The 288358-nt window shown below is 36.8% G+C and overlaps 3 protein-coding genes across 4 annotated transcripts; 1 reads left to right on the top strand and 2 right to left on the bottom strand.

Moving 5' to 3' along the window:
• The first annotated feature begins 2250 nt into the window (after positions 1-2250).
• Positions 2251-21376, top strand: LOC150084822 (proteasome assembly chaperone 4-like). 2 transcript variants are annotated; one of them, XM_090375565.1, is made up of 2 exons: positions 2251-2347; positions 20747-21376. In XM_090375565.1, the coding sequence occupies exons 1-2, from the start codon at positions 2319-2321 to the stop codon at positions 21174-21176; spliced, it is 459 nt and encodes a 152-aa protein (XP_090231691.1). In that variant the 5' UTR covers positions 2251-2318; the 3' UTR covers positions 21177-21376. The 2 variants fall into 2 exon arrangements, with proteins under 2 accessions (XP_090231691.1, XP_090231692.1); XM_090375566.1 differs by lacking the exon at positions 2251-2347 and adding an exon at positions 3609-3802.
• A 52446-nt stretch (positions 21377-73822) lies between these two features.
• Positions 73823-209001, bottom strand: LOC150084821 (fumarate hydratase, mitochondrial-like). Its single transcript, XM_090376627.1, has 10 exons — positions 208716-209001; positions 194160-194285; positions 181998-182108; positions 175295-175471; positions 167023-167178; positions 140852-140963; positions 105037-105117; positions 99724-99927; positions 88922-89138; positions 73823-74048 (listed from the first exon to the last, which is right to left on the bottom strand). The coding sequence occupies exons 1-10, from the start codon at positions 208842-208844 to the stop codon at positions 73841-73843; spliced, it is 1521 nt and encodes a 506-aa protein (XP_090232753.1). The 5' UTR covers positions 208845-209001; the 3' UTR covers positions 73823-73840.
• Positions 209002-256608: 47607 nt separating this feature from the next.
• Positions 256609-257725, bottom strand: LOC150084820 (zinc finger BED domain-containing protein 5-like). Its single transcript, XM_090376363.1, has 2 exons — positions 257140-257725; positions 256609-256823 (listed from the first exon to the last, which is right to left on the bottom strand). Exons 1-2 carry the CDS (start codon positions 257723-257725, stop codon positions 256609-256611), a joined length of 801 nt encoding a protein of 266 aa, XP_090232489.1.
• Positions 257726-288358: the final 30633 nt, after the last annotated feature.

Here is a 288358-nt window from a genome sequence, read left to right as displayed (position 1 = left end):
TAATTGACCGACTGAGAAAACGTGGGCTTGAAAACAATGATATCAACTATATTACAACTCTCTACTGGAATCAAACAGCCCGGCTTCGCTATGACAACGACCTGACAGACCCAATTCCAATAAAAAAAGGCGTCCGGCAAGGCTGTCCATTATCTCCCATTCTTTTTAACATCTATTCGGAAATGATCTTCGACCAAACACTGGCTGACAAGAACATCGGCATAAAAGTTAACGGACACTACATCAGTAACTTAAGATATGCCGATGACACAGCACTAATAGCGGATTCAGAACAAGATTTACAGACCATCTTGAACGAAGTGGACATAGAAAGCCAAGCATGAGGGCTACGAATCAACAAAAAGAAAACAAAGGTGATGAAGGTCAGCAGGACTGCAAGCAAAATCACGATCAAACTAAACAACGAAAAATTAGAGCAAATACACCGCTTCAAGTATCTCGGAGTACTCATTGATGACCAGCTGAACCATGAGGCCGAAATCAAAAGCAGAATTGAACAAGCCAGGCAGGCATTCACCAAATGGAGAACCCTCCTCACCGACAGAAGCTTGAACATCATGCTCAAATTACGCACATTGAAATGCTACATCTGGCCAATACTGCTCTACGGTGTAGAAACCTGGACTCTAACATCAGCCACTACAAAAAAGCTCCAGGCCTTCGAAATGTGGCTCTACCGAAGAATGCTGAAAATTCCGTGGACAGCCAAGATAACCAACGCACAGGTCCTGCAGGACATGCACACGGAACGGGACCTGCTCAAAACCATCATCAGCAGGAAATGCAAATACCTAGGTCACATCGCTAGGAACCAACAAAAATATCACTTACTACCACTCATCCTGGAGGGAAAGATCGAAGGCAAGAAACGCCCAGGCAGACCGAAAATGGCATGGCTAGATAACATCAACACCTGGCTTCACATGACAACAGCACAAATTCTACACGCAGCGCTAGACAGAGAACAATATCAAAACGAAGTCGCAAACGCCATTCGGCAGCATTAAAGAAGAAGAAGATTATTATTAATATTATTATATAAGAGCAACGTAAGTCAGAGCAACATAACAACAACAGTCCAATATAAGAGCAATAATAATAATAATAATATTCCCAGCAGCTCACATCTGGTGATTATGGGCAGTGTTGCCAACTCTTAATAATACTTCCCGCTAGCCGCATGCTCAAAATCCGCTATTTTTAACACTTAACCCGCCAACTTTTTTAATTTTCATTTGGGTAAATCCTATTAATGGGCGCCATAAAAAAATTTAAGACTCTACATTATGTCCAGACAAAAACCTCCAAATTGCATATCAAATGCAGTTTATTCTGAGGAAGAAGTCAAAAATAACAACTACCGTTTAACGGAGTTGATGAATTTATTAATCACTTGATTTCTTGGTTGTCGAAAAATCACATTTTGCAAAATACAGCTTTTGGTGAAGTTTGCAAACTTGAAATACGGCTAAGAAAAGTAAATGTAAAACTGATATGTTTAGATGGGGTTGTAAGAAACCTTGCCGTAAAACAAAGAGTATTAGACATAAATCATTTTTTGGTGATAGTACATTAGCGTTATCTCAAAATTTATTATTTCTATACTTCTGGTCCTAAGACTGGTCTCAAGATCGCATTGCTCTTCATTTAAATATCAATAAAAAAAAAAACACTGTTATTGGAAAATGCAAAGATCTGAGGGAGATTTGCATGATATCAATAATTGATCAAGTTAGTTAACTAGGAGGGTTTCAGAAAATGGAATACCTACAGAAGTTGAAATTGATGAATCAGCATTTTTCAAAAGAAAATATATAATAACCCCAGGGACTCACATCTGGTGAGTATGGGCGTGGGATACCTAGGGTCCTGAGCTGGATATCATCATCGTTCTTCTCTTTCTTGGTGATTGCCTTCTACTTCTCTCTCTCTCAATAATTCAGAATTTTTTTTTTTTTTTTTTTCGTTTGGTGCAGCATAAGCCTCAGGCTTCCTTACACCGTATAACTAATAATAAAATAATAGAGGACGACTAACAGGTACACAGTGGGTTTTGGTGCATTCGAAAGAATTACCAAACGATGTTTTTTTTTAGTTCCGGTAGAAAATAGAGATAAAACAACTCTATTATCAGTTGTAAGAAAGAGAATATTGTCAGGTACAAGAATCATCAGTGATGGTGGCCTGCATATAAAGAAGATCTCTACCGAGACATTAATTATGCCCATGATGAGGTTATTCATCGCTATAATTTTGTTTCTCCAGATGATTCAATTACGACGAAGAAAAATAATCCAATGGCATTCCTTCGCGGTTTCAAAAAAAGGTGGGGCTAATTCATGAGAATTTTTTCCACATTTTTAGATTTGATTTAATAATTTAAAGCTATGAACCAACGGTCATATCGTTTGACCGCGAGTGTAACTACGTATTGAAATTGTTGTGGTTCCCCTCAGGAGATCCCTGGATAATATAAAACCGATTCTTTGCTTTATAAAAAAAAAAAATTATTAAATAAGATATCCCTACTATTATTGAAATGTTTTATGGATGTATATCAATAAAACATTTCAATTATGAAATATTTATATTGTTAAATAAATATTTCTTAATATAAATGTTACATTGCCAAAATATATAAAATGCTAAACATATTTTAAATTTTTACATTTAAACTCATTCCGCTGAAAAAAAAAAAAAAACGTTATCCGCTATTACATATTTTAATCCGCCAAACCTGAAGCTATTCCGTTAAATCTGGCGGGAAACCGCTAAATTGGCAACACTGATTATGGGCTTGGTACACCCAGGGTACTGAGTTGGATGTCATCATTCTTCTCTTTCTTGGTGATTCCCCTCTTTGTCTGTCCCTCTCTCAGGATAACTCAGAAATTTATTTTAGATCATATGGGCAACTTTTTTCGTCAGCGGGCCGAATGAAATTTTCGCATCACGATGCGGGCCGGAATAGATTGAACGATTTAATAAAAAAAATCAGAACCTAAAAAATGGTATATTACTTGAATTACCAAATTATTAATGTATTTTTAAAAAAAAAATATCTGAATGTCCAATTATCATTGAAAATGCGGCATTTGGCATCAATTTTTCTTTTTTTTTTTAATTGGCTCATTTTATGGGCTATAAATTATATTAAATTAAAAATTGTAATAATTAGAAAAGGCATAAAACATAAAATATCTCGCACCAATATTATTTTTTTCGATAAGAAGTCAAACCCAAAGGAACTTCGTTCGATCGATGCTACAATAATAATTAGGAAATAACTCTTTGACGCTGCGTAGAATCACTTGGTTACTGTTGTACTGGCCGCGATTCCCGATTGAACCGAATTAAGCCGAACGTTTACGGCGAGTGTAGTTAGGTATGGAGATTTTCTATATTTATGCATTTACCGAGGGGGCCGGATTCAACATCGTCGCGGGCCGGCTGTTGCCCACTCCTGTTTTAGATGGTGCAGCGTAAGCCTCAGGTTTCCTTGCACTAATTGGCTAGTAATAATAATAAATAATAATAATATATGTTAGTCTGTGCTTTAACTCACGTATGACATCACCCAACGTCAGATGGGAAGTAATGTTCGGAAAAATGAGTTTTTTCAGTTTTCCCAGAGTTCCGTTGACTCCATTTCTAGATTTGAAAAGATTCTAGTCGTACTGATTTAGTGGTACTTTGCTCATCACAAGTGTTATTTATTTATTATTTTTTTAAGGCATTTGATTTTAGTTGTTTGCCGGGATAGAAGGCAGTTGCCATCAAAGTAAGGATGTTTTACTTATTTGCTGTTAACTGGTTGATTTAGTAATAAGTTGTTTTTTGTGAAATTCTACACTTCATCATGGCTGTGACAATGAATTCACGAAATTTTGACCTCAACCGGCTGAAATAGGGAGGTTGTCATTTTAGAAATACGCGTATTTTCAGGGCCTCCCTTTATAAGCTGGTACACTTCCGGTTTATCGTTGGGAGTAGCAGGAATTGATATACCTAGCCCGCTCTATGGTTAGTGTTGGTCAGGGTGTTTATCTCCATACCACTGTTTTAATAGCGGAAAACGAGTTCCCTATTTTAAACTAGCGGTAAGGGTGGGGGGGGGAGGAAACAGACTATGACGGTGACCACTGTGGTACACGCGAAGACTACAGAAAAATAATAATAGAAAAATAATAACGTTCAAATTTTTGTATTACTAAATATCCTGTTAATTAAAAAGAATGGAGTGGGGTGGGAAGAACTTTATTTATTCGGCAGACTCTGCCAAAGTTTGGTAACATACAGATAATTTACGTAACCCCCTAATATACTGCCGCCCTTGTTTTTGACCATTTATAGGGTGGGAAGAGCTTCTAAGACGACACAAATATGTATACATACAGAAAAGAGTCCGAAGTACAGGTTAAAGATGATTGTTAGCCCATTTCAAAGCCCATGGCATCATCAACTAAGATTGCAAACAGTGCCAAACCACAAACTAAAGGTAAACCGCAGTAAAAAAACAGAATATATATATATATATATATATATATTTTTTTTTTTTTTTGACAGTGGTTTGGGATAAAAAAAAAAAAAAAAAAAACTGACTTGCTAGCAGGCACAAAATGGACCACAACTATAAAAAAAATAAAAAAAAGAGCTTTGTGTCTCTTTAGGGTCTCGGTGTAGTGACAGACCAGGTGGCATGGTATTTTCGCCTCAGTTTGCAACTTAATTATTTCTTCAAGTAAAATTTTACTTTGCAGTGCAGTTTAAAAATTCTTAGCTATATGCTCTGATGTGCTGTATTTAGTGACATGTATTCTAACAAAATTCTCCCACTATATCACCACAGCTTTTTGCTTATGATTGTATGTAGTGATGGAAGTGGTATTTAGAATTGGAGGTATTGCTTAAGCAACTAAATGTTTCCTATTTCTTATTGCCCTGTATTTTTCAAGTTAAGGTAAAGGTAACTGTGCAGTCAGATATGAAGTTCTCTGAGCATTGCAGTCAGGTTGCCAGGACAGCTCTTGGATTTGTGTCAATGATACAAGAATTTTGACAGCAGTAATAAGGAGGTGATTATGTCTTTGTATAACGCAATGGTTAAGCCACATCATGAGTATGGGGGGAGTCCCTGGTATAAGGTATGTTCATATCAGACGGCACCTGGGATTTCTCCCATCTCCGGTATCTGAGAATTCATTATCTGTATCCCCGCAGTTACGAAGATTTGAAATTTAAAGAATTAAAGAAAGCCCTTGAGAAAATTGACCAAGCACTTGAATATTTTTGTGAGAACGACCCTCTTCGTAATCGTGCAGCAAAAGTTAAGCGGAAAGTTAAAGACACAACTAAATGCTACGACACAATTTTATCTGAAAAAATACAACAAAAAAAAAAAAACCTAGCAAACTCTGGATTCATTCTTTATTTGTAAAACTGAAAAATAGTGCAAATTCAATAAACTTTACTTAACATTACATTGTTCAACATATTATAATAAAATATATCTGATAAAATTGTCTAATTTTTCAATTCCTTCAATCCATTTTTTACTATATATGAGTACAAACTAAGGTTTGTACTCATATTTTTGTACTCAATTTTGCATAAAGCATGAGACTATACATAAGATTCACTAGTGTGTTACTACATGTTAGATTCACTATGTACAAGTACATAATCTACATTACAGAAATTTGGTCCCCATTTTAAGTGGAATTTTCTAGAACAAGTTGAATATTTTTGTGAGAATGACCCTCTTCATAATCGTGCAGAAAAAGTTAAGCGGAAAGTTAAAGACACAACTAACACAACAGTTATCCTCGGATACCGAGAACCCCCTTTATTTCATACAGGGGCCTTCATACTGGAAAGCCTCATTTTAAGAAACTTGGATCTGTTGGAACTAGTGTGGAGAAAAGCAGCAAAATTAGTGAGGCAAAAAAAAGGGGTGCTCTTACCAAGAAAGGCTTCAGTTTTGCAAATTGCAGCATATGGAAACTAGACACCCGTGAGGAGATCTTATTGAGGTGTTTTAAGCCCTTGAATGGATTGCATAAGCTCAATACTGAAACTTGCCCAGCTACACATGTGTGGGGATGTGTAAATTCAAATTGTGAAGGAATATTTGCAGATATAGTGTGTGGATTATTTGCTTTCAGCCAGAAGATGGTTCATTGTAGGAACAAGCTCCCATCTAATATTAGTAGTGACAAATGATGCAATAAAGCATTTGGACCTGAACACAGCACGTGGATAAATTTGTACTTACAGTGACCATTTAGTTACAGTCATGCCATTCGTACACAAAGAAGTATTTACAGGAAGTTAAATTGCTAAATTAGTTACGGCTGAGTTTTTATTTCTGACTACTTTAGTTTTTCATATTTGGGTACCTTAAGGTTTAATAATGACCATAGCAGATATTAAATATTTAATCTACCATTACTGGTATGGCATCTGATATATAGATACCACTTTAAAAAAAATTTTTTTTTAAATTTATAAATGAAAGAAATACTTCCATGCCCCGTTGCCAACCGATGTTTTCTAAATGGTTATACAGTATTCTGTTTTCACATTGATATACTGTACTATGAATTACTAGACGTTAATTTTTTTACTTTGGAGTTTAACAGATTCCAGCCTACCAAAAGCATGTCTTTCATCTAAGCAATTCCCATATGGTGTTTGTGAGACACCAGGGACAGCTGTTATTCTTGACGTTGGGCATTTGGTTTTGCCAACTAAATGCAAACAGATGAGGCACCTCCGTAGCCAGGTGGGAAGGAGCAGCACTGCGTAGCACACGCTTCTTGATTAGACTGGGATTCGAGCCCGTCACCACCAAATACGGAAGATGCGGAAAGGTCAGGGAATGACCACCGCATATCCCGGAGCAACATGGCCTTAGTTGCTAATGCTCCTAAAAACCAAATTACAAACAAATAAACAGCAAACAGATGAGTAATATGATTTTTGCCACATAATGATGTGGCAAACATAATGGTGTGACATCTAGCATTAGCATTAATAGAGGCATTTGATGCAAGAAAGCAAGCTTATGCAGCATCAGCCAAAAAAAAAAAAAAAAACCCACTTCCTCTGTTCGTTCAAAATACCTGTCCAGCTGAGCCTTAAACTTATTTAGGCTATCAACCTCCACTACAAGGGATGGAAGTCTGTTCCACCAACCAACCACCCGCTGGCTAAAGTCAAATTTCCGCACGTCTATCCTACATCTGTGTTTCCTCAATTTGAATTTATGCCCTCAGGTGATTTTTCTGAGCTAGAGGAAGAATCCCATCAGCATTGAGCATGCTTAAACCATTCAAGGCTTTATACACCTCTATCAGATCACCTCGCTGGTGCCTAGTCTCCAGACACTGTAATTTGCAAAACTTAAGCCTTTCTTCGTAAGAGCACCCCTTTGTTCCATTCACTAATCTTGTTGCCCTTCTCTGTACTCGTTCCAGCAGCTCTACATCCTTCTTGAAATGAGGCCTCCAGACCTGTATACAGTACTCTAGGTGTGGCCTGACCATTGCCTTATACAATGGAATAATCACCTCCTTATCCCTGCTGGAAAAATTCCTGTATATCATTGGCAATACTCCATGAGCTACTCTTGCAGCCCTTCTGCACTGCTCAGAGAACTTCATATCTGCCTGCACACCCACTCCCAAGTCCCTTTCATTCTCTACCACTGTCAGTGTAGTACCACAGAGTTGACACGTTGCTCTGGGGTTGCTGTTTCCCATGTGTAGTACTTTACATTTGTCAATGTTAAACTTCATTTGCCACCTCTCAGCCCATCTGCTCAACCTTTCCAGATCCTGTTGCAGCAGAATAGTGTCAGTAGTGTCCTTGACAACCCTGCCAACCTTTGTATCGTCTGCAAACTTGGACATTAAGCTTGATATACCATCATCAATATCATTTATAAATACAGAAAACAATAATGGACCCAACACTGAGCCCTGAGGGACTCCACTAATAACATTAGTCCACGATGAGCATGTCCATTGATTACCACTCTCTGTCTTCTCCCCCTCAACCACCCCTTTATCCATAGCAGCAATTTGCCTCCAATGTCACACTGCTCCAATTTGTGTAGCAGTCTTCCATGTGCAACAGTATCAAAAGCCTTTCTAAGATCCAAGTATATAATATCAAAGTTATTCCCTGCATCCAGTTCTTTTGTGACTGCATCATAGTATCCAATCAAATTGGTCAGGCAAGACTTCCCTTAGCTGTGTCTGAGCTATAACTGAAGTCTTGTCTAAATGATCCTGCAGTGCTTCTTTAACCAGTGCCTCCATTAATTTTTCCTGGAACAGAAGTTAAGCTCACAGGTCTATAATTACTTGTGTCAGCCTTTGATCCTCCTTTGTGAATTGGGGTCACATTTGCACATTTCCAGTCTATGGGTACCTCCCCTGAGTCCAAGGAAGCTCTCATAATTATGGCTAAGGGTTTGCTTACTTCCTTTGCTGCCTCCTTTAATATAACTGGATAGATCCCATCCACCCCGGGTGCCTTTGTTGTGTTTATCTTCAACAGTTTCTCCTCCACTTTACTCCCAGTTATTTCAAGATTCTGTAGCTTACTGCTAGAGTTGAATACACCTCTGGCATTCCCCTTGCTGAATAACTCCTCATGTGTAAATGTCGATGCAAAATATTCATTTAGTTTGTTAGCTACCTGAGCAGGATCATCAACAGTTGACCCATCAATATCAAGTGGACCAATCTGATTCATCCCCTTCCTTCTAGAGTTTACATAAGTAAAGAACTCTTTGCTGTTTTTCTTTGCATCCCTTGCCAAGGATTTCTCGTAATCTGCCTTCGCCTGCCTAACCTCCTTTGTAACTTGGTTGCATATCAACTTGTATCTATCATAGGCTTCTGTGTCATGTGTTAATTTGTAAGTATCCCATGCATTTTTCTTCTCTGCCATATGCCTCATTAGTTCATCTGACATCCATTTTGGCCTAAACCTTGAACAATATTTCTTAGTTGGTATGTAAAGCCTAGTAGCTTCCAAGATAAGTTCTTTGAATGCTTCCCATTTTGAATTTGCTGTTGGTAACATCATCAGTTGGTCCCACTGTATAGAATTTAAATACTGTCTCAGTCCATCGTAGTCGCCTTTACGGAAGCAATAACCCTTCCCTTTACCCTTAATGGTAGTTACCTCTTTGAGTAAATCCCACTTCAGCACACTGTGATCACTGCCACCTAGTGGTTCATTTATCTGCAGATTCTTAATGCATGAAGAATCACTGCTGATAATCAAATCAAGAGTATTACTCCCTCTAGTTGCCTCCCGAACATGCTGATGTAGAAAACAATCATCCAATAAATCCACAAAAGCCCTGCTAGTGTGTGAGTAACCAGCCCCCAAATTCCAGTCAATATCCGGGAAATTAAAATCTCCCATTATAAGACTCTCTGATTTACTGTACAGTTTCTTATTATACTCCTCAGAGTCATTAGGCCTATAGCACACTCCTACTCTCAATTTTGATCTCCCAATGCTTATGTCACACCAAACTGACTCAACACTGCACTGTCCAGCGATGTTGACTGGCTTCACTTCCTTGGTTTTTATGTGTTTCTTAACTAATAGCATAACCCCTCCCCCCTTCCTATCCTGTCTATCCTTTCTGTAGACGTTGTACTCCCCAAATTGCAGTTCTGCATCCCTTATATCTGTGTGACACCACGTCTCTGATATCCCAACAATATCTGCCTTTGATGTTTTGAGCAATACCTCAAATTCATCAAATTTATTTACTAAACTCCTAGCATTGGTGTACATGCAAGTATACCTGCACCTGTTTCTATTCTTAGCTACCCTAACACAACCCATGTGTTTACTTGTACCGCAGTGGCTCCCAGCAGTCTCTGAAATACCATGCATCTTGTTTTTCAGGCTTCTGCTCATTCTAATAGAAGCAGTGCAAGAATCTCTTTCACCTCTGCCAGTGGCTACTGTCAATCTATTGGTCTTTGTCTCCCCCTAAGCTAGCAGTTTTCCGACCCACCTAACACTGCCTCGATAGCATCAGCTAATATTCTTGCACCCTTTCTATTTAAGTGTATCCCATCCCTGTAGAAGCAATCTCTCCTGTTAACAAGTACAGTCCAGGCTGAAAAAAATTCTACCCCTTGAGCCTTGCACCATCTTTCCAGGGCCGAATTGATCGACAAGGCTCTCATCATATACTCCCTCCTATCGTGTCTGGGCAGAATTGCAGACACTTTCAAATTCAACCCTAATTCTCGGCTTTTGTTCAACAGTGACCTTACTTGTTAAGTAATTCTGCCGGTCTCCTGTGTATCTTGTGTATTTTGTTCAATATTTTTAATTAAGCTTCACAAATCACAATTAAAAATTACTGTTATACTTCATTTTTAACCTTTTTACTGAACTGAATATTTCAGTTCAGTAAAAAAAAAAAAAAGTTAAAAATTATTTTTTTATAATTAAAATGAAATGTGGTAACTCACAGAGATCATGTTTTCGTTAAATTGGGGGCAAGAGTAATGGAAGGTTAAAGAAATAATGTTTGTTGATCTTATAACAAGAAACTAATACATGTCAAGGTAGATTTAATACATATATAATGCTGCTAAATTATAATCTAATAATGTGAAGTGATCCATGTTATGGTCCAGAATTTGATCCAGGCATATTGCAGCAATGAATAGAATATTTAATTGCAGCAGTGATAGACATACAATTAGTCACATCACGGCATGTGGTGGTGGTGCCAGGGGTTACAGATACAGTGGTGCAGATACAGTGAAGTATTCCTTTAATATACTGTTTTATTATATAATTCAGAGCATCCAGTCACCTTAGGCATGCACATTCATTTATTCTTTTTGTATGATTAAAAATAATTTTCTGCATTCTTTGGTAGGAAGAGTTTATTGGAAAATTTTTTATTATATTTTGATTTACGACGGGGTATCAAAAAAGTTCATACCCTTACCTAGAAATAATAGCCCTAGAAAGGTGAAACTTCACAGACTTTAATCCTTTTCTCTGTATTCTCCATATATAGTAACACATTTCTTCCATCTATGGATCAGTTGTTTAATGCCTGGATCATAGAAGTCTGCACTTTTTTTTGCGTGAAACCACGATTCCACTTCATTGATGGCTTCCTGAGATGAATCAAAGCAGCGTACATGCAATGGTTTCTTCATTTCTTGAAATAAGAAGTCTGACGGTGCTGGGTCAGGTGAATAGGGTGGGTGTGCAGTAGCACAAATCCAACAGTTAGCAAGAACATTGCAATTCACATTGCTTCTGCAAAGGTGTCAGTAATCCTGGAAATCATCATGTGGAGACCTTAGATATGTGTAGATGGTCATTTAAAATGCTGTGGACAGACCCATAACTAATTGCCACTGCATTTGCAATGAAATGAATTGTCACATGTATGTCATTCAGCATCAGCTGCTCAACCATTGCAACCATCTTACTGCCTGTGATATTGAATGCCTTCCTTCTCTTGGCCTGTCAAAGACACTTGTACGACTGCACAGGAACTCCTGTTTCCACTTTTTTACAGTGTCACAGGATGGACAATTCTGCCCATACACAGCTTTCATTTCTTCATCAATTTCCTGAGCTTTCTTGCTCTGCAAATGCAGGAACTTGATCACTGCCCGATACTCCACTTTATCAACCACAGTATCCTTCCTCAGATTCTGGGCTCTACCTCTGGTGTACGATCACCTACAGGAATTAAATTTCATGTATTAGTTATTGAATATGTAGACAACTTATGTGAAAAATGTCATCTTCCTACTGATGTTTTATCTAGGTCAGGCTACAAACGTTTTGATACCCCTTCGTTGTTGTTGTGTTTAGATTTTTCTGGTGCAAAGGTTACTTAGGCCATATTGCACCTATCATAGTATTTAATACTAGTTTTATTGGCTTCTATGGAAGCAGTTAGAAACGGTTATATAAACCTATTCATTTCAGAAAGAAGAACAGTGCTGCAAGGTTTGAATTTTCGCCTATGATATGGCTAAGTGATAATCTGTGTAAGTTTGAGAGAGAAGTGAATGAAATTAGACTGAAATTGTTATACAAGGTGCATTCCAGGAGTGTGTTTTACTGTGAGTGGCCTGTGGCAATGTGAACACTGGAGGGTCATTACCTGATAACAGGAATAGATGGGTCAAATAAGTGTGGCCTATTCGAGCTCTGGCCAGGACTACCTCTTGTCTGTTTCTGCAGAAATTGGAGGCCCATAATTGTGGTACAGATTTAATTTCAAGGAGTTTGTTATGTATATGCGTTTGTCAATGAAGTGTCCATCGTTCCTTACATATATTTCATATATGTATTTTGTAATCACTGAACGACGGGACCAGAAAATTCATTGGGGCTGCACTGGATGGATGCTTGGCAGCAGCATCTGCAATTTCGTTCCCTGGTATTCCAGTATGGGCTGGGATCCAGCAGAAGACAACCTTTTGTCGATGATCTCTGAGACGAATCAACTCTGATGAGCTGTAGTAATGGATGAGTAGGTGGGGAAATCTTTTGCATTGCTAACATGGCACTTTGCGAGTCTGTGTAGATTATGCTCTTTTGGATTGAGAGATGGAAAATGTTTTCCAAAGCAAGCTTTATGGCATATAATTCAGTGGTGTAACTACTGCATTCTGTCGGAAATGATACAGAAATGGTAGCGTCGTGGAATACCGTTGCTGCACCTGTTCCACTCTTGGACTTCGATCCATCAGTATATATTTTAGACAAGTAAGGATAACATTGCACATATACAATGTACAACTGTTGGATGTTGTTATCCGTTAAGGAGTGTTTTCCCCATTGGTGGAAATAATTGTCACAAGATGGCATGATGACAGACTATGGAGGAACGTGATCTGTAGGTTCTTGGTGGACTTTATTGTGTTGTATATTCCAGTTTTCTGCTAGTTCCATTAACCTAATACCTGCAGGCCTAGTTGCTTGTGATTTGTTTCTATAAAAGGTCAAGATTTCGGATCATTAAATACCCCTTCGTATCTGTCGTCATAATTTTGGCTGAAACTAATAAGAATAGCATAACTCAGTTGGGTCTTACTGCTTTTAATGACTGTTGCATGATCTAATGATCAAAATGGAAAATTTTATAAAACTGAACACCCATTAATAAAATTCTTTATTTTTTATGATCAATAGCTACATGAAATTACCAGTGCACATGATGAACTAGAACAGCATGTCAGTGCATTCCATTCCAGTCCGGCACCTCCGTAGCCAGGTGGGAAGGATCAGCAGTGCGTAGCACACGCTTCTTGATTAGACCGGGGTTCGAGCCCGTCACCACCAAATACAGAGGATGCGGAAAGGTCAGGGAATGACCACTGCATATTCCCGGAGCAATATGGCCTTAGTTGTTAATGCTCCTAAAAACCAAATAACAAACTAACAAACAATCCATTCCAGTCCATTCAGAGTGCATATATTCAAATTGACTCTAGCAATGTATTGTAGTGCTACAGGTAATTCTTATTTGCCTGTTAGATGCAAAGAGAGCAAGGAAATGAAATGAGACAAATATTTGACACTGATGAACATTGAGTGCCTGAGGAAAATATTTGATGCCCTGAAAGTAATTATTTCAAGTATTCTGGAGTCTAGGTGAATATAGATCAGGAGTACATCAGAGGCAAAAGTTAATGAAATTGTAGAATAAACATCATGGTTTTCTTGGATTCATTGGATTGGAGAATTGCCAGTGTACCACTAATCCATGAAGGCTGTTCTGAGAGCAAAATGAGTAACCTCAATACTGATGTCTGTCTATATCATTGAAATATTGGAAAATCATTGAGGCTATAATTAGGAATGCAATACAGGAGCATCTAGATAGAAATAGTATTCTGAAGGAAATACAGCACGGTTTTGTAAGGGGAAAATCTTGAACTTTAGCAAAGATTTGACTCTGTTCCAAATGAAAGGTTATGGTATAGGCTGGCAATGGCTGTAAAGCAGGGTTGTGATTAATTGTAACTCTTCGGAATGGGCTGGTTTTAGAAGTAGGGGATTACCCAGGGATTCATGCTGGAACAGCTGGTGTTACTTTTCTTAAGTGACATTGACGTGGAATACAGGATGTGATGTCAACATTTGCAGTTGATATCAAGCTTGGGAGAGTCATTAATGGCCAGTGCTATGCAGACAGGTATCAGGGATGGTCAGAAAAGTGGCAACTATGCTTTAATGATGCAAAATGCAAGATTTTAACTCTTGATATATGGCAATCCCAGAATAATTATACACTAAGGTGAGTTGATTAAAGGAAATAGAGAATTTGAGAAAGATTTGAGGGTTATGATATAGGCAGACATGAAGTTCTCTGCACAATTTAGACAGGCAGCAAGAAGAGCACATTGTGTTCTATCTATGATTTATTGAACATTTTCTTGAAGAAATGTTCCACTCTATAAGATTTACTTATTTCCTACAGGCTTTATTGTGAACTTGTACTTGGAATACTGTATGCAGATATGGAGACTGTAAAAATAAAAAGACGAACTCCTGAAGAAGGTCCAAAGATGTATATCCTGCTTGGTGAGATTTGCAAAAGGAGGCTGTATAAGGAAAGGATGAATATGTGGACTAGGGACCTCAAAACTTAGAGGGAATCTGGTTGAAGTCTGATAGATAGTCTCTGAGAGAAGATAGTAAAATGAATGAGGGTGAAGTTTTTGTGGTTATAAATGATACTAGAACTAGCAGCCACAAATTCAAATTACAGGGGAAGAGTTTTAGGCTGGATTGTTGGAAGTTCTCTCTTAGCTAGCATGGAATTAATTGCCGAAATAAGTTACCTCCTTGGGTAGTTAAGGCTAACAAATTGGGAAATCCAAAGTTCAGCTGGCTTAGCATCTCTGTGAAGAGATGATGCACACACACGCACACACATCTCAGAATTTTTATAAACTTGTGATTCTAACCAGTTATGGAACTATGGTTATTTTAATTTTAACAAATTAGGTAATTTATGCAGTTTTTTACATTTTAGGCATTATTTATTTATTTATTTATTTTTAAATTGATTGCATTTTTACTTTTGGTAAAAATTTAATCAATTATTAACTAACCTATAGTATATAAATGTAATTCTTTTCACTTCACTGCATATACTGCAACATAATATTCACACAACTTTTTGTAATAATACTTTACTTATTTCCTCCTGGATTTTAATAAAAACTGAAGTGCCACATGTCTTTTGTAGACCTTTGATTTCATAAAATAAATAGCAACATGTACCTCAGATAGTGATATGCAGTCAATATTTTGTAATGTGCCTAGATTATAATAAAAATTGAAATACAACATGTATTTCAATTTTCTTCTGTGATTAGTAAAATAAACAAATACAACATATGGTATAGTTCATTATTTATACATTTAGTAAATTGATAATGATAAAAGAGCTCTACAAAAAGAAACAACTTGCATGTGCGCATCCACCATATGGCCCAGTATAGCAGATACATAGAATTGATTTCTCCAGTAAACACATGGCAGCAAACATATTGATTGCTTCATCTACAATATACGGTATGTGGATAAGCTATGTGGTAATATATGAATAAAGAAATAATAACTGCTGGAATTTCTGTTTGTCTGATTTTAATGAAATCAAGGATGTCTCATTAGATCCTTCTAAAAGAGCAAATATAAAATTTCATGAAAATCCATCCGCTGGGTGTTGCATTGTTACATGTCAAGGGACATTAACATGGTAAAGACAGTAGGCACGGTACACATGTGAGTGCACCTAAAAATGGTTATGGAGTTTTGAATGGTAAAAAAATAATAAAATAAATTAGAACAAGCAGATGCATGCATAGGAAAATGTTTATTCACACTAGTGTGTGTTTGTGTGGTTATAATTTATTGAATCTTTTTATGATTATGGTGACTGTTTAGTATTTATGATTATACGAAATTTTTAGAAATCTTCAAGTACCGTGTTAATAGACTAGAAAAGAATAGCGAAAGCTTGAAAAGCGGTACTCACCTTGAAATTAATCTGCGATGGTTTACTTAGGTAGCGTGGTTAGTGTTTACGTTGAATTGTTAAATTGAAAAATTAAAAGGGAGGGAAGTAAGTAAAAGTTGACTGAGTTAAATGGGCGCAAGGAAACAGAAGTGTACACATCCAATCCTTGGTTGTCATCGAAATAAAAAAAGAAGAATAATTAAAAACTATGTAAGTGAATCCGGTGAAGCCAATAGTCTTTACGAGGACTTTTGTTAGTTAAAGAACGTCTTCAGTTGGCAATGTGTGGGGAGAGAACGCATATGGTATTTTAAGAATAAAAAATTATACTCTCGTGATGCCTTTTTTGACATGTGGGAACTTTAATCTCGAGAGGTTCCAAATTGGGGAAAGATTGAAGGGGAGTTTTGAATTTAGAATTTCGAGGTTAGAGTGGTGCTTGTACCATTCAATAACTAGAGCTTCATATTGAAGTATTCTGTAGCTGGATTTTAGTTTAATGATGGAAATGGCAGAATCGATGAGCGGGTTGTGGTTGTGAGTCTGGGCATGAGTTGTAAGTTCTGTGACAGATTGGTTAGATGTGAGACTATGGAAATGGTAGTATGCACGGGTGTTGGATGTTTTTGATGAGCCAAATTTGGTAGTGGTACTTCCGATATAACATGTGTTGCAGTTTGGTTGACAATTAATGAGGTATATAATATTATTAAGGTCGTTTGTAGAATATTTAATAGAATAAGTAAACCATCGCAGATTAATTTCAAGGTGAGTACCGCTTTTCAAGCTTTCGCTATTCTTTTCTAGTCTATTAACATGGTACTTGAAGATTTCTAAAAATTTCGTATTGTCAAATTTAATAAGATATTTTTAACGGTAATAATCGACACCTTATCTGCACTGCTCCTCCAATTTTAATTTTAATTTTTTCACATTCCTTATTCTCCCTGATGCCTTTAGACATGTCTAATAATCATAAAAAACTCAACTAACCAGCACACTCATCAAATATTTTTCCAATAAGCTACACATTGCCTTTTTACAAAAATGTCTCCACCACAATATTATCCCCAAATTTGCCCGCCTTTTTCCTAAAAATAATTGCAAAAAATATCCACATATCGTACACCGCACATCTATTATGATCATCCGTGAAGAAATCAGGAAGAGATATAATAAAAAATATAGCCTTTTAAATAGCATACACCAACTCAGACTTTACCTTAAAAAAGAAATGACCCCTCATGACTGGATTGAGTTCACCAACAAAAACAATATACGTATTAATGCTACCAACCAAGAAATAATACAAAGACATAATAAAAAATGGAATTCCCCCACGACTCGTTCCCCCGCAAAAATCACCACCGTTAACCTCTCTTCCAGATCTTTTACACCCGTTGAACTTTCTGGCCTGGAATATGGCTTTAATTTTTCCATCAAAAATCAACATTACCCTATAAAAGACTGCATTGTTGAACTCCAGTCCAAACTCGAACATCATCCCGATAAATGGCGTCTAATGCACCAAACAAATAGTATTATTAATACCAAACTATCTTCCTGCTCTAATATAAAAAAATAACAGCTTATGGATTTACACAAACTCAGTAAAACTTCCAACGTTATTATTCAAAAAGCCGATAAAGGTGACACGATTGTTATAATAGATAAAGACACCTACACAGAAAAATTAGAATCCATCTTAGCAGACCCAAACACATATATAAATGTAAATAACCATAACAATCGTAAGACTCAAAAATAAACTCGACATAATTCTCAGGAAACTCAGACAAAATAAGGAAATCAACCTTTCCATACTACAGCAAACTGGAATCCGCAATAACATCCTCCCCCACGTTTGGCATTATCAAGTTACACAAAGCAGACCACCCTTTAAGACCAATTGTATCATATAGCAATTCAGCTTTCGCTAATTTATCCTCCTTCCTGGTCAAAATTATAACCCCCCCTTACTAAATTTTCCACATTCAAGATCAATAACACCAATCAAGCTTTTCAAAAAATTAATAACATCACAATATCCGATACAAACATCCTAGCTTCCTATGACGTTACTTCTCTTTACACAAATGTCCATATTCCATTTACTTTACAAGCCTTACGCAAGTTCTTAGAAACAGACGATACCTTAACAAAACGTACCCCCCTTTCTATAGACCATATCCTTGAACTCACCACCCTTCTATTAGAAGCAAGATTTTTTAGATTCAACGAAAAATCTTCCAACAAATATATGGCTTACCAGTGGGACTGGGGATTTCGGCCCCATTGTCCGAAATCTACCTAGCCGCCATTGAAAGCCAAATCCTACACCCCTTTCCCCCTGAACTAAAATTATACATGCGCTATGCCGATGACATTCTTGTAGTAGGCAACAGATCCATTATTAATAACCTCTTCGTAAAACTTAACTCTGTACATGATAGACTTAAATTCACCCTTGAAATTGGACAGAACAATCAGATAAATTTCCTTAATCTCACCATCTATATAACAGGCACAAAATTAAATACGAAAATTTTCAGGAAAAATACAAACACCGGTAAATACTTACATTTTGCTTCTCATCACCCTCTAAACACTAAAAAGGCAGTTTTATATAACCAAATTCACAATGCACTAAAGTACAGTTCCTCACCCACCGACCTTCACAATGAAATACAGTATATTACCGACAAATTTATATCCAGAGGTTACCCCCACCAACTCATTTTAAATACAATCCATAACGCTAAAAATAAAATTAAATCTAACATCCGAACCAAAGACAAAAATAAAACTAACATCCGCATAGTCCTCCCTTACCACAATGAACTAGCAGGACAGTTCCGACACCTATTTAACAACACTGATATCTCCCTTGTTTTTTCCACCTACAACAAATTAGGATCCTTCTTCAGCACCTATAAGGACACATACAAATATTCTACAAACGACCTTAATAATATTATATACCTCATTAATTGTCAACCAACCTCTCGAGATTAAAGTTCCCACATGTCAAAAAAGGCATCACGAGAGTATAATTTTTTATTCTTAAAATACCATACGCGTTCTCTCCCCACACATTGCCAACTGAAGACGTTCTTTAACTAACGAAAGTCCTCGTAAAGACTATTGGCTTCACCGGATTCACTTACATAGTTTTTAATTATTCTTCTTTTTTTATTTCGATGACAACCAAGGATTGGATGTGTACACTTCTGTTTCCTTGCGCCCATTTAACTCAGTCAACTTTTACTTACTTCCCTCCCTTTTAATTTTTCAATTTAACAATTCAACGTAAACACTAACCACGCTACCTAAGTAAACCATCGCAGATTAATTTCAAGGTGAGTACCGCTTTTCAAGCTTTCGCTATTCTTTTCTATTTATGATTAATAAATAAAGTCAGTCTAGTGAACATCAGTGCCAGAATGAATCAAAACCAAGTGAATTTATTTTATTTTATTTATTTTTCACTAGTTTCTACCAGACCAGCTCATCACAGATTAATATAATCAACATCAATACATACGTTAAAGATGACTAAAATTACAGTATAATTTAGGGCTAAAGCCTCAGGTTATGTAAAGAGTTTAACTAATGTACAGGTTAGTGCAATTGCATCATTTCAGAACTTAGCCAACTACTTAAGTAGTTATAAATTGGCATTATTAAGTATATCTCATATTGTGGATATAAGATATCATTGCAACACCAGGGTACCTGCCCACCCACTGATTCGGAGCCAATAAGCTCCGAAACAATGTCGCATGGGTGATGGTATCCGCTGAGAATAAGTAATAATAGTCTTCTATGGTGAAGCGTTACTTATTCGAGGTAGTGCAATATCGTGGATACTCATGAAGGTATTCGCAATATGAGATATACTTAATGATGCCGATTTATAACTACTTAAGTAGTTGGCTATGTACTGAAATGATACAGTCGCACTAACTTGTACATTAGATGGCTCAAATATAAATTTAAAAAAATTCCTTTTATATACTATACTATACAGCCAAAAGAGTTTACTGTGCCTCTGTATTTTTTTTTTTTTTATTGCAGTAGATAAACCAGCACAAACAGTTAACAATGGGCAATACATTTTTTGTGGGATATTTCTCCAGGACTAAAATGAGTTCCAATACTTAAAACATGGGACTAACATTTAAAATGCTGATGAATCATTCCTACAGATGAAAATCCTGGACATGCCCAGGAAAATCCAAACAGTAATTCTAAACAGACCACAACTTCCATAAAATGCAGATACGGCAAAGGACAGTAGGATTCTTCCACAGCCCTGCTAAGATAAAAAAAAAAAAACTGGTACTTTCCTGTTTTTCCTAGATCTTTGTTTCAGTTTGGTGTCATACAGTTAGACAACACTTTTGATATGGTTAGTTAATGAAACCCTGATAATGGTTCAGTTCCTTCATCAGTAAATCACTGATATCTTATTTGTCTTTTGTATTAAACAAATCAAAAGCCTCTTAAAATTTGTGATTTACAATAAAAGAGAATAAAAGGTTTTGAGATTGCTGTTTAATAGAAGGGACTTATAAAGTTGAGTGTATTCATAAAAGACATTTTTACTGTATTTCATTTTATTTAACATGAGGTTTTGCAGTTTAATATTTTTTTTTTTTCCAGAACTATGGACCACCACTGGCAAAATTTTAATGTGAATTCTTTACCTCATAAAAAACTGCATAATGATATACAAATGGAACCATCAAGCTTTCTCCATTATTCTTTCAGTGACAAGATTTTTGAAAGAAACATATATTTCTTAGTTATAAAAATGAAAGATAGTTTCTTTTTGTGGACTGGTGAAAGTAGCACCTTGTCAAACTTTGCTGTTGCTATCACAAATCTTTCTTTACAGAAGTCACCTGTCTCATCTCTTATTATGGGTGAGAAAACAGATATTACTGGTATTGCTATGGCAGGGAAACTCAGCCAAAGAACAGGAAAACAGGTGTTTATTAGCTATAACTTGCATGTAGCAGACTCTGACTTTCTAAATTTAGTATATGAAAGAATAATAAAAGAAATTAAGGCATATCCTGAAAAATTTTAGCATATCTTGAAATTTGAGCAGAATTAACTGAAGTGGTTAATTTATGTACCAAGCAATCAAGGTTTTTCTGTTAACATTAATTCTGTATAAGATGTATGTGTTTAATTTGCTTTACAGACTTGTACTCTAATACCACAAAGGTGAGCATAGTTGGATTTAGTAATATGTAAGGTTATTACTTAGTAAATTTTTATATTTCAGTCAATGATTTTGAGATTTGAATACTATTTTCTTCATAAGGCTAACTAGAGTAGTTCATCATTTCATTTGGATTTAACTTAGTAGTATTAACATCTATAATGGTTTACTTACTAAGATGGAACATTGCCATATTTAATTTACTTTTAATTTTTAGCATTTTTTAAAAATATTGTTATAGAGAAGAAAACTTGTTGTTGATCATAATGGTATAGGTTTTGAAAGTTAAACCTAAGGGTGAAAACAGTGGCAGTTATTGGTAGTGTACTTGCATAACCCTCTTCCTCATAAATTCACAATTCATGATGGTAGACAGCCATTTCTTTTATGAAACAGATCTGAGACAGATTTGTTCAGCAGGCCTGGACAAATATGTTTCATTTAGGTGGTACCCCTCAAAACAAAGAGTGGCACTTAGATATGAAACAGATCCAAAACAAATCGAATTATATTACAACATAAACCACTTAGTTTTATGTGATCAGATTCATTAAACCCAATAAGAAATTTTCACTTAATCTGTCATGGCTGACTTTTTTTGATAAGTTTGACTAAAATATTACTGTCAGCATCTGTAAGGTTCATGCTGAACTTAATTGCTTGGATATTATAATAATCGACAGGAATGACTTTCTACATAAACAGAAAGCTCCTTCAACATGACTCATAAGTACTTATTAGTAATAGTTAGCATTAGTAGAGGCATATGATGTAAGAAAGTAAGCTTATACAGCATCAATCAAAAAAAAAAAAAAAAAATTCCAATTTCACCCTTCCATTTGCTCTAAAAGTTTTTACAGTTCTTCCTCGAATTTATTTAAGCTTTCAACTTCCACAACAACAGATGGAAGTTTGTTACAGCAATAAACTACCTGCTAGCTAAAGGCAAATTCTGCACATTTATTTTACAACTGTCTTTCCTCAATTTGAATTTATGCCCCCTCAGGTTCATAATCTGAGCAAGAGGAAGAATCGCTTCAGCATTGAGCCTCCTCAAACCATTCAAGGTCTTAAACACGTCACCTCGCAGTTGTCTAACCTCCAGACGCTGTGATTTGACCCCTTTGTTCCCTTCATCAATCTTGTAGTCCTTCTCTGTACTCATTCTAGCAATTCTAAAATGAGGCATCCAGACCTGTATGCAGTACTCAAGGCTTGGCCTGACCATTGCCTTATACAAAGGGATAATCACCTCCTTTTCTCTACTATCCAGATTCCTGTATATCATTGGCAAGGCTGCCATGACTTTCTCTGGCAGCCTGTCTGCAATGCTCAGAAAACTGTATCTGACTACACAATTACCTCCAGGTCTTTTTCATTTTCTACCACCCTGAGTAATACCACACAGTTGGTACATTTCTCTGGAGTTACTGCTACCCATATGCAGTACCTTGCATTTACCAATGTTAAACTTGAGTTGTCACTTCTCAGCCCATCTGCCCAACTTTTCTAGATCCTGTTGCAGTAGCATGCTATCATTACTGTCATTAACAACCCTGCCAACCTTTGTATCATATGCAAATTTGGACATTGAGCCTGATATACCTTCATCCATATCATTGATAAAGATACAAAATAACAATGGGCCTAACACTAAACCCTGGAGGACTCCACGAAAGCAGTGTCCATTGATTACCACTCTCTGTCTTCTCCCCCTCAACCATCCTTTTATCCATTGTAGCAACTTGCCCTTAATGCCATACTGCTCCAATTTGTACAGTTGTCTTCCATGTGCAACAGTATCAAAAGCATTCCTGAAATCCAAGTATATGATATCAAAATTATTTTTTGCATGCAGTTCCTTTGTGACCACATCACAGTATCCAATCAAATTTGTCAGACAAGACTTCCCCTTAACGAATGCACTGCAATCTTGTCTAGATGATTCAGCAATACTTCTTTAACCAGTGACTCCATTATTTTCCCAAGAACAGAAGTTAAACTAACAGGTCTGTAATTACTCGTTTCACCCTTTAATCCCCCTTTGTGAATTGTGGATACATTTACCGATCTCCAGATCATGGAGACCTCCCCTGAGTCCAAGAATGCTATCATAATTATGGCTAAGAGTTTGCTTACTTCCTTTGCTGCCTCCTTTAATATAAATGGATAGATCCCATCCACCCCAGGTACCTTATGTTCAGTTTCAACAATTTCTCCTTCACTTTGTTCTCAGTTATTACAAAATCATTTAGCTACCTGTTTGAGTTTAATAAGCTTCTATCCTCCATTTCCCCACAGAATTCCTCGTGTGAACGTAGTTGCAGAATACTCGTTCAGTTTGTCAGCTACTGAGCAGGATCATTAACACTCGAACAGTCAATATCAAGTGGAACAATCCGATCGATTCATCCCCCTTCCTTCTAGAGTTTATATAAGTAAAGAAGTCTGTGTTTTTCTTTGCAAAAATATGTCACAGGATGGTGTGTGTATGAATATAAAGTCCTTTCCCACTTTTAAGAATTAAGAACTCAAACTATATAGGTCATATGGAATTTTTTTTTTTTATATTGTAATCAGTATATTGGATTTTTTTTAAACAATAATAAAACAAATAGTTAGAAATTTGACAATCAGGGTTGGCAAAGTAATTTATTCATGCCAATAAACAAATCAGCTTTTGCATTTATTATAAGAAGGCATGACCAGGACCCAGGTCCGCTGTGACCCTATGTGCCGCCAGTATGCGAAATCAAATTTTCCGCTCAAAAATATTTGGATTAAAAAATAAAATAATGCGTAAATAATTATTAATTTATTGATAAAGAAAAGAATTACAACATATAATATAAAGAAATAACAAACAAAAATAATAAAATCATTCTGAAAATAAACTTTAAATTCTAAATCATAGTAATTGTACAATAATAAAATAAAAGGAAAATTATACAAATTTGTTTCCTTGATTTAAGAGATGCAAATTTATTATTTAATATATGTTTATTTGTTCAAAAGATCTTTTTCTATTGAAATTATAGCCAAATTAGAGCCGTTGTTGAGACATTGTCGACATAAATGATTTTTGATTAATTTTAATTTTGAAAAATTCTGTTCACCCGAGGCAAGTGAAACCCGTAAAGTTAGAAAAATTCATAATGCAACTGCTACATTTGAAAAAATATCTATAAAATTGTTTTTAAAAAATGTTGTAACACTTCAAATGGAGTATATAAATTTATATTCAATAAATTTGAAGTACTCTAAGTTCTTCAGATAATGCTAAACCATCAATATCAGACTCATTATGATCAATGTCATTTAACTTAATATGTAAATCTTTGCAATGATTTAATAAATCGTCATCTGACCATTTTTTTTATTTGAAAATATTTTAAATATTTCTACATGTTCTTTCATATTTGTAAACCTTTCAGTTAACAAGAAAATTGTTGTCCATAATTTGAAAGAAAAAATTAATTTTGAAATTTTGTTGCGTATCCTGAATGGCTTCATCTCTACTTTTCATAATTGAAATGGTGTTTTTCAATCTTTCCTTACAGTGCTTAATTCTGGAAATGAAGCTTTAGTGCCAATGATAGCAGCCATATTATTAGCCAAATTGAGGGGAAGAGTTGCTTCTTGATTGTATCCTCTCAACAATGAAGTTTGGTGGAGGCTCCTTTCATGGTTTGACTTGTGCCCATTAGTCATTATCGACAAAACCAAGAATGCTGTGCAATACCAGAACACCCTGAACAATTATGCACTTTTGACATTATGGCAATGCTTCGGAGAAGGCCCATACCTGTATCAGCAAGACAACACGCCATACCATACTGCTGGGGTCGTAACAGAGTGGTTTGAGGACATGGGTATGGAAAAGTTGAATTGGCCAGCCCAGAGTCCTGATCCGAACCGTATCGAGCATCTTTGGGATGTATTGGATCGTCAGGTACTTGCAGGTGGAGATAGCCCAAAGAACAAGGCCGAACTGGTGGCTGCGTTAAAGGCCGAGTGTAGGAACATATCACCTGACATTTATAAAAAGCTCTTTGTTGCCAAGATCAAAGGCCGTCATAAAAGCAAAAGGTTTCAGCACAAAATATTAAATGACACCATAAAAGCTTTTGTTTTTTTTTGTCTAAAGGCAGGTGTCCGGATATTAATGGTAGGGCAGTGTATATCAGAATCCTTTTTTTTTTTTGAGCATTTTACTTATTTTATTTAAAATATCATGCCAAATTATAATTGAACAAATAAACTTATAAAATGTTATTTTTAAGGTTATTGATTTAGCATGATTCCTTGAATCCATATTTTTATTTTCAGCTTCAGTGATCTTAGCAAAATACTAGAAATGACTAGCTTTGCTAGGCATTTCTAGTTGAATATGTTCTGCCATAATTGAATCAAATTTAGCAATTGTTTCAGAAAGTTTTAAAAAGTCGCCATTCTCATTTTCATATAAATCTTTTGAAGATCCCCTGAATGCTGTACATTGCCTTGCTAAAAATAGTATCATATATATTATTCTGGCTGAATTCCACAACACGGGTATCTCCATTGTGGGCGTGCCCAAAGAACGGAGTGATTGTCCGGTAGAGTTCTGCAATTGGCTGATAAATTTAACCCATTTTGTGTGTCTGATTTTTTGACTGGATGCAAATATGCTTCTGATTTTAGTGGGAAATGCGAAATTATCGTGTTGCTCTGCTGCTCTTGGTTATTGTGTGTTATTCCGTTTGAAAAAGGATGGATGTAAGACTGTTAAATGGTGTACAAGTATGAATTTGACAGCTTTTGAATACATGTGTTCAGTGTGAATGTTTGATGAAGTACACTTCATCAAACATGCGAGGACTGATCAGGTGAGGTTTTTTTTTTTGTTGTTGTTTTCAAGTTGTTTTTTGACAATTTGATGTTTTTCGCAGTAATTATATATGTATCAGTTGTTAGTATCAGGTTCTCTGTATATTAGTGAGGGTGTGGGAGCAGCAACCCCCAAGGAAAAAAAAACATTTCTGTTGACGTACTTGAGCAATTCTCATTGTTAATGCAAGTGAAATCGCCTAGTAATGTACAGAGGAGAAGAATGAGTGGTAGTGATTGTATGTGATGGTAATTTTTGTCCTTCCTTTTTTTCATTTTAGCTATGACATATTGTGATGTCACGTGACATCCCCCAGTAACATGCAGGCGAGGAGAGGGGAATAGCAGTGAGTGGGAGTTGGTTGCCTTCACATCCTATCTCTGCTTTCTTCCACTCTTTCTTGCCTAAGTACAGGGTTGTAGCCATGTTATAACCCTGTGAAATATAAATATGAAACACACAGTGCCGGACCAAGGCATTTCGGCACCCTGGGCAGAAAAGATTTTTTAGTGCCCTTTTCTAAGAATGTATATATTTTTTGCCTCATCGTTCTTCTGTTTATGGTGCTCCGGGCCTTCTGTTTATGGTGCTCCGGGCAAGAGCCCTGCTAGTCCATACACTGAACCAATCCAGCACTGAACACAGATCCAGATAATAAGAAAACTAATGCTAGTCTGCAATTTCATGTACTGAATTATTTGCCTGCCGTGTTGAATACTGATAAACGTTAACTAATCAGATGACCAGTGCGACTTCTGGGTATGTGTAACAGGCAGTTGGATAGGTTTTACGAGTACCACTAAGTGTGAGACTGAGAAATTCTCAGCTCTCGAGCAAATCTAATTAACTATTCTATCAATAAAACCATATCTTGGAATATTTAGGTTAAAATGTCAAAAACCGTATTCGATCGGAACCCACGATAATTAAGCAAGAGAAAAGAGAAACCCGTGGTTGTAGGGAACAAATACAAATGCTCCGGCTTCAGCAGAAATTCCTATCTCTCGATTGTGGACATGCGCTGCTGTGCGTCCGACGGGAAAAGATGAAATCAGAATTACTTAGGAGAAAACATGAAAGAGCCAATGACAGGGCAAGGATTGCAATAACAACAAGAAACTTGCATTCGCTTTTAATAGGAATTAATAATGTGGGTGGAAGGAGAGTAAGGTCCTTGGTTCCCATGTCAACAACAGCAAATGAAAGATGTTTATGATCATAGCGAAGCCCACATGACCGTGGGATGGTAACATCGGAGGGAATATGTGCATTCTTGGGTCACATCGTCTCTATGGTGTCAGTTCAGATAACGAAAAGAACAAAGTTTCCTTCCATTTTTTACAACTTCCTTTATTATTATCGGCAGGAGGTGAATAATCCTTTTATTTTTGCATAGATAATGAGAGGAGAATCTTTTGGGGAAAAGTAGAGCAAAGGCACGAGGTATATAAGAATATTGGAGGCCCAAAAAGGGGACAGTTAGCAGTTAGTCAGTTCGGCAGTGAAGTAGGCAATTTGGGACAGGCAAGATCAGGGAGGAACATAGGGAGAGACCTCGAGAGAGATGAGAGTTAAAAGAGCTATCCAGCAGAAAAGCTTCTTTCCAATTGTGTTTGCAGACATTGCTGACCGCAGGTCGAAAGATAAGAAGAATGGCTACCGGAGAAAAAGATCCGAAACGACAGGGCCACACCCAGGTTTCGCTGGAGAGAAGGAAGCCTCTTAACTGAATTCAGGAGCAAGTGATTTAACCGGTATGCCATTATTTCATTTGTGTGAATGTAAACCTCGAAAACAACATCAACAGATAACGTTTTAATGCTTCTTTCCTGATTTTCTTGAACTATTTGTTAATTTAATTACTATGTGGAATGACTATAATGCTATAACAAGCACCCAAAAGTTTTCCTAGAAAGTCGAATGCCCCCAATAGAGTGGTATAATCAAATATGGTCAAGCGCTGGTTTTCTAACAAAGATGAGAAAAGTATTGAGATAACAGGGCATAAATCTAGCCACTTCCATGTTTCCCTTTGCCTAAAATATGTAAAATACAAAAGGTGTTTATGAGCATTATGGACATTCGGCCTAGAGCAATCTACTGAACAACCAAAGGTAAGGAATGAAGAGTTTGTTTATATGATGGAATACAGAATTCTACGAAGGGCTAAATGTACTATTCATACCACTTTACTCACACCCTTGAGATTATTGTAACCTGATATATGGAATTGACACATGTACCGTATTTCCCCATCTATAAGATGCACCTTTTTTCGAAAAATTTGGGGTCTAAAAACTGGGTGCGTCTTATACAGTAACGTAGATTTTTATTATTTTTATTTTTTTACTTGCATTTCCCGCTTTTTCGCGTTTGTTGTCTTTGCGCTCGTTGTTTCGCACTTGTTACCGGTATATTAGGTTACGTTTTTCCCCGTTCTGCCCAGAAATGGCTCAGAAAAGATTTTCGTACAGTGCTGAATTCAAGTTACAAGTGATCCAATTTGCAAAAGTGAATGGAAATCGTGCTGCTGAACGTAAGTTTGGTCCACCTCCAACTGAGAAAACAATCCGAGACTGGTTTCGGAAAGAAGAAACCCTACTGAAAACACCACGGCAGAAAAAGGCCATGAGAGGCAAGTCAGCAAAATTGCCTGATTTAGAGAGGGGAATTGAAGATATGGATTGAGGAGAAGAGGGCAATTGGAATTCTTGTATCCACAAAGATGGTTCAGCATGAGGCAAGAAGAATTGCTGAAAAAAAAGTTACTGATTTCACAGGAGCACACAATTGGTGCTTCAGGTTCATGAAACAGAATGGACTAGGTATGCGTACACGTACCAGACTTGCCCAAAAGATGCCTGAAAGCTATGAGCAGAAGGTCCTTGAATTTCATCATTTTGTCATTCAATGTTGGAAGACACATCAGTTTGAGTTGGGACAGATTGCAAATATGGACAAAGTCCCCCTTCAATTTGATGTCCCAAGTAACAGAACTGTTGATAAGAAGGGGGTGAAAACTGTAACTGTGAAGACAAGTGGACATGAAAAGAGCCATTATACAGTTGTTCTAGCTTGTTGCGCCGACTGAACCAAGCTGCCTCCTATGCTGATTTTCAAATGCAAAACAATGCCAAAAGAAGACATTCCTTGAGGAGTGATTGTCCACGTTCATGACAAGGGTTGGATGGGATGAAGATCTAGTTAGAGAAAGTTTGGAGCAGGAGACCAGATGGGCTCTTATGCAAACCTGCCCTATTGGTGCTTGATCAGTTCAGGGCACACATAACAAAAAATATAAAGAAGATTGCTGCAGAGCAAAAAACAAAACTTGCCATCATACATGGAGGCTTGACATCCCAGCTCAAACCACTTGATGTCAGCATTAAACCCTTCAAAGCTACCATGAGAGACGAATGGAACCAATGGAAGAAGTCTTCTGGGGACAATTTGACACCAGCAGGAAGAGTGAAGAAACCAACTATAGGAGAAGTTTGTACCTGGGTGAAAAGATCCTGGGATGATATTGAGATTGTTGTCAAGTCATTTAAGAAGTGTGGCTTTTCAAATGCCATAGATGGAACTGAGGACGAGGCAATATATGAAGACAGTGATGAGTTGTATGAATTTTATGATGAATAAAACTTGAGTTCAATAACTTTATGTAATACATTTTTTTATAAAATTTTGGGCTCCAAAATTAAGGTGCATCTTATACATGGGAAAATATGGTATGTCACATTTATACAAATTACCCACACAGAATGCAAGTTTTGTGTACCTGTTTCCTTTGTTATAATAAATGTGTTACATTATGTCTCTCTTTTTCTGTCAATATTCTAATACACCAGTAGAAACAAGTACGAATCATTAAAGGGTTAAAAAGCGGGGATTGGGGCGGCGCTCAGCGATCACCCGAATCTTAAATCACAACGCGAATCCAATGCTGCAGCTCCAAGTGTTATAGAGCCCCTGAGAGCCGAGGGCACGGATTTGTCCTAAGAGATTGAAGGTTAGAGCGACATAGACCAAAAAGGGGCGTCGCCTCAAAGGAAGGCGAGAAACAAGATGATGCTGTGAAGACAAACAAGCAAGCCCCCCCCCACAAATTGGTGCTGTGACCAGGATGAAAAATCAGTAATTTTCGGGGAATTAAACAAAGATTAAAGTACTAATTCCCTGATCACAAGATTGTTTACATGATCCAAGATAAAATGAAGGTTTAAAGTGCAGAAAGTAGAAATATATAAAAAATGGTTGTGGGGTCTTGGGAATGTTGGTAGAGTGAAAGATTATATTATTTCCTATATTCAATAACAATGCATTGTAGGTATTATTGTTTTATTATTGTTGGTATTATTGTTTGAGTATGCACAGCAAGTAGTAGCAATTTTCTCATAAACCTAGTAGCTTAGTCTAGGCACAATTAACCAAAAGAAAAATGGTAGGAAAATTTAGGTTGCTGCTTATTGCTAGCATCAGTATTTTTTATTATGCCTTTAATTGTTGTTAGTGTAGATATATATGTTTTGAGAACTTCAAAAGATAAATTTATTGTGTGAAAATGTTACTATTATAGTTTAAAATACTTGTCTTTATGTATTGAAATATAAAAGTGGTCTATTTAAATGTGACGGACTATACTTTAGATTCAGGGTTACCATTTGAACAAATAACACTAAAATAAAAACATTACACAGAACATGGAGGACCAGAATATAGATGGTGCGAGTTTGGCCACATCAGAGACATTGTTTCCAACACAACCGGAGCCACCTCAAGAACAAGGGTTCACCCGGCTTTGATTGTGGGTTACCTAAACCTAATCTATCTAGGCAAAGATGATGAACCCCGTGTGTTCTTGTTTTTAGAATCTGTAGAAGAAATATCTGAAATTGCAAATTGGACAGATCGTAAAAAATTGGCAGTAATTAGGTCTAGACTCCGAGGGGTAGCAGCAGAATCTTTCTCACATTCGCTCAAGTTAAGGGTAGAGAAAAATTATGAATGCTTTAAAGAAGCCTTTGTCAAGTGCTTCGAGCGACCAATTCCTTTAATATCGCAATTACAATAGTACAGCTAAACAAGAGTCAGGGAAAGTTGTAATACAGTTTGGGACACACCTTAGGAATTTGTGCAGGGCTGCATTCAAAACTCATAATGAAACATGAGAAGTATCAGTATTAAGAGATCAGACTTTATTGGCCCAGTTTATAAACGGGCTAAATGCCAAATTAAAGAGATTAGTATTGAGCCAGAATCCAACTACCTTTCAACAGGTTCTGGAAGTGGCGATAAGAGAGGAGGAAAATGGTAAGTAAACACACGTAATCCAACATGTTACTATTAATTTGGCAGATAGTATCCATAACCAATGTAAACAGACGGTGACTCCCATGCAGGAGCAAATCTTTTCTTTACAGCAGTCCCTCGATCATTTGTCAACTGAAAATGTCAATTTGAATGCTTTGGAAAAGCACTTTCCTTCTCTTGATAGTAAATTTCAAAATTATGTGATGGGAATAGATCAGCAATTACAAGAAATAAGACATGATCAACACAAAGCTCATTCTTGTCACACGTGACTGCCTGAAGTTAGTCAACACACAGCTGGTAGACCAATATTGGGGAGCGCTCCATAGAGAGGTATAGCAGGCAGGGAGACACTCATGGTCCAAGAATATCACATGACCTTGGTCACAGCAGGGGGCAAGTGTTGTTTCAAAGACTGGAAAGCAGGGAAGGGAGCGATTATTTGGCAGGAAGAGGTGCACTTTTACGCTAAGGTGAGGTCACTTTTATTGGCATAGAAGTGGGTAGAAATGTACCTCCCTCCCCAACAGTTGGGAGGCACTTTAATAGAGTCAATAATCGTGTTCCAGCCAGACTAAATGCAAGTACTTTCAACAAAAGACCTAGGAAAATGTTACCTGGTAGAAATGCAGAATTTAGACAACCTAGAGGGGCAAACCTGAGACAAGTAAATCACATGGGGATCTCTCCCCGTTGGCAGTTTAGGGATAGGTCAAGCTGACGTTATCTGCTGCGAACATGGTATGTTCGCAGCAGATAACGATACAGACTTACCATCGGTAGAAGGGTTAATACAAGGAATAAAAACAAGGTTTCTGATTGATAGTGAAACATCAATTACCCTCATTGGCACAGAAATTTTTAATAAAATCAAACATGATAGATCTTTAAAGCAGAAGCCTCCAGATTTTAATGTTTGTGGGATCGCTGGAAATGTGCCTCTCAACAGAAAAATTACTGTAGAGTTAACTTTGGATGGGAAAGCATTCACAGTTGATGCTTTTGTGGCCCTAGATAGGCTAAGTCCGCGATACGAACTAATTTTAGGTTCTGACGTGTTACAGAGATTTTCGTTTATACTAGACACAAGGAAAAGAATTTTAAAATCACTACCACTTGGGATTTGCATAAGAGAAATGGGGATGAGAATGGATTACGGGTGACCAAAAGGCCTGTGTTGGAAAAACACATTATTCCACCTAACACCGAAACGGTCTTGACTGTTCAGTGTGCAAACATTCCATCCAGAACAGTTGGTTCTTGTTCAACCCAATTTCAATCTGGGTAGCAATAAACTGGCAATTGGGAACTCTTTAGACAAGTTGTCCAGAGACAGAAAGGTTACAATTTTGGTAGCTAACACGTCATCTGAGCCTTTGCACCTCACAGCGGGAATGGCAGCAAAAATTGAACATATTAATATGCAAGAGATTAATTTTGCAGGTGAACGAAGGAGGGTTGAAAAGTCATCTCCTGTGACAATCGAAGTTCTGGATAATTTGACTGTTAATGAATGCCAAGAACTGGTTAAGCTATTAGATAGGTACAGAGATGTGTTTGCCAAATCACCTGGCCAATTGGGTCGATCCATCATAGTGCAACACAGAATAAAATTACAAGACAGTGTCCCAATCAAGCAAATGGCTTATCGCATGCCTTGAGGACCAGATCAGGTTGGTGAATTGCTGGGCGCCGGTATAATTACACCAAGTGTCTCACCATATTCAGCTCCCATAGTAAGGCTGAAGAAACGAGATGGTTCACTTCGTATGTGCATTGACTTCCGTCATCTTAATGCCAAAACTGTTGCAGATAACTTTCATATACCACAGATAACTGAAATTTTGGATATTCTGGGAAAAGTTTGTTACTATAGCACTCTGAACCTTCAATCAGTGTTCTGGCAGATTCCTGTCCACCCTGCAGACAGAAAACAGCTTTTACAACTAGCCATGCCTTATATTAGTTCAGAAGGTTGCCGTTCAGGTTAAAAAATAGTCCATCAACGTTCGTGAGGGCCATATCTATTGTCCTAAGAAAAGAATCCATCTTTTGCTATCTAGATGATATTATCATCGCAAGTGCGATGATAATATCATCTAGATAGCATCATAACCTCAAAATGCACCTGCAGAGGCTACAGACTGTCTTCCAATGCTTGAGACAATATGATCTTAAGCTCAAGCCATCCAAATGTGAATTCTTGAAGCAGGAGATAACTTATCTTGGGCATTGAGTCAGTTCAGACGGAGTCCTTACGGATCCTGAGAATGTGGCGGCCATCATAAACTGCTTGCCAACTAAGACTGTCAAACAAGTGAGAAAGTTCTTAGGGATGACTGGATTTTATAGAAAGTTCATTAAAGACTATGCAGAAGTATCTCGTCCATTAACCAACCTCACGAAGAAAGATGCACCTTTTGTTTGGAATGAAATGACAGTCAATGTTTGAAAAACTAAAAACAGCACTGATATCAGAACCATTATTAATTTATCCAGAGTTCTCACAGCCTTTCTATTTGTCCACGGACACATCTCAGTATGCGATTGTGGGGATTTTGGAACAGCAGTCACAAAATGGCTCCAGGCAGCTAACTGCATACACAAGCAGATTGCTAAAGCAGGCTGAGAAATCGTATAGTACTGCTGAAAAGGAGAGCTTGGCTGTTGTGTATTCGATCTCACAATTCAGAGCTTACTTATATGCAAGAAAGTTTGTCATAATCTCAGACAACGCAGCATTGAAGTATCTACTGCAATTGAAGAACCCAACAACCTCGATGGAATTTGATGCTGCAAGATTATTTCTCAGTGGAATATCGTCTGGGTCATCTGCACTAGAGGAGGAGGAGCCAAGGCCTAAGTCACGCAGGAGAAATGTTACGAAGACAGTTGCACCATTATCAACTGAAATCACACTAGAAGCATTAGTGATGCCGAAAAATACCACTAAAGATCTGATGAGATCTTTAGTGGTATTTTTTTTAAAGAAGCCTTTGTCAAGTGCTTCGAGCGACCAATTCCTTTAATATCGCAATTACAATAGTACAGCTAAACAAGAGTTTAGCTTCGTTAGAGGGAAGATGACAAATTGAATCCTTTAATCACAAAATGGAGGATAATACTCAATCTTCAGTGAAGATTCCAGATTCATACTATCTGAACGATGGAATACTATATCATTACACTCTTCCTGATACAAAATCTACTAGAGAGGGGCCTCCAGAACAATTAGTTGTGCCACATGCACTAAAATCCGAAATCACGAGTGCATGTCACTATCTCCCTCAGAGTGGTCATCTAGTATTCAACAAAATGTTACAAAGAGTTCGGAAAGATTTCTTTTGGGTGAATGTGTATATTGACATCGAAAATTATGTGCACATCTGTGCTTCATGTTTGCAGAGAAGGGGATATAATCCTAAAGCAAAGGCAAACCTGATGCAAGTTCCTGCTGAGTCAACACCTTGGTACAGAGTATGGACATCCTTTTGCCATTATCCACCAGTTTAGATGGGGATAAATACCTTCTAGTAGTGGTTGATTGCTTCACGAGATACGCATTAGTGATTACCCTTGAAAATACAAAAAGCTGAAGAGGTAGCAACTGCATTTATCAATTTTGTTGTGGCAAGACATGGAATTCCACAAGTCCTATTAACAGACTGTGGTAGTAATTTTTGCAGCCAGTTAATGAAAAATATTTACGAACGTCTTGGAATTAAGAAGCTTTAAACAACTGCATTCTATCCCCAATGTAATGCTAAAGTAGAATGCGTAAATAAAACACTGGCAGCAATACTCTCACATGTGGTCAACACCACACAGTCAGACTGGCATATCTGTTGTACCACTAGCAGTTGCAGCTTATTACTCTGCTCTTCACTCATCTACACAGGAAACGCCGAACTATTTGTTATACGGCCGAGATGTAACCCTAGCTCAACGCATTTGGACGTCACCAGTCCAAGCAACGGATGCTTCCTTAGAACATTATTCCGAACAAATGGTAGCAAGAATGCAACGTACGTATGATTTAGTTCAACAACATCTTCAAGAAGCAGCAGAAAGTCAAGAGCATTACTGCTCCACAAAAGCTGTGGATAAGCAAATTAGGGTAGGCAGTGTTGTATACTTGTATACGCTGAAAGTTAGACCAGGTCAAACACGTAAGCTGGCACGTCAAAGTACTGGACCTTATAGAGTGATAGCTCAGACATCTCCCATAAATTTTTGAATACAAAATATCTATCGGCCCAGAGATAAACAATTGGTTCATGTAGATAGACTTACTAAAGTGATGGATCATAGACCATTTCCAGAACTACACATGGAAGTCGATACACCTCCAGATTCAACCTTTGAACACACTAAGCTGAAAGAGATATACGAGGAAGCTTGTTTGTTTGTTATTTGGTTTTTATGAGCAATAGCAACTAAGGCCATATTGCTCCCGGATATGTGGTGGTCATTCCCTGATCTTTCCACATCCTCCGTATTTGGTGGCAACGGGCTCGAACCCAGGTCTAATCAAGAAGCGTGTGCTACGCACTGCTGCTCCTTCCTACCTGGCTACGGAGGCACCACTTATGAGGAAGCAGAAGCCGAAGAGGAGCAATGGGATGAATCAATTGATACTTCATTTATGATCCCAAGTCTTCCTGTCTCCATACCATTAAAATATTTACCAAACAGGGGACATAAATTGCAGTCAGAAGTAAAACAGGATGAACAGATAGCGTTACAGGAGGATAGAAAAGAGAAAGGTCGATCGCAGGCAACGCATCATTATAATCTGCGTAGCCGAAGCTGTATACGCCCCAATCGGCAATTGATAGTGAAGCACAGTCTTCACCTTCACAAACTGATGCAGAGGAAGGGGCAGAAACACCAACCCCACACGCAGATAACCTCAGATTATTGGAAAGATTTGTGGATTGGGTCACAGCTCCTGATAACGAACAAATGCAGGAGACCTCAGAATGGAATTTGGCTAATGTCGGATATGATCTTGTTTTAAGGCTAACTGATGTGTTAAAATAAGCTATTGATTGATATCCAAGAGTAACTGTTTTCCTGTTGTGTTTTGTCCACATAGGCACTGGGCACAGCAAAGGGACTCGAAATGAAGAATCAAGTTCGCTCCTAATCATGATGTATTTGATGTGAGACAGCTCCACTCATGCTAATGTAGGGATCTGCAGAGTGAAGCATGGAACATCAGTGTGAAACGCTGAGCCCTACACCGGCAATACTGGAAGTGATTCCAGTTAATAGCTGTGTTAAGAATAATTGTCATGATTGTGTGAAAGTGGGAATCCATGCTCCTTCTACCTAACTATACTTTGGTACAGCCTAAGCACTTCATTTTAAAACAGGCACTGAGAGAGAATGGTACCTCAATTATGTACCAGTGTAAGAGAGGAAATGAGCCTTGCGAGTGCACAAGGAGTAGGAAATTTAGAATATTGCTTTGAAGCAAGATGTGATCAGTTATCCGCTTGCACATGCCAAAGGCTTGCAGCAGAAACATATTGATTAGCAGAGATAGTGTCGCAGGTTATAAGAAATCCTCTGATCATCTCTTATAAGATTTGCAGAGATAGTGTCGCAGGTTATAAGAAATCCTCTGATCATCTCTTATAAGATTTGCATAGCACCATTGGAGAAAAAATAAATCATATTAGACATGAAAGACATTTATTATCTGATGAGTTAGCTCACTTTGAAGAGTTTACAGATTAAAAGTTTACAGATTCTATTTTTACCTTGTCACATAAGGGCAATGATTCCATAAGCAAAATCTATGGACAATGCGACAAGTTGTTAGGTCTTCCGTGGGAACAAGGAACGTTCCCGGTGCAAAAGTTTGATTCGAGGATTAGAGTTAACACCCGTCCATATGATTACATTTTTGCCAAAAGAAATAAGGCGGCGGCTTGGCTGAAAAATTTTCTTGGTGTGAAGGCAATCGTAGCACTGAACACAGATCCAGATAATAAGAAAACTAATTTAAGTCTGCAATTTCATGTACTGAATTTATTTCAAATGAATTATTTTCCTGCCGTGTTGAATACTGATAAACGTTAACTAATCAGAGGACCAGCGCGACTTCTGGGTATGTGTAACAGGCAGTTGGATAGGTTTTACGAGTATCACTAAGTGTGAGACAGAGAAATTCTCAGCGACGACCGCCGCAAATAAAATTAAATGGGAGACAGTTGACTATGGTTTCTGAAACAAAATACTTAGTAGTGCCGTGATTTGTCTTTAAATTTTCTCCTTCAAAGCAAATCACGCGAGGTTGCCTTCAGGGCTCTGTATTAGGTCCTTCCATTTGGAATTTGGTGCTACAGAACTGGCTGGTTCGACCACAAGTAAATTGTCACGTGATAGCTTTTGCTGATGATGTCACATTAATTGTGACAGGTCGATCACAACACGATTTGGAGAAAAATGCAAACTGTAATAAATGATATTAATAGCTGGGCACAAGGATTTAAGCTTACTATTAGCCCACAAAAGACCAAAATGATGCTTTTTAAAACAAAACTTGATTTGGGACGACCGCTGCAAATAAAATTAAATTAATTTTAATTAAAATTAAAATTAAAAAATAAAATCTAATTAACTATTCTATCAAAGACAGTTGACTATGGTTTCTGAAACTAAATACTTGGGGCTCATTATTGATCACAAGTTGTCTTATTATGCGCATATTAACACATCTACATAGCAAGATCAGGAAATTTGCCGATTATATTATAAGAGTATCAAGAGGAGATTGGGGTGTGTCCAATAAAACTTTATTTTTATATTATAAAATGGTGTTTCTGCCTATGGTTACGTATGCAGCGGGAGTTTGGGCTCACAGAGTGGCTCTTGTTAGATTTCAGGCTAAATTAAACTCACTACAAAGAACAATGCTTCTCAGTATATTAAGGGTATGTAGAACTGTAGCTACGACTGCACTTCAAGTGATGGCTGGGGCAGTCCTCTTGGATTTGTTTGTGGCTTATCGAGGGCTGTGCTATGGCATTAAGAAGAAAATATCTATTAGACTTGTTGGCATAGAAGTTGACATAAATTCTGACATTAAAAGGGAGAAGAAAAGATGTTTAAATGAGATTGTTAACTTGTGGCAAACAATTTGGGACACTGTATCTTCTGGTCGAGTGACAAAGAAATTTATTCTGGATGTTACCTTTTTAAGTGACAGAACAGTTCGAAGCTGGTTTACACCAAGTTTACAAACATCATTTTTAGTAACAGGTCACGGCTCGATGAAAGCAAAATTATTTCAGTTCGGACTTTCGGATATAGATCTCTGTTTTTGTGGTGAGGTTGAAAGTTGGCACCATATATTATGTGTGTACAATTTATGATAATGTCAGGGAAATAATCAGGGAAATCATTGCTGAAAATGAGTTAGGTCGGGAAGAGGTGTTCTTATCTAATAGGAGTGTATTTCAATTATTCCAGGATTTTGCAAAGGGAGCCTTTGAACTGAGGAAACGCCTGTTAAACAGTTGAACCAAAATAGTGTGTTCAAAACATTACTGAAGTGTGTCCAGAATGCCCAAGAGACTAATGGTGATGATGAGGAGGATTTTTTTTTTTTTATTATTTTATTTATATATATATATATATATATATATATATATATATTTTTTTTTTTTTTTTAAGCTCTGGATTGGGCCCCCAGAGGTTTGTTTTTTTTTTTTTTTTTTTTAAGTGTTGTCTCATAACCTGAGACCTTATGCGTCCCATCTACTGGAACTGGCCCACCTTCCCGTGGTGTGGACGAGTATCTAGAAGCAGCCTTCCTGGTGATAGCTGCTTCTGGGTAGCCAAGAGGTCAACATAACACAACAACATAACATGCATTAAACTACACGAACATTGCACTATTACACGCTGGCCTGTTTTGCAGAGTCTGTTCAATGTACAAAGAAACGAGGTGGATTTGAACGGACATTCTAGGAGCCACCCTACCTATACACACACATGTACTGAATTTATTTCAAATGAATTATTTGCCTGCCGTGTTGAATACTGATAAACGTTAACTAATCAGATGACCAGTGCGACTTCTGGGTATGTGTAACAGGCAGTTGGATAGGTTTTACGAGTACCACTAAGTGTGAGACTGAGAAATTCTCAGCTCTCGAGCAAATCTAATTAACTATTCTATCAATAAAACCATATCTTGGGATAGGTTAAAATGTCAAAAACCGTATTCGATCGGAACCCACGATAATTAAGCAAGAGAAAAGAGAAACCCGTGGTTGTAGGGAACAAATACAAATGCTCCGGCTTCAGCGGAAATTCCTACCTCTCAATTGTGGACATGCACTACGATGCGTCTGACAAGGGAGAAGGCGAAATCGGAATTACTTAGGAGAAAACATGAAAGAGCTACTGAGAGGACAAAGATTGCAATAACCACCAGAAACTTGCATTTGCTTTTAATAGGGATTAATAACGTGGGTGGAAGGAGAGTAAGGTCCTGGGTTCCCATGTCAACAACAGCAAATAAAAAGAGGTTTATGATCATAGTGATGCACACATGACCGTGGGACGGTTACCAAAGATGGTAACATCAGAGGGAATATGTGCATTCTTGGGTCACTTCGTCTCTATGACATAAGTTCAGATAACGAAAAGAACAAAGTTTCCTTCCATTTTTACAAATTTATTACCATCGGTAGGAAGTGAATAATCCTTTTATTTTAGCATAGCCAATGAAACGAGAATCTTTTGGGGAAAGGTACAGCAAAGGTGCGAGGTATATAAGAGTATTGGGGGTCCAAAGGGGGGGCAGATGGGCAGTGAAGTAGGCGGTTGGAGACAGAGGCAAGATCAGGGAGGAGCAGAGGGAGAGACCTCGAGAGAGCTGAGAGTTATCCAGCAGAAAAGGTTTTTTCCAATTGTGTTTCCAGAGAGTTCGCATACAACATTGTTGACCGCAGGTCGAAAGAGGAGGACTACCAGAGAAAAAGATCTGAAACGACAGAGGACCACACCCAGATTTTGCTGGAGAGAAGGAAGCCTCTTAACTGAATTCAAGAGCAAGTGATTTAACTGGTAAGCCATTGTTTCATTTGTGTGAATGTAAACCTCAAAAACAACATCAACAGATAACATTTCAATGCTTCTTTCCTGAACTATTTGTTAATTAAATTACAGTAGATTCTGGTTATTTGGGCCACCGGTTAATCGGGGCAGCCGTTTATTTGGGGCAAATCTTAAAAAACAGAACTCGATCGAGAAAATAGCCAGAGTTTACTTCACTTAATTGGGACAACATGCCATTTAATCAGGGCAGGAGACCACAGCACTGGAGATTACCCTAAGATTGTCTCTGACGTGGTTCGGTTGGATTTCTGGAGGTCACAACCATAAATCAGTAAAAACAATTAACAGTCACCTGTTTACTGGGCTTTTCTGTTAGTGAAATGTATCATAAACTGATAGTAAACTCGATCTTATTGAATTTGCGATAATACTGACAGCTGGAATTCTGTGGGTTATTATGGTAAAATGTGTTTACACTTCCGTGGAATCTTTAATCATATAAAAAAAATTAATTTTCAGAATCTTCTCTTCATTCCTATTTTTAAAGCTTTGTAACTTTTACTCCGTTCTCACTTGTGCATGTCGTGTTACTTGCAATTTGTGTGTGCTGTTTTCTTTGTTATTGATTGCTTATCTTTTTACTGTTTTAAGTTTTAACCCCCACCCACATGTCAGTGAACAGAAATAGTTAGTATGTACATATTAATTATTCTGATTATCACGTATCATTTAATTTTTTAATTGGTAAGGTAATAAAGGGTAAATTTGTGCTTAATATATCTTTACTTTTATAGCCTGTGGATAATATTCCTCCTATTTTCGCTTATTAGAATCGCTGTTTAATAAATAAAATTCAATTCACAAACGTGATCACAATGACCGGCGCTTACTACACATCGTATAGCGAACAGTACTTTACTATGGTGAGTCCATCATAACATGGTTTGATTGTACAGTGAACCAATTGTAAAGCGAGGGTCCATTGTAATTTACGTGAAACTTCGGGTAATTGGGGCAGCCGCTTAATCGGGCCAAAATGCACTAGGCCCGATGTGTCCCAAATAATCAGAATCAACTGTACTACGTGGAATAACTATAATGCTACAACAAGTACCCAAAAGTTTTCCTAGAAAGTCGAATGCCCCCAATAGAGTGATATAATCAAGTATGGTCAAGTGCTGGTTTTCTCACAATGAAGTCAATTGCTGGTTTTCTAATGATGTTATCTCTTAAAAGTATTAAGAGATAACAGGGCATAAAACTAGCCACCCCCCATGTTTCCCTTTGCCTAAAATATGTAAAATACAAAAGTTGTTTATGAGCACTATAGACATTCAGCCTAGAGCAATCTAGTGAATGACCAAAGGTAAGGAATGAAGAGTTTGTTTATAAGATGGAATACAAAATTCTATGAAGGGCTAAATGTACTATTCTTACCACTTGAGATTATTGTAACCTGATATATGGAATTGATACATGTCTCATTTATGCAAATTACCCACACAGAATGCAAGTGTTATGTACCTGTTTCCATTGTTATAACAAATGTTGTGTTACATTGTGTCTCTCTCTTTCCCTCCGTCAATATTCTAATACACCAGTAGAATCAAGTACGAACCAGTAAAGGGTTAAAAAGCGGGGATTGGCGGCGACGCCTGGCGATCACCCCAATCTTAAATCACAACGCGAATCCAATGCTGCAGCTCCAGGTGTTTTACAGCCCCTGAGAGCCGAGGGCACAGATTTGTCCTAAGAGATTGATGGTTAGAGCGACATAGACGAAAAAGAGGCGTTGCCTGGAAGGAAGGGGAGAAACGAAATAGTGCTGTGAAGACAAACAAGCAAGCCCCCCCCACATAAGTTACAGAATGGTAATCCCTTTAACTCTTAATTTGTGCTTAGTAGCAGCACTAATTGTCTTAATTGCTAGAAGGCCAGAGGCGTGAATTGCTAATGCGTTCCCAATTAAGTCTCTCGTAATCTGTTTGTTATATGGAAATTTTCCTTTCTACGGAAACTATATTAAATGTAATTACCAAGGGGAATTTTAAAAAAAATCACTAAATAGAAAATTTCATTTTAAAGAAGTTCGTTAAACAGAGGTCCGACTTGTATATGTCAAAAAGATTTTTGGCGCCCTCCTGAACTGCCACCCATAGGCGATGCTTACCTCGCCTACGCACTTGCGGCGGCCCTGCGAGGACGAGAAAATTTGAGAGTTCACCTCATTGTCAAGATAAATGACTTCAGAAAGTAGCCCTAACTTAAATAAGCAAGTCCATACATTTAAAATTCCATTAATGCTAAATGCCACTCCCTAGGCCGCAGCCTATCCGTGGCTATCAGCTGCAGTGTTGTGCAGCTGATACATTTTTGTTTTTGAACTTTCAATTTGACCACTAGGCCCCAAGTGAAGAAAACCACGATAAGCTGTTCTTAACAGTGACAATTTATATGTCAACCCATGTCCAGTAATGAGGCTTGTGGCATGAAAACCAAATTGAAGCCATGATTTTAACTTTGGATTGATAATTTTATTATTGGGGAAAAACATAAAGGTCTGATGGCCTTTTTCTGCATTTTCCCAATCGTCTTGCCACATGTCCATTATTTTCAAGACAATTCTTTTTTCTCGGATTTCAAATCAGCTTTAGAATAGTTCTTATTTTCCTCTGGGCAAGATGTTATGCCGAGAATAGTCCTTCTAATATTATGTTTTGTATAATATAATAATCCAGCCAGCAAAACCCGATGCTGAACAGGAAGCCTTCCAGAAATAATCTGCAGAGGAGACAGTCTGGCCTGCATGTGTCAACCCGAGAAGAGTGAACCTCTGAGCTGGAATCAAATATTTCTGTATTATAACGTTATTAATTCTGTGAATCCAAGCTCCACATGCATAGGTCACGATTAGGAGAAACAGTCATAATAAATTTAAAGATCATCCTTTGATTCCCCAATCGGTCCTAACAATCATCCGAAGCTTGGCATATATGTTCTAATTTTAGTTTTCAAAAACTTGACATGCGCATTAAAAAAGAGATGCTCCTCAAGATATAAACCTAAATATCTCGTGACTCTAACATACCGAACGACATCCCCATAAAGCCTAACAGTAGGGGCTTGATTTATATTAAGGCGCCCACTCAGAACCATCTGAACAGTATTTCCCTTGGAAATTTGCAACTTGTAATTTTGACACGAATTTTTTAACATACCTGAAACATCTGCTGCTCTGTTTTCAATCAAAGAACAACAGTTTCCTTGTTCTAATACTGCTAAATCATCAGCATACGCTATAAATGTTATGCCGGAAATCTGTTTCTTTAAAAATTCATCTAATACGATGTTCCACATAAAGGGGCCAATCACCAAGCCTTGTGGGCATCCACATGAAACCTTCTTAATAATTTGAGTATAGCTTGTCTTAGCATTAGCATTAGCAGGGGCATATGATGCAAGAAAGCAAGCTTATTCAGCATCAGCCAAAAAAAAAAAAAAAAAAAAACCCACTCCCATTTCACCCCTCCGTTCGTTCGAAATACCTGTCCAGTTGAGCTTTAAATTTGTTTAGGCTATCAACTTCAACAACAAGTGATGGAAGTCGGTTCCACCAACCAACCACCCGCTGGCCAAAGGCAAATTTCCGCACATCTATCCGACATCCGTCCTTCCTCAATTTGAATTTATGCCCTGTGAGGTGATTATTCTGAGAAAGATGAAGAATCCCATTGGCATTGAGCATGCTCAAACCATTCAAAGCCTTATACACCTCTATCAGATCACCTCGCCGGTGCCTAGTCTCCAGACTCTGTAATTTGCAAAACTTAAGCCTTTCTTCGTAAGAGCAACCCTTTGTTCCATTTACTAATCTTGTTGCCCTTCTCTGTACCCGTTCCAGCAGCTCTACATCCTTCTTGAAATGAGGCCTCCAGACCTGTATACAGTACTCAAGATGTGGCCTTACCATTGCCTTATACAAGGGAATAATCACCTCCTTATCCCTGCTAGAAAAATTCCTGTATATCATTGACAAGACACCATGAGCTACTCTTGCAGCTCGTCTGCACTGCTCAGAGAACTTCATATCTGCCTGCACAATTACCCCCAGGTCCTTTTCATTCTCCACCACTGTCAGTGTAGTACCGCAGAGTTGATACGTTGCTCTGGGGTTACTGTTTCCCATATGCAGCACTTTACATTTGTCGATGTTAAACCTCATTTGCCACCTCTCAGCCCATCTGTTCAACCTTTCCAGATCCTGTTGCAGCAGCATAGCGTCAGTATTGTCCTTAACGACCCTGCCAACCTTTGTATCATCTGCAAACTTGGACATTAAACTTGATATCCCATCATCAATATCATTCATAAACACCTAAAACAACAACGGACCCAACACTGAACCTTGAGGAACTCCACTAATAACATTAGTCCACATTGAGCAGTGTCCATTGATTACCACTCTCTGTCTTCTGCCACTCAACCATCCCCTTATCCATAGCAGCAATTTGCCTCCAATGCCACACTGCTCCAATTTGTGCAGCAGTCTTCCATGTGCAACAGTATCAAAAGCCTTTCTAAGATCCAAATATATAATATCAAAGTTATTCCCTGCATCCAGTTCTTTTGTGACTACATCATAGTATCCAATCAAATTGGTCAGGCAAGACCTGCCCTTAACAAAACCATGCTGCGTCTGAGCTATAACTGAATTCTTGTCTAGATGATCCTGCAGTACTTCTTTAACCAGTGCCTCCGTTAATTTACCTGGAACAGAAGTTAAACTAACAGGTCTATAATTACTTGTGTCAGCCTTTGAACCTCCTTTGTGAATTGGGGTCACATTTGCACATCTCCAGTCCATAGGTACCTCCCCTGAGTCCAAGGAAGCTCTCATAATTATGGCTAAGGGTTTGCTTACTTCCTTTGCTGCCTCCTTTAATATAACTGGATAGATCCCATCCACCCCAGGTCTTAATAACTGTTTCTCTAGAACAAAAATAACTCTCAAAAATAATTTCGAAGAATTAGAAATCCTTATTTTACACAAGATACCCTCCCACCATAGCCGGTCGAATGCTCCCCTGAAATCCACAAATATTGCAAGGACATACCTACTATCACTCTGCTCGACTATGTGTATCGATACATAGCGTCCTCTGTGGATAATCCTTTTCTGAAACCAAATTGATTTCTAGAGGACAAATTTTCTGCATCATACATAATCATTAAGCTGTTGATCAGCAGCCATTCATACACTTTGCCTATAACAGGGAGCAGAGCCATAGGTCAGTACAACGTTGTCTCATTAAGCATTCTATCCATGACTTTAACAATTAATTTCACCCAAGCATTCTTCCAGCATTGGGGGAAGACTCCTCCTTCTAAACACTTATTAAATAACTCAATATACAATTCAGATTTCAATTCATGACTTTTTTCATAACAGCAACTTCAATTTTATCTAGGCCCGGCGACTTGCCATCCTTTGCGCAACCCATGGCTTCACTAACTTCTTCAATCGAGAACTTTTGCCCCACATTCATTGATTGATTGATACTGAGCATTTTCAATAATCATTTGTTGTTGTTCCAGGCTTTCATTCCCAATTCCAATATCAGGAAACAGGTCTTCCAGAATTCTGCCCACAGAATCGTGCCAAGTTAAAGTTTGATTTTCACCAACTATATTTTTTTTATCTATCTGAAGTATTAACAATTTCAGATAGATTTTTCTTGTTTGTTAGTAGTTTAAAAAACAGTACTCCATGGATCTCGGGATCCTTGCTCTTCACCATATTTTCTCCATGACAATCTTAGCCCTGTTGACAGCTTTAACATATTGTTGCCTTTGCTCTCTATATAACTAAATAAATACAACATACTGTATATCTAAATTCCTATACCTTCATTGCCTCTGATATTGCCTTCTCAGTTTCATAGTTTGAGACCTGAGTTGAGTAAGTTCTCGACTCCACCAAAAAACTGGCTTTATAACCATCTTCTTTTCCATACACGAATTACAAATTTTCACTAAAATTTCAGTCAATTTTCCGGCATACTGTTCAGATGTTAACACTTGTCAATCTACTTCATTAACATAATTTATATATAAACTTTGGAACTTTGGCTAAACTGCATTTTTAATCAAATATTTCTCAGTATCACAACTCTTATTTCATCTCTATTAACAATACTGAAGGATATGCTGTTATGGTCACTGGTTGTGTGATCTTCCATCACCTGCCAATTTTTAACTTTATTCTTAATAGCATGAGTTACCATGGCAAAGTCAATATACGACTGCCCATGGATGGTTGAATATGTCGGAACATGTTCTTATGTATTTAATACCTCCATTCCGGAGGCAGCTACGAACCCTTCAAGAACTAGTCCTCTTTCATTAGTGTATTTGCTGCCCCAGAGTGGAGAATTTGCATTGGAGTCAAAAACAGCTATCACTCCACAGGAGCCAACCATCTCGTAAACAATTTCCAGATATTCCACATAAGGCTCATTATCATCAGAATACTGACACAAAGTAGACCCTGCTGATGCCGTGGATCACCTCACAACGTACAGTATTTTCGCTATATAAGGCTGAAACCTTAGTAACAGCAAACTCATTGGCTCTAATAATGATCGTGGCACCTGTCTCACCATCAGATATAATGGATAAAAGAGTGGTTGAGTGGGAGAAGACAGAGGGTGCTGCTCTTCGTGGACTAATGTTATTAGTGGAGTCCCAAAGGGTTCAGTGTTGGGTCCACTGTTGTTTGGTAAATTTATCAATGATATTGATGAAGGTATATCAGGCTTAGTATCGAAGTTTGCAGATGATACAAAGGTTGGCAGGGTTGTTAATGACAGTGTGTTACTGCAACAGGATCTAGAAAATTTGGGCAGATGGGCTGAGAAGTGGTAACTGAAGTTTAACATTGAAAAACTGCATATGGGTAGAAGTAACCCCAGAGAAACATACCAACTGTGTAGTACTACGCTTAAGGTGGTAGAAAATGAAAAAGACCTGGGAGTAATTTTACAGTCAGATACAAAGTTTTCTGAGCAATGCAGACAGGCAGCCAAGGCAGGTCATGGGGTGTTGTCAATGATATACAGGAATTTTGCTAGCAGGGAAAAGGAGGTGATTGTTCCTCTGTATAAGGCAGTGGTCAGACCACACCTTGAGTACTGCGTGCAGGTCTGGAGGCCTCATTTTAGGAAGGATGTAGATTTGCTTGAGCGTGTACAGAGAAGGGCAACAAAATTTGTGAGGGGAAAGAAGGGATCTTCTTACCAGGAGAGGCTTAAGTTCTGCAAATTGCAGCAGCTGGAGACTAGGCACCTGCGAGGTGATCTGATTGAGATGTATAAGGCTTTGAATGGTTTGAACATGCTGAATTGTGATGGGATTCTTCGACTTGTTCAGATTACGAACCTAAGGGGGCATAAATTGAGAAAGGATAGACGTAGAGTAGATGTGCGGAAATTTGCCTTTAGCCAGCGGGTGGTTAATTGCTGGAACAAACTTCCATCCGTCATTGTGGAAGTTGATAGGTTAAATAAATTTAAGGAGGAACTGGACAAATATTTAGAGGGGATTGTTTTGTAATTTTTTTTTTTTTTTGGCTGATGCTTATACAGCATCAGACATTTGCTTTCTTGCATCACATGCCACTACTACTACATGCTACATATGGCTCCTGGAGGAGGACAACTGCTATATCATTCTTTTCCATCAAATAACTAATTTGAGTGGCAACACTTTTAGATCTCTGAGAATTAATCTTCTTTTTAAATATCTCTAAAGCCGTAATATACTCCGGACATTTTTTATCAGCAGCCACATGTGCCGCATTAACTTTTTTCCTCTTACAATTACAACACTCAAGTTGTTTTTCTTTATTAGGGCAGTTCCGGTAAGTGTCCTTCAACAGAACAGTGACCACACAGCACCTCCTTTCTACAGTATTTAGCCATGTGTCCATACATTAAGCAATTAAAGCATTGAACAAAATTTGCAAGCCGTCTGGCAGACATACAATCTTGTTCTTTCCTTAATAATTTGCCATAATACAGGAGAAACTTGAACTACCCAATTATTTATGTTAAAATTTTTATTTTTATTTACAGTCTGAACCTCAAATTCCTTCTAAAAACTTCTCACTTATATTATTACCTGTAAAATTTTTCAACCACAATTCTTTAGGCAATTCTTCCTGCTCAACATCAAATATCACTATCTTAGGATACATAGGTTTAGGAATCACATATTTCAAACCAATATCTTGTATTCTCGATCACTCTTGGCTTCTACAATGACAGCTCTGTCACGTATCTAATATTTCTGCCCTTAATAGTGGATAACATTGGCCTCACTTCATCACTGGTTTTCAGTCTATCAGTCACTGCTTTAATGAACATAACTTTCGGAGCTTTGTTCTCGGTATCAGATTTCATCTTTGCTTTTGAAGAATAACTTACTGTCTTTATCCACCTTCTTCTTAAGTCTGTCTTTTAGAACTATGTTCTCCATGAAAACCTTTGTTTTCATGGAGAACATAGTTCTAAGCCTTTGTTTCCAAGTCATACCATAATATTTTTTTGATGTAATCAAATCCTTCATTTTCAGGTTTCTCAGTTCTACTGTCTTTCTTCCACTTTCTTTTTCCGAACGTTAGTCTGAAAACGCTTCTTGACGCGCATCAACACCTTTCCACCAATCAACTACCCGCTGGCTAAAGGCAGATTTCTGAACATCTATTCTACAACTGTCTTTCCTCAATTTGAAACTGTGTCCTCTCAGGTTCTTAATCTGAGCAAGAGGAAGAATCCCATAAGCATTCTGCTTACTCAACCCATTCAAGGCCTTATACACCTCAATCAGATCACCTCGCAGGTGCCTACTCTCCAGGTGCTGCAATTTGCAGAACTTAAGCCTTTCTTGGTAAGAGCACCCTTTTGTTCCCCTCATCAATCTTGTTGCCCTTCTTTGTACTTGTCCTAGCAACTCTACATCTTTCCTAAAATGAGGCTTCCAGACCTGTGCACAGCACCCTAGGTGTGGCCTGACCATTGCCTTGTATAACGGGATAATCACCTCCCTGTCCCTGCTAGCAAAATTTCTATATATCATTGACAAGACTCTACGATCTGCACTGCTCAGCGAACTTCATACTTGACTGCACAATTACCCAGAGGTCTTTTTAAATTTCCACTTCCCTGAGTGTAGTACCACACAGTTGGTATGTTTCTCTTTGGTTACTGCTACCCATATGCAGTACTTTGCATTTGTCAATGTTAAACTTCAGTTGCCACTTCTCAGCCCATTTGCTGAACTTATCTAGATCCAGTTGGAGTAGCATACTGTCTTTATTGTCGTTAACAACCCTGCCAACCTTTGTATCATCTGCAAACTTGGACACTATACCTGATATTCCTTCATCAATATCATTGATAAATATACAAAACAATGCACCCAACACTAATAACGTTTGTCCACGAAGAGCAGTGTCCATTGATTACCACTCTCTGTTGTCTCCCAGTCAACCATCCCTTTATCCATTGTAGCAACGTACCCTTAATGCCATACCTCTCCAATTTGTACACCAGTCTTCCATGTGCAACAGTATCAGAAGCTTTCCTGAAATCCAAGTACTGTATATGATATCAAAATTATTTTTGCCATTCGGTTCCTTTGTGACCACATCATAGTATCCAATCAAATTGGTCAGACAAGACCTCTCTTTAACAAACCCATGCTGTGTCTTAATTATTACTGCAGTCTTGTCTATACGACAAGATTTTAATAAGATTTCAAAATTATAACAAGGATGCAATGAGAAGAAAGGTAATGAGAATGATAAAAATCAATTACAATTATTACAAGTAGTACAAAAAATAACTAAAATATGTTTATTATTTTTTAAAGTAGCTATCCAGAGAAGATTGCTTCAAATATTTTGGGTAGAGCTTCATACAGATTAAATCAATTTCCCTAAGACATTTCAACACTGACTCAGGAACATGGGGCACACTATGAATGAATTTCTGCAGTGAAGAGCACCAGTCATTGCATCTCGGAATGTTCGTACAGCAGGCTCATTTTCTTGTTCAGACTCACTATCAGTCATGTTTTGATCTTCATTGCAAATATCTTCAATATTTTGCAATTCACATGCGATAACATCTTTGTCTACATCAACATAATCATAAAAATTTACTGTAAATCCCAAACTATTCTGTAGGAAATCCTATTCATCAAAAGGAATCCCTTCTTGTTCATCACTTTCCACACTATCAACAGTTTCTTCTATATCATTATAGAACCCAGCCTTTTTAAAGAACAGTAGGGCTCAGTGTATGCCATGATGCATTCTAAATAATGCATTGCATCTAACAAAGAAATTTTGAAGTTTTCAGTTTTGCACAGGTAAGTAATTTATGTACAAAGGGTACTAGGAAAGTTTTGCAATATGACGCAACAATGAATCACAGGAAGCTGCTTGTTGCTGCATGTTGAGACATGTTCATACGTGCATAGTAGCCGCCGCGCCAAGTCGATGGGCTCAGTTATTCATTAGTAGTGAGAGTGTAAAGTGCTTGCGATGGCATCGTGGTCACGAAATGAGATAAGGACAGTTTTGCGGTATAATTTCGTGCGTGGTTTAACCATAGACCAGTGCTTAGAAGAAATGACTCTTGCACTAGATGATGATTGTCCACATCGTACAACGATATTCAGGTGGTATAGAGAATTCCAAAGGGGAAATTTCACTCTGGAGGATTCTGAGAGGCCGGGAAGGCCACGAACGTCAGTTACGGAGGAAAACGTTACTGCTGTGAGGAAAATGCTTGACAAAAACAGGCGAGTGACCTACCAACAGATAGAGGATTCTTTGGGCCTAAATGCACCAGCAATTCGTTCGATTCTGCAAGATCATTTGCACGTGAAGAAACTTTGTTCTCTCTGGGTGCCGCATCAACTGACTGAAGAGCAGATGACACGACGTGTGACTTGGTGCCGGGAGATGTTAAAAAAGTTTGATAAGGGACAATCTCGGTATGTGAACAACATCGTGACAGGTGACGAGACTTGGCTGTACTATTACGATCTGCCGACCAAGGCTCAAAACAAAGTTTGGGTCTTTGATGATGACGACACACCCGTAATTGTCAGAAAATCCCGATCTGTAAAGAAGAAAATGATAGCTGTATTTTTCAAATCGAGTGGAATTGTGGAACGTGTCGTTTTGGACACGCAGAAGACAGTCACAGCTAAGTGGTATACTGAACAATGCCTGCCTAAAGTCATTGGATCTATGAAGAATCTGCGGCCAAAGTCAAGAATGGACACCTGGTACCTCCATCACGATAATGCTCCAGCTCACCGCGCCAAAGCCTGCACCGAATATTTGACCACGACAGGACTGAAACTTCTCGAGCACCCTCCCTACAGTACAGACCTTGCTCCCTGCGACTTTGCACTGTTCCCGCATGTGAAAATGAAGCTAAAAGGAGGGCGGTTTTCCAGTGATGAGGACCTTCTACGGGCTTGGGACAACGAGTGTGCTTTACTCCCTAGTGAAACTTGGCAGAACTGGTTTAAAGATTGGTTTCGGAGGATGGAGAGGTGTATTGAATGTAGAGGAAATTACTTTGAAAAAATTAAATAAACAAAGCTGTATTGCAAAACTTTCCTAGTACCCTTTGTACAAGGTGCTTATGAAAATCTTTTTGAAACTTTGATAACTGATGTGGAATCCCCAAGGAAGAATCCACATTGACATTGTTTAAGTGCTCATTGTTTTTGGGATGAGCAGGGCAGTTATCGACAAATAAAAGAATTTTTTGATTCTCTCCTGCAATGTTTGAATCTAGAGCTCTTAAATACTCATCAAAAAGAGCACATGTCATCCATGCTGTTTTATTGTTCCCGTATTTACATGAAAGTGTTTTCACATTCTTGAAACAGCGTGGTTTCTTGGGTTTTTCTATCACAAGCAATGGTAGTTTCTCCGAGCTATCCATATTAGTCTCCACTAGCACCGTAATTCTCTCTTACTCAGTTTACCACCATGGCAATTCTGTCCTTTGAATGCATAAGTCTTATTATAAAGTAGGTTACAAAAGAGTCCTAATTCATCAACATTATAAATATCACACTTTCTATATTATTTGATCAAAACATGTAGTTTCCCTTTTCTTCACTCATCAACTCGTAACATATTCACATTAGAAGATTCTCCACAAATTACTTTGTAAACTAAACCATATTTCTTCTTAAATCTATCAGTCCACCCATTGGAAGGAATGAAATCCACTCCAAGTTCAACACTTCTTTTCATGACATAATTCCGTTTACTGTAGAAACTGCCGTGTTAAGTTTTTTTGCCACCTCGACTCGTGTGCAAGAGGGATTTGATTCCACTATTTTTTTTATGACATCAAGTTTTACTTTTAATGTCAAAGCCCTTCTTTTTATTCCTTTGGAGTTCATCCTTCCAAATTAGAAAATTATAATATAGTATAATTAATATTTGTATCATTAAAATAAAACTGCCAAGGAGGGACGAATAATTAGAGTCCAATACAGCAGATAGACAAAAATAAGGTTATTCTTTAAAGAATTGCAAAAAAATACTAATGGTAATCTACAGAAATAAATCAAGTACAATATTATAAGATCAGCTTTCAACATACCTTTAAAAGGTCACAATTACAATAAGACAGCAACAATCCACTAAGTAATTCAGAGCTGTGCGAACTTAATGGCAAACGCTTCACTGTGCTTCACATGGTCAATTTGTAAGAAATAAATATAGAAATAAAGAATTTCTATATTTAAAAAACATTAAGTGGGAAAAGTCATTATAATTATACACTGTATCCTTTATAACGAACTTTTTATGCGGGGAAAATAATACATTACAATATACAGAGTTGAAAATGGGACTTAACAAACCAAACCTAGTAGAGGGGAAAACTTATGTTTCCTATCGGGGTTCTACTCTATGTATCTCCATTCTATCTGTATAGTCCCATAATTGTGTCGCAAATTTAGGCTGACGAAATCTGTTCATCTGGTGTCTTATTTGATGTTATCACAGATGGGATTAAAGTCAAATTGTGGAGAGGCATTGGAAGACAAATTTCAGCATACCATTTCTGCACATCTTGCTTGGCGGCATGGTGCATCATTCTCCTCAAAGACACTATATCTCTCCAGAATAGCAAAAACATTGACGTGTGAACATATTTGGTTATGGTGTAAGGGATCAAATGTCCTAACTTATCAGGACAGCAGATATTCCAGCAACCATTCCCTACACCAAAAGACCATTAGCCTACCATCAATACCGTGGATGTAGCATCCATCACTATATACATACATTTCTGAGATTGACCACTGTACCTTCCAGCCATTCACTCTCCAACTGCAGTGTTCATAGCACCAGGAGTACATGTATACTCCTGCCTAGAAGTCTGTAATTGCAGCTTATGAAAAGTTTTTTTTTTTTTTTGTAATTAGTTATGAAAATATATACGGAACTGAGTGTTTTTCAATACCCAGTCCATTTTATTGCTATGTTTAACACTTTCTGAATGATGGGAATGAATTTTATTTTATTTTATAAGTTACAGTTCTTACTCCTCACTTTTCTATTATTGCAAAACATTCTAAAATCATCCAAAATCTTCTTTAATATTCAAACAACTCCCCCTTTCTAGCACAGTGGTGTCCAACCTTTACCCATACAGGGGCCATATTCAAATTAGATTTGTTTCGCGGGCCACACTGGGTAATTCGAGAAAAATTAGTGCGCTTCATTTTCAATGAAGTGAATTATACATATACTCTTGTGCAGCCACCAAGGTTGAGCAGAAGGCATGCCATATTGGAATTGGAATCCCAGAACATTTTGATAGCACCTTATATATACACACATGCTTCTGGTCAGGAATGAGCATATTTGATACAAAACATAGATAAAAGAAACAGAATTCACGACACCAGCACATGGCGTCGTAACTTCAACACTCACATATTTGCCGCAACGAGTGCCACAGTCTTTTAAATTCATTTATTTCCACTTATTTTAGCATCGAATGCACACAGTTCTTGAAATAATTTAAAATGCTGTTTTAGTTCACCTTCTGTGCAGGTTATATAAAAATTATTTTCTGGCCATAGGTTTCTAGAATCATCTATAATGTACCATATTCAGGCATCAACGTTCTACCACATCCAGGAGTCTTCTACACCTTTTTAGGATATTTTCTGTGCTGGAACCTATTGTTAAATTTTCAAGAACTTTGTGAGCTGGTTGTTAAACTGACAATGGCTATAAACTGTAGAGCAGCACACACTTCACAATGGCTAGCAGCATTTAGGCAATATGGTGACACTGAAAATCCATCCGAGGAACGCTTATTTCGGCATCCTTTGTGCTTTCTTTCTCCCCTTCCCTACTCAGCAGCCTGTGTAGGGATTATCTCCACTAGCAATTTTACAGGAATATTATTTCCAACAAACATCTGCATAATTTTTCCTGGATCACTTCTTTTTAAGGTAATAACATTCCCATGCTCAATATCTGTCAATGATTTCATGTTTCTAGAATTGTCGTGAAACTGATAGGATCATTACCTAACAACAGTTGATATAATCACCGTTTTTCATACACTGGATGGAAAAGCTTGAATCCCATCGATAATGCAAGAAACTTTTTTTTATGGGCCTTTATTCATAATCCGGTGCTTTATTCATAATGCTGGAACAGGATGAGAAACTATCAATCGAGGGGATATTAATGGTAAGCAGTAGTATTTAGTGAATATTTTAACAATGGGCTCGCATTTTTTTTCCCAAGTTATTTATTGTTATTTTCTACAAAAGCTTTTGTTTGATAATGAATATTACGTACAATCAAAATTAAACAGGTGACACGAGTAATTACAGACTTGTTAGTTTAACTTCTGTTCTTGGGAAAATAATGGAGTCACTGGTTAAAGAAGCATTGCAGGATCATCTAGACAAGACTGCAGTTATAGCTCACACTGAGCATGGGTTTATTAAGGGGAAGTCTTGTCTGACCATTGGATACTATGATGTGGTCACAGAGGAACTGGATAAGTATATGATACCAAAATAATTTTGGTATCATATACTTGAATTTCAGGAAAGCTTTTGATACTGTTACACATAAGAGACCTGACATAGCCCAGTGGTCAGGAGCGAGAGTGCATAGCACGTGTTCCTTGAGTGGACCGGGATCCAATACGATAAATATTTGTATTGGCAATTTATTGTAAACTCTACTGACTTGGTTGTCGCGCCTGAGTATAAACAGAAAATTTATTTTAGTTTTAGACCTCTCTACTGATTGGAGTGGTATGGCATTAAGGGCAAGTTGCTGCTATGGATAAAGGGGTGGTTGAGTTGGAGAAGACAGAGTGGTAATCAATGGACACTGCTCTTCGTGGACTAATGTTATTAGTGGAGTCCCCAAGGGTTTGGTATTTGGCCCATCATTGTTTTGTACATTTATCAGTAATATTGATGAATGTATATCAGGCCTAATGTCCAAGTTTGTAAATGATACAAATGCAAAGTACTGCATATGGGTAATAGTAACCCCAGAGTAACGTGAAAACTGTGTGGCACTATACTCAGGGTGGTGGAGAATGAAAAAGACCTGGGTATAATTGCGCAGTCAGATATGAACTTTTCTGAGCAATGCAGACAGGCTGCCACAGCAGTTCATGAGGTCTTGTCGATATACAGAAAATTTTGCTACCAGGGATAAGGAGGTGATTATCTCCTCGTATAAGGCAATGGTCAGGCCACCCTCTGATTACTGCATACAGGTATGGAGGCCTCTTTTAGGAAGGATGTAGAACTGCTGGATCGAGTATAAAGAAGGGCAAGGAGAACAAAGGGATGCTCCTACAAAAAATTTAATTCCAGGGGCTCACATCTGGTGAGTATGGGCTTGGCACACCCAGGGTCCTGAGCAGGATATCATCATTCTTCTCTTTCTTGGTGATTCCCTTCTATTTCTTTCTCTCTCTCTCTCAGGGTAATTCAGAAATTTTTTTTTTTTTTTTGGCTGGTGCAGTATAAGCCTCAGACTTTCTTGCACCACATGCCTAATAATAATAAAGGCTTATGTTATACAAATTGCAGCTTCTGTTGACTAGGCACTTGCAAGGTGGTCTGATTGAGGTGTATAAGGCCTTGATGGTTTGAGCAAGCTCAAACCATTCAAGGGATTATTCCTCTTGCTCAGATTATGCACCTGAGGGGGGTCATAAATTGAAATTGAGGAAAGTCAGTGGTAGAATAAATGTGTGAAAGTACCTTTAGCCAGAAGGCATTTGATTGCTGGAACAAACTTCCATCTGTCGTGGGAAAATTGTTTTTTTGCTAATGCTGTATAAACCTGCTTTCTTGCATCTTATGCCTCTACTTAATGCTAATGCTAACAAAGAACATAAGAAAAATTATCACAAAATTATTCAGTTGCCATAAAGCTCTCTATTTGAGATACTACACTAATGACCATTCGTGACTACAGACCCTTCATCCTGAGTGCCCGGCTTTCAGTAGTTGATTTATTTATGTTTGATTTCAACAATTTCTCTTCCACTTTCCTCTTAGTTATCACAGAATCATTTAGCTTCCTGTTAGTTTGATAAACCTTTGGCACCTCCCACTCCATAAAGAAGTCCTCGTGTGTGAATGTAGATGTAATGCACAAACTTGTTCAGCCTGTCAGCAACCTGTGCAAGATCATCAACAGTTAAACCATTGACATCAAGTGTACCAATGTGATTCATTCCCTTCCTCCTACTGTTAATATATATAAAAAGTCCTTGCCACTTTTCATTTTTTTTCAGACTTCTCATAATTTGCCTTGGCTTGCCCAACCTCCTTTGTGACTTGATTGCAGATTAGTTTATCAAACTGAGGAAGGATGGTTGCAGAAGAGATGTGCAGAAACTTGCTTTCAGCCAGAGGGTAGTTGATGGAATAAATTTCCATATCATATAGTAATTTAAATAAATTTAAAGAATTAGACAAATTAATAGAGGGGGATGAAGGAAGGGTTTTTTTTTTTTTTTTTGCTTGCTTTTTGGCTGATGCTCTACAGCTTGCTTGAGTCATTTTCCACTTCTAATAAGGACAAGATATTTGCAGAGATGTATTTAACACCTGCAAATCCAGGGTTAAGTATTATTCGCAGTTGTACATCCTAAAGGAAACTTTTCTCCCTCTTGTTCCTGTGTTCATCTGTTTCATCTTCTCTTCAAAGAAATTTACACCAAACCTCCTAGGAAATTTTTTTAACTACTAGAATACCCAGAAATTTACCATGAAATTATGGAGAAAATGCTTATCTGGACTGGTCTTAAGGAGGGGAGAAGCAGGTATTGAGCATGCAGACCCTGGCATGAAAAGGATCCCATCCCAATGAAGAGAGGGGCATGGCTTTTTTCCTCCTTGTTTTCCTTTTCCATAATATTAATTCTTACACCCAGTGTAATTGAATTCCAGACTCATCCTGTATTTAATTTCTGAATTTTTAAATTTTATTGATTGTATTCCTGAATTCTTTTTTAAAAATTCAAGAATTTTTAAGACATTTTATTCTGGCATGGATTTCACGTTTTATTATATAGAGTTGCCATAGAACAACTTACAATTACAAATTACAAATGCATTCTCTCTCATTTGTTGAGTAGTTGTTCTGAATGCATATTGCCATATGATTTATTCTCATAAAAGTAGCTCATAAAAAGCCTTAATCCTTAATGTTGCTAACATGCTTTACATTTACACAAACTGTATACATTTATATCCAATGTTTAATGAAATACTAGAAATCAAAGCTGTTGCAATTAACAAAACAAAGCCAAAAAAATGAATGAAAAATATATGCAACATTGTATAGTTTTTTTGATTTCCTTGAATGTGGTGGGCAGGCAGAAATTTCATCCTTGAGACATTAAAGTTCTTACTGTTCAAACCTTTTATTTTGCCCCAGGGCTCATCTGTTTTTTTTTCTTTGTTTGACATAATAAAAAGTTGACCAATCAGCAACGTTTGTCCTCAAGTGAAGAACCTGATGACAGTGATGATGCATAAAAATGTACAAATGAAGTCTACGTATCAACTTGACCAATTGGTTTTTTTTTTTTTATCCAAAAAAGTACCAATTTAACAAAATTGCATAGCTAGCTCAGTTGAGCAGTCAAGTTAAGAGCCAGCATGGGTCTTAACTTGACTGCCTGGAGCAAAGAGCTTTATGAGCTGGGCTCTCCCCACACAAGTCCAGGGAAGCTGATCTGCCTTTGGTTTTCCTGAGCACAGATGAGAGAATTAAAGCAAACCATTTACAGATGACAGCACAATCTAAGAGCGAGCGAAAAACTGACAGCATTTCAACTCAATTTATAGATGTCTGACACATTTATTTTTTTTCTACTAACATGTCAAAAACAGTGTATGTTAATTTTATGGCAGGCCCACCTATATACCATGGTAATTATAACCACTGTGCTATCTGTGGCAGTCATTTTATATGATAACAGAAATCGCCAATGCACATTAAGCCAGATGGTACATATCTACTATCTGGCAAATAGCCAAGATAGTAGTTTGATTCTTAATGAAGTTTCTGATCTAAAGAGCAGTGTTTTCCTTTATAAATTATATTTTGATTAATCAGGATTAAATAAAATGAAGATTGACAACCCTTTCAATAAACATTAATAGGTTTTAACATTGAAATATGCTTTAAACTAGGATACTTACCTTTATTTTCTAAGAGAGAAATATTGTTTTTAATTTTCTTATACATTTTTTGATTATTACCACAGCCACTTCACATAACACACCTTCCTAAATACAGTGGATTTCGGTTATTTAGGACACATCAGGACTAGTGCATTCTGGCCTGATTAAGCAGCTGTCTTAATTATGCAAAGTTTCCCATAAATAGTTATAAAAAAGACAAACTACCATTTCACTGAGCAACAAATTATTTATTAAAATAAATTTCAGAATAAATTAGATCCAAATATTTAATATTCTTCATGCTGAACTTTCCATTTTTGGTCATTGTCACTATCAATATCATTAATGAAATGTCTGTTGTCCTTAAAGTCCTATCTAATCCTATTAAAGCAAAATACATAATAAATTAGAGAAAAATATTTGATATTTAAAATTTTAATTTATATAACAAACATGTGCATACTTTCCCTTCAACTTTTAGTTCCTAATTGTCATTGACAGAGGAATTTATCCAGTACCTTGCCATGTTCTTTTGACTGACTGCAAGTGAACAAAATCAGCAGAGACATGTATTGCAGATAACGGACTGCCTTTGTTGTCCTCCTGCGTGAAATATCACTGTAACCCTTCAATGAATTTCTTGCATCCTGCGTAGTCACACGTTCAAGTTCAGATATGTCACCTTCATCACTTTCCTCACCTTCTGATTCCTCACAATATTCATTTTTGTTGTAATATTCAATATTATTGTCGATACCTTCAAATCCTTTGTGCCTAACCTTTTGCAGTTCTGAAACGGCTTCATATTCACTTTTCGCTGTTTTTGGCATCTAAGCCTGAAAACTTGATGCAATGAGAAAAACAGTTCTGAATTGTCTTATTGCTTATTTCTCACAAGCTATCAGAAACAAACTGTACCACCTGGAGAAGGTTAACCTTTACACTTACTTCATTGGCTATGGAAGATGATATCAATAGCTTTTCTTCAATCGCTTCTAGGATGTGGTTCACTAACTTTAGATATTCAATTTATGATTTCCACATCCATTGCCTGCACCAAAGATGTTGTGTTGGAAGGCAGAAATTCCAGCTGGATGTTTTTCAAACACTTTGAACACTTAGGGTGTACCGCATAATTGTCAAGAATCAGAACTTTTCTTGATTTCCCTGTAATTCCACTTCCTACTTCGTTAACCATTTCTTAAAAATTTCAGAAGTCATCCATTCATTCTTATTAGCATGTACTCAACAGAATGGTAAACGGTCCATTCTTAGCCCCTTAAAGCACTGAGGCTTAGTACTTTTCCCAGTAAGCAACAGCTTCTTTTTATCAGTTCCTGACATGGTCGAACAAAACTCAGTTATGCAATCCATTGCTTTCTTTGAACCCGACAGTGTTACACAACTATAGCATAGAGAACCATCTGGTGTGGCACGATAAAACAGGCCTGTTTCATCAGCACTGTAGATATCTATCATCTGCATAAAATTTCTCAAGTAAGATGGGTAGTTTCTTGGATTTCCATTCTTCTGTATGTAGAGCATCAGCACTATTGTTTTTGCCATTTACTTGAATTTAATCTCATGCCTACATTTTCCATCAAGACAACCAACCATCTGTTGCTTTAAAATCATGACCCAGCTTCTTAGCTCCTCTGACTTCTTTTTCAACATTGGACCACCAATGTGCACTCCTCGTTCAGTTATAATGAAGAACTATTGATTTACAGCATCCTCAATGTCAGGATCCTTACCTCGATGTTTATGTTTTTGGGATGCTCCATTTTCCATTGCGTGTCCTTTATCTTGCTGGTGTATTAAGCGTGCAATTGTAGAATTTGGTACTCCAGTTATCTCCACCAAATGATGATGACTGATATTGGACGGATGGCCTTTTACTTGGTCCAATAAGGCAATTTTTTGGCTAGTGACAAATCATGGCATCTTGTTAAGGGTCTGAAACTTTATAAAATTAAAATAAAAAATTATCAAAAATCACAGCACTGAAAAATCTCTACACTTCCTGATTCAGTGTTGGTTCTGTATGAATATAACATAAGTGCACGCAACTGATGCTAATTAGAGATTGTACATATACATGCAACAACTAGAAGGGCTGGAGCAGTGGTGCACTGGTAAATTTTTAACAACCGGCTCACCCTTTTTTAAGGACCCCCCCCCTTTGGAAAATATGTGGCGGTTTCTCCCTTTATGAGAATTACAATCCTCTGAAAGTATAAATGAATTCCATTACAGTATCAGCAAACATCTGCTTAAACTTGCCTGGACCACTTCTTAGGGTAATAACTTTATCAAGTCATGATAATTCTAGAAATGTGAAATCTTCGACAGACATTGAGCATGGGAATGTCATTACTTTAAGAAGTGGCCCAGGCAAAATTAAGCAGATGTTCTTGGAAATAATATTCCTGTAAAATTGCTAGCAGGGATAATCCCTATTCAGGCTGCCATGTAAGGAAGGGGGGGGGGGGGAGAAAGAGAAAACACCAAGAGTGCCAAAATAAGTGTGTGCTGGCTGAATTTTCCATGTCCCCATCTTATCACCAAAATGTAGCCATTGCTGGTTTAATTAACAATGGGCTCGCAAAATTCTGAAATTTAACAGTCAGTTTGCGCAAGCTGGATCCAGCACACCACTGGCTGGGAAAGAAACAAAGTGAAAAGAGAAAGAAGAGGGAGAATACACAAAACCAAGCTTCGCGATGAGTTATTTACAAGTGTCAACTAGAAGGCTAGGAGAGATCCAGAGGGAAACTAGAAAGAAGAGGGAGAATACGCTTTCCTGTCTGCCCACAGTGTATTTGTACCTCAGGGTTAATCTCGACTGCTGCAGTCTCTTGCCCCGATTAAATGGCACATTGTCCCAATTAAGCAAAGAAAACCCTGGCTATTTGCTCGATTAGGTTCTGTTCTTTAAGATTTGTCCCTAATAAACGGCGGCCCCGATTAACCGGGGCAGCTGTTTATTAGGAACAAATAACCAGAATCCACTGTATATGATGCTATTTGGTTACAGCCCATCAAACATCCCAACCATTCACCAAGAGTGCTGAAAACTAAAAATAAAACCTCAGACTTGTGCTTCAACTCAGAAATTAAGTACTACGTGGTTTGATGAATCAAACAAAGTGGGCATAAGTAATGTGGTGGAATTGCAGAATGATGAGCCAACCTAATGAAGCTCTAATTGAGCTGGGGGAAACAAGGGTAAGAGTGCAAAAACAAGAGGAAATTGCAGATAGCACTGTAAGTAAAACAGCTCATGACAAAAAGGATGATTGAAGCCTTTATGTTGTTCAAGAAAGGGATGGACATGCTCGTTTAAGATGATTGAAACATGGAACAGAGCAGCAAGTTCAGTAGAGGATTGAGTGATCTTTGCACTGTTGCAATGAAATGTATTTTCAGTTATCTGTTTATGTACCACCTGTAGGAGCTGGAGAAGAAACATTCCATTTACCAATAACAGGGGTCAGCAAAAAAAAAGTTTTTTTTCACTCCCTGTTATAATTCAGAGTGATTCTTGTAAATTTAATGTTGCTGAATTCAAATATGGTAACCATATTGCTGTAACACCCACCAATTTTAAAGGAGAAGGGATTAAAGTAAAAAAAGTTTTCATATATTTTATGAAAATGTTACACACAGTAGTAAATATTGAACAGTTGGTCTATTAACCTTATTCTATTTACAAAAATGTTTATCTGATAACAAAACACTTGTTTTTTGCATTTTCATCCATTGGTTGGTGTCTCCCATACAAGATTCCAACAGTAGGCCGCCTTTTCACTGGTATCTTTTTTCCCCTTTGAGAAATACTGTGTTCTCTGATGAACACTGTGAAACCTTTCACTGTGTTCATTGGAAACCACTCCCAAGATTTCAGGAAAAAAGCCTAAATGGGAATGTAGAAAATGAAGCTTAACAGTAGGTCTTGATTTTCAGTCATTTACCTACAATATTTGAAAACTGAGGGTGATGAGAGAACTTCTTAAGCACATATCTGAGTTTTTGAACATATTTTCTACGAGAATCTGTTGAAATTATTTCAGGGAGGAAATTGATGCCAACCAGTGTAATTTGGTATGACTAATATGGTGTAATATATACATATTTTTATTGCTTTCCTGTTTTCATATTGGTTTAATTTTATTTTAATAGATAGTTAAGTGAGGCTGAAATTAAGTTGGTTAATCCATAAGAACATATCTTCCCTTTATAACATAAATAAATATCTAATTCATGTTGTTTTGATATGTGCTGAAATCTAATATATTCTTGATGTAAAGTGGAGATCTGTATAATGATAAATTTATCATATTCTTGTCAAATTGATTAAGTGTAATTAATTTTGTGCCTGCATACCTTACCCCAGGACCATGGCCACCCCCCCAAAAAAACCCAGACAACATTTAAAAATCTGGATGAATGGCATCCCTGTAAATATATTGATTAAAAATAAATGAAATACTGTATTTCCCCATGTATAAGACGCACCTTCATTTTGGGGCCCGAAATTTGAAAATAAAAATGTATTGTTGTTGCTTTTTTTTTTAGGAGCATTAGCAACTAAGGCCATATTGCTCCGGGATATGCGGTGGTCATTCCCTGACCTTTCCGCATCCACCGTATTTGGTGGTGACGGGCTCGAACCGCGGTCTAATCAAGAAGCGTGTGCTACGCACTGCTGCTCCTTCCCACCTGGCTACGGAGGCGCTAAAAATGTATTACATAAAGTTATTGAGTTCAATAACTTTATGTAATAAAGTTATTGAGTTCTTGAATTTTTATGATTTATTAGAGTTATTGAATTTTATGATGAATAAAACAAGTTTTATTCATACAACTCATCACTGTCTTCATATATTGCCTCGTCCTCAGTTCCATCTATGACATTTGAAATGCCACACTTCTTAAATGACTTGACAACGATCTCAATCTTGATATTATCACAGGATCTTTTCACCCAGGTACAAACTTCTCCTATAGTTGGTTTCTTCACTCTTCCTGCTGGTGTCAGATTGTCCCCAGAAGACTTCTTCCGTTGGTTCCATTCGTCTCTCATGGTAGCTTTGAAGGGTTTGTTAATGCTGACATCAAGTGGTTGGAGCTGGGATGTCAAGCCTCCAGGTATGACGGCAAGTTTTGTTTTTTGCTCTGCAGCAATCTTCTTTGTATTTTTTGTTATGTGTGCCCTGAACTGATCAAGCACCAATAGGGCAGGTTTGCATAAAAGCCCACCTGGTCTCCTGCTCCAAACTTTCTCAAACCATATCTTCATCCTATCTTGATCCATCCAACCCTTGTCATGAACGTGGACAATCACTCCTCAAGGACTGTCTTCTTTTGGCATTGTTTTGCATTTGAAAATCAGCATAGGAGGCAGCTTGGTTCTATTGGCACAACAACAAGCTAGAACAACTGTATAATGGCTCTTTTCATGTCCACTTGTCTTCACAGTTACAGTTTTCACCCCCTTCTTATCAACAGTTCTGTTACTTGGGACATCAAATTGAAGGGGGACTTTGTCCATATTTGCAATCTGTCCCAACTCAAACTGATGTGTCTTCTGACATTGAATGACAAAACGATGAAATTCAAGGACCTTCTGCTCATAGCTTTCAGGCAAGTCTGGTGCGTGTATGCATGCTTAGTCCATTCCGTTTCATGAACCTGAAGCACCAATTGTGTCCTCCTTTGAAATCAGTAACTTCTTTTTCATCAGCAATTCTTCTTGCCTCATGCTGAACCAGCTTTGTGGACACAGGAATTCCAACTGCCCTTTGCTCCTCAATCCATATCTTCAATTTCCTCTCTAAATCAGGCCATATTGCTGACTTGGTGTTTTCAGTAGGGTTTCTTCTTCCCGTAGCCACTCTCTCGGATTGTCAGTTGGAGGAGGACCAAACTCACGTTGAGCAGCACGATTTCCATTCACTTTTGCAAATTGGATCACTTTTAACTTGAATTCAGCACTGTACAAAAATCTTTTCTGAGCAGAACGTGGCAAAACGTAACCTAATATACCGGTAACAAGTGCGAAACAATGAGCGCAAAGACAACAAATGCGAAAAAGCAGGAAAGGCAAGTAAAAAAAAAAAAAAAAAAAAAAAAAAAAAATCTACATTACTGTATAAGACGCACCCAGTTTTTAGACCCCAAATTTTTCGAAAAAAGGTGCGTCTTATACATGGGGAAATACGGTAAGTTACCAACATTTCTTGAATTGCTAATTGGCTTTTGGATAAACAGTTTCACTAATTCAATTAATTTTTCTTATACAAATTGATGATGGAAAATTAAGTAAAAATCAGGACAATCAAATGATTCACACATATTAGGCATCAACTTCACATGAAATGCCAATAGTAAATTGCAGTGGTATATACAGGTAACCGTCGTATAACACGGTTATTAGGTTGCTGTAAAACGTGTTTGTGCGAAACTGTTATACAGGACAAAGAAAAAGTACAAGGGGGGGTTAACGTTCCAAAAGCTAACAAAAATACACTATTTCGTTAACAAAATGTTAGCAAAAATACACCATTCTAGATTTCGTGTATCTTCTGCTCTCTTTAAAAAAATCAGTAATCTGGGTTTGTTTGCTCTTGCTTGATAAATCTTTGTGAATTTCATCGTATGGAGCTAAGCATTTTTGACACTCCCTTTTGAACTTTTGGCTCCTTTCATTCAAGAATCTGCATTCAAAAAATAAGATTCTAATTGCTCGGCTAACTTTATGCCTTCCCGTATGCTTTTTAGTGTAAAATTTGGAAGTTTAGTATTTTCATCTGCGATATCATGGTGCCTCCGTAGCCAGGAGCAGCAGTGTGTAGCACACGCTTCTTGATTAGACCGGGGTTCGAGCCCGTGACTACCAAATACAGAGAATGTGGCAAGGTCAGGGAATGACCACCACATATCCCCGGAGCAATATGGCCTTAGTTGCTAATGCTCCTAAAAACCAAATAACAACAACTGCGATATCATCACCTGAATTGATTTGATTTTACCGTCGATGCCATTTGCACCAAATCCTACGCCAGCTTCTTTTTCTACCAGTGATTCTTGAACATCTTCAGTAATCATATCTTTTTTAAATTTTTTTTAGGATTATCGGCGACTAAGGCCATGTTACTTTGTGTTTATTGTCTATGAATTGCGTGTCCTGAGGTAGATTTTCTGTTTTGCTTGATGAAAAACCACGCTACCCGAGCCCGACAAACTCAGCCATGTTGTGAAAAAGACCCATAAAAATTCCTCCCTTCGTCTGGTCTTTTCCGGCTGGTGTGGGGAGGAGGGCTTCAGTAGTCATATCATCAAAACCTTTCCCTCCTACCGATGTATCAAGTTCTACTATCACACGGAGTCTGTTTTCTGCCAGCTCGACCATATTTCCTGAATGAACTGACTCTTGCCATACATTTTTCCATATGCATTTAACATTGACAGTTTTACTTTTTTCAATAATAAAGCTATGATTCTGATGCAGTCCACAATTGAGAAATGTTTCCATGCCTCCATTACTTCAGTAGATTCAGAATCAATTTTTTCCAAAATGCATTGTAATGATTTTCTGATGGAATGAGTTTTAAAGGTGGATATAATGCCTTGATCTGCTGGATGAAAGAAGTTGTATTAACCCAGTACAACTGTGGCAGTAGGAACTTCAACATTTGGATGACTTAAATCTTTTGGATGGCCTAGTGTGCTATCCAACAGTAATAAAACTCTGAAATCTAGATTTTTCCACAATTTCAATTGCACAGAATGTAACATGAGAATTTCCCGACAAAATGAAATACACTGATTTCTCAATTTTTTTTGACTAGCGAGAACTTAAAGAGTGGAAACATTGAAAAATTACATCCAACATAATTTTTTGTGGGTTTCCCCACAAAAAATCTCAAAAATACCCTGTTATGCGAGGCTTACCGAAATTCTCTAACCGTGTCAGAGCGAAACCATGTTGTAGAAGTACCATGTTATACGGGGGTTGCCTGTACTGTAAAATTATTATTTATTATTTTTTTTTTTTTTGCTTTTTTAATGCAATTATATAAAGTACATTTTTCAGTTGATGATTGCAAATCTGTCTATCATATTTAGTAGTCTGACAGCTTTCTGCACATGGATGAATTGTACATTTCTGAAACTCATATGCACACATCACATGAATCCCTTTTCAAACACCAACAGCAGTCTATCACCATTGCCTTATTTCACTTATTGTGGTAAGTTTTTTCCATAGTCGTGATATCTTGGTGAAGCCTCTCACCCTGCTCTTCATTGAGGTTGTGTGGAACAATCAAGATGCTGTGCAGAAAAATGAGCCTTAACACTTATGTTGCAACCCAGTTTTGTGAAATTAGTATGCATATGTTGGCAACCTCAATGTTTTGATATTTAAATGCCAAAAAAGTTTTTCCCAACACTAATTTTATGTCTCCAAATCTTCCCGAAACATTGTGCATCAGTTCTTTGATTTGTGGTCAATCAAAAACACTAGCAAGGAGTTCAGCATCAGTTATTTCATACAATTTTGAAATGATATATTGAAACAGCCTTCCTCTTTACCTACAACCATAACACGAACTGTTTCATTAGTCCCAGTTTTATATGTAGTAGGTGTAGAAGTAATTGTCTTGCTATCAATGAGCTATTTGAGACAAATAGTTTCCTGTGGTATTTTTGCTCTCATCAGATGTGAGATCAGTGATTTTATGGCCACTCTTCCTAATCCAATGATAGGCTTAAACCCTGCTGACCCATTCACACAGAAAAAAAAAGAGTTTTGTGTAACCTCTTGTCCAAGAAGAAGGGTTAACAGCTAAAAATGACTATAAACTATTTCACATTTTGTAACAAGAATTTCAGACTGTCATAAGTTTACTTTAAATGTACAGAACCGGTGACTGGAATTGAGAGCAATATTCTCAATGTGCAGCAACTTCGGTATATTCTTACAATGTGTACACCGCCACATCCAAAAATTTCATTACTTCATACAGCATGTCCCACCCACTTTTTCTTACTATTGAATATACAATGAATAGTCAAACTGATGTAGAGTAAGCTTATCTGCGAAAAGATCTAAACCTCCATAACACTTCCTAGTTCATTTCACAAATATACGTGGTCTCAATTCTAATCTCAGTGTCCACTTGCAGTCTGCCAAACCCCATGTACTTTTTCTGACAGAATCTCAGTTATCGGTTGATTCAACTACTGCTCATCTCAGATGCCCAAATTATTCGCTGTATGATTCCTTTTGACTCAAAGGTGGTACTTGTGCATATGTCCGTTCTGATATTCCCTGTCAGAGACTTGGCAATTTGGAATCTCCTCTCTTTGATCTTCTCTGGCTTAAAATCTCTCTACCTCATTGTGTCAAATTCATCTGTTGTCTCTACCGTTCTCCCAACCCCACTAATCACTTGGAGCTCTTTGACTTCCTCTCTTTGCAACTTGACTTTCTCCAGTCAAACTTTCCCAACAGTGAGGTGATTTTAATGTTCATAACTCCAGCTGGCTTCTGTTTTCTAGTCACACCGACCCAGCTGGTCATGATGCTGAGGCTTTTGCAATTGCTAATGACCTTGCACAGATTGGTCACTTACCTACAAGAATACAAGACAATCCCAACCATACAGCCAACACACCTGATCTTTTTCTAACAAACAACCATTCTAAGTATACGGTTGAAGTGAGTGGTCCTTTATGCACCTCAGATCATGACTTATCTCTTCTCCAATGGAGCCTTTATATCATGGCTATTCCCAACCTCGTATTGTTAGGCATTACAAGAATGCAAAATGGGATGACCTGCAAGATTTCTTTTCTTCATTTCCTTGGTCGGACTACTGTTTCAAAATTTCTGTTGTCAGCATTTGCTCAGATCGTGTCAGCAAAATTATTCTTGTAGGAATGGAATCCTTTATTCCACACACCACTGTAAAATCTCTTCCTTTATCTAAACCTTGGTTTTCTAATAAATGTGCTAAGGCTGTTCCAGAGAAGAACACTGCATATCGTAATTGGCTTGTTTCCAATTCTTCAGTTTCATTTTCTGCCTGCAACAATTGTAAAGCAGTTATTAATCAGTCCAAACTAGATTTTGAACAGGCTAAGAGTAGATAACTTGCTACTAGCCCTAATGGCAGCAGAGCATTCTGGTCTCGTGCCAAAACTATTGGCCGCAACTTTTGCCCATCTCTGCTCCAACTTCTGTCAAAACCAGATGGTTCTGTTGTCACTTCAGCCAAGGATAAAGCTGACCTGCTAGCATCCCATTTTTCTTCCAACTCATGTATTAATGATCTTGGTAAAATACCTCCCACCTTTCCCAACACACTCCATTCAGTGTCTCCTGTGGTCTTCCGCCAAAAGGATGTCAGAAGGATTTTGATGAATCTTGATGCTAAGAAAGCTCCAGGTCCTGATGGTATTTCTCCACTTGTTCTCAAAACCTGTGCTCCTGAACTTATTCCTGTTCTTTGCCACCTTTTTTCACTTTCTTATTCCAAAGGTATTTTTCCTTCAGCTTGGAAATTTGCTCATATCCAGCCAGTTCCTAAAAAGGGTGACAAATCCCTCCCATCCAATTATCGTCCCATTGCAATTACTTCTACTCTTTCTAAAGTAATGGAGAAATCAATTAACCACCAATTCTTAAACTACTAGAAATCTTCTGTCTGATCAACGATTGCCAATATGGATTCCGTCAGCGTCGATCCACTGGTGATATTCTGGCTTATGTTACCCATTTGTGTACAAATTATATGGAAAAGTTTGGTGAAACACAAGCAGTTGCTCTTGACATCTCAAAGGCTTTCGTTCATGTTTGGCATAAAGGTCTTCTAAACAAGCGTCCATCTTATGGTTTGCCAACTGTTTTTTGTAATTGGTTTTCCAGTTTTCTCTCTGATCGCACACTGAGGGTGATGGTAGATGGCTCTGTCTTCTAACTTCTCCACTAATGCTGATGTCCCCCAAGGTTCAGTTCTTTCCCCCACCCTTTTCCTCTTGTATATTAATGACCTTCTTCCATTGACTGGAAATCCTATTCATAGTTTTGCCGATGATAGCACATTGTATTCCACTTTCCATTTTGAGAAACCTTGCCCTGCTCAATCAGCTTCAACTTCTCGAATATCCACTACCAATTCCTTAAATGCCTATCTCCAGGTATTTCTCCAGTGGGGCAAAGACAACTTAGTTGATTTCAATCCTTTGGTGACACTCCGATTTCTAGGCAAAATGATATATCTCTTTTGGGGATTACCCTGACTTCTAATCTCTCTCGGCACGAGCACATTACAACTATTGCTTCCTCTGCATCTAAAAAAACTTGGTTTTCTCTTTTGTCTCGGCGTTACTTTTCTTCCAAATAGCTGTTCACTGTATTCAAATCGCAAATCCACCCTACCATGGAATATCATTTCCCCCAAAACCTCTCTCAGGCTTCTAGATTCCATTCAGAAGAGGGCAGTTAGGTTAATTAATGACTCCTCTCTAACAGTCTCTACTCTATCTCATAGATATACTGTTTCTGCTACATGCCTTTTCTACAGATACTTTCATGGGCACTGTTCTTCTGAATTGGCTTCTATAATTCCCGCTCTCTCTTTCAAAACAGTCCGAACATGTGCTGCCACTAGCCAACCTTCATTTACTGTCTAACTTCAAACTCACAGAACCAACTTTTCATCTTCCTCGTTTATTCATTCAACTGCCATTTTCTGGAACAGCCTACCTTCATACGTACTTCCCGAAAATTAGTCTACAGAAGTTCATCTGATGTCAACAGATATCTTCTTTCATCTTCACAACCTCCAACCCAAGCACGGTACTAAGTACTATATGTTCTAATACCTCTTGTGTTTGAGGTTTCCATAAAAAAACAAAATAATAATAAAAAATTGATTTAGAAATGATTAATTAAGAAGTACAAAGTAGGACAAAGTTTGTCATCTATTGCATGGAATTAGGTCTCGCTGCTTCAGCTGTGAGTACTATTTTAAGGAAGAGTGCACATAAAAGATGTTAAAGGGTCAATGCATTTAAGATCAACAGTGATCACAAAACAGAGTTCTGGTGCTATATGTAGTATGGATGGAGAATCAGAAGCAAGTGCACCTGAGTCCAATGGCCATTCAAGCAAAAGCAACAAGTATTTATGAAGATATTAAGGATAAGTACGGCGAACCCCAAACCAAGTTTGCAGCAAGCAACGGGTGGTTTAATAGGTTCGAGCATCACGCTGGTTTGTAAAACATTAAAGTATGCGGTAAAGTACTGATTCTGCAGCTGCAGAGAAATTTTATGATGTGTTGGAGAAAACCCCTTCTAAATCTCTACAGCCCTCAACTTCCGCAGTGGCATGCTTATCGGCTGGAGAGTTAAAACTTGCTAATGTTATGCCTGTCTCCTCTCTCTTTTTGTAATTTTATAATTTTGAAATTTTTGTAATTTTTTTCTGTGCACAAGATAAAAAAATTGAATTAATTCTATTTATATGTTCGTTGAACATTTCTTTTTTGCTTCAATGAAATTCAGCACGCATAGTTGCGAGTACTGCATAAGCATTTAGGGAAATTCCGACTTATGTAAAATTCAACTTACACAGAGTTCTGCGGAATGCAATCCTTACGTAAGTCAGGGAGTGGCTGTAATTAAAATTTTAAAAATATTAACCCACTGTCTCACATTTTCAACACAAGGATGACAGACATAAAGCAAGGGCCATAATATGCATAGAAGGAATCAGGGTTTAGTGACAACAGTGACATTATCTGAAAAAAAAAATTACATTAACATTACAAAAAATTGTAACATTAATGTAATTACAAAATTATTATTTTTATTAGCTATTTGAGATGATATATTGAAACAGTATTTCCTCTTTAACTACAACTTTAACAAACTGTTTCATTAGTGCCAGTTTCATATGTGGTAGTGGTAGAAGTAACTGTCTTGCTATCAATGCTATTTGAGACAGTTTCTTGTATTTTTGTTCTGAGATGTGAGATCAGTATTTTTATGTAATTCAAATTACAAAATTTTTTATAATTTCAAAAATAACACATTAATAAATTAACAGTTACAATACTCAACACTTCCTTTGTAGTTGGATGCACTACAGGCACTCAGCTGCAGATGTTGCAATGCCATTGTTGTTGGCATTGTTGAAAACTGATGTGTAGGGGGGGGGGGGAATTAGTGGATTTTGGTAGTTCCATTTACCAAATGGAACTATTAAGTGCACTTAATAGTACAAACTGCACTTAATAGTTTTTGGTACACTTACATGTTATCCATATAAGGAAAAAGAATCCAAGGTGGAAAAGGTGAAACTATCTTATATAAATAATAAATACTAATATATCTACAGAATTATTAGCACAAACTGAAATGTATGCTTATGCCTATACCAAAAAGTGTAGTATAACCACAATTATTCTGCCATGTATTCTTTGAGTAATTACAAGTAAAATACAGTTAAGCCTCCCAAATCCAACAAGCTTGGGACCTGACCCTACAAAAGACCTCAGAATTTTACAGATTTCAAATTGTCAAATAATAATCATAAAGAAAAAATTGTCAAATAATAATCATAAAGAAAACACACACACACACACAAAAAAAAAAAAAAAAACCCTAAATTTCTGAAGTGCAACTTACTGCACAAATGTATCCTATGTCAAGAGAAAAAACTACCGTATTATATGGAAAAATATTATACACTAAAGTAAAAATATAAAATCTGCCCTTCCAAAAATATACTGTACAAGTCGGGGCTATCCACTGGGCACAGTGCCCGGGGTAGTGAAAAGTTTTGGACTCCACAAAATCTTAGATGACTCAAAAAAAAAATGAAAACTCATGCTAAATCAAACTTAATCTCCTTTAATTGAATTACTTTACAAAACCTTTTTTATTACAAGAATAATATATCTACAAATGTAGAAGACCTATAATTATATTATGGGATCTGTGCATTTTATATACTGCAAAAATTTATCTCTTAAGCTATCTTGTGGGCCTATGATTATCAGAGTGCACAGGGCTTACAGAGGCTTTAGTCTACAGCAAAAATTTTACAACCCTGAGGTAAAATCTTCACTCTACACAATCAGCTTCCAATGATCTCCTTGGATGAATAACCAACTTGAGAGCTAAATTTATCAATCCTTGTAGTTTTCTAAAAATAGTGGGAAAATGGGTGGTGCTTGATAGTGGGTTGTCAGATATGGAAGGCTCAACTGTATACCAGAAGTAATTAACAGTCTATTGAAGTTCATGTGATAATGGGCAGCTGAAAGAAAGAAAGATAAAACAGATTCCTTAATTAAAATACTTTATGAACTCTTCTGAACACAAATACACAAGATTGAATAATTTCACACCTCAATTTATTTTTTCATTTACATGACTAAATAGTTTACTTTGGACCTAGCATATCTTCAGGTCGTACCCATTTCTCAAACTGTTCTGCAGTCAAATATCCAAGCTTTATAGCTGCTTCTTTTAGTGTAGAATTTTCTTTGTGTGCTGTTTTAGCTATTTTTGCAGCTTTATCATATCCTATATGAGGATTTAGGGCAGTTACCAACATCAAAGATTCATTCAACATTTTATCAATCTGATTCCTGAAATAATATAAATTTATTAATTTTTTTGCTTATTAAATAAAATTCTTTACCTTTTCAGAATTAAAATTTCCTAACATATCTTTATACAAAAGTTCTTAAATGTGCATTTCAATTATATTAGCTTTACAAAATAACTTCAATTAATTATAGCATTCATCTATCTCTAACATACATAGCAAAAATCAAACATAAAAGAGTATGTCCTTAAACTATGAAAAAGTAGTGATTTTAAGGCTATAAATCTTTACGGTACAGAAAACTGATGTGTATGAGGGGGTATCAAAAAGTTTGTACCCTGACCTAGATAAAACATCAGTAGGAAGATGCTATTTTTAATATAAGTTGTCTACATATTCAATAAGTAACATGTGAAATTTCATTCCTATAGGTGATTGTACACCAGAGGTGGAGCTTGGAATCTGAGGAAGGACACTATGGTTGACAAAGTGGAGTATTGAGCAGTGATCAAGTTCCTGCATTTGCAAGGGAAGAAAGAACAGGAAAGTGACGAAGAAATGAAAGCTGTGTATGGGCAGAATTATCTATCCTATGACACTGTAAAAAAGTGGAAATGGGTTCCAGTGTGGACATCCAAGTGTCTTCGAAGAGCCAAGAGACGGAAGGCCATCCACAGACGGTGAAATGGTTGCAAAGGTTGAGCAACTGGTGCTGAATGACAGACGTGTGACAATTCATTTCATCGCAAATGCAGTGAGAATTAGTAAGGGTCTGCCCACAGCATTTTACACGACCAGCTGCACATGTCTAAGGTCTCTGCATGATGGATTCCAAAATTCCTGACGCCTTTGCAGAAGCAAATGTCGAATGCAATGTTTTCACCAACTTGGATTTGTGTAATGCGGATGTCGAGAGCTTTTTTGATCAGTCAGTGGCAAATGCTGGGTATACCAGTATGATCCGGAGACTAAAGACATGTCAAAGCAGTGGAAGCACACCTCCTCCCCACCTCCCAAAAAGGCAAAGACCTCTCTCTCTGCGAAGAAGGTGGGGTTGTCTGTGTTTTAGGACAGAAAAAAAGGGATTATCCGGACAGATTACCTACCTTGTGGTTCCACACTTACTGGAGAATACTGTAGAAATCTTTTGAAAAAATATTATGCAATGCTTTGAAGGTGAAAAGGTGTGGAATGTTAACCAAAGGTGTCCGTCTTCTGTCAGACAATGCACCGGCTCACATGGCTGTTGCCACCACCAACTTTGTCGTCCAGTGCAGCTTCAAACTACTGCAGCACCCACCCTATTTTACTGACCTAACACCACTAGACTTCTTGTTTCGAGAAATGAAGGAACCATTGCATGGATGCTGCTTTGATTCATCTCAGGAAGTCATCAATGAAGTGGAATCGTGGTTTCAGGCAAAAAGTGCAAACTTCTATGATCAAGGCATTAAACAACTGATCCATAGATGGAAGAAATGTGTTACTATACATGGAGAATACATAAAAAAGGATTAAAGCTCCTGTGAAGTTACCTTTCTAGGGTTATTTCTAGTTAAGGGTGTGAACTTTTTGATACCTCCTCGTATTTATTTATAAAGGGCATTCCGGAAGTTCTGTGGCATAGAAACAGTGTTTGTACCATCAAAATAAAGACTAAAAAAAATTGGATTTATGAATGTAAAAACCACACTTGTTATTTTAGTGTTTATTTTTTTGGTTTTGCAGGGCTTCCAAATGTTGAAGATTTTGGGTTTTTTTCCCCCTGAAGAAAAAATCAGGAGGGGGGGCAGAAAATCCAGAATTCAACTTTTGGCTTCATGCAAAAAAGATGAAGAAAGTTGAACAATGGGCTACAGTCACACTTTTAATGATTCTAATGAACCAATGTAAAGAAAAATGCTATAAAATGAATTAAAGAAAAAGAAGGTAATTATTAAATACTTCACTGAAAGAGCCTTAGTTGCTAATGCCCCAAAAAAATCCAAACAAACAAACAAACTTCACTGAAAGACAGAAATCGGGAAGGAAATGAATTATTTATTGTCTATTATTTATGTGTAACTGAATTCCTTTGTACTTTTTATATTAATCAATATTAATAAATTCATAGCAGAAACATAAAATGCATGATATATTTCAATTGTTATTAAATCCAGGAAGAAATAAAGTGCATTATGAAAGATGACAGTGCTATTAGTTTAATTTATTACATCAGAGATCTATGAATTAATTGTTGCATTTGTGCAAAATGTTGAAAGTGGTGCAAAGTATTACAAATCATTGGGTGAATATTACATTATGCAGTGAAATGAAAACTAACTTTTATAGTTGGTTATTTACTTTTCACTTCTATTAATCACAGAAGAAAACATTCACTTAATGTATCACACTATTTACATTAAGACACTAGTTTAATCCATTATTAGCCTCATCCAAAAGTTCCAAAACATAGGCTTTAACTTCTTTCTTTAAATCATTCAGTTGAAATACAAGAACTGCAATTTCACCCTTGTTTGCATTTTGTACTTCTACCTTTATTTACTCTGATTCCATTGTTTTCCTATCTACATCTTTCTTAAGCTTGCTTTTCTTTTTGAAGGAAAATTGTCTATATTGTCTGCATATTGTCTATATGCAGTCTACACAAAGCTTTATATTTCTTAGCAATAGGAAAAAATTCTGGCTTGTTAAGTTGATTGAAAGCATCACCAACTACTAGTCTTTCATTTAATTTTTGTCATTACAGCTCTTTACCATTCCATCATAAAATGTTAACAGAACTAGAGCCCTTCCATCCTATGTCTGCAATACAACAGCTTTCAGCATCTTGGATATTATTAGTATTAGTGGCATATGATGCAAGAAATCAAGCTTATAAAGAAAGAAAAAAACCCCACTCCACAACAACAGAAGTTTGTTCCAACAATCAACAACCACTTGCTAGCTGAAGGTAAACTTCCACGCATCAATCCCGAAACTATGCTTCCTCCACTTGAATTTATGCCCCTTCACATGTGTAGTCTGAGCAAATCACCTTGCAAGTGCCTAGTCACTAGATGCTGCAATTTGCAGAACTGAAGCCTTTCTTGGTTAGACTGCCCATTCATTCCCTTCACCAATCTCTGCTCTTCTATGCACCTGTTCAAGCAGATCTGCATCCTTCCTAAAATAAGGCCTGCAGACCTGTATGCAGTACTCAAGATGTGGCCTAACCATTGTCTTGTACAATGGGATAATCACCTCCTTACAGTGATATACAGTCTTTGTATATCACTGACAAAACCCCCATGAACTGCCCATTTTCCACTACCCTAAGTGTAATACTACACAGTTGGTGTTTTAATCTAGGATTGCTGCTTCCCATATGAGGTATCTTGCATTTGTCAATGTTAAACTTCAACTGCTATTTCTCAGCCCATCTGCCTAATTTTTTTTAGATCTTGTTTGCATAGCCTACCCTGATTACTGTCATGAACCACCCAGCCAACCTTTGTATCATCTGAAAATGTAGACATCAAGCCTGATATACCTTCTTCAATAGCATTAATAAATACAGAAAACAGTGATGGCCCAGCACTGAACCCTGGGGAACTCCACTAATAGCATTTGTCCATGAAGGGCAGTGTCCACTCTGTCTTCTCCTACTCAACCATGCCTTTATCCACAGCAGTAACTTGCACTTAATGCCATACTGCCCCAATTTGTACAGCAGTCTATAATATGCAACTGTATCGAAAGCATTCCTGAAATTCAAGTATATGATATCAAAATTACTTTTTTGCATCCAGTTCCTTTATTACTATATCATAGTATCCAATCATATTGGTCAGACAAGATCACTCCTCAAAAAATCCATGCTGTGACTGCATTCTTGTCTAGATGGTTCTGCATTACTCTTAACCAGATATTCCATTATTTTCTTAGAACAGAAGTTAAGCTATCATCATCAGCCATTTTCAATCCACTGCAGGATGAAGGCCTCTCCAGCAACTTTCCAGTTCCTTCTGTTTTGAGCACAGGCCATCCATTTACTACCCAAAAACTCATGAATTTCATCTATCCATCTCCGCCTTTGTCTTCCAGGTTTTCTTCTAGCTCCTCTTGGGTACCATTCTGTTATTTTCTTAGTCCATCTGCCATCATGTCTTCGAGCTATGTGTCCTGCCCAAGACCATTTTAGTTCTTTAGTTTTGATAAGAATGTCCTTTACTTGAGTTTGCTGCCTAATCCATGTGTTTCTCTCCTTATCTAACAGTCTGATTCCCAATATAATTCATTCTATTCGTCACTGTGTAGTTCTCAGCTTCTCTTCCATTCTTTTGGTGAGTGCCCAAGTTTCACTTCCATAAGTCATGGTGGGGAGATACATTGGTTCATTATTTTACGTTTCAGACAAACTGGGATATTGCTCTTCAGTATGTGACTATATTTCCTGAATGCTATCCATCCAAAATCCAAAATTTATTCTTCTCTTGACTTCCAGCCATTTATCATTATTACAGCTAATAACTTGACCCAGATAAGTATATGACTCCACCTTTTCAATTACTGCTCCTTCAATCATTATTTCCCTTTCCGTGGCATACTTGTTCATCATTACTTTTGTTTTAGCCATATTCATCTTTAGTCCAAAATCCTTACTAACTGTGCATAACTGATTAAGATTTTCCTCTAATTCTTTGGGATCGTGGCTTATGACCACAATGTCATCTGCAAATCGTAAATGGTTTAGGTATTCTCCGTTCACATTGACTCCTTTCTGCGACCAGTCTAATCTTCTGAAAGCTCCCTCAAGGGCAGCCGTAAACAGCTTCGGAGATATTGTGTCTCCTTGTCGAACTCCTTTCTCGATTTTAAATTTGCTACTGTCTTTGTCTAGTCTAATAAAGGAGGTAGCACTCTCATATATTTTCTTCAAAATCATAATATATGGGGTATCTATGCCTTGTCTTTCCAGTGCCCAAAACATTGCCTTATGCTGTATGGAGTCAAATGCCTTTTCATAATCCACAAATGCCAGGCATAATGGTGTTTTATATTCATTTGCTTTCTCCATTAGCTGTGATATTACGTGAAGGTGATCCATAGTTGAGAATCCTGTCCTAAAGCCAGCTTGCTCTTTCGGTTGATTCTCATCAAGTATTCTTTCTAATCTGTTAGTAATGACCCTTGTGAACAACTTGTAGATGTGGGATAACAAGCTAATCGGTCTATAATTTCCAATTTCTCTCCTTTCTTATGCAGCAAAACTATGATTGCATTATTCCACTGCTTAGGCATCACATCTTTTCTAATGCACTTTGCGAAGAGCCTTGCCAGTTTTTGTGTTATGTCTGTTCCTCCCAATTTTAACAACTCTACAGTAACTTCATCTTCCCCCGGGGCTTTCCGATTCTTCATTTTCTTCAATGCATGTTCTACCTCATCAGGAAGAATATCGGGTATGTCGTATGTGTTGCTACTTTGCAATCCATCTTCCCCACTGCTGGCATCATTCCCTCGCTCCTTGTATAATTCTCTATAGTAGTCTTCTGCTATTTGAATTATGCCTTCTCTGCTGTTTATAAGTACACCATCGCTATTCTTCAGTTTCAGTATCATTTGTCTTTCTGTATTACTGCTCATGGCTGCTGATTTAAATCCTTTGTTTTCCCTTAACGCTTGTTCTACTTTTCTTGTGTTAAATCTTATGTCCTCTCTGAGTCTCTTTCTAATGGCTTTGCATAACTCAGTATACTCAATTTTCTCCCTGTCAGTGTTTTTCTTGCTCTTCATTTGTCATCTTCGGTTCATCATGACAAGTGTTTCTTGACTAAGTTTTCTTCTTTGGATTTCTTTTTCCCTATAGGTTTCTTTGGCTTTATCACTTTCAGAAAGTTGTAATATTCCTCATCGATATCTTGGTCCTGAGCAGTCTGCAGAAGCTCAAACTTGTTCTTAAGTTCCAATACATACTGCTTTTTCTCCTCCTCTGTTATCTCAAAGACCTTTGTATTAATTACTCGAGTCAGTTTTTTCCTTTCCTACATCTATATCAAGTGTACATCTTACCATTCTGTGATCACTTCCAACATTTACCTTATTCAGGACGGTAACATCATTCACAATATATCTTCTGTTAGTGAGGATGAAGTCGATTTCATTAGTTGTTAATCCATTTGGACTCTTCCATGTCCACTTTCTGTTCACCCTTTTCTTGAAAAAAGTGTTCATTACTGACAGTCCTTGAGATTCTGCAAATTCCACAAGTCTTTCACCTCTTTTATTTCTTTCACCAATTCCAAATTTCCTTAGTTCCTCTTTCTGCGCTGTTTTGCCTTTTTCCAACCTTAGCATTGAAGTCCCCCATAATAATAGTGTAGTGGGTTTTCTGCTCATCTAGAAGACTCAATTTCGGTGTACATTTCTTCAACCTCTTCATCATCATGGCTCAATGTTGGTGCATAAATCATTATAATCTTTAGCTTGTACCTCTTAGAAATCTTGAGTATTAGTCTTGACACCCTTGGCGATGTACTTTTGAATTCCAAAATGTTGTTTTTAACATCTTTATGGACCAGAAACCCAACTCCACCTTCACTCCTTTCACTGTTTCCATTGGTGTACAGCAGATTTCCACTTGATAAACTTATAAGCTAACAGGTCTCTAATTACTCATGTTACCTTTTGATTCCCTTTGAATTGGGGATACATTTGAGCATCATATAATTATGGGTCTTCAGCTGAATCAAAAGATGCTCTAATAATTATGGCTAAGGGTTTGCTTACCACCTTTGTTGCCTCCCATAACACAATTAGATATAACCTATCCACCTCTGGTGCCCTTTTTATGTTAAGCTTCAACAATCTCTCTTCTGCTTTTCTCTCAGTTATCACAAAATCATTTAGCTTCCTGTTAGATTTTGATGAACTCCTTGCATTCCCTTAAGAGCTCCTCATGCATGAATGTAGATGCAAAATACCTATTCAATTTGTCAGCAACCCGAGGAGCAGCAGCAGCATCATCATCAACAGTTAAACCACTGACATCAAGTGCACCAATGTGATTCAACCGCTACCTTCTACCGTTAATATAAGCAAAGAAGTTTTCGCTGCTTTTCTTAGCATTCTCTGCCAGAGACATCTCAAAATCTGCCTTAACTTGTCTTCTTTCTCACTTTTGTGATTTGATTAAAGACTATTTTACGTCTACACCAGGCTTCTGTATCACCTGATAATTTTATATGTATCTGATGCATTTTTCTTCTCTGCCACAAGTTCCATCCGTTAACTTGACCTCTATTTAGATCTAAAGCCTGGTTAGTATTTTTTTTGTTATGAAAAGCCTAGTAGCTTCTACAATTACTTCCTTGAATGCTTCCCATTTAGAATTTTCTGTTGGTAACATCGTGAAATGGTCCCATTGTGTATAAAATTTTAAAAAAGTTTGCCCTCCCATGACCCCCCCCCCCCACAACTTGCTCTAATCAACAATGGGTAATTGAAATCATCCATAACAAGGTGTTCACACTTGTTCAATCTAGCTATAGACAGATTGGTATTTCTGGCACAAGGCCATACTGCACCTATCAATAAAATGGAAGCTATGCATGGTGACTGTAAGAAGTCAGAAACAATCATATAGTTGCATTCATTTTAGAAAGCAGAAAAATTCCAGCTTTGCATCATTACCTTGATATGGTGGAGTGTCAAAGGTTCTTTAAAATTTTGTAATAAACTGAATGATGCTTTTAAGGCATGAGTGTATCAAGTACATTCAAAAAGGATATGCTTCATTGTGAGAAGAGAGTTTCAGTGCATACATTGCAGAGGAACATTTTCTGCAAGAAGAAAAAGAATGGTGAGCTGACTGTCCAATTCATTCCTTGGCTAGGATTACTTTCTCCTTTTTGTTTACATGGAAGCTGGAGGCTCATGACTTGCCCTAGGTTTATTTCTATAGTACACTGTAAACTGAGGATCATTAAGTATCTGCCTGAGCGATGGCCTTCCAGCTTTAGTTCAATCTGACATCAGGAGGTAATATTGGCTCGTCTGCAAATAGGTCACACAAATATCACTCATGGTTATCTTTTAAGAGGAGAGATACCCCCTCAATGTCATCACTGTAATACAATGCTCTCAGTGAAACACATTCTGGTTGAATGCACAAAATATACAAGAGAACACCAGAATCTTTGCACTTCAGCCACAACAAAAGATCCTACACTTACCTCACTTTTAAACAATGAAACAAATGTCTCAAGCATTTATAACTTTCTCAAGATGATTAAAGTATATCACCTCCTTTAGTTAGCTAAAAAAAAAAAAAAAAAAAAAAAAATTACTTTCTGGTTCCTTTTTTGCCATTTTCTCTATTTGAGAAGAAATGGCATACATAATTATCATATGTATGGCGCACTATGGTCATAGTTGCTGATGCACCCAATAAATCCCGAAAAAAACAAACAAACATCTGCCACATGGGGCAAGTAGGCAATCTTTGAATCTTAGCTGCATAGTTCAAAAGTAATGTTTCTCCTGATATTGAGAGGCAGAGTCAAATATAAAGACTTGTTGCAGCGTTCTATAAGCACCTATAGCAATCCTGAGGGCAGAGTGTTGGATGGGGGTAAGATGTGCTAGCATGCTTTCCCTAACAGAATCATACACTGAGGCACTATAATCAAGGTGAGATCTATTAAGCACTATACAAATGAAGTAAGGTGTACAATCTCTACACCATGTTGTAGAGGAAATAACTCTGAATATGCAAAAAAATTTTTGAGTAAGTAATTCCATAGATGTTTAATGTATTCTGAGATGTTCAACTTGCTATTGAAAATCATTCCAAGGAGATGTATGCTATTCACAACTCTGATAGGAAGGTTTGATAAGTGAAGCGTTGAATCAAGATGCATCTTCTGTGTGTTATGAAAGTTTATGACACTAGATTTCTGGTGACAGTTGGTACTCATTCAAGATTTGGAGTTCCTCTCAACGAAGCTCATATTCTGTAAACTGCAAGAAACAATCAAATTGTCAACACAGAAGTATGAGTTTAGTGTTTGGAATAGTTTTGGTCATGCGATTTATTGCAAATAAGATGGCACAGAGTCCTATGGGACTCCTTCTTGTATATAAGTTTGCAAAAGGACTTGCCGACAGAGAACTTTCTATGCTGAAAAAAAGTTGTGTATGAAATATGGTAAGTGGCTTCTCAGGTCAAGGGAATGAAGATCTCTCAAGATATCAAAATGCCATGTAGCATCAAGGGCTTTCTCTATGTCAAGGTACACCACAACGAGATGCTTGTTTCATATAAATACATTCCTAATGTTTGTTTCAGCTTTAACCATGAGATCCAAGGATGACTGATTTTTTCTAATTTTTTTTTTTTTTTTCATTTTTTGCACTCTTACAATTGTCATTCCACCAATAATTTATGGTTCTGTGGATGCTTGATTGTAATTGTGGGATGGAGTAAATACAGCTGCCAGTATTTCCTTCATAATCTGATTGGTGATTGTGTCAATTGGACAAGGTTCAAAAGATACATGGGAAATATACTTTGCCCAATCTGCCTTCGAAAATTTCTATTGTATGTTGTTTTCTGAGGTTATGGAGTGTAATGTTTGAATTTTACATAGTAATGGGGTATGATCGCTGTCCAGCAGATCATCGAGAGCTGTCCACTCGATACTAGGAAAGAGAATCGAAAAACAGATAGAAAGATCTATTGCAGAGGTTGTTCCTATAGGGAGATGGATGCAAGTTGGTGAGCCAGTATTTAGTATGGTTACATTTTGTCTGTCAATGAGCATTTCAATTACTTGTCCTGGTCCGTCTGCATTGGGAAAACCCCAAAATGGATGGTGTCCATTGAGGTCACCCAATAAACAATGGGGTTGGCAACTTCAGAATAACATCTTCAAGTTCATGAATGGTACAAGGATGATTGGAAGGCAGAAAGATTGAAGTGTGAAAGTAACACAGATCACTATATGGGTAGCAACAGCTTCAATGGAGGCTTGTAAAGGAATCTGTTTGCAAGGGACTTGTGAATCTAGGAGTATGGCTACCCCACCATGGGCATTATTGATAGCAGATCTGTCTTGTTGAAAGAGTATAATTTTTTTATTGAGGGAGATAAGAGGTGTAAATATGTCTCCCGTAAGCAGATTCCAACTGAATTATGGTGCTTAATTATCTCATGAACGTCATCAATATTGCTGAAAAAGCCTCTGCAATTCCATTGGATGACACTGTTCATTTTGGATTTAAATGAAGAAGCTGAGCCTCTCTGCTTTTTGGAAGTCTGTTGGAGGCAGTCAATTTTCATCTCTTTTTGAAAAAACAGGTCCTGTGTCTATTTCATCCTCTGGATCGTTCTCCAGAATGGTTTTGGTTTCTTCTTGAATGGAAATCTCATTGGTATCCATAACGAAGGAGTCAACATGCTGTTTGCTAATGGGATCCGAGTTCTCTGTGTGGACAACAGGTGGTATCATGACGTGTGTTGTTAGCTCTATTTGAATCTGTTGCTTTAAGGATACAGAAGAGAGCAATAATTGAGCCCATTCAGAAATGGAAATGCTTGGCTGAAGTGATGTATTTCTTTGAGCAGCTTCAGCAATACATACATCTTGGCATCTGTTGTAATTGTTTTCTTGCTTTTGAAAATGAGATTTTCTTTTCTATCTTGTATTTCCAGTTTTTTTTTTTTTTTTTTAATATATATTTCCACTGATCACAGGTTTTAGAGAAGGCTGAGACAAAGTGAGGACTGGGATTTTCAGTCAGTTTGTGCATGATCATTCAATCCACAAGTTAGAGCATACTGTGTCCAGGGGCAGATATAGGTTTCTGAGGGGGGGGGGGGCTGGCATTCTTAGTGGGTCCTTTTAAGTACAGTCTGTCCCCAGCATTTGTAAGAGATACGTTCCAGGACTTCTTGTGTAAGTCAATTTTTACGTAACTCGGGAATGACTAATAAAATATTGCTACTATATCCCTGATATGCCAAAATTACAAAAACCACATAATATTCTCAGAAGAATGAAGAAAAATAGTTATATACTAAAACAATTAAAAACTTTATCTGGGGACAGCAACGAAGCAGCCAGAGTGGCACACAAGAAAAGAAAACATAAAAGGAAGGAAAAAAACACATGTTATTGTACTATAAAAACTGATATGTATTTCGTACGCCATGTAGGCTTTATAAGGGAATCAAAGCCAAAGTGTACATATTTAAGAAAATTGGTCTAAACCACATGGAATCCAAGTCACGTGATGAAATGAAGGTAACTTAAAACGAACCTGAAGCATTAATAAGACACATTAATCACTGGGTGTTATGTTTGTTTGTTATTTGGTTTTTAGGAGCATTAGCAACTAAGGCCATATTGCTCCGGGATATGCGGTGGTCATTCCCTGACCTTTCCATATTTGATGGTGACGGGCTCGAACCCCGGTCTAATCAAGAAGCGTGTGCTACGCACTGCTGCTCCTTCCCACCTGGCTACAGAGGCGACAGGGTGTTATAGGCTGAGTAGAGGTCTCAAGGAGGTAGTACATGATATGAACTCTTCGATATTCATTTGTTTTGTATGCTTTATTTTCTCTTCATAAATTTTGCGATATGCCATCTTCAAGTTTTCTTTCTATTTTCAAGAAATGTTTGGTGTTTTCATCCATTCCATCAAACATAGAGAGACCTTCCTGAATTTTACAAAACGCTTTTGCAATTTTCTTTAATTTGAACTGCTTCTTGGGTTGCTCCAATTTCTCAATGAATTCGGCTCCCCCTTGCTCTTCAACTCTTTGCACGTTCAACTAGGCTAAGTCTTCTGTTGTTAAATCTTCACCCCATTCACATCATCCTCCAAGACCAGCTGCAACTCCTAGGCCAAGTTTACAATTTCTTTGGTAACAGAAGACATCAGTTCATCTTTGTTGAAGCCATTGTTAAGCTTGGAATGTTTTAGAAGTTTTTTCCAAACTTCACTCATACAAGTTGTCACATCATTCTAGGCTCTTGAAATGTTGCATATTCCATCAAGAATGTTAAAATTTTCCAAATCAAGAATGTTAATGTCTTCCAAAATTGCCACAGATCCACCTTCCCCTGCTCTGCTGTATTTACAGCCTCAGAAAATGTTGTCCGTATGTAATTAAGCTTTGAATATCCAGATAACAGAAGCTTCCACTTCACTCTCAAACAAAACTGAACTGACTCTACAATCCAGAAAGAAAAGATGTAGAGACAAAGGGCTAGAATGTAATCCTTCGAAAGAATAGCCGATGGGACACAGTACACGTGGCTTGGACGTTGTGGGGGTTTCTCTGAAGTGCTTCGACGTAGTGCACCTGTCTCAAACACATGTTGAATATTTCTTCAGAATTTTTAAAGCAGAAAATGAAATGTTAACTTTAGTTATTTACTGAGATTCTAGTTAAGCCACAGGTTATTATCCAACATAATTTGTATAGGAACGAAAATAAAAACTTATGTTGTTCCTTCATTCCACTTCACTCTTAAAAATTACACAGAAAGTATCTTTACGATTTTACCAAAAAATTTAAGCAAGTCTGTAGTTACGTATCTCTGGGACTAACTGTATTAGTATAATGTGCTTGGCACAATCAGTTAAATCAATGTGGTCACTTCCTGAATAACATAATCAATTAAGAGGAGCTATTAGCTCCTCTCTAATGTTCCATTTGTTATTGTTAGTAAAGATAACAGCCATAGTGCTAATACATAATATTTTAGAACGTTAGATTATGAAAAGTGAAAGCTTGGTTCTACCATGGTTGTGTCAGGGCAAGTGCAGTACCCACTACTACTAACATTCTAATCATCAAAACCTTGCGATCTGTAGAGGATTTTGGTTGAAAAGCTGCTTCAAGTCATAATAACCATTAATCATTTAAAAATTCGAATGTCAAGAGTGTCTGTATGCACTGTAAGTAATAAATAAAAAAAGGTCTACAAATAATAGCACCCTAACACAAAAAAAATTACAAGTTAGTGCAAATACAAATTCAATACAATAAATAAATGGCTTTCACTGATGAAGGTAAATTTGGTGGACTAAATGTCAATAGGATGCTGCGAGTTTGAATAAGCTCACCATCTTTCTTCATCATAATTCTCTTTGCCTGTGTGCCCTTCTGCTCCTGCAATTCCTTCCTCTGAGACTTCATCCCATTTTGAGATTACACTTTTGGAAGTACTGAGTGTAGCATGTGGGGTCACTAACTGGAACTCCACCAAACATGGTTAGTTTGAAAAGGGACTCAGTGTTTGGAGCTGGTGGTCTCAACCAGTAGGTCACCAGATTTAAGACATTTCTGTATGAGAAATGGTGATAGATTGTCTATGGCCGGGTTCCTTAAAGAATGCAGGATCAGGAAACTTGGATGTTCTACTCGGAGAGCATCATTGGGCTGGTGCAAATCCAATGAATTTGGATTTTTGCTGTCTGAATCAGGGGAAAGCTAACATAATCCGTGTTTTGCTCCTTTTGGCTCTGAGGGTTTGCTTCACCATCCAGGTTTCCAGTACTGCCATGAGGAGGCAGGAACAGTGAAACAAGGTGACCAAGCAGATGAGTTAGTTTGTTAGTACTGCTAGAAAAAGAAACAGAAAGGTGGATTTCCTTTCTAGACCTCTGCTTAATTTTGATATATAAATCAAGAAAACAGCAGTTGAAGTAAAAAAATTGAATCTATTTGCTGAAAGGCTCTTCAGAAAGAATGCTTTGAGAAATGCGCTGGAATTGCTTGGCACCTGGGACCCAGATAGCAACTCTCATCCAGTGGTGAAACTATAAATTCTGAGGGCCCTGCTATATTTCCAATCAGCAATCTTCCGATTGGCTGTTGTTGTTTGTTATTTGCTTTTTAGGAGCATTAGCAACTAAGGCCATATTGCTCCGGGATATGCGGTGGTCATTCCCTGACCTTTCCGCATCCTCCGTATTTGGTGGTGACGGGCTCGAACCCCGGTCTAATCAAGAAGCGTGTGCTACGCACTGCTGCTCCTTCCCACCTGGCTACGGAGGCGCCTCCGATTGGCTGATTTGGCATGATCTTTAGCAACCATGCCAATCAGCCATTGGGTCCCATGACTCCTCAAACTGATTGTAAACAAATTACTAAAGGACACTTATAATTAACCAAATGGCAAAACCACTGTTGGCCTATGTAACTGATAACCAAGGCTGAATTTACCAAGGTGCAGCTGCTCCAGGACCTCAAGGTCACAGAAGTGCCAAATCAAGAAGGTCTAATCAAGAAGCGTGTGCTACGCACTGCTGCTCCTTCCCACCTGGCTACGGAGGCGCCTCCGATTGGCTGATTTGGCATGATCTTTAGCAACCATGCCAATCAGCCATTGGGTCCCATGACTCCTCAAACTGATTGTAAACAAATTACTAAAGGACACTTATAATTAACCAAATGGCAAAACCACTGTTGGCCTATGTAACTGATAACCAAGGCTGAATTTACCAAGGTGCAGCTGCTCCAGGACCTCAAGGTCACAGAAGTGCCAAAACAGTGCTGTTACTGTTGGTGTAGGGTCCACAGACTATCTGAATACGGCATTGGTGACAGCATTCAAAAATAATTTAAGCAGCTTTTACTCTCAAATTTACTTAAAGCAATTTTAATCAATCTAAATTTAAATAATAAAAGTTCTTACTTTTTGACTCTGTTCCTTTCATCAATCTTTAATGTTGCACATCATTGAAAATGGTAATATTAATTTCTTATTAACATTACCATTTTCAATTGTAATGGTTTTTATCATTATAAAAGAGTTGTCACTATGCTTGCTGGTTTACTGCATAGTAATAGAAAGAAAATTCAGCACCCTTTATTTAAATTTATAATTAAACAATGGACTATTAGTTTATTTACCTGTTAGCCTGGATCCCCTGAACACAGTTATCAGTAAAAGAAACACAACTATCTGCTATTAGACGAATCGAACGTAACACATTAGACACTATCAATGGTTTGAAGACATTTAATTCAAAATGTCCATTGCTGTTTCCAACAGTTACAGCAACCTGATTTCCCATTACTTGTGCTGCCACCATTGTGATTGCTTCGCACTGGGTTGGGTTCACTTTTCCTAAGACAGATATAATAAAATAAAATGTTATATGCAGAGTACAACAAAAAAGTACATATCAAAATATTACAATAAACATAATGAATCATTTTATCTGATTATCTATACTATAGATTTAACATATGCTTTTAAATGATAATGCCTTATTTAGATTATATAATATCTATTGAAATAATAACTCTTCTCTGAAAAAGTTATTGTGCAGTGCAAGTCTCATACATTTCAGAGCTAAACACCTGTAACTAGGAGTTGCTCTAAAATGCTCTATAAATAAGAGATTGTACCTCAAAAGAGAAGTATACTGCCTGTTATTTATAGAGAATATCCAGAGAAATTCTAAATCTCAATTCCTTGGCATTCCATGACTTTCCCCGGAAACTGCAAAAATGGAGAAGTTATTTTATCATATGTGATTCTTCTGCTTACCAAATAAAAACATTTCAGCTCCTATATGCCGTATTGTCTTCGTGAGAAGCAAAGAAAAACATATGTTCAGATAAGTTTGCATAAGTAGCTTCAGGAAGGGATGCAAGTGATTCTTGCACTACTTATATTGAAACACAAAGCATCCTGAAAAGCAAGATGCTTGAGATTTCAAGGCATGCTTTGTGTGGGGGGGGGGGGGAGGAGATCCTCATAGCATGAGCGTATTAGGGTTAAAGAGTAAAATCAGGTGCAAGTATACTTGCAGTGAACCCCTGCTATAGCACAGTTCACCCAGCTCTTGTTTGCTATAGCATTCCGTATTTTTTGATACCCTACCAGAGTTGTGCTCTGTTCCCTGGGAATAGCACTATTCACTCAAATACTTTGGGAGGAGTTGCCCATCAGAAAGTATTTGTGTGCCTAAGAGATCTGTCAAAAAATTCCTTTCAGTTCAATTTTCCAATTAACTGAAATTCACAGTACTTTCTTTCAAAATGACGTTCACTGATTTAAATAGACTTTTATGATACTTTAATGAGAAAATGGCTGAATTGCTAGACAAACTTGGAATACTAAAAAGCATTTCTAATTTATGACAAGGAGAAATTTTACAAACTGTGTTTATTGACTTTATATCTGTTTATTTCATGGATAATTTACATCTGGGATAATTTTCTGTAGCTGTTTGTATTACCACAAGTTTCCTATGTCCACAGCTGTAAAAAACTATGGTAATTCAATGCTGTATGTGGAAAATATATTGTAGCAGACACTGCAGGGCTGCCCCAAAATTTGAGGGGCCCTGTTCAAGAATTACTTGTGGGTCCTGTGCAAAACTTATATGGGATGTTTTTGTAATTTTATAAATTTTTTATTTTTCAGATTTAACTAAGAAATAATTAAATAACTTTATATTATACTGAACAAAAATTTTAAATACAAATAATATTTAATACATTAATCAACAATATCATTTAACAATTGCACTCATCTCATAAAAATAGGAACATGAATAAATAATAATAGGAACCAATAATCACACACATTTGCATATTATTAAAACAATTATTGCACACAAACATTGTTTAGATAATTACAAAATATTTCTAGCCCTATTGGCTGCAAAGTCATTAACGATGTCGTCATAACCAATTTTTTTTTTTGCTATGTCATTTTCGACGGAAATAACTGATAATGAAGTTAGTTTTTCCTGGGAAACAGATGACCTTAAATAATTTTTAACTATTTTCTGCTTGAAATGGGTTAAACATAAAAATTACATTTTTAAATAACATCCTATGTTCAATATCAAATGAAATATACACATTGAGAATGAAGTATACACTCTACTACTAGCAATTTTCAAGTTGACTCGTGCAAGAGTTCTTGAAGTGATGATAATGTGAATAACTAAAATTAAGGTGGTGGTAGGCTTATTGATAGAAATGTGGAAAAAACGTGGATTATATTATTATTTAGACCATTTCAGAGCAGGCCCCTGTCTGACAGAACCAGTTGCACATGCTAGTGGCCGGCACCAGGTCACTGCACCATTTCTTATTACAAAAATATACACTTTATACTTATCCCACCCTGCAGTGTTATTGAAAAGGGAGCACAAGCTTGGAGGGTGCTAATTATGTGAGGTTCATTGAAATGTTTATAAAATTTGTTAAGAACTCAGTTTTCTGACAAGGAAGTCTCTGAGCTGCAATAATGCTTGGTAGCACTACTGAGCAGTGCTGTTTTCAGTTTAGTTTTGATTTATGTATTGCTTATGGGCATTTTGTGTCTGAATGATTGATTTTAGTTTATATGCAGATAGTTTTAACTTCTCTTTTTAAAAAAAAAATATACCCAAAGAGATCAAGTGAGTCAGCTGGTGCTAATAATGCAAAAGGGAAAAAAGCTAGTGGAAAAACATTTTCACTGGAGACCAAATTGAACATTCTATCTAAAAAGACTAGATTCAGACGAGCACTGGATTTACACTATATTTGAGTTTGGGCAATTTGAAAATCAACAATATTGTGAACTGTTACTGTAAATAGATTACACATATTCCATAATTTTAAAGTAAGCTTTCTTGTATTTTATTAAACATGTACTGTATTTATGTTTTACCATAATTTAAAGTTTATATTTAAAGCTTAAAATGCTCCTGTTATATTTAATATTATTATACAGAGCATATACATTTAATATATATATAATGCCTTAAAACTGGCTAGCAACACTGGTAATACCAACCAATTACAGACAAAGAGTGGGCCAGTAAACCAGAAAGTCTTATAATGGGAGGTTTAACTTCCCATGTAATGACTGGAACTTGTGAGTTGGTCACTCACAGAGTAACAAGACTTGCAGGTTTATTGGATGACTGTTTTCTACAACAGCATGTCAGAGAGGCAACAAGAGAGAGCAATACTCTTGATCTGATTATCAGCAGTGACCCTTCATGCAGTAAGAATCTGCATGTAAAAGACCCACTGGATGGCAGTGATCACAGTGTATTGATGTGGGATTTACTTAAAGATGTTACTGCCAAGGGCAAAGGGAAGGGCTTTTTTTTTTTTTTTTTTTTTTTAATTCTATGCAGATGAAAAACTTGACCAAAAGAAAATTGTAAATGGGAAGTATTCAAGGAACTTTAGAAGCTACTAGGCTTTCTATTCATTGTAGAAGCTACTAGGTTTTCTATACCAACCAGGAGATACTGTTCAAGGCTTGAACCTAAATGGATGTCAGATGTACTAATGAAACTTGTGCAGAGAAAAAAAATGCATGGTATGTATACAAATTAACAGGTGATACAGAAGCCTAAAGAAGATATAAACCAGGCTTCAATCCAAGTCATAAAGAAGGTTAGGCAAGCTAAAGTAGATTACAAAGTCTCTGGCAATGAATGCAAAGAAAAGTAGCAACAACTTCTTTACTTATATAAATAGCAGAAGGAAAGTGGATGGATCACATTAGTCCATTAGATGTGAATGATTAACTGCTGGTGACCATGCTCAGGTTGCTGACAGACTGAATAGGTATTCTGCATCTACAATCACACAGGAGGCATTTTTTAGGGATAGGGATGCCAGAAGTTTATCAAATGCTAACAGGGAGCTAAATGATTTTGTGATAACCAAGAGGAAAGTGGAAGAGAAATTTCTAAATGTGCAGAAATTAGTTAATGTAAAAAATTTGAGAAATTTCTAAAGCTAAATGTACAGAAATTAGTTAATGTGACATTTCAGTGCACTAGCAAACAGTAATAATTCATGATTTATAACAAAATAAGCACGGTGGACAATATTTGCACTGCCCTGTTTGTTATTTCCTTACCTCTAGAAGTTAAAAACAATACAGATATTATTGAAAGTGAGTATAACATAAAAATTACATTTTTAAATAATGTCCTATGTTCGATATCAAATGAAAGATACACATTGAGAACTAGAACTCTACTTCTAGCAATTTTCAAGTCAACTCGCACAAACACTCTTGGAGTGACGATAATGTGGGTGAATGGACATTAAGATAGTAGGCTTGTTGATAGAAATGCAGGAAAGATGTGGATGATATTATTATTTAGACCATTTGAATGGGGTCCTGTTCGGCAGAACTGGATGAACAGGCTTGTGGCCTGCGCTGCAAATAAGTCAACCCATCGACATGAAAATTTGTTACAAAAATTCCTCAAATAATCTTATTAAACATTGGAAATTTTGAAATGGATCAGAGCCTGTTTCAAATTTATAGCAATATTTCTATAGGTGAAACCGGGGAGGGAATGCTATGAAATCAGAATTGAACTTAGAACTATCCCAGAGGTGAAAAGAAAATTTGACAATTACGTGAAAATGTACTTTTGTTTATGCTGATTTATGTGTGAAATTGTAACTGTAACTTTATCTGAGATTTTCCCAAGGAGTGATAGAATATAAGCCGAGAATTTGACCTTGATTCAGCTTTTTTTTCTATAGCAGTGTTTCTCAATTGCCAGTTAGTTAATCCCTATGGAAAGTTTTAAGAAAAGCTCTGACTCTGAAGTCCTGTACTTTAAAGCAGAACCATAATTATGAAAGCATCCTTGGACTCAGGGGAGGTCCCCACGGACTGGAGATGTGCAAATGTATCCCCAATTCACAAAGGGGGATCGAAGGGCGACACGAGTAATTAAAGACCAGTTAGTTTGACTTCTGTTCCGGGTAAAATAATGGAGTCACTGGTTAAAGATGCATTGCAGGATCATCTAGACAAGACTGCAGCAATAATTCAGACACAGCATGGGTTTGTTAAGGGAAAATCTTGTCTGACAAATTTGATTGGATTCTATGATGTGGTTACAAAGGAACTGGATGCAAAAAATAATTTTGATATCATATACTTGGATTTCAGGAAAGCTTTTTATCCTGTTGCACATGGAAGACTACTGTACAAATTAGAGCAGAACACTATTAAGGGTAAGTTGCTACAATGGATAAAAGGGTGGTTGAGTGGGAGAAGACAGAGAGTGGTAATCAATGGACTCTGTTCTTCGTGGTCTAATGTTATTAGTGGAGTTCCATATTTTAGGAAGGATGTAGATTTGCTTGAGTGTGTACAGAGAAGGGCAACAAGACTGGTGAGGGAAATGAAGGAATCCTCTTACCAAGAGAGGCTTAAGTTCTGCAAATTGCAGTGGCTGGAGACTAGGCAGCTGCAAGGTGAGCACGCTGAATTCTGATGGGATCCTTCCACTTGCTCAGATTACGAACCTAAGGGGGCATAAATTCAAATTGATGAAAGACAGTTGTAGAATAGATGTGCAGAAATTTGCCTTTAACCAGTGGGTGGTTAATTGCTGGAACAAACTTCCATCTGTCATTGTGGAGGTTGATAGCTTAAATAAATTCAAGGAGAAACTGGACAAACATTTAGAGGGAATGGTTATGATTTTTTTTTGGCTGATGCTACATAAGCTCATACACATGCTTTCTTGCATCACATGCCTCTATTACTATATTACTATTTCACTGCAACATTCACAAGTCCCTAACCTCTCCCTCCCTGCCCTTGACAAATTTTGCTAACATGTGGTATCTAGGTAGGTTTCCTCCCCAAATCTAAATGTACATAATATAATACAAATGCAAATAAATAAAAAATTTCTCAAAAGAAAAAAAAAAAAAAAAAAATTCTTTCAAAATAAGAGAAATAAAAATGCTTACAAATCACAATAAATTAACCTCCATTTTCATCCTTCTAAGTCATATGACTTGTCAGTAGGTGCCTAATTGACATTAAAATATTCTTATTTTTTTTTTTTTTTTTTTTTTTGTATGTTTCATTTTACAATTTTTAATTCTGAATCTAGTCTTGCTAAATTTTACCGGTTCTCTGTGGAATGTTTATAACCTTTACTGGTCCACCACTGCTTTTCGGGTGAGAAATGCTGTTCTAGAGTAATAAGTGAAATATGCTTTCGTTTATATGAATAGATTTTTGTGGTCAGGAGAGGCTATTATTGATCTTAAAAGCTTTCCAGGGTCTAAGGAAAAATATGCTGAAAATGTGATATTGATTAAATAATGTCTAAACATCTGATAACTTACTCCCACTACAAGTTGGGTAATGTATGTACATTACCCAACATTTCAGGCATATACTATTTTTTTTTGTTAAAATTCATTGAATTTTTTTCCTTTCTGAGATTAACTAAAGTGAAAAGTAAATACAGTTATCTTCTTATCAATTAATTGCTATTATAACTTTACAGAATACATAGTAAAACCCTATAGTTTTACATTCTTGAAACTTAGCCGTCCAGTATAATTACAACTATATAATACTATGTATATATTAAGTGCAATAGCACCATCAATATAGAACCATTTCTGAATAAACAGAATATTTATAAGGCGGCATCGTTTTAAGTTATATCTCATATTGTGAATACCTTCACAACGAGTTGCCATGATATTGCACTACTTCGAATAAGTAACGCTTCACCTAAGGAGAAGACTAATGTTACTTATTCTCAGATAGGTACCACCACCCAGACGGCACAGTTTCAGGACTATTTGGCCCTTCTTCGGTGGGTGGGTAGGTACCCAAGAGCTGTCACTAATACTGTACTGGTTCAAAGATCCCTTTCAGCTGAAAAAAAGGAGGCAAAATCAAAAATACAATGATGAAGATGGCAAATGCACAGCCAAAAATCAGAAAAATGGCTTATCCTATTCTTTGACTGTTTCTCTTTTGCAATTAAAATCATAAGAAATGTACATGAAATGCAAGTAATGCATGAAAACTACAGTGCATTAGCTTTTTGAGTGACTAACATAATGGCTTGGAATGTTATGCAACCGTCCAACTGCTCAGCTGTGATGAGCCTAAATGTCAATTTGCCAACTGTTAAGGCTGAATCATACTAACAAATATTTTTTAATTCAAAATTTTTTCACTTCATTTTTTTTTTTTTTATAAAATTAGCTAAGAATCTCTAAATTTCACTAGTAAAAATTTCAGAATTATTAGTATTAGCAATGGCCACATGGTGTAAGGAAGCCTATGGCTTATGCTGCACCAGCCAAAAAAAAATAAAAATAAAATAATAATAATAATAATTAATAAGAGAAAAGGAAACAGACAACCTATGCATTTTTTCCCTCCTCCCGTAGGTATAATTATCCAGCTGACCTTTAAATTTCCCCAAACTGTCAGCCTCTACCACCCATGTAGGTAATTTATAACTCACTGGCTAAAATAAATCTTCCTTCAATCCAGTCTAAACATCTCCCCCTCCCATAGCTTGAAACTATGGTCCCTAGTTCTAGAATCATTTATAACAGTGAAAATTTAATCCTCATTCCTTTTACTTATGCCTCTCAGAGCCTTAAACACCTCAATCATGTCTCCAACCCACACATTCAAAGTCTTTCCTCATATGGACACCTTTTGCCGTTCTCACCAGGCAAGTTTTCTTGAAAGGGTCCAAAGACCCTTTCAAGAAGCACAATGTCTTTCTTTAGGTGCAGTCTCCATACTTGAAGACTGTATTCCAAGTGTTGTCTAACAACAGCCTTATATAAAGGGATTATGACACCCTTATCTCTACTATCAATTTTTCGATAAAATATTGATAAGCCATCATGGGTCTACAATGCTCAGAGAACTTCATGTCTGACTGTATCTAATACCCAAGTCCCTTTCCTCCTCCACCAGCTTTACTTCAACTCTGCCAAGCGTATAAGTTATTTTGGGGTTACTGTTCCCCAGGTGCAATACCTTACACTTTGCTAGATTAAAGCATAGCTGCCATTTTTCTGACCATTCCTGAAGTCTATCTGGGTCACTCCGAAGAAGCTCTGCTTGGGGGTGATCATTAACTACTCTACATTATCCACAAATTTAGACATCATGCCCTCTATCCCTTCATCTATGTCATTTATGAAAATCAAGAACAACAGTGGTCCCAATACTGATCCTTGGGGAACCCCACTTCTTACATCAACCCAATCTGAGGAATAACCATTTATCACAACCTCCTGCCCTGAAGCCACCCAGCTATCCATCTAAGGATTTTCCCTGTGATTCCAACCTGATCCAGCTTATAAAGTAACCACTCGTATGGGACTGAGTCAAAAGCTTTGCTGAAATCCAAATAAACAATGTCGAAATTATTCCCTAAATCCAGTTCTTGATAAACCCAGTCAAAATAGCTAACCAGATTAGTTAAACATTATTTTCCCTTTACAAAACCATGCTGAGTATCCTTCAGGATTCCATTTCTATCTGAATGATTCTGAATTCCACCCATGATCATTGTCTCCACGATTTTCCCTACTACTGAAGTTAGACTGACCGGATGGTAATTTTTCACTCTTAGAATTGCCCTTATGCGTTACAGATACACTGGCATTTTTCCAATCCAACGGAATCACTCCCAAGCCTAGTGATGAGAGCATTGCTGATCTCGGGATGGTTCAATTCACTCACTGGCTGCCTCCCTTAAGATTATAGGGTATATGCCACCAACCCCAGGAGCCTTACTGAAAAAAAAAAAAAACTTTTGAGTGTGTTGGTTTGTCTGGTTTTGAACTTTTGAGCCAACACACTCAAAAGTTTTTTCATTAAATAAATATGTGAAATTTCAACATCATTAATTACATTTTTTTTTCATTTTCATTCCCATAATCTCTCATTGACATCAATATTTACATAATTTCTGTAAATATTGATGCAAAGTAACATTAGCAGAGGCATACGATGCAAGAAAGCAAGATTATGCAGCATCAGCCAAAAAAAAAAAAAAAAAAAAAACACCACTCCCATTTCACCCTTCCGTTCATTCCAAATACCTGTCCAGCTCAGTCTTAAATTTATTTAGGCTATCAACTTCCACAACAAAAGATGGAAGTCTGTTCCACCAATCAACTACCCCCTGGCTAAAGGCAAACTTCTGCACATCAATTCTCCAACTGTCTTTCCTCAATTTAAATTATACCCTCACAAGTGATTATTCCGAGCAAGAGGAAGAATCCCATCAGCAGTGTGCATGCTCAGACCATTCAAGGCTTTATACACCTCAATCAGATCACCTCGCAGGTGCCTAGTCTCCAGACAACTGTAATCTGCAAAACTTCAGCCTTTCTTCATAACTGTTGAGTTCATCTGCAACTTCAGATGGGGGTATCTAATGCTATCCCACATCCATTACAACAGAGTTTAATCTGGTTTGTCCTTCTCTTTTTTTCATTTATATATGTGAAGAATTCCTTATCCCCACTCTTTGCTTGCTTTGTCAGTGATTTCTCATAATCTGCCTTTGCCAGCCTAACCTTTTCTGTGGCACTTTTACAGATCAATTTGTAGCTGTTATAGGCTTCAGTACTTTTTTATTGATCTGTAACTTTTCCATGCCATCTTTTTCTGCTCAAGTAATCTGGCAACTTATCGTTCATCCAACTTGGAATCTTCTTCGTGGAGTATTTTTTTTAATGATATATAAGCATTCAAGGCTTCTGTGATTAATGTTTTAAAAGTATACCATAATTCAATTGTATTCACTCTCTGTGCAATTTCTACCCAGTTAATAGAGGCTACGTAGCACCTTAAGCCATTGTAATCCCCTTTCCTGAAATTATAACCCATTTCTTTGCCATTAACTACTACTACCTCTCTCTCTTCATCATCCACTGTAGAACTCCGAGATCACTTCCTGCTACTGGTTCCTGTACTGTCAGCCCTATTATGTCATCTGGTTTGTGGGTGATGAGGTCTAGAATATTCTTTTACCTAGTATTTTCCCTGACATGTTGATACAAATAGCAATCATATAATTGATTTAAAAATTTTGTCCCCCATTTTGAGTTTACTTCCCATTTGCTCCAATCATTTAGAGACAAATTAAAATCACCCATAAGACAATGCTTACTTGCCCATTCCATTTGCATGTAGAGGCTCTCATAATAATCTTCACAATCACCTGGCCTGTAGATTACTCCCACTCATTATACCTCTGCTCCCAACTTTCTCACACTGTATAGATTCTATACTAGCATACAAAATGTCTGAATCCGGGAAAGCTTTCAGGCTGCTTTTGATAAGAAGCATGACCCCACCATCCCTTCTATCTTCCCTATCCTTCCTAAATTCATTATACATACCATACCGAAACTCATCATCCAGTGGCACCATGTTTCCGTAAGCCCTATATGTCAGTGTTACTTGTCCGAACCAGCAGTTCAAATTCACTCATTTTTTAAAAAATTATTTAATGGTTAATCAATAATCTCAATACTTTATTAAGTAAGAGAGAGAGAGAGAGAGAGAGAGAGACGTGCTCTGTCTGGTTATAAAACCAGTGGTGCTAAACTAATTCTAAAGGCAATTCTAAGAGTGAGAAATTAGTGACAGTGTGAATGTGACTATAAAAAATTAACTGTATGATATAGACTGTTTCTATATCAGAATATGAAACTTTTGTGTTTCATATTCTGATACCATACTCAATAAATTACTGATGGATTTTTCTCCTGTTTATTAAAATACAGCAAGTGTGCAAGTGTATTGTGACTTTTCCTCTCCTTGAATGCTTGTTGCTTTAATATTATGTTCATATTTAATATGAACAAGTCTACTTGTAACTTATCTTTTTCTGTTAATCTCTCACAGGTCTTACCTGGCATTATACTACTTCCAGGTTCATTTTCTGGAAGAATTAACTCTCCCAATCCACAGCGAGGTCCTGATCCAAGAAACCTTATATCATTACCTATTTTCATTATGCTACAAGCGATCACGTTTAATGCACCAGAAACCTCTGCCATGGCATCATGTGCTGCAAGAGCTTCAAATTTATTTGGTGCTGTTTCAAATGGAAGTCCTTTAAAAGAAACATTATATTAGAACATGTTTATTAAATATATTCATTCAAAATAATGCATCTATTACAGGGAAATAAAAAAAATATCCCAAATTTAATATGACTGAGTAAAAGACAAAAGAAAGAAAAGAGTGAAATTAAAGTCACCTGGCAGCCAAATCCTTTGTTTTCAGAATGAATGGAATTGTTGTTATTGTTTTTTTTTTTTTTTTTTTTTTATTGCTTGGGTTGGAGGTTGAGAAGATGAAAGAAGATATTTGTTGACATTAGACTTGAACTTCTGTAGACTGTAATTTTCAGGAAATATGTATGAAGGAAGGTTGTTCCAGAAAACGGCAGTTGAATGAATAAACGAGAAAGATGAAAAGTTGGTTCTGTGAGTTTGAAGTTGGACAGTAAATAGATGTTGGCTGGCGGCAGCATGTGTTCAGACTGTTTTGAAAGAGAGAGTGGGAATTATAGAAGCCAATTCAGAAGAACACTGCCCATGGAAGTATCTGTAGAAAAGGCATGCAACAGAAACAGTAAGCCTATGAGACAGCAAGTGGAGAGACTCTGTTAAAGATGAGTCATTAATTAACCTAACTGCCCTCTTCTGAATGGAATCTAGAAGCCTGAGAGAGGTTTTGGGGGCACCGCCCCAGATATGGGAACAATATTCAATGGTAGGGCAGATTTGCAATTTGTACAGAGTGAACAGCTGTTTGGAAGAAAAGTAACACCAACAGCGAAAGAGAAAACCAAGTTTTTTAGATACAGTGGAAGCAATATTTGTAATGTGCTTGTGCCAAGAGAGATTAGAAGTCAGGGTAATCCCCAAAAGAGATATTTTGCCTAGAAATCGGAGTGTCACCAAAGGTAAGCACACAGGAGCAGAAGAATCCTTTTTGTGAGATATAAGAAAAGACTGAGTTCAAAAGGATTGAAATCAACTAAGTTGTCTTTGCTCCACTGGAGAATTACCTGGAGATAGACATTTAAGGAATTGGTAGCGGACATTCAAGAAGTTGAACTGATTGAGCAGGGCAAGGTTTCTCAAAATGGAAAGTGAAATGCAATGTGCTATCATCGGCAAAACTATGGATAGGATTTCCAGGCAAGAAGAAGGTCATTAATATACAAGAGGAAAAGAATGGGGAAAAACTCAACCTTGGGGGACTCCCCAAGTGGAGAAGTTAGAAGACAGAGCCATCTATCGTCACCCTCAGTGAGTGATCAGAGGGAAAACTGGATAACCAATTGCTCTTTTCATAACATAAGAGCTGTACAGCATCAAGAGAAGTTTGTAACACAATATAAATTCCATCTTATTATGATGTTATAGTCATATAGTCAATTATTGTAACATCACAATGACTATAGTTTGTCCTTGTGATGTTACAATAATTATGCTTTTTCAAGCTTGGCAAATATTTTGAAAAATTTAATAGTTTACTATTAATGCAGTAATTAATAATTGATAATTAATAATCTCCTGTAATAGTAAATACAAGAGTGGCCAGTTTATTAGTTACACAGACTTAATAGCGAGCAGCACCTCCTTTATCCCAGCCTCAAATCATTAGGACATAGATTTCACACAATCCCAAAAGCATTTCATGGTCTCTGTGCAGACTCGGTCACATCTCACAATTTTTTCAGATTGGACAGCAGCAGGCCCTTGCCATGAGCAGTTAATTTTGTTTTATTCCACAGCTCAAATGCGGGTAAGAACCAGTGAACGAGCAGGCCAATGAAGTCTAGTTAAGTCACTCTCGTGCTCCTGGAACCATTTCTGATACATGCCTTGTGATGTGTCTTCCTACTTGAAAATACCATAAAAGATTGCACCTAGCTGACAAACAATATTCAAGTAGGCTTCGGCATTAAGATGTTGATTCATCAGTATCAGGGAATCTAATATATGCTGTATAAACACCCACACCATCACATGCTCATCAACAGTCTGCAATGCTAACACTTGTAATGAACCACTTATTAAAGCTGCTGCAGCCGCCACACCCTAATCTTTCCATCAGCATGAAACCACCGGAACTGGAATTTGTGACCAGACAACTATTTTCCACTCCTCAAATGTAAAAGGCCGATGTTCATGCAACCAGTATATCCATTGCTTCTTGATTTTAGTTGACAAGAGTGAAATCAGACAAGGCTGTGTCCCACTAAACCTCATCTATGATAGTCTGACATGTTTGTTCCACTATAACTCTTTGCATAGAACTGTTATATTGTGTTGTCATTTGACTGACTGTGGCCCAATCTGTAAGATTGCATGGCTCTTTTTACCCTCAATTGGCTGCTCACATCAATGAACTGTCTTCTCTGGCCACAGGACTGTAATCATGTTTTCTAGTTACTGGACCATTCTCAGTACACTCTAGACATTGCTGTGCATGAAAACTCCAGTAGGGTAGCAGATACCATCTTCTTACTAAATTGGGCATATACAATATCCATTGGTATCTGACTAAATAAATAAATATCAGTTTATAAGAAAAAGTACGCAGGATACTTCGAACTCGTATGTCCTAGACAGCACAAGATCAGAAGGGCTTACAACATAGAAATAAAACAACTACAATATATGTACACATGGCTCAATCACACATTGAAAAAAAAAAATTAGGCAGGCTACAATACTAAATAATAACATTTGAGAGAAAACAAAACGAGACATCTGCATTATATTAACACCCAGAAAATGCACAAAAAGAGAGTAATACTTCTAATATTTCTTCTACAGAATAACCTTAATTTCTTTCTATAGATAGATTCACTTAGCAAAGAGGGATTATTTGAAATTCATTAATTAACTGCAGGGAGGTAGTGAGAGAGGATCTAGGAAACATTCTATCAATAAATTTAATATGATTTTTCCAACAAAGCTAATTTAGGTTTTTGCCTGTTTCTAGGGGGAATATGCCATGCCATTACTGATCAGAGAGAGGGGCACAACCATTCATGAAGATACAGTTTCAAGAAGGAAATCATGCTCTTTACAACCCATATCGTTTTGTGCTCTTATGAACATGGAAAAAATTTTAAATAAATAATATTGAAATAACTCGTATATGTTATTATTAAATAATTTATTATTATTATTTATATATATATTTTTTTTGTTAGTTATTGGCGCATTGGCTTCTGTGGCTATAATGCACCTCCCAAGGTTTTTGCAGTACTCTGATCCATGCCCGAGGTGGGATTCAAACCTGCGACCTTTGGGTTGCCAGGCAGGCACTTTACCCACCCGGCTAGCCCGGTCATTATAATTTATTATAAAATGAATATTATAATATACATATAAAAAAAGAAAAGGAATCAATTACATCCCTAAAGGTATAAGCTTTTATTAAAATACAGGGTATATATTCAAAGATTAATCTATTAACACAATGATAAAGTTTAAAACATTTCAGATAACAATGTTTCACAATAAGCAAAACAAAATGAAACGATCCATTTCCAGAGAATGCTAACAAGAGCTGATAAAGACATTCAATTAAATGTTTATTAAAAAAACTACAGATTCAGAAGACATCTTAATTACCTCTCCAATTGCATCAATATTAAGGCAAGGGATAATTAGACTCCCCCTCTTTGTATGGCATAACATATCTGCAATTAAGAGAATATAGAGAACTAACAAAAAAAGCATATCCTCTCAAAGGAAACAGTTTCCTATATTCATTTATAATCAAGCTGTAAACAAAATATTGACAGAATAAGGAAAGGAGCAAACATCTGGATAACCTAAAATACCACATATACAGAGTGCATATGGTTTGAATGAGCATATAAAACTTAGGAATAAGATTAAAAAAATCAGTATATACTTAAAATCTAGCAAATAAATTGGAATAATGGAACATAAATTGGAGTGAAATTTAAAAAATAAATAAATAAAATGCAAAGATAACGTGTTACGATGTCTTTCCTGGTGTTACAACATAATGTTGAAAAATTAATGTATTTAACACAGTGCAACAGTGTGCATAATATTAATGAAAAACTCCTAGCCATGTAGCCGTGATGAGTATTATTGTTTCTATTACTTGTACCTTACTTAGCAGCAATAAAGATAATTTATTTAATTTCTAGATAGAAAAAGGCAATACAGTTCATCAATTACATAATAGTTTTAGCTTGAAAAGAGCAGTTAATGTTGATAATATAATTTTCACCTGTACTTCATTTTCTTACATTTTTGTTTCTAGAAAAATTCTGTTTGGACATTTTCACAATAAAAACTAGCAATAAAACTAAAATGTATCCATTTCACAGGACTGCACGATATTACTTGAAATGAGATGATATAACATTATACAATACAAATTTTAACCATTTATTTACAATATTATGTTTCTGACCTTCCTACATTTGCTATTTTAGAAGACTCATTAATATGTTATTAATATATATATATTGCTTCTTTTAGTTTCCCATTCATCTAGTTAACGTGTTCAAGATATTAACATTTTATTTGCCAAATTAGTATCTTGTTTCATAATAAATTTAAAATACAAATAATTCACCATCACTTTTTTTCCCCTTTCACGGCTTTAACATGCTCCTTTATTCCCATTTTTAATTTTTGTTTGATTTTAAAACTCATACTGTAGATAGATTCCATTGATAAAAATATTGAGGTTAAAATTAAAAACTAATATTTTAAATGTTACTAGAAGAAAAACACAGTTATGTCTCTGAGATACTGTAGAAAAAAGAACACTAATTATGTCAAGAAATTAAAGCAACATTTAGGGTCATACATGGCAAGGCATGACTCTGCTATGTGAGTACCAAGATAACCTAGCAATTAATTAAAATAAAACATCAACTTTTATTTCACTGACAGTGGATATGGCACTTTTTCTTATGCATCTCTCCTTGGGAAGAGAGCCATGCATTTGTACTGCTAGAGGTGAGTGTCACTTTAGTTTGTTATGATTTTATTTTAATGTCATCGACAGGTTATTTTGGTGCTTAGGTAGCAAATTACACCTTACCAAGTACAACTCTAATCTTCATTAATCTAATGGCATAATTAATTGCCCAATAGTCAAAGTCTCAAAAATAATTAGTGTATTAAAAATATGCAGATTATACCTGTTATTCCTGAAATTCTTTCTGCAACCTTTTCTGCAAACCCTATTCTTGTATTCAACCCTGTACCAACAGCAGTTCCACCTATCAAAGGAAAAATCTCTTTCAGAAAAAAAGATATCAAATTATTTATATGTATTAAGAATTATTAAATTATTTAGCAATAGCCTATTGCTGCAGTACACACCTCTAAATCCATAATTAAAAAAATGAACTCATAGAAGGTGAAAAAAGAATTAAGATTAACTATTTAAAAGATGCCCTAAGGAAGAAAGTAGTGGACAACTTTTTCCAGGTTGTTCTCTATACAAAACTGGAATTGTGTATTAAAAAACAAAGAGCCTCGACATAAGACTTTCAACAGACTTTACAGTGATATCAACTCCTAGGATGCATTACTATATCGCATGTTGGAAATTTAATATGTTAAGCACTGCATTGGCTTGCCAGTAATTTAGCATTCAGAACTTCATATGCTATGTTTTATCAAAACCACTCAATGGCTAAAGCTTCATTTTGAATTGATTTTTAATTCACTGGCCAACACCAAAAATGTTTGTGGCTTGAAAATAGTCAATTCTTAATTTCAGCATGAGAAAAACAAATACAGGCATACCTCGCTTAACGTAACCTCTGATAACGAAGCTTCGATATAACGAACTCGGCAATTTCAAGCCCCATTTAACATAAAAAAAAAAATATTCCAGTTTAATCACCTCAAATCTAAACAAACTGAAGAAATTACGGAAACCTTTGGGGCTTCTCGTGGTTGGTTCGAGAAATTTAAAAAACGGGCCAGGATTCATAGTGTAAAATTAACAGGAGAAGCTGCAAATAAGTTTCCAAAAAAACTAAAGGAAACAATTGAACGTGAAAATTTTCCAAATTTGGTGTTCACTGTTGATGAAAGCGGTTTGTTCTGGAAATGGCTACCAACAAAAAGCTTCATTTCTATTGAAGAAAAATCAGCTGCTGGGTTCAAAGCAGCCAGAGACCGTTTAACCTTACTCTTTGGATCAAATGCTTCTGGCGATTATAAATTAAAATTGTTATTAGTTTACCATTCAGAAAATCCAAGGGCATTAAAAGGTAACATAAAAATGAATTTACCTGTAATAAGGAAAGCAAATAGAAAAGCGTGGGTTACCAAGGAGTTATTTACTGATTGGTTTGTTAACCACTTTTGTCCTGAAGTAAAACGGTATTGTCAAAAAAAACAACTTTGAAGAAAAAGCTCTTTTGTTGTTGCTCCGGGACATCCTACTGATCTTAACACGTTGGACACATGCATTCCTGTCAAAGTTGTGTTTCTTCCAGCAAACACAACTTCCCTGATTCAACCATTGGATCAGGGAGTAATAGCATCATTTAAAGCGTATTATCTGCATCGAACATTAAGCAATTTAACTGAACTAGAGGATAAAGAGGAAATGACAGTTAAAACTTTTTGGAAAAACTACACCATTAAAAACGCAATTGAAAACATTGATAGTTCTTGGAAGAAGTCACTAAGAAATGCTTAAATCGAGTTTGGCGCAAAATATGGCCAGAAGTTGTACTAGAAGAAGAAAATAACATCATCCAAGAAATTAGAAATGAAGTTATCCAGATGGCTCAATCAATAGGTTTCGAAAATGTCGATGAAGAGGATGTTAGAAATTTATTGAATGCAGAAGATGATGGTTTTTCAGTGGAAGATTTAGAAAACCTTGTTAGCAACGAATACAAAGATAATGATGACGAAGTTAAAGAAGTTCCTGCCGAAAAAGTGTTAACAACCAAAGATTTAAAAAGGTGCTTAAATGACATTGAAAACATTTTAAATTTTTTTTAGTGAAAATGATCCCGATTTAGGAAGAAGTGTTATTGTTAAGCGATCTGTGTTAAATGCAATAACTCCGTATAGGCAATTGTTAAATGAAAGAGAAAAAGAGCATAAACAATCAACTTTAGACTCGTATTTTAAAATGTGGTTTCACTTTGTATGTAAGTTGACTGTTTATTTAATAAAACTTTTCTTTGTTCGAAAAAAAAGCTTTTCATTTTCTTTACGTAGGAACGTATCCCTATTCTGGCCATAGTATTTTTACCTCTGAAAACGAAGTTTCGCTTAACGAAGTAATTTCGTGGAACGCATCCTATTCGTTATTCGAGGTATGCCTGTATAACATTTAAAACTTAATCAGCTCTTGGTTCCACGATATAGTGCCTCATGATTTAGGGGAATATTGGTGAATACTAGGGAATTTTGGAGTCTTGAGAACAGCAACACTGAAACAGGAACCGATACACCATGTTTTTTTTTTTTTTTTTGTATTTCTATGTATTTGTATTTCTGTGTATCATTTGCAAGTGATATTATGAGTGGTGTTCATTTCTTTTTTTTTTTTTTTTTTTTTCAGGTTTATGGACAAAAATTACATAAAAAGCCAGGATGCCACGTAAATGTGTTAACAATTTTTGTTGTGTGTGGTGATGTGACATTTTCCACTCAGAAATGCCAAATGACTCGGCTTGCAAAGACAGCCTACTACCATTATTTTGACTGTAAGGTAGGGGATGAAGACAAACCCTGGCCACCTCATATTTGCTGCAACATGAGCTGTAAATCTCCGTGAATGCTTGAATAACAAAGGACTTTCAATGCCTTTTGCCATCCCAATGATTTGGAGGGAGCCTTCAAATCATGTAAATGACTTATTTCTGCATGGTGCCTTCTCTTCAGCATGGCATATCAAAAAAAAAAAAAAAAGGAAGTGGACTGTGGAATACCCCAACATTCCTTCAGTTATCTGACCAGTGGCACATGGGGATGGTCTGCCTGTACCTCACCCTCCAGAAGAGTACACTTTGGAGTCTGATGAAGATGGGGACAGTGTGAGGAATGACGGCCAACCTAGGCCTTCATCACAGGATCCTGATTTTGTGCCAAAACCCGAATTGCCAAGTGAGTTACAGAATCATTCAAGGTGAACTAAGTGATCTATCAAAAGATAAACAAAGCTTCTGGGATCAAGGCTCCAACAGTGCCTTGATCCCAGCAACCAAATGTCAAGGTGTCCATGTACAGAAGCAGGCAGAATGCTTTGACTCCATATTTTAAAAGTGAAAACAACCTTGTTGCCTGCTGTGATGTCAATGGTTTGAATGTGGAGGAACTGGAGGCTATTCATAGACTCATCAAAGCTAAGTTTAAAAGCTGTTTTGCTCCACAATGGCAATGCTCTTCCTTCAATTCCTCTAGGCCATACTGACTGCTTTACTCAATAAATGAAAAAAAAAAAAAAAAAAAATGAATGTCCACATGGAGACATATGAGAATATGAAATTAATTCTGGAAGCAATGAAGTACAAAGACCACCAATAGTAGATCTGTGGAGACCTGAAGATGATTTCAATACTGCTGGGCATGCAGTCGGGATACACAAAGTACTGCTGTTTCCTGTGTGAGTGGGACAGTGGGGCTGGGCCCTCACACTACAAGAGAAAAGTCTGGCCTATAAGAGAAAATCTGTGCTCGGGAAAAAATAAAAAAATAAAAAAAATGTCCAGCACAATCCTCTCGGTGAAAAGAAGCTGTAGGGAGGTGCTGGGACAACATGCAAAAAAAAAAAATTCAGTCTTACTAAATTTGCTTGTGCCCAATTCTAAGTGGGATTTTCAAAGGTTTAGTTATGGATGACCTCATGATAGAGTGGTGAGTAATCATGTATGACTTATGTACAGCATAATGTTATGTACTGTTATGTAGAAGTTTTCTGATAGCTGCATTCCACACAGGAATATGATTCATAACTCTGTAATTAAACTAAGAACAAAAGGCATATTATTAGACACTAAACTGAAGTGAAACCAGTGAGTATTAACATAGATGAAATTTAATGAATTATTATAGTAATATAATATAATAATAAATAATGAATAAATGAATGAAAAAATAATAAATAATGGTAATAGTAACCATTTTTGCTTAAAGACATTATTTGTAGGCTGCACACCTACACACCTTCTGAAACTTTAAAGATATGACATATGAAAAATGTTAGGTCATTAAAAAATGATAATTTGTTTGTTTATGTTTAAATTATCGTAAAATAATAGGTGAATAAGCACAGTATCTTGGGAAAGCAGTAAAAGTTGCCCAGTAGCAATTCTGGCAATAAAATGTGCAAGTAGGTGTTGCCTCTGTGGTTACTGAATACTGAAGGAAAGTGATCTGATAGTCTATTATTGCTAAAAAAAATGAAAACAGTTGATAGTCTATTATAAGTAAAATATTGAAAATAGTTGATAATCAATATAATTCATGCCGTAAAATATAATAATGTGTGCATTTCTATTTTTTGACAGGAATATCTAAAAAACCTAAAAAGTGGCTGTAACCAAGTGGAAGTAACCTGACCTTTTTTCACCATTAGAGCATATTATTGAACAAGAAAATAAAAATACAGTCATAAAAAAATTTATTTTTTTATGAATGTATTTCTAAATATGACTGATTCTAAAGAAAAAAGGTTATGTTACCCCCTCCATTTCGGGAGGGGTTCAAGCTCCCATGGAATTAAAGTCGAGGTAACCTGACCTTTTTTTCACCATTACAGTATTTCGTATAGGTGAAAAAAAGGTCAGGGCATGTGCCATTAGGACAAGTTACCATTAGTGCTGCTAAAGTGATACTAAACCGATGTTATCGCGTGTTGTGTTCACACACCAATCAGCACATTGTTTGCCACGCCTACCTGTCAATCAATATATTGTTCTCGACTTTGCTCCAGACAGATAACACGTACCATCTGTTTACCGAGTAAGCAACGCTAGAGTGCCGTATCAGGAAACTAATTTTCCGTGTAAGTTATCCGACATTTCTCGTCGTTCTCGTGCAGACTTTCTTTACCTTCGCCAAAGATATTTCAAGAACCATAATTATACATCATTTCCATCAAAAACTCTAAAATCATAACCAAAATGACTGGTTTATTTTCAAATGATATACGAAAATTGCTATAATCTTTTAATTATAATGCAAGAATTATAATGATAATAAATAAGTTATTTATTATCATATATTAATAAATTAATATATATTAAAATACATGTTGAATCTTGGAAAAGAACATCTAGTGTGTAGTATACACTAGATGTAGTTAGTACAGGAATTTTGCTAGTGGGGAAAAGGAGGTGATTATCCCTTTGTATAAGACAGTGGTTCTCAACCTTTTATGCTTCACGTACACCCTGGAAATGTGTATGTAACTGGCGTACCCTTGTATAGATAGATAAAACTATAGTTATAGTATAATAATGGGAATAAAATAAAACATACAAATGTGAAGGGGTCTCGAATCCATTCTTGCATTTCATCAGGGGGTGAAAAATACTGCCTTATAAGAGTTTTAATAGTGCTTAAGTGAATGATTATTTGTTGTCTGATGTCTTCAAAGTCTGCAATTGTTTGCTCATTTTCTTTCAGAAATGAATCTAGTCGCTGAAATTGGTCACAGCTGTTCTTTTTAATTCCGTTTTTCCAAAGAGAAATTTTTTTTTACCATGGCCTCTGTTTTCTTCTCAACATAGAACACATCACCGTTGTCTCCTTGCAATGATAAGTTCCAAATATTCACTTTTTCAAAAATATCAGCTAAATATGCGAACCATAGAAGCCATTCTAAGTCTTCTCAGGTAGGGAAGGGGAGGGAGGATTGACAAACGTGTACAGACATGAACTACAGCGTTGCACTTCGTCACTCAGTACTCAGAAATTAATCTGTAGCAGTGTTGCCAACTTAACGACTTTGTTACTAGATCTAGCAGCTTTTGAGTTCTCATGGCATACCCCCAAAAGTTTTACCGCGTACCCCACGTTGAGAACCACTGATATAAGGAAATGGTCAGGCCACGCCTTGAGTACTGCGTACAGGTCTGGAGGTCTCATTTTAGGAAGGATGTAGAGTTTCTTGAGTGGGTACAGAGAAGGGCAACAAAGATTGGTGGAGGGAATAAAGGGGTCCTCTTACCAAAAAAGGCTTGAGTTCTGCAAATTGCAGCATCTGGAGACTAGGCACCTGCGAGGTCATCCGGTATTAGGCCTAATGTAGCTGAATGGTCAGGAATGCGAGTGCAGTAGCACACACTCTTTAGTGGACTGGGGTTCAAGCACGTGACTGCTAAATATGATTAACATTTGTATGATTGATTGATTGATTTGTTGTAAACTCCACCAACCTGCTAGTCGTGCCATAATATAAACAAGAACATTTTAATCCTTAGCACTGTTGCTGTTATAGGCATTGCATCAGGCATGCATGTAAAATTTTCACTGATTGCAATAAAGATATTATATAGAAGTGTATAAGGCCTTGAATGGATTGAGCAGGCTCAATTCTGACGAGATTCTTCCTCTTGCTCAGATTACTAACCTGAGGGGGCATAAATTCGAATTGAGGAAAGACAGTTGTAGAACAGATGTGTGGAAATTTGCCTTTAGCCAGCTGGTAGTTGATTGCTGGAACAAACTTCCAACTGTCATTGTGGAAGTTGATAGCTTAAATAAATTCAGGAAAGAACTGGACAAATATTCAGAGGGAATGGATGTGTGAATTTTTTTTTTTTTTGGCTGGTGCTACATAAGCTCATTTGCTTGCATCACATGGCTCTACTGCTACTATTACTAATACCTTGTCCAAGTAAGGGAAAAGACTTTCTCCTATTGTAAAGTTTCTTCTTGCAAAAAAAAAAAAAAAAAAACGACGTTGGCTCCATGGAGCCGAATATGGATCAGTGAATAACGTCATGTGAAATGAAAAAAATACAATTTAAGCTTAATAAAGTCAGTTTTATTTTATTCGGTATTTTCATTTACCATCAACAATAAAGGTTTGTGGTAATCTTTATTGTTGCATGTTTGCACTGTTCTTTTCGATGTTGATGGCCAGACATCTGCCTCTAATTGATTTTGCTCGCGTTTATGCTTACGACTCTCTCTCTCTCTTGCATTCCACCACCGACTTTGGTGCTTGCTTTTCAAGTTAGATTTGTGATTTTGTAAACATCTTTGAACACGTTTAGTTGATATAACTTTCGGCATCGTCACAACTTAACTAAATGAAACACAACCGCACTGCTCGACAAATGCGAAGTAACTGAACAAAGTAGCTACTTTAACGAGTTGTTCAACTCTTGAAAACTAAAAACTCAATTTGAAATCTAGTTATATATCCTTGAAGAGGGCAACAATTTTGTTGCTCAATTGTACGCAACTTGTTGCATCACTGCACTTGTTGCGTACAATTGAGTTTTCTTGGGTGCATGCCACAAGTACAAAGCATGCCAAATCTACATCCCAGCATTCAAAGTTATATTATGAAAGAAGGGAAAATTGGACAGAAATGTGAATCTAGATGTCTCTCTCTCTCTCTTGTGTTCTGCCGCCGATTTTGGTGGTGCCTGATTTTCAACGTTAGATTTGTGATTTTGTCAATCTTTGAACACATTTAGTTGATGTAACTTTTGGCATCATCACAACTTAACTAAATGAAACATAACCGCACTGCTCGACAAATGTGAACTGAATGAAGTAGTTACTTTAATGAGTTGTTCAATTCTCGAAAACTAAATTCTGATTTGAAATCTAGTTATATATCCTTGTCGAACTCTCAAAGGGCAACAATTTTGTTGCTTACTGTTTTTGTCTAACATTTATAGTTTCCAACATATTGCGAAAACAAACTTGAAAATGCTCGAATTTTTCAACTCTCTCAACTTTGCACTGCTATTACTCGGGAACAATAAGAAAACTGCATCAACACTATTTATAGATGTAAAAACTATGTTTCCTACTGAACAAATTTGTCATTTACTGTTTATATCCATCTATCATAGTTTAGAAGTTAATGAGAGTGAAAGTAACCAAGGTGTAATGGCAAATGACCTAAATGTGAACTTTTTAGTTTTTCAAAAAAAAAAAAAAAAAAAAAAAAAAAAATGATATTAAATATCAAAATTTCTAATTTTTTCTTAGATATTCGTCAACAGCATTATATACCCAACAAAATAAGTATAAATTGTTTATACTATTGTCTGTTAGTTTTGGAGATATAACAGCGGTTAGACATTTCACTTTTCGTGACAGTCTAAGTGCCATAAGGTACCCCCAGCATAGATGTTATTCACATGAAAAAATAGAGATGGTATGGAAATTCCTAAGTGTGAACTTCTATCATATTTTTGAAATATATACATTAACACACTCCCACAGCAGGAAATAAAAGTTCCCTGAATGAAGGCATGTTTTGCATTATGTGAATATACTGCCAAGTAGTTAATTGTGTTTTTGAAAGACTTCATAGAGGGTTCTTCATACAGTAAAGATTATCAAAAATTTGTTTTCAAAATTATTTTTGAAACTTTGTGTCCTCCCCTTGATAACCCTTAAGTTTCACCAGTTGATAAACACTGATAAGGTGATCAAAACCAAATCATAACAGCAAGATCATCTCTCAGATATACATAAAAACATATTAATGATACCACTAGTATTCCGTCACATTGGAGAATAGTAGTAGTAGTAGTAGTAGTAGTGGCACATGATGCAAGAAAGCAAGTGTAGGAGCTTATGCAGCATCAGCCAAAAAAAAAAAAAAAAAAAATCACACCATTCCCTCCAAATGCCTGTCCAGTTCCTCCTTAAATTTATTTAACCTATCAACTTCCACAACGACAGATGGAAGTTTGTTCCAGCAATTAACCACCCGCTGGCTAAAGGCAAATTTCTGCACATCTATTCTACATCTGTCCTTTCTTAATTTGAACTTATGTCCCCGTAGGTTCGTAATCTGAACAAGTGGAAGGATCACATCAGAATTCAGCGTGCTCAACCCATTCAAGGCCTTATAGACCTCAATCAGATCACCGCGCAGGTGCCTAGTCTCCAGCCACTGCAATTTGCACAACTTAAGCCTCTCTCGGTAAGAGAATCCCTTCATTCCCCTCACCAATCGTGTTGCTCTTCTCTGTACACGCTCAAGCAAATCTACATCCTTCCTAAAATGAGGCCTCCAGACCTGTACGCAGCACTCAAGGCATGGCCTGACCATTGCCTTATACAGAGGGACAATCACCTCCTTTTCCCTGCTAGCAAAATTCCTATATATCATTGACAAAACCCCATGACCTGCCCTAGCAGCCTGTCTGCATTGCTCAGAAAACTTCATATCTGACTGCACAATTACTCCCAGGTCTTTTTCATTTTCTACCACCTTAAGTGTAGTACCACACAGTTGGTACGTTTCTCTGGGGTTACTTCTACCCATATGCAGTACTTTGCATTTGTCAAGGTTGAACTTCAGTTGCCACTTCTTAGCCCATCTGCCCAAATTATCTAGATCCTGTTGCAGTAGCACACTGCCATTACGGTCATTAACAACCCTGCCAACCTTTGTGTCATCTGAAAACTTCGACATTAAGCCTGATATACCTTCATCAATATCATTGATAAATACACAAAACAACAGTGGACCCAACACCGAACCCTGTGGGACTCCACTAATAACATTAGTCCACGAAGAGCAGCACCCATTGATTACCACCCTCTGTCTTCTCCCACTTAACCATCCTTTTATCCATTGTAGCAACTTACCCTTAATACCATTCTGCTCCAATTTGTACAGTAGTCTTCCATGCGCAATAGTGTCAAAAGCTTTCCTGAAATCCAAGTATATGATATCAAAATTATTTTTTGCATCCAGTTCCTTTGTGACCACATCATAATAACCAATCAAATTTGTCAGACAAGACTTTCCCTTAACAAACCCATGCTGTGTTTGAATTATTGCTGCAGTCTTGTCTAGATGATCCTGCAATGCATCTTTAACCAGTGACTCCATTATTTTACCCGGAACAGAAGTTAAACTAACTGGTCTGTAATTACTCGTGTCACCCTTCGATCCACCTTTGTGAATTGGGGACACATTTGCACATCTCCAGTCCGTGGGAACCTCCCCTGAGTCCAAGGATGCTCTCATAATTATGGCTAAGGGTTTGCTTAGTTGCTTTGCCGCCTCCTTTAAAATAACTGGATAGATCCCATCCACCCCCAGGTGCCTTTCTTATGTTTAACTTCAACAATTTCTCCTCCACTTTGTTGTCAGTTATTACAAAATCATTAAGCACACTGCTACAATTTGATAACCTTCTTCCATTTTCAAACTGTAATAATTCCTCACGTGTGAATGTAGATGCAAAATACTCATTCAGTTTGTTTGCTATCTGAGCAGAATCATCAACAGTCGAACCATCGATGTCAAGTGGACCAATCATATTCATCCCCTTCCTTTTAGAGTTTATATAAGTAAAAAAATCCTTGCTGTTTTTCTTAGCATCTTTTGCCAAAGATTTCTCGTAATCCGCCTTCGCCTGCCGAACCTCATTTGTGACCTGATTACAGACTAGCTTATATCTGCCACAGGCTTCTGCATCACCTGATAATTTATATGCATCCCATGCATTTTTCGTCTCTGTCACGAGTCTCATTAGTTCATTTGATAACCATTTAGGCCTAAACCTTGAACGATATTTCTTAATCGGTATATAAAGTCTAGTAGCTTCCACGATTAATTCCTTGAATGCTTCCCACTTAGAATTTACTGTTGGTAACATCGTCAGTTGATCCCACTGTACAGAATTTAAAAACTGTCTGAGACCACTGTACTCCCCTTTACGGAAGCAAAAACCCTTTCCTTTACCCCTGACGGTAGTTACCTCTTTGAGTAAATCCCACTTCAGCACACTGTGATCACTGCCACCTAGTGGTTCCTTTATCTGCAAATTCTTAATACACGAATGATCACTGCTGATAACCAGATCAAGAGTGTTACTTTCTCTGGTTGCCTCTCGAACATGCTGCTGCTGCAGAAAACAATCATCCAATAAATCCACAAAAGTCTGACTAGTGTGTGAGTGACCAACCCACAAGTTCCAGTCAATATCTGGGAAGTTAAAATCCCCCATTATAAGACATTCTGATTTACTGGCCCACTCTATTTCTCTGTACAATTGTTCATTGTACTCATTCAAGTCATTAGGCCTATAACACACTCCTACTCTTATTTTTCCTTTCGCAGTGCTTATCTCACACCAAACTGACTCAACAGAGCACTGTTCATCTATATTAACTGGGTGCACTTCCTTTGATTTTATGTTTTTCTTAATTAACAGCATAACACCCCCTCCCTTTCTGTCCTGTCTATCCTTTCTGTACACATTGTACTCCCCAAATTCCAGTTCTGCATTCCTTATATCTTTGTGACACCACGTCTCTGCTATCCCAACAATATCCGCCTTTGATGTCTTGACCAACACTTCAAATTCATCAAATTTATTTACTATACTTCTAGCATTGGTATACATGCAAGCATACATGCTCCTATGCCTATTCCTTGTTACCCTAACACAACCCATATACCCAACTATTCCATGATGACTGCCATCCGTCCCTGAAACCCCCAACACCCTTCGCTCCAGGTCGCTTCTTATTCTAATAGAAGTTGTGCAAGAATCACCTTCACCTCTGCCTGCGGTTACTGTTAAACTATTAGTCTTTGTATCCCCCCAAACTAGCAGTTTTCCGACCCACCTAACACTGCCTCGATAGCATCAGCAAATATTCTTGCATCCTTTCTATTTAAGTGTACCCATCCCTGTAGAAGCAATCTCTCCTGTTAACAAGTACAGTCCAGGCTGAAAAAAATTCTATCCCTTGAGCCTTGCACAATCTTTCCAGGGCCGAATTGATCGACAAGGCTCTCATCATGTACTCCCTCCTATCGTGTCTGGGCAGAATTGCAGACACTTTCAAATTCAACCCTATTTCACGGCTTTTTTTCAACAGTGACCTGTACTTGTTGAGTAATTCCGCCGGTCTCCTACTCTTAATATCAATAGTGCCAACGTGTACAACTATATCACCTTTTGTGCCCTTGAAAGATGATATCCGCTCTACAACGTCATCAACCTTTGCCCCTGGCAGACATACCCTGGTACTATTCCACCTATCCTTTTTACAAAGGATGTTCCCCGTTTCTCTGACTATAGAGTCACCAACAACAACTAGTTCCTGTGGGACCAGCGCATTCTGCCTTAGGGGTTGCCGCTGTGTTGCGTGATGACCAAGTGCAAGCTCTGGCATTGATGTGGGCAGCTGAGAGCCTGATGGGCCCCTCAATTTAGATCTTTCGAGGGCAACCACCCTGTCCCTCAAACTCTCATATAGGCCCATAACAACGCTGAGTTGTCGCCTGATTTCCTTACACTCCTTACATCGCGCACACACAAAGACATCCCCCATGGCAATATCATGTTCTGTTCCAGAGAGTTCGGCAAACATTTCACAAGTTGCACATTTTTTTAGGCTGTGATGCGTTGGAGAATTGCCCCCCTCGGTTCTCCCCCGAGTCACAGCACTCCTGCCACTTTGTGCCCGTTGCTTTGCTGCTCTAGTTTGGGGCATGGTAGTTTAAATTAATAAAATCAATAAATTAAATGTCAATAGTATTTGAATAGAAACTATTAAATAGAAACAGTGAAGCGTATTACTATATAATTATGCGTTAGAGCTACCTAGCTACCTCAATTAAAAAATTTGAATTCCCTACCACTATATCCAAAAACAATGGCTACATAAATGGAACGAAATAACGGTTTTACCTATCGTAAGTAAAATCCACAAAAACTCTTTATCTAAATTAAAAATAAAAAATAACCAGCGTAACTATAACTATATGACTACGTATTAAGTACAATATAAAAATAACAATCATGTAAATAAAAGGCAAACACTTATCGTTTTTGCGGAGCCTGTAACTGACAGCTGTAACTTTTAAAGAGATTCAGCGCCCTCTCAATAGTGACCTGTATCTCTGACAAAAGGGTTTTATAAAGATAACTGCTCAATGCAAGTAATCCAAAGGATAAAAACTGCTATCTCTTCTCTAACAGTAAATCAACTTAGGAGCCAATGGTTGTAGGTATGATTTTCATCCAGATCATCAAGGTATTACCAAATTAATGAATTATCATAATAATCTTTAGAACTAGTGTCATAAAAGGCCAGGAAAACAGTAACAGACCACCAAAATTTACTATGGAACATTTAGAAAATGCAAACAAAATCCAACTCACCAGTATTGCATAGCAAGTAAACAAGCATATTCAGCATTTTGTAAATTAGTATTCAAGGAGTCTTCTTATTAATTAAAACTGGGAGTATTACCAAAATTTCATAAAGGAGAATCTGAAAGAGGAAACATGATACAATATTAAAAATTCTGAACTGCACAAATTAAACTCCATAAAAGTGGAGCAAAAATCAGCTGTACTGCTATTAAGTGATCGATGCTTTCTTGTATTGTAAAACAGTTAAAAATAATGTGGATAGTAGAAAGGATCTGGTATAGTTTTTGTATGTGATAGTATTAGTAACAGATCTGGTATGGTTTTCATATGATTGTATTAGTAAAGGATCTGGTATAGTTTTTGTATTGTTTTCTAAAAGCCAAAAGATGTAAGGAAGATAAGCTTTTGGCACGTCAGCCAAAAAGTCTTTACCTGTATCCTCCTATTATATTCTTCCCATCACCAGAGGGAAGTGATCCAGTTGTCACTTAAACCTTATCAGACTGTCAATCTCAACCATATAGGAGGGCAGTGTATTCAAGCAGTCAACAACATGCTGACCAAATGAAACTTCCAAAGGTCTAATCTGTTAGTTTTCCTCAAAAGTTTTTATTTATGCCTTCTGATTTTTGTGTCTTATTTCAACATAAAAACTGTCCCACTGTTCAAGTTTCTCCTGCACCCAATCTCAAAGTCTTATACACCTCAATTGATCACTCCCTCAAAGAGATACTTTGTTTCCAAGCTCTCCAACCCACATCTCTGTAATCTTTTCTCTTTGTAAAATAATAAGAGGAGTTTACCTCAATATAGTACGTAGAACACTTCCATATGATACTCTCCAGAAATTAAAACGAAAAAAATCAAAAAACTTACATTAGAGTAATAAATAATTAAAAACCAATTTAACACAATTAAAATCAATTAAAAATCAATTTAACGCAATTAAAAAATCTAACAAAAATATTCAAAATGATTTTCCTTCCTGAAGCTGACAACACTTTGACTGTATGTCGTGATCACAGGAATGAAAATTACCGAATAGGGTTGAACATGAAACTTAAATAGTGATTATTTGTCTTCGCGCATGCGCGTAAAAGTCCACGCATTGGAGATCAAATATGGCTGACGAACATTAACAGAATTCTCGTGTAATTTAAGTTCTATAGTTTCTGCAATTAATAGTCGCTTATAATTAAGTTAGAAATTAAGTATTTTGGCCTCGTTAAATAAAAAAGGATGTTTTTCATTAATGGCACGAAAGGCTAATTCTGATGCTGCTGAACGAGAAGCACAAACTGAGGCTTCATGTTGATTTACACGAATATTCAGAGAAAAACGCGTCGAACCTTGGTAAGATGAGTCACAATCACCGCAAGAAATGTTGTATACCATTAATTTGGGTTGCAAACGTGGAAATAACCGAGCGACTGTTCGGTATAGTGTATAATTTCCGTATTGGCCTGGCCACAATTTTAAATTCGGTATCTTTAAAGAATCTGTTAAGATTCTTTAAAGATACCGAAGTTAAGATTCTTCGGTATCTGTTAAGTTAAGAGTATTTAAAGTTAAGATTCTTCGGTATTTAAAGTTAAGATTCTTCGGTATCTGTTAAGCTGTTTGTGCCATTGTTCAACATATGGGACAGAAATAAAGTATTTTTTGATATTACTATTGTTGGTTGGTGTAGTATTTTGTATCCTATCCTTAGCCTGTACCCTAATTCAGTTTATTATAGCAAGGGGATAACCCCTGTTTAAGAACCTGTTAGTTAATATTTGTATTTCTGAGCCCAAAGCAGATTCCGTCATTGAATATTTATAGGCATTTAGAAATTTATTAAAGATAATCGATCTTTTGTAGGTGAACGGATGATAGCTATTATAATTTAAAAGCATACCAGTGTTTGTAGGTTTTCGATAGAAGCTAAATTGGATTTTATTAGAGTCCTGAGTAAGCGTGAAATTTAGAAAGTTTAATGACTTTGTATCCGTATCCTCCCTTTCCAATGTAAATTTGAGTCTAGAATGAATATTATTAAACGAATGTAAAACGTCTTAGATAGTACTACTATCAGTAATAACTAGAACATAGTCTAAATACCTCCCATAGTATGTGATATGGAGTTGAAAAGGTTCAAATGTTTATGCTCAATCGTTGAGAGATAGATCTCTGACATTAAGCCGCTCAGGCTCAAACCCATCGGCAATCCAAAAATTTGTTTGTACACCTTATCTCGAAAGGTGATATAGTTTGCCTCAACTAACAGTTTAATTATGTGAAAAATTTCCTTAATAGGTAGCTTTGTATAATTAATCGGTATCGAGTTATTATTTAACATATCCCAAATAATATCTAATGTGTATTCAACGTTTACATTCGCACATAACGAGGTAACATCTAGTGAGAATAAATTGTCATTGTCACCAAGTCTACAGTCTAAGATTATTAAATAATGTATCGTAGTTCTTAATCCCAAATTGTATTACCTGTCTAAAGGATTTTATAATGCTATATACATGTGTGGCTAAGAATGAAAATGCCGAGCTCCTGTAGGAAACAATAGATCAAATAGGAAATCCAGTCTTGTGTAATTTTACCTGACCGAAAAGTGCAGGAATATTGTATGTTCTGGCCTTCAATTCCTTTAACTGAACCATAGTAATGTAGTCATTTTTTCGATACGTGGTTAACGTTTTATTGTATTGATTGACCAAATTGGTAAACAGTGCTGGATCTACTCCAAGATAAGTGGAGGTATCTGAAACAACTGAATCTAACTTATTAATATAATCAGGTTTATCTAGTATTACCACTGTATCTACTTTATCTGCCCTCTGTATAATAATATCCTTATTTTCCCGAAGTCCTCGTAAAGCTGAACTGTCATGTGTATTCAATTTAGGAAGTCGTGTTTCTTTTATGTTATTCACTACTTAATTATACGAAGCTACCTATTAAGGAAATTTTTCACTTAATTAAACTGTTAGTTGAGGCCAACTATATCACCTTTCGAGACAAGGTGTACAAACAAATTTTTGGATTGCCAATGGGTTTGAGCCTGAGCAGCTTAATGTCAGAGATCTATCTCTCAACGATTGAGCATATACATTTGACACCTTTTCGACCCCCGTATCACATACTATGGGAGGTATTTAGATAATGTTCTAGTTATTACTGATAGTGGTACTATCCAAGACATTTTACATTTGTTTAATAATATTCATTCTAGACTCAAATTTCATTGGAAAGGGAGGATACGGATACAAAGTTATTAAATTAACCCCAGGGGCTCCAATCTGGTGAGTACGGGCTTGGCACACCCAGGGTCCTGAGCTGGATATCATCATTCTTCTATTTCTTGTTGATTCCTTCTACTCTCTCTCTCTCTCTCTCTCTCTCTCGGGGTAATATCAGAATTTTTTTTTTTTTTTTTGGCTGGTGCAGCATAAGCCGCAGGCTTCCTTCTACCATACAGCTAATAATAACTTTCTAAATTCCACGCTTACTTGGGCCTCGAATAAAATCCAATTTAGCATCTATCGAAAACCTACAAACACTGGTATGCTTCTACATTATAATAGCTATCACCCGTTCACCTACAAAAGATCAATTATCTTTAATAAATTTCTAAATGCCTATAAATATTCAATGACGGAATCTGCTTTGGGCTCAGAAATACAAATATTAACTAACAGGTTCTTAAACAGGGGTTATCCCCTTGCTATAATAAACCGAATTAGGGTACAGGCTAAGGATAGGATACAAAATACTACACCAACCAACAATAGTAATATCAAAAAATACTTTATTTCTGTCCCATATGTTGAACAATGGCACAAACAGCTTAACAGATTCTTTAAAGATACTGAATTTAAAATTGTGGCCAGGCCAATACGGAAATTATAAACTATAACGAACAGTCGCTCGGTTCTTTCCGCGTTTGCAACCCAAATTAATGGTATACATTTCTTGCGGTGATTGCGACTCATCTTACCAAGGTTCGACACGTTTTTCTCTGAATATTCGTGTAAATCAACATGAAGCCTCAGTTCGTGCTTCTCGTTCAGCAGCGCCACAATTAGCCTTTCATGCCATTAACGAAAAACATACTTTTTTATTTAACAAGGCCAAAATACTTAATGTCCAATGTAATTATATGTAACTATTAATTGCAGAAACCGTAGAAATTAAATTACACCAGAATTCTGTTAACGTTCATCGGCCATATTTGATCTCCAATGCGTGGACCTTTACGCGCATGTGCGAAGACAAATAATCACTATTTAAGTTTCATGTTCAACCCTATTCGGTAATTTTCATTCCTGTGATCACGACATACAGTCGAAAAGCGTTGTCAGCTTCAAGAAGGAAAATAGTTTTGAATGTTTTTGTTTGATTTTTTAATTGTGTTTAATTGATTTTAATTATTTGTTACTCTAATATAAGTTTTTCGTTTTAATTTCTGGAGAGTATCATATGGAAGTGTTCTACGTACTATACTGAGGAAAACTCTTATTATTTTACAAATATTAATATCGACGTAGAACGTATTGAGCATTACAGCTCTGATTAATACTATGTGATCTTTTCTCATATGAATGCCCTTTCACTATTCTTACCAGATAAGATGTCCATTTTTTGACCCTTTCAAGAAGTCTTTTTGCAAATGCAGCCTTCAAACACAATATTTTAAATAAGGTCACACTACTGACTTGTATAATGAAACTATAACCTCCTTCTTCCTAGTTGCCTTATCAATGATTTACTAAAGGTATGATAAATCACTGATAAGGCACTATATTTCTTCTTGGCTACCTATTTACACTGCATGCTATCCTTCATGCCTGTATGTATGTATCAAAACAGGCAAGCATCTTTCCTCATTTACATCTTTCAGCTCTATCCTATCTAGTGGATAATTATTTTCTGTTTATCATTTCCCAAATAGAACCTTACATTTGACACCATTAAAATATAATTGCCTTTTCTCCAAATCATTCTGAATTTGACTTGTTAACAAGTCATTCTGACTTGCATTGTTAACTACCCTCCTGATCTTTATATCATTTGTTAATATGGACAAAGACCTTTATCCCTCACTGATATCATTCAAACTCAGAAACAAGGGTGGCACTTGAAGGAACCCACTTATAACCTAGGCTCACTCTGAAGAATGGTCATCCTATCTTTCAATCATCCTGCAATCCACCTCTGAATCTTGCCCATTATTCCAACAGGATTGGAATCACCGGGGGGTGTCTGGCTCCAAATACCATGCCACTATACTCCAACAGACTCCAGCACATACAGCAATTTCATGTGTGCAACCATGTGAAAAGCTTTTCTGAAGTCCAAGTAAAAAATGCCAAAAATTGTTTCTGGAATGCTACTCTTATGTGACAATATCATAGTAGTTTATCGGAGTGGCCAAATAAGATTTCCCTTTTATAAAGTGATGGTGTGATCCATTTAGGATATTATAATTCTTAAGATGATTTTGTAATGCATCTTTGACCAAAAACATAATGAAACTATCTTCTTCTCTTAGTCTTCCCTTGTCTTCTCAGTGGAAGAGAAGATCGCAGTCATTGTGTGACTGTCTGCCAAAAGTGTAAGACCTTGCATTTTTCTGACCATCCTTAAAGCCTATCCTAGTTATCCAACGAGTGCTGCTTGGTGCTTAAGATCAATCTCCAATATTCACATCATCTGAAAATTTTGGCAACATGCTCTCTATCCCTTCATCAATGCCTTTAAGAAAATCAAAAATAATCATAGTCCAGGACCTGATCCTTGGGAGACTCCTACTTCTAATGTCAACCCATTCTGAATAGTAAACACAATTCACAACCCTCTACCTCCTACCCCACAGCTTCCAGCAATCCATCTTAGAATCTTACCAATGATACAGTAATGGTATTCTACGTATAGTGCAAGGGGACCACAGGCTTTTCTACACTGGCAAAAAAAAAAAAAAAAAAAAACACCAAGTAGATACGAAAACAAAATTATATACTTCCCTCCTCACACAGGTAACTATCCAGTAGACTTCTGAATTTATTTAAACTGTCAGCCTCAACTACCTATGAGGGCAACTAGTTCCAACGATCAACAATTCACTGGCTAAAAGAAAACTTCCTACAATTTAACCTAAACGTCCACCCCTGTAATTTGAATTTATGGCTCCTAGTTCCTTCATTCATTTTACTACTCCCTCTCAGAGCCTTATAAACCTCAATCAGGTCACCCCTTAGGTGCCTGGTTGCCAAGCTCTGTAGCCCACATAATCAGAGTCTTTTCTCATATGGTTCTCCTGCAGATCTCACCTTTCAAGTTTCCCAACTTTAGATCCTTTCAAGGAGCTCCATGTCTTTTTCCAGATGAGGTCTCCATACTTGAACACAGTATTCCAAATGTGGTCTTACAATTGCCTTATACAGTGGGACTATGACCTCCCAATCTCTACAGGATAACATTCAATAAATCATTGATAAGACACCATGGGTTTTCCTGGCTGCCTGTTTACACTGTTCAGAAAACTTCATATCTGCCCATATTGTAACTCCCAGATCTCTTTCCTCCTCCACTATTTTATTTCAACCCCACCAATTTATTTATTTGGGAGTTGCTATTCCCCAAGTGTAAGACCTTGCATTTAGCAGCATTAAAACATAGCTTCCACTTCTCTGACCATCTTTGAAGGCTGTTCAAGTCATCCTGAAGGAGAGCACTGTTTGGCACTGATCATTAACAATTCTGCCAATCTTTACGTCATCTGCAAATTTTGACATCAAACCTTCTATCCCATCCCAATCCTTGAGGGACCCCACTCTTGGTGTTACACCAACCTGAAGAATATCCATTAATCACAACCCTCAATCTTCTGCCCTGCAGCCACCCAGCAGTCTATCTTAGAATCTTACTAGTAATTCCAACCTGTTCAAGCTTATACAATGAGCTCTAACGAGGGACCAAGTCAAACTCTTTGCTAAAATCCAAATAAATGTCGAAATTGTTCCCTAAATCCAGCTCATGAGTAACTGTGTCAAAATAGCCTACTAAGTTAGTTAAATATGAATTTGACTTAACAAAGACAAAGCCACACGGAACATCGCTCAGAATGCCATATCTATCTAAAAGTCCCTGGATTGCACTCTTAATAATTAATTACCTCTAAGATTTTTCCTACCACTGAAATTAGACTAACCAGTCTGTAGTTACCAGTTGATTCTTACAACTGCCTTTATGTATTGCCATTTCTCCAAGCCAAAGGAATCTCTGCTCAGTCCAAAGATTCCCTCATAATTAACCTCAATGGTTCAATAACTCCCTTGCGCTCTCACCCAAAACTACAGGGTATATGCCATCAACTCCAGGAGCCTTACTTGCCTTTATGCTCAAGTTTTTCTAATAAACAATCATCTGTAATTACGACATTACTAATTTCATATGGCTCAGATTCTCTTGCACAACCTTTTCTCAGTGAATGAACTTTTGTCAGTAAAGACCGATGCAAAGTACCTATTCAATTCAACCGCAACATCAGCTGGGTTATGTAAGACTTTCCCAAACCCAGTGCACAATGGTCTGATCTGAATTACCTTTCTTCTTTGTTGTATTCTGAAAGTCTACTGTATACAGTAGACTTTCAGAATAACGGCACCTTCAGGGATTCAAGGTGCTGTTATTTCGATTTTTCTAATGTTATCATCATCAGCCATTTTCAATCCACTGCAGGATGAAGGCCTCTCCAGCAACTTTCCAGTTCCTTCTGTTTTGAGCACCGGCTATCCATTTACTATCCAAAAACTCGTGAATTTCATCTATCCATCTCCACCTTTGTCTTCCAGGTTTTCTTCTAGCTCCTCTTGGGTACCATTCTGTTATTTTCTTAGTCCATCTGTCATCATGTCTTCAAGCTATGTGTCCTGTCCAAGACCATTTTAGTTCTTTAGTTTTGATAAGAATGTCCTTTACTTGAGTTTGCTGCCTAATCCATGTGTTGCTCTCCTTATCTAACAGTCTGATTCCCAATATAATTCGTTCCATTCTTTGCTGTGTAGTTCTCAGCTTCTCTTCCATTCTTTTGGTGAGTGCCCAAGTTTCACTTCCATAAGTCATGGTGGGGAGTATACATTGGTTCATTATTTTACGTTTCAGACAAACTGGGATATTGCTCTACAGTATGTGACTATATTTCCTGAATGCTTTCCATCCAAAATTTATTCTTCTCTTGACTTCCAGCCATTTATCATTATTACAGCTAATAACTTGTACCAGATAAGTATATGACTCCACCTTTTCAATTACTGCTCCTTCAATCATTATTTCCCTTTCCGTGGCATACTTGTTCGTCATTACTTTTGTTTTAGCCATATTCATCTTTAGTCCAAAATCCTTACTAACTGTGCATAACTGATTAAGCTTTTTCTCTAATTCTTTGGGGTCGTGGCTTATGACCACAATGTCATCTGCAAATCGTAAATGGTTTAGGTACTCTCCGTTCACATTGACTCCTTTCTGCAACCAGTCTAATCTTCTGAAAACTTCCTCAAGGGCTGCAGTAAACAGCTTCGGAGATATTGTGTCAACTTGTCGAACTCCTTTCTCGATTTTAAATTTGTAAAGTCTAATAAAGGAGGTAGCACTCTCATATATTTTCTTCAAAATCATAATATATGGGGTATCTATGCCTTGTCTTTCCAGTGCCCGAAACATTGCCTTATGCTGTATGGAGTCAAATGCCTTTTCATAATCCACAAATGCCAGGCATAATGGTGTTTTATATTCATTTGCTTTCTCCATTAGCTGTGATATTACGTGAAGGTGATCCATAGTTGAGAATCCTGTCCTAAAGCCATCTTGCTCTTTCGGTTGATTCTCATCAAGTATTCTTTCTAATCTGTTAGTAATGACCCTTGTGAACAACTTGTAGATGTGGGATAACAAGCTAATTGTCTATAATTTCCAATTTCTGATTTATCTCCTTTCTTAAGAAACAAAACTATGATTGCATTATTCCACTGCTTAGGCATCACACCTTTTCTAATGCACTTTGTGAAGAGCCTTGCCAGTTTTTGTGTTATGTCTCTTCCTCCCAATTTTAACAACTCTACAGTAACTTCATCTTCCCCCGGGGCTTTCCGATTCTTCATTTTCTCCAATGCATGTTCTACCTCATCAGGAAGAACATCGGGTATGTCATATGTGTTGCTACTTTGCAGTCCATCGTCCCCACTGCTGGCATCTTTCCCTCGCTCCTTGTATAATTCTCTATAGTAGTCTTCTGCTATTTGAATTATGCCTTCTCTGCTGTTTATAAGTACACCATCGCTATTCTTCAGTTTCAGTATCATTTGTCTTTCTGTATTACTGCTCATGGCTGCTGATTTAAATCCTTTGTTTTCCCTTAATGCTTGTTCTACTTTTCTTGTGTTAAATCTTCTTATGTACTCTCTGAGTCTCTTTCTAATGGCTTTGCATAACTCAGTTTCGGGGCTTTCCGATTCTTCATTTTCTCAATTTTCTCCCTGTCAGTGTTTTTCTTGCTCTTCATTTGCCGTCTTCGGTTCATCATGACAAGTGTTTCTTGACTAATTTTTCTTCTTTGGATTTCTTTTTCCCCATAGGTTTCTTGGGCTTTATTACTTTCAGAAAGTTGTAATATTCCTCGTCAATATCTTGGTCCTGAGCAGTCTGCAGAAGCTCAAACTGTTCTTAAATTCCAGTACATACTGCTTTTTCTCCTCCTCTGTTATCTCAAAGACCTTTGTATTATTTACTCGAGTCAGTTTTTTCCTTTCCTACATCTATATCAAGTGTACATCTTACCATTCTGTGATCACTTCCAACATTTACCTTATTCAGGACAGTAACATCATTCACAATATATCTTCTGTTAGTGAGGATGAAGTCGATTTCATTAGTTGTTAATCCATTTGGACTCTTCCATGTCCACTTTCTGTTCACCCTTTTCTTGAAAAAAGTGTTCATTACTGACATTCCTTGAGATTCTGCAAATTCCACAAGTCTTTCACCTCTTTTATTTCTTTCACCAATTCCAAAATTTCCTATAGTTCCTCTTTCTGCGCTGTTTTGCCTTTTTCCAACCTTGGCATTGAAATCCCCCATAATAATAGTGTAGTGGGTTTTCTGCTCATCTAGAAGACTCTCAATTTCAGTGTACATTTCTTCAACCTCTTCATCATCATGGCTCGATGTTGGTGCATAAATCATTATAATCTTTAGCTTGTACCTCTTAGAAATCTTGAATATTAGTCTTGACACCCTTGGTGATGTACTTTTGAATTCCAAAATGTTGTTTTTAAAATCTTTACGGACCAGAAACCCAACTCCACCTTCACTCCTTTCACTGTTTCCATTGGTGTACAGCAGATTTCCACTTGATAAACTTATAAGTGATTCATTTCTTCTTCTTGTTTCAGCCAAACCGATGATATTCCAATTCACATTTTCTAATTCCTTTTCCAGCTCTAATATCCTGTCTTCACCGATGAGTGATCTTACGTTATAACAGGCCAAGTTCAGTTTCCGTGCATGGCAGCCTGGTCGTACCCAGAGATTCTTAGACCCTCTGCTCCCACTCTGATCCTCTCGCTGCCGTAAGAGGGAGAGTGAAAGCTGCTGGGGACTGAGGGCCATTTGTATTGTTGTGCTGTCATATGCTGGAGGGTTTGGTCTTTTCCTCTTCATGCTGACCAGGTGTCTTGAAGAGAACCACTCTGCACGTTCGTTGCCACCTAAGTGACGTAACAGGGCTTACCATCGAGAAGGTGTGCATGAGTGGATTTTAGGGAGGCAGGCCAACCGGACTTTTCCTAAATATTCTGTAATAGAGAGATATTGGATCCATCAGTTTTTTAGGCTGAGTGTCTGATAACACACAGGACTCAATTTTGGTGTACATTTCTTCAACCTCTTCATCATCATGGCTTGATGTTGGTGCATAAATCATTATAATCTTTAGCTTGTACCTCTTAGAAATCTTGAATATTAGTCTTGACACCCTTGGTGATGTACTTTTGAATTCCAAAATGTTGTTTTTAAAATCTTTATGGACCAGAAACCCAACTCCACCTTCACTCCTTTCACTGTTTCCATTGGTGTACAGCAGATTTCCACTTGATAAACTTATAAGTGATTCATTTCTTCTTCTTGTTTCAGCCAAACCGATGATATTCCAATTCACATTTTCTAATTCCTTTTCCAGCTCTAATATCCTGTCTTCACCGATGAGTGATCTTACGTTATAACAGGCCAAGTTCAGTTTCCGTGCATGGCAGCCTGGTCGTACCCAGAGATTCTTAGCACCCTCTGCTCCCACTCTGATCCTCTCGCTGCCGTAAGAGGGAGAGTGAAAGCTGCTGGGGACTGAGGGCCATTTGTATTGTTGTGCTGTCATATGCTGGAGGGTTTGGTCTTTTCCTCTTCATGCTGACCAGGTGTCTTGAAGAGAACCACTCTGCACGTTCGTTGCCACCTAAGTGACGTAACAGGGCTTACCATCGAGAAGGTGTGCATGAGTGGATTTTAGGGAGGCAGGCCAACCGGACTTTTCCTAAATATTCTGTAATAGAGAGATATTGGATCCATCAGTTTTTTAGGCTGAGTGTCTGATAACACACAGGATACCTGTTCCACTCTAAGCCCCTGATCCAATGTTATATTCTGCCATTAATACACTGCTGCTTACACCCAATTCTATGTTCTTTATTATATCAAGTTTAGTCTGTGCAGGTAGCACTAACTGTATCGTCACTTTCCTCCACACACTGGGTGGAAAAGGCTGGGGTTTGAATCTAGTCTATGATGTGAGGAACATTTATAGGCTTTTTTCACTCCGTGGCTGAGTTAGTGGGTCTCAAGGTTTTTTTCCCCCAGAAATTGGGGGTTTTTTTGTCCAACAAAACGGGCAAATCGAGCAGAGAACACACGCAGTTTACAGACACAATACACATGGGTATATGAATTAATATTCTGGGTGATCCTAATGTAATAGTTTGGAATAAATCAAGTTTGTCACTAAGCTTTAATGTTATTCTTCTTTTCTTCCTCTGTATGAGGTTTATTAACTTTAGGAGCCATAGTGAAGGGGGGGAGGGTTAATTTAAAATAAATGTAAAACAGCTGTATAATCCATGATATCAGTACAGAATTCACTTTGAAAATGGCAAATGTAAATAAATACAGTAATCACGACTTGCTGTTTTCTTCTTTTGGCACTGCAAGGCATCTGCGCTGTATGTATATATCTGATCTCAATGTGCCGTTATTCAGAGTGCTGTTATTTTGACAGTCTACTGTACATGAAAAATTCCTTATCCCCATTCTTTGATCTCTTTCCAAGACCAGGCTGCTCCAATTTCCTATTAAGATCTCTAATTGCATTCCCAAGTCTAGGTAGTTCACACAACTCAACATCGTATGCTCAGAAGTTTCCTCTTTGCCACATGTACACAATCCACTGGCTGTTAGGCCTAGCTCAAACAATCTCTTTGCAAGTCACTTCTATTGAAATGAGCAGAAGCCTGAAAAACAAGATGCAGGTTATTTCAGAGACTACTGGGAGTCATTGTGGTACAAGTAAACACATGGGTTGTGTTAAGGTAGCTAAGAATAGAAACAGGTGCATGTATACCTGCGTGTACACCAATGCTAGGAGTTTGGTAAATAAATTTGATGAATTTGAGGTATTGCTCAAAACATCAAAGGCAGATATTGTTGGGATATCAGAGACGTGGTGTCACACAGATATAAGTAATGCGGAACTGGAATTTGGGGAATACAATGTGTATAGAAAGGATAGACAGGACAGGAGGGGAGGAGGGGTTATGCTATTAATTAAGAAACACATAAAGTCCAAGGAAGTGAAGCCAGTCGACATCGATGGACAGGGCAGTGTCGAGTCAGTTTGGTGTGACATAAGCATAGGGAAATCAAAATTGAGAGTAGGAGTGTGCTATAGGCCTAATGACTCTGATGAGTATAATAAGATATTGTACAGGGAAATAGAGTGGGCCAGTAAATCAGAGAGTCTTATAATGGGGGATTTTAATTTCCCAGATATTGACTGGAATTTGTGGGTTGGTCACTCGCACACTAGCAAGGCTTTTGTGAATTTATTGGATGATTGTTTTCTACATCAGCATGTTCGTGAGGCAACAAGAGGGAGCAATACTCTTGATCTGATTATCAGTAGTGATTCTTCATGCATTAAGAATCTGCAGATAAATGAACCACTAGGTGGCAGTGATCACAGTGTGTTGAAGTGGGATTTACTCAAGGAGGTAACTACCATCAGAGGTAAAGGGAAGGGTTTTTGTTTTCGTAAAGGCGACTATGATGGTCTGAGACAGTATTTAAATTCTATACAGTGGGACCAACTGATGATGTTACCAACAGCAAACTCAAAATGGGAAGCATTCAAGGAACTAATCTTGGAGGCTACCAGGCTTTACATACCAACTAAGAAATATTGTTCAAGGTTTAGGCCTAAATGGTTGTCAGATGAACTAATGAGACATGTGGCAGAGAAGAAAAATGCATGGGATACATACAAATTAATGGGTGACATGGAAGCCTATGGTAGATATAAGTTGGTCTGTAACCAAGTCACAAAGGAGATTAGGCAGGCAAAGGCAGACTATGAAAAATCCTTGGCAAAGGATGCAAAGAAAAACAGAAAAGAGTTCTTTACATATTTAAACTTGAGAAGGAAAGGGATGAATCAGATTGGTCCACTGGATATTGATGGTTCAACAGTTGAGGATCCTGATCAGGTGGCTAACAATCTAAACGAGTATTTTGCATCTACATTCACGCATGAGGAGTTATTCAGGAAGGAGAATGATGTAGGTAAAGTAAACATTGGCAGTGAGCTGGATGATTTTGTAATAACTGAGAGGAAAGTGGAGGAGAGATTGTTGAGGATAAACATAAAAAAGGCACCTGGGGTGGATGGGATCTATCCAGTTATATTAAACGAGGCAGCAAAGGAAGTAAGCAAACCCCTAGCCATAATTATGAGAGCTTCTTTGGACTCAGGGGAGGTACCCATAGACTGGAGATGTGCAAATGTAACCCCAATTCACAAAGGAGGATCAAAGGCTGACACAAGTAATTATAGACCTGTTAGTTTAACTTCTGTTCCAGGTAAATTAATGGAGGCACTGGTTAAAGAAGCACTGCAGGATCATCTAGACAAGAATTCAGTTATAGCTCAGACGCAGCACGGTTTTGTTAAGGGCAGGTCTTGCCTGACCAATTTGATTGGATACTATGATGTAGTCACAAAAGAACTGGATGCTTGATTGATTGATTTGATTTGGTAGTTGTTGGCGCATCGGCTTCTGTGGCCATATTGCACCTCCCAAGGTTTTTGCAGTACTTTGATCCAAGCCCGAGGCGGGAATCGAACCCGCGACCTTTGGGTTGCCGGGCAGGTACTTTACCCACTCGGCTAGCCCGGTCGGCAGAACTGGATGCAGGGAATAACTTTGATATTATATATTTGGATCTTAGAAAGGCTTTTGATACTGTTGCAAATGGAAGACTGCTGCACAAATTGGAACAGTGTGGCATTGGAGGCAAATTGCTGCTATGGATAAGGGGATGGTTGAGTGGCAGAAGACAGAGAGTGGTAATCAATGGACACTGCTCAACGTGGACTAATGTTATTAGTGGAGTTTCTCAGGATTCAGTGTTGGGTCCGTTGTTGTTTTCGGTGTTTATGAATGATATTGATGATGGGATATCAAGTTTAATGTCCAAGTTTGCAGATGATACAAAGGTTGGCAGGGTTGTTAAGGACACTACTGACGCTATGCTGCTGCAACAGGATCTGGAAAGGTTCAACAGATGGGCTGAGAGGTGGCAAATGAAGTTTAACATTGACAAATGTAAAGTACTACATATGGGAAATAGTAACCCCAGAGCAACGTATCAACTCTGCGGTACTACACTGACAGTGGTGGAGAATGAAAAGGACCTGGGGGTAATTGTGCAGGCAGATATGAAGTTCTCTGAGCAGTGCAGACGAGCTGCAAGAGTAGCTCATGGTGTCTTGTCAATGATATACAGGAATTTTTCTAGCAGGGATAAGGAGGTGATTATTCCCTTGTATAAGGCAATGGTTAGGCCACATCTTGAGTACTGTATACAGGTCTGGAGGCTTCATTTCAAGAAGGATGTAGAGCTGCTGGAACGGGTACAGAGAAGGGCAACAAGATTAGTGAATGGAACAAAGGGTTGCTCTTACGAAGAAAGGCTTAAGTTTTGCAAATTACAGAGTCTGGAGACTAGGCACCGGCGAGGTGATCTGATAGAGGTGTATAAGGCTTTGAATGGTTTGAGCATGCTCAATGCCAATGGGATTCTTCATCTTGCTCAGAATAATCACCTCAGAGGGCATAAATTCAAATTGAGGAAGGACGGATGTCGGATAGATGTGCGGAAATTTGCCTTTGGCCAGCGGGTGGTTGGTTGGTGGAACCGACTTCCATCACTTGTTGTTGAAGTTGATAGCCTAGACAAATTTAAAGCTCAACTGGACAGGTATTTCGAACGAACGGAGGGGTGAAATGGGAGTGGTTTTTTTTTTTTTTTTTTTGGCTGATGCTGAATAAGCTTGCTTTCTTGCATCATATGCCTCTACTAATGCTAATGCTAAAGGCAATGCAATATAGCAAATTTATCAACTGCTTGCAGAGCTGCAAAAAAATTTCCATGCAATTGGTTCCATGAACCTAACCAATGACTAGAAAGTCTACTAAGTGAAGATATCAGAAGATTTGAACCCCTGAACACCCCCCCCCTTATTTTTAGCACCTGGCTGCTGGTAACTTCACCTCGTTCTAAAACTTAAGGGGCATATTTGTAGAGAAATATCACTGGGACAAAGAGGCGAAAGGGCAGCAAATTCTTTTTGTGATTTCAAAAGCTGCATTTTTCCATGGTCATTCTATGAAACTTTTGATCCACATTCATATGTGTAAGAAGATAGATGAAATTTATTTTATCAATTTGATACTCACGGTAGTGGAAAATAAAAAATACCTGGTGGGTAAATTTGCAGTCAGATATGAAGTTCTCTTAAACAGTGCAGAAAGGCTGCAAAAACAGCTCATAGGCTACTGTCAATGATATATAGGAATTTTGTTAGCATGGATAAGGAAGTAATTAACCTTTTGTATAAGGCAATGGTTAGGCCACATCTTGAGTATTGGAAAAAGGTGTGGAGGCCTTACTTTAAGATTTTGCTTGAAGAGGTATAGAGAAGGGCAATGAACTTGGTGAGTGGAACAAAAGTTGCTCTCAGAAGGCTTCAGTTCTACAAACTACAGATTCTGGAGACTAGGCACCTGCAAGGAGATCTGACTGAGGTGTTTAAGGCTTTGAATGGACTGAGTAAGCTCAGTACCAATGGCTTTCTTCCTCTTGCTCGGACCACACACACGAGGAAACATAAATTTAAACTGAGGAAGGATGGTTGTAGTATAGATGTGTGGAAGTTTGCTTTCAGCCAGAGGGTAGTTGATTGTCAGAACAAATTTCCATCTGCTGTTGTGGACATGGAAAGTTCGAATAAATTCAACAAAGAACTAAACACTATTAGAGACAATGAATGGGTGATGTGGAAAGTTTTTTTTTTTTTTGGCTGATGCTGTCTGTATAAGCTTGCATTCTTGCAAGCTTATACAGCAAATACTATATTTAAAAAATACCACATTGGTAAGCCAAGAATCAAAAATATCAAGATATTTTGACAAGATGCTAGCCAAAAGGAACAGATCTTTGATTCACATCTCTAGGTTATACTACTGAAATCTTATGCAAACAAAATCACAACAAAACATTTACACCCTTAAGAAGTGTTAAAAAGTATTTTCATCAATCAAGCTTACATACCTATATATTAATAAAAATAGATATTTTTTATTAATATATAATGATTAATGCATACACATCAGAATGTATGCATTTGTATGAGTGCAAATGCATATTGTGGCTGCTTTAATCACTAGCAATATTGAATATTTTGTTAATAACTATTCTATAACTAAACTTGGAAACAATGATTTCACTCATTGCAAACATCAGAACAACATTGGTGTGAAAATAATTTCAGTTAGCATGGGAAAATATGACAGTGTTTTGCTTTAATTCTTTTGCCATCAATAATGTTGGATAAAAGTAGATTCTTTGTATGTGTATTATAACAGCTCAATTTTGGATTTTTTTTATTCAAAAATCCAAAATTTTATTTACTGAAGTTTTGAATAAAAAAATTTAGAGAATAGGCATTTGGAGCTTTCATTCAAAATGCCAAAAATTAAAAAATCATGACCAGCCATGGAAAGAATTTACTACAGATGGCATTACTGTTTTTTTGTGTTGTTTTTGTAAAGAGCATTCCTGCAGAAAAAAAATTCCAGTTTAATGCTGTTGTTTTCAACATGTTTTTTCACACATTGAAAACAAAACTTAAAAAAAAAAAAAAAAAAAAAAAAATATATATATATATATATTTTTTTTTTTTTTATTTTTTTTTTTTTTTTAAGGCAAAGCAAAATTAACAGATCTATTACTTTCAAAGGGTTATACCTCAAGAGAGGAGAAAAGCAGCTTTTCAATGATCGAAATCTTGCAATATCCCTTTCAATATGTTATTTTTATATGCTATTTATAATGACATTCATTATGTTTATCAAACTATTTGAAAAAAGTGCATCTGGATGGCTGACAATGAAACAACGGAGGCTTGTGGTCATTATATTGCACATTTTGTATATAAGAAATTAGATCTTGTCTACATTTATTTGCCTGTAAGGTTCTCAAAATTGTGAATCACTCTACAACTGCAAGAATTGTGAGAGTTATTATGGCAAAACCAAGTATCAATCCATAACAAAACAAAAAAAAGTCTACATTACAGGTTTTCCATCCAAATGTAATTCACATTATTTACTTAGCTCATGGTTGACATGGCCATATGTGTATTGTAACAGTTCAGTTTTGCTATAAAAATAGAGGATAGGCAGAGCTTTCATTCAAAATTCTAAAAATTAAATTACTATGAAACTTATGGAATTATGATTACTAATCACGGAAAGAATTGCAACTTGCAGAAACAATTTGAAAGAATTTTGGCAAAGTTCACAAAGTTATTTCCTGTATAAAAAAAAAAAAAAAAAGATTTTCATAAAAGTCCCTACATGCATCATTATTTAGAGAGCTATGCAACCTGGCCTTCTCCCTCCACTACAGCCTACTTTGACAAGAAAAACTTCAATTATATTAAAAAAATTGCTTTGGATATTACAGATGTTATTGCCAATGGCACTGCTAAGGTAATTCTTTCCAACTCTTTGGTTAGAAAACATTTTCTCATTTTGCTTGGGTACTCAATTCTATAACTAAATTTAAGGTGTAGGGACTTTCTTTGAGAAATACAACTGAAGAGATAGAAAGTCCAGCTAAAATTTCAACCTCCCCTTGAGACACAGAAGAAAAAATTAATTTTATGTTTTAAAAAAGAATCTCTAAATCTCTAAATTTCATATTTAAAAAAAGAAATGTATATATGACTTTGTTAATGGAAATGAACAGGAATTTGCATTTATAAGTTTAGCCCGGTCACTTCTGTAAATGGAATGCCTGTTCTCTGCCTCGAAAATGATTTTGGATAAATGAACAACACAAATTTACAATGGACCACATTGAAAAATATATTTTTGGTTACTCTAACAAAGGTTATTGTGTGACTTGTAAAATGATCCATATTCTAAAATTTTATATTAATAGATTTATTTTGAAATGCAAAGAAATTTAATTCAATTAATTATGATAAACCGGTAATAAATGTAAAAATCTTACTGCACATAACAGCATGTCGGTAAATATATTTTGCTATTTTTTAGTGCATATTACCTAATATCTACAGATAATAATAATAATAATAAAAAAGTAATAGGTAAACAGAGTTACCAAAGAATTACAAAAACAATAAATATAATAAAAATCTTTGTTAAGTATCTAAAAAGCCAATATTAGGAATTTACTAAAAACTGACCAGTAAAATTTCCATATGCATTTAATGAAAAACAGAATATTAATACTCCTGATTTAAAGATATATGGGATGTTTCATGACATTTGGCAAAACTTCAGGAACATGTTTCCAGAGGTAATTGTGAGCAAAAAGTCTCCTATAAATCAGGTGATAAATCAAGTTAAGGGCCAGTGTAATGTAACTATTCTCAATTTTCAATTCAGCCTTATTATTATGACCTCAAACACTGGTTATAATATTGCAAATATAGCCATGTCATGATCTCCTGGTAAGAGATGTACTCACTGCAGGTGGCATGGATGAAGCTCGTAACTGAAAAATCTACCATACTTGTGTCAGTGCAATACCAGTCATCATCCAAAATCTGCACACAGTTGTACATGGGCTTTTCTACACTGTTACCACAATTAACATATCTCCAGGGCATCATTGCTCACCTCCTATATTCACTTGTGGAAAGGAACCAGTCCCTTTCAAGATTCTATATACATTCTGAACTACAACAGCCCTGCCATTTTTGTTGCGGAAACTACATACAAAATACATATTGACATATTATGTGTTTGTAAATGTTTGTAGCATTTTGATATTTATCTATGATTTAGGCAGCAACAACAGCTGTACCAAATCACCTATAGAACAGCTCCTAAAGTTTCGCAAATAAGCCATGAATACGTAGCTCATTTGAATACATGAATAACACACATGCACATAAAAAAAAAAATATATATATATACACCTAATTCTGTTTTTACACGATAGATACGTTCCTGAAAAATACGTGTAAAAAAAATTCGTGTAAAAAAAGACATTGTATTTATGGAAGAAAAGAAGATTGGTTCCGGATCTAAAAAAATCAGTAAAAATAATTAAAAAAAAAACACATAAAAATATCCGTTTTAAGCTTATTATTTTATTTCAACAAAATACACATGTAATAATATGTAATTAAAATGTATTAAAATAAATTTGTATGCATATGAAATGAAAAAAAAATTCTTCATGAACAAAAAAAATCTGTTTTACACATAACAAGATTTTATTCATTTTCACTTTCTGATAATAAACGGCGCATACGTTTGCGTACGACTGGAATATCACTGCCATCACTAGAAATGTTGTGGACATCGTCTTCTTCCTCTATTAATGAAATTCTTTCTGTGATCTCTTCAGCAAAATCAGCACGAGTCTCCTCTGGTGCTGATGTTTCACCGGTTTTACGAACGAATTCAGTTATTAATCGTTGTGTTTGTGTTTTGGTTAGGCCGTTATATAATTCTCTGTAAGAGGCTGTCAACAACTTCAGTTCACGTTGGAACTTCCCAGCGCGTTCCTCATTAGGGTCATGTTTGACAAAATGATTACCTAATTTTCTGACCAGTTCCAGACCTTCTTTTATTAAATCTGCATTTAGAACAGGATCATTTTCTTCATTATCACCACGTTCTGTGGGATAAGGAGTCCCAAGGACAACCTCTAATATTTCATCTTCGCTTAGGGCTTTGTCGGTTAACAATTCATCAATATCTTCAAACGATAGATCATCGAATCCTTCTCCACCAATTTTGTGTGCCATTGTAATGATGTTGGGAGATTCGGTCGTATTAGGGATGATGGGATCTTTGCTTTTTACACATTGTGGCCAAACCGCTTTCCAACACGCATTTAAAGTTGCTGGTTTTAATTCAGTTAACGCTAATCCAACTTGATTGATACAATCCATAATTGAGAATTTCTTCCACACATCAATGACTGTTAGTGTTTCATCATTCAGTTTGTCCAAAACGTGTTGGAATGTTCGTTTTACGTAGTATGTTTTAATTGTCGCAATTATACCTTGGTCTAGCGGTTGTATCAAAGATGTAGTATTAGGTGGCAGAAATAAAATTTGTACGTTTGGGTGTTCCAAGACAGGATGGCCGGGTGCATTGTCAAGAATCAGAAGAACTTTAAATTCGAGACCTTTCAAATTCATACATAACGTCTGACTTCTGGGACGAAACAGTTGTTGAACCATTCTGTAAAAATAGTAGTGGTCACCCAGGCCTTCTTGTTTGCCATCCAGTGAACAGGCAGTTTATTGATATCTACACCTTTCATTGAACGTGGGTTTAGGGCTCGATTTACCAACATACGATCTCCTGAAGCGTTGGAGGAAAATAATAAGGTCACACGATCCTTAGCTACCTTAAAACCACCAGCAGTTTTCTGCGATTTGGCTACATACGTTCTGTTCGGCATTCGTTTCCAGAAGAAACCAGTTTCATCTGCATTCCACACTTGATCAGGAGTGTATCCTCCATCTTCAATAATTTTTGCAAGTTCCTGCGGGAATACTTTAGCAGCCGATTCATCTGCAGATGCAGTTTCACCTTTAATTTTTATATTATGAAGAGCATTCCTTTTAAGAAACCCTGTCATCCAACCTGTACTTGCAGAAAATTCATACTTTCTGTTTAACTGAGATGAAGTGCTTGGCTCCTTTTCTTTAATCTGTCTGTAAATTCTTAGTGCTGTTTGCTTGATGGCATTTCCATCTACTGGTACTCTTTTTTGTGACTGATCTTCTATCCATATTACCAGGGCCTTTTCCATTTTTTCCTTGACAATATCTCTTGTATATGATGATGAATTAACACTTACTTTTGTTCCAGAACATACCGACTTCCTAATTGCAATTTCATTTTTCTTAATAGTTCTTACGGTAGCTTCATGTACACCAAAATGCTTTCCTACAGACGTAGCCCCTTGTCCAGTTGCAAGACGATCTAAAATTTGAATTTTAAGTTCCAAAGAAATCGCTTTCCTTTTCATTTTGGTAATAGGCGAATTATTCGACATTATATAAGGGCTACCGAAAAATATCTCAGTTATAATTAATAAAAAAAGGTATGAAAATTTTGTAAACTTACAATTTATTGACTATTGGCAAAATTAATAAATTTATATGTGCACAAATTTCACTAAAGATTCTTTCACTTTGAAATAGAGCTTACTACTACATGTCTGCCGAAGATACAATGCACGAATACCGTAGATGTGCACCAAATTCAATAAAAACGTTGATGATTCATAGATACCTAGACGTACACATTGGTAAGCAAAAGCACGCGTTTCAAAACGCATACACTAGCTGTTATCCAATCTATTGGTGCGTGTAATATAGAAATGATACTAATATGCCACAAATAAAAAAAATTTTCTTAGAATTTAGGCAAAAAAAAATTCATAGAAATAGTGTTAAATCAAAATGACTCGCGTAAAAAGAGAATGAAATATTTATTTTGAATTCGTGTTAAATCAAATTCGTGTAAAAAAAGTTCGTGCAAAAACAGAATTAGGTGTATATATATATATATATTACGTTTCGTTTCGCTCTGCATTATTGCCGTACTACTGGCTGATGTTTTTATTTTAAATATCATATTTATTTTAATTATCAGATATATATATATATATATATATATATTTTTTTTTATCATTTGTTATCTGAATTTTTAAATATTTTCACTTGTGATGAGTTTTGCACATAATTAAGAGTAACATATCAAGAACTAACCTACAGCCAAACAATAAACTTGTGGAAGGCATGCTTTTACTCTGACGATGCCAAGTTGAATTTGTTTAGCATATCCACTAAATTCTTGACCAAGTGTCAAAGGAACAGCATCCTAAATGGTAAAAGTATTTTAATTTATATCAAAGGTCATAACAAAAGTTATCTGTATCATAAAATTATAATATTATAATAGTTTCTTTTATTATTTTAAAACAATAAAAGAAACTATTAAAGCTGTAAATATAGTTGAATTGCTAAATTTATGTACTTTGCTTTATACATAAACAAACCACATATAGGCCAGAATATCAGTTTAGAAACTGAAAAAAAAAATGTTTTTTAGATCATAGATGAAAGTGAAGTATTTCAGTCCAAGTCAATATAGTATAGTCATACACATTTCAAAGATTAAAACAATAAGTTGAAACAGCAAATTTTGATGAAAGAAAAAAAAAGAAAACTAAAAAGATTATTTAGAATATATAAGTGTGATTAGAAAGTTCCAAGAATAGCTTCATAAGGAAGCTGAAACTGAGGTTGCCAATTATTTTCTTTTCTTTTGTCCTCAAAAATAGTACTCTTAGGTCAGAGAGCAACAAACCTTTTTAAGGGTGTGTGCCAAAATTGGCTAAATCTTTTTAAAAATTAGCTTTGCGTGCCCCTCGGAATTTTGCACAGTATATCATCCTTCTCATACATGTTTTACTTGACAAAAGCGTAACGAAAAAAAGAATGAAATAAAAAACATTATTTCAACGATGCTTTAATAAAGGTATTACAATAATATACTTCATAAAAAATGTACAGATTTTTTTTTTTCGTAATGATTGGAAGGATTTCTGGAGCTTGTGATATCGATTTTGGTGCTCTTATGGTAAAAGTACGTTTCTGCTGGACTTCCTCAAAGATCCAAAATATTTACCTTCTGATAAAGTTCTGATAGATGGGAACAGAAAGAAGTCAGAATGTAGACAAATCAGGACAGCAGAAAAGGCATTCCATCTAAGGATATGTTTTACCATCAGAAGTACCACATTAGTAACGCAGTATGAGCCAGATTATCGTGAAGCAACCCACTTATCAAGCCAAGCCACAATTTACACAATATCTCTTCCCTAAAACTAAACACTTTAGAACTTCAAAGTAAAATTAAAATGCCTGATTGACAGTCTGTCCTTGAGAAACAAATTCTGAGTAGGCAATACCTCCTTTATCAAAGAAAACAACACATGGTTTTGAATTTTTTCCAAAAGGTTACTGCACACTGTTCTTGCCTCAGTCCCTGGTAAAGAATCAAATTTTTGGTACCATAACTGCACAAGCCTTCTTCATTTCAAGACTAATGGTTAAAATTTGATAAACACTGTTTTTACCTATCCCAACTTATGTTATCGTTCTGATAGTCATTCTTTTTTTGATACAAACAAGGTTCCTGAACCTTTTCAACATCTTTACTGTAATCAGACAGCCTGATCAAGAATCATTTTAGGAAGGATGTAGAGTTGCTAGAACGAGTACAAAGAAGGGCAACGAGACTAGTGAGAGGAACAAAGGGGTGCTCTTACCAAGAAAGGTTTAAGTTCTGCAAATTGCAGCACCTGGAGAGTAGGCAACTGCAAGGTGATCTGATTGAGGTGTATAAGGCCTTGAATGGGTTCAGCAAGCTGAATACTGATGGGATTCTCCCACTTGCTCAGATTAAGAACCTGAGGGAGCATAGATTCAAATTGAGGAAAGACAGTAGTAGAATAGATGTGCGAAAATTTGCATTTAGCCAGCAGGTAATTGATTGGTGGAACAGACTTTAATCTTTTGTTGTGGAAGTTGACAGTTTAATAAATTTAAGGCTGAGCTGGACCGGCATTTTTTTTTTTTTTTTTTTTTTTATGTGTGTACCTCAAACACAAGAGATATTAAAACCTATAGTACTTAGTACCGTGCTTGGGTTGGAGGTCGAGAAGACACAAGAAGATATTTGTTGACATTGGACTTGAACTTCTGTAGATTGTAATTTTCAGGAAATATGTATGAAGGAAGGTTGTTCCAGAAAACAGCAGTTGAATGAATAAATGAGGAAGATGAAAAGTTGGTTCTGTGGGTTTGAAGTTGGACAGTAAATGGATGTTGGCTGGTGGCGGCATGTGTTTGGACTATTTTGAAAGAGAGACTGGGAATTATAGAAGCCAATTCAGAAGAACCGTGCCCATGGAAGTATCTGTAGAAGAGTCTTGCAGCAGAAACAGTACATCTATGAGAAAGCGAGTGGAGAGACTCTGTTAGAGATGAATCATTAATTAACCTAACTGCCCTCTTCTGAATGGAATAAAGAAGCCTGAGAGAGGTTTTGGGGGCACCACCCCAGATGTGGGAACAATATTCCATGGCAGGGCGGATTTGCGATTTATACAGAGTGAGCAGCTGTTTGGAAGAAATGTAACGCCAAGAGCAAAAGAGAAAACCAAGTTTTTTAGATGTAGAGGAAGCAATATTTGTAATGTGCTTGTGCCAAGAGAGATTAGAAGTCAGGGTAATCCCCAAAAGAGATATCATTTTGCCTAGAAATCGGAGTGTCATTAAAGATAAGCATAGGAGCAGAAGAATCCTTTTTGCGAGATATAAGACAAGATTGAGTTTTAGAAAGGTTGAAATCAACTAAGTTGTCTTTGCCCCACTGGAGAATTACCTGAAGATTGGCATTTAAGGAATTGGTAGCAGATTTTCGAGAAGTTGAAGCTGATTGAGCAGGACAAGGTTTCTCAAAATGGAAAGTGGAATGCAATGTGCTATCATCGTCAAAACTATGGATAGGATTTCCAGTCAATGGAAGAAGGTCATTAATATACAAGAGGAAAAGAGTGGGGGAAAGAACTGAACCTTGGGGGACACCAGCATTAGTGGAGAAGTTAGAAGACAGAGAGCCATCTACCATCTCCCTCAGTGAGCGATCAGAGAGAAAACTGGATAACCAATTACTAAAAACAGTTGGCAAACCATAGGATGGAAGCTTGTTTAGAAGACCTTTATGCTAAACACGATCAAAAGCCTTTGAGATGTCAAGAGCAACTACTTGTGTTTCACCGAACCTTTCCATTGAATTAGTCCATAAATGGGTAATATAAGCCAGAATATCACCAGTGGATCGACACTGACAGAATCCATACTGGCGATCGTTGATCAAACAGAAGGTTTCTAGGTAGTTTAAGAGTTGCGGTTAATTGATTTCTCCATTACTTTAGAAAGAGTAGAAGTAATTGCAATGGGACGATAATTGGATCGGAGGGATTTGTCACCCTTTTTTAGGAACTGGCTGGATATGAGCAAATTTCCAAGCAGAAGGAAAAACACCTTTGGAATAAGAAAGTGAAAAAAGGCGGCAAAGAATAGGAGTAAGTTCAGGAGCACAGGTTTTGAGAACATGTTGGGAATGGTGGGAGGTGTTTTACCAAGATCATTAATACATGAGCTGGAAGAAAAATGGGATGCTAGCAGGTCAGCTTTATCCTTGGCTGAAGTGACAACAGAACCATCTGGTTTGGACAGAGGTGGGAGCAGAGATGGGCAAAAATTGCAGCCAATAGCTTTGGCAAGAGACCAAAATGCTTGGCTACCATTAGGGCAAGAAGCAAGTTTTCTACTCTTAGCCTGTTCAAACTCTAGTTTGAACTGATTAATAACTGCTTTACAATTGTTGCGAGCTTTGGTGTAGGCAGAAAATGAAACTGAAGAATTAGAAACAAGCCAATTATGATATGCAACATTCTTCTCTTGAACAGCCTTAGCACATTTATTGGAAAACCAAGGTTTAGATAAAGGACGAGATTTTAAAGTGGAGTGTCGGATAAAGGATTCCATTCCTGCAAGAATAATTTCACTGACACGATCTGAGCAAACATTGACATCAGAAGTTTTGAAACAGTAATCCAACCAAGGAAAAGAAGAAAAGAAGTCTCGCAGGTCATCCCAATTTGCATTCTTGTAATGCCAAACAACACGAGGTTGGGAATGGCTATGAGATAAAGTTCCATTGGAGAAGAGACAATCACCAACTTGTGATCTGAGGTGCCTAAAGGCCCTCTCACTTCGACAGTGTACTTAGAAGGGTTGTTTGTGAGAAAAAGATCAAGCGTATTGGCTGTATGATTAGGATTGTCCGGTATTCTTGTAGGTAAATGAACAATCTGTGCTAGGTCATTAGTAATTGCAAAAGCCTCAGAATCTCGACCTGCTGGGTCGGTGTGACTAGAAAACAGAAGCCAGCTGGAGTTGTGAACATTAAAATCACCAAGGAAAACTACCTCACTGTTAGGAAAGTTGGACTGCAGAAAGTCAAAAAGCTCCAAGTGATTAGTGGAGTTGGGAGAACGGTAGAGACAACAGATGAATTTTACACAATGAGGTAGAGAGATTTTAAGCCAGAGAAGATCAAAGAGAGGAGATTCCAAATTGCCAAGTCTCTGACAGGGAATATCAGAACGGACATATGCACAAGTACCACCTTTGAGGTGAAAGGAATCATACAGCGAATAATTTGGGCATCTGAGATGAGCAGTAGTTGAATCAACCGATAACTGAGATTCTGTCAGAAAAAGTACATAGGGTTTGGCAGACTGCAAGTGGAAATGGACATCGTTGAGATTAGAATTGAGACCACGTATATTTGTGAAATGAACAAATTCCCATTTTACACCTCCATTTGTTCCAAATGGAGGTGTAAAGTGGGAGGTTGGCTTTTTTTTTGGTTGATGCTGCATAAGCTTGCTTTCTTGCATCGTATGCCTCTACTAACATGCTAATGTGCTTTATAGTCAGAAAAATTTTAATATTTTATCCCCCCGAGTTTTTTTTAGCATAATTATGCTTTACCCCGTAAATAAATAAATTTATTTACTAATGTTTTATGAGTATACAGACTAAAAGATATAGTATTCAAGATTGTATCCTTACCTTTACATTCTACTAATTGGAACGCAACCATTCTGAAATAGTCATGTAATTTAGTCTGCTGGTATTGATGACAAAATTTTTTCAGAACAGGAACTTCCCGACTTATGTAAAGGTTGCGTTCTACGGAATGCTACGTAAGTCGTATTTTACGTAAATCAGAATTCCCCCTTGCTTCTGCAGCACTCACAACTATGCTCACTGAATTGATTGAATCAAAAAAGAAATGTTCGACGAACATGTAAATAGTATTATTTATTGTATTTATTCAATTTTTTATCTCATGCACGGGAAAAATTACAAAAGCGTGCAATTTAAAAGAATTTCAAAATTATAAAATTACAAAAGAAGAGAGGATACAGGTATAACGTCAGTAAGTTTTACCTCTCGAGCATTGCTGGCAGAATCAACGTCTTCAGCTGATAAGTATGCCGCTGCAGAGGTTGAGGGCTGTGGAGATTTAGAAAACCTTGGCCACTCAACCTTACAAAAGAACATATTAATGGATGACTGGACGGTGGCTTTTTTCTTTTCATTGTAGATTTCTTTGTAGCAAGCAAGTGTATCATTCAACCCCTCTTAACTTTTAAGAATCATTTGCTGTCAGGATCCAACTTCTCAAACCTCGCCATTGCTGATACAATTTCACAAAATGCCACTGCCATCTCTCTCTAGGGATGAAGCGTCTCAGCTCCTCATTTGGTTCATCTTGAGCTTCATCAGCATTTTCTTCTTTCACTATCGCTGCCTGCAAGTCAATAGGTTCTTTGTTAGATAATTTCTTCTCTTCTTCCTCTACTAACTCCTCCATGTCTTTTGGCAACAACCTCAAACTGAAGTAGCTCTGCAACCTTTACAATATTATCCGTAACCTCTCCATATGATTCGTCTTTTTCAAATCCTTCGAAGCCTTTTACTTGCTGTGGGCTTATTTTCTTCCATGCACCATTTAAACAACTTTTTAGTAATTTCCATCCAAGGCCTTATTAATGTTTAAGATGGCGTGGTAAATATTGTAAGATTTCCAAAAGTCTCTTAACGTAAAAATTTTCTCACTGTCTACTAAAGACAATGCCTGAGCAAATGTTGCACGTAAATAAAAAAAAAAAAAAAAAAAAAGTAAATTTCAGCCATTATCAACCCACTGCAGGATGGAAGCCTCCTCAACAATTCATGCTGAGGGAAATGGACCATAATCTGCCACGCTGGTCCAGTGCGGGTTGGCAGATCGATCGTATTCAGCAGTCAGGGGTTTGAACCCCGGTCTACTCAAAGAGCGTGTGCTACTGCACTCCCGCTCCTGACCACTTGGCTATGGAAAACCTTAGTATGCTTCTAAATTTGAAATAACACCCTGATCCAAAAGTAGTATGAGTGAATTCGTGTTTGCCGGTAGAAATACGACTCTCATGTTCAAATTAAAATCATCTAGATGCATAGGATGTCCAGGAGCATTATCTAAGAGAAGCAAAATCTTGAAAGGAACATTATTGTCTTTACAATATTTTTCAACCTCAGGAATGAAGCAGCATTTAAACCAATCTTCAAAGAGAGATATTGTTATCCATGCTCTCTGGTTTGATCGGAAATGCGCGATATGAGGATTTCCAGAATGGTACACAAGCAGTGGTTTTAATCTGTAATCTCCCACTGCATTAGCCTCAAGCAAGAGCGTGGCCTTATCTTTTGACGCCTTGAAACCTGGCGTTGTATTTTCCTCTTTAGCAATGTATGTTTTATTTGGCATTTTTTTCCAATACAGAGCAGTCTCAGTCTCTGTCAACGTTAAAGATTTGCTGCATTGAATCATCAACTGCCTTCATCAATAATTTTTTCCAATACATCACAATTGTGATGCTTGGACCTATTAAACCACCCGTTGCTTGCCACGAACTTTGGTTGGGGTTCGCCATACTTATCCTTAATATCTTTATAAATATTTGTTGCTTTTGCTTGAATGGTCATTAGACTCGGGAGCACTCACTGTTGAATCTGATTTTCCATCCATATTATTAATAGCTGTTCCATCTTCAATATAGCACCTGAACGCTATATTATTTTTTATCTCTAATATCTCTTTTGTTTTTTGAATCTATCTTTTTATCAAGTTATTGAGAATTTTAAAAAATAGGAGGTAGATTTAACTCATCACTGATATATAAAGTGTTCATTGTTTAATGGCCCCAGGGGTTCCCCCATCTCCACTATCATTGATATAGCGAGTAATGGTTATAACGAGGAAATTGTCCGTCTCTTGATGCCCATTATAACCAAGTTCAACTGTATTATTAAAAATGAGAACAATATTAATTCATACAATAATTAACTATCATTAAGAGCAACACCTGTAATTATGAAGAGCTCAAAGTAGCCTCAAGGTTCAGTCATCAAAACCTGGAACCTAGTAAGTCAATATCTAAACAAGAATATTGTAGTTTTAAATGTTTTTCACCAACCTTATGTAGAAATAAAACACAAAGAAAACACAAACTGGAATCTTGATAACTGTATTTATAATAAGTTATATTTGTCTGTATTTACAATAAATTATATTTAACTTTACAACTAAAATATATACATATAAAATATACATTAAAATATACTAAATTAAAATCGATAAAACCAAAGCTTTCGAAGGCTCCTGCCTTCTTCTTCAGCGGTATTTTCTTTGTTCTGCGGTGCGTCTTTAAATACCAGCAGGTTCACGGTACTCATCACGTGTTTCATTCCCACGTGTTCCGTTCTCTTGTGTTACGGAATCGGAAGTGGCTCGAGAGTGGGTCATGTGGAACCTTTCATCCCTTCTGAGGATAGTAGCCTCAAAGAGGGGATGGATCCGCATTCCTCTATCTCTATTAATGTTCACTGTGGAACAGATCCGCAAACTCTCAAGCCACTTCCGGTCCCAGAACTTATTCGCCCGATCGGTGATGATACCCTCGTCCGGGGAGATGTGGTGCTGCTTCTCCCAAAAATGCTCGGCCACGGCGGACTTACCATAGTCCGCACTTCTTATTGCCTTAGTGTGCTCCCCCAGACGGTCTTTGAGACGGCGTTTTGTTTCCCCTACATAACACTCCCCACAATCCGGGCATCTAATACTGTATACGACCCCACTTGCATTCTCTTTTTGAATGGGGTCCTTTACTCGTGACACGATTGTGTGCAGCCTCCGCCCCGGAAGCTGCACACAACGTGTCTGATAATTTCTTAGTATTCTAGTTATGTGATCGGTTAGACCCGGATAGTAGGGAATATATGCAGTGGATACTGGCGTAAAAGATTCGCCTGTCCTCTGATTTCCTTTAATATATTTTTCTATAATCCTCTGGGGGTAGCCACATTTTGTAAGATCCGTCGTGACACGTTCATACTCTATCTTCCTATCCTCGGAGGTACTACAGTGTGATTTTGCCCTGTCAACTAATGTTCTAACCACACTGTTCCTATGATGGTTGGCCTGAGCTGAATTGTAGTGCGAATATTGACCTTTACACATCGATTTCCTATAGACCTTAATCTTTAGTTGTTGGTCTTCCCTACAGACCAACACATCTAGGAACGGCAAAACTCCTCCTTCTTCTGCTGTTTTAACTCTAATTTCTAATGAAATTAGAGTTAAAACAGCAGCCATCCTCAGTCAAGCTAAAAACGACCCCTCTAATCTCAATGTGAAGCAAAAATTAGCGCTAAAAAGCCTCAAGGAAGATGATAGCATTGTTGTCTTACCCGCGGACAAAGGTAGGGCAACGGTGGTTCTTGATAAGGAAGCATATCTAAATAAGGCGTTGGATTTATTGAATGATCATACAACGGATTGTGGGGAGTGTTATGTATGGGAAACAAAACGCCGTCTCAAAGACCGTCTGGGGGAGCACACTAAGGCAATAAGAAGTGCGGACTATGGTAAGTCCGCCGTGGCCGAGCATTTTTGGGAGAAGCAGCACCACATCTCCCCGGACGAGGCTATCATCACCGATCGGGCGAATAAGTTCTGGGACCGGAAGTGGCTTGAGAGTTTGCGGATCTGTTCCACAGTGAACATTAATAGAGATAGAGGAATGCGGATCCATCCCCTCTTTGAGGCTACTATCCTCAGAAGGGATGAACGGTTCCACATGACCCACTCTCGAGCCACTTCCGATTCCGTAACACAAGAGAACGGAACACGTGGGAATGAAACACGTGATGAGTACCGTGAACCTGCTGGTATTTAAAGACGCACCGCAGAACAAAGAAAATACCGCTGAAGAAGAAGGCAGGAGCCTTCGAAAGCTTTGGTTTTATCAATTTTAATTTAGTATATTTTAATGTATTTTATTGTTCTTAACCCAGTATATTTTAATGTATATTTTATATGTATATATTTTAGTTGTAAAGTTAAATATAATTTATTGTAAATACAGACAAATATAACTTATTATAAATACAGTTATCAAGATTCCAGTTTTTGTTTTCTTTGTGTTTTATTTCTACATAAGGTTGGTAAAAAACATTTAAAACTACAATATGAACATACCCAACCTCAGAGGCCTGTTTGAAGAATCTAAACAAGAAATAATGCTGCTTACCATTACCTGTCGTACTCTGAAATAAATGGTAATGCTGCTTACCATTCGCTTCAGAGTACAAGGACAGGTAGTTAAGACCTTTCAAAGCAATATAAACTTTTTTTTTTTTCAGCCTCAGTGAGTTTGTAAGTGAATGCAGAGGTGGCAACCAGTAAATGAAAATCCTTTTTAATTTCAGTATTTTAACTTATATTTCAGACATGCTGAGTAGTAGTAAAAATCCTTAAAAATAAAATTAAGACAATGCAAAAATGCAATTAAAGAGTATATGAACTTTTAGATTTTTATTATAATTTTTGCTGTTTTATGAACCCTGAAGAAGACACTGCATCAAAACATAGCTACCACTTTTCTGATCATACCTGAAGACATTGTCTTCAGGGATGGTCAGAAAAGTGATAGCTATGTTTTAATGCAGCAAAATGCAAGGTCTTACACTTGGAAATAGAGACCCCAAAATAACTTATACACTTGGTTGGGATGAACTAAAAACAGTAGAGAAAGAGAGGGATCTGGGAGTTACAATAGGACTGGACGTGAAGTTTTCTAAGCAGCAGACAGGCAGAAAAGACCATGGTTTCCTACTGATGATTTATCTTTGCTTGTAGAAATAGGGAGGTCATAATCTCATAAGCCCACTGTGTAAGACAATTGTAAAACCTCACAAGGAATACTATGTTCAAGTATGGAGACCGAACCTAAAAAAAGACAGAGCTTCTTGAAATGGTACAAAGATGTGCACAACAAGTCTGGCATGATTGGTAAAGGGCATCCATATGAAGAGACTTCAAATAGATGGGCTAGAGCTTAGAAACTATATACCTTAGAGGAGACTTGACTGAGGTGTATAATACTTTGAGAGGTGAAAGTAAAATAAATGATGATTCAAATTTCATTGTTATAAATGATTCCAGAACTAGGGGTCACAAATTCAAATTATAGGGGAAGAGGTTTAGATTGAATCACAGGACGTTCTTTCAGCCAGCAAGTTGTTAATTATTGGAATAAGTTACCTCTGTAGATGGTTGAGGCTGACAGCTTGAGGAAATTCAAATTTTATTTAATTAAATTTTATTATTGACCTATTATTATTTTTATTTTCAATTAGTTAATTTTTTTTTGGCCAGTATAGCAAAAGCCTAAGGATAATACTAATGCTAAGAAGCAGTAGAGGATCATACCATGAAGTGTTTTGTATGTTTCCTGGCAAATAAATACAGAATTTATTCTAATATAGTCTGGCATAATATAGGAAAAAGTGCCCATTTATTTAAGAAAAAGTGCTCATTTATTTAAGAGTGTATATTACACTCTTTTCTTTATCAACATAACTACTTAAACTTTGTCAGTGATGAAAGTTCATGGAATACTAACATTATTCTGAACAACTCCTACCTGAAAGAAATTTTCCCACTTAAAATATGCTGAACTTAAAACGTTAGTGTGGGGGGAAGTAACCAAATGTTCACTGGAGGAAGTCTTTAGCTTCCAAGGTATGCAGCACCCCTTCCTGGGTAAAACATAATTACACATGATCCACAATGCCTATAAAGCTTTGGAAGAGATATACTGCTCCCTATCCCCATGGTTTTCAAACAATTTCACACAGCTCATTCAGCATCACACCAATTCATTGGAAGACAATTTGTTGTACGACAATTCACTGTATGCAACAATTCGGTGTATGACAGTTCAGTGTATGAGACAATTGGGTGAATGATGCTTCACTGTATGTGACAATTAGGTGAAAGACAATTACCGGCTATGGCAATTCAAGTGAGTATGACGATTCAGTGAATTCTTTGGGATAATTTGGTGTATGGCAAAACAAAACAGAAAGTACTAACTTTTAATATGCTGTGCAGTAAATGGTGAATTTGGTGATCATGACACCATCCTTGATATTTTACATTTTTAATGGAGCATACTATCCACCTTTGTTTTTTAAAGCATTTTCTACTTTTTTTGGGAGATCCTATTTAAAAAAATGCTACAGACAGGTCAAAGATTGGAATACAAGAGAACCTTGTTTACACTTTATTCTCACTTCTGTAAGTTGCATTTTTTAGGAAATATGTACAAGTTGGGGGGAGGGGGAGGCACAGAGACCAAAAATAAGAGATCATTAATGGATGCCAGCTGGGTAATGCATATCTTCTGACATTTGTTTGCAACCTATGGTATAATTTTTATGGAAAGAAGTTAGTAGTAGGCTAGTAATGTGGATGGGTTAAGGTTAAGCCTCCCTAAAGATTAAGTAGGAGTCGGGATTAGAGTCTAAGTCCCCTACAGAGAAAAGCGTTCTGGCCCAGTAGAGCCATTTTCACTAGGGCCAGTGGTGGTTCTAAACACTCCTGACTAAGGGATGTTACAATGGTCTGTTCTAGCACCTGGTTTCTGCACCTATAATTTTCATCTAGCTTCCCAACCAGCAACCAATTCATGCTCCTGGAAAAGCATAGGATTCAACTGAACAGATACGTTTAAAAAAATTAATAATCTTATATGGATTAAAGGTGTTACAAATAGGCCTGTCCAACCTGCCTATGTGAAGGATTAGCATGAATCCTTTTATACAAAATAAATGGATAAAAAATAATTTTCTTTTTTCTAAATTTCTACATTCCTCCTTTCTAAGTTACCAAAATTTCTCATTTCCTAAACCTTTTATTTCACTAATTTTGTTAATTTCTGGTCTGTGTGTGTGATACACCAAATTGTTGTACTCACTGTATTGTCATAGCCACCAATTGTCTTTACCAAATTATCACATACACAGGGAAATGTCATTCACCAAATTGTCTCATACACTGAACTGTCACACACTGAATTATCATGCACCAAACTGTTGCACAATGAATTGTCTTGAAACAAAATGAAGTGGACCCAGCTCATTCCAGTAGAACTAATGGCATACCAATAAGACACAACTGAGGTAAAAAAAAAAAAAGGCAACCACATGACATATATATATATCTAAAGAGCGATATGTTCAGAATTATAACTGTAATTTAAAAATGCAGGAGCTCCTATTCAATGCAGTGTAGTGATTTGTTTTTTGTTTTCTGACACAAGCAACAAAGGCTACAATGTGTCAGGACTAAATAGTAAAATTCAATTCAAATATACAATAACAAAGAGGTTTTCAGTGACCTATGGGATAGATCAGTATGTCAAAAGTATGTGTGTATAAAATATCAAGTTGATCAGAAATTAAAAGTATAATCCTAAAGATATTTAAGTAGGTTCAAAGTTTTTCAAAAGTTAAACACAGCAGACACATATTCATTGTTAGATGAAATCTGACTGAGTGTAGAAGGTTCAGTAAGATAGCTAAAACCAGTAAAATACAAAAGATGTGTCTATAATGTGGACGCTTGGTTAACATACACTGGACAGTTAAAACAGTGTCACAATTCTGACACATAGGGGTTCATCAGCCCACAGCAAAAAGAAATGTGTGAGATGACTGTGTGCTATGTAGAGGAATGCAAGAACACTTCTCTGTGACTGCTGTGCATTCTAGACTGTCATGTTTTGATTACAAGCTTAATTTGATGGAACTTGTTTGTTACCTGTCCATGGCATGATTGTTGCCATTGAGTGTGTAGTCCACTGTGTATTATCTTCCTGTAGTGTGTATAGGAGACTAGCAGGCTTGGACTGCTTTGGAGTTGTAATGATCTAGCTGCAGCATCTGTCAGGTCATTAGCCCTGATCCCAATGTGGCTTGGAATCCAATAGAAGCTGATGTCAAACATGGATTAATAAAGGGAGTGAAACTACTACTGAACCTGGGAGAGGACTCAATAGGAGTTAAATCTCATTACCAATAAAGCCTGTAGCAGGCTTCTTTGACAATCATTAATTTTAATGTGGTCCAAGGCTAACCCTATATCATACAATTTTGCTGTGCATATATTGTATTCATGGGGGATCTTCTCAGATACAATGCTATCTGGGAAGAATGCGGCAGATGACTGTGACTTCCAGCCATCAACGAAGACAAACAATCAAACTTAATGAGTATTTTATGTCTATATTTGCCTTTAGCCAGTGGGTGGTTAATTGCTGGAACAAACTTCCATCTGTCGTTGTGGAGGTTGATAGGTTAAATAAATTTAAGGAAGAACTGCCCACTACCTGGCAAACATTTAGAGGGAATTATGTAATTTTTTTTATTTTATATTTTTTTGGCTGATGCTGCATAAGCTCATACACTTGCTTTCTTGCATCACATGCCACTACTACTACTACTAAGACAGGCAAGAGTCAGAGTATTCAGCTTTATATGCAGCACAGAGTTGTAATTCTAGACAGAAGGTGGAATGCTGGCCTTTTCCCAAAATTCAGGGTACTTTGAACCACACCGAATGCATGCAAGAAATGAATGCATTCAGTGTGGTTTTTTTGTCGTATTTTTAACACTTAAAGTACCTTAAGGGATTCGGTATATACTAGATGGTGCAGGTACCCAACTGTAATCGAATCAGGAAACGATAAGTTGAAAGTAAGAATGAGGTTTCTAGTGGATACTAGATTCCCATCATTATACACACACACACTCTCTTTTTTGCAGCTGTCATCCTAATGGCTTAAGTTTAGAATGGTCTTTTTCTCCTGGAATTTCAAGAAACTCTCATTCAGAGAATACACCATGAGATGAAGTAAGTGCTTTGTGGAGCAATACTGTAATTGAAATTCCCCTAATGGAGGTGACTCAAGGAAGCTGTTCTGTATGCTTTTCACTTTGTTTTTATTAAAATATCACCAGCATGTAGCCATTTAACTGATTTCAGGGTATCTGTCAACCCTTCTGAATAGAGAAGGGGTGACATCTTCACTAAAGCTTTTTGCTAGCAGAATAAATTACCAGGAAGCATGGTGTAGGTCAGTGTTTCTCAATCTTTTTACTCTCGTGGCACATTTTCCAAAGAAGAAAAATTTCACGGCACACCTACGTAGTCATAGAAGAAGAAATTTCTAAATTAAATAAATAGAACGAAAAATAATATTAACAATTTTTTTATTTATACTTATATTATATTTGTCTTATGCAAACAATTCTTACAACCAAAATAAAATATTCGGACAATGATGTTAAAATAAAAACGACGCTGGTTTTTTTTTAAGATTTCGTGGCACACTTGGAAAATTTTGCGGCACACTAATGTGACGCGGCACACCCTTTGAGAAACACTGGTGTAGGTACTGATACTTCTGTTCTAGGCCTTTTTGCTGCCATGGTACTGTTATTATCAACTTTATTATCTGGAACCATGTTGGAGTCCCAGAAGAAAAGTTTAATTTATCACGATTCACATGGTTTATGTTTTGCTTTAATGCATGGGCTCATAGGCGCAGAGCCCAGATGCCCACTACCTGGCAAACAAGAAATGTGCTCAGCAGTGGGATGCCAAGACTACCCAGATGCCATACCTGCACCTCTACCAGAATCTACTATCAGGATTCTACCTGAATCCTGTACCTCAGGACCATGAGGTTAGGGACATGGTTTCAGAACAGCTGACCCTTGCAGGCAGACTCACTAGCCAACTGATCCTGGGCCAGGAACACCCATCATATCGAAGTCTTGTCAAAGCATAGGCTAAAGTGGTGTGTAGAAGCAGGCCCAGTATCCCACTTTCTGAGTTTCTATGGGTCACAGTGCATGACATACATACCAGATTCTTATAATAATAAAATTCTTTATTCATAGAAATGCACAAGGGCACAAATCCCGCTACAGATAACCAGAGAAATCTAACAATTAACTGGAGACATTACATTAAGTATACAGAAAACTATGTAGGTACATAGCAAATACAGAGATTACATAGAAACTGCTATTAGCTTGTTTTCATCAACATAAAGCTAACATAATCAGATTTGAATTAAAGCTAGGTTCTTCTGAAATAGTGATTATACAGGGCTTATATTATATTATAATTACATAACATGATACAACACACAGAGAGTCTGGAAACTTTCACTGAGAGTTATTACTAGTTCTGCTGACAATTGCAAGAATGTTGACAGCACATGAATATGGATTTGTGGTTTTCTCCTCTGTAGGCCAAATCTCTGGACCAGAGATTTGGCCTACAGAGGAGAATGTTGGCAGAGTTCAGCATGCCAATGATGCTGTTCAGAAAGTGCCGCTTGGAGGTCAAGAGCTTCTGCAGGTTTAGAACAGAGCACTGGAAGGTTTCTGAGGGCTCTACCCGGGATTTTCCAGCCTATGATTTCCCAGATGTTGATGAAGTCAAGAACAGTGGAGCAGAGATCAAGTGCCATTGTTCCTCGCATATTCCAAGTGCTGGGCTGGGACATATCTGAGATTTATGCAGATTTTTTTTTTGATTTGGTAGTTGTTGGCGCATCGGCGTCTGTGGCCATATTGCACCTCCCAAGGTTTTTTTTGTAGTACTTTGATCCAAGCCCGAGGCGGGAATCGAACCCGCGACCTTTGGGTTGCCGGGCAGGTACTTTACCCACTCGGCTAGCCCGGTCGGCCCGATTTATGCAGAGCTGTGATTCTGATGTTATATAGGATAGGTGAGCCCAACTGTTGGCCCACTTTAGGACCCAGATTTGTAGACCCCAAAGAATCTTCAGACTGGACACGGGAGCAGCATTCCTCCTCTACTAAAGTAGTAGAGGAGAAATATTCTGACTTTTTCCTTGTTGTGCACTCTACAGAGATAGAGTTTCATACCCCAGCTGTGATTCTGATTTTGTATAGGATAGGTTAGCCCAATTGTTGGCCCACTTTAAGACCTAGATTTGTAGACCCCCAAAGCATCTTCAGAGTAGACACGGGAGCAACAGACCAAACTTTCAATACTGTAACTGATGATAGAACTAAAGTAGTAAAGGAGAAATTTTCTGACTGTTTCCTTGTTGTGCACTCTACAGAGATCGAGGTTCATACCCCAGAAAGTCCATAATGCTCTTGAACGCAGTCGCTGGATTTGTTCCTTATACGTTAGTTTTTCGTCCATTACCACTTAAGAATTTTACAGAATGAGTGGCGACAAGAACATGCCCCACAATGGAGGGGCTGCAGAGAGGCTGCTGAATTGAGGTCTGCTTGTGCTCTAGGTGAGATGATATATATATATATATATATGTGGATTTTTCAGGGTTTAGTTTAAGCCCAAAATAGGCAGTGCATTCACAGAAAGAGGACAGATATTTGTTCAGGATAACAGACGTGGATAATTCCTTTGCCTGGTCTGGTGAGGTGTTAGCAAGGCTTGAGAGGTAACATACAATATCATTGGCATAGGCCATAAATGCAGGTATTTCATTCATTAGCATAATAAATAGCGGTGCTGACAACAATCCACCTTGTAGTATACGACTTCCACCTGTTTTATGGTGTTCACCTAGAACCTACGCATCTGTAGGAAGTCTCACACAACATACAGGTGCCAATGTCAAAGGGAAATGTAGCGTAGTGAATAACATGGAAAAAACATTGACACAATATTAGTACCATTTCAACTTTGCCTGAAGAGCTAAGTCTGCAGACCAACTGCACAAGAAAAAAGAGAGTGATCCCTAACCTAACCAACTCTAACCTTTAAGGAGAGTAATTATGTGAGTAATAACATTTACCACAGCCTCTGCCATTTTCCTAACCTCTGGCACCACCATGCCGTGACGGGACTAATTGTATGTCTATCATTGCTGCAATTAAAGATTCTATTCTATTCTAATGTTTAAGTCCCCATTAACTATAATAACACTGGTTAATGTGAATTGTACCTCCACTAATATATCAGCTGTTGAGTCAATTTTGAGAGATAGCGGTAATATTGGGGGGGGGGGGTTAAAATGTTCAACCACGTGTGTCTGCATCCCTCTCTCTCTCTCTTTCAATAATGATAATACAGTTATTATTATTAGTAGTAGTAGTAGTGGCAGCAGCAGCAAATAATGAAGAAATACAAAAAAAACACACAATACCCACCTAATCCATCAACCCCCCCTCTAATAATATTTCTAATACATTTCTTAGTTTGTTCTAACAATCAATATCTCTGGCTGAAAGCAAATCTGTGCACATCAGTCCTGCAGTCATTCTTTCTCAATTTAAGTTTATGCACCCTTATGTACGTTGTCCAAGAAAGAGTTAGAATATCATCATCATTAAGTTTACTCAATCCACTTAAAGCTTTGAACATTTCAAAGCTTTAAAAGCTTTATCTCACTGCATGCTCCTAGTTTCCAAGCTTTGCAATATACAGAACCCAACTTCTCTTTTTTTATGGTAAGGATACCTCTTTGCATTCTTGAGTAATCTGGTTGCTCTTGTTTGTGCCTTTTCCAAGAGATCCACATCTTTCTTAAAATAAGGCTTCCAGACATGCATGCAGTACTCAAGATGTGGCCTAACCATCGCCTTATACCAGGGGTGGCCAACAAGCCAGTCGCTGCTTTAATTTCAGTCGATCACAATGAATTTTAAATATATACAAAAAACAGATTAGTCAAAATCTTAATGTTATTATTATTATTATGTGCCCCCACTGCACATGCTTATTACAAATCTGTTGAACCACATGACTACTCTTGTCACTGCGCAGCCACTAGGCTTATCTAGTGAAAATTCACGCAGTTACGTTGTGGAGAGCAGTGTGTGTCGAATTCTTATTTAGCTTACTTAATATTAATAACTGGACAGTACTTATACATTAATTTAATAACCTTTAATTTGAAATGAATACTACAAAAAAGAGAAAAACGTAATGTTTTCATCAAGAGTGGGAACTAGAATACTTTTTTGTAATGATAAAAGAAATATGTTGTTGTTTGATTTGCAATGCTTCCGTCGCTACACCCAGAAAATGAAATTTAGAAAGGCACTTCAACGCACTCCATGGTAAATACCAATTGAAGTTTTCTGCCTAATAGTGACCTTAGAAGAATTAAATTAAAATAACTTAAATCCAGATTATTCGCACAACAGAATTTCTTCATGACACCTAATTTACAACCTAAAAGAGTTAACTGTAGCACCATTTAAAGTGAGTCAACTAACTTCAAAAAAATGCAAACCATTTTCTGATGGTCAATTCAGCAAAGACTCATTTTTAGAAATAACAGATTCTCTTTTTGAAAATTTTAAGAACAAAAATTAAATTAAAACTGCTCTTCAGATATGCAATTATTTCGAAATACTGTGATGCAACGCATCAAAAAAATGAGTAAAAATGTGAGTGAACAATTGTGTGCTCATACTGCTGATTGTGTACCCTTTTCTTTACAACTAGATGAATCTACAGATGTCAGTGATACAGCTCAATTGCTCGTTTTTATTCATATGGTTTTCAATTATTCTGCCACTAGAGAAGAACTGCTGGGTATGGTTTCATTAAAAGAAAGGTCTTGATATATTTTAACACATTCAAATTTTATTGAAAAAATTAAAATACCACTATTTAAGCTCGTATCAATAGCAACAGATGGAGCTAAAGCAATGATGGGGCATGTTAACGGAGTCATCGCATTGTGCCAAAAGGATGATGAATTTCTAGATTTGAGTTACCACTGTATCATCCACTAACAAGTGTTAACCAGCAAAAGATTAAATACTAAAAGTGTTATGGACATAGCTTTCAAAATCGTGAATTCCAATTCCATCAATCTCTTCAAAGGAGACTTTTCAAAACACAACTCGACAAAAATGAACCAGATCTTATATTACACACAGATGTAAGGTGGCTGAGTTGGAGTAAGTTTCTACAAAGATTTCAAAATTTGCTGAATGAAATTAAAAAATTTGTTCATCAAAGGGGAGATGATTATCAGCAGCTACAAGATATGAGGTGGTTGTGTGATCTGGCTTTTTGGCAGATTTTACCAGTAAATTAAGTGATCTGAATTTGGAATTACAAGGAAAAAAATATATAAATATCAATTTTTGGCAACGGCTAAGGATCTCAAAAAAAATAAAAATAAAATAAAATAAAAAACACGATAAGTCTGTAAATATGCAAGATCATTTTGCAAAAATATCCTGTTTTTGAATTTAATAGTGAAAAATATTTTTCTAAAATTGAGAAAGTTGTGGATTATTTTAAAACAATCGAAGCTATTGTTCAATATATTTTTTATCCATTTAATGTTGACTTAGATGCGAAACAAATTGCAGAGGAAAAAAACGCTGAGATTTTTCACATGGAGAAAATATTACTTGAAAATTAAATTATTACATTGCGAAATGGTATCTTCCTAAAAAGCCCAATCATCAGAAAAATACTTTTGGAAATATGTTTGCCGAGAAAAATACCTAAATGTAAAAAAATGCAATGAACTTTTAATTCATGTTTTGGTTCCACATATCTATGTGAATCGGCCTTTTTGTATTTGAAATGAACAAAGACGAAGAATTGCTCTATTGTTACGGACTTGCGTACAGAAGATTCATTATGGTTGGCCTTATCACAGTATATCCCCGATTTTGAAAGCATGGCAGATGACATGAAGACACAAACTTTACATAAATTAAAATTTTAAATACGTGTGAATCTAAAATAAGAATTCTGAATTGTATTTAATTTTAAAATTTATAAACAATATTTTTCAATGTGTTGATTAACTTTTTTAACCATGTGCAATGAAATTCTTGAGATGGTAGATAGTGGCACATTTTGAAGAAAAAAAGTAGATCACATCACAAATAAAGTTGCCCACCCCTGCCTTATACAATGGAATAATCACCTCTTTGTCCCTGCTGGTAAAGTACCTTTAAATCATTGACAGAACCCAAAGGGCTGTTCTAGTAGCCTGTATGCACTGCTCAGAGAACTTCATATCAGACTACACAATTACCCTTAGGTCTCTTTGGTTTCCATCACCTTGAGTGTGGTACCACCTAATGTGTATATTATTCTGGGGTTACTGCTGCCCATTTGCAGTATCTAAGAAAAGTGACAATTGGAGTTGAACATTTACCAAAGTTCAACTCCAATTGCCACTCCTTGGCAAATCCACCTAATTATTCTAGGTCTTACTGCAGTAGCATATGCTTTGATTCTTGTCACTAATCATCCTGTGAACATTTGCATCATCTGCAAACTTAGACAATAAGCTGGATATGCTTCATGAATATCATTAATAAATACTGAAAACAACAATGGATCCAGCACTGAACCTTAGAGCACTTAACTGATGATATTAATCAAAGAAGAGCAGTGCCCATTGATAATCACACTGTTTTCTCCCATTCAACCACCTCTTTATCCATAGCAGTAACTTGCCCTTAATGCCACCACACTGCTCCAATTTGTAGAGCAGTCTTTCATGTGGAACACTGGTAAAATTATTATTATTTTTTTTTTTTTTAATGAAACCTCAAACACGAAAGGTGTCAAAACCTATAGTACTTATTTTTTGTTTGTTATTTGGTTTTTTTTAGGAGCATTAGCAACTAAGGCCATATTGCTCCGGGGATATGCGGTGGTCATTCCCTGACCTTTCCGCATTCTCCTATAGTACTTAGTACCGTGCATGGGTTGAAGGAAAAGTATGGGGGGGGGGGATGCCAGAAACTTTGCACTAGAGACTAAACATGGGTTTCACCACACTAATAAGCAAAGTGGTGGTTTTGCACCAGTTGATGAGTCATCTATAACCTTTTGCATCCAGTTCCATTGTAAATGTACCACAGTAGTTAATTAGATTGGTCAGACAGGATCCTCTCTTAATTTTGTGATTTTTGTATAATTCCATCTCTGTTAAGATGATCCTGACATTCTTTAACCACTGACTCCATTATTTTCCCCAAAACAAAAGTCATATAATTGTCCACGTCACCCTTTGATACCCTTTTTGAAATGGAAGAGACATTTGCATGCTCCCAATCTGTAGGAACTTCTCCTGGATCCACTCATAATTATGACCAAGGGTTTGCTTACTTCATTTCTTTCTTATTTTAATATAACTGGATAGATCCCATTAGTCCCAGGTGCTTAATTCACTTTATTCAGCAATTTCTCTTCCACTTTCTTCTCAGTTATAATAAAATCATTTGGCTCCCAGTTATAACTTGTACTTCTGGTGTTGCCATCCCTAAAAACTTCTTCACACGTGAACATAGATGCAAAGTATTTATTTTGCCAGCAAAGTGTATGTGTGTAGCGGGAATATGCATGCACGAATAAGTTGTAGTGCAAGTACATGTACAGTTTATCTACTGCATATTGTTTGTTTCTTCTGTGTTTTTCTTAGCACTACATTATTAAAATATTTAAACAGAAGCAAAGGGAGTGTCTGAATTGCCCTGACAATTTTTGCTATGTGTGCAGACAGTTTACAACAAAAACTAAGAGGAAAAAAATCTATATTACTAAACATGCATATTCTTTGAACTTTGGATGAAAGATTGGTAACCAGGACAAAACTTGGGCTCCACATATGTGCTGTATTACCTGCACCACAAATCTGAGAATGTGGCTAACTGAGAAAATTAAAAATATACCTTCTGCACAACCACAACTGCTATTTCTGTATGATAAAAATACCAGGGATGAACAGAAAACGCAAGTAAAGCTTAATAACAGCTCAAATATCCTAACATTTGCTCTGCAATAAGGCCACACAATGAAAACCTGGTGATACTAGATGCCCCAAAATCATGGGATAAAGGAAGCAATGACAAATATGGCAAGGAATCTTGTGTTGTAGATTTTGTTGGAGTGTTCACTTCAGATTTAGACTACCAACCAGGAAAATTCTAACACACCACATTAATTAAGCAAAAATATTCAAATGACTTAGTTTGTGACTTAAATTTATATAAAGAGCAAGCAGAACTCCTTGGTTATGGGTTACAATAGTGGAAGTTACTTGAAGCAGGAACTAAAATTGAAGTATATCAAAAAGGTCACAAAGCGTTATCAAGTTTTGTTATGGAAGACAGTAAATGTTTCTGTAAAAACATTAGTGGTCTTCTGAACAAACTGGGCACTGAACACAATCCTAATGAATGGTGTATATTTATTGATGCCTCAAATAAGATAAGTTTAAAAGCGGTTTTGACCCATGATGGAAATGCATTCCCATCAGTTCCTTACTTCACGCTGTTGGCTTGAAAGAAACATATAAAAGTATATAAAAGATCCTGAGTGAAATAAAGTACCATGAATTTATTTGGAATGGTCTGTGGTGATATCTTAGGGTAACTGGATTACTCAACAGTCTACAGGACTCACCAGTCTACGGGGAGGTTTCACAAAATACTGTTGTTTTATATATTTGTGGGAAAGTCATGCAACAGAAAAACTTATTATGCCACAGCAATGGAAAAAGAGGGAGGAATTTTTACCAGGAAAAAAGTAATATAAAATGTTCCACTGGTTGAACCAAAAAAAGGTTCTTCCTCTTCTTCTTCTACCTTTGCATATAAAGCTTCGATTACTGAAGGATTTTGTTACGGCTCTAGATAAAGAAGGAAGTGGATTCTGCTACCACTTAGAAGGAAGTGAGTTCTGCCATCTGTTAAATTGGAAAACACTTCCTAAGGGAAGTGTTTTCCATTTAACAGATGAAAAACTGAAAGAAGGAATTTTCACTGGTCCTCAAATAAAGAAACTCCTCAAATATAACATATTTGAAACAAAGTTACAGGATACTGAACTAGCAGTTTGGCGATTGTTTAAAGTAGTTTTGCACAGATTTCTTGGAAGAAGGAAAGAAGATAAATATGAATTTCTGGTGTAAATGTTACTGCAATGTTATAAAGATACAGGCTCTTGAATTTCTTTGAAAATTCATTTTCTTCATTCCTGTCTCATTTTTTCCCCTCAAAATTTGGGAGATGAGCAGGGGATTTAGATTTACTACATGAAGAAGAATTTGTTAAAAGTCAGCAGACAGAATTTATATGTTGTGTTTCCTTTAACTTTATTCAAAAATAGTTTTCATAATTAAAGTTTCAGTATTTTCTAATTTGTTTTCTTATCTTATTTTATCTGTAAATTAAGATAAAGGGTTATTTTTTTTATTAACCTTAAATACAATAGTGGCATAAGTCATTTTTGCTATTTAGAAAACATATTTTTTCAATGTTTTTAATTTTAGTAATCTTCTAAGATATTCCAGTTCACTTATTATAACAATGATAGGCACTGAAAGCTTTCCTCATTCATGATTTTCCAGTGATGAGGTATTAAAATACTAAAAAGAGTGTAAATTTGACTTACGCCACTAACTCTCACCAGCTCATACATACAGTACTCTTTGACCTTGACAAAGCATCGCTGTAAACAGCTCCATGAGGGCAGGTAGTCTGGTGAAAGCAAACCACGACATAGCCAAGAACACATCACTATCATCTGGTACATCAACGTGATGTACCAGGAGGTAAACCTTAGGCTTGGAAGAGTCCATACTCCACACAACAGGTGAAGAAAAGAGCAACAAAATTAATGAAGGACACAAAAGTGCACTTTTTCCATGAAAGATTTCAGTTCTATGAATTGCAGTGCTCAGAAACCACGCACCTGCAAAGAGATCTAATTGATGTGTTTAAGGATCTGAATGGATTGAGTAAGCTAAATATGTTGATGCCATCCTTACTTTAACTTAGACAATGCATATAAGGGAGCATAAATTTAAACTGAGGAAGGATGGTTGGAGGATAGAGTGGGGAAATTTGCTTTCAGCCAGAGGGTAGTAGACTGCTGAAACAAACTTCCATCTGGTGTTGTGGAAGTAGGTAGTTTATAAATTTAGGGGAGGATTATACAAATTATTAGAAAGGACAGTTTTTTTTTTTTTTTTGCTGATGCCATATAAGCTTACTTTCTTGCACCATTTGTCAATACTAATATTTATATTACAAGAACATCTTCAGGCACAAAAGGCATGCATTCAATGGGTGCCTAAGTGCCTCGAAGACAAACAGAAGGTGCATGGAATGGGTCTGTCATTAACATGCCTTACATGCTACTAATCTCAGCAGAATGCCATCCTAAATCAGACAGGGCAAGTGATAATAGAAACCTCCATTTTCCTTACTCCCTTATAAGTTTAAGGCCAAGATTTTAAGCTCAAAGATAATGCTGTCCTTTTTTAACCATAACAGTCCTGTTCTTATGGAGTTCTTGGAACATGACACAAGAATTAATCACTAAAGTGATGCCCTACTGGTAAACGTCTGGGGGAAACTGTCACAGGACATAATCTTACTCCATGACAATGCCATACACAGCCATTGCTACAAAAAATCTATTTAATCAGTTTGGATGGGAGATGCCAGTGTACATAAAACCTGTACCTGTTGCTCTACAACTATCACATCACTTTCTTGCATACTGCAATGCCACTATAAATGAAATTAAAATGATATTGTAATATAACTGTACAATTTAAAAGCTATAGAACTACATTAAAAGTGATAAAATTAAAATAAAATAAAAGCAATTAACAACTTAACTCCAGAGTTTTCTTCATCAGTGGGCAAACATTGCAAGAGAATAAATACTCCACAGAAGCACAACATAGGAGTATCAGAGTAGCAGCATGACTTTCACTGCTATCCTACCACACACCTATCTGTCAACGCTTACCAAGCTGCTAACTAGCCATATTGATGCCCCATCGATAGAAGATATCGTTGCACTGAAAAGAGGAAGAAATAGAAGCCATCACCCACTTAGGATGAAGCTATCAAACTTGGACTCTCTGAAAGGAATGTTCCCATGTAACACCACTGAACACTTCAACACCTTCTCCATTGATCCGGTAAAGTTTGAAGTCAATAAAACCTACAGAAGTCAAATTACAGACCAAATCTCGACTAAATCACCAGGATTGCTGCATCAAATTTCTAATAAAAACTGCTCAATGAAAATTGAGCAGTTTTTATTAGAAATTTGATGATATGAACAATTAAATGCAATAATGTAATGAATATAAATAAATCTGTATGTTAGTTGCTGATTAAGAAGTCAACTTATGTATTTAACTCTTCAATTATCAAGATCTACTTTGTATGTTATTTCAAAGTGAATACAATTAAGCAAATGTATATATTTATTTAATAGTTATTATTATACAATAATTATATTGTAAAGATCTGAAAATTTGTACAAAAGTGTATAATGTATATTTTAAAATTCCTGTACACCCTCCTTGCTGTACAGGGGGTGAACCTTGTGTTAATAAACTGATAGTAAGTAAGTAAACTGGAAGTGTGTCTTTATCCAGATAGCTGCCAACATCCCATCTGAGAACTACAGATTCAAAGGCAGGATGTATACACCATCGTTGACTGTGATTCATAACTTGCTCTGTTGCTGTAACAACAACTGAACAATTATGAACCACTTACTCATCTTTAGACAAATTCAGAGAAAAAGTTTGAAGAAACTTGTCTTGAAAAATTTTTCTACATTGGGCTTGGTATTACTAGATGGCATCAGAGAGAAAGATTTTAAAAAATTAAAAAAAAATTGCCCTAATTATAGTTTGTTTCCATAGCATATCTAGAATTCATAAAATTATTTAAACTAAAGTTCATTGTACTTATAAAAAATTTACAAAGTTCTGGCTGAAGTTGGCGAAATGCTAACGAAAGTCATAATGCTCCAATTGAAACTTAAATTATATTTTCTTAATTTTGAAATTAAAAAAATAAACAGGTACCTGTGTGTGCGTTCTCCCTATTTTAATTATATCACTAAATTCTTCCGATTTTTTATTCAAACTTTCAAGTAAATGAGAAAGTGCTGGCAAAAGAGTTAATTCAATTTCCATAGCAACTGCTATATGCATAGCTGTTGGATAAGTATCATTAGAACTCTAAAATAAAATAAAAACACAAATTTAATATATACACACCCACATATATATATATATATATATACACACAAACTTATACATATATTTGAATAATGTTTGAAATAGTTGAAAACTGAATCTTTCATAATGAAAAATAAAAAGGTAAAGCAAACAGAGGCAGCAAAGAGCACATCCCTCTACATGATGCTTGAAATATAAAAATATTTATATTTATATATATATAATAAATTCTCGATTTAACGGACTAATAGAGGAGAAAGGGTTTCCGTTAATGCCGAAAGCCCGTTAATCAAATGTAACCTGGGGGGGGAGGCATTTATTATTGTTTTTAATGTAAAAAAAAAAAAAAGCTTTAATACAATATACAATACTGTTGCAATTTGGCCTTTTGATTTACAGTTATCAGAAACAGTTTTTTTTTTTATGCCATAAATTTCACAAACACGTGCTACTGAGACGCCTTGTTCTGATTTCCTCAATTAGCTCTAATTTCTGTGCCACATTTAAGTTCACACGCTTTCTTTTAACTCCTCTATCACTTGATGCCATTTTAAATTGTAAGGATTGCAAAATTATTTAATAAATAAAGTCACAATTTAGAAATCACAGAAACACTCTGTATACAACCTGACTACACAACAGCCTGAGCAGACCGAGACTGAAACAAAGTGAGTCGGTAGACCTGAGTGTCCGAGTCACATTCAGCTCACGTCACCGCCTGCTCTTATCTGTTATCTGGGAAAACAGCTATTTGAACACATTTTCAGAAAGAATAAAAAACAATTTCATGAATTTGATTATAAAAATAAAAGTAGCGTGATTATCAAAACAATAATGAAATAGGTAATTACTATTAATTTTTAATTAATAATAACACTGAAGATTAATATGTACATTACTATATTATTATTTATCCAGTCCGTTAAATCAGAAATATTCGGATCCATTAAATGAAGGTTTACTGTATAATATAAATAATAAGTTACACAGACAGCCATAAGAAAAATGGCCGAAATATAGTAACTTGTAAAATAAAATTACATCAAAGATAAGTTAATGGAAGCTGACATCAGATAGGGGTAGGCTAATTTGACTAAGGTTCAAAAACAGGAGATATGCAATAAATCTGATATCAGCCAAAGTAAAATTTGATACATGATCAGGCATTTCATCAGGGGACTACAACTGACCATGCATCAAAGGACTGCATTACACAGAGAGAGAGAAGAGAGAGAGAGAGAGAGAGAGAGAGAGAGAGAGAGAGAGAGAGAGAGAGAGAGAGAGAGAGAGAGAGAGTGAGAGAGAGAGAGAGAGAGAGAGAGAGAGAGAGAGAGTGTTTATACAGATAAATCATAAAGAAAATTGTTAGACCCAACAGGAATTCTATAGTTATATTTAAATTACAAATCTTGAATGAATGAGCGAATTTAATAATGAGGAAATAAGTTTGGTAATGTGTGTACAAAGGGTACTAGGAAAGTTTTGCAATATGACGCAACAATGAATCACAGGAAGCTGCTTGTTGCTGCATGTTGAGATATGTTCATACGTGCATAGTAGCCGCCGCGCCAAGTCGATGGGCTCAGTTATTCATTAGTAGTGAGAGTGTAAAGTGCTTGCGATGGCATCGTGGTCACGAAATGAGACAAGGACAGTTTTGCGGTATAATTTCGTGCGTGGTTTAACCATAGACCAGTGCTTAGAAGAAATGACTCTTGCACTAGATGATGATTGTCCACATCATACAACGATATTCAGGTGGTATAGAGAATTCCAAAGGGGAAATTTCACTCTGGAGGATTCTGAGAGGCCGGGAAGGCCACGAACGTCAGTTACGGAGGAAAACGTTACTGCTGTGAGGAAAATGCTTGACGAAAACAGGCGAGTGACCTACCAACAGATAGAGGATACTTTGGGCCTAAATGCACCAGCAATTCGTTTGATTCTGCAAGGTCATTTGCACGTGAAGAAACTTTGTTCTCTCTGGGTGCCGCATCAACTGACTGAAGAGCAGATGACACGACGTGTGACTTGGTGCAGGGAGATGTTAAAAAAGTTTGATAAGGGACAATCTCGGTATGTGAACAACATCGTGACAGGTGACGAAACTTGGCTCTGCCGACCAAGGCTCAAAACAAAGTTTGGGTCTTTGATGATGACGACACACCCGTAATTGTCAGAAAATCCCGATCTGTAAAGAAGAAAATGATAGCTGTATTTTTCAAATCGAGTGAAATTGTGGAACATGTCGTTTTGGACACGCAGAAGACAGTCACAGCTAAGTGGTATACTGAACAGTGCCTGCCTAAAGTCATTGGATCTATGAAGAACCTGCGGCCAAAGTCAAGAATGGACACCTGGTACCTCCATCACGATACTGCTCCAGCTCACCGCGCCAAAGCCTGCACCGAATATTTGACCACGACAGGACTGAAACTTCGAGCCCCCTCCCTACAGTCCAGACCTTGCTCCCTGCGACTTTGCACTGTTCCCGCATGTGAAAATGAAGCTAAAAGGGAGGCGGTTTTCCAGTGATGAGGACCTTCTACGGGCTTGGGACAACGAGTGTGCTTTACTCCCTAGTGAAACTTGGCAGAACTGGTTTAAAGATTGGTTTCGGAGGATGGAGAGGTGTATTGAATGTAGAGGAAATTCCTTTGAAAAAATTAAATAAACAAAGCTGTATTGCAAAACTTTCCTAGTACCCTTTGTATTGCTCACATTTCAGGCATATTCAATTATCAAATAATATACCTCAGCAGTTAAAAAATTTTGTACTGTACTCGAGAAGTGTTTACCAAAACCCCATCACATGATATTTGTGTGATGGGTAGTTATGGGGTGAGATTTTTTTTTTTTTTTTTTTTTTTGTGCAGGAGGAGGAGGGAGGAATGTGTGCACAAGAGACAATGGGTTAGCTTATTCACATGATATTTGGTACAAAGGTCCAGAAGAATAATCTAAATAAGTGCAACAATTCTGAAAAATAAGATCAAAGTTCCTGATTTAATGCAACATTTCTGAGCAGAGGAACAGGCATCAGAGATGAAATGTTGCAATAAATCAGGAACTACAACTCTGTTCTAAAACTGCTACAGGGACCAAGAAAACGTGATGATAACTTAGTGTTAGCCAGACTTTTTCTTCTTGTTTATACAGATTTCTATAAGGGGAAACCATGTAGGAGGGGGGGGATATGGAATCAATTGGTCTTGAAAGCTTTCCAGGGACCAACAAAACATAGAAATCTTCAAGAGACTAACAGAACATATGCCAAAAATTTGGTGTCAGTCTGGCATTTTGTTGTTGACTAGCCAATACATTATCAGTTCACTATCAGTTATCTCTTAGTATTAGTATTGGAAAATGATGCAAGAAAGCAAGCTTATATGATATAAAAAAAAAAAAAAAAAATTAAATTCATTTCACTTATCCATCCCTTCCAATAGTTTGTCTAGTTCTTTCTTGAATTTATTCAAACTATCAACTTCCACAACAACAGTTGGAAGCTTGTTCCAGCAACCAACCAACCACCCTTTGGCTGAAGGCAAACTTCTGTGCATCTACTCTGCAACTATCCTTTTTCAATCTGAATTTATGTCCCCTCATGTTCACAGAAATGGTGCACATGAGAGCCATTGAAAGCCTTAAACACCTCAATCAGATCACCATGCAGGTGTCTAGTCTGCAGACACTGAAATTTGCAAAACTGAAACCTTTCTTGATAAGAAAGGTTTCAGTTTTGCACCAATCTCATTTCCCTTCTCAGTACCATTGCAGCAGCTGTATATCCTTCCTAAAAAGAAGCCTCCAGACCTATATGCAGTATTCAAGGTGTGGCCTGACCATTGATATCATTTACAAAACCACATGAGCTGTCCTGGCAGTCTGTCTGCACTATTCAGAGAACTTCATATCTGACTGCAAATTACCCCCAGGTCCTTTTCATTTTCCACTACTCTGAGCGTAGTACCATTCAGTTGGTACATTATGCTGGGATTACTGCTACCCATATACAACATCTTACATTTGTCAATCTTAAACTTCAATTGCCATTTCTCAGCCTATCTGCCTAATTTTTCTTGATCTCATTGCAGCAGCATACCTTCATTACTGTCATTAACCACCCTGCCAAACTTTGTATCATCTGCATCAACTTTGTATCATCATTAGACATTAAGCCTGATATACCGTCATCAATATCATTAATAAAGAAAACAACAATGGGCCAGCACCGAACTCTGTGTGACTCCACTAATAACATTAGTCCACAAAGAGTAGTGTCCATTGATAACCACTGTCTTCTCCTAATCAACCATACCTTTATCCATAGCAGTAACTTTCCCTTAATGCCACAATGCCTCTTGTTTGACTGACTGGTAGTTATCTGGCTGCTGTTCCAAATCTGAAACACCAGCCAGATAACCACCTGTTATTCAATTTAAGCACTTGCATAGCTTCTGGATATTATATTTATTTTGATTATAGACAAACCACCTTCTGTAAATTTACAGCAGCCATTTTTTTTTTTAACTTAACATGCACAAGTTATAGTGTTAAGAAAGGATTAAAATCACAATCCTTTTTCATTAAAAATAATGTGCATGTGTGACAAAGTAATAACCTCACATTGAAGAGGAAAATATTAGTCCTGCACATATACCTAGACCTTTTCACTTTTTTTGCAGATTCAATATAGAAACTTCTACAGCAGATTATCTGAAACTGTCCAGTGAATGAAAGAATATGGAAAGATCAATTGCCATACTCACTCCTGTGGGAAAATGCAGACAGGCATAGACTCCAGTATTGAGGCTTATAAGACTATTTATCCAGAACAATTTCTATGAGATAGCCTCACTTATCAAGATGGATTGAGTCCCACAACGGATGGCATCCGTTGAAATAAATACTATAAATGTAGGATTAAATGGTCATAAATTTATGTTTGATTCAGCAAGAGTATGTTGAAACAACTATTAATGTGACACAAAAACATAACAAAGGTGTAGAGGAATATGCATGGAAGGGATTCTCTCATTGATTAGCATGGCTACACCTCCATGAGCTGTAATGGAGAAGCCTCTATCTTTTCTGTATATGTTTGATTTATTGACAGTGTGATTCCAGAAGTCTTTTGAATTGTGCTCTGCAAGCAGATCATTCATATCATCAAAAGTACTGTGGAAGCCTCAACAGTTCCAGCAAATTATTGTACCCATTATGTAGATTTAGCAGTTTTCACCTTGATTCCAAGAAGCTGATTTATGCCAGTCAGTTTTTGCTTCATCATTCTTAGGACACTGGCCAAGAAAGATTTTCATCATCCTCTTCTGCATATATTTCAACGGATGTATTTTCTTGTTGCACTTGACTGTTCATAGCCATGGAGTGAAACGTCTTTATTTTCACTTTTCCTGTAAAATGTGTTTCCCCTTTGGGTATCTGTACTACTTGGTTAATGATTATAGGAATTGCAACTGAGGTATTTATAGGCTTAGTTGGATTTTGCTGTGTGACTGGCTATGGCCTTGTAAGTAAAGATCTGACTAATTTGCAGTTGAAATACATTTGGAGAAATACTTGAATGTACTTGGAGGGATGGAATAACTTTTATGTCTGTTGTGCTTTCTCTGTGTAACTTTGACTGGATTTGGGTTACAGAAGCATAGGTATTCAGATCTGTATATGGTGATAACTGTTTCTTGACTTTCTAATATGTAACTTTATTTTTAATTTTACATGTTTGGATTCTCTCATCCCCTTTCTTTGCTTACATTCTTTACTTTGCTTCTTTGCTCACATTCTTTTGAATAGGAAGGATGTGGTCCACCACAATTTTGATGTTTGAGCAGGACATTACGTATGAGTATGATTTTTGAATCCATAACTGGCACAGATAGCTACTCCTTTACAAATCATTTGTAAGGTATTCAACTTCTGATACAAATATCGGCTATTACTCCTTTTCAGGTATTCAAAGTGGCATGAGAAATTACCTTTGTATGATTCCACCAAAAACAGAATTTCAGAAGTCGTCCTGTTTGTCTGACATAATAGGTAAAATAAGTCACCACTGTAATCTATGAACCATTTGAGGAGGACTAACTGCTTTCTAAACAAGAAAATGGGGAAAGGCTTCTTTAATCTTGTTTTCTGTGTGGCCTAAGAAGCGTGACCACTGAACCTGGGTCTTGAGTCAGCTTCAATTTACTTGAGAGTCTGGTGTGGGCTCCATGATGTTTCTCCATCTGATGCTGCAGCATGAGTAGAACAGTCGGACAATAACACTAAAGGATGATCTATTAAGGAATGTAAGATCAGGAAATGAAGATGTACACTATTTATAAATATACAGTTGTTCATAAGTTTCTTCTGTCTTTTAGCAGTGGATGGGCTAATATTACTCCAGTCAATGGGATCATATTAACCCATCTGACAACCTGATTTAATATTAACCTGATTCTGACAACCCATTACTGCATGGATCACAAGATCTGTATGGAAATGGGTTGTCAGAATCAGGTTAATATTAAAGCCCTGCCACAAAACAGAATACAAGCAGTAAGAGAATTCCCTTAATGGATGTCCCCCAGGGAATTACCAATAGATTCCATCCAGTAAATAATGGTAGCCAATTTGTGAAAACTGTTTCAAAGCTATCCTCAAACTGAAAGGAATTCTAGAACTCACCATGATACCCGTCATTACCTCAAAAGATATATTGACTCATACTGAACGACAGAAGAGATGGGGAGAGGCTGAAGCTTTACTGTGGAGGACAATTACAGTTTTGGCCACTTGAAACCTCATTAAACAAACATTAATCCCTGCACTATACGGCTAATACTATCCTGCAAAACTATGCTGTTGCTGCGTCCTGAACTCATCATCACTAGTCCACCTCAGAACGCATTTCAGTAAAAAATACAATGCTCTTCCAAAGGTAAACTCCACCTAGCAGTCTATGAATGATGTGCTTCCAGAAATATAAATCAGTTTCTTACATGGTCTTGGACAGCTAAAACTGTTTTAGTTTGTATTCCAATAATAACACGAGCAGTAGAATTCTACAAAAAATGTATCTGGTATTTTACTGAGAATTTATTAGCTGTTGTTCAGTTTAAAGCATACTTAGTTTTACTAATTTTATTACCTTAAAACAAGAAGTTTTATTAATGCAGAGCAAGTGTATTTTCCTATAAACATGTTTACCTGTGTAATAAGTTACAGATATCTAATTTCTAATGAAAATCCTTTTGTCTTTTCTTGTGCAGACTTGTTTGTCATTCTATACTATAAAAATAGTAAGTTATGGTGCCTGAATAACGGATGGTGTCAGACAGGCTTATTCAAGTTTCAAAAACTAATTTTAACCAGTATTTGAAATTACAGCAGAACTTCAAAAACCCAGCACTTTTAAATATTTTTTTCACAGGCAATTGACAGCATGAGGGCAGAGAGAAAACTGACTAGTGAAACTTTAAAAAAGCACCAAAGGTGCTGGATTTATGTATTATGTTCCATTAATGATTTCCAAATGCCAATTTGTTTTATATATTTCCTATGCTATATGTCAGAGTTATGTATTTGCAATGTATAAAATTAATCCTTTTGCAAGATATTCAATACTAATTCACTGTACAGCACTTAATAATTAATTTTTAAGGCAATTCAATTTCCGAAATTATATTACACTATTTATATCTCATGTTAAAACATATAGACAGTTGCAACATACCAGAGGAAGCATTAGAACTTACCTTCATTTCTTAGGTAAAGGTATGTTTCCCACTGGAACAATCTAGTAGTACAGCTGAACGTTTTGGCTTAATGCACATGACTATCATTCTATGGAGATTAGAGGGATCAGAGTTACTATATTATGTAATAAAAATAACAAATTACTCCCGAATACTTACAAATAATGGAATGTTCGAAAATCTAGCATGTCCTGAGGATACTATATTTATGAGGTTCTACCGTAGTTTCAAATACTCTTCCAATAATTCATTTTACTCCATTCCTAGCTACTTTAAAAAATAGTTTACACCGAAACTGTCTCAAATATTTATCTAGTTTTGCTCTATATCATTAATAAAAAATAAATTAATACCTGGCTTTTGTTTACATGATCATTAGGATGTACAGGAGTTTTGCTTCCTAATTTCCCTCCTAATATCTCAATGGCTCTGTTTGCTATGACTTCATTAACATTCATATTTGTTTGAGTGCCAGAACCAGTCTGCCAAATGACTAATGGAAAATGGTCTTTCAGTGTACCATCAATAACCTAAAAAAAAATTATTTTTATACCCAAACAATCACACAGATGATTAATAATTAATATATATTATTTTGAAAAAATGGTCTCAGAGGGGAAATTTATCTCAAACACATTATAGGTTTTTTAGTCTAATTACAATACACAAAACATTCACAGAGTATTACATAAATCATAAATCTTAAAAATTTGTATAAAGATATACAGCATGCAAGGTTCCAGCCAAAAAAATAAATAAATAAAATTATTCTGCAACCATCCATTTTCAATTTATGTCCCCTTGTTTGTGTGAGTGTTTTGTAAGAGAAAGTAAAGATATCAACATTAAATTTACTTAACCTCCTAAAGCCTTATTCTCTTCAATTAGATCACCACACTGATGTTTAGTTTCCAAAGACTGGATTCACAGAACTCCAGTATTTCTTGGTAAGAATATCCTTTTGTGTCCCAACTAATCTTGCTGTTCTTCTCTGCACCCTTTCCAACAGGTCTCTGTCCTTCTTAAAATGCAGTTTCCAAACCAGTATGTGATATGGGGGAAAAAAAAAAAACATACAACAGGACAATCACCTTTTTTGCCCTACTGGAAAAGTTAGTATATAACATTGACAGAAACCCACAAGTTTTTCTAGCAGCTTTTTTGCACTGCTCAGGGAATTTCATGTACACTTTCCCCCTCGGTCATTTACCATATCAATTACCTTGAGTTTGGTGCTCCCAAATGCAACTATATTAGATTAAATCTAATATAAAATAAACAAGCAATTACTAACACTCTATTGCACAATTTCTGTTTCACAATAATAACAAATTATACTTGAGCATCCCAACAGTAGCCAACTGCTCCAGAAAAAAAGTATTTATTCTTTTGATTTGATTAATATATGCCAAAAAGTTTGTAAATGGATCAAGTTTATATAAGTCTAAAAGAAGTAACAGTTAAGAGGGCTAAATTTTTCACAGCTGTTTCTAAGGTATAGCAGCAATGAATGATGCAGAGTAGACCTGAAATGGAACTTTAAATGAATGAAGAAATTCATTTATTTCTTTAAATGAATAAATGGAACTTTTTAAATGAATTTTTCAATTTATTTTTTGCAAAAAAAAAACTTAACAAAAGATTTCCAAAAACTGAAAAACTTTGCAGAATAATTCTTCAGTACCATTGACATCAGTTGAAAGTCACACTTTTGAAATTAAAACCTATTTAAGGTCTACTATGTCACAAGAAAACACAAATGGATTACTACCAGGTCTATGTTAAGATGGAAGCCTGAAGGTGGCTGCATCCAAGAGCCAGCTCTCAGGGTTTTCAGAATGGTTTCACTAATATTGAAACCATTCTATGCAGTTAGGCGGCAGCAGCAAAATAATTATAGCATTATTAGGAACTTTTCATGTAGTGGTGAGAAGCAGCATTTTCTTGCTTGCATCATGGGGCTTGAATGGTATAGTTGTTAAATAAACACTAGCCCAGATGACAATATTGACAAAGTAAAAATTGATGATATATTTGTTAATGCTAAAATCTAAAAAGCCAAGTTCTAAAAATGTTATGATATTAAGTACATCTGATAATTTGAGTAATAAAATTCCTACAAATACACAGATCTTACCTGACAAATCTGTGATTGGTAGCTGTTATAAGAAAAATAAGACATGAAATGAAAGAACTAAAAAAGAAAAAAATTAAAATTATTGCCTAGAAAATTCGAAATGTACATAATGCTTCCTCCATCCAAATTGAACAAAAAAAAAGATTTCTGTGAACGTTCTTGTAACTAAGTTCAGTATTTAATTTGATCTAATTTTGGCAAAGGATAACTACAAAGAAGGGACACCTGGGGAAGTTTAAAATGCCAAATCTATTTTTTTTTAATAAGTTATGGCAGCTATGAATTCAAAAGCTTCCAATTTGTAGATTGCAATTTGGTATGAATAGCAAAAGGATCATTTAAGGAGGGAGTGTGAAAAGCAAACACTTTTTTGAAAATATATGGTTTAGGAATAATTTCTGGAAAAGCTAAGTTAGTGATAATAGAACCACCATTTTACGGTAGTAGTAGTATTCCTAAGTAAGGCCTATCACAGCTCTCTTGGCAATGAATAAGTAACATAAGAGATGGACAGACTGTCATAATGCTGTTTGGTGTTCTGAACTAGATTTTTTTATTTTACTGTACACAAAATAAAAAAAAAAATGAATTTCTGTATCCTTAAAATTGCATCTGAGACTATTTAAGTTGTTGATAGTAACGAAGAATCACTGTGATGGAACATTCAACTGTTGGCAGGAATGACATAGTATGGCAGAAATATGATGGCACACTTTATTGGCATTAGCATTAGTAGAGGCATATGATGCAAGAAAGCAAGCTTATGCAGCATCAGCCAAAAAAAAAAATAAATAAAGACGCTCCCATTTCACCCCTCCGTTCGTTCCAAGTACCTGTCCAGCTCAGCCATAAATTTATTTAGGCTATCAACTTCCATAACAAAGGATGGAAGTCTGTTCCACCAACCAACCACCCGCTGGATAAAGGCAAACTTCCGCACATCTATCCTACATCTGTCTTTCCTCAATTTGAATTTATGCCCTCTCAAATGATTATTCCGAGCAAGAGGAAGAATTCCATCAGCATTGAGCATGCTAAAGCCATTCAAGGCATTATACACCTCAATCAGATCACCTTGCAGGTGCCTAGTCTCCAGACACTGTAATTTGCAAAATTCAAGCCTTTCTTCATAACAGCAACCCTTTGTTCCATTCACTATTGCCCTTTTTGTTGCCCTTCTCTGTACTCGTTCCAACAGCTCTACATCCTTCTTAAAATGAGACCTCCAGACCTGTATACAGTACTCAAGGTGTGGCCTGACCATTGCCTTATATAAGGGGATAATCACCTCCTTATCCCTGCTAGAAAAATTCCTATATATCTTTGACAAGACACTATGAGCTACTCTTGCAGACCATCTGCACTGTCAGAAAACTTCATATCTGCCTGCACAATTACCCCCCAGGTCCTTTTCATTCTCTACCACTGTCAGTGTAGTACCACAGAGTTGATACGTCACTCTGGGGTTGCTGCTTCCCATATGTAGTACTTTACATTTGTCAATGTTAAACTTCATTTGCCACCTCTCAGCCCATCTGCTCAACTTTTCTAGATCCTGCTGCAGCAGCGTACTGTCATTAGTATCCTTAACAACCCTGCCAACATTGGTATCATCTGCAAACTTGGACATTAAGCTTGATATACCATCATCAATATCATTTATAAATACAGAAAACAACAATGGACCCAATACTGAACCCTGAGGGACTCCACTAATAACATTGGTTCACGATCAGCAGTGTCCATTGATTACCACTCTCTGTCTTCTCCCACTCAACCATCCCTTTTATCCATAGCAGCATTTTTGCCTAAAATACCACACTGCTCCAATTTGTGCAGCAGTCTTCCATGTGCAACAGTATAATAAGCCTTTCTAAGATCCAAATATATGATATCAAAGTTATTCCCTGTATCCAGTTCCTTTGTGACCACATCATAGTATCCAATCAAATTGGTCAGGTAAGACTTTCCCTTAACAAAACCATGCTATGTCCGAGCTATAACTGAAGTCTTGTCAAGATGATCCTGCAGTGCTTCTTAACCAGTGCCTCCATTAATTTTCCTGGAACAGAAGTTAAACTAACAGGTCTATAATTACTTGTGTTGCCCTTCGATCCTCCTTTGTGAACTGCGGTCACATTTTCACATCTCCAGTCCATGGGTACCTCCCCTGAGTCCAAAGAAGCTGTCATAATTATGGCTAAGGGTTTGCTTACTTCCTTTGCTACCTCCTTTAATATAACTGGATAGATCCCATCCACCCTTTTTCTCCTCCACTTTCCTCTCAGTTATTACAAAATCACCTCTGGCATTCCCCTCCCTGAATAACTCCTGATGCGTGAATGTAGATGCAAAATACTCATTTAGTTTGTTAGCCACCTGAGCAGGATCATCAACAGTTGAACCATCAATATCCAGTGGACCAATCTGATTCATCCCTTTCCTTCTAGAGTTTACATAGGTAAAGAACTCTTTGTTGTTTTTCTTTGCATCCTTTGCCAAGGAAACTGCCCCAAGCTAGCAGTTTTCCGACCCACCTAACACTGCCTCGATAGCATCAGCAAATATTCTTGCACCCTTTCTATTTAAGTGTATCCCATCCCTGTAGAAGCAGTCTCTCCTGTTAACAAGTACAGACCAGGCTGAAAAAAAAATTCTGCCCCTTGAGGCTTGCACAATCTTTCCGGGGCCGAATTGATCGACAAGGCTCTCATCGTATACTCCCTCCTATCGTGTCTGGGAAGAATTGCAGACACTTTCAAATTCAACCCTAATTCACGGCTTTCTTTCAAGAGTGACCTGTACTTATTAAGTAATTCTGCCGGTCTGCTACTCTTAATATCATTAGTGAAAACGTGTACAACGATATCACCCTTTGTGCCCTTAAAAGATGATATCTGCTCTACAACGTTCCGCCTATCCTTTTTACATAGCATGTTCCCTGTTTCTGTGACAATAGAATCACCAACTACTAGTTCCTGTTGGACCAGCGCATTCTGTCTTGGGGGTTGCTGCTGTGTTGCGTGATGATCAAGTGCAAGCTCTGGTGTTGATGTGCGCAGCTGAGAGCTGCCCACATCATAAGCCCATAACAACGCTGAGTTGTCGCCTCATTTCCTCACACTCCTTACATCGCGCGCACACAAAGACATCCCCCTTGGCAATATCATGTCCCGTACCTGATTGCTCCACAAACATCAAGCAAGCAATGCATTTTAAAACGCTGTGATTCAGAGGGCAACTCTCCCCTCCCCCCAGTTCTCCCCTGAGCCACAGCACTCCATTTAGCCTGAGCCTTTTGCTTTGATGCTCTGGTCCGAGTCATGATTCCGATTCAATTTCAATAAAATTTCAATTTCAGTACAAAATTTTAACCCTAAACTTGTATCCCAATGCAGTCGTAACACTATATATCTACAGAGTGTCTCAAAAATATTGTTACAAATATTTAGGGGAGGTAGGTAACATCTAAAGGAATGTGAATCGCATAGGAACCCATAACCGGAAACATCAAGGGAAAGTAGTAACAGAGTCTCAAGAAGCAGAAATGACACAAGACAGTAATTAGTGGCAAACATTTATTTGACATAATATTAACAATGGAGTACGAGATGGATGCATTTGATGATGTTACAACAGATGCTCGAAGGTTCCACCATGACACGCGATGCATGCGTGACACCGATGCAGCATGGAATGGCAGACACGGTCGAACACACCTGGAGTTTCTTTGACAGTAGCAGCAGCACAGATGAGTCTCACCACGAGATCCATTTCCGTCTCCACAGGCGATTCATACACGATAGATTTGAGGGCCCCCCCTCACAGAAAGAAATCAAGGCTCGATAAATCAGGTGAGCGTGGGGGCCAGGCAACGGGTCCACCGCGGCCAATCCATCAATGCCCAAAACACCTGTTCAAATGGTCACGAACACACCTTCCATAATGGGCAAGCACCCCGTCATGTTGAAACCAAATGTTGCATCTCACATTTGCTGGAACATCGTCAAGTAACCCTGGTAGAACTCGTTCAAGGAAGATCCAATATTTAGCGGAGTTCATATGGGATGGTAATAGGTATGGGCCGACTAAGCAGTCACCGATTATAGCTGCCCACACATTTATTGCAAAGCGATGTTGTGCCACATGGGGGCGCACACTGTGTGGGCCCTCTGCTAATCCATACACTAGGTGCATGTCTGCCAGCTCACAGTTCGTATATCGATGCATGCTCTTCGTGCGGTGACTACTGCTTGAATGAGTAAACCAGAAATTTTCCATCTCACGAACTGATGAACAGCGCCGTGTACCGACTTACAGTGACATTTCCGGCTATGGGTTCCTATGCAATTCACATTCCTTTATTTACCTACCTCCCCTAAACGTTTGTACCAATATTTTTGAGACACCCCGTATATATATTTTTTAAGTGTCAAGTATTATCTTCGAGTTTCTTTATATAAGTTCCATATAAAGTTATGTATTAATTAATTATGTTACGTTCGAAAAATCTAAGTCGTTATATGTATTTAATTAAAAGTACAATTTAATTGACAATGAAGTTCAACAAGATTAATAAATTTACTGATTAATTGATAATATAATATAATTGATATTATTCATTGATAATATAATATTATTGATGGCATTTTTAATGAGTTGAAAAGAATATCTTCTGTTGAGGAACTTTGTTTTATGAATTCTAATTCAAAAAACAAGTCATTCTGATTGGTAGTATAGGATATCATGACAGAAATTTCTAAAAGAACAGTGATAATTTTAGAAATTAATATATAATTAAAATAAGCTTACTAAGATATAAAAAACTTTTTATGTAATATTAGGAACTCAGTTTAAACCGAGTTCCTAATATTACATATTTCATTTTAATTTGAAAAAAGAAATAACTATCAACAAACCTCATCAGCAGCTTGACAAATTGCATCAGCTAATTTTGGATCTAAACCAAACTCTTTATTAACTTCAGCAGCAGCTTTTTTCAATATGCCAAAAGCTTTAATAACAGGGATCTAAAAAAAAAAAATTTTTTTAGCATAAAAGTTACTGTCCAAAAGAATTATGTACATTATTTTATAAACAGCCATAAAAATTAAGCAATTTTTAAAAAAAATTTTAAAAAAATTGTAAAATTAAAATTAAATAGTATTATTGGCCATACAAGTACTATATTACACTGGTCGGCAAAAAATTTTTTTTTCATCCCTTGTTAAAATTCAGGATGATGCTTGCAGATTTGACATTGCTAAATTCAAATATGGAAACTATAATGCTATAATATCCACCAATTTTTGAATGTAATCCCCAGAAGGATTAAATTCAAAACTTTTAAAGTAAAAAAGATTTCATATATTTTAAGAAAATGTTAATATAGTACTAAATATTGAACAATGGATCTATTAACCATATTCTATTTACAAAAATGTTTATCTGATAATATAACACTAATTTTGTTGTGTTTTGCCTTTTATAATTATCCACTGGTATCTCCCATATGAGTTTCCAACAGTAGTCTGCCAACATATTTGCACTCCATTTTCCCTGGTATCTTTTTTTTCCCATTTGAATATTATCTTGGTGAAACCTTTCACCATGTTCACTGGATGTTTGTTTTGTTTGTTATTTGGTTTTTAGGAGCATTAGCAACTACGGCCATATTGCTCCGGGAATATGCGGTGGTCATTCCCTGACCTTTCCGCATCCTCCGTATTTGGTGGTGACTGGCATTTTCATCAGAGACCGGTCCCAAGTTTTCAAGAAAAAAGTCTAAATGGGAATGTAGGAAATGAAGCTTTAACGATAGGTCTTGGTTATTGGTCATTAACCTACAATATTTGAAAACTGAGGGTGATGAAAACTTTATAAACGTATATCTCAGTTTTTGAACATATTTCCTACAAGAATCTGTCAAAATTATTTCAGGAAGGAAATTGATTCTCTCATTTATTGTACATTATTTATTGTATATTATAATACCCACTGGGCTTGCTGATTTATGAGAGTAATACAAATTACTTACCAAAAACCAATGCTCAATTCTGCTTCCACACATTTATTAGTGAAAATATGATATATATTATCCTTTCCTTATATATACCATTACACTGTGAAATATCGGTACAATTAATTCATGCTAGCTACCAAAATATATGCACTATAATGAAGTTTTGTTACACCGAAACACAACAAAAATGTCAGAATGATATTTACATATTACAAAATAATTACAACAAAAGAAACTTACTTATGCATTTTATATTTTATAACAAAAGGTTGAAAATTTTAAAAATAGTGTGTTTTTTATGCTTAGTCTTTTCAATGAAGCAAAACTTTTATTAATTCTGAAAAAAGAAAAACATTATTGTCACGAAACTAGTTTTCCCCATTCCCAAATTTATAAAGCTTAATCACCACAAAAATCCTTAAACACTACACACTGTTTAAGGATTTTTTATTTTCTTTTTCATAAATTTAATTTTAATGATTATTTTTTTTTGCAGCAGGATGAATATTTCTTGCACTAAACTGATATTTTCATTACAATGATAGCCATTAAAATTAAATACTTTTCCACAAAAATACCTAGTATATTGGCAGGGAATGGGAAATAATTTCATTATACTGAACATTTCACTACTTTGGTATTCGTTATACCAACATTTTACTGTACAGGTAGAAAATGTACAGAAACAAATAGTAATGTATTAATTACTTCTATTGGGATATTGATCAGTGCCGAGCCCAATGACAAACATACCTATCAATGCACAAAACAAATAATTGGAATTAGTGTTATTACTGCAAATATCACAGCAGTTCCCAACTTTTTTAAAATGATCAATTTCGACAATTTAGTAGGCCTTTGTGATCCAAGTCAATTAAAAATGGGGGGGGGTTACTCCTCCACTGGAAAATTATGAAATCAAACATGCCAAATAAAGAATGTTTTTATATTAGACAAAGAAAACCTACACCACTATTCTTATTATTGTTATCCCTGTTAAATTCATCACATTTTTGTATGTAAGTTAACGCAATTTATTTGGTTTCAGCAATTCACTGAAAAGAACTTCAACACACATGATGCAGTTCAGCCACTTCACACTAGCTAAAATTATCAAAATAAATATGTACTTAATGTATCTGTCAACATACTTTCTTTTCACTGAAGTCATTTGTCAAATAAAGAACAAAATAAAATTTACAATATACTGGTGTAACAGCAACAAAAATATGTACATAAGTAAGAATCTTAAGTTATAGGTGAAAACTTCATACCTCTTTAGTAGGACTGTTAATCTCTCAACACTCAATCGCGAATGATTATAATATGACCTTACCCCCAGTGCATAGTCATAAATAAATCAAGTTAAAATAGCTATTAATTAAAATAATCATGCCTTCAACTCTCATATCACGTTGAGGGAATCGGAAATAATTACGGAAAGATGACGGCCACCAACCTCAAAAAAAAAAAACAAAAAACAATCAACATCTTTAAGCCATCATGAGTATTGAAAAGTAATTGTTGCAAAATTCTAAAAACGACGAAACAAATAAATTAATTCACACATAAATTAAACTTTAAAACCGTTTTTTTTAACTTCTTTTAAGACCACCTTATTCAGTTTGTTACCGTGTTCGCAAAAAGTACACAAGTGATTCGCGAATGATATCCCCCCCTGTTTTATATAAAATTAATGACATCTGACACAAGATTTATATAAACCAATGTATTTATGAATTTCTATTTATGCATGCGCGTAAGCGTCCACGAGTCCGAAATATTAAGGTCTGCATATATTAATAGAGTTAACATTTAATCTCATTTCTAATATTTCGGCAATTAATAATTAAAAATATTCCCACTGTTTATTAAGAACTTTCGATTCATTAAAAAGGAACACATGTCCATCAGTGATCACATGAAACAAGCTCAGAGGCACCTGTCCTACCTGCCCTAACTGATGCCACATGCTGTATCCTCGCCGAAAGTAAATTTTGGGTCGAGCCAATATAAGTAGAATTGCACCACCACAAGAAATATTATAAACAATATTGTGAGCGTCCATGGTAGGAACTACGTATGTCCTATATTTCAAGATGGCAGGAGCTTACTCATGGGTTGTGGAACAAGCTTAAATTCAGTGTTCTTAAATATGTTAATAAATTGTCTATACCAATGCTGTATATACGGAACCTTAATAAAATGTTTGTGATCCACCCTGTCATTTGTTGTACCCATCTCCAATTTCTGTTGACTAAGCTGCATAATGGTACCTAATGAATGACCCCTATTTAAAAATCTTTTTCGGTTCTGTGAGCTCATCCAATAAGGATTATAGAGTACAGCTGTATCTATATGCATGATGAAACTGATTAAAAATAATGCTCCTTTTATATGTAAAAGAGTGGTAGCTCGAATAGTGCAAAAATTTTCCAGTTTTCATTGGCTTCCTATAAATTTTAAAAAATGTTTCCATTAACCCTGGTTAAAGTAAAATTTATGGATTTGAGATGCGGGATTTCCATTTCTAGAGTGAACTTAAGTCGAGTATGAATGCTATTAAATGTATCCAGGACCTTCTGTACTATATATTTATTAGTAATTATTAAGATATCACAAGATATCTACCATAGAATGTTATATTAAGGAGATGTGGTGTTAAATATACCTGCTCAACCTTATTTAGATAAATTTCAGCAACCAATCCACTCAAGCTAAGTCCCATCGGTAACCCAAAAATCTGCTTGTATATTTATCTTGGAAATTAATATAATTGGTTTGTACAAGAAATTTAATCAAATAAAATATTTCATTTCTGGGTAAATTTGACATGTTTAAACAAATAGTCTGATCATTGATAAGGTCCCATATTACATCAAGGGCATGTATCAACAGCGGGAATATTTTTAATTATTAATTGCCGAAACATTATAAATGAGATTAAATGTTAACTCTATTAATATACGCAGACCTTATAATATTTGGCTGCTAAATATGGTGTTATATTTTATATTGATCTTGTGAACACTTTATTTATAAAATATAATTTTTTGTTTATACTCTGGATTAGCCATATAAGATCAATCAGTAGTATAAATAGAAAATTTATTTTTTTTATACAAGCCAGAAGGCTGCATTGCTCCCCTCTGACTTGTGTCACACAAACCTGAATTATACATTTTTATATTTAAATTTTTTTAAATATAAAAACGTATACAGGTGACCTACGCTTAACACTGATAATTCGTTCCGGAAAAACAGAGCGCTAAGTGAATCCACACTAAGTGAGCACCGGATTCCCATAAGGTAACATATGTACTTGTGAGTTGCGGTCGGTGCCATAGGATATTATTATTAGCTACATTCCTAATCAATAATAAACAGTAGTGAAAAGATGCACAAATGTATATCTTTGTACAAATATTTAATATTCAAATATTTGCACATATAAAATATTCTGCATTACATCGTATATGGCACTTCCGTAGCCATGGGAAGGAGCAGCGGTGCGTAGCACACGCTTCTTGATTAGACTGGGGTTCGAGCCTGTCACCACCAAATACGGAGGATGCGGAAAGGTCAGGGAATGACCACTGCATATTCCCGGAGCAATATGCCCTTAGCTGCTAATGCTCCTAAAAACCAAATAACAAACAAACAAACATACGTATGCAATTATGTGGTAACTACTTACGTATCAAAATTAAACTTAAAATTCCAATTAAACTCATGAATTTAACTGATCTAAACTGATTTAATTTAATTGAGGAATTTAATAATGAAAAATGTGTTGATCATCAAAAATGTGTTAAACTAAAACTGATTTTGGGTTGTACTTTGTACAACCCAAAATCTAATAGCTAATAATAATAATAATAATAAAATCTTGTAGCTAATAATAATAATAACTAAAACTGATTTGGGTTGTACTTTGTGCAACCCAAAATCAGTTTTAGTTTAACACATTTTTCATGATTAAATTCATCAATTAAATTATATCAATTAAATTCATGATTTTAATTAGAATTTTAAGTTTACTTTTGATACATAAGTAGTTACCACATAATTATATACGTAGGTAATGCAGAATATTTTATATGTATAAATATTTGAATATTAAATATTTGTACAAAGATGTACATTTGTGCATCTTTTCACTACCGTTTATTATTGATTAGGAATATAGCTAACAATAATATCCTATGGCACCGACCACAACTCACAAATACATATATTACCTTATGGGAATGCGGCGCTCGCTTAGCGTGGATTCACTTAACGCTCTGTTTTTCCGGAACAAATTATCAGTGTTAAGCGAGGGTCACTGTATACGTTTTTATATTAAAAAAAATGTAAATATAAAAATGAATAATTCAGGTTTGTGTGACACAAGTCAGAGGGGAGCAAAGTGACCTTCTGGCTTGTATAAATAAAATAAATTTTCTATTTATACTCCAGAATGACCTTATATGGTTAATCCAGAGTATAAACAAAAAATTTATTTTATAAATAAATATTCACAAGATCAAGATAAAATATGAGAACAACACAATATTTTGCAGCCATGTGAATTTGAACCAGTCAACTTAAACACACATACTACTGTACTGTTATGCTTGATCATTCAGCTACGGCAGCCATTAAAAATAAATTTTCTGTTATATTCTTAGATGGCCACATAAAGTCAGGGGTTTACAACATACAGTGAATACATAAATATCATTATATTCAGCAATCATATGGACTAGAACCATGATCAACTAAAAATGTACTATTGTATCCTCGGGTTTAACCACTCATCTACGGTTTAGAAAAATAATTTTTCTCTTTATACTCTGAGATGCCCAATGTAGGGTCACAGGATCGCAACTATAGCATTAGCATTAGTAGAGGTATATGATGCAACAAAGCAAGCTTATGCAGAATCAGCCAAAAAAAAAAAAAAAACCACTCCCATTTCACCCCTCCGTTCGTTCGAAATACATGTACAGCTGAGCCTTAAATTTATTTAGGCTATCAACTTTCACAACAAGGGATGGAAGTCTGTTCCACCAACCAACTACCCGCTGTCTAAAGGCAAATTTCTGCACATCTATCCTTGTCTTTCCTCAATTTGAATTTATGCCCTCTCAGGTGATTATTCTGAGCAAGAGGAAGAATCCCATCAGCACTGAGCATGCTCAAACCATTCAAGGCTTTATACACCTCTATCAGATCACCTTGCCGGTGCCTAGTCTCCACACACTGTAATTTGCAAAACTTATGCCTTTCTTTGAAAGAGCAACTTTCCATTTACTAATCTTGTTGCCCTTGTCTGTACTCGTTCCAGCAGCTCTACATCCTTCTTGAAATGAGGTCTCCAGACCTGTATACAGTACTCAAGGTGTGGCCTGACCTTGAGTTGCCTTATACAAGGGGATAATCACCTCCTTATCCCTGCTAGAAAAATTCCTGTATATCTTTGACAAGACACCATGAGCTACTCTTGCAGCCCATCTGCACTGCTCAGAAAACTTCATATCTGCCTGCACAATTACTCCCAGGTCCTTTTCATTCTCTACCACTGTCAGTGTAGTACCACAGAGTTGATACGTTGCTCTGGGGTTACTGTTTCCCATATGTAGTACTTTACATTTGTCAATGTTAAACTTCATTTGCTATCTCTCAGCCCATCTACTCAACCTTTCCAGATCCTGTTGCAGCAGCATACTGTCAGTAGTGTCCTTAACAACCATGCCAACCTTTGTATTGTCTGCAAACTTGGACATTAAGCTTGATATACCATCATCAATATCATTTATAAATACAGAAAACAACAATGGACTCAACACTGAACCCTGGGGGACTCCACTAATAATATTAGTCCACGATAAGCAGTGTCCATTGATTACCACTCTCTGTCTTCTGCCCCTCAACCACCCCCTTTATCCATAGCAGCAATTTGCCTCCAATGCCACACTGCTCCAATTTGTGCAGCAGTCACCCATGTGCAACAGTATCAAAAGCCTTTCTAAGATCCAAACATATAATATCAAAGTTATTCCCTGCATCCAGTTCTTTTTTGACTGCATCATAGTATCCAATCAAGTTAGTCAGACAAGACTTTCCCTTAACAAAACCATGCTGTGTCCAAGCTATAACTGAAATCTTGTCTAGATAATCCTGCAGTGCTTCTTTAACCAGTGCCTCCATTAATTTTCCTGGAACAGAAGTTAAACTCACAGGTCTATAATTACTTGTGTCAGCCTTTGATTGTCCTTTGTGAATTGGGGTCACATTTGCACATCTTCAGTCTATGGGTACCTGCCCCGAGTCCAAAGAAGCCCTCATAATTATGGCTAAGGGCTTGCTTACTTCTTTTGCTGCCTCCTTTAATATAACTGGATAGATCCCATCCACCCCAGGTGCCTTTCTTGTGTTTATCTTCAACAATTTCTCCTCCACTTTACTCTCAGTTATTACAAGATTATCTAGCTCACTGCCAGAGTTTACTTCACCTCTGGCATTCCCCTTCATGAATAACTCCTCATGTCTGAATGTAGATGCAAAATACTCGTTTAGTTTGTTAGCCACCTGAGCGGGATCATCAACAGTTGAACCATCAATATCCAGTGGATCAATCTGATTCATCCCTTTCCTTAGAAAAGAGTTCTTGGTAAAGAACTCTTTTCTGTTTTTCTTTACATCCTTTGCCAAGGATTTCTTATAATCTGCCTTTGCCTGCCTAATCTCCTTTGTGACTTGGTTACAGACCAGCTTATATCTATCATAGGCTTCCATGTCACCCATTAATTTATATGTATCCCATGCATTTTTCTTCTCTGCCATGTGTCTTATTAGTTCATCTGACATCCATTTAGGCCTAAACCTGGAACAATATATTTCTTAGTTGGTATGTAGAGCCTAGTAATTCTTTGAATGCTTCCCATTTTGAATTTGCTGTTGGTAACATCATCAGTTGGTCCCACTGTATAGAATTTAAATACTGTCTCAGACCATCGTAGTCGCCTTTACGAAAGCAAAAACCCTTAACTTTACCCATGATGGTAGTTACCTCTTTGAGTAAATCCCACTTCAGCACACTGTGATCACTGCCACCTAGTGGTTCCTTTATCTGCAGATTCTTAATGCATGAAGAACCACTACTGATAATCAGATCAAGAGTATTACTCCCTCTAGTTGCTTCCCGAACATGCTGATGTAGAAAACAATCATCCAATAAATCCACAAAAGCCTTGCTAGTGTGTGAGTGACCAGCCCCCAAATTCCAGTCAATATCTGGGAAATTAAAATCCCACATTATAAGACTCTCTGATTTACTGGCCCACTCTATTTCCCTGTACAGTTTCTTATTATACTCATCAGAGTCATTAGGCCTATAGCACACTCCTACTCTCAATTTTGATCTCCCAAAGCTTATGTCACACCAAACTGACTCGACACTGCACTGTCCAGTGATGTCAACTGGCTTCACTTCCTTGGATTTTGTGTTTCTTAACTAATAGCATAACCCCTCCTCCCTTCCTATCCTGTCTGCACACATTGTACTCCCCAAATTCCAGTTCTGCATTCCTTATATATGTGTGACACCACATCTCTTATATCCCAACAATATCTGCCTTTGATGTTTTGAGCAATACCTCAAATTCATCAAATTTATTTACCAAACTCCTAGCATTGGTGTACATGCACCTGTTCCTGTCCTTAGCTACCCTAACACAACCCACGTGTTTACTTTTATCACAATGACTCCCAGCAGTCTCTGAAATACCCTGCATCTTGTTTTCCAAGCTGCTTCTCATTCCAATAGAAACAGTGCAAGAATCACTTTTACGCACACACAAAGACATCCCCCATGGCAATATCATGTCCCGTACCCGATTGCTCCACAAACATCAAGCATGCAGTGCATTTGAAAAGGCTGTGATTCAGAGGGCAACTGCCCCTCCCTCAGTTCTCCCTGGAGCCACAACACTCCCATTAGCTTGAACCTTTTGCTTTGCTGCTCTGTCATAATTTCAATTTCAGTACAAAATTATAACCCTAAACTTTTATCCCAACATAGTTATAACATTATATATCTATATATATTTTTCAGTATCGAGTATTATCTACGAGTTCCGTTTATATAACTTCCGTATCAAGTTATGTATTAATTAATTATGTTACGTTTGTAAAATCTAAGTTGTTATATGTATTTAGTTAAAAAGTATAATTTAATTGACAATGAAGTTTAACAAGATTAATAGATTTTACTGATTAATTGACAATATACTATATTATACTAAGCTAACACTATCTAGTTCAGGGTATAACGTATCCTATAACAATGGCGGCAAGTTACGAACAGTAAATGTGCGGACCCTTAAGTATTAAATAACTTCCAAAATCTCAGTCTCAATTCAGAATAAACCAAGGATCTTGACTAGGTCTATAAGCTACTTATAGAAAATAATTTAATATAACAATTGGTCAATAAAGCGGCTAAATATGGCTAAAAAAAACTTCTCGTTCAGCGGAGCTGCAAAAGTTGTGTCAAGTGGATTGGATATGCTTACCGATACTAAATAATAACCTACAAAATCTCTGTCTAAGTTAAATTAAGTATCGTAACTAGGAATTTAAAGCTACTCTAGAAAATAAGTTAATATGCCAATTTAAGCTAATAAAACAGAAAAAAACTTCTCTATTTCCAGGAGCAAACTTCGCCTGCACAAGGCTACTCTCGTGCACAAGGCCTATATTTGTGACATCATGCTGTGCTACATTTCTGCTGACAGATGGCTTTGGTTAGCTACTTGTGGTTGTTGTTTGTTGGCCATTACAATTATATCAATGCAGTTGTTGGTTCTTTTTTAAACTATTTGGTGATTTCATATATCTTTGAATTAATTAAAATTAAATTATGACTGAATTAAAAAATTTTCTGACCAAAAACGATGATTGTTAATGGTGCAAGAGATAATGCCTGTGCTAGTTTCTGAACAGAAACAGTCTAAAAAAGTTTTTCTTTGATTAAAAGTTAAATAAAGAAAGCTAGTGAACTTGGCCTATTAAACAGTGAAATCAATTGCAAAGTTAACCGTCTTCCCTTAAAAATGTGATGTCCATAATAAGAAGCAACAAAATGTGAATTACAGGGAGCAAAAAAATAATAGGTTCTATTTTACTGAAAGCTGATACACAGAAGGATACATAGAACTAGGAGCCACATTCAGTTATCTTCGCTTCTTATGATCTGAAGTTCTTAGATGTTTTTCCCACAACTGAATTTTGTTCTGAAACCTTTGATATGGCTATACAAATGATGAATAAACTGTCCTTAACCTTGTAATTAAAATTTTAAGTCACTGAGATGAGAACTGAAATCAATACAAAATGCATTCAATTCAACATCTAGGGTAGACTTTCTTTACATTTCTATAAGCATGAAAATCTTACTCCACAGATTATGAAATCTTAACACATTCTTTGATCAACCAATGCACTTCACCAAAGGTAAACAAGGTCTCAATATTCAGTACCTTTATTTGAATTGTTCAAATTAAAAAAATTATTTAAATTGATGATAAATCAAAGCTAACAACTTGATAAAACTGATACTTGTAATGGGGATATAGCATATATAAATTTTACAGATTTGGAATACCAAGTTTGGTGGTTAATAACCTACTAATGAATAATATGGATAACTCATTTGTGTCTGAATTCATAACAGTCAGTTCTTATTCTATTTTAAAATTTAAGCCTATTTTATTTCCAACCATAGAAGGTACACCATTTATTGACACACCATGAAGTTTATCAGAAGAAAAATTAAATTTAGCCACTGCTTCATTTCTTATGAAAGTGCTGAAATTATCAAATTATTTCAACACCTATGTTGAAATATAACTCTGTTCCTTCACTTAATTGCCACAATGGGCCAAAACAGCTTTGTGATAGGGGTGTAAATAACACACACATACAGTTTCTATCAAAACTTTTCTTTCTCGCACTGCCCAACAGTTCATCATTCAGACTTGATACGTTATTCACTATTCAACAGGGTTGCTAACTGAAGATATGTACTACTTAATGTGAAACTAATAAATCTCAAAAAATGTCATGATGTCATCTCGAATTTTTTAATGATTAGTGGATTCACCTCTTTTAGCAATGCTATCAATTAAAGATGAAATTAGTAGTTAACTCTAAATTTTGAATTCTATTGGACTATTCCCTTCTGTTATACAAAATATATTTTAAATATACAAAAAAATTTAACAGTGATGAATGCTTCTATTTTATTTAACATCTTACACACAACCTCGGTCAAATCAATTTATTGCCTAATATTGTTATAAATTGTCTGCAACTAAAAAAAAACCTACAAGAAAGAGACCACAAGTTTAAGCAAGAAAACTGAAAATATTTTCAGCTAGTCTTGTGGTGAAAAGTACAAAAGAAAACAATAAATAATGAAAATTAATCCACATATAACTATAGCAAGTCGTAAGGAAGTGTTATGGTTTCAAGATGACAACAAAGATTTAAACTGTTGTAGTAGGGTTTCAGGATCATCAGCAACTAAGGCCCTGTGTATATTGTCTGTACATTGTGTGTGTTCTGTGATCAATTTTCTATCTGGACAGAAAACCTGAGTTTTCGGGAGAAAAAAACCATGCTACCCTCGCCTGAGACCAACTAATTCAACCAAATTGTGAAAAAGACCCATAAAATTTTCTCCCATCATTGTGGGACTCAAACTCAGGTCTTTTCCATCCAGTGTGAAGAGTACAGTGATCCTACCAATTGCGCAACCCAAGAGAGTGAATTTTATAGCAACTTGAAAATGTTTTCCATTAGATGCCTTCAATACCTTTCTGTACGCATTATTAGTTATTCAAATTAGGAATATATAATAATAATCCAAATACTGTACAAAGAATTATCTATTTTTGAAATTTCAGCACTGCTTTCTTGAGACTCAATCAATATTAATCATCCAAGAAAAAAAAACACAATAAATGATAATTAAAATATTAATCAATTACAGCACATAGTGTTTACTTACTGGCATTCTTTCAGACTCTCCACCAATATTAAAGTTCATCATAGATCTCATAGTTTGAGCTCCATAATACCTATCTGCTGGAACACTAAGTTCTCCAAATGTATCATATTCGGTTCTAAATTCCTCCTGGAAGTTCCATATATTCATGAGAAATGTTATAATAACTTGTACAATTAATGAAATGTAAACTATGTAAATTATGTAAACTTTCTATGTTGGTTTAAGAAATTTATCAATAACATATCAGATATTTCAGAATTCCCACCTACTTCTACAAGAACAGATTCCTGTCCACTTAGTGAAGCACCAATACATGATTCAATAAACTGCATTATTATTACTACAATGAAAATACCACCTGATGATTTGTCTTCCAAATGCTATTTCATAAAGAATAATACAGGAAGCTTCTCAGCAGCTCTGTCATGAAAAATGTTTTGAGAATCAAAACAATTTATGTTTCTGAAAAGGGGGGGCACAAAATTAAGTTTCTGGGAGAATTAAATTCAAAATAAGGAAGGATGATCACAGGACTGATATGCAGAAGTTTGCCTTAAGCCAGTGGTTGGTTGACTGTTGGAACAAACTTCTATCTGTTGTTGTGGAGGTGAGTAGGTTGAATAAATTCAACGAAAAACTAGATAAACTATTGAAAGAGATGGACAGGTGATGTGGGAAGTTTTTTTTTTTTTGGCTGATGCTTTATAAGCTTGCTTTCTTACATCATTTGCCACTACTAATACTAAAAGCTGTTTTCATAAATAACTGAGTCAGCTGATGTTCAACATTGATAGAAAATATGTTAGCATTTTACTTATGTTGAATAAGGAGTAAAGATATTGGTTTCCATCACTGCCTGTTAAACTATACGGTACATACTGAAGAAATATAGTAATTCTTGAAAAACAGTAACAAAGTGGTTCTTTTAACAGCATGGTGCATAGGTAAATCAAAATGGAGAACAGCAAAAATCTAAGTACTTCAATCTGCAGAGAGTGAAAGTTGTCTTCTAATTTCTTGAAGGAAAATGGGTAAATCTAGGGGCTCACATCTGCTGAGCATGGGCTTGGCACACCCAGGGTACTGAGCTGGACATCATCATTCTTCTCTTTCTTGGTGATTCCCTTCTACTTCTCTATCTCTCTGTCTCTCGGAGTAAATCAGAAATTTTTGTTTTTGGCTGGTGCAGTATAAGCCTCAGGCTTCCTTGCACCATATGGCTAATAACAATAATACTGTAATAATAATAATAATAATAATCTCAAACTTTTGTGGTACCATCTGTACCAGTTCTTCAGTGGATGAATAGCTGTCATCATTACACTTCATTTTCACATAAACTCAGTTGCTGAAGAAGTGGTTCAAGAAGTACCACAAAATGTCTGACAGTTATCTGTATTCCTTAAAGAAATTAAAGGATTTCATAGATTTAAGTGCTTCGATTTTCATTAGCCTCCAAAATAATAGTTGCATTGCATCTTATTGCAGTAAAAATATAGGAGTGGTATTTGTGAGTGAAACAGGAAACTTAAGACAATGCCAATTTTTGTTCAAGTTCTACAATATGAAATGGCGCCTCCGTAGCCAGGTGGTAAGGAGCAGCAGTGCATAGCACACGCTTCTTGATTAGACCAGGGTTCGAGCCCGTCACCACTAAGTACGGAGGATGCGGAAAGGTCAGGGAATGACCACCGCATATCCCAGAGCAATATGGACTTAGTTGCTAATGCTCCTAAAAACCAAATAACATACATACAATATGAAATACTATTATTATTACAGAACATGTTCAGGACAATAAAAATTTTTTTAAAAATTAACCACTGAATGATACATAGCAGAAATTGTCAATCTAGCCCAGTAAGGGTTTTTTTTTATGTGGCCTGTGGATATTTTTTTATTGAGATCTTTATGAAATTATAAACTTGCATTTTTTTCCACTGGAAACGGCAATATTTTATCTTTAAAATTCTTTTTAGTATTAGTTTTAGTGGTGGCAAATGATACAAGAAAGCAAGCTTATATGGCACCAACAAAATAAAAAATAAAAAAAAAGTTAGAACATCATCTGTCCATCCCCTCCAATAGTTTGTCTAGTTCTTTCTTGAATTTATTCATACTACCCACTTAGGAATTAATAACCCAAAAATAACTTATGCATAAAATGCTGGAAGAAGGAAAACTGGGGAGTTACAATACAGGCAGATGTGAATTTTTTTGTGCAGACACTTGCTCAGAGAGATAAGGAAGTTATTAAAGGTGTAGACTAAAATTTTGAATAAATTTTCAGTTTAGTTCCATTATATTTAGATTAGTATTTCTTCTTATAATCTACTCTCTCACTGAGAATTTTTTTTTCCTGCACCAATCTTTCCTCATGTGTGTCCAGCTGGTTGGTTTCTGTTTTTCTGGCACAAAAAAAACTGAGGCTATAGTGTGCCAGAGCCATTCCATAAAAGAGATAAAAAGGATTTTTAGTAACCTTTCGAAAAGGTTACTGCCTCGAGATATATACATAAATGCAAAAATTGAATAAATTATGGTGCACTCAGACTAAAAATATATACATAAAATTATACATATTTTTTAAAAATTAATAATTTGTAGATATTTAAAAACATCTGACATATGGTCATTGTCTGATAAAATGTGACAGTGTGTGAGGTCATCTGTCCCCAGCAGGAACAAGTGCGTAAGATGACTGTGTCCTATGCAGAGTTGAGCAAGAACAACTTCCTCACTATGATTCCTGTGCAGACTAGACTACCATAATTTAATTACAGATTTTATTTGGCATAATTTATTTGTTGTCTCTCTATGCCATAATTCTTGCCATTGGGTACAGCTTGTTGTGTATTATTTGCCTGTAGTCTGTATAGGGGACTGACAGGCAGTGATTATTAATGGGAGTTGCTGATTTGGCTGCAGTGTCAGCCAAATCATTTCCCCTAATCCCAATGTGGGCAGGAATCCAGCAGAAGTGAATATCAAACTTGTATTCATAAAGAGAATGTATCTTCTGCTGAACCTGACAAACTGGATGGGAACTGTGACTCAAAGATAATAAAGCCTACAATATGCCAAAAGAATCAGAATATTTTATAGACCTTTGGTACTGACAAGTTCTGATATGGTACGAGGCTAACTCTATAGCATGCAACTCTGCAGTATATGTGCTGGATTCGGGAAGGATTTTCTGAGATATAGTAGTGTCTGGAAAGACAACAGCAGATCCTTCACATGATTTCGACTTTGAGCCATCTGTGTAAACTGGCAGGAAATTTTAGTGTTCAGCTCGATGTGCTGAATAGAGCTACAGGTAGACAGATGGAGTATCAGACTTTACCCAGTTTTTAAAGGAAAAGTTGCATGATGGAATATGAGCATGTCAGAGTGGAAGGGTTTGCTTTGGTGTTTGGGCAACCTTGTCATGATGTTAAATTGATATCATTGATAGAGTCCCGACTAATTGCATCATTGATAGAGTCCCGACTAATTGCAGTGACGTCAAACTCTGACAGATATTGAAAGGCATTCCAGTCAGCCTGATCAATCTTCCACCACAGTAATCTAATTGTTATTGTTGTTGTGATATTTTCTGGTGCAAGGGCTACGTAGGCCATATTGCACCACCAAAATCAATTGACTTTACATATAAAAACTGCTGGAGCAGCAGTTAGAAATGGTCGTACATTTCAGTGTTATGTTTAACATCAACCGTGAAGTTAAACTCTCTGAGTAACCCTTGGATGCAAATACTGAAAGGAAGATTGGCAGTTTGACAGGCAGTGTACAAATTTTTCCAACATGGCTCACAAACAGATGTCCAGTAGGATGGTCTGACATGAATTTCAGTTTTAAAGCATACTTTAGAGACTACTTCCAGCAAAGCAACAAATGCCAGAATGGAAGGGTCTGCTTTGGTGTTTGGGCAACTTGTCTAGCGTGATGTTAAACTCTCTGAGTAGCTCTTGGATGCAAATACTGAATGGAAGATTGGTAGTTTGACAGGCTTTGTACAAATTTTCCCAATGTGACTCAAAAATGGATGTCCAGTAGGATGGTCTGGCAGGGATTTCAATTTTAAAGCATACTTTAGAGACAACTACTTCTGTCGAAGCAACTCAGGTGGTTCATTTTCTTCCACATAGAGGCTTTGGACAGGAGACGTTTGAAATGCTCCAGTAGTGACACAGATATCCTGATGAATAACAGAGTCCAGCCATCGAAGTACACTGTCTCTGGCTGAAGCGTATACCTGAGACCTGTAATCTAGTTTGAGTCCTACAAATGCACAGTACATGAGTAGTAAGGTATATCGGTCCATACCCCAACACACAGAGGAGAGAGAGAGAGAGAGAGAGAACGAAGAATATTTAGTCCTCTCATGCACTTTGTATGGAGTTGATAGATATGTTGTAGAAAGGTCAACTTTTTATCAAATACGAGTCCCAAGAATTTCATGCCTGACACTACTGGAATAGCATTTTATTCAAGTCTTAATTCAGGTTTCAGGATGAAGATTATGCTTATGATAAAAGTGCATGCCAACGGTCTTCTGAGAGGAAAGAAGCTGAATCCATTAGCAAGTGCCTAGGAATTAAGGCAATCATTGGCTTGTTGCAGTTGTCTTTCAATAACCCTCACGTTGCATAACCGAGAAAGTGTGCTAAAGTCATCAACATAGAGAACACTCTTTACAATCGGAGGAAATTGTTCTGTGTGGAATTTACTATGATGGCGAAAAGTGTGACACAATACAGATCCTTGTGGTACTCTTTCCTCTTGGTAAAAGGGAAAAGAGAGTGAATATCCCATACAAACTTGGAAAGACCGATTGGTTAAAAGTTTTTAATAAAAACAGGGAGATGCCCTCTAAGAACTGAGGCTATGCAAATTTTTTAACATGGAAATCTCCAAGTTCTCTCATATGCTTTCTCCATATCAGAGTACAGACACAAGATGTTCATGTCTTAGAAAAGCATCCCGGATGGATGTTTCCAATCTAATAAGCCGGTCCAGAGTGGAACTGTTCCTTCAGAAGCTGTGCTGGATGCTAGAGAGGCCATTTGATTTTAAATACCATATTAAACGAAAATTAACCATTCTCTCCAGGATTTTGCACAGACAGCTAGTCAGAGCAATAGAATGAACAATAATTTGTAGGGATTGTAGGATCCTTTCCTGACTTTGCATAGGCAAAAATGGTTGCCACGCACCAGGTATCTGAAAACTGCTCTTCAAAGATTCCGTTATATAGAAGAGACAGGTGATACACAGATTTTAGCAAAAGGTGTTTAATCATTTCATAATGGATGCCATCTGGTCCAACAGCACTTACCTTAGAAAGAGTGAGAGCTCTTTTTAGTTCCTGTATAGGGAATGGCCATTTATAGGAATAAAGGCCCTTTAATGTGAAATTAAGTGCCGTTTTTCACTTTTATGTTTCAGGGCCAGAAACTCTGGGGAACAAGAAGATATTGCAGATGTTTGAAAATGTTTCCCCAAGAGCATTGGCTAAAGCAGTTGGCTGTGCAATAGTGCATCCATTATATTTTCCTTTAATTTTCTGGATTTTATCTCAGACCACCTTAGTGCTGGTGGACCGGGTAATAAATGACATGAAATGAAATCCGCGATGCCTTTTGACTCTGACAGTGAATGTACCGCATGCTTTGGCTCATGCACATTTAAAAGCTATTAGACTGGCTGTGGTAGGATATCGTTCAAATATCCCCCAAGCTTCATCTTTAGCCTTTTTTTGCTGCTGTGCATTCTGAATTCCACCATGGTTTGGGAAAAAGTGGAAACTGGGTAGATGTTTTCTGAATGCAGTTGCTCGGATGATATTTTCTGTGCTGTATATGACTGCATCATTGATAGACTCCTGACTAACTGCAGTGACGTCAAACTCTGACAGATACTGAAAGGCATTCCAGTCAGCCTGATCAATCTTCCATGAGCAGGTCCATCCCCAGTTCTGTCTTCACATACGATAGTAGTATTATGAATGATGGGTTTTCTTTAGCCTTTAAATGTGTCTCCTGCAAGCAAAAGCAGACTGGCTCATGCTTATGCAGCCTTTATGCCATCAGTATTTTGCCAGAATTCATGACAATTCCACTGTAGGAATTTAGCCATTATTTGGGCTTGGTGGGGTCCATAAGGCAGCGTCAGAAGTGTTGAGGGCTTACTTTTCTCAGTCTCTTTTGGGTATGGACACTGTCCTGTGTCCATTTCCTCCTCCGCAGAGTTTCAAGACTGCTTCGTCAGGTATCTCCTGCTCTTCAACATCCATTTTTTCTTGAGAACTAGGATTTATGTCAGGTTTCTTATTCTTTTCTCTGGAAATTTCTTTTGTTACTGGTGGAGCATTAGGAGGTATGGATACAGGAGTGGCAGCTGATTAATCCTTCTGTGTGGATTTTATTGAACTTAGTAGGTAGCGTGCAATGGGAGTGAATGACTCTTGATAGTATGGTCATTTCGGTCTGAGTTCCAATGGAACATTTCCCTGCTACCTTCTGAGCGCAGATTTATTTATTTGCATTCATAGATTTCACTGCTTTTCTTGCCTCCTGATATGATATGTTCAGCTGTGCCTTAAGTCTTTGTATTTCTTTTTCTTTTTTCCACCTCTGGTATGCTCGTGAGTATGCAGGGTGTTCTCCTTGGCAGTTAATGCAAGTGGGTTTTGTGGTTGAACATGATGTAGTTTCGTGGTCCTTTGCAGTACATCGAACACGTGCAATGGCTCACAACAGGCCATTTGCAAGTGTCCATATTTCTGGCACTTAAAGCACCTTAATGGATTTGGGACATATGGATGCACTGGACAGTTGATATAACCAGCTTTGATCTCATTAGGAGACTATAATGAATTAAAGGTCAGGATGATTTTTCTAGTGGGAAAAGTTTCCCATCCCTACGCATGAAGATTCGTTTCACAGCTGTCACTCCTTGGGTTTTAATTCAGAACATATTTCCTCTTCTGACACTTCCATGAGATCCCCTTCGGCGATGACGGCATGGGACGAGTTAAGTGTCTTATGGGGGCTAACTGTGATGGCATCCCCCCCCCAAACAGCTGTGGGTCAGATGAACTTTTCTGAATGTCTGTCACTTCTAGTCTCTAAAAGGCTGTCTCCTGACCAAAGCCATTTTACTGATTTAGGAGAGCCTGATAACTAGGGCTCACAATACTGGTCAAAATCTTAATAACGGTATTTCGGTATTTTTAATTTATGAAACCGGATACCGGTATTAATACCAACATTTCAAAAAAAAAAAACATTTTTTGCAATAAATTTTATAAAGTAAGGAAAAAACAAGTAATTACTTGAATTCACGTTTTAAATCAAACTTTCATTACAATAATAAATATTCAAGCAAAAATTATTAAACATACTGAAAACAAAAAAAATAAATAAATAAAAAAATAAGCATCCCCACCACCTGTACAAATAAAGTGAAACTCAATAGTGTTATGGTTTAAACTAATTTTGGTACATATTTAATTAGCGACAAAAAAACGTCCTTTTGGATTCTGTGCTGGTTGGTGCTTTGTACTGAGACAATCGTAGACGAGTTGCAGTTTAACCCCCCCCCTTATTTCCTCATCTTCAAAAAATCTTATTTCCTTTTTATCAAAAAAAAAATATATATTTCCTTTTTGACTTTCTATGGCACTATATCTGTATTAACGAAAGAAAAGGACTAACGGTTAAGCTTGGTGAGGAAACCAAATCTAAGTTATGGGGTGGGGGTTATTTATTTATTTATTAATTTTTATTTCCCTGTACCTTAGTATCGCTGTCAGCAACCATTGCTATGATTTTCATACAGCAGCTCCCCTCAAGCACTAAGCCCCCACAAGTTACCCAACTACGTTAAAAAATTAGAATTTCCAGGAGCTGAGGGATATTCCCCCCCCCCCCACACACAAGTATATATATTATATGTGAGGTGTCAGTTTCTCAAGGGCAATGACAAATACAAAACAAAAGTTATTTATCATACAAATCTACTTACAATACATAACTGGTGTTCATTTACATCTAATCTATTCATGTTTTTCATTTCCATAAAATGCTATCATTTCCATTTCCATCAATTCTCTTCGCAACAGCCATCCATAAGTCACTAACTTAATACTAACAATTCCATGTAATCTCTCTTAATTTAACAATATCAATTTTCTTTACAACTTCAACCAATAAACCAACTCAATACTAAACATTTCCTTATTTTTCGTGTTTCTTCAACTTCAAACTTAATCTAAAATAATCTCCCACTTTATCTAAGTAACATTTCCAAAACAACAGTTCAGAAGACTTACCTTCCTTCTCTTTCATGGTGGGATTCCTTTGTGCAGGTTCCTTCCACGGAGTGCAGTGATGTTTCTTTCTTCTTAGTTTAACTCTGCATCTCTGCTGTATAGCTCTTCCAGTACTGTCTTATTTCAGGATTTCAAGAACGGTTCTCTGTTAATACTGAAGGAAATTATCAGTAGTAGAAGCCAGGGCACAATCTGACTGGCTTGTTTTTCAAATTCCGGATTAACTTCTAGCACAGGAACATACCCGGTGGAACCATTCGCTATATAGCTCGACACTCCCAGAACTGGACCCAAACTGAACCCAGAACTACCACTGGAAGTCTGCAACCCCTCCGAACAACAACCGCAAACCCCTCTTTCGGTGCGAGCACCTTATTTATTTCCTTCTCATTTATTTATTTATTGAATTGATTGCAAGTTACAATCGCCCCTTGTACTACTTTTTTATACACAAGCTTATGTGCAAACCCCAGAAGGGTTTGTACGTTACGTATCTCCTCCTATCTAATTTAAACCTGACTCAATCACTGTGTTATTCTTTAACCTCACTCTTCTTCCTTTGGTAGGAAATACAGAATATTTTTCCCACACAATGAAACACTTTCATCTTTTACCTCAAGATCATCTGTTCACAGTACCTTTGAACTGCTCCATACTCCTCGACACCCTCTCCCAAAATGCACTAAGTGTTGCATCCTCAAGCAGCAGTGTAATAGAGCGATTAAACTATTGTTCAGAAGCTTTTAATTTTAACCCTTTCACAACTGCCATACCATTGTTCACCATATTCCTTAATTTCACTACCAGGCCTACTGCCACTAATGGGAATATTTCTGTAATGAAGTTTTCGTTATTCCTTAAGTGCTTTACTTCCACACACACTATACTTACTAAGAGAAATATATTTTGCAAGATTTTGTCTTAGTTTCATGACAGTTTCAGGTTTCCGTTGCATTTATACTGTGTGTATAACAATCCCTCCTTTGCAAATTCAGCAGTATTAATGGTTTATTTTTGTCAATTTTATAACATTTATGTGAATAAATCATGGATAATTATTTTCTAAATTAGTTTCTCTAAATTAATTTAGAGAAACTAATTTCTCTAAATTAGTTTCTCATGGATAATTATTTTCTAAATTAGTTTTTTTTTCTCTATTATTTTCTAATAGAGAAAATAAAAATTATCAGGATTCCAGTATTCGGTATCCCAGAATCTCAGTATTGTAAGCCCTACTGATAACCCTTCTCATAAAGAAGGGCAACATTTTTCCTATAGCTTTCTCACCTGTGGAGTGTATTATCAGCTAACAGGGAGTTGGACCTGATAAGGTTTCAGTTTTTTGTCTTTATGCTGAAGTGACATCAGCAAGATCAACTTCTAATTTTTCGGATAGGGACCATGCTGAGGCCCCAGAAGAAAGAACTTTATCAGAATTCATGGGCTTTTTGAATTTATTCAGTGCCAGGGCTCTCCACCCACCACAGAGCTCAAAGGAACACTCACTATCCAGCAAGTAATAAATGCACTCAGGAGTGGGACACCAGGGCTAACCAGACACTATATCTGAACCGCCACCAGCCTACATACCTGCCAAGTGGTGGGTTCATCCATTAATGAGAGGGGTGACGGCGTCATGTTGTCCAGGGAACCATGTATCCTATGAATTCTGTCCTTTCAGTGTAAATCAGTAGTATCTAATTAGATGTCAGATACAAATGTGGAAAAGAAATACTATTTTTGTCACAATATACAAATTGATATATTTATAAAAGTTACTTTATATACATTCTTTCTCTTTTCCCCCAATAAGCATTCTACTTGTTGGGAAAAAGGAAGACAAAAAAAGTCTTGTTATAGACTTTTATCACAAGTTTATCCATGTCTGAAATTAACAAAAAATATTAAAATATGCAGTTGTGTGTTAAAGTGAATGGGAAGCTGTGCCACCTACAGAGGTGCTATGATTACCTGAAATATACTGTAAAAAGATTATAGACAGAGTGAGCTTTTGTTGGGATGGAAATGCTCCCTTACTGAGACCCTACTCCTTGGACCTGGAAATTTTAAACTTTTGAAGTTTAACAGATTTAAGAAAAATGAGCCTGCAGTTTGTGTCAAGATTGCAGCTATACAGTCATTTACCATCAATTGACACTAAATGCTCAGCATCAATTGATGTTGCAATATCATACGTAATTACAGTTTTGTTTTATATAAAATAAGATTAAATTTTACTAGCTTGGATTGTGAAATACTTACTTTTGAGTGAACCTTCTTTCAATGCGCTCCAGGCAGTTTTCAGATGGGAGTAACTTGCGTTTGTGGATTGACAAAAAAGCGACAGAGCAAACTAAGCCATAAGTAAATGCATTACAGGTGCTCTGAACAACCAACTATCATATACTAGGCTGAATGCACCGGTTATCATCCAATCACCAAAGTTAAGCAGCATTAGGCCCAGTTAGTAATTGGGAAGGTAACCACCTGAAAATACCCGGTGTAGTTGACTCTTTGCCCTCCTTTCTTTTTAATTGGTAAGGTAATAAAGTGCAAATCTGTGCTTTACACCTTTACTTTTATAGCCTGTGGATAATATTCCTCCTATTTGCGCTTATTAGAATTGCAGTTAATAGAATCAAAATTCAATTCATAAAAATGACAGTGACCAGCACTTACTACATATCATATAGTGAATGGTATTTTGTTATGGAGTGTCCATAGTAAAGTGATTTGATCATACAGCGAACCAATCATAAAGTGGGGTTCACTGTAGTGAGTACTGTAAGCCATATAGCGCACGTACACATGCAATGCATCCGTGGATTGACAAAATCGCCAAGAAAATGCAACATGAAATGATTCAATCTTCCCACCATTATACTACTCTGTACCAGGCATGAACAACACAAGACCCAATCAGTATCCCTCCTGACTGCATCATGCTATTTCTTTCGTCATTGTCCACCACAATTCAAAAAAAATTTCAACGGAAACAAATTTATAATTCAACATGTCGAAGACTGATAGTGAGCCTTGTAAGGCATATACATGCAATGTGACCACCTCCATCAAGTACAAAGGAGAAATCTAAGCTATTTCGACAGCATGCGATGGAGTTGAACAAAGAAGCCCGAGAAGGTCCATCCACATCTTCAGAGGCTTACATCGCCCCAGAAACGTTAGAAATGAATTTGGAAGGAGTCGTGGAAGTTGATACTGCAAATGAAAACGATGAAGAGTTCTCAAAGCCCAGATGTAAATGAAAAGCAAAGAAGCCAAAACCAAATCCATCAAATTGTTCAACACATAGTGCGCTTAATACACAGCAAGAGCAGCAACAGGATTTTAAGAAACACCAAAGCATCCATGCACAGTTTAAACGTACATTTCTGGATAATGATTTCGGGTCAATATATTCCGTGTGTGATAGGCTTTGGTTCAAAAACGATGTGAAGATTGTAGCAGCTCAAGATCATGCTCTTCTTCAAACAGCATTTCCAAACGCGAATGTAAGTCAAATGTCGGCCTGTAATAGCTGTCATGGCTCTCTCAAGAACAGTTATTCTGGCTCTATCGAAGTAAAATGGTTTAAAATATCATCTGATGCCACAGCGCTTGCCAAAACTAGATTTGGTAATGGAACGTCTTATATCTCTGAGGCTCCCATTCATGCAGATTTGTCACCTGTGGCATTCATACGGTTGGGATCCTTGGTCAAGTGATATGTGTTCGGCTAAAGAAGTTTCACTTAACTTCCACTATGTGTGTTTGGCACACACATCATTTTTTTTTTTTTTGGATTAAAACGAATTACATTGGTATATATCAAAAAATTTAGTTTTGCTGTTGTTATGCACTGTTTTTTTCCCACCCAAGGTTGATGGGATGCTCAGATAATTGAAATTATCTGGATTATTGAATTACATTGAATGCAATAGTATTTTGATTATGCATTTCTTTATAAAAGCAATTTTACACCATCTTTCTACATTGGAGGAAATAGCTTCTAATAATACTCCATATTCAACTGCATTTAAATGGAACATTTATGACCATGTCTCTAGCAGTGTTGGTTAAGTATGAAATTAATATACATAGCTCTTAAGAGAATAATACAGTTTAATTAATACATTTTTTTTTTGTTAGTTGTTGGCACATCAGCTTCTGCGGCCATAATGCACCTCCCAAAGTTTTTTTGCATTTTACTCTGATCCAAGCCCGAGGCGGGATCAAAACTTGTCAATCACTGCTTTCCCCGTTCTGACAGCCAATTACAAGGGGGCACCGTATATTGGAGTATGGCCCTGACATCATATAAAAATGACATGTAAAGTTATTAAGAACTTTACAATAACTTCACATGTCAAATGCATAATAAACAGATAAAAAAAATAGAGTATGTCATCATATTTTTGAAAGTTTGTGTTAGTAGTGGCATATGATACAAAGAAACAAGCTTATACAATATTAGCTCAAAAAATTAAATAAAAATAAATAAATAAAATGAACTGTCCACATCAATTTTTATCCCTTCTAATAATTGTCTAATCCTTCCTTAAATTTATTCAAAATATCCACTTCTACAATGTCAGATGGAAGTTTATTCCAACAATCAATTAATCTGCCTGAAAGCAAATTTTCACACATCTGTCTTGTAGCAGTCTTTTTCAATTTAAATTTATGCCATCAACAGTCAGTTTACTTAATCCATTTAAACTATGAGAAGATCAGCAAGAAAAGTGCCTTATGTGCCACTTCTTTAGTTGACAAGTGTATTTATTTACTATCAGTACTGATATTTATCAAATACCAATAACATAAGGAATTCCTTGAAACATATCTTTTTAAGATGTGAGATCTACTATTTCTACTGATTTTACAGATTCATAAAAAATAAAAATATAAAAGATTAATAAAAATACAAAAATAAATTTAATATATTTATAAAGTTGAAAATCAATAAGCATATATAATAATGAATTCAAACAAAACCATGTCACAATGTTACCTTCCCTTGATGTAATCAGGGGATAAAAATTAATATGATGTTAATACAAGTTTTATAAGAATGATAAGATAATTATATGCAGCAGTTATAAATTTGATGAAATATTTGCTATTGTTATTATCAAGTTAATGAAAGACCAATTACCTGTGCCTTGCTTGAAATGTTATTTAACAATTTTTCAATTTTGTAGAACTTTTTCCTCAAACTAAAGGAATCTTTAAAAGCCTTGCATTCAGTGTTGTCAGACATTTTACATTTAAAATTTCTTTCTCATAAGCAGGGAAAAGGCATATCACTAGTCTATCCAGATTGTCAAGTTACTTTCCAAGCCACTGACTGGAACCAACAAAAAAGGAAACATCCTGGTTCAAGTGAACTGTATCCTAACAGGATGACCACCATAGGTAAAATTCTCTATCTGAACCAAGCCACAATGCTTCCTAATTTCTGTAATAAGTGTTCCAACATTTTTTTACACACTATAAATTTCAATTCATACAGTGTGAAAAATGTCTAAAAAGTAATTGAAATTATTTTAATTCATATATAAAATTCTTCCATTACAGTTTGTTCTTTGGCTTTATTTTAAATATTATCAATGCCATTCAAAATAGCAAGTATTTTTTTTAAAGGCCCAGAAAATTTAATACTGTCCTTAATATCTAAAGGTTTTTTTTTGTTTGTTTTTTATATAAAAAATATGTAACCGTCCAATTTTAAAAAGGACATTAATTCATTTTTATATTAAAAAAAACTGTTGCATATATTAACATTCTAAAAAGTAATTTAAGCAGGGTTGGGTTTAAGGGATACCGCTGGAATCTATTGTATTTATCCTCGTTCAGTTTGTATGCAAGTTGGTGGAGAATACAAAATAAAAAAAGCTCTATATGAATGAGTGTGATTTTCACGGCAAAAAATTGATCTGGATTTATATGCGGCATATACGATACTATATTTTCTATCTTAATTAACCGTAACTCCTCTAAAATTACTGACGGTGCACCCCCCATTAGTTATGAGGGGGGCGAACGGAAGTGGTAACAAATAACTAGGATAAGAGTATTCAGAAAACAAATTGTACCCCGTTTTTTAAAGAATTATAATAAACTATGTAGCAAAACGGATCGTAATGAACTGATTATGCATGTGTTCTTTTATTATTTGTAATGAAATAATCTTTTGTTCGTAACAAGCGCATACTTACCTTACACACTGATGATATTTGTAAGTTTCTTTTCAACATTCTGCAGTGAGGCAAGAGGCCTAACGAGCTCCTCGTTAAGCCTACGAGACCTAGAGGAGCAAACCTCACTAAGATCCGTGGGACGGACATCGTTATCGCCACCCCAAATGTATACTTTAACCAATAAATCGCCAATGACGACTTGATAAGCAAGACCTTGAACTGGGTTTACTCTAAAATCCACTTATTTGGCTTCCTAATACACATTTTTTTCTATACAAAACTAAATAAATAAAACTTCACGAGCGCCCTCTATACCACAGAGTAATAAGATATCTTACTACTCTGTGCTCTATAGCGAAAGAGGACCATGCCGGATAATTTTCTCACATCGAATGGAAGAGGACCGGTGAAGATAACATATACACATCCACGATTCAAAATAATAAGTAAATTAATTAAAATTTTCAGAAATGCTTCAATTTAAAATCTACTAAGATAATAATGATAGTGCAGTACTTTCGGTTGCAGAAGTTGTAAATGTCCATTTCTTTTATAGAGTAATGCTCTTATACACTAGCACAGCTACCCTTTTTCGGGCTGGGAGGCAAAGAACATGTTCGGGTCCCTACGTAATTAATGAAAATTGCAAATACAGGAGACAGCCAAAGACGCCAGGCCCCTAAATGGCCCGGGCCCAGAGGCAATTGCCTTGCCTGACTACATGGTAGCTACGCGACTGCTATTATAGTATTTTCAGTAATAATAATAGAGACATGTGATGCAAGAAAGCAAGCGTATGAGCTTATGTAGCATCAGCCAAAAAAAATTCACACAATCATTCTCTGTAAAAGTTTATCCGGGTTCTCGTTGAATTTATTTAAGCTATCAACTTCCACAACGACAGGTGAAAGTTTGTTCCAGCAATTAACCACTCGCTGGCTAAAGGCAAATTTCCGCACATCTATTCTACAATATCCTTTCCTCAATTTGAATTTATACCCCCTTAGGTTCGTAATCTGAGAAAGCGAGAGAATTCCATCACAATTCAGCGTGCTCAACCCATTCAAGGCCTTATATACCTCAATCAGATCACCTCGCAGGTGCCTAGTCTCCAGCCGCTGCAATTTGTAGAACTTCAGCCTCGTTTGGTAAGAGTACCCTCTTCGTTCCCCCTCACCAATCTTGTTGCCCTTCTCTGTACACGCTCAAGCAAATCTACGTCCTTTCTAAAATGAGGCCTCCAGACCTGTATGCAATACTCAAAGCGTGACGACTTGATAAGCAAGACCTTGAACTGGGTTTACTCTAAAATCCACTTATTTGGCTTCCTAAATCACTTCATGCTAGAAAATCTGTCACTGCGGGCCTACAAGGTGGCAGGCATAAAACTAAACTACAGTATTATATTACAGTCACCTGGAAAGCTATTTTGAACTAGCCATGTGTATTGTGTCTGTAAATTGCGTGTATTCTCTGATCGATTTTCCTATTTTGTTGGAAAAAAAACCCCAGTTTTACCAGTTGTAAATACTTGCTATCTATGCCTAAAACCTACTAACTCAGCTACGGATTTAAAAATGTCCATAAAAATTCCTCGTATTATCAATGGGATTCGAATCCGGGCCTTTTCCGATCGGTGTGGGGGAAGACGGTGACGGATATCAAGGGGGAAGACGGTGACGGATATCAAGGGTAAAGTGGTTGGTTTGCTATTGTTTTTCAAGGTCACGTGAGGAACGTTCGACAATCTGGCTAGTGGGGACCCAGAACTTACACTGTCGCCCTACGTTTTGGTTACATAAGTTGAAAATGTCCACTTCTTTTTATAGCATGCATTGAAGGTAGTAGTAGTAGTAGTGGCATGCGATGCAAGAAAGCAAGTGTATGAGCTTATGCAGCATCAGCCAAAAAAAAATTACAAAACAATTCCCTCTAAATGTTTGTCCAGTTTCTCCTTAAATTTATTTAACCTATGAACTTCCACAACGACAGATGGAAGTTTGTTCCAGCAATTAACCACCCGCTGGCTAAAAGTATGCTTGATAAGTAGATTCCGTAGCCAGGGAAGTCGCGAGGTAGCATGGGCACCTGGGAGAAAACAGCCTCAATTTCCCTGCAGTTCATCTTTCCCATTATTTGCGTAATACTGCTCCAGAACTCCCCACACAACATCTGGATCAAGGGCAGAAAAACCTTATAAATCCCCTCGACGCAACTTTACTATAGCAATTTTAAAAAGAACTATCCAAATTTAAATATACTCAAGTATCAGTGACCTACCACCAACTTACACATAGTCTACATGAAATATTTCATTATTTCCCAAATTTCGGCTTCTGGTATCATTGCAGTATAGCCGAAATTTGGATTCATCCTACCCTATCACAGATTTCCAACAACAGCAGCAGGGCAGCGTTTACCACTAGGCAAAATGGGCACTTGCCTAGGGCCCGCAGAGAAGTATTTTTCATTACTGCATGAAATAAATAAATCCACCTGCTTTGACTTCTAAATTTAATTAAAAAATAAATACCAATAATAATACTTATTGCAACGCCAACGTCATATTTGGGCGGTATCTTTAGTCGATACTTTGGAGGCAGGGGGAAACGTACGCGACAGCTCAGTAGTGCACTGTGCATAATTATACATTGTTTTTCACGAACCACTAGTATATGGTGAGTGGAGGAAGGAGGCAGGAGAAAACGTTTGTCTACACTTAACCTACGCATACAGTTGCAGGCGAACCGCTATCGGTAAATCAAAACACATCTAAGCACTCGAATATTGATGGTAATAAGTTTTACTTCCAACACATGAGAATTCCTCACAAATTTTTTGTCACTTGTATGAAAATAATTTTTTTTTCTTTATAATTATAAATGATAAGATGTACTTACATTTTGCTTTTTTGATAATAGCTATGTTTTTCATTGTAAAATTGTTTAATTTTCTGTTTAAACAAAAATATATTTTAAAATATGGTATACATATATGAAACATTTTTCTAACTACAGTATATTAAATATTCCTTACTCTTATATAGCTTTTTTACTATATTTTTGTTTAAACCAGAATTTATGTTAAGCTACATTTGATTTTTTGATTGTATTTACTTCATTTGAAAAACATTAACATTTTAAATAAATAAATCGTAATACATTATTTTATTTCGTATTTATTAAATTATTGTTATTGTATTGTTAAAATATAAATTTGTAACTTTCTTTAAATATAATTATAATTTTAAATACTATTTACAGATACCTTTAATAATGATTTACAAACAACCCATTGAATATTTTTGGGAGGCAACTAGAGGGAGTAATACTCTTGATTTGATTATCAGTAGAGATTCTTCATGCATTAAGAATCTGCAGATAGAGGAACCACTAGGTGGCAGTGATCACAGTGTGCTGAACTGAGATTTACTCAAACAGCTAACTACCATCAGGGGTAAAGGGAAGGGTTATTGCTTTCGTAAAGGCGACTACGATGGTCTGAGACAGTATTTAAATTCTATACAGTGGGACCAACTGATGATGTTACCAACAGCAAATTCAAAATGGGAAGCATTCAAATAACTTATCTTGGAAGCTACTAGACTTTACATACCAACTAAGAAATATTGTTCAAGGTTTAGGCCTAAATGGATGTCAGATGAAGTAATGAGACATATGGCAGAGAATAAAAATGCTTGGGATACATACAGGGTGATTCACTACCAGTGCGACAAACTTGCAGGAGGTGTCAGGGGTACAAAGACGAATCGGAATCACATAGCATTGCAGGGTCCGAAATGCCTTCGTCATGCGGTAGAGGACGTTGAACGGGAGGTCGCGTGAACAGCGATCCCGCTGGAAGTCAGCATTTGCGAACCGTTTCTGTTGAACAAACCAAGTAGCAAAAGTCCTCCGGAGTGGATAATCCACAGGCTCCAATGGTTGGATGCGTTGCAGATGGTATGAAATCATTTGGTTTGTTGACAGTATTCTCCATACAGTGGATTGGGAAATACCCAATCGTTGGCCTGTCGCACGAGTACTCGTACTCGGATTGCCTTCTGAAAGACGTAGGACATTCTCCTTATTGTCTGGCGTCCTCGTCGTTCGCTCTCGATTCATGGTACCTCTCGTGAACCAACCAGTCTCACCTTACCGTCTGTGCACACGTGCGAAAATCTTATGATGAGGAGCACGCCTGTGCGGGAACGTTCCTGGTACAAGCGCAGAGCGGCGCGCCCGTTACAGTCCGCAGCTCCATACGCGAGGTGCATGTCGGCCAGTTCAAAGTTTGAATACTCGTCCATCCTACTGCCTCGGGAACAGGATGGACTGACTTCCAGCGATCCCGCTGAATTCCAGCGGGATCGCTGTTCCCGCGACTTTCCGTTCAACGTCCTCAACCGCATGACGAAGGCATTTCGGACCCTGCAATGCTATGTGATTCCGATTCGTCTTTATGCCCCCTACACCTCCTGCAAGTTTGTCGCACTGGTAGTGAATCACCCTGTATATAAATTAACACGTCACACAGGAGCCTATGATAGATATAAGTTGATCTGTAACCAAGTTACAAAGGAGGTTAGGCAGGCGAAAGCAGATTACGAGAAATCTTTGGCAAGGGATGAAAAGAAAAACAGCAAAAAGTTCTTTACTTATGTAAGCTCTAGAAGGAAGGGGATGAATCAGATTGGTTCACTTGATATCGATGGTTCAACTGTTGATGATCCTGCTCAGGTAGCTAACAAACTAAATGAATATTTTGCATCGACATTCACACATGAGGAGTTATTCAGCGAGGGGAATGCCAGAGTTGCATTCAACGCTGGCAGTAAGCTTGATAATCTTGTAATAACTGAGAGTAAAGTGCAGGAGAAATCGTTGAAGATAAACACAAGAAAGGCACCTGGGGTGAATGGGATCTATCCAATTATATTAAAGGAGGCATCAAAGGAAATAAGCAAATCCTAAGCCAGAATTATGAGAGCTTCCTTGGACTCAGGGGAGGTACCCATAGACTGGAAATGTGCAAATGTGACCCCAATTCACAAAGGAGGATCAAAGGCTGACAAAAGTAATTACAGACCTGTGAGTTTAACTTCTGTTCCAAGAAAATTAATGGAGGCACTGGTTAAAGAAGCACTGCAGGATCATCTAGACAAGACTTCAGTTATAGCTCGGACACAGCATGGTTTTGTTAAGGGGAAGTCTTGCCTGACCAATTTGATTGGATACTATGATGCAGTCACAAAAGAACTGGATGCAGGGAATAACTTTGATATTATATATTTGGATCTTACAAAGGCTTTTGATACTGTTGCACATGGAAGACTGCTGCACAAATTGGAGCAGTGTAGCATTGGAGGCAAATTACTGCTATGGATAAAGGGGTGGTTGAGGGGGAGAAGACAGAGTGGTAATCAATGGACACTTCTCATCGTGGACTAATGTTATCAGTGGAGTCCCTCAGGGTTCAGTGTTGGGTCCATTATTGTTTTCTGTATTTATAAATAATATTGATGATGGTATAGCAAGCTTCATGTCCAAGTTTGCAGACGATACATAATTTGGCAGGGTTGTTAAGTACACTACTGACACTATGCTGCTGCAACAGGATCTGGAAAGGTTCAGCAGATGGGCTGAGAGGTGGCAAATGAATTTTAACATTGACAAATGTAAAATACTACATACGGGAAACAACAACCCCAGAGCAACGTATCAACTCTGTGGTACCACACTGACAGTGGTAGAGAATCAAAAGGACCTGGAGATAATTGTGCAGGCAGATATGAAGTTCTCTGAGCAGTGCAGACGGGCTGCAAGAGTAGCTCATGGTGTCTTATAAATGATATACAGGAATTTTTCTAGCAGGGATAAGGAGGTGATTATTCCCTTGTATAAGGCAATGGTCAGGCCACACCTTGAGTACTGTATACAGGACCAGAGGCCTCATTTCAAGAAGGACGTAGAGCTGCTAGAACGAGTACAGAGAAGAGCAACAAGGTTATTGAATGGAAAAAAGGGTTGCTCTTAAGAAGAAAGTCTTAAGTTTTGCAAATTACAGTGTCTGGAGACTAGGCACCGGCGAGGTGATCTGATAGAGGTGTATAAAGCCTTGAATGGTTTGAGCTTACTCAATGCTAATGGGATTCTGCCTCTTGCTCAGAATAATCAACTGAGAGGGCATAAATTCATATTGAGAAAAGACAGATGTAGGATAGATGTCCGGAAATTTGCCTTTAGCCAGCGGGTAGTTGGTTTGTGGAACAGACATCCATCCCTTGTCGTGGAAGTTGATAGTCTAAATAAGTTTAAGGCTCAGCTGGACAGGTATTTTGAACGAACAGAGGGGTGAAGTGAAAATTTTTTTTTTTTTTTTCTGGCTGATGCTGCATAAGGTTGCTTTGTTGCATCAAATGCCTCTACTAATGCTAATGCTAATGTGAAAAAAGGAAAAGAAAATAAAGAAGAGAGCTCTAACAAAAGAAAATGAAATCAACACTATCCTCTTTTTTGATAAAATCCGGAAAAAATAATGCTGATGAGCCAAAGGTCAATGATTCTAATATTTTTGTAAATGTCAATGTCAGTAATACTGACTGTCTTTCAAACACAAGTATTTCTAATACAGAAAATCAAATTATTGATGGTAAAGAAGAACTTACAGACAGTATTTCAGTTTTTCCAAGAGACATAGCTCTATGGCCTGACATAATAACTTCGGAAATGCAAAGCTATTATGTTAAACATAAACCTGAGGCAGTTTTCAGATCATTAGAATCCTCAAGAATAAAATATAAAGGCCGCCGTAGCCTAGTGGTCAGGTGCGCGGGTGTATAAGTACACGTGCCTTGAGTGACGGGGGTTCAAGCCCATGACTGCTGAATACGGTGCTGTTTCTTGTATTCTGTGTATCTTATAAACTTCTCTGACCGTTTGGTCGTCCTGGAGTATAAAGAGAAAATTTATTATTATTAAAGAAGGATCACGAATAATGCATACGTCGTTATTTAATAGAGTTAATAAGAACGGAGAATAATTTCCACGCGAATAGCTGGTTTATACTCAGACCAATAAAATGGCGTATTGTTACATTTGTAAACTATTTTCATGTAAAAAACTAAACTATCAAGAGGAACAAATGATTGGAAAAACAATTTACAAATATTATCAGAACACGAAAATTCTGTGATCATATTTCTTGGATACGTGTATTTATTTGTAGAAGTATAAGTCAAGGTTGTATTGATACAGCTCTAATCAAAGCACAAGAATCTGAACGACTATATTGGCGGGAAATTTTGAAACGTGTTGTTGCCACTAATAAGTATTTAGCATGTTATGCAGTGTTGCTAATTTAGTGTTTTCCTGCTAGTTTTAGCGGAATTGCTTCAGGTTTTGGCGGATTAAAATATGTAATAGCAGATAGCGGATTTTTTAGCGGAAAGAGTATAAATGTAAAAATTTAAAATATGTTTAGCATTTTATATATTTGGGTAATGTAATATTAAATTAAGAAATATTTATTTAACAATATAAATATTTCATAATTGAAATGTTTTATTGATATACATTGTAAACATAGAGGGATATCGTATTTCATAGTTTTGTTTCGTTTTGTTTTGTTTTTTATAAAGCGAAGAATCGGTTTTATATTATTCAGGGATTCCTCTGAGGAATTTTCCAACAATTTCAATACGTAGTTACACTCGCGGAAAAGACATGACCGTTGGGTCATAGCTTTAAATTGTCGAATCAAATCGAAAAATGTGGATACGATACGAGCTCAAAAGAGTTGAAAAGTATTGTAAAAATTATATTTTACCTGAAGTAGTGCTTCGCAAAATAGGTACACAAGAAGCATATAATGAGGAGGTATTGAATTTCGACTTTAATTTAGATTTTGAGATATTTATTTTAGATTAAAAAAAGAAAATAAATAACTATTTATATATAATATATATTTTTTTAAATCCTTACAAACAAATGAAGGCTAAATTAATGGGTGCCATAAAAAAATAAAAAATATATGCTTAAAAAAATAAAAAATATATGCTTAAAAAAATAAAAAAATATATGCTTAAAAAAGTTAGAAAAAATTTAATAAATAAAAAATTAGAGAAAATCAAAAATTCAATTGAAACATTCAAAATACAAAAAAATTTACCTTTCTAATTTATTTATTTCTAAAATAAGGTAATTAAATTATTTTTCTTTAGAAAATTTTCTTCTAAATAGAAATTCATCTAGGGCCCCTCCGTAGCCAGGTGGGAAGGAGCAGCAGTGCGTAGCACACGCTTCTTGATTAGACCGGGGTTCGAGCCCGTCACCACCAAATACGGAGGATGCGGAAAGGTCATTCAGGCAATGACCACCGCATATCCCCGAGCAATATGGCTTTAGTTGCTAATGCTCCTAAAAAAAAAAAAAAAAACTCATATAGATAACATTCTAATAGACTATCCTGTGTTCCAAATTGGTATTTTAATTTTCCTTTGGCATGTAACCAAGTGTTTTCAATATTTTGATTATGAGCACTTGAATCATATGGAGAAACAAAATTATAGCGATGAATAACCTCATCATGGGTATAATTAATGTCTCGGTAGAGATCTTTATATGCAGGCCATCCATCACTAGTATTCTTGTACCTGGCAATATTCTCTCTCTTATAATTGATAATAGAGTTGTTTTATCTCTATTTTCTACCGGAACTAAAAAAAAAACATCCTTTGGTAATTCTTTCGAATGCACCAAAAACCCATTGTGTTCCTATTAGTCGTTCTCTATTACATTTTCTTTTGAAAAATGCTGATTCATCAATTTCAACTTCGATAGGTATTCCATTTTCTGAAATCCCCCCTAGTTAACTATCTGAATCAATTATTGATATATCATTCATATCTCCCTCAGACGTTTGCATTTTTTAATAACAGTATTTTTATTGATATTTAAATCAAGAGCAATGTGATCTTGAGACCAATCTTGGGACCAGAAGTATAGAAATAATAAATTTTGAGATAACGATAATCTACTATCATCAAAAAAATATTTATGTTTAATACTCTTTGTTTTACGGCAAAGTTTCTTACAACCCCATCTAAACATATCGGTTTTACATTTACTTTTTGTAAGCCGCATTTCAAGATTGCATACTTCACAAAAAGCTGTACTTTGCAAAATGTGATTTTTCGCCAACCAAGAAATCAAGCGATCAATATTGCCACTGCATAAATTCAGCAACTCCGTTAAACAGCTTGACTTCTTCCACAGAATAAACTGCATTTGATATGCAATTTGGAAGTTTTTGTTTGGACATAATGTAGGGGTCTTAAAATTTTTTATGGCACTCATTAATAGGATTTAACCCAAATGAAAATTTCAAAAGTTGGTGGGTTAAGTGTTAAAAATAGCGGTTTTGAGCATTTGGCTAGCAGGAAGTATTATTGTCGGCAACACTAATCTTATGCCTTGGCTTTTCGTGGAAAGGATCAAACAACACAGTGGAAATTATATCGGCATATTAGAATATTTGGCTGAATTTGATCCTTTTCGCCGAAATCATTTAAATAATTATGTGAACTTAGGAAACGGAAGTGTACACTATTTATCATCCAATATCTGCGATGAATTATTACTTCGATTGGGGATCAAATTAGAAACAAAATAGTGGAAAAATTAAAAGAAGCAAAATTCTATTCAATAATAGTAGATTCTGCACCTGGCATAGCCCATGTAGATCAATTAACTATCATAGTTCGATGTGTTTTACATGATAAAGTAAATGAATGATTTCTTACCTTTATACCGATTACATCTCGTACAGCAAAAAGTTTAGTAGTAGTAGTAGTAGTAGTAGTGGCACATGATGCAAGAAAGCAAGTGTAGGAGCTTATGCAGCATCAGCCAAAAAAAAAAAAAAAAAATCACACCATTCCCTCCAAATGCCTGTCCAGTTCCTCCTTAAATTTATTTAACCTATCAACTTCCACAACGACAGATGGAAGTTTGTTCCAGCAATTAACCACCCGCTGGCTAAAGGCAAATTTCCGCACATCTTTTCTACATCTGTCCTTTTTTAATTTGAACTTATGTCCCCGTAGGTTCGTAATCTGAACAAGTGGAAGGATCCCATCAGAATTCAGCGTGCTCAACCCATTCAAGGCCTTATAGACCTCAATCAGATCACCGCGCAGGTGCCTAGTCTCCAGCCACTGCAATTTGCAGAACTTAAGCCTCTCTTGGTAAGAGTATCCCTTCATTCCCCTCACCAATCGTGTTGCTCTTCTCTGTACACGCTCAAGCAAATCTACATCCTTCATAAAATGAGGCCTCCAGACCTGTACGCAGTACTCAAGGCGTGGCCTGACCATTGCCTTATACAGAGGGACAATCACCTCCTTTTCCCTGCTAGCAAAATTCCTATATATCATTGACAAAACCCCATGACCTGCCCTAGCAGCCTGTCTGCATTGCTCAGAAAACTTCATATCTGACTGCACAATTACTCCCAGGTCTTTTTCATTTTCTACCACCTTAAGTGTAGTACCACACAGTTGGTACGTTTCTCTGGGGTTACTTCTACCCATATGCAGTACTTTGCATTTGTCAAGGTTGAACTTCAGTTGCCACTTCTTAGCCCATCTGCCCAAATTATCTAGATCCTGTTGCAGTAGCACACTGCCATTACTGTCATTAACAACCCTGCCAACCTTTGTATCATCTGCAAACTTCGACATTAAGCCTGATATACCTTCATCAATATCATTGATAAATACACAAAACAACAGTGGACCCAACACCGAACCCTGTGGGACTCCACTAATAACATTAGTCCACGAAGAGCAGCACCCATTGATTACCACCCTCTGTCTTCTCCCACTTAACCATCCTTTTATCCATTGTAGCAACTTACCCTTAATACCATTCTGCTCCAATTTGTACAGTAGTCTTCCATGCGCAACAGTGTCAAAAGCTTTCCTGAAATCCAAGTATATGATATCAAAATTATTTTTTGCATCCAGTTCCTTTGTGACCACATCATAATAACCAATCAAATTTGTCAGACAAGACTTTCCCTTAACAAACCCATGCTGTGTTTGAATTATTGCTGCAGCCTTGTCTAGATGATCCTGCAATGCATCTTTAACCAGTGACTCCATTATTTTACCCGGAACAGAAGTTAAACTAACTGGTCTGTAATTACTCGTGTCACCCTTCGATCCACCTTTGTGAATTGGGGACACATTTGCACATTTGCTCCAGTCCGTGGGAACCTCCCCTGAGACCAAGGATGCTCTCATAATTATGGCTAAGGGTTTGCTTAGTTGCTTTGCCGCCTTCTTTAAAATAACTGGATAGATCCCATCCACCCCAGGTGCCTTTCTTATGTTTAACTTCAACAATTTCTCCTCCACTTTTTTGTCAGTTATTACAAAATCATTAAGCACACTGCTACAGTTTGATAACCTTCTTCCGTTTTCAAATTGTAATAATTCCTCACGTGTGAATGTAGATGCAAAATACTCATTCAGTTTGTTTGCTATCTGAGCAGGATCATCAACAGTCGAACCATCGATGTCAAGTGGTCCAATCATATTCATCCCCTTCCTTTTAGAGTTTATATAAGTAAAGAAATCCTTGCTGTTTTTCTTAGCATCTTTTGCCAAAGATTTCTCGTAATCCGCCTTCGCCTGCCGAACCTCCTTTGTGACCTGATTACAGACTAGCTTATATCTGCCACAGGCTTCTGCGTCACCTGATAATTTATATGCATCCCATGCATTTTTCTTCTCTGTCACGAGTCTCATTAGTTCATTTGATAACCATTTAGGCCTAAACCTTGAACGATATTTCTTAATCGGTATATAAAGTCTAGTAGCTTCCACGATTAATTCCTTGAATGCTTCCCACTTAGAATTTACTGTTGGTAACATCGTCAGTTGATCCCACTGTACAGAATTTAAAAACTGTCTGAGACCACTGTACTCCCCTTTACGGAAGCAAAAACCCTTTCCTTTACCCCTGACGGTAGTTGCCTCTTTGAGTAAATCCCACTTCAGCACACTGTGATCACTGCCACTTAGTGGTTCCTTTATCTGCAAATTCTTAATACACGAATGATCACTGCTGATAACCAGATCAAGAGTGTTACTTTCTCTGGTTGCCTCTCGAACATGCTGCTGCAGAAAACAATCATCCAATAAATCCACAAAAGTCTGACTAGTGTGTGAGTGACCAACCCACAAGTTCCAGTCAATATCTGGGAAGTTAAAATCCCCCATTATAAGACATTCTGATTTACTGGCCCACTCTATTTCTCTGTACAATTGTTCATTGTACTCATTCAAGTTATTAGGCCTATAACACACTCCTACCCTTATTTTTCCTTTCCAGTGCTTATCTCACACCAAACTGACTCAACAGAGCACTGTTCATCTATATTAACTGGGTGCACTTCCTTTGATTTTATGTTTTTCTTAATTAACAGCATAACACCCCCTCCCTTTCTGTCCTGTCTATCCTTTCTGTACACATTGTACTCCCCAAATTCCAGTTCTGCATTCCTTATATCTTTGTGACACCACGTCTCTGCTATCCCAACAATATCCGCCTTTGATGTCTTGACCAACACTTCAAATTCATCAAATTTATTTACTATACTTCTAGCATTGGTATACATGCAAGCATACATGCTCCTATGCCTATTCCTTGTTACCCTAACACATCCCATATACCCAACTATTCCATGATGACTGCCATCTGTCCCTGAAACCCCCAACACCCCTCGCTCCAGGTCGCTTCTTATTCTAATTGAAGTTGTGCAAGAATCACCTTCACCTCTGCCTGCGGTTACTGTTAAACTATTAGTCTTTGTATCCCCCCAAACTAGCAGTTTTCCGACCCACCTAACACTGCCTCGATAGCATCAGCAAATATTCTTGCACCCTTTCTATTTAAGTGTACCCATCCCTGTAGAAGCAATCTCTCCTGTTAACAAGTACAGTCCAGGCTGAAAAAAATTCTACCCCTTGAGCCTTGCACAATCTTTCCAGGGCCGAATTGATCGACAAGGCTCTCATCATGTACTCCCTCCTATCGTGTCTGGGCAGAATTGCAGACACTTTCAAATTCAAATTGTTTAGAACATGTAATTATGGAATATTTACAAGAAATGAATATTGACATTCAAAACTGCCGAGGGCAGAGCTACCACAACGCGGCAAATATGTCCAGCTGCTATAATGAACTTCAAAATCTTATTAAACAACACAGCCCTTCTGCGGAATTTGTTCCTTGTGCAAGTTACTCAATAAACTTGGCTGGCAATGCAGCAGCGGAAAGTAGTATGGAAGTAACACTTTTTTTTTTAATATAATTCAAGAACTCTGTTTTTTTCTCTGCATCTATTCATTGATGGAATATATTAGAAAATTGTATGACAAAGAAACATTTAACTATAAAACCTTTGTCAAATACAAGATGGTCTGCACGAGCTGATGCAGTAAGAGCCTTTAAAGAGAATTATGTTAACATTAAAACAGCATTAAACAAACTATCCATAAAGGAAACTGAAAAGCCAGTTGTTCGAGTAGAAGCGGCTACATTTTTTAATAAACTGGATGAATTCGAATTTGTTTTATTAATATGTATTTGGGAAAAAAATTTAAATAGAATAAATGCTGTTAGCAAATCGTTGCAATATCCACAGGTTGAATATCTACAGTGGTATTACATGATAACATAAGCAACTTTATTAAAAATATGAGTAACAATTTCAAGGAGTTTGAAAATGAAGCTGGAAATGTTATTCCAATTAAATATAAAAAAAAACCGTCGAATTACAAAAAGAATATTTTTCGATGATAACAACGTACAATTAGGAGGTGAAGCTTTGAGTGAACATATTTTTAATCGTTTGTGACAGAACAGTTACTGATTTGTGTAGAAGAGGTGATGTATATAAACAATAAATTTAAATTTATATATGATTATAGCGTAGAAGCATTCATGCATTGTAAAACTTATATTGAGGGAATTTATAGTAAAGATGTAAATTTTGATGAATTGAAAGTGGAAATGGAACAGTTTGATATATTAAGTAAGGCTGAGAATGTAGTCACTGCCTCTGAAAAATTGAATTTTATAATTGAAAACAAAATTATATGCACATTTCCTAACGTCGGAATAATTTTGATTGTAATTTTTTTTTTGGCTGATGCTGCATAATACACTTCCTTTTTTTGCATCACATGCCACTACTACTGTTATCAATGAGCAATGCTGAAGGAGAGCGTTCATTTTCCATACTGAAACTGGTAAACATTTATTTACGCAGTATTCTTTCGGAACAAAATCTTAACGCACTGGCAATACTGTACATAGAATAAGATATTCTAAAAACTCTTTGTTAAGAGGATATTGTTAAGTTAACAGATTTCAAAATTAGAAAACAAAATTTTAAATTTCTTAAAATAATTTAATATTGATTTTTTATTTTCATTTTATATTTTTTTGTAATCTCAAACTAATAATAAAAATTAACACAACTTCGCAAACTGCGATTTTTTTAACAAATATCACCCTCATTCTTGTTTATATAAGAAGGGCCCAGACTTTCATTTGTATGCCTAGGGTCCGAAAAGCTCTAGACGGGGCCCTGAATGTAAGCAATAGAAAAGATAGTTCTCCTCTTCTTAAATACTAATCTTGCAAAATTTTGTACTGCCTGAAAGACCTTTATTATCTAAACACACATACTCTTGTCCTCTGACAAGATGTGGCACAACAACCATTAACTACTGCCTGTAGTCATCATATATGGGGCAATCAAATAAAATATGATCCCACGATTCCGGCAGTGTGCATGTACAATTAGGATGAGTTTCTAACCCAAAATAAAACAACTTTTGGTTCAAAGACCCAAACCCCGTAATTACATATGATGTTTCCATATTTGGGTAAAACCATTTCTTATTTTTGACATTGTAATTAAACTGCACATTGGGAATAAATAATCTGGTAACTTCTCACGTTAAACTCTGCTCCCAACGATATCCACATTTCTACTAATCTACTTCTAATCTCTTACTTTTCTTTTTTTAACATCATCTGTACATGTAACATTTATCCCACAAAAGCTAGTTCTTACTCTTTTCCCCAAGAAATAACAAAACGCTCTATAATTAGCATATAAATCTAAAGGCAATACCCCTCCAATTACCCGTAAAGCATTTGTTGAAACGGTCTTGCATGCTCTTATAAAAGTCAACGTTATTACCATCTGTAGGGATAATAAATTTTGTCTAAACTTAACAATATTTTTACGCTTAAACCATACAGAGGCTGCATATACTACGATTGGGAGAAATACTCCCTTATAATATAAACTCAGGACCCTTTTCCCAAGTCCCCATCAGTTTTTATTATCTAATAATTGCTGATGTAAATTTTTGATCTTATTATTTATATAATCTAGATGCAGAAAAAAATGGCAATTTGTCATTTAGTAAAATTCCTACATATTTAACTTGAGATTTCAAAGGTATTTGCTTCCCATTAATTATTAATTTCGGTGGCCTTCCATAACCTAACTTGCCTTTCAGCAACATCATTACTGTCTTACTATCTGAGATCTGAAGTTTATTTACACCTGCCCACATACTCAGATCTTTTACTACAAAACCCCATCATCTGCTCTAATACTAACCCTGATTTACCCTCAGTACATATTTCTAAATCATCCGCATACGCAACCAACTTACAATGCGAAATTTCCTTTTCCAGCCACTGATTTAACACCAAATTACAAAACACCGGATGGAGCACCGATCCTTGCGGACAGCCTCTATTAATAGCTCTACCAAATTTCAAATGTTGTGAATATACCTGAACTCTCCTACTTACAATGCGCAACCAACTTACAATGCGAAATTTCCTTCTCCAGCCACTGATTTAACACCAAATTACAAAACACCGATGGAGCACCGATCCTTGCGGACAGCCTCTATTAATAGCTCTACCAAATTTCAAATGTTGTGAATATACTTGAACTCTCCTACCACTTAAATAACTCTTAATGTTTAATACAATATTTGAGGAAAATTTATTTTTCTTAATGAGCATAAAATGCTCTCGTACCACACCTTGTCAAACGCACGTTCAAAATCTACAAATAATGCCAAAACATGTTTACTTGTTGATTGTGAACCATAACTCACTAATGTATTTATAGCATCTTCGGTTGAAAGACCTTTTCTAAATCCAAACTGACCTATAAACTCCATTTTAGACTTAATAAACACATTTTCTAATATTAAAAGTCACAACTTCTGAAAAATTTGACAACAAAATAGGTCTATGTCCTCTAGGATCACGAACAGATTTATGCATAAGCTTTAGAAGGGCAATTTTCTAGAACACTGGAAAACTACCCTCCAATAGACACTTATTATACATAATTATCAATATTTCAGGATAATATTCATTCATCTTAGTTATACAATTATTTTCTATCATATCCATGCCTGTAGTTTTATTTTCATTTAATTTATGACATTTCATTAATAACTCCTCAGTAGTGAACAACTGTATGTCATTATTTCTTACATAACTAAAATTATCAACCCTAATTTCCCTTTGTTTCTCAGTATCATCATACATAGTATCACACAAATAACTCATCTGTAATAGTTTTAATGGTTGAAAGCCAATCACAAGTTTCTATATTATTTGAGTTACGTATTAATAGGCAATTTGTCTCTTGACAATTTAAACAAAAGTCCCCAGGGATTTCTTTTCCCTGTTATTAGTACAAAATCCCTCAATGCATCTAATTTATGATAATATATTTCTTTGTGATATTGTGTCATTTTAATTCTGTGAAGTACTATGAACACTTATGCATCAGCAGAATCTCTACTTCTACATCTTTGGTATTTCTTCCTAAGAGTAAACACTTCCTTTCGTAAAACCATTGGATCACCATTCGTAAAACCATAGGAACATGACAATGGCTTTTCCTTGCTGCGGTGGCCCGCTCAGTCCGCTAATCTCAATCCTATTGAACACCTTTGAGATGAGCTAGAAATGGCTGTTCGCTGCAGGCCCACACCTCCGTCGAATCTCAAGGAACTGCCTGACACACTCATGTCTCCATGGTACTATATTCCTGCACAACGTTTTTACTATCTTGTTTAATCCATGCCTAGGCGAATTCAGGCTGTTTTGAAGGCTAAAGGAGGCTCAACATGCTACCAGGTAGGTGTACCTAATAAATTGGCAGCACAGTGTATAATTATCATGCAATCTAGCTACCTCAGAAGGAGCCCAACTGCGATGCTGCTGGTACTGTCTCCTAGTCCTATATGCAGCCCATCGTAGGACAGTCAGTTCGTTTGTCCACCATGGGCAGGATTTTAGTTTAATAGCCTTCTTCCTACCAGTCTTATATGCCACTCTTACTATTGAATCCTCTGTAGTATTAGCTAAACATATCGCAGATTCGCGGACTATGTGTTGTTGTTCATCAAAGGGAAAGTCCCGAAGAACAGAAGCTTTATACATGGACTGGGGCACTGTGGCATGTGTGGACATGTATGTGTAGAACGTACGTCAAAACCACCTCCGTTCTTTGCAAGTTGAACAGACTCTGCGAAACAGGCCAGCGTGTAATATTGTAATGTTCGTGTAGTTAATGCATTTTCGGTTGTTGTTGTGTTACGCTGACCTCTTGGTTACCTAGAAGCAGCTATCACCAGGAAGGCTGCTTCTAGATACTCGTCCAAACCACGGAAATTTCGGCCAGTTTCAGCAGATCGGATGCATAAGATCTCAGGTTATAAGACTAAAAAAAAAAAAAAACTCTCTGGGGGGGGGGGGCCCAATCCAGAGTTTAAAAAAATTATATACACATATATACAATAAAAAAAAAATATATATATATATGTGTGTCACCAATGACACTTATATATAAGTCACCACTGTGCAGATTCGAATCTCGTCGATGACAGGATTCGAATCTGCAGCAATAATTCAGACACAGCATGGGTTTGTTAAGGGAAAGTCTTGCCTGACATATTTTATAGAATATTATGATGTGGTTACAAAGGAACCGGTTGCAAAAAATAATTTTGATATCATATATTTGGATTTCAGGAAAGCTTTTGATACTGTTGCGCATGGAAAATTATTGTACAAATTGGAGCAGAATGGTACTAAGGGTAAGTTGCTACAATGGATAAAAGGATGGTTGAGTGGGAGAAGACAGAGTGTGGTAATTAATGGGTGCTGCTCTTCGCGGACTAATGTTATAAGTGGAATCCCCCAGGGTTCGGTGTTGGGTCCCCTGTTGTTTTGTATATTTATCAATGATATTGATGAAGGTATATCAGGTCTAGTCTCGAAGTTTGCAGATGATACAAAGGTTGGCAGGGTTGTCAAGGACAGTAATGGCAGTGTGCTACTGCAACAGGATCTAGATAATTTGGGCAGATGGTCTAAGAAGTGGCAACTGAAGTTTAACCTTGACAAATGCAAAGTACTGCATATGGGTAGAAGTAACCTCAGATAAACGTACCAACTGTGTGGTACTACACTTAAGGTGGTAGAAAATGAAAAATACATGGGAGTAATTGTGCAGCCAGATATGAAGTTTTCTGAGCAATGCAGGCAGGCTGCCAGGACAGGTCATGGGGTTTTGTCAATGATATATAGGAATTTTTCTAGCAGGGAAAAGGAGGTGATTGTCCCTCTGTATAAGGCAATGGTGATGCCACGCCTTGAGTACTGCGTACAGGTCTGGAGGCCTCATTTTAGGAAGGATGTTGATTTACTTGAGCGTGTACAGAGAAGGGCAACAAGATTGGTGACGGGAATGAAGGGATCCTCTTACCAAGAGAGGCTTAAGTTCTGCAAATTGCATTAGCTGGAGACTAGGCACCTGCGCGGTGATTTGATTGAGGTGTATAAGGCCTTGAACGGGTTGAGCACACTGAATTCTCATAGGATCCTTCCACTTGTTCAGATTACGAACCGAAGGGGGCATAAATTGAAATTAAGAAAAGACAGATGTAGAATAGATGTGCGGAAATTTGCCTTTAGCCAGCGTGTGGTTAATTTCTGGAACAAACTTCCATCTGGCGTTGTGGAAGTTGATAGGTTAAATAAATTTAAGGAGGAACTGGACAGGCATTTGGAGGGAATGGTGGGATTTTTTTTTTTTTTCCGACTGATGCTGCATAAGCTCATACACTTGCTTTCTTGCATCACTTGCCGCTACTACTACTACTATGACGCGAAGAACTTTAATGGGCTTTTTTTTTCACTGCGTGGCTGTGTTAGTCGGTCTCAGGCGTATATAGCAAGGTTTCTTCCCAGAGAACTGGGGTTTTTCGTCCAACAAACAGACAAATCGACCATAGAACACACGCAATTAACAGACATAAGACACAGCACGGAGATGAATTTAATTATTCTGGCTGCCTAAATAATAATAATATCAGTAAAAAAAATATATATAAAAATAAAAAAAATATTCAAGTGTGATTTCACTGAAGCAATGTGACGAAAAAAAAAAAAAAAAAAAAAGCAAGAAATAACTATTATTTTTTTGGGCCACCCGAACAATTCAATTCATCTGCTTGCTGTTTGTCTTCAGTCTGTTAAATGCGTGTGTTCTGTGGTTGATTTGTCTGTTTTTCTGGACGAAAAATCCCAGTTTCTGGGGGGAACACTTGCTATTTACACTTAAGACCGACTAACTCAGCCACGGAGTAAAAAAAGCCCATTAAAGTTTCTTTTTTCATCGACTGGATTCGAATCCGGGCCTTTTTTACCCGGTGTGGGAGACGGTGACGATATCACTGTGCTACCGCGCAGACAAGGCAATGTGACAATTAATTTCGGGGCTTAATTAGAAAGATGCATTTTGGGAAACTTATTTTTGGAGTTTTTCGTGGCTATATTGGGGGTGATCGCCGCTGCCACCATGGGGCCCCTGCAGGTCCCCGCGTGTGCGACGCTGACGCGCCCATCATCTTGTTTGTGTCGGATGAAAAACCGTGAGCATTAGACTTAGAAAAATTTTACTTGACAGAGTATCTCTCTGTTGTTAGAACTACTCGAAAATAAAGTTGTGTGATTTCACTGTATCTGCGAGTGAATATTCTTAAGGTTTCAATTTTTTTTTCTTGACAAAGTTCCGCTCTGATTGCATATGTTTTTAAAAGCTAAAAATAAATATATAGTTTATGTGTTTCTAGAAACATTTCCAAGTGTGTACTTGCAATGATCATGTTTTTCTTGTATCTGCAAGTGAATATACTTAAAAGTTTAGAATTTTTACTTCACAAAGTTCTGCTCTGTTGTATCTGTTGTTGAAAGCTGAAAATTAAAATGTAGTTTTTTCAGTTTGTAGCTTAGAATCCTCTTTAAGTGTGTACTTCCAATGAGTGTGTTTTCTTGTATATGCAAGCGCCCGCCATCTTGTTTGTGCGGGATGAATAGCCTTAAACTTGGAATTTCCTGGTATAAAATGTAAACAAATTTTACTTAAAAAATTCCAATCTGTTCTTGGAACAACCTGAAAAAAAAAAAAAATGTTGTCCTTTTTTTCAAGTCTGATTTCACTGTATTTGTTAGTGAATATTCTTAAAGTTTAGATTTTTTTTTTTTTTTCTTAACAAAGTTTCTCTCTGGTTTCATCTGTTCTCGACAGCTGAAAATAAATCTGGCTTTTGTGGGTTTGTAATTTTGAAACTGTTCTTGCAATGAGTGTAATAATAGGAATAGTATTGGAGGCATGTGATGCAAGAAAGCAAGCATATAAGCTTATGTAGCATCAGCCAAAAAAAAAAAAAAAAAAAAAATTCAGACATCCATTGCTTCTAAAGGGTTGCCCAGTTCCTCCTTGATTTTATTTAAATTATCAACTTCCACCAATTACAGATGGAAGTTTGTTCCAGGAATTAACCACCCGCTGGCTAAAGGTAAATTTCTGCACATCTTTTTTAACTGTCTTTCTAAAATTTGAATTTATGCCCCGCCAGGTTCGTAATCGGAGCAAGCAGAAGAATCCTATCAGAACTCAACGTGCTCAACCCATTCAGGACCTTATACACGTCAATCAGATCAACTTTAGCATTAGCATTAGCATTAGCATTAGCAGAGGTATATGATGCAAGAAAGCATGCTTATGCAGCATCAGGCAGAAAAAAAAAAAAAAAAACTTCAACTTCACCCCTCCATTCGTTCGAAATACCTCTCCAGCTGAGCCTTAAATTTATTTAGACTATCAACTTCCACGACAAGGGATGGATGTCTGTTCCACCAACCAACCACCCGCTGGCCAAAGGCAAATTTCCGCACGTCTGTCCTACATCTGTCTTTCCTCAATTTGAATTTCTGCCCTCTCAGGTGATTATTAGCATTAGCATTAGCATTAGTAGAGGCATTTGATGCAAGAAAGCAAGCTTATGCAGCATCAGCCAAAAAAAAAAAAAAAAAACCACTTCCACTTCACCCCTCTGTTCGTTCAAAATACCTGTCCAGCTGAGCCTTAAACTTATTTAGGCTATCAACTTCCACGACAAGGGATGGATGTCTGTTCCACCAACCAACCACCCGCTGGCTAAAGGCAAATTTCCGCACGTCTATCCTACATCTGTCTTTCCTCAATTTGAATTTATGCCCTCTCAGGTGATTATTCTGAGCGAGAGGAAGAATCCCATCAGCATTGAGCATGCTCAAACCATTCAAGGCCTTATACACCTCTATCAGATCACCTCGCTCGAGCCTAGTCTCCAGACACTGTAATTTGCAAAACTTAGCCTTCATTCGTAAGCGCACCCCCTTTGTTCCATTCACTAATCTCGTTGCCCTTCTCTCTACTCGTTCCAGCAGCTTTACATCCTTCTTGAAATGAGGCCTCCAGACCTGTATACAGTACTCTAGGTGTGGCCTGACCATTGCCTTATACAAGGGAATAATCACCTCCTTATCCCTGCTAGAAAAATTCCTATATGTTCTGAGCAAGAGGCAGAATCCCATCAGCATTGAACATGCTCAAACCATTCAAGGCTTTATACACCTGTATTAGATCACCTCGCCGGTGCCTAGTCTCCAGACACTGTAATTTGCAAAACTTAAGCCTTTCTTGGTAGTAGCAACCCTTTGTTCCGTTCACTAACCTTGTTGCCCTTCTCTGTATTCGTTCCAGCAGCTCTACATCCTTCTTGAAATGAGGCCTCCAGACCAGTATACAGTACTTAAGGTGTGGCCTGACCATTGCCTTATACAAGGGAATAATCACCTCCTTATCCCTGCTAGAAAAATTCCTGTATATCATTGAAAAGACACCATGAGCTACACTTGCAGCCAGTCTGCACTGCTCAGAGAACTTCATATCTGCCTGCACAATTACCCCCAAGTCCTTTTCATTCTCTACCACTGTCAGTGTAGTACCACAGAGTTGATTCTTTACATTTGTCACCTCACAGCCCATCTGCTCAACCTTTCCAGATGCTGTTGCAGCAACATAGCGTCAGTAGTGGCCTTAACAACCCTGATAACGTTTGTATCGTTTGCAAACTTGGACATTAAGCTTGATATACCATCATCAATGTTATTTATAAATACCGAAAACAATAATGGACCCAACACTGAATCCTGAGAGACTCCACTGATAACATTAGTCCACGATGAGCAGCGTCCATTAATTACCATGTCTTCTCCCCCTCATTCACCCCTTTATCCATAGCAGCAATTTGCCTTCAATGCCACACTGCTCCAATTTATGCAGCAGTCTTCAATGTGCAACAGTATTAAAAGCCTTTCTAAGATCCAAATATCAAAGTTATTCCCTGCATCCAGTTCCTTTGTGACTGCATCATAGTATCCAATCAAATTGGTCAGGCAAAAGACTTCCCCTTAAAAAAAACCATGCTGCATCGTTTGTTGTTGTTGTTTGTTATTTTGGTTTTTAGGAGCATTAGCAACTAAGGCCATATTGCTCCGGGATATGCGGTGGTCATTCCCTGACCTTTCCACATCCTCCGTATTTGGTGGTGACGGGCTTGAACCCAGGTCTAATCAAGAAGCGTGTGCTACGCACTGTTGCTCCTTCCCACCTAGCTACAGAGGCGCCATACCATGCTGTATCCGAGCTTTAAGTGAAGACTTGTCTAGATGATCCTTTAGTGCTTCTTTAACCAGTGCTTCCGTTAATTTTCCTGGAACAGACGTTAAACGCCCATGTCTATAATTACTAGTGTCAGCCTTTGATCGTCCTTTGTGAATTGGGGTCACATTTGCATTTCTCCAGTCTATGGGTACCTCCCCTGAGTCTAAGGAAGCTCTCATAATTCTGGTTAAGGGTTTGCTCTTCCTTTGCTGCCTCCTTTAATATAACTGGATAGATCCCATCCACCCCAAGTGCCTTTCTTGTGTTTGTTTTCAACAATTTCTCCTGCACTTTACTCTCAGTTATTAGAAGATTATCTAGCTTACTGCCAGAGTTGAATACAACTCTGGCATTCCCCTTCATGAATAAGTCCTCATGTGTGAATGTCGATGCAAAATATTCATTTACTTTGTTAGATACGTGAGCAGGATCGTGATCAGTTGAACCATCGCTATCAAGTGGACCAATCTGATTCATCCCTTTCTTTCAAGTTTACATAAGTAAAGAACTCTTTGCCGTCTTTCTTTGCATCCCTTGCCAAAGATTTCTCGTAATCTGCCTTCGCCGAACCTCCTTTGTAACTTGGTTACAGATCAACTTGTATCTATCATAGGCTTCTGTTTGACATGTTAATTTATATGGATCCGAGCATTTTTCTTCTCTGCCATGTCTCGTTACTTCATCTGACATCCATTTAAGCCTAAACCTTGAACAATATTTTTTAGTTGGTATATAAAGCCTAGTATCTTCCAAGATAAGTTATTTGAATGCTTCCCATTTTGAATTTGTTGTCTGTAACATCATCAGTTGGTCCCACTGTATAGAATTTAAATACTGTCTCAGACCATCGTAGTCCCCTTTACGCAAGCAATAACCTTTCCCTTAACCCCTGATGGTAGTTACCTCTTTGATTAAATCTCACTTCAGCACATTGTGATCACTGCCACCTAGTGGTTCCTTTATCTGCAGATCCTTGATGCATGAAGAATCGCTACTGATAATCAAATCAAGAGTATTACTCCCTCTAGTTGCCTCCCGAACATGCTGATGTAGAAAAGAATCATCCAATAAATCCACAAAAGCCTTGTAGTGTGTGAATGACCAAATCACAAATTCCAGTCAATATCTGGGAAATTAAAATCCCCCATTATATGACTCTCTGATTTACTGGCGCACTCTATTTTCCTGTACAGTTTCTTATTATACTCATCAGAGTCATTTGGCCTATAGAACTCTCCTACTCTCAATTTTGATCTCCCAATGCTTATGTCACACCAAACTGACTCTACACTGCACTGTCCAGCGATGTCGACTGCCTTCACTTCCTTGGATTTTATGTGTTTCTTAACTAATAGCATAACCCCTCCTCCCTTTCTATCATATCTATCCTTTCTGTAGATGTTGTACTCCCCAAATTTTAGTTCTGCATTCCTTGTGTCTGTGTGACACCACGTCTCTGATATCCCAACAATATCTGCCTTTGATGTTTTGAGCAATACCTCAAATTCATCAAATTTATTTACCAAACTTCTAGCATTTGTGTACACGCAAGTATCCATTCACCTGTTCTTTTTCTTATCAACCCTAACACAACCCATGTGTTTACTTGTACTTCAATGATTCCCGGCAGTCTCTGAAATATACTGCATCTTGTTTTCCAGGCTTCTGCTCTTTCCAATAGAAGCAGTGCAAAAATCACTTTCACCTCTGCCAGTGGTTATTGTTAATCTATTATTCCTTGTATCCCCCCCAAGCTAGCAGTTTTCCAACCCACCTAACTCTGCCTCGATAGCATCAGCAAATATTCTTGCACCCTTTCTATTTAAGTGTATCCCATCCGTGTGGAAGCAGTCCTTTCTGTTAACAAGTACAGACCAGGCTGAAAAAAATTCTACCCCTTGAGCCTTGCACAATCTTTCCAGGGCCGAATTGATCGACAAGGCTCTCATCATCTACTTCCTCCTATAGTGCCTGGGCAGAATTGCAGAAACTTTCAAATTCAACCCTAATTCACGGCTTTTTTTCAACAGTGACCAGTACTTGTTAAGTAATTCTGCCGGTCTCCTACTCTTAATATCAATAGTACCAACTTGTACTACTATATCACCTTTTGTGCCCTTAAAAGATGGTATCCGCTGTACAACGTCATCAACCTTTGCCCCTGGCAGACATACCCTGGTCCTGTTCCACGTATCCTTTTTACAAGCATGTTCCCCGTTTCCTGACTATAGAGTCACCAACAACTACTAGTTCCTGTGGGACCAGCGCATTCTGCCTTGTGATTGCCGCTGTGTTACGTGATGACCAAGTGCAAGCTTTGGCGTTAATGTGGGCAGCTGAGAGCTTGATGGGCCTCTCACTTTAAATCCTTCGAGGGCATCCACCCTGTCTTTCTAGCTCTCACATAGGCCCATAACAACGCTGAGTTGTCGCCTGATTTCGTTACACTCCTTGCATTGTTCACACACAAACACATCCACGTGGATATATCATGTCCCGTGCCGATTACTCCTCAAACATCATGCAATCGTGCATTTTAAATGGCTGTGATTCCGAGGGAAACCTTCCCTCCTCAGTCTCCTCTGAGCCCCAGCACTCCATTAGCTTGAGCCTTTTGCTTTGCTGCTCTGGTCTGAGTCATGATTTCGATTTAATTTTAATTTCAGTACAAAAATTATAACCCTAAACTTGTATCCTAACACAGTTATAACGCTATATATATTTTTCAGTATCAAATATTATCTACGAGTTCTGTTTATACAACTTCTGTATCAAGTTATGTTTCGTTTGTAATCTAAGTCGTTATATGTATTTAGTTAAAAGTACAATTTAATTGACAACGAAGTTTAATAAAATTAGTAGATTTTGCTAATTAATTGAAAATATTATATTATATACTTATACTATACAAACGCTATCTAGTTCGGATATCACGTTGCAGTGACTGGAGACTAGGCATCTTGCAGATGCGTAGTCTGCAGTCTTTAAATTTAAGCCTTTCTTGATAAGAAGACCCCTTCATTCCCCTCACCAATCTTGTTGCTCTTCTCTGTACACGCTCAAGCAACTCTACATCCTTCCTAAAATGAGGCCTCCAGTCCTGCACGTAGAACTCAAGAAGTGGCCTGACCATTGCCTTATTCAAAGGGATAATCACCTCCTTTTTCCTTCAAGCAAAATTCCTGCATGGGGTTAAGAGCAACATTGAGTTGCTCTTGACCCCATGACCTGCTCTTGCAAGCTGTCTGCATTGTTCAGAAAACTTCATATCAGACTGCACAATTACTGCCACGGTTTTTTCATTTCCTACCACCCGAAGCGTAGTGCCACTCGGTTCGTAAATTTCTCTGGGGTTACTTCTACCCATATACAGTACTCTGCATTTGTCAAATATTAAACTTTAGTTGCCTTTTCTCAGCTCATCTGCCCAAATTTTATAGATCCTGTTGCAGTATCACTGTGCCATTACTGTCATTAAAAGCCCTGCCAACCTTTGTATCACCTGCAAACTGCAACATTAATCTGATTTACCTTCATCAATATCATTGATAAATATACAAAACAAACAGTGGGCCAAACATCGAACCATGGGGACTTCACCAATAACATTAGTCCATGAAGAGCAGTGTCCATTGATTGGGTGAAGGTGGTTGAGTGTGAGAAGAGTTGCTGTCTTCTCCCACTTGACCACCTTTTTATCCAATGTAGCAACCTACCCTTAATGTAATACTGCTCCAATTTGTACAAGAGTCTTTCATGCGCAATAGTGTCAAAACTTTAGTATATGATATCAAAATTATTTTTTTTGCATCCAGTTCCTTTGTAACTACATCATAGTGTCCAATCAATTTGGTCATACAAGTCTTTCCCTTAACAAACCCATGCTGTGTACGAATTATTACTGCAAATGATTCTGCAATGCATCTTTAACAAGTGATTCCATTATTCTCCCTGGAACAGAAGTTAAACTAACTGGCCTGTAATTACTCGTGTCACCCTTAATCCCTTCTTTGTGAATTAGGGATACATATGAACAGATCCATCCTTGGATTCAGGGAACTTCCCCTGAGGCCAAGGATGCTCTCATAATTATGGTAAGGGTTTGCTTACTTGCTTTGCCGCCTCCTTTAATATAGCTGGATAGATCCCATCCGCCCAAGTGGCTTTCTTATGTTTAACTTCAAAAATTTCTTCTCCAATTTTCTCTCAGTTATTGTAAATCATAAGAACCCTGTTACAGTTTGATAACCGTCTGGCATTTTCCTCCCTTGATAACTGCTCACGTGTGAATGTAGATGCAAATTACTCATTCAGAAGCCGACCGGGCTAGCCGAGTGGGTAAAGTACCTACCCGGCAACCCAAAGGTCGCGGGTTCGATTCCCGCCTCGGGCTTGGATCAAAGTACTGCAAAAACCTTGGGAGGTGCAATATGGCCACAGAAGCCGATGCGCCAACAACTACCAAATCAAAAAAAAAAAAAAAAAAAATACTCATTCAGATTATCAGCTAGCTAAGCATGATCATCACCAGTCAAACCATTTATGTTAAGTGGATCAATCTGATTGATCCCTTTCCTTCTAGAGTTTACATAAGTAAAGAAGTCTTTTCTGTCTTTCTTTGCATCCTTCGCCAAAGATTTTTCGTAATCTGCCTTCGCCTGCCTAACGTTCTTTGTGATTTGATTTTAGATTAGCTTTTAACTGCCATAGGCTTCTGTGTCGCCTGTTAATTTATATGCATCCGATGTATTTTCTTCTCTCCCACGAGTCGTATTAATTCATTTGATATCCATTTAGGCCTAAACCTTGGACAGTATTTCTTAGTTGGTGTGAAAAGCCTAGTACCCTCCAAGGTTAGGTCCGTGAAAGTCTCCCATTTATAATTCACCGTTGGTAACATCATCAATTGGTTTTCACTCTATAGAATTTAAAACTTGTCTGAGACCACTGTATCCACTTTTACGGATGAAAAAACCCTTAATTTCCCCCCCCCCCTCATGGTAGTAATATTTTTCTACGTAAGTAAATCCAACATCAGTAGATTGTGATCACTTCCACCCAGTTGTTCCTTTATCTGCAAATTCTTAATGCATGAATAATCACTGCTGATAACCAAATGAAGAGCATTACTCTCTCTGGTTGCCTCTCTAATGTGTTGCTGTAGAAAACGATAATCCAATAAACGTTTTGTAATAAATCAGGAAAAAGTCATTTGACATTATCTTGATTTACCGGAAATGTGCTTAAAGCCGAAGCTTACTTGTAAAGTACTACAGAGACAATTGTGTGACATGATATGCATTGTTATTTGTATAAAGTGAAACTAAAGCTGTCTTAAAATAAAAATGCAGTTTTGTAGTTAACGTTGTTTGACACTAAACCCTCGAAATATTTCAGGTGGTAATATTTTAATTATTAAGAAACAGTGTTTAAAATAGAATAAGAATAAATGTTACTTGTTTCAGTTGGCCCATGTTTTTTATTGGTTAAAATGTGATTCTTGTTGGTATATATCCAAAATTTTAGTTTTGCTATTGTTATCCATTGCTTTTCCTAGGTTAATGGGATGCTCAGGTAACCGGTTATCCAAATCCTCAGGTGTTAGAGCGTGATTACAACTTTTATTGTACTTTTTAAATCAAAATTTTTAAGCAACTATCTTTTTTTTAATGTAATCCATTTTACAAACCATGTCAATGTTTTGCTTCAAAGCCATCAGATAACTCAGTGACATATGTGCTTTAAAAATTAATGTACTACATACATTCCAAAATACCAAAGACCATGAAAATAAAAGAGAAAATTGGCTTCTTTATTGTATGTTATATTTTCTTGCTCAAAAAGAGAGGGGAAGAAAAAAAAAAAAGAAAAGAAACAGAAACATCAGTATTCTTCATTATTTATAATGCCTATCTGTGCCCACTAAATTCTGGATCTGCCCTTGAACGACACAGTCATTGCTGGATGACAATGACTGTGTCGTTTAAAATTTCTCGGATGAAATGTTTCTTGAGAAGAAACATGCCCACAGGAGTTAAGTGAACTCACGGCATCCAAGAATCAAGTAGCTGAAGCCGCTTGTAAACTGGATTATAAACGGTTGACGTCCCTTTAGCGAAGTTGAACAAGAATATTTTTAGGAAATATTGAATCTCAGGGTTGGTGCTATCTGTAAATAGGTTATAATCACTTCCCTTTCTCGCCGTGTGTAAGTAGTTGGGTTCGACGACTTCTATCAATGACCCACGAAACTGATGTGAGCTTTTTTCTTTTTCACATCGTGACCGAGTTAGGCGTAGGGCAGGGGTGGTCCTAGGTAGGAGCTATAGCTTCCCTTATTTCCAAATAGTGTGGAATATTTTCTACTTTTATACTGCTACATGATGATTAAATTTTAATGATTCCTTCGAAGGCCTCTTTAGCCCCTCCGTTGGAAAACCATGGGACCACCCCTTCGTCTGTGGGGGCTGTAAAGGTTTCCTACCGATAAGCTGGTTCTTTTTTTCATATAGCAAAGCAAGTAAAAACAATCAGAAAACCCAACAATTTACAAGAATATTACACTTTGGGGGTAGCCACCGTTCGGGTAACTAGCAAGTAAAAATGTTTGAGCTCAGGGTTGTGGTGCTGCTGCTGCACCACAGAATGATAAGCCTGTAGGCGCCGCTGGAAAGAAGAATGGGTAGTTATTGCTGAGGTGATATGACAAACATAAAAACCACATGATAGGCGTTGTGTGAAAGAATGATAAGCTGTTGTTGATTTGACGTGCCAGAATTTAACTGCAGGAATTCTCAGAAATAGGACTGCTCACTGTCATCACAGTGACGATATAAACTAATCACAAAAAAAAAAAAAAAAAAAACGCAGTTTCTTTATTTCTTTCAAACATATTTTTATGTGAGAAAAAGGTACTATATTTCTCATTCAGTGTGTAAAAAGTGTTCCAAAACTATTTTCAAAGATAGCTTTTAAAACATAAAAATGCCGCTTAGATAATGGTGAGTATGGTGAGTTTTTATAATTTATATGCACACTTGTAAACGGCCGAATTTTTGATTTGCTGAATTGAATGGAAAGTACGACTTTCAGGAATATGCTTTATTGATAAGCCTGTAGTACAAACTTGTACTAACAGAGCATGCGATTCAGTAGAATAATTAGTTGTCTGAAGTTCTTTTCCGTTATGAAATTTGTATTTTTTGAATACTGATGTATGATTTATTTACCATACTGACTGCCTCCTTGAGAATATTGAAAACAAAAATGAAATGAATAAATAAATAAAAAAAATAATAATAAATAATACGAAAAAATACGGAAACTGAGATGAATGATTACATCTTGGTGAATGGTTTCACCCGTCTCGTGCGCTTTTACAATGTGATTTGGTGATCACTAGTGGGTTGGGTTGAGCGGTAACTGCCTTAATTTAGGTGACGAATGTTTCTTAAAAGCAGTGCTTTGGCTGAAAATTTGGCACATTTTTTTTATGTGAAGCTTTTAGTTAAATAATTCAAACCAGTAAGTAAATTTCAAAGATTATGTTATTTGTTTGTATTGCAGCACATTTATATTTGTTTCAGTCGACTGCTGTGAACGATATGAATGCGCGCATAGTACATGCGGCAAGGTTTATCGCAGTGGGTTTAGTAAATGAATCCAATTGTCACATATGCTATTGGTACCATGTTTGAAAATGAATTTTTGATATTTTATCTTATATTTTGATTTTATTCTATTTTTGGGCTTACATGGAATAAATGTGCTTTTATTAAGGCTGCTGGATAGGGCGTGACTCATTTTTACGAAATGTATCAGATGAACAAAAAAAAAAAAGAGGGGGAGAGAAAAAAGTGGGAACAACAGTCGGCACCTTGAAAATACAAGTTTTTAATTCTGTCACTTATTTGTGGCGAAACCTGGTTAAGATAATTATTAAAGCCTTACTAACGCTGAAAATTTAAGCCTCATTTTCAGATTACTACTTTTTAAATTCCATTGTTAAACCATCATGATGGTTCTTATGAAGGTTTTATCTTATCTTTCAATAACTGTAGGTGTGAAGTGTCGGACGGTTGGTTTGAAATCCAGAAATTTGAAATACTGGCTTGTGAATTATTATGAAAATATATATCAGATGTATATTACACCTCTGAGATGTTTGAATAGAAATTAATATGACAACGGATTTACATAAAAAATTTAACAAAGCATTTCTTTATATATATTGAATAAAGTATGCATAAATGCATGTGAAAATTACACAAAGTGCCAGTAACTAGAAGGGTGAGGATAGTAGAAAAGGAAGTGTAGTAGATAGGTGAAAGAATGTTAATATTCTAAAAGTTATGACGGATTAAGAAAATTATGGGCAGAATTACAAAGCCAATAGAAGATGGGTGAACTGTAAAGTAAAATTAGTACAGTAAAATACAAATAAAACAAAAAAAATAATAATAAAATAAAAAGTGGTACAGTTGTCATAATATATGGGGGGAAACATTTGGATAAAGGTCAAATATAAGTTAGGCAAATGTGCAGAATCTGATGTCAGCTGAAACAAATATTCATACATGATCATGTATCAATGGTATAGGGTGAGGTATTAAATTGAGTATTTCCTCAATTTAATACTTCACCCTATACCATGTGCTTGTTCCAAATTATTGAATTATCAAATTATTGTTTAATGTGCACCTAGACACTCGCAAAACTAAACGTTTTCCAATGAGAGGAAAACCAGCTCAATCTCCACAAAATTAAACTTTTAAATCCTGCACAAAACTCTACATATTTATATTAACCATATTTTATTCCAACTTGATCCTTATTTTCACCTTAATACATTTTTTTTTTTTTTTTTGTGTAAACAGAAAACACGAGAGGTATTAGAACCTATGGTACTTAGTACCATGCTTGGGTTGGAGATTGAGAAGACGAAAGAAGATATTTGTTGACATTGGACTTGAACTTCTGTAGACTGTAATTTTCAGGAAATACATATGAAGGAAGGTTGTTCCAGAAAACGGCAGTTGAATGAATAAACGAGGAAGATGAAAAGTTGGTTCTGTGAGTTTGAAGTTGGACAGTAAATGGATGTTGGTTGGCGGCGGCATGTGTTCGAACTGTTTTGAAAGAGAGAGCGGAAATTATAGTAGCCAATTCAGAAGAACAGTGCCCATGGAAGTATCTGTAGAAGAGGCATGCAGCAGAAAGAGTACGTCTATGAGACAGCAAGTGGAGAGACTCTGTTAGAGATGAATCATTAATTAACATAACTGCCCTCTTCTGAATGGAATCAAGAAGCCTGAGAGAGGTTTTGGGGGCACCACCCCAGATGTGGGAACAATATTTCATGGCTGGGCGGATTTGCGATTTATACAGAGTGAGCAGCTGTTTGGAAGAAAGGTAACGCTGAGAGCGAAACAGAAAACCAAGTTTTTTAGATGCAGAGGAAGCAATATTTGTAATGTGCTTGTGCCAAGAGAGATTAGAAGTCAGGGTAATCCCCAAAAGAGATATATCATTTTGCCTAGAAATCGGAGTGTCACTAAAGATAAGCATAGGAGCAGAAGAATCCTTTTTGCGAGATATAACAAGGCTGAGTTTTAGAAGTGTTGAAATCAACTAAGTTGTCTTTGCCCACTGAAGAATTACCTGAAGATCGGCATTTAACGAATTGGTAGCAGATTTTCGAAAAATTGAAGAAATTATTGAGCAGGACAAGGTTTCTCAAAATGGAAAGTGGAATGCAATGTGCTATCATTGGCAAAACTATGGATAGGATTTCCAGTCAATGGAAGAAGGTCATTATATACAAGAGGAAAAGAGTGGGAGAGGGAACTGAACCTTGGGGGACACCGGCATTAATGGAGAAGTTAGAAGACAAAGAGCCATCTACCATCACCCTCAGTGAGCGATCAGAGAGAAAACTGGATAACCAATTACTAAAAACAGTTGGCAAACCATAAGATGGAAGCTTGTTTAGAAGACCTTTATGCCAAACACGATCGAAAGCCTTTGAGATGTCAAAAGGCGACTACTTGTGTTTCACCGAACCTTTCCATTGAATTAGTCCATAAATGGGTAATATAAGCCAGAATATCACCAGTGGATCGACACTGACAAAATCCATACTGGCGATCATTGATCATACAGAAGGTTCTAGGTAGTTTAAGAGTTGGCGGTTAATTGATTTCTCCATTACTTTAAAAAGAGGAGAAGTAATTGCAATGGGATGATAATTGGATGGGAGGGATTTGTCACCCTTTTTAGGAACTGGCTGGATATGAGCAAATTTCCAAGCAGATGGAAAAACACCTTTGGAATAAGAAAGTGAAAAAAAGGCGGCAAAGAATAGGAGTAAGTTCAGGAGCACAGGTTTTGAGAACAAGTGTAGAAATACCATTGGGACCTGGAGCTTTCTTAGCATCAAGATTCGTCAAAATCCTTCTGACATCCTTTTGACGGAAGACCACAGAAGGCATTGAATGGAGCATGTTGGGAATGGTGGGAGGTGTTTTACCAAGATAATTAATACATTAGTTGGAAGAAAAATGGGATGCTAGCAGGTCAGCTTTATCCTTGGCTGAAGTGACAACAGAACCATCTGGTTTGGACAGAGGTGGGCAAAAGTTGCGGCCAATAGCTTTGGCAAGAGACCAGAATGCTCGGCTACCATTAGGGCAAGAAGCAAGTTTTCTACTCTCAGCCTGTTCAAACTCTAGTTTGGACTGATTAATAACTGCTTTACAATTGTGGCGAGCTTTGGTGTAGGCAGAAAATGAAACTGGAGAATTAGAAACAAGCCAATTATGATATGCAACATTCTATCTATGACATCAGAAGTTTTGAAACAGTAATCCGACCAAGGAAAAGAAGAAAAGAAGTCTTGCAGGTCATCCCATTTTGCATTCTTGTATTGCCAAACAACACGAGGTTGGGAATAGCCATGAGATAAAGGTTCCATTGTAGAAGAGACAATCACCAAATTGTGATCTGAAGTGTCTAAAGGACCTCTCACATCGACCATGTACTTAGAAAGGTTGTTTGTGAGAAAAAGATCAAGCGTATTGGCTCAATGATTAGGATTGTCCGGTATTCTTTTAGGTAAATGAACCATCTGTGCTAGGTCATTAGTAATTGCAAAAGCCTCAGCATCTCGACCAGCTAGGTTGGTGTGACTAGAAAACAGAAGCAGCTGGAGTTGTGAACATTAAAATCACCAAGGAAAATTACCTCACTGTTAGGAAAGTTGGACTGGAGAAAGTCTAGTTGCAAAGAGAGGAAGTCAAAGAACTCCAAGTGATTAGTGGAGTTGGGAGAACGGTAGAAACAACAGATGAATTTGACACAATGAGGTAGAGAGATTTTAAGCCAGAGAAGATCAAAGAGAGGAGATTCCAAATTGCCAAGTCTGTGACATGGAATATCAGAACGGACATATGCACAAGTACCACCTTTGAGGCGAAAGGAATCATACAGCGAATAATTTGGGCATCTGAGATGAGCAATAGTTGAATCAACTGATAACTGAGATTCTGTCAGAAAAAGTACATGGAGTTTGGCAGACTGCAGGTGGAAATGGACATCGTTGAGATTAGAATTGAGACCATGTATATTCGTGAAATGAATTAGGAAGTGCTGAATTAGGAAATGACAGTGCATTGGGACTACCTTGTCCATACTGTATTAGAATGGGCTAATTACATTATTGTTGCTTTTTGGTCTTTCACCTTTCTTCTACTACTGTGGACAAGTATAGAAACACAGTTCCTGATAAATGGTCAGGTGTAGTCCCCTGATGAATTACCTGATCATGTATCAATATTTGCTTCAGCTGACATCAGATTCTGCACATTTGCCTTTTATATTCGATCTAAATATGTTTTCCCCCATATCTAATGACAGCTGTACCACTTTTTATTTTATTATTATTTTTATTTATTTTTTGTATTTTTCTGTACTAATTTTACTTTACAGTTCATCCACTTTCTATTGGCTTTGTAATTTAGCCCATAATTTTCTTAATTCATCATAACTTTTAGTATATTAACATTCTTTCACATATCTACTACACTTCCTTTTCTACTATCCTCACCTTTCTAGTTACTGGCACTTTGTGTAATTTTCACATCCGTTTCTGCATACTTTATTTAATATATTAATACGAACTTATATATACTCTTGCATCCTTTAATGCTGCTTTGCACTTTTAGGTGCATCTGTTATACCTGGCTTATTAACCTTTCATTAACTGAAACTGTTTCTACTGAAAACCTTTTTCATACACTAACTTTTTAAAAAATTACATTTAATATATATAATAAATAAATAAATTTTCTGTTTATACTCCAGGATGACCAAACGGTCAGAGGAGTTCACAAGATAGACAGAATATCGACCTTGAATCCTGGTCACTCAAGGCACGTGTACTTATGCACCTGCACGCCTGACCACTCGGCTACGGCAGCCAACTTATACACTAATGAGCCAAAACATTATGACCAGCAAGTCGTTATGCAAATCGAAGCAACTGCAGGTAAGCTACGGCGCATACGCTGGTCAGGACATGGTATAAAAAACACCTGATACTGAGCTCCATTAATCAGTATTACTCTTGTTCTTCAGATGGGAAAGGCAGCAGACTTGACCGAGTTTGACAAAGGCCAAATTGTAATGGCCAAATAACTGGGTCAGAGCATATCCGAAACAGCATGGCTGGTGGGGGTGCTCACGGTCAGTTGTGGTTAGTGCCTACCGAGAGTGGTCTGAGGAGGGAAAACCCACGAACTGCCGGCGAGGTATTGGACGACCACGGCTCATCGATGCTTGAGGTGATCCCAGATGGTATGTGACAACAGAAGGGTGACTATGGTGCAACTCGCCAGTAATTGAAATGCCGGTGACGGGAGTAACGTGTCATAACACACAGTACATCGAACTCTGCTGAAAATGGGGCTGCGTAGCCACAGGGCATTCCGAGTGCCTATGCTAACCACAGTTCACCAGCAACAGTGCCTACAATGGGCACACGAGCATCGAAACTGGACCTTGAGTGATTGGAAGGTTGTCTGGTCAATGAATCACGTTTCCTGTTGCACCCGGTGGACGGCCAGGTACGTGTGCGTCGTTTACCTGGGGAAGCGAGAGTGCCTGGATGCACCATGGGAAGAAAACAAGCCGGTGGCAGTGGTGTCATGCTTTGGGTGATGTTCTGCTGGGTCCAGTCATCCATGTGCCAGACACTCTGATATCTACCACCTACCTAAACATCATGGCTAACCAAGGTACACTCTTTCTTGGCAACGGTCTTCTCCTCTGGCTGTGCCGTCTTTCAGCACCATAATGCGCCATGCCACACTGCCCAGATTGTTTGAGACTGGTTTGCGGAACATGAGGAAGACTTCCAGGCCAGGAAGACATCCTGGCCTCCAGATTCCTCAGACATCAGTCCCATCGAGCATCTGTGGTTTGTTTTGGAACAGCAGCTCCGATCTGTGGCATCTCAACCGCAGACCTTACAGGAGTTAAAGGATCTGCTGGTTATGTGTTGGTACCAGATACCACAAGACACATTCAGAAATCTTGTAGCGTCCATGCCTTGCCGGGTACGAGTTGTTTTGGCTGCATGTGGAGGACCAATATCATATTAGGTAGGTGGTCATAATGTTTTGGCTCATTGGTGTATATGTATATAATTAATGGCAAAAAAGTATTAGATGTAAGTAGATGTTGCAGACATATAGTTAGGGTTGTCATGTTTTCCTAAAAAAAGGAAGATTTTTGTCAATAAAATTAGTTTTAAAAAATACAAGAAAATTCAAATTGTCTGATATTTTAATTACTTATTTTGACATTTTGCCCTTTTTAACAATTGTTTATCCTGTTTTACATACTGAAGGAACTTTTTACATGTAAAAGAGAAATTTATTGCAACCTACAATTCTGCCTTGATTAATTCTCAGGGACTTCTGTTTCTGACCTCTGCCCACTTCAATTTCATTAACGAAAACACCCTTTCTACTTTAGCATTTGAGCCTGGAATACTTAACAAATATCCTACTATTCTACTGATATTGGGTACATTTTCTTTAGGAACAGTGGAAAAAAAATCAAGCCACTTGTGTACATCACTTCCTGTACACTTAACACTTTCCAGCAACTTCAACCCTAGCTGGGTGGGTCAAGTGCCTGCCTGGCACCCAAAGGTCGCGGGTTCGATTCCCGCCTCGGGCTTGGATCAAAGTACTGCAAAAACTTTGGGAGGTGCATTATGGCCACAGAAGCCTATGTGCCAACAACTACCCAGCAGCTTCAACCTATTCTCACAAAACTCTTCATACAACTCGTCCAGATTTACACATCCTTGGAGTTGAAAAATATCAAGTGCCATTTCAAAATCTTGATACTTAATTTCTTCTGTTTCCAGAGAAAAGTTTATTAACTTAGAATACTTATTTTTCTCACTGAAGTCATAGTTTTTTTCCTAGGTATTGCAATAGATTTGAATAAAAATCACAAGATTCATCAACAATCTTTTTGTAAAATCAACCAAAAAAAATGTAAAGCTTATGGGAAAAATGTAGGATCTGGCAAACCCTACATATAGTGTACAAAGAAAACCGTTGTATCTAAATAAACCATGGTAATCAGAAATTCAAGGTTAAATTGTTAATTAACTGTGTTAATGGTTATATAAAGTTTTTAGGGACTTGCATGCAATATGAATATTATATGTTACATATAAAAATGCACTATTAATATGGGCAATATAAATATCGTATTAAGCTTAATTTTATGACTGCATATGACAGCCACTGTTGCACCCTTTGTGGTATTCTTGTCCAGTTTTAAACCAGTCTGATGTTGGAGAATTTTATGTAATCATGTGTGATGAGCTGTTAGGAAATTAAAATTGCTTCATAATTTGGTATTTAAGTTAAATTATTTAGCAGTTCCTGTAAATCAGAGCTACCGGACTTCAAACCACCAAGGGACTACATTGTACCTTTAGTACCTGCCTGCTGGTTGCATTATTAAAACTATTCTCCCCATTGTACTAATGCAGATGACTGCCCTGCATGATTACATTGTGAAGGTTGATAGTTATGAGGAAGATTTAGACCCATAATGATCAAAACTTTTATTTAAATATATAACATATTGTAATGTTACAATATGTAACAACATTACCGGAATTAGAAAAATTTAATGAATTTGTTTCTGACAAAAAGCTGTTTACTAGATTGTCATGTGAAACCAGCTAAAAAAAATTACAAGTAATATTTAATAAACACTTTTTTGAAAAAGATTCATTCTCTTTCTTTTAGATAGGAAAGCATAAACATACATTTTGGGAAATGGAAGAATACTTTTGCAGGCCACATAAACTGATTGACTTCTGAATGTGGTCAGTGGGCTGCCAGTTGGACAGCCCCGCTGTAAATTTGTGCTATCAAATCACTGTGAACACTAGAGAAATAATGCTGTTGGAGAGGGGGAAAAAAAAAAAAAATATATATACATACACATATTCTATTTTAGTTCCCAGAATGGGGACTAAAAAAGATCCCAACTTCATTCTGGCTGCTTTAATTGTAGTGATATACCTACATAACGGTTCAACGATAGGCCATGCTTTTTTTTTTTTCAATTCCTACTATTAGTTCACACTCTCCCTATATATATCTTGTTCAAATTTTCAATCATTAATAAAATACTTTTTATTCGTCCACTCAAGTTCAAATACATTTTTTTAAACTTGTAGTGGATGACACTTGATGTTAATACAGTTTTTTCAAATATCAATTAATTAATTTTAGTTTTATATGGGAGAAAAAAATTTCTCTTGTATAAGATATTTAGCAGGATATAAATTTAGGAATAAAATAAATAAAATTGAAATCAACAGGCAGTAGCTCAATCGGCAAAATGCAAGGATTTCAGAATTTTTCACTTGAAGGTGAAGAATGCGAGTTCAATTCTTGCAAAAATCAGTAATTTTTTGATAAATTTTTGAAGTCGAAAGTCGAAAGTTCGTTGTTGACCTAAGTAGGAATTGACTTTAAAAATTTTTTTTTTATATTACTTGTTTTTGTGTGTGTTAGTGTATGGGCTCAATTTTTCAATATGCATACTGCATCTAAATTGTACTTAAATCAAAAAAAAAAAAAAAAAAACCTCTAAAAATTACTTAGAATAGGAACAATATTGTTTCAAGGAAAGAAGCAGCTACATTGATGTAATATTCACTATTAAGCAGATACTTAAGATAAGGAGTAAATTTAACTTAATTATGTTTTTTCTTTAGTAATTGTGAGAAAGCATATTACAATTCTAGATTTGCATGCATAACTGATGTGATTGCAAATGTTTGGCATGTCAAGTTGATCAGTGCAGTAAAATGAAATGATATTACTTACTACCTTGATGGAATGAGAATGTGCTATAAAATGTGATAGGCAAACAAAATGGTGAGCAAATGACTATCAAAGGGTGGTGTGATGCCTTTATCACTTTTAAAGTGATGTCATGTACAGTTGATAGGCTTTGGTCAGATTATGGGTTATTAGAATCCATCAACAACACAAGTTATTAGAAGCAGAATGATCAACACAGCTAATTGCTGCAGTTATGGGTCATGATGCCTGAACTGTTCATAAGAAAGAGTAGGTACAGAAAGCTCTAGTGGCATTAAAAAGTCAGAATGGGAGTATTGATATATCAGCCAAGTAATGACAAAACATTTGTCATAATCTTTAGATTTCCAACGTAACGTAATGCTATCCTTATTTGCATCTGTCTGGGTGAGCACAGTTAGACAACTGCAAGAAGGGCCTAGATCCTTGTTATCTCTGCTGATGCCATCCCATTGTCAGTACCTGCAGTGATGCAGGGAAAGCTTTTTGGGGACAAGAATGGTATTGTGTCATCTTTACTGATGAATCACTAAAGATGACACAACACCATTCCGTTTGGAATCCAGTGATGACCATATGCATGTCTGAAGACAACCTGAGACAGGTAATCTAGTCTGCACTGGGGAGTGTCACGCTGTCCCAGCTCCTGAGTGAGCACTTACTGATAATACATTGGTTTTAATCACCATTTTCCCATACTGGGTGGAAAATGGCCAAGTTTGAATTCTATCAACAACAACACAAGGGATTTTAACTTTCTCCCAATGTGGCCAAGTCTCATGTGAGGGTTGTACAGTTTTTCTCCCAGAAACTGTTTTCTTTTCCAGAACAGCAACTAAATTAATATTAATATTAATATGCCCCATACCTTAATTGCTTTGGTCATTAACACATACACATATTCTTACCTAGAATTATGGTATAGGGAGCTGTCAATTATATCTGTTCCCTGCCCATTTCATCCACCTTTTCTCCATCCTGACAGTGCCTATGCAATAAAAATTATTTTAATGAACTGAGCATAACTTTACACTTATATATGTATATTGTTGTAGAATTGTATGTTCACAGATCAATTTGCAGACAGAAAAACCCAGTTAACTTGCATGGGGGGATACAATGCAAGTTAATCTGGGATTATCTTGGTATTGCATATAGGTCTGCAAGACCCATTTTAGGAAGAATATTGATCTGTTGTAATAGGCGCAGAGAAGTGAAGGGGAACAAAAGGGTACTCTTACCAAGAAAATCTTCAGTTACGCAAATTGCAGGGTCAGGAAACTACATACACACACCTATGAGATTTGATTGTGGTATTTAAGGCTTTAAATGGCTGAGGGGCATCCTACCTATTGCTCAGACCAGTGCCATGCAAACTTATTTCGCTTGCAACCTCCTTTATTGAATATAAAATTGATGCGATACCTCAATGTAAACCCTGAGGTAGGATGACCAGATTTTTAGAGAAGAAAAATGGCATTTTATAAATTATGTAGTAGAAAATTTTATTCAAGTACTGAGAAAAGAATAAAAAAATAGTTTCCTTCTTAATTTACACATTAAAATAATGGTTTAATATTTTAATTGAACACAACAAAAACAATAAATCAAATTCCTATTCTTCAATTAAGATTACAAAATAATAAAAAATGACAATTACAAAACAATTAATGAGAAGGATGAGCCTGAATAACCAATAATATTTGGTCCATATTTGGTGCAATATTTGAAATTGATAATCTCTTGTCATCTTCTGGATCAAGTCTGGAACTCTGTTTTGCTTTTATAGCTGTTAATTTTGAGAAACCCACCTCATATAAATAAGTAGATCTGAAAGGCAGCAATGTTTGTATCGCCATTTTCGATGATTCTGGATGCTCGTCTAGAAGAGAAAGTCAAAATTTTTCACAAGGAGTCGTCTTGGAACAAGCACGTAATGCTTTGTCAGATGACAGGTAGATAAGATCTTCCTTTTGCTGAATAGTAATTTTGGGCCATGAAGAAATTTAAAAACCAAAGGGGATCACGAATCTGATACAATTTTTTTTTTTTTTTTTTCTCTTCTGGAGATACATTAAATTGTTTGGAAAAATTTTTAATTAGCATTGTTAACTGGGTGGCAATGATATCCCTAAATTTTAAAATGTAAATATTATTGCTATTAACAAAATCAGAAAAACACGGGAACATTTCAATATTATTACATTTAAGTTCTGTTTTCCAAAGATTAAGCTTCTTTTTGAAAGCTTCTATTTTATCATTGATTATTAATATATTTGTTCCCTGTCTTTGAAGACTTAAATTTAAATCATTAAATTTTTCAAATATATGAACAAGGTAAGTTTTCCAAGCCATTTTTGATTTGTAAACAATTGAGCAAGGTTCTGATTTTTATCCAATGAAAACAATAAAACTTCATTTTTGAGGTCAAAAAGACATTGCAACACTGTACCACAGGACAACCACCTCACTTTCATATATAAAAGGAGTGTTTCATAAGCGGATCCCGTTTCATTACAAAGTATGGTGAAAAGTCTGCTATTTAAGCTTCTACTTTTAATAAAGTTGATCACACTTACTGCATCTTTCAAACTTTGTGCAAATCAGTTTGCATTTCATTCACTACTAATGCTTCCCTTTGTTGTTTGTGCTTATTTGATTTTCAGGAGCATTAGCAACTAAGGCCATATTGCTCCGGGGATATGCGGTGGTCATTCCCTGAGCTTTCTGCATCCTCCGTATTGGTGGTCATGGGATCGAACCCCGGTCTAATCAAGAAGCGTTGACTATGCACTGCTGCTCCTGCCCACCTGGCTACGGAGGCACCCACTTCCCTTTGTATAATGCAATGATTCAAAACTGTATTTGGAGCAGTTTCCTTTACTTTGCCTTTTAAATCTTTATTTTCTCCTGTTAATGCAGGCCGCACCATCAGTATAAATTGCAACACAGTTGTGCCATGTTAGATTATTTGTTTGAAAGAAAATATTTATAACATCAAAAATCTTCTCACCCATTGTTCTTCCTTCCAAAGCTTTGCAAAATAGAAAATCCTCCAAAATATCTCCCTCATAGCAGTATCTGACATATAATATAAGTTGAGCAGGGTTTGAAATATCCATGGATTCATCTAACTCTATTACAAAAATTGGACTTTCTCTCAGTCGATTTAATAAATTGAATTTTATGTTGTCCGCAATAACTGTAATACGCTGCGAGACTGTCTCTCTAGATAGAGGAATGGTTTTTAAATCGTTGCTGTACTTTTCTCCATGTATAATTGAAATCACTTTTATTGCAGCAGGAAGAACAAGAGATTCAGCAATAGTATGTGATTTCAAATTTTTTACCATTAAATATGAAACTTCCAATGATGATCTTAAAGCTTTACAAGGAACTGCCATATGTTTCTTCATGAAAGATTTCAAACCTTGTATGGCATTGGTGTGTCTTTTGAAAAAGGATTCAGTTTTTTCCATTAGCTCTGGATGTTTCGTATGTAAGTGTCTTTTTAATTTAATAGGTTTCATGCTTTCTTTAGCCAGATGAACAACAATATCCATGATACCTACACTATTCACATGCTCATTTGGCCTAGGCAGATTTTGCGTTTTCACAGTGACACTTTTTTGCTGTTTTGTGGGGAACCACTGGCACCGCTGACAGATACACACTATATCCAGTTTCATTAGCCAGTTTTTCGAAACATATGTACACAGGAAGTTGCTCATCATCAACAACACTGTAAGCGAAACCGTACTTAATAGTCCTCTTGATATTTTCTATTCTTTTTCATTCCTTTTGATTTGGAATATGATGGCCCTCTACCAGAAATTGATGGTTGCACTACACTTGAAGTAACGTTAGTCCAAATTTTCACATGATATATTTCTTACCTTATTAGCTTGTTTAGTATCTGTAGCAACATTATTGTCATCACTCCATGGCCATTTTGTTCTGATTACCCAATTTTCCCTGGTAAAATATATATATTTTTTTTTCTTCTTAAAAACAATGATAATAACAATGAAATGTGCAATATAAAAAGTAGCAGAAGAATGAAGCACACATCCAAGTTGACATGAAAGCACCGAATTAAGAAGCGGAATAAAGCTTGAATGCAGCAGACTTGCTATATAAATATACTTACTGCCACCACACATTAGTACTTCTGGCCTTTAGGCAATATAGACAATTTGAGAATTTGTGCTGTAGGAAGCATGGGTTACTGTTCAGCAACTGAGTAGTACTCTACTCAGCCACTCAGCGATTGTGTAGTACTGAGAAGTATTAATATATACTGAGAAGTTGCACTAATCAGCTGCTTTCTGTGCATCCATAGCCAGTAAACAAATTAAGGTGTATTACTGAGGTGGACAATACACATCAGTAATACACCTTAATTTGTTTAGGTGTATTACTGATGTGGACAATAAGTAAGAATGCCACCTGTGTCACACGTGTAATCACCTTAACAAAATAAAGAGTGGCAGTACAGTTCATTCATATCTCGGACTTCTTTCAAGTAGTGGTGCCTCTGTAGCTAGGTGGGCAGGAGCAGCAGTGCGTAGCACGTACTTCTTGATTAGACCGGGGTTCGAGCCTGTGACCACCAAATACGGAGGATGCGGAAAAGTCAGGGACCGACCACCGCATATCCCCGGAGCAATATGGCCTTAGTTGCTAAGGATCCTAAAAACCAAATAACAACAACTTTCGAGGAGTAAGGTCTGTGCACTAACAGTAACAAAAAAGTAATATTTTTCATGCAGGTTTAACAGGTTTTTTAGCTTTTATGTATACAAAAAATAATTTTATTTAAAAATTGCTACGACCCCTTTAATTTATCCTGCGGTCCCCAGAGGGGTTACTCACCACAGTTTGCAAACCACTGCCTCAGAGAGCACACATCATTGGCATAAATTCAAATAGTGAAAGGATGGTTGCAGTATATGCAGAAATTTGCCTGCAGCCAGTGGGTAGTTCATTGTTGAAACAAACTTCTGTATGGTGCTGTAGAAGTGGGTAAGTTGAATAGTTAGGGAGGAACTAGACAAATTACACTAGTTTACAAATTTAAGTTTGTTCACTGGGGTTTGAATTTCAATAGGTCCTACTGCCGAAATATGTTGTTGTGATTTCAAATATGACTTCGATTTTTTTCTATCACATCCAGATACATCACAATTTAAGAAATAAAAAAGTATTGTTTTTTACGAAAGTATATAACTTTACTGTATTTAGTAATGACAAATTGATAGAATTACATTTTCTTATATCAAAAAATATGTAAATACTAACAAGTATTAATCAAAATTCTTTAACTTTCATTAATCAGACCTTCATCTCTTTGTTTGAAAAGAATGTTTAATCGTTTTTCTTTTATGTACAGTGCCAGGTTTCTCTCTTTTTAAACACCAGCAGTAGTCGGCCATCATGCTTGTATTCCACCTTCCCTGGTACCTCTGCTCCATTTCCTTTATGTCCTGATGGAATCTCTCCCCTTGTTCTTTGCTCATCTGTGCAAGATTTTTGGGGAAAAAATCAAGATGGGCATGCAAAAAGTGAATTTTGATGCTCATATTGCAACCTAAATTGCGAAGCTTTTTGAGCATATTTTGAACAATTTTCTCATAATCCTGTGATTTATGATTTCCTAGAAAGTTTTCCATTACACTTTTAAAAGTAATCCAGGCTTTCCTTTCAACGTCAGTCATAGTAGTTTCAAACTGACCGTCTAAAACTAATTTTCTAATTTGGGGACCAATGAAGATACCCTCCTTAAGTTTTGAAATAACATACACGTATAAATTATAAATCCAGTTTAATGTGAAAATACAAATATATACTAACAGGCAGTAGCTTTCGAGACTGGTGTGTCTCTTCATCAACTGAAATTCAAATACAAAAATACAACGGATAAGTGCAATGAGCTGAGTGAGGCACGTTAATCATGTGCCATTGTTGTTGCACGGACGTGCGCTGCTTTTACTCCACTGATCATCTAGCATTAAAACGGTTGTCTTTAGGATGGGGTGTAGACGTATGCCTTTGTGGCGGTTTATTGCCTTTGGATTGTTTAATATGTTAAGTGACTCTAGCCATAGGCGGTGGCGGAAAGTGTCGTGAGTGGTCTACTACTTCAAAGTCACGTTTCGGATCAAGATCGTGGTTGGTGGCCCAAAAATGTTCCACGACTGCGGACTGGTCAGTTTCGGCAAGCTGGATTGCTCTGTCATGTTCCGTAAGGTGATCTTGGTGTTTCTCACCTATGTAGCAACTGTCACAGTCTCTATAGGTGATGCGATATACTACATTGCTGCGTAAGACAGGTGTGACAGGGGTCTTCACACTGGAGACATGTGAGCATAGGTTCCTGCAGGGTAACTGCACGCATTTGATGTTGTAATTTCTAAGGACCTTTGAGATCCATCCTGACACGCCTGGATAATAGGGAATGTAGGCGGACGATATACCATCTTGGTTCGGTGGTCTTGGGTGAGATGTGAGTTCTTGTGCCTGTAATAGGCACCTGCCTAGCACATGGGATGGATAACCACATTTGGTTAGGTCTACCTTCACACGGGAGATCTCATTACGCCTAATTGTATCAGTGCTGGAATGGCTCCAAGCCCTGGAGAATAGGGTGCGGGCAGTGCTATTGAGATGACTTGGTGCGTGGCCGGATCTGTAGTTAGTGAATTGACTGCACCACATAGGTTTGCGGTATACTGAAGTCTCTAGATGTGGGCCTACGCGATGCACTAGGACATCCAGTAACGGGAGCGCACCGTTGAATGAAAATTCCTGTGATCACGACACAGGAATTTTCATTCCTGTGATCACGACAGTCGGTCGAAAAGCATTGTCAGCTTCAGGAAGGAAAATCGTTTTGAATATTTTCGTTAGATTCTTTTAATTGCGTTAATTTGAATTTTAATTGTTTTGAATTGATTTTGAATTGTGTTAAATTGATTATTTAATTATTTATATTTTACTTTAATGTACCGGTAAGTTGTCGATTTTTTCGTTTTTTCCGTTTTAATTTCTGGAGGGTATCATACGGAAGTGTTCCACGTACTATATTGAGGTATACTCCTCTTATTAATTTACTAATATTATTATCAACGTAGAACATATTGAGTATTACAGCTCTGATTCATACTATCTAATTTGTTTACAGTGTATACCAGTGGTGGCCAACCTTTTACATACCATGCGCCAATTTTTTCACATACGAGTTCAGATGCGCCATACAACTCAAGCACCGTTTCTACCTTCTTACGTTCATGGTTGGGGTTGGAAAATAGGGATAGGGGTAGGATCTGCTTCGCTTAGGGGAGGAAAAAGAATAACTCAAACACGCAACTAAATTAAATAATGTGTGCTAGTTCAAAAGACACATGTGTATTGGAGCACCAATCTACAATAGTGAGAGATGATCTCTTGGACGAGAGGGCGACCGCTGTCGTGGAACCCGCTGATGGTGCTACAGCTGCTGGAGAGTCTCGTTTGGTGAAGATAGCTCTGTACCACAGTTGTCGGATGTGATGAGAGAGAGAGCTCTGAGCGAGATGGAGCACAGAGAGCGAGATCAGGTTGGAACTTGGAGTTGTCTGTTCTCTGCTCGCTAGAAGGAATCCAGGCATATCCTTAATAACCTTTTTAATAAAAGTATGTTTATGAACATAATTAACATTTTTAAATGATTTAATTATTGTGTGTAAAGCAATTTCTATTACAGCACATAAACATTACTTACCATTAATGAGACTTTTGAGCCTGTTTGGATTTCGCCAGTCTTTCAGTGTTTGGTGTTAAATTTGTTACTGAGAGCAGCAGAGAATTCTTCAAATTTGAATCAGTCATTCGCGACATCGTTTTGCTTTTTATCAATTTCATGGATGAAAATGCTTGTTCACATCTGTATGGCGTTCCGAAACGACATATATAATTTTTTGCAAATTTTCTTAGTCCTGGGAAATGTTCACAGGGTAATGAATGCCAGAAATTAATCATGTCAGAAGCATTTTGATCTGAAAAAAGCTCATCAAATTTCATTTTTAATAATGAATTTGTTTTTAAATCAATAAGTTCCATTTGTATATTACTAGGCATCTCAATTATGTTTTGTTCAATAAGTAAAAATGGGTTTATAAATGCGAGCATGTAGTTTTCTTCTTTAGTCAAATCATGAAAACTACTTTCAAATGACACTTGCAATAACTTGATTTTTTTAAGATATTGGGTCCAATTGCTATCATCCACAGCACATTCATTCTACTCTTTAAGTGTGGAAATTGACTTCAATCCTGATTTTCTAACTGAGAAATGAACAGTTTTAATTTCATTTTAAATGAATTGATGCTATTTACTAAGCTAGGAAATAATTTATTCATGCCTTGTAGTTTCGAATTTTGATCGTTGAGATGACTAGTAACATCAACTAAAAATGCCAAATCAAATAGCCAGTTGTTATCTAATAATAAAGTTCTTTCATCAGGTAGTTCATTTTCCTGTTCTAAAAAATTATAAACAGCATTTTTCAATTTCCAAAATCTACTCAGAACCTGTCCTCCAGAAAGCCAGCGCACCTCACAATGAAGGACAAGTTCACCCTATTGCAAATCTAACAACTCACAATATCTCTGAATTCTCGTCTGTTTAATGCTCTTGCTCTAATTTTATTCACAAATTTCACAACCGGTAACATAACATAATATGCTGCATATTTAAAGTTTTTCCACACAGTGCCTCTTGGTGTATAATGCAATGATATTTTAGTACAGGACGATTTAAAAAAATTTCAAGCAAAGTTGTAGTGCCATTGGCTTTACCTATCATTGACGGCGCTCCGTCAGTACACACACTGATGAGTTTACTATAATCTAATTTTAGATTTTCTAGGCATGATTTTACTTTTTCAAATATGTCTGATCCTCTTGTTTTACCATGCAATGACTCCAGACTGGCAAGTTCTTCAAAGACATTAAAATTATCATCAATTCCTCTTATAAAAATGCTTAACTGGGCTACACCACGTATGTCTGTTGATTCATCCAAAGCTAGAGAAAAGAAAGTACAAGAATGGACAAGATCTTCCAGTTGCTGAGATACATCCTGAGAGAGTTCCTCGATACGTCTCATAACTGTCTGCCTTGATATAGCAATTTCGTCTGCTTTACTTTCAATACCTTTATTACCAAGATGGCATGCAAATATTTGGAGACAAGGCTTAACAATTTCTTCTCTGTCAGAAAAAGGTTTCTTTTTTTTCGCCAGTACTAAAGCAATTTCATAGGATGCTTCTATCATCACCAAGCCTTCACAACTTACTTTAGCAAATATATTTTGTCTTCTGATTTCTTCCTTTTTCTTAGTCACATATTCTTTTCGTAGCTCAGACCCAAGAACGAGCTTCATTTTTCCTTCTATGTTAGTCTGATGCTGTGATTTATAGTGTCTGTTAAGATCATGTCTTTTTATTATGTGAAAGAGTACTTTCACAAACAATGCAAAACGGTTTTCCTGATGAACTTGCTATAAATAACAACTCATTTTCCCACTGTTCATTAAATTCACGTTTAATATCACTTTCTGCTTTTCTTTTGCTCATTTTCTTTTGCACTATGGTGGATAGAAGGAATAAAAAAAAAAAATTAAAAAAAACCCAGAAAAGTACAAAACTCTAGAAGTCTAAATGTTGAAAAAGAACAAACAGATCACAAGTATATACTTAGTATCACACAGAATATCAATTGTAAACTGTCAAAAAATTTCAACAAACTGATGAGCAGGTACGACCGGGAGGGAGCTCCCCCCTACTATCTCTTGAGTTGGCAAAATCCGATTTGGAAATGCGATTCTTGAGTTGGCAAAATGCGATTTGGAAATGCGATTCTTGAGTTGGCAAAATGCGATTGATGGAAATTTCTCGTAGATGAAAATACCTCAAATTTATCATTTCATTGTTTCCTTTTAACTTGAAAGACTTCCGACGAAGGATCTATTTGTATATTCTCAGTCCCCTGAAAAAGTCATGTATTGCATTTATTTTCCCACTTGTGCATAGAGTCGGGTGCCGGAGGCAACAGCCATACAAAAGAATGGACAATTAGGTGCTCGATATATTTTCATAGCCATAGATCACTTACGGTCAAAATTCAGAAATGCATTTTTTTGGAGACTATTTAATTTATTTCTTTTGCTAAATTGAGGGAATTGACACGTTTATGTGCGTGTAAGTGGAAAGAAGGTGGTGAGTGTCTTAAGCCATATGCGGAAGGACCCGAAATGAAAGGAAGTAGAACCAAAGAATCAGCAATATGGGCTTTGGGTATTTGAGAAATTTTATGATGAAATGCGCCACTTGTAATCTTCCAAAGCGCCACATTTGGCGTATGCACCATAGGTTGGCCACCCCTGGTGTAAACAAATGTATTTTTTTTGAGAATATTACTGAAGCCACTGCATATGAACTGTAGTCATATTTGATATGGAAAGATTTTATGTATATAATGATGTACCTATTCAACTGCAGTAATGTTTTTCAATTTTTACTAGAGGGCTCTGCCCCCTGCTCGCCAACCCCCACGTATGCCTTTCTACATAAAATGTAGTGGTATGACGGAGTAAGTCAAATTTTTTCTATGTAAAAGACACCTGTTGAAACCCACTGATCAATATCTAATCAGGAAATGACTTATGTAATATTTACTTGTGCATTTGTAGTGATGCAATTGCCCCGACCACTTGTACCACGTGACCGGCATCCGTCTTCTCCCATTGGCCACTCCCCCCCCCTTCCCCAACACCACCATGCAGCATTTTCAAGGACGAATAAATATCACTATGTAATTATTTACCTGCATTTACATAGGAAAAGGCCTTTTGCTTCCGGTTCCATAATGCATGAGGAACATTGTTACTTCCGAAAGAGCAGGACTAAAATATTTACAAATTATACAAATATTTAAAATATTTATAAAATATAAACTATTTACAAATATACAAACTATATTGGGACAATGGATCCCTTCATCAGCTGACATTAATATACAAAAAATGTTACAATGGAACATCAAATGATGCCGGGCGTGGTCATGTAATAGACAACAGTGGTGTATCTAAGTTTTTTGGGCCCTTAGGCAAGAAATCATTTTGGGGGAACTTCCGATTCCCCAGTAAATTTAGAAAGAAGATCCCTTCTTTTTGTACTATTTCCAAAAAAAATTATGCAAAATTTAAAGAATGTCGAAAAACGATGAAATGTTATTACAACAATTTACACTATCATTAATAAATAAATTTAAATTGTAACTTGCACAATAAATGCACTCTGCATTTGATTGGATCCTTTTAATGCATGACTGCACACTATTATAAACCCCACTCGTGGCATTAGCCCCATCATATCCCTGAACATAACATTTTTCAAAGGGAATATTTAGTTTGTGTAATATTTTCATTATATTATCAGTCATTATTTCTGCCGAATGGTCATTCATGTCATAGAATCCTAAAAACGTTTCACAAATTTTAAAACCCTTTGATTTTTCATTTTTGTCACGAATTATGTGAACTGTTGTACAGTAACACTTAATTGACTGTTTTTTGTGAGATCTTGAGTAGTATCCTAAATTAGTGAATAGAATGGTGCTGAATTAATTTTGAGTGTAATGCTTTTCTTTTGTTAATTTGGCCTAAACATTCTAATAACTCATTTTGGATAGTGGGGCTTAGATAAGTTACTGAACCAGATGGCTTATTAATAATTTGTTCCATTATGTTATCATAGTAGGAAAGTAAATGGACTTGCGATGAAAAATTGCCATTGTAGTCTTCCAAAAATCCTTTCTGATGACCGCGAAATCCTAAAGAATTTTTAACCAACATAAGTGTTATCCGAAATAACTGTTCTAGTACCATTTTTCAAAATGAGGATCTGTATCTTACTTGTTCCTCGAGATGTTTATCAATCGTTGCGTTCTTTGCCACATTTCATGTATAGCACATGCCTCGATATGATGTTGAGAAACACTGAGTTTTCATCCAAAAAGGTAGATTTTTCCAATCTTGTTGTCCGGAGTAGCATCGCCACAAACGAACTGGACCATATATTGAAGTAGAATAGTAATACATGTCACTAAAACTTCAGTTTTGTTATTTAGGATCCCTTGGAAATGGCCCTTTAGGTCTCTGAGGTGACAAACTCAATGTTTCCCTTTGTTTCATCAGAAATGTTGATGTCCACGTATTCTCCAAGATTGCTTGAGGGAATAAACGGTGCAGTGCATTCAACACTAATTTCCAACAAAGGCATACCTATTATTGTTGAATTGTTTTCATTTGATGACCCTGCTTGATTTAACTGATCTTCAGATATAGTTACACCAGCAGCATTCTTTTCCACATTAGCATTAGCATTAGTAGAGGCATTTGATGCAAGAAAGCAAACTTATGCAGCATCAGCCAAAAAAAAAAAAAAAAAAAAACCCACTTCCACTTCACCCCTCTGTTCGTTCAAAATACCTGTCCAGCTGAGCCTTAAACTTATTTAGGCTATCAACCTCCACCACAAGGGATGGAAGTCTGTTCCACCAACCAACCACCCTCTGGCTAAAGGCAAAATTCCGCACGTCTATCCTACATCTGTCTTTCCTCAATTTGAATTTATGCCCTCTCAGGTGATTTTTCTGAGCTAGAGGAAGAATCCCATCAGCATTGAGCATGCTTAAACCATTCAAGGCTTTATACACCTCTATCAGATCACCTCGCTGGTGCCTAGTCTCCAGACACTGTAATTCGCAAAACTTAAGCCTTTCTTCGTAAGAGCACCCCTTTGTTCCATTCACTAATCTTGTTGCCCTTCTCTGTACTCGTTCCAGCAGCTCTACATCCTTCTTGAAATGAGGCCTCCAGACCTGTATACAGTACTCTAGGTGTGGCCTGACCATCGCCTTATACAATGGAATAATCACCTCCTTATCCCTGCTAGAAAAATTCCTATATATCATTGACAATACACCATGAGCTACTCTTGCAGCCCGTCTGCACTGTCAGAGAACTTCATATCTGCCTGCACAACCATCCCCAGGTCCCTTTCTTTCTCTACCACTGTCAGTGTAGTACCACAGAGTTGATACGTTGCTCTGGGGTTGCTGTTTCCCATGTGTAGTACTTTACATTTGTCAATGTTAAACTTCATTTGCCACCTCTCAGCCCATCTGCTCAACCTTTCCAGATCCTGTTGCAGCAGCATAATGTCAGCAGTGTCCTTGACAACCCTGCCTAGCTTTGTATCGTCTGCAAACTTCAACATTAAGCTTGATATACCATCATCAATATCATTTATGAATGCAGAAAACAATAATGGACCCAACACAGAGCCCTGAGGGTCTCCACTAATAACATTAGTCCACGACGAGCAGTGTCCATTGATTACCACTCTGTCTTCTCCCCCTCAGCCACCCCTTTATCCACAGCAGCAATTTGCCTCCAATGTCACACTGCTCCAATTTGTGTAGCAGTCTTCCATGTGCAACAGTATCAAAAGCCTTTCTAAGATCCAAATATATAATATCAAAGTTATTCCCTGCATCCAGTTCTTTTGTGACTGCATCATAGTATCCAATCAAGTTGGTCAGGCAAGACTTCCCCTTAACAAAACCATGCTGTCTGAGCTATAACTGAAGTCTTGTCTAAATGATCCTGCAGTGCTTCTTTAACCAGTGCCTCCATTAATTTTCCTGGAACAGAAGTTAAGCTCACAGGTCTATAATTACTTGTCAGCCTTTGATCCTCCTTTGTGAATTGGGGTCACATTTGCACATTTCCAGTCTATGGGTAACTCCCCTGAGTCCAAGGAAGCTCTCATAATTATGGCTAAGGGTTTGCTTACTTCCTTTGCTGCCTCCTTTAATATAACTGGATAGATCCCATCCACCCCGGGTGCCTTTCTTGTGTTTATCTTCAACAGTTTCTCCTCCACTTTACTTCCAGTTATTTCAAGATTCTGTAGCTTACTGCTAGAGTTGAATACACCTCTGGCATTCCCCTCGCTGAATAACTCCTCATGTGTGAATGTCGATGCAAAATATTCATTTAGTTTGTTAGCTACCTGAGCAGGATCATCAACACTTGACCCATCAATATCAAGTGGACCAATCTGATTCATCCCCTTCCTTCTAGAGTTTACATAAGTAAAGAACTCTTTGCTGTTTTTCTTTGCATCCCTTGCCAAGGATTTCTCGTAATCTGCCTTCGCCTGCCTAACCTCCTTTGTAACTTGGTTGCATATCAACTTGTATCTATCATAGGCTTCTGTGTCATGTGTTAATTTGTATGTATCCCATGCATTTTTCTTCTCTGCCATATGCCTCATTAGTTCATCTGACATCCATTTTGGCCTAAACCTTGAACAATATTTCTTAGTTGGTATGTAAAGCCTAGTAGCTTCCAAGATAAGTTCTTTGAATGCTTCCCATTTTGAATTTGCTGTTGGTAACATCATCAGTTGGTCCCACTGTATAGAATTTAAATACTGTCTCAGTCCATCGTAGTCGCCTTTACGGAAGCAATAACCCTTCCCTTTACCCCTAATGGTAGTTACCTCTTTGAGTAAATCCCACTTCAGCACACTGTGATCACTGCCACCTAGTGGTTCATTTATCTGCAGATTCTTAATGCATGAAGAATCACTGCTGATAATCAAATCAAGAGTATTACTCCCTCTAGTTGCCTCCCGAACATGCTGATGTAGAAAACAATCATCCAATAAATCCACAAAAGTCCTGCTAGTGTGTGAGTAACCAGCCCCCAAATTCCAGTCAATATCTGGGAAATTAAAATCTCCCATTATAAGACACTCTGATTTACTGGCCCACTCTATTTCCCTGTACAGTTCCTTATTATACTCATCAGAGTCATTAGGCCTATAGCACACTCCTACTCTCAATTTTGATCTCCCAATGTTTATGTCACACCAAACTGACTCCACACTGCACTGTCCAGCGATGTCGACTGGCTTCACTTCCTTGGTTTTTATGTGTTTCTTAACTAATAGCATAACCCCTCCTCCCTTCCTATCCTGTCTATCCTTTCTGTAGACGTTGTACTCCCCAAATTGCAGTTCTGCATCCCTTATATCTGTGTGACACCACGTCTCTGATATCCCAACAATATCTGCCTTCGATGTTTTGAGCAATACCTCAAATTCATCAAATTTATTTACTAAACTCCTAGCATTGGTGTACACGCAAGTATACCTGCACCTGTTTCTATTCTTAGCTACCCTAACACAACCCATGTGTTTACTTGTACCGCAATGGCTCCCAGCAGTCTCTGAAATACCATGCATCTTGTTTTTCAGGCTTCTGCTCATTCTAATAGAAGCAGTGCAAGAATCTCTTTCACCTCTGCCAGTGGCTACTGTCAATCTATTGGTCTTTGTCTCCCCCCAAGCTAGCAGTTTTCCGACCCACCTAACACTGCCTCGATAGCATCAGCAAATATTCTTGCACCCTTTCTATTTAAGTGTATCCCATCCCTGTAGAAGCAATCTCTCCTGTTAACAAGTACAGTCCAGGCTGAAAAAAATTCTACCCCTTGAGCCTTGCATAATCTTTCCAGGGCCGAATTGATCGACAAGGCTCTCATCATATACTCCCTCCTATTGTGTCTGGGCAGAATTGCAGACACTTTCAAATTCAACCCTAATTCTCGGCTTTTGTTCAACAGTGACCAATTAAATACTTTTCCAATTAAATACTGGTCTTTTTCTTTACCTTCTTCTGGACGTAATTCATTACTGTGTTTTTTAAAGAAATGATCTAATTTAGGTAATTTATTGACTGCTTTCTTCATTGTTCTTTTTTTGGCTCCACTCTTTCCCTTTTTCTTTTCATCCATTTTTAACTAAAAATTTTATTAATTTAATTTTAAACTTTATATTTTAAATACAAATAGCAATAATAAACAAATACATTTTTGTATGTCAATTGCTGTTTTGATAATGACTTGAACTTGAACATCAACTTGAATTGAAATTAATTAACTAACTAACAACTTTTGACCACCATATATGGTTAAATGTTCGTATACGGTGGGCCTATCCCCCCTGTCCTCCTGTCAAGTTGGGGAATCCTGAACACCATACGATATGACGCATACACAGACAGTAACCAAATGGTTGTCTGATCACTATACAAAGTTGCATTTGTAAAAGCAAAATGAAGACTGTTGCCATTTGAGTTTGGTATGTTTTGGCGATAAGGTATAAGAAGAATTCCTTCCTTATTCTAGATGTATAACATTGTTGAGAAGCTCATTGAGAAAAATATTTATATTACATGTTGCATCTGTCTATAGGCCCTAGCATAGGGATGGCCCCTACTTGCAGCTGTTTATGGGCCCTGGTGAAGTAGGGCCCCTAGTCTTTGTCTACTTTTGCTATATGGTAGCTGTGCCACTGATAGACAGTGAAGCATGTGCTTGAGGTTGATGGATGTTAAGGAGGGAATTGTCTTGCAATTTGATTAGCATGCTTTCCATGTACAAGCTCTACATTGTAAACAGCAAGTGCCTGATTCTGGGCGCCTCCGTAGCCAGGTGGGCAGGAGCAGCAGTGTGTAGCAAACGCTTCTTGATTAGACCGGGGTTCGAGCCCGTGACCACCAAAAACAGAGGATGCGGAAAGGTCAGGTAATGACCACTGCATACCCCCAGAGCAGTATGGCCTTAGTTGCTAATGCTCCTAAAAATCAAATAACAACAGCCTGATTCTGCCCAGTAACACATTTATGTTCCTTCCGTGTAGCATTCACTAACTTTGTACACCCGCTTCACTGTCTAACACATGACTACACCTGGCATCATTTGATGTTCCATCATAACGTTTTTTGTATATTAATGTCAGCTAATGAAGGGACTCATCATCCCAATATTGTAGGGCATAAAATATTTTGTAAATATTTGTATCGTTTTGTATTGTATAATGTTATTTGTATAATGCCATACCTCTCCAATTTGTACAGCAGTCTTCCATGTGCAACAGTATCAAAAGCTTTGTTGAAATCTAAGTATATGATATCAAAATTATTTTTGGCATTCAGTTCCTTTGTGACCACATAGTATCCAATCAAATTGGTCAGACGGTCAGACAAGACCTCCCTTTAACAAACCCATGCTGTATCTTAACTATTACTGAAGTCTTGTCTAGATGATTCTGCAATGCTTCTTTAACCAGTGATTCCATTATTTCCCCGGAACACAATACAGACAATTCCTCGTATAACACGTGTTTACACTACACGAATTCGATCATACATGATTTATAAATAGTGGAACGATATCTTATAATTATGAGAGCATCCTTGGACTCAGGGTAGGTTCCCACGGACTGGAGATGTGCAAATGTATCCCGAATTCACAAAGGGGATTGAAGGGTGACACGAGTAATTACAGACCAGTTAGTTTAACTTCTGTTCTGGGTAAAATAATGGAGTCACTGGTTAAAGATGCATTGCAGGATCATCTAGACAAGACTGCAGCAATAATTCAGACACAGCATGGGTTTGTTAAGGGAAAGTCTTGTCTGACAAATTTGATAGGATATTATGATGTGGTTACAAAGGAACTGGATGCAAAAAATAATTTTGATATCATATATTTGGATTTCAGGAAAGCTTTTGACACTGTTGCACATGGAAGACTATTGAACAAATTGGAGCAGAATGGTATTAAGGGTAAGTTGCTACAATGGATAAAAGGATGGTTAAGTGGGAGAAGACAGAGGGTGGTAATCAATGGGTGCCGCTCTTTGTGGACTACTGTTATTAGTGGAGTCCCACAGGGTTCGGTGTTGGGTCCACTGTTGTTTTGTGTATTTATCAATGATATTGATGAAGGTATATCAGGCTTAATGTCGAAGATTGCAGATGATACAAAGGTTGGCAGGGTTGTTAATGACAGCAGTGGAAGTGTGCTACTGCAACAGGATCTAGATAATTTGGGCAGATGGGCTAAGAAGTGGCAACTGAAGTTTAACCTTGACAAATGCAAAATACTGCATATGGGTAGAAGTAACCCCCAGAGAAACGTACCAACTGTGTGGTACTACACTTAAGGTGGTAGAAAATGAAAGAGACCAGAGAGTAATTGTGCGGTCAGATATGAAGTTTTCTGAGCAATGCAGACAGGCTGCCAGGGCAGGTCATGGGGTTTTGTCAATGATATATAGGAATTTTGCTAGCAGGGAAAAGGAGGTGATTGTCCCTCTGTATAAGGCAATGGTGAGGCCACGCCTTGAGTACTGTGTACAGGACTGGAGGCCCCATTTTAGAAAGGATGTAGATTTGCTTGAGCGTGTACAGAGAAGAGCAACACGATTGGTGAGGGGAATGAAGGGATTCTCTTACCGAGAGAGGCTTAAGTTGTGCAAATTGCAGTGGCTGGAGACTATGCACCTGCGTGGTGATTTGATTGAGGTGTATAAGGCCTTGAATGGGTTGAGCATGCTGAATTCAGATAGTATCCTTCCACTTGTTCAGATTACAAACCTAAGGGGGCATAAATTCAAATTAAGAAAAGACAGATGTAGAATAGATGTGCGGAGATTTGCCTTTAGCCAGTGGGTGGTTAATTGCTGGAACAAACTTCCATCTGTCGTGGAAGTTGATAGGTTGAATAAATTTAAGGAGGAACTAGACAGGCATTTGGAGGGAATGGTGGGATTTTTTTTTTTTTTTTGGCTGATGTTGCATAAGCTCATACACTTGCTTTCTTGCATCACATACCACTACTACTATTATTAGCAAGCTGAATGCTGATGGGATTCTTCCTCTTGCTCAGATTAAGAACCTGAGGGGGCATAGATTGAAATTGAGGAAAGACAGTTGTAGAACAGATGTGCGGAAATTTGCCTTTGGCCAGCAGGTAGTTGATTGGTGGAACAGACTTCCATCTTTTGTTGTGGAAGTTGATAGCGTAAATAAATTTAAGGCTGAGCTTGGACAGGCATTTGGAACGAATGGAGGGGTGAAATGGGAGGGTTTTTTTTTTGGCTGATTCTGCATAAGCCTGCTTTCTTGCATTGTATGCCTCTACTAATGCTAATAATATTATACTAATATATACAACATAATGCACTGATCGAAATCTAATCAGGAAATGACCTATGTAATTATTTACCTGCACATTTGTAGTGATGTAATTACCCCCCCCCCCTTCTTCCATTGGATTGAATAAGTGACGTAATTTCCCCTGCGCTCTTCTCCCATTGGCTCAAATAAATATCACTAGGAGGAAAGCTTTTTTAATGTATAGAGATAAGTGGACTGCAAAATTTCCAGAAATTGTGATTCACAGAATAGAAATATAATAAATTTTTAAAAAAAATTCAATCGAAAAAATTTGCACTTACATTTATACGGTTTGATTAACACTTTCACAGCTGCCTTTCTAACCACATTTTTGAATCTGGAATTGAAACTGTGTAATTGAGTCAGTGTGGTTTGGAGAGGGCAGAAGCATTGGACTTTCTTGTCTTTATGACTGAATTAATCAGCTCCTGGCAAAGGTTGCTTGACAAAAATTTTCGGTTTTTCTTCTGTCAAATTGGAAGAGAAAGTTCTAAAAGTAGGGTGGTTCCCCCTCCAACTGAATTAAAATATGATGCAGCATATTTGCATTCAAGAAGATGTGAACATGGTGGTCTGAATTTGCATTTCATCTGCTACATGTTTAAATATTTTGTGTACATTAATTCCTACATATGATTGAGGTCTTTTGTGTTTTTTTATAACCTATTAGTTTTTTCCTTATTTGTACAGGAAGGTACTAATACTACTTATTTTCGTTCAAAGAATGCTTTTTTCCTTTTTCTTTCATTACTATCTGATATCTTTATTCTTTGGTGTATGGAAAGGAATGCTGAGGATATTTTGCAAACCAGTTTTATCTCCTTCCCACCTTTCACATATTTTGTGCTATGTTCATTGCATGTGAAAAGAAACAAGTTTTATGATAATGGATAATATTTATTTATGCCCGGTGATCTATAGTTTGTCTATTAGAGAAAACATTGTTACAAGTGGTTTAAAATTAAAGCACTTGTAACATAAGTTCATTAAAGTTTTTTTTGTTCATGGTCACAGGACTTCCAGCCTACTGTGCTTAACCCTTTGAGGAATATGTGCATATATTTGCAATTTTTGTTTCTTGGTCCTATGTGGCAGCGTTAGTGGTTTTGCCACTCATATGGAGCATTTGAATTCTGTAATAGGATGGAGGAATTTCTAAACTCCTCTTCAATTGGAGATGTAGGTAGCCAATCTTGGATGTTTTTCCTGTGAGTTACTTCAGGTTATTTTTGCCTTCAAAACAGGCAAATTTACCTGTGTATTCACACAGACAATACACACTGGTGCAATATGGTCTGGTTGCATTGACAGCCAGACCGTATTGCACCAAAACCCAACAAAAACATATTTACATTTTTAATGTTTTTGAAATCATACAGTATGTATATTTGTAAGTAACGTTAGCATTAGTAGAGGCATATGATGGAAGAAAGCAAGCTTACAGAGCGTCAGCCAAAAAAAAAAAAAAACCCTCTCATTTCACCTATCTATTAGCTCCAAAAGTTTGTATAATTCTGCCTTGAAGTTATTTAAACTATCATCTTCCACAATGACAGATGAAAGTTTGTTCCAGCAATCAACTATCCAATGGCTAAGGGCAAATTTCTGCACATGTATTCTACAAATCTTTCCTCAATTTGAATTTATTCCCCCTCAGGTGCGTAACCTAACAAGAGGAGGGATCCCATCAGCATTGAGCATGCCCAAACCATTCAAGGCCTTATAACCTCGCAGGTGCCTAGTCTCCAGACGCTGCAATTTGCAGAACTTAAGCCTTTCTTGGTAATATGGAACTTCAGAATTTTCATCTGTGCTTTATCCTCTGAATTGATTTGGTTTTACCTTCGCCGAAACTTTAGTCACTTTTTCTACTAGTAATTCTTGAACATCTTCAGTAATCATATCTTTTTAATTTTTTTCAGGAGCATTGGTAACTAAGGCCATGTTGCTCTGCGTATATTGTCTATAAATTGCGTGTGTTCTGAGGTTGATTTTCTGTTTTGATGGACAAAAAACCCGAGTTTCCAGGAGGAAAAAAACCATGCTACCCTCGCCTGTGCCCGACTAACTCAGCCACATTGTGAAAAAAACCCCATAAATATTCCTCCTGTCATCAACGGGATTCGAACTCAGGTCTTTTCCACCCGGTGTGGGGAGTAGGGCGGTTCTATCAACTGTGCTACCTATGAGGGCTTCAGGAGTCATATCATCAAAACCTTCCCCTCCTACTGACGTGGCAAGTTCTACTATCGCACCAATTCCGTTTTCTGCCGGCTCGACCATATTTCCTCAATGAACTGACTCTGGCCATATATTTTTCCACACGCATTTAACGATGACGATTTTACTTCTTTGAACGAAAAAGCTATGATTCTGATACAGTCCACAATTGAGAAATGTTTCCACACCCCCATTATTTCAATAGATTCGGAATAAATTTTTTCCAAAATCCATTGTAATGATTTTCTGATGTAATGAGTTTTAAAGGTGGATATAATGCCTTGATCTAATGGCTGAATGAAAAAGTTATATTAACCTAGTACAACTGTGGTGGTACTTAATATAACTTCAACGTTTGGGCGACTTAAATCTTTTGAATAGCCTGGCTTGCTATTCAATAGTAATAAAACTTTGAAATCTAGATTTTTCCACAAGTTTAATAGCACAGAATATAACATAGGGATTTCCCAACAAAACAAAATACATTGATTTCTCCTCTTTTTTTTTTTTTTTTTTTTGACTAGCGAGTCGACAGCGGGGATTCAGAAAGAATGGAAATGTTGCAAAATTACATCCAACATAATAGCAGGGTTTTCCCTCACCCAAAAGCTGAAAAATACCCTGTTATGCGAGGTTTGCCAAAATTCTGTAACCGTGTTATATAAATACTGTGTTGTGCGAGGATTGCCGCAATTTATCAATCGTGTTAGAGCAAAACCATGTTGTAGAAGTACTGTGTTATACGGGGGTTTTGCCTGTATATGATATCAAAATTATTTTTTGCATCCAGTTCCTTTGCGACCATATCACAGTATCCAATAAAATTGGTCAGCCAAAACTGCCCTTTAACAGGTTTCATGCTGTGTCTGAACTATAACTGCAGTCTTGTCTAGATGATCCTGCAATGCTTTTTTAACTGGTGACTCCATTATTTTCCCCTAAACAGAAGTTAAAGTAATAGGTCTGTAATTATTCGTGTCACCCTTTGTGAACTGGGGATGCATTTGCACATCTCCAGTCCGTGTGCCCCCCCCCCCCAAGTCCAAAGATGTTCCATAATTATGGCTAAGGGTTTGCTTACTTCCTTTGTTGCCTCCTTTAATATAACAGGATAGATCCCATCCACCCCAGGTGTCTTTCTGATGTTTAACTTCAACAATTTCTCATCCACTTTGCACTTGGCTATTACAAAATAATTTAGCTCTCAGTTAGAGTTTGATAAGCTTCTGCACTCCACTTCCCTACAGAATTTCTCATATGTGAATGTAGATGCAAAATACTCATTCAGTTTATCAGTTGAGCATGATCATTGACAGTTGAACCATAGATATTAAACAAGAAATTTGATCAGGCAAATTTGGTGACATTTTGCTTCATGCAGTTAATTTTTATTGAAGATCAGGTTTTTTTAATTGTTATGTATTCTAATAAACTTAACCTAAAAAAATATAAATAAAAAAAAAGTTTTAGTTATTGACAAGAATCCACTTTGTAAGAAACTTTCATGTAGGTTAAGTGCATTACCATGAAAAAAATTTAAATGTTAAAAAAAAGTGGTATTATCTCTCTATACATTGAAAACGTTTTCCTCCTAGTGATATTTATTCAAGACAATGGGAGAAAAGTGTGGGGCAATTACGTCACTACAAATGTGCAGGTAAATAATTACATTGTTGTCCTCCATTGAAAAACAACTGCCTCCATAACGTTCACCAACATCGTGCATGTGCTTCACTCTGTAATACATGACCAGGCATGGCATCATTTGATGTTCCATTGTTAATGTCAGCTGAAGAAGGGACCCGATATAGTTTGTATATTTGTAAATAGTTTTGTATTTCGTAAATACAGTAGATTCCAATTATTTGGGACACGTCAGGACTAATGTATTTTGGCCTGATTAAGCGGCTGCCCCAATTATCCAAAGTTTCACGTAAATAGTTAAAAATACAATGGACCCCCCACTTTACAATTGGTTCACTGTACAATCAAATCACGTTACGATGGACTCACCATAGTAAAGTACCGTTCACTATATGATGTGTAGTAAGCGCCGGTCATTGTGATCACGTTTGTGAATTGAATTTTAATTCTATTAAACAGCGATTCCAATTAGCGAAAATAGGAGGAATATTATCCATAGGCTATAAAAGTAAAGATATATTAAGCACATATTTACCCTTTATTACCTTACCAATTAAAAAATTAAATGATATGTGAAAATCGGAAGAATATACATGATAATTGGAATAATTAATATGTACTGTAATATGTATATACTAACTAGTTGACATTTCTGTTCACTGACGTGGGGGTTAAAATTTAAAACAGTAAAAAGTTAAGCAATCAATAAAAAAGAAAACGGCACACACAAATTGCAAGTAACACAATACGTGCAAGTGAGAATGGAGTAACAAGTTGCGAAGCTTTAAAAATAGGAATGAAGAGAAGATTATGAAAATTAATTTTTTTATATGATTGAAGATTCCATGGAAGTGTAAACACATTTCACCGTAATAACCACAGAATTCCAGCTGTCAGTATTATCGCAGATTCAATAAGATCGAGTTTACTATCTGTTTATGATAGATTGCACTATCATAAACGGATAGTAAACAGAAAAGCCTAATAAACAGGTGACTACTAATTGTTTTATGATTGTGACCTCCAGAAATCTGATCGAACTACGTGGTACGGTTGGAGGCAATCGTAGGGTAATCTCCAGTGCTGCGTTCTCCTGCCCCAATTAAACGGAATGTTGTCCCAATTAAGCGAAGTAAACCCCGGCTATTTTCTCAATTGGGTTCTGTTTTTTAAGATTTGCCCCCAAATAAACGGCTGTTCTGATTAACCACTGGCTCCAATAACCAGAATTCACTGTATTTTAAATATTTGTATAATTTGTAAATATTTTAATCTTGCTCTTTCGGATGCAACAGTATTCCTCATACATTATGGAACTCGAAGAAAAGGCCTTTTCCTAAGTGACCTATTTAAACGTAAGTAAATAAATACATAGTGATATTTATTCCACCTTGAGAATGCCGTGTGGTGGGGTAGCCATGGGAGAAGAGGGATGCGGGTAACGTGGTACAAGTGGGCAGGGCAATTACATCACCACAAACGCACAGGTAAATAATTACATAGGTCATTTCCCGATTAGATATCGATCATAGTGTTTGGGTAAGGTGCCACCTGTGGTTTCCCACATCTGTACCCTTGTGATGAATACAGAACCTTTGTAAAATCCAGAAAAATGTTGTGTTGCATGTGTAGGTTAGTGTTTGGTTCTGTTGTTTGTGCTGGCTTCTTGGCTGCAGTGCCCCTAGTGGGACTCCATGTTTCCTGCCACCACCTCTGGGAGAGCAGCCAGGCTGTCCACAGCAATTTGGCTTCTCTCCATCAGGGGTCGCCTAAGCCTCCTGACGGAGTACAAAAGATAAAAAAAAAAAAAAAAAAAGCATGAGTGAGGGAGATAGCTGAAGGATGGGAGGAAGGACATCAGTGTGTTTGAACACGTGTCTTTTACGTAGAAAAAATTTGGCTTACTCTGTCATAACTCTACATTTTACATAGAAAAGCATGCGTGGGGGTTAGTGAGCAAAGCGAGCATCGGGCAAAGTCCCCTAGTTGTTATTATTATTATTATATTAAAATTAAATTATATTGTTATATTAGCATTGTACAGTATCTTGTGACAGATATACACAAGAAATCCATTTCACTGAAAATCTGTTATATTAATCAATCAATAGTAATGTAAATAAATTATATTTTATGTTTGTTTAGTTGAAACCTTTCATTACACTACATAAAATTTAGCATTGCCCAGTCTAATCTTGCTTTTATAAAAGGTAAGGTTACCTAAATACCTTTGCTAGAACCTAATGTAACTTTAGCAGTGTCGAAGATCAGGTTACCTTGATGACATTTTGCTTCACGTAATTCTTTATTGAACATCAAGTTTTCCCCAATTGTTATGTAGAAATTTTGCCTCATCTCATTTAAATAAAAAGTTCAGTTATCCACAAGAATCCACATTTATATGAAACTTTCATGTAGATTATAAGTACATTTAAGTAAGAACGTCATAATCCCATTATATAAGGCTATTGTTAGACCACACTTGGAATACTGTGTTCAAGTATGGAGACTGCACCTAAAGAAAGACATTGAGCTTCTTGAAAGAGTTCAAAGATGGGTAACTCGCCTGGTGAGATTGGCAAAAAGGCATCAATATGAGGAAAGACTTCAAATATGTGGGTTGCAGAGTTTGGAAACTAGACACCTTAGAGGAGACTTGATTGAGGTGTTTAAGGCTGTGAGAGGCATAAGCAAAATGTATGAGGATGAAATTTTCACGGTTATAAATGATTCTAGAACTAGGGACCATAAATTCAAGTTACATTAAACTGGATTGCAGGAAGTTTTATTTTAGCCAGTGAGCTGTAAATTACTGGAACAAGTTAATTAGCTGTAGAATGAGCTGTAAATTACTGGAACATGGGTGGTAGAGGCTGACAGTTTGGAGAAATTCAGAGGTCAGCTAGATTGTTACCTACAGGAGGAGGGAAATGCATAGGTTGTCTATTTCCTTTTCTTTTATTAATTATATATTTTTTAAATTTTCTTCTTATTATAATTTTATTATTTTATTATTTTTTTATTTTTTGGCTGGTGCAGCATAAGCCATAGACTTCCTTTTACCATGTGGCTATTGCTAATACTAAATACATTACCATGAAGAAAATTTAAATGTTAAAAAAACAGTGGTATTATTATTATATTATAATTATATGGGGATATGTTGTTATACAAAACAGTGAGTGTTAGTACCATTTAACAGTGGTACTAATGCTCATCGTTTTGTGGTAAATTATTTACGAAATTTTAAGTGATTTAAAAGTTTTAGGTTACATGCCAGTTGCACTTGGATTAAAATTTTAATCCAAATTTCCACCTATCATATGGTCAAAAATGTCATGATGTCTAAATAGGATGATTAATGGTTGAATGCTTTTTCTTAACCATTTTATTAACTATTGTATCCAAACTAAAATCTAAATAAAAATTCAAGGCTGCCAAAAAAAAAAAAAAACAAAAACGGTCAACTACTGAGTGCTGTGCACTCAGGATTGAAGAGTCTATAGTCATGAATGGTCGTTAGTGTAGTATCTCAAATAGAGAGCTTTATGGTAACTGAAAAAAAGTTTCTAGTACTTCGGCTTGGCCTAAAACTAACGAAAACATTGTCTATTTGAGTCTTTCCAGTTGTTGTGAATGACAAATTTGGGAGAAGCAACTCCGACTTCTTCTTGGAGACGTGATTAAAGTCTTATGGGAAAAGCGACTGGCAGGTGAGGGCTGTGCAAGACTCCGTGCAGGCACTTCCCCACCACTGCTGCTTCTAAAAACACTGGCTCTTTGAGTACCTCCTTGCCAGGACAACTCCAGCTTTGAAAATTGATTGTTAAAAAATACTTCTTGTCGCAAAATTTATAAATGACCTTTATAGAATTATTAACTAACTATTTAGCAACCTTTTTGTCATCAAAAGGAGAGTTACTTAGTACAAAGAAGTGTGCTATCGAAGTGCAATAAAAATTTTTTTTTTTAATTTTAACACAAAAAGTAAATGATAGATTTCAGTTGGAATAGTTTTCCCTTGATAAGCATCGAATAACTCATAGCTGATGTGATTTTTCAATTTTTAGCTCCATTATCGACAGAAATAGGGGAGGACATGAAATTACTCATTTTCCTGAACTGAAGTCTTGTCTAGATGATCCTGCAGTGCTTCTTTAACCAGTGCCTCCATTAATTTTCCTGGAACAGAAGTTAAACTAACAGGTGTATAATCACCTGTGTTGCCCTTTGATCCTCCTTTGTGAATTGTGGTCACGTTTGCACATCTCCAGTCCATGGGTACCTCCCCTGAGTCAAAGGAAGCTCATAATTATGGCTAAGGGTTTGCCTACTTCCTTTGCTGCCTTCTTTAACATTAACATAACTGGATAGATCCCTTCCACCCCAGGTGACTTTTTTCTGTTTAACTTCAACAATGTCTCCTCCACTTTGCTCTCAGTTATTACAAAATCACTTAGCTCCCTGTTAGTTATAAGTAAAGAAGTCTTTGTTGCTTTTCTTTGCATTCTTTGCCAAAACTTTCTTGTAATCTGCTTTTGGTCTGCCTAACCTCCTTTGTGACTTGATTACAAGCCAGCTTATATCTACTCTGAGCTTCTGTGTCACCTATTCATTTTTATATGTATCCCAAGCACTTTTCTTCTCTGTTGCATGTCTCTTTAGTTCATCTGATATCCATTTAAGCCTTGAACAGTATTTCTTAGTTGGTATGAAAAGACAAGTACCCTCCAAGGTTAAGTCCTTGAAGACTTCCCATTTAGAATTCACCATTGGTAACATAATCTGTTGATCCCACTGTATAAAATTTAAAAACTGTCTGAGACCACTGTAGTCACGTTTACAAAATCAAAAAAGCCTTCCACTTACCCCTGAGGGTAGTTGAACCTTTAAGTAAATCACACATCAGTACACTCTGATCACTTCCACCTAGTGATTCCTTTATCTGAAAATTCTTAATGCATGAAGAATCACTGCTGAAAATCAGATCAAGAGTATTACTCCTTCTTGTTGCCTCTCAAATATGTTGCTGTAGAAAAGTCATCCAATAAATCCCCAATAGTCTTGCTAGTGCGTGTGACCAATCCACAAGTTCCAGTTAGTATCTGGAAAGTTAAAAACCCCCATTATAAGACATTCCGATTTACTGGCCCACTCTATTTCTCTGCACAATTGCTCATTATACTCATCAGATTCATTAGGCCTATAACAGACACCTACTCATTTTCCCTTTCCAGTGCTTATGTCATACCACAGTGACTCAACATTGTGTTGTCCACCAGTTTCAATTGGATGCACTTCCTTACTTTTTTTTTTTAACTAACAGCATAGCCTGTCCTGTCTATCCTTTCTGTACACATTATACTCCCCTAATTCCAGTTCTGCACTGCTTATAACCATGTGGCACCACGTCTCTGATATCCCAACAATATCTGCTTTTGATGCCTTGACCGGAACTTCAAATTCATCAAATTTATTTACTATACTCCTGGCATTGGCATATATGCACGTATTCGTGCACCTGTTCTTACTCTCTTAGTTACTTTAACACAACCCATGTATTTACTTATTCCATGATAACTCCCAGCAGCCCTTCAAATCCCCAGTACCTCGCTTTTCAGGCTGCTGCACTTTCCAATAGAAGCAGTGCAAGAATCACTTTCACCTCTCCCTGTGGCTACCATTAATCCATTATTCTGTGAATCCCTCCAAGCTAGCAGTTTTCTGACCCATCTAACACTGCCTTGATAGCATCAGCAAATATTCTTGCCCTTTCTATTTAAGTGTATCCCATCCGTGTAGAAACAATCTCTCCTGTTAACAAGTACAGACCACGTTGAGAAAAATTCTACCCCACAAGCCTTTGACAATCTCTACAGGGCCGAATTGATTGAAAGGCTCTCATCATATACTCCCTCCTGTCATGTCTGAGCAGAAATGCAGACACTTTCAAATTGAACCCTAACTCACGACTTTTTTCAACATTGTTACCTCTACTTGTTAGGTAAGTCCGCAGATCTCCTACTTTTAATATCATTAGTGCCAACGTATACAACAGTATCACACTGTGCCATTAATTGATGTATATATCTGCTCTACGTCATCAATGATCCTGCTCAGGTAGCTAACAAACTAAATGAATATTTTGCATTGACATTCACACATGAGGAGTTATTTAGCGAGGGGAAAGCCAGAGGTGTATTCAACTCTAGCAGTAAGCTAGAGAATCTTGTAATAACTGAGAGTAAAGTGGAGGAGAAATTGTTGAAGATAAACACAAGAAAGGCACCCGGGGTGGATGGGATCTATCCAGTTATATTAAAGGAGGCAGCAAAGGAAGTAAGCAAACCCTTAGCCATAATTATGAGAGCTTCCTTGGACTCAGGGGAGGTACTCACAGACTGGAGATGTGCAAATGTGACCCCAATTCACAAAGAAGGATCAAAGGCTGACACAAGTAATTATAGACCTGTGAGTTTAACTTCTGTTCCAGGAAAATTAATGGAGGCACTAGTTAAAGAAGCACTGCAGGATCATTTAGACAAGACTTCAGTTATAGCCCGGACACAGCATGGTTTTGTTAAGGGGAAGTTATAGCCCGGACACAGCATGGTTTTGTTAAGGGGAAGTTATAGCCCGGACACAGCATGGTTTTGTTAAGGGGAAGTCTTGCCTGACCAATTTGATTGGATACTATGATGCAGTCACAAAAGAACTGGATGCAGGGAATAACTTTGATATTATATACTTGGATCTTAGAAAGGCTTTTGATACTGTTGCACATGGAAGACTGCTACACAAATTGGAGCAGTGTGACATTGGAGGCAAATTGCTGCTGTGGATAAAGGGGTGGCTGAGGGGGAGAAGACAGAGTGGTAATCAATGGACACTGCTCGTCGTGGACTAATGTTATTAGTGGAGACCCTCAGGGCTCTGTGTTGGGTCCATTATTGTTTTCTGCATTCATAAATGATATTGATGATGGTATATCAAGCTTAATGTCGAAGTTTGCAGACGATACAAAGCTAGGCAGGGTTGTCAAGGACACTGCTGACATTATGCTGCTGCAACAGGATCTGGAAAGGTTGAGCAGATGGGCTGAGAGGTGGCAAATGAAGTTTAACATTGACAAATGTAAAGTACTACACATGGGAAACAGCAACCCCAGAGCAACGTATCAACTCTGTGGTACTACACTGACAGTGGTAGAGAATGAAAGGGACCTGGGGATGGTTGTGCAGGCAGATATGAAGTTCTCTGACAGTGCAGACGGGCTGCAAGAGTAGCTCATGGTGTATTGTCAATGATATATAGGAATTTTTCTAGCAGGGATAAGGAGGTGATTATTCCCTTGTATAAGGCAATGGTCAGGCCACACCTAGAGTACTGTATACAGGTCTGGAGGCCTCATTTCAAGAAGGATGTAGAGCTGCTGGAATGAGTACAGAGAAGGGCAACAAGTTTAGTGAATGGGACAAAGGATTGCTCTTACAAAGAAAGGCTTAAGTTTTGCAAATTACAGTGTCTGGAGACTAGGCACCAGCGAGGTGATCTGATAGAGGTGTATAAAGCCTTGAATGGTTTGAGCATGCTCAATGCTGATGGGATTCTTCCTCTCGCTCAGAATAATCACCTGAGAAGGCATAAATTCAAATTGAGGAAAGACAGATGTAGGATAGACGTGCGGAAATTTTCCTTTAGCCAGCAGGTGGTTGGTCGATGGAACAGACTTATATCCCTTGTCGTGGAAGTTGATAGCCTAAATAAGTTTAAGGCTCAGCTGGACAGGTATTTTGAATGAACAGAGGGGTGAAGTGGAAGTGGTTTTTTTTTTTTTTTTTGGCTCATGCTGCATAAGCTTGCTTTCTTGCATCAAATACCTCTATTAATGCTAATGCTAATTTTTGTCACTGGCAGACATACCTTGGTCCTATTCCACCCATCGTTTTTGCACAATAAATTTTCAGTTTCCCTGACAGTAGAGTCACCGACAATAACTAGCTCTTGTGGATCCAGTGCATTCTATCCTGAAGGTTGCTGCTTTGTTGCCTGATGATCAAGAGGCATTGATGGGCAGCTGAGAGCTTGATTGGTCCCCAGTTTATGTCCTTCGAGGGCATCTACCCTGTCCTTCAAGCTCTCATAAAGGGCCCATAACAACGCTGAGTTGGTGCCTAACTTCTTCACACTGCTTACATCGAGCACAGACAAAGACATCCCCCTTGGCAACATCGTGTCAGCATTCCAGAAAGGTCTGCAAACATTTCACAAGTTGCACATTTCTTTAGGCTGTGATGTGTAGGAGAATTGTCCCGTGCGGTTCTCCCCCGAGCCACAGCACTCTTGCTACTTTGTGCAAGTTACTTTGCTGCTCTAGCTTGGGCATGATTCCTGTTTAAATACAATTTAATCCCAGAGAAACCACAGCCTCATGGTCTGTATATGAGACGCAGGCAATTGATACGAAATATACAACATTTTCAATGGCAACAATCATAGCATGGACAGGCCACAAACAAGTTGTATCAGATTAGCTTGTAATCCAAACAAACAGCAGTCTAGTCTGTGCAGGAGCTGGCAGAGAGGAAGTTGTTCTTGCTCACCTTCACATAGTCATCTTTCACATGCAGTTCTGCTGAGAGCAGTTGACCCTTCTGTATGCGAGGATTGTGACATCTTTTTAACAATTAGTTTTAACTGAATGTGCACATTGTAGACATGAATGGTGCATATCATTTACTTCTTTTAACCATCTGAGTGAGCCCTATAAACATAGTTACTATTTTTTTCAGTCATTTTAACGTGTTTCCTTTTATTTAAAATATACTCTTTTATTATGTATACTTTTAACTGTATTTATATATCACTTATACTTTTATGATAATTTTCTATTTTTATATGGCATACAAACCTTTTCTTGACACAGTAACCAATTTTAATGGATTGCTAATCTTTAATTACCTTTCTATCTTTAACCAATTTTATTACTGTTTGTTATTAATTTACTGTTGTTAGTGCATTATAGCTTATGTTGCTGATATGCCAATAAGCACCAAACCAAAACCTATGATTATGCTTCCCATCAAAGTTTCATATGCGAGAATGATGATTTTTAGTTTATACCTTTCTTTGTAGAAGCAAAATCAGACCTGTTTAACATCACTTAGGGCAGTGTTGGCGACTTGACTTCCCCCTTCCCCCAAGAAAATTGTCAATCATATTTCATTAGAGTAATTGCCGTTTTTATTTCTAATAATCCTCCACCGCGCGCGCACACACACACACACACACATGCACTCGCATACACACATTGCAACAATTCCAGAAAGTGCAGTTGTACCTGCAAATGCATATGAACTGTTAACTGCATAGTACTGTTTGCAGAAAAAAGAATACGTACTGCAGTGTCAGCGTCTTCAATCCACAATTATTCAACTTCTGTAGTATGGTATGCCAGACTCTACCTATAAGAAAAAGAAAAAATATAGTTATTTGGACAGTTCTCATAATTATCAGCTGTCCCAAACATTAGTTGAATAAATAAAATAACCAGTAGCATAGCTACCCTTTTTTTTTTGGGCCCAGAGGCAAAGAACGTGTTCAGGTCCCTACTTAATTAATGAAAATTGCAAAAAGAGGAGTCAGCCAAAGACGCCCGGGTCCGGAGGTAATTGCCTTGCCTGCCTAAATGGTAGCTACGCCACTGAAAATAACCCTCAACTAGGTGCAAAAAATTTCTAATAAATGTGATGTAACCAGTTCAACTTCTTGTTTAGCCTTTACTGTAACCAGTAAAGGTTGAAGAAACAGTGATCAGTTATAAGTAGAAATGAGCAAAAAGAATAGTTTTTTAAGGTAAATAAACTTTACCCACTTTTTGAATATTCCTTCTAATATTTTTTTCCTTCAGAAAAAAAAAAAAAATCTTTGGGGTCTCTTAGACCCATTACTGGTAGAGGATAAATCTTAATATAATTACTATATAATATAATTTTCATTTTTCTCAGATGTGATTTAATTTATTTTTCTTTTTCTTAGCAGAATTGGAAGCCAAATCCTGTTTCAACGTTCATATATATTGCAGCCCAAAGTCATCTTGAGCGTTGGATCCAATCTGCAGTCCTTATGTTTGATATTCCTTCTCTAGATCATCATTTATAATTTATGAAGCATGTGGTGGAATGCTGTTTTCATTTTCAGAATAGAGAAAGTAGTTCCGTGTTTGAGAGTTTATGCATATTGAAGTATACATATTCTGTCGTATGTTCACTGTTTACTCCAGTCATTTGGATGCAAAAGTACTTTTTGTTTGTTTGTTTGGTTTTTTTTTAATTTTTTGTTTTGAATGAGATGCCATATTGAGCCTTTAAGGAAGCAAAAAAAAAAAAAATGTCAAATTATAGAATTTTTGGTAGTCTCAACATTTATTACTAGGAGTTAAAGTTTTCACCTGTTCACTAGGTAAGTATTTACTTTTTGAGTATACAGTGTTTTTATTTTAAAATGTAAAAATTATATAGGAACTTAAAAAGTTTATGGAATTTTTTTTTTTTTTTTTTTGTACATATTTGAATACAGGGCATTGTAAAAGAATTGCTCTTTAAAAATTTTAATATGCTCAAACCTCTTATACGGTGGACCCCCGCTTTATGATATTAACCCATTCCAGAGATACCATTGTATGAAAATATCGTAATGTGAATTCAATAACACATTGTTTTTTGGTAATTCGTTCCAAAGCCTCAGAAGTTGAAATTTTCTTCTTACTGTGCTCTTTAGGGGCCATATTATCAGTTTGCACAATGTTGTACTTACTTGAATTCAATACAGTAAATTTATGTCAAATCAGCAAGACACAAAAAATCACTTCAACTAAAGGATGTTAAAACAAAACATGCGGCCAACACGTTTACAAACGTTGCTATTGTCTAAGAGGAAGGACCACGTGATCTGCTCAGAGACAATTGCTAGCCCATTGTAAAGTGAAATAAGTAGGTGCTGGCTGATTAACAGACCACTGGTTAGTAGAATCACAACAGCTTTATAGAATCGAATTTCAAAAACCAATTCAAATTATTAAAATGCCCTACACTTCCATCATTATCACGTTCAGTTATAAGAATCAATTTTGAACACCTTCGGGATATTTTTCTAAAGTACATTTCTGGAGGTTACTACCATAAAACAAAAAAAACAATTTGCAGTTTCCAGTTTATTGGGATTTTCTCTTAGTGCAATCTATTATAAATGGGTAGTAAACTCTCTATCTTATTGCCTTTGGGATAATACCGATAGCTGGAATTGTGTGGGTTTTTACGTTATTATGGTGAAATGAGTTTCCCCTTCCATGAAAATCTTCAATCATATAAAAAACAAATAAATTTTCAGAATCTTCTCTTCATTCCAATTTTTTAAGCTTCATAAATTTGTTACACTGTATCTTACTTGCACCTATCGTGTTAGTTGCAATTTGTGCGTGCCGTGTTCCTTGTTCTTGATTATTTATCTTTTTTACTGTTTTAAATTTTACAACCCAAAAAAAACAAAAAAAAAGTCAGCGAACAGAAATATCAATTAGTTAGTATGTACAAGTTGCAGTATGTATTAATTAAGCCAGTGTTTCTTAACCTGTGTGCCGTGAGTATGCTCCAGATGTGATACGGAAAATGCAAATAAAAAAAATTTAATAAATCTAAGTTTTATAATCAAAATTAATTCAAATAAAAAAATTTGTTTATTTATGCTGCACCAATCCCAGCCCCTTCCAGCGGTTAACGTGACGTCACGTTTTGATTCCTAGTACTAGATCTGTTCACCTTTACTGTCTTTTTTTTTTTTTTTTTTTTTTTTTGTGTAAACCCCAAACACTAGAGGTATTAGAACCTATAGTACTTAGTACCGTGCTTGGGTTTGAGGTTGAGAAGACGAAAAAAGATATTTGTTGACATTGGACTTGAACTTCTGTAGACTGTAATTTTCAGGAAATACATATGAAGGAAGGTTGTTCCTGAAAACGGCAGTTGAATGAATAAAGGAGGAAATGAAAAGTTGGTTCTGTGAGTTTGAAGTTGGACAGTAAATGGATGTTGGCAGCACGTGTTCGGTCTTTTGAAAGAGAGAGCGGGAATTATAGAAGCCAGTTCGGAAGAACAGTGCCCATGGAAGTATCTGTAGAAGAGGCATGCAGCAGAAAGAGTACGTCTATGAGACAGCGAGTGGAGAGACTCTGGTAGAGATGAATCATTAATTAACCTAACTGCCCTCTTCTGAATGGAATCAAGAAACCTGAGAGAGGTTTTGGCGGCACCACCCCAGATGTAGGAACAATATTCCATGGTAGGGTGGATTTGTGATTTATACAGAGTGAGCAGCTGTTTGTAAGAAAAGTAATGCTGAGAACTGGCTGGATATGAGCGAATTTCCAAGCGGAAGGAAAAAACACCTTTGGAATAAGAAAGTGAAAAAAGGCAGCAAAGAATAGGAGTAAGTTCAGGAGCACAGGTTTTGAGAACAAGTGGAGAAATACCATCGGGACCTGGAGCTTTATTAGCATCAAGATTCGTCAAAATCCTTCTGACATCCTTTTGACGGAAGACAACAGGAGGCATTGAATGGAGCGTGCTGGGAATGGTGGGAGGTGTTTTACCAAGATCATTAATACATGAGTTGGAAGAAAAAATGGGATGCTAGCAGGTCAGCTTTATCTTTGGCTGAAGTGACAACAGAACCATCTGGTTTGGACAGAGGCGGCGCCTCCGTAGCCAGGTGGGAAGGAGCAGCAGCGCGTAGCACACGCTTCTTGATTAGACCGGGGTTCGAGCCCGTCACCACCAAATACGGAGGATGCGGAAAGGTCAGCGAATGACCACCGCATATCCCGGAGCAATATGGCCTTAGTTGCTAATGCTCCTAAAATCCAAACAACCAACCTTGGACAGAGGTGGGAGCAGAGATGGGAAAAAGTTGTGGCCAATAGCTTTGGCAAGAGACCAGAATGCTCAGCTACCATTAGGGCAAGAAGCAAGTTTTCTACTCTTAGCCTGTTCAAACTCTAGTTTGGACTGATTAATATCTGCTTTACAATTGTTGCAAGCTTTGGTGTGGGCAGAAAATGAAACTGAAGAATTAGAAACAAGCCAATTACGATATGCAACATTCTTCTCTTGAACAGCCTTAGCACATTTATTGGAAAACCAAGGTTTAGATAAAGGACGAGATTTTAAAGTGGAGTGTCGGATAAAGGATTCCATTACTGCAAGAATAATTTCACTGACCCGATCTGAGCAAACGTTGACATCAGAAGTTTTGAAACAGTAATACGACATAGGAAAAGAAATCTCTCAGGTTATCTCATTTTGCATTCTTGTAATGCCAAACAACATGAGGTTGGGAATAGCCATGAGATAAAGGTTCCATTGGAGAAGAGACAATCGCCAAGTTGTGATCTGAAGTGCCTAAAGGACCTCTCACTTTGACCGTGTACTTAGAAGGGTTGTTTGTGAGAAAACGATTAAGCGTGTTGGCTGTATGATTAGGATTGTCCGGTATTCTTGTAGGTAAATGAACAATCTGTGCAAGGTTATTAGTAATTGCAAAAGCCTCAGCATCTCGACCAGCTGGGTCAGTGTGACTAGAAAACGGAAGCCAGCTGGAGTTGTGAACATTAAAATCACCAAGGAAAATTGTTAGGAAAGTTGGACTGGAGAAAGTCAAGTTGCAAAGAGAGGAAGTCAAAGAGCTCCAAGTGATTAGTGGAGTTGGGAGAACGGTAGAGACAACCGATTAATTTGACACAATGAGGTAGAGAGATTTTAAGCCAGAGAAGATCAAAGAGAGTAGATTCCAAATTGCCAAGTTTCTGACAGGGAATATCAGAACGGACATATGCACAAGTTCCACCTTTGAGGCGAAAGGAATCATACAGCGAATAATTTGGGCATCTGAGATGAGCAGTAGTTGAATCAACCGATAACTGAGATTCTGTCAGAAAAAGTACATAGGGTTTGGCAGACTGCAAGTGGAAATGAACATTGTTGAGATTAGAATTGAGACCACGTATATTTGTGAAATGATTTAGGAAGTGCTTGGGAGGTTTAAATCTTTTCGCAGATAAGTTTGCTCTATTAGTTTGACAATTCATGGTGTATTCAATAATATTTATTCAGCCATTCTTATCATTTGAGAAACTTTCCCAGGCACACTGTAGTTGTATAAGCGCAACTTGTAAGCAGCATAGTAAGAAATTTCATTTGTGTTTTTTATATCTAAAATGTCATATTCAGTTAATTCTTATAGAACAGGTATTTTCAATTAACTGTATTAGTACATTCGAGAAGTAACTTTTAATTTTTTAGAAATTATTAGCGATGGATAAATTTTTAGTGAAAAGAAATCAGAAGCAAATTGATCACGAGCTTGGAGAAAATGACAAAAACGAACAACCATCAACATCAAAAAAGAAGAAAATATGTTGTAATGTGATGATTATTTGGCGATAAGATTTTCATATACTGGTACCCAAGATTGTCCTCTACCTTTATATGTGGTATGTGGTTTAAAATTGTCGAATGAATCAATGGTGCCGAGTAAATTGCAGCATTCTACGAAACACGAGAAGTTTTCTTCCAAAACTATGGAATATTTTGAAAGACTGCAGGCCTCTACTAGAAAACAAGATACAGAATTTTATAGCATGTCTAAAATATCTGATATAGCTCAAGAAGCCAGCTATTCAGTAGCTGAACTGTTGGCAAAAAAGAAATCTCACCTGATTGCAGAAAGTCTGATTTTACCAGCATGTTGGGCAATCGTGAAAAGTATTTTGGGAGAGGAAGCAGAAAAAAAAAAAAAATAATAAATAATGACAGTACCACTTTCGAAAAGCACAATTAGCAGGCATATAAAAGAAATGTCCGATGATATTGAATAACAATTTGTTCGGAATTTTAATAATTTTGGGTGAATATTTGCATTGCAAGTAGATAATTCTACAGATATTACCGGAAAAGCCCAATTAATAGCATTTATCAGGATTATCAAAAATGACACAATTATTAATTTTCTTTTTTTTTTTTTTTCTTTTTTTTTTGTTATGAAGAACTCACTGAAAGAACAACTGGCCTAGATATTTTCAAAGTAATGAACAATTATTTATAAAAGTGTGGTATATTTTGTGGAAGTCGTGTGTTGGCATTTGTACCAACGGTGCTCCCGCGATGACAGGAGCATTAAAAGGATTTGTAAACTTAGTAAACCAACGACACAATTGAAATATTACAACACACTGTTTTAGACACAGAGAAGTTCTAGTAGTGAAGACAGTTGTACCCTATTTAAAACTTGTACTTGATCAAATGGTTAAAATGGTCAATTATATCAAAACTAGACCACAAAAAATATGTATTTTCAGAAAATTATGCAAGGAACTGGAGTCTGATCATTTCTCTTTAATGATGCATGGTGAGGGTCGGTGGCTATCAAAAGGAAATGTACTTATGCATATGGACGAGTTGCATCAGGAAATGGTCATATTTTTTTCACTGGAGCAATCAGAATTTTGTGATTATTTAAGTGATGAAAATTTGTGGTGTAAATTAGCTTTTCTAGCAGATTTATTCTCGCAGCTTAATAAATTAAATATCAGTATGCTAGGCCCATAGGAAAATTTACTCACTCCTACTGACAGGTTGTTTGCCTAGAAAAGTTGAGTACAGTATATGGAAAAAATATGTAAATGAAAAAATTTAGAAATGTTTCCCTTGACTGCCAAAACGAATTACACTAAAATAATTAATGTAATAAGTGAAACATTAGAGCTGTTAAAGACAAAAATTGTCCATTACTTTCCATCTCTTGATACTAAAAATTACTTGTGGTAAGAGACCTATTTGCAACAAGAAACCTTCCAACGTTAAAACTTCGGAATCTGCAAGAGGAAGAAGAATTGACTGAGATCCATTAGAGACCAGTTGTTGGAAATTCACTTTAATAACACTAATATTAGAAAATTTTGAATCAAAATTCAAAATGAATATCCACGAATTTTTGAAAAAGACAGAATTTTATTACCATTTTTCATTTCTTACTTGTGCGAAACAGGGTTTTCTGCTTTAAACAAGATTAAACAAAAAAAAAGTGAGACTAAAGTTGATAGAAGATGAGCTGAGAGTAAGCCTATTCACAATAAATCCTCGTATTAACCCATCAAACCCAACCAATAATTATAATTGTATATTTGTTTGTTTTCATATAATTAGGTTAATTTCTTTTAAATTTACATGCAATTCATGTATGTTCAAAAAAGAACATTAAAGCATTTAAAACAAATAATAAATGTATTGTTAAATATACCCAACACAAATAACTTCCAGTTTGTGAATATATATTATTTATAATTTTTGTTTATTTTTATTTATAGATATTTATAATATGTATATTACAAATATATATTATATATATCGTATATGAGTATAATAGTGATTGTTGTGTGTTGCAAAATTTTAACATCTTTCAAAGTGTGCCCCTCAAAATTTTAGCATCTTTCAAAGTGTGCCACAACAACGAAAAGGTCGAGAAATACTGATTTAAGTTATGTACGTAAGCATAAATTTATTTTGCTAACCTGTAGAAAATATTTTTCTGATTTTCACGTATCATTTAATTTTGTTAATTGGTAAGGTAATAAAGTGTAAATTTGTGCTTAATATCTTTACTTTTATAGCCTGTGGATAATATTCCTCCTATTTTCACTTATTAGAATTGCTGTTTAATAGAATTAAAATTCAATTTGCAAACAAGATCACGATGACCAGTGTTTACTACGTATTGTATGGTGAATGGTTGTCCATTGTAAAGTGATTTGATTGTACAGTGAACCAGTCATGAAGCTGGGGTTCACTGTATTCAAAATCCTACTATTTTGAGTATACTCAAAAGTCTTTCAAATGAGTGTTTAAAAAAAAAAACTTAAATTTTTCATCACCTTTTGTAAAGTATTTACATTATAAAGTACAGGTCACCTTTTATAATGTACAGTATTTATTTTTTTCTGTTA

Source organism: Mastigoproctus giganteus, chromosome 6, assembly GCF_048544385.1.
Source record: "Mastigoproctus giganteus isolate SK-2022 chromosome 6, ASM4854438v1, whole genome shotgun sequence".
Lineage (NCBI taxonomy): Eukaryota > Metazoa > Arthropoda > Arachnida > Uropygi > Thelyphonidae > Mastigoproctus > Mastigoproctus giganteus.
This window is presented reverse-complemented; position numbering and strand designations above follow the sequence as displayed.

What these genes read in the sequence shown, in the direction of transcription:
- LOC150084821 (XM_090376627.1), bottom strand. Translation starts at nt 208,844, where the DNA reads ATGTCCGTCCCACGGATCTTAGTGAGGTTTGCTCCTCTAGGTCTCGTA. An exon ending in TTTGTCAAGCTGCTGATGAG is followed by an intron (nt 175,472 to 181,997) that starts GTTTGTTGATAG and finishes ATTTTTTTTTAG; the next exon opens with GTTATTGATGGTACACTGAA. An exon ending in TGGAAGTAGTATAATGCCAG is followed by an intron (nt 89,139 to 99,723) that starts GTAAGACCTGTG and finishes TATCTGTCTTAG; the next exon opens with GAAAAGTGAACCCAACCCAG.
- LOC150084820 (XM_090376363.1), bottom strand. Translation starts at nt 257,725, where the DNA reads ATGAAGCTCGTTCTTGGGTCTGAGCTACGAAAAGAATATGTGACTAAG. An exon ending in CGGAGCGCCGTCAATGATAG is followed by an intron (nt 256,824 to 257,139) that starts GTAAAGCCAATG and finishes ATAATTTTTTAG; the next exon opens with AACAGGAAAATGAACTACCT.
- LOC150084822 (XM_090375565.1), top strand. Translation starts at nt 2,319, where the DNA reads ATGGCATTCCTTCGCGGTTTCAAAAAAAG. An exon ending in CTTCGCGGTTTCAAAAAAAG is followed by an intron (nt 2,348 to 20,746) that starts GTGGGGCTAATT and finishes TTTTTTTTCCAG; the next exon opens with AACTATGGACCACCACTGGC.